General features: G+C 38.8%; 1 protein-coding gene and 1 pseudogene across 1 annotated transcript; both read left to right on the top strand.

Moving 5' to 3' along the window:
* The first annotated feature begins 57223 nt into the window (after positions 1–57223).
* On the top strand, positions 57224–270242 carry CDH2 (cadherin 2). The gene is made up of 16 exons (XM_068563811.1): positions 57224–57407; positions 87082–87193; positions 208677–208903; positions 210557–210703; positions 212450–212605; positions 216720–216864; positions 219878–220050; positions 227949–228086; positions 228765–228950; positions 231542–231795; positions 233215–233357; positions 236217–236450; positions 236755–236988; positions 238957–239096; positions 258705–258869; positions 268841–270242. Exons 1-16 carry the CDS (start codon positions 57348–57350, stop codon positions 269045–269047), a joined length of 2721 nt encoding a protein of 906 aa, XP_068419912.1. The 5' UTR covers positions 57224–57347; the 3' UTR covers positions 269048–270242.
* Positions 270243–283429: 13187 nt separating this feature from the next.
* On the top strand, positions 283430–283769 carry LOC137776710 (large ribosomal subunit protein eL37 pseudogene; annotated as a pseudogene).
* The last annotated feature ends 4589 nt before the right edge of the window (positions 283770–288358 follow it).

Raw genomic sequence — 288358 nt, 5'->3', positions numbered from 1 at the left:
CATTACCCCATATTTTCATCCTCCTCTTCCTTACTGGCTCCTTTCCATCATTTATATATGCTAAAGCGTCTTTCATGTTTATCAACAAGGAAGCAGACAAACAAAGCCCTTGTCTCCTGGTTACCATCCTATATCCTTCCATCTTAAAAGGATTCTCTAAGCTTCCTCTTTTCAGGTTCTTCTAAAGTTTGGCATTTGCTCTTCACTCTACCTCCAGTGCCATTATTCCACTATCATTACTCTGTCCACTTTCCCACCAAAATTGTACTGCTTGCTTTTTTCTGAAATTCAACAATTCTTCTCAGTCTTCATCTTCAGGGGCTCTGAGCATCAATTGATACCACTGACCACTCCTTCCTTCTGGAAGCCCTCTCTCACCTTTGTGACCGGCTCATCTCCTGGTTGTTGCTCCTTTACAGGGTTCTCTCTTTTTTTCTCAAAGGCTGATACTCTTTTCTTACTCTATACATCTCCCTGTGTGATGTCATCTACACATCTAAAATTATTATTTTCTATTGATGATTCCCATATCTCTGGCACAGAACTCTCTCTAAAGAATATATGGCAACAAGGTGAAATTCTATCTCTTTAGCTAGGCACCCTCTCGTCTTTCCAACCTTTGTCATGCTACCAGTCTAACTTTTTTCCTGACTATTCCACTATACATCTCAAGTGAGAACACCTCTGGTTTTTCGCTCCCATCTGTTTGCTAATTTAGAATGCCCTGCTCTCTTGTTCTATTAATTTATGTCTTATTAATCTTTTGAGTACAAGCTCAAAACTTATTTCTCCAGTAGGCATTTCCCTGACTGCTCTTTCCTCTGAATTTGTATCATATCCCTGTACCATTCCCATAATACAGGAATAACAAATAGGTTGCATCTTGAATGAAAATGCTAATTCACAGGTAACACCAACCTAGAGTTCAGTACCAAGGAACATTCACTCTTCCCCACATCCACACACAGAAGGAAAGTATCATGGTTGATTATCAATGTCTACCTGGAGCACAAGAGAGAAAAGGGCAGCCTCAATCCACACGGTTGCCATGCATGTTAGAGCTCTTAAGACACACTACCTTAAATTATAATTTACCTTGATTGTAAATGCCCTGTCTTTGCAACCAGATGTTAAATCGTAACAAATTAAAGATTGGATCTTATTCTTCATATTTCCATGCAAAAAATTAATTATTAATAAATATTTGATGAGGAAGAGGAAGAGAAGGAGGAGATGCCAATAGAGTAAATTTTAGAAGTGGAAACAAATGTGGTATACAGAAAAAGTTAGCTTTCTAAAAATAGAAATTGATGTCTTACTACCTATTCTCTAAAGATACATTCCAAAATTAAATCACCTTACTCTCTACAGACCCAGATGGGATAATAATATTTTTAGAGAACATATCTTTCTTTTGAATCTCATGTACTCTCCATTTTTTTAAAAAAAAACTATCAGTCTTAAAGTATATGCTGTGTTTCTAATGGCTTCTACGAAACTAAGCATATGGCCCCTATTAAATCCAAAGTAAAGTTTTGGTAAAACAATAGCTTGAAATGTAGAGTGCATTTGGATTTTTAAACATATTTTGGAAGAAATGAGATATTTAGAGAGTGTTATATTAAAACAATGTTAAAAAAATAAAAATGACGGGGCAAAAATATCTTAAAAAGAATATTCTCTCATACCTCCCATTCCCTGCCATCTCCCATGACCCTTCCTACTGCACATATTCTTGGGGGATGGGCTCAGAGTTGCAACATATAAAATATATGCTTCATATATAGATGAAGAACAGCTCTAGACATAGAGAAAAACTAAATCCATGAACCAGATATTTAAATATTCAATACTTTAATTCAGTTTCCTAGTTTCAATCCATCATAGTCTTTAACATCTTTTGTATGGTTTTATCATATTAATGGTTGATGGACTAAAATCAAGTTACAGCTTTTCAAGCAACAAATCAGAATATCCTGAGTTTCTAAATTTAGCTTTTAAAATCATTCCTCTTTCATTGCATGCTATACTACTTCTCTTGTAGCACTGGAGAAAGAAGCATTGTCTTGTAGAGACACAGTTCTGAAATAGTGCAGAGAAAACTGTATATTGAAAATACTAAGCCTATTTGATTGAATAGGGGAAAGAACATAGTCTTCAGAATCAGACCAGATTTTGAATCACTCTCCATCACTTACTCTGTTTTCTCAGATAAGTTGTTTAACTTCCATGTAACTTTGGACAAGTATCTCATTTGCAAAATAGGAATGGTAATACCAAACATGTCAAAGTAGACTGTGGTCAGATGAAATCAGGAGTACTGTGTAAAAAGCACAATGCCTAGGACGTAAAATGTGAGTTACAAATGCTGGCTCTGATGATTGTTTTCCTTTCAAATAATGCAAAGAAAAATTACAAGATGAAAATATGAATTTAAATACATCTATTATGATTTTTTCTTAAAGTATTCATGAAGGTATTTGCTTGATTGTAATGGGAAAAGGACAATATCAAATTTTAAATATAAAAATAATTCTTATAAGTAGAAGTGGTAATATCTAAGCATATGCTCTATCACGTTAGCTGGGTTGGTATACATCGTTTTCTACTAGTTTCTTGCTATTTTACCGTTAACAAACAACCTAATATAGAAGTTACCTTAAAGTTATTTACAACACACTATTGTAAGTAATATGTTTTAATACTTTTACAGCACCATAGATAGTACTTTAAAAAATACCTATGAAAGGAACTGTGCCATTTATTCTCAAAAGATGTACACAAAGAAAATAATAATGTTTAAAATTTTATTCTATTTTCATGACTCTTGACGTAATCCCAAAGTATCTCTGTTTTCTTTTTCTCAAAAATGTGTAATTAAATAGGAAGAGCATGGCTGGTATTTAGATCCACCTTGCATTTTTTTCTAAAGTAGAAATACTTTTATTATATTTCTATGAGAGATTTTAATAATCTCTTTGTTTGTGCTGCCACTGACTGATCTGAGACATCAGCAGGACAGGTTGAGTAACGCCAACATCTGTAAAATAGCCTAAGAAATGATCAAAAACTACTTGGAAGCTAAACTAAGACACACACTCATTTGGCACACAGTGGCTGCACTTCATCACTTCTAGAACAGGAGGGGGGTTTTACAGAGGTACTTTTTCAGTTATTATGTTACAAATTTTGACAATACTCATTATATAGTGATCTCTGGAGAAGATGTGAGCACTCCCATGATATCATAAAGCCTTAAAAGTAGGAAAGCAGGAGACAGAAGATGTTGCCTCAGTGAATGTCAACAAAGTGGAGGTTGAAAAGATACAGTAAATAAAATGAAATGTAAAGTAAGAATTAGTTTCAAAATACTTATAATTCAATAATCTACACATAAAAGAAATCTTGAGGATTCAGAATACATATTTGAGAAGAATTTCTGTGCCCCTTTGGGGATCCAGAACAATAACTTGATATTATTAGTAGTTTAGAGGCAAATAATTTTGTTTCTTTTAGTTATGTTCCAGAGTAGGTAGAGATAGCAATATCTTGGATATTATTATTTAATTTTACTGTTATCTAGCCCATCTGTCTAAGAAAAGCTACCACGTTCTAGTTGGTAGAATAATAAATTGGAAGAATATGATGTTTCAATAAATAATTGATCATCAGACCCCGTAGAATCTGGTCATTTACGGAGCACTAATTCTCAATGAAATCACAAACATTACGTTCTTTCTGTTAAGTGATAATAGTGATCGTGATCTCAAAATACTATTATAAAGTTAATGTGGCAGCACATTGCAAACCCCTCAAATGATAGGTTTTATGTAAGACCCAAAATAGTAATAATGTGTCAAAAATCTAAAACCTCCTCTTGAAGGTAAAAAGACAGAACTTTCTGTATAAAAATAACACTGTATTATGCTCTTTGAGGTTGCAAACAATTTGGGAGGGTGAAATCTTTATTTTTTCAGCTGTTCCAATGACACAAAATTCCATGAAAAAAATAGATGTAGCTATGAGATAGAGGACACCTGGAGACAAACTGAAAAGCTAAATTTGAAATGAATCATTGAGCTAATGCATAAAAGTTATGGGTTTAACTGTTTTACCCATGCTTCCTTTGCTAATTGCATTTGTTTCCTGCTGCTGCCCTTATTGCCATGATGTTTTTAACACTAAATCTGTGTTTGTGGAAAATGAGGCCTATTACCTTTCAGGTTTACAGTTCCCAGACAACAGGGGCCTATATGTATTTCAATGGTGAAAAGACTTATGAGAATGCTGGATAATGCAGATGTATCATTTGCTAAAACCATTTCTTGTCAATCCAAGAACATACTGATTGACGATCTTGATCTGAGAATCCATACTTTCTTTCCTCTTCCTTCCCTAAGCCCTCTTAAAGTAGAGCCGTGGTGTGACGATCATTAATATACCTGTAATTAAGGACTATGTGGTCATCATCAGCTTCAAGTTTCAATGCCACTGTATTTTCCAATTCTGAGGTTACACGAAGGAAAACAAAATTCTCACTGTTCCACTAAGAGATATTTGCAAAACTTACGACTTCACTCTATTTTATACTATCCCAAAGTAGAGCTAAATCCTGGAAACCAAATAATCAGGAAACTGATTATTTTGGGGGTTAAATTTATTTTAAATGTTTGGGTAATTTAACTCACTGCCTAGCTTGAAACTCATCACAGAGCTATTTTTCTTTCCATCAGTAGAGCTGACAATGAACTAATATAGTCAGTGCAACCAATGTCCATTGAAGCCAATAAGCCATATTGTTTACATGGAAGATTGAACAGAGATCTACTAGAAATTTTTAAAAATAAATACCTGTTTTAACCTTCTTTTTTACCTCTTTTTGCTAGAGAATGTTCAAAGTAGGAGATAGGAAAAAATGGCATTTGGAGTAATTTTTGAAAACGTTGGATTCTAGCATGCGAATTTATGCAATAAGAAATTAATAAACAAAGAATCTTTAAATACATTTGTCACTTTCAATTAGGAGCAACATTATGATGATCAAGTGTGCAAAGAGTTTAATATATATCTAAACAGTTCCTGTAATTTAACTCGGTGAAACTGTAATTAACATGCTATTCTAATACCCTGAAAGAGGCAAGTTTTTGGGTCCGCACAAAAGGACCCAAACATTTCTCCAGTGTTTGGACAAGGGGAAGCTTATACCCTGAACAGTCTAAATTTCAGTTTTTATTAATTATTTTTATCTTTGTCTCCTTTTCTATTCTACACTATACCCTATTATAGGCTATATAAATCAGTGTTTATGCAAGTTACACTGTACTACCACATAGATTGTGAATCCCACATTTTATGATGTATGATAAATATAAAGTGATCTAAAACTATCAACTAGGACTTTAGTATGCTTTTCTTTCAAACATGAGGAAAATATGAAATGACGCTTTTAGGTACTATAAGCTCCAAGCTCTGCATATAGTAGAAGTTCTACATGTGCCTATTGTTGAGGAAAACTTACAAAGTATTAATTGATATTTATCAAAAGATCCATAAAGTTGAGTGGCTTATTAAAATAAGAATATATGTCAAAATTCTTCAAAATTTCTTATCTGACTTCACTACACCTTATCCTGATTACTTGCTATTTTGTCTCAGCATGAACCCTTGGTTACAGAAACACCCTATTTTATTTATTTATTTTTTTTCTCTGCTTCCCTCCTCCTACTCCACACGCCTGTTAAGTCACCTACCTGGATTGATATCCCTGGAACTTTCTTCTTTTAAAATTCATCATTTCTGTTCTCCCTATGCCAACCTACACAGATGCCTTTCTCACATGTACACTTACAATATTCACACTTCTCACTTGTTTACATTCTCTGTTGTGTTGTTTTTCAAACTTTTTTTTTTTATATAAATTTATTTATTTATTTTTGGCTGCGTTGGGTCTTCATTGCTGTGCGTGGGCTTTCTCTAGTTGCAGCGAGCGGGGCTACTCTTCATTATGGTGCGCAGGCTTCTCATTGTGGTGTCTTCTCTTGTTGCGGAGCTCGGACTCTAGGCGCGCAGGCTTCATTAGTTGTGGCACGCGGGCTCAGTAGTTGTGGCACACGGGCTTAGTTGCTCTGTGGCATGTGGGATCTTCCCCAACCAGGGCTCGAACCCATGTCCCCTGCATTGGCAAGCGGATTCTTAACCACTGCGCCAGGAGGGAAGCCCAACTGTTTCTTTTTTTGTTACATATATTATTAAATCTTCAGTCAGACTAGATGTTTATCTAAGTGAAAAGATCCTCCCCTACATTTTTCTTATACATTCCACAACCCCTTCAGTTAGTGATAAACCCAGAGATATATCATTTTGAGCATTGCATTAATGAGGAAATCATGCCTACTTCATTTATTCTTTTATAATGATATAGTTCTTTTGCTTTAATACCATGATAAAAGTTTTTTTTTAATCATTGAAAAAACAGAACACTAAAACACATTTTGGATTTATCAGATGAATGGCTTCAATAAAGATCTCCAAAAGTACTACAGTACAATGCGGGAGACTTATATGAGCCCCCACGAGATGGGATTTTTTTTTTTTATCCTGATGTGCTGTAGAGATTTGGGGACAGATTATAGGGCCTAGGCCCCCATATCAAATACCACTGTCTCACTTTCTTTCTTTGGTCATCAAACTCTTCTCTAAATTACTTGCAGCTTGGGAGCTTTAAATATTAAGCAAGTGTTACAACTTATCTATAACAGAGCAATTTGAATTTAGACACAAATGTTAGGTTTAGAAATGGAAGAGCATGAGGTCCTTTAACAGCATGTTTTAAAAGGTCTGTGGTGTTGATTGTGCCCTGCCACTGTGAAGAGAGTCACGGCTGCACCCAGGTGACCCCATAAATAGAAAGATTCCAATGGCCAGTTCCTGCCACTGCTGTGCTACAGCCAAGACCCACTGAGAGAGAGAGCCGACCCTTCCAGGACACAGGAAGGAGGACCTCAGAAACCAGATGACTGGGAGAACAATTCCACCTCATTTCTTCTCTGCTGTTAGACTGTCCCTATCCTTTCGTTACTGGAAATTTCACAAGCCTTTCTTTAAATCAGGTTTTAAACAAATCGATTTGTTAAATTTGTGTCTTGAGAAATGTAAATATCAATAGATATAAAAAATAGAAAGAAGAAAAGGTTTAACAGCCTTATAAGTCTCCCTCTCTCTTTCTCAGAAATAAACAATGCATTTAACTTAGGAAAGACTCTGAGAAGATCTGTAGTAAAGAAATCTATTTAACTTCGATTATTCTAGTCTTTTCCCAAGCTAATTTGAAGTTGAGATTCTTTTATTTTTTTTCCACAACATCTATAAACATTTGATAATATATTAATGTTCCACAGGACACATTCAGGAAACACTGCTTAAAGCATTTTAAGATGTGACTAATGTTTTATCCTAATGGAAATATGGTCCAGGTCCAATAACATTTATCAAAGTATGTACCTACACCCCTCCTTCTAATTAAATAATTTTGTAACTTCTCTTTTTATATCTATATTACTAACAATTTTTCGTCATCAAATTAAAGGGTGATAGATAAGAATTACTTTTTACTTTTGTTAAAGGATTTTTTTTAAAAAAGTCATAATTCTCACGCAAATATAAAATGAACACATGTTCCTGATCTTATTTAATTTATTAGTTTATAGGGGAACCAGTAAGATGTTGCAGCCAGTTCAAAGAAGAATTCAAAGGATGTGCATATAAAAGCCATCACGAATGCTGAAATGAATTTACATGTAGAGTACATCTCCACGGGGCAAAATTCATTGGCATTTCCATGGACAAGAATCATTTTGTATTATTAATTTTCTACAATTTGACACCTATAAAATAACTCATAGACAAATGTGGAGCTAACCTAGAAGGGTAGAGAGTGCCCAGAAATAATGTTTTTGCCCATTTCTTAATCTTTCACAATGTTTCCTGACACTTTTTAAATGCAAAACAATCCCATTTAATTTAACCACTATAAACAAGTGCTTTTCTTTGTATTCATTACCCTTTAAAGACCTACATACTTTATGCTTTCACCTTAGATTACTGTTATTTTAATTACTGAGTGAGTACCATATACTTAACACTGTACTAAATGCTTACATGCATTATTTCATTTAAACCGCACAAATATAATAATATCTCATCGCCAGATGAGGATACTGAGATTTAGAGTGATTAAGTCTTCAAGGTCAAACAGAAATAGAAGTCACAGATATAGAAAACAAACATGGTTACCAAGGGAGAAAGTGGGGGTGGGGGGGAGAGATAAACTGGGAGATTGGGATTGACATATACACACTGCTATATATAAAATAGATAACTAATAAGAACCTACTTTATAGCACAGGGAACTCTACTTAATACTCTGTAATGACCTATATAGGAAAAGAACCTAAAAAAGAGTGGATATATGCATATGTATAGCTGATTCACTTTGCTGTATAGCAGAAATTAACACAACACTGTAAATCAACTATACTCCAATAAAACTTAATTTAAAAAAGTCTTCAGGGTCACACAGAAAATATGAAGCAAAACTTGGTCTCAATACTGTCTGACTCTGGGGCTCACCCTCCTAGCCAATCTATCAACTTGAATGTCTGCTTAACTCACAACCTTCAAATAGTGAAACAGTCACCTTAAGTTTAGCATGGACATCAGCCTTATTAAGCAAAAGTGTCTCAACAAGAACCTGATTACCTATCCATTTCCAGACCTCACCTCTCTCCTAGAGGCTCAGATTTCTATATTCAACTACCTCCTCAATTTCCTTTGGATGCCTAATGAACATCTCAAAATTAACTTTCCTCAGCCCCATAGCCCATCAGTCAGGAAATTTCAACATCTCTTCTTCTAACATTTATTTTAATCTTGCCTGCTCTTCTCTGTCTTTGTGCTACCACTCTGGATCATTCAATCATCACTTCTTAACTAAACTGCTTCTATAACTTCTCTTCATCAACAGTAAGGCTATACCTGGAGGATGGGAAAAGAATGGACCAAAACAAAACACACTTGCATTGTTTTCAGCTCTCTTAGGTTATCTGGTCACATTGCCAAGGCAACCAGTTAAAAATGAATAACGAACATTTAGTCAAATAATTATTCTGTTGAACTTATGCAAATCTAAATAATGGCTTTTCCCATTGAATAGCATGATTGCTTTTCCAAATAGGTCAAGTCAACTAGTTTTTTATCTGGCATGTGAGTCCCCTGAATTTAGGAACAGTGTCTTATTCCTAGTGTCTTTTTAGTCCCAGCTCTACGATCAATATGGAGCGTATAATAGATGGTAATTAAATGCCATTGAATAAATGAAATGTCATATTAGATGCAGGTCCAATTGCTGGTTTATATTGCCATGTGGTACACCCAATCAATTATAATAAAAAAAAGTAATAATATAATATATATAATAAATAAAATAATATAATAAATATAATATGATAAATAAAATCAGCCACTAGTGCCAATTAAAACAAAAACTCAAGGGCTGACCTAGTTGTTTCTTAGTCAATCACAAATGTTAAGACCTAAATGGCAGGTAATTTTAGATCATTAAAAACATTAACTAACTGAACCCAAGAATTTCCAGATCTAATTTCTCATCCCCATGATGGAATATTTAGGTATGGTGTTTTATTAAAAGATGAGTGAACTTCAAGGAAGTGTGGGTTGACATGCTTTTGGTGGGACTGCCTGCTTAAAAATCTTTTGGGATTTCTGCAAGAAATTAAATGACTAGTTTCACAAAATAATTGACTCTCTCATGGAAATTCAAATGACTATTTTGATCTTTGACTGTACCTTCTTTATGTTTTCATGGAGCTCTCTGAGGTTTCTTCAAGATATTTTGGCATATTTTTCAAATCTTCACCAAAAAAGACACACTATTCACAAAATAGGTTATGAACTTGCTCATACTATAATGTAATAGTAATAATAAATATACTCCAAAGAAATTAATGAAAGCAAATTAAATGAAGAAACTGAAATAGAAAATCAAGTCAAGGCTCAAAGCAAAGAGTATCATTATGATCCTGAATCCAGGAACAAGGTCATAATGTGGAGCAATGAAAAAGCCAGAAAAGTTGAGTTCTGTCAACACGTTCAAAACCAAAAAGCATAACATATCCTATAATAGGTCGGAGTGTACCTGAAGGGGTAAAGTGGGACAGCACATTGGAAACTGAGATTGTTCTGAAAGATTTAAATATATGGCTCCTGAAAGGGAACCCTCTTGCACTGTTGGTGGGAATGTAAATTGATATAGCCGTTATGGAGAACAGTATGGAGGTTCCTTAAAAAACTAACAATAGAACTACCATATGACCCAGCAATCCCACTACTGGGCATATACCCTGAGAAGACCATAATTCAAAAAGAGATGTGTACCACAATGTTCATTGCAGCACTATTTACAATAGCCAGGACATGGAAGCAACCTAAGTGTCCATCGACAGATGGATGGATAAAGAAGATGTGGCATATATATACAATGGAATATTACTCAGCCATAAAAAGAAACGAAATTGAGTTATTTGTAGTGAGGTAGATGGACCTAGAGTCTGTCATACAAAGTGAAGTAAGTCAGAAAGAGAAAAACAAATACCATATGCTAACACATATATATGGAATCTAAAAAAAAAAAAAAAAGTTCTGATGAACATAGGGGCAGGACAGGAATAAAGATGCAGACTTAGAGAATGGACTTGAGGACACGGGGAGGGGGAAGTGTAAGATGGGATGAAGTGAGAGAGTGGCGTGGACATATATACACTACCAAATGTAAAATAGCTAGTGGGAAGCAGCTGCATAGCACAGGGAGATCAACTCGGTGCTTTGTGACCACCTAGAAGGGTGGGATAGGGAGGGTGGGAGGGAGATGCAAGAGGGAGGGGATATGGGAATATATGTATATGTATAGCTGATTCACTTTGTTGTACAGCAGAAACTAACACAACATTGTAAAGCAATGATACTCCAATAAAGAGGTTAAATAAATAAATATATGGCTCCGAAATATAAAACCAACATATCAAGATAACAGAAGCTAAAGTTAAGTCAGCAAAAGCCTGCAATCTGTCTGTCTCAGGGGAGCTGATACAGCAGTCTCAGCTTCCAAATGAGGCCTTCTAGAAAGCAAGAAATCTAGAAAGATTATATCCGACCCTTATCATTCATTATTTACATCCAAAAGTTTGGCCTTCTCAGTCAATCACTGTGAGTAGCTTAATTTAATTTGTAATAATGAAGACCACTGAGTGGTAAACACACTAAACTGCTGGTCTGATGGTAATATATGACCCTAACAACTAAAATAACATTTACGTAAAATATTTCCTCATTGTAAAAAATGGTGTTCAATTGTACTAAACAATAACTACTTGACTCAGGATAATTAAAGATAGTGGAAAGAGTATTACTTTTATTAATTTGGCCATTATTATAGACTGGGCACTATGGTATATCAATTATCTCATTTATTTCTCAAAGCAGTTCTACCTCTATGAGGAAAGTAAGGCTCAGAGAGGTTAAATAATTTTTCCAAGGTCACATAACTTTTTAATGATTACTGAAAGAAGTAAGTGCAGGTCAAACTGGGACAATCCAGGGCTTCCCTGGTGGTGCAGTGGTTGAGAATCTGCCTGCCAATGCAGGGGACACGGGTTCGAGCCCTGGTCTGGGAAGATCCCACATGCCACGGAGCAACTAGGCCCGTGAGCCACAACTACTGAGCCTGCGCGTCTGGAGCCTGTGCTCCGCAACAAGAGAGGCCGCGATAGTGAGAGGCCCGCGCACCGCGATGAGGAGTGGCCCCCGCTTGCCACAACTAGAGAAAGCCCTCGCACAGAAACGAAGACCCAACACAGCCAAAAAAAATTAAAATTAATTAATTAATTAATTTTTTAAAAAAGTAACATTAAAAAAAAACCTGGGACAGTCCAACAGAAATGAGGATGGGTGGTTTCTTTAGGAAAAAGGCCTCTGTAAATCTAATTTTTGTTCTAATGGCTATTTTGAGATATCAAATTATAGGCCCTTTGACTTTTTACAAACAATAAGTTTTAGGAAGACAGGAAACTAGTAAAGTGGCTACTTTTTAAAATCAATAAAGTCATTGGATATGATCACTGTAAACATAACACTATTTGACTCGGGATGATGAAAATGAACTACATTCTTGATAAACGACCACTGTAGTGTCTGACTCCACTGCACCTTCCAGCATCTGCAGTATCCACAGCAACAGGCCATCCACCCTCCATTCCCCTCCACTAACTTCCACCTTCAGGTGTGTGTCATTGCCTTTTCTCGCTAACAGGAAGACAAATATCTAAAAGTAAGGCTAGGGCTCACAGCTTATATTCCCAGAACTCATAATCACAAGTGCTTAATAAAGAAGTTTTTAAAAAGTACCCAAAAAAAAGGAAAGAAAGAAAAAGTAAAGCAAAGAGAAAGAAGTGAGATGAGGAGGAAGGGAAGGGAGAAGAAAGAAGGAAATGAAGGAGGGAAGGAAGGAAGGAAGGAGGGAAGGAAGAAAGGAAGGGGGGAAGGAAGGGAGGGAGGGAGGACGGGCTACAATTTATATCATTAAAAATTTATCTTAAATTGTTAAACCAGTTTTTTTAAATATAATTTTTTAATGAATGTTTCTCAGGAGCAAGAGTCAGTGAAAGAAACTCAGATTTAAAGTTAATAGGTAGGGGCTTCCCTGGTGGCGCAGTGGTTGAGAGTCTGCCTGCCAATGCAGGGGACACGGGTTCGAGCCCTGGTCTGGGAGGATCCCACATGCCGCGGAGCAACTGGGCCCGTGAGCCACAATTACTGAGCCTGCGCGTCTGGAGCCTGTGCTCCGCAACAAGAGAGGCCGCGATAGTGAGAGGCCCGCGCATCGCGATGAAGAGTGACCCCCGCTTGCCGCAACTAGAGAAAGCCCTCTCACAGAAACGAAGACCCAACACAGCCAAAAAATAAATAAATACAATTAAAAAAAAAAAAAGACAGTATTTAAAAATAAATAAAAATCAAATAAAGTTAATAGGTAATATCAAAATAATTCATTCTGTGCCATATAGACTTGTTAAGTATTTAAAGATTTAATCTAAAATGTAAAGAAACATAAAAATTTAAGGTAGAATGTATAATGGCACCAAATCTAATGGGAGAGGTGATAATATCTGTAAAAGCAAAAAGAAATTTTTGTTGTTTTTTTAAACTTATTTGTGTGACCGTGGCAGCTTTGAATAAATATACTTTCACTTGAGTTAACAGTTATCTTAAATGATACATGGATCGTTTTGTAGACATAAAATACTTTTTGAAAATGAGTTCTTGTGTGCCTATTTTTAGCTTGATAACATGTAAAACATGTTAAAAGAAATGCAGTGGTCAACCTTTATAACAAGGAGTTACAAACAGAAAACTATTCTTAATAGTTTCATTAAACTCTAATATTTAGATTATCATACATAGGACTTCTGCTTAGATTATGAACCATAAGAACTTAATAAAGACACTATTTAAGTGTTTATTTTAATTTTACCAGTTATATTGAGAAATAAAAGCATACGATAAACTACAAATTCTTAAAATGTACATTTTGACAAGTTTTGCCTTCTGTGTACACCTACGAAACCATCACCACACTCAAAATAGTTAATCTATCTCTTACACCCAGAAGTTTCCTCAGACCCCTTGAAATCCCTCGCTCCCACCCTTCCAATCTCTCGTGATCATTCTCTTATCATCAATTACCTTCTTTCTTTGATTGTTTTTTTAAGATTTTTTTGATGTGGACCATTTTTAAAAGTCTTTTATTGAATTTGTTACAATACTGCTTCTGTTTTATGTCTTGGTTCCTTGGCCACGAGGCATGTGGGATCTTAGCTCTCCGACAAGGGATCGAACCTGCACCCCCTCCACTGGAAGGCGAAGTCTTAACCACTGGACAGCCAGGGAAGTCCCATCAATTACCTTCTTTCTGTCACCATAGGTTCACTTGCATCTTCTAGAATTATATATAAATGAAACAATATAAATGAATATAATGAATATAAATGAAATAATGCACTCTTTGTTCTAGCTTCTTTTACTCATCATAATCAACTTGAGTGTTATCCATGCTGTGGCATATCAATAGTTCATTTTTTAATTGCTGATAGTGTTCTGTTATATTAATATACTACAGTTTATTTATCCATTCATCTATTGATGGGCATTTGCATTTTTTTTCCAATTTGGGGCTATAAAAAATAAAGCTGCTATGACCATTCGTGGACAAATCATTGTGTAGACATATATTTTTATTTATCTTGGGCAAATACATAGGAGTAGAATGGCTTAGTTATATGATGGGTATATTATTAGCACCTTAAGAAACTGCCAAACTGTTTTTCAAAATGATTGTATCATTTTATGTTCCCGCCAGCAGTGCATGACCGTATCAATTGTTCCAACATCCTCACTAACATTTGGTATGGTCAGTCTTAACCTTAGCAATTTTATCTAATAGGTGTGTAATGGTATCTCATTGTAGTTTTTATTTATAATTCCCTAATGATGGCTAATGATGGCTGACCATCACTTTATGTGCTTATCTGACATCTGTGTATCTTCTTTGGTGAAATGAGGTGTCTGTATAAATCTTTTACCCATTTTTTATTGGGTTGTTGTTTTCTTATTATTGAGTTTAAAGAGTTATTTATATATTCTAGATAGAAATTCTTTATCAGATGTGTTTTGCAAATATTTTCTTCCAATCTGTAGCTTGTCTTTTTCTTCTCTTAACAGTGTCTTTCAAAGATCACATCTTAATGAAGTCTAATTTATCTTTTTTTTTCTTTTATAACTTGTGCTTTTGGTTTTATATCTAAGAAATTTATACCTAACTCAAGATCATGAAGATTTTTCCTAAGTTTACTTTTTTATATTTTTACTTTTTATATTTAGTTAATCCTTAGTTAACTGTGTGTACAATGCAAAATGGGATCAAAGTTCATTTAGGCATATATATATATATATATATATATATATATATACACATATATGATCTCCAATTGTTCCAGCATCATTTGTTGATATTCTTAATGTTTTTAATATTTTAAATCATTATGAGGGGTATAGGTTAATAATGAAAACTTTTAGTAGATTTTTACATATATGCTTAAAGAATAACATTTTAACATTTTACCTTATGGTTCTTTCCTTATCATTCCATCTATCCTTCCCTGGAAATATAGATTTGAAAATAGGCAGTAATGGAGTTAGGTTAATAATTTTTTTCTGTAAATACATCCCCAAAACACTCAAGTAAGTATAGAGCTTATTATCTTAGGGTCTAACTTAATTATTAACAAAAGTGTATTAAATGCAGAATGTAGAAATTAGAAAAATTAAGAATCAAGAGTCAACTTTTTAAATACCCTCTATAAAATGATTAGTTATGTGTTCATTCTTCCCCCATATCTATTCTCCCCTTCATCCTTTCCATAATGGACTCCCTCCCCCATAGAAGTGCACAGTCATAGCCAATCAGCTAAAGGCTACAATTCCCTTGTACCAGTGCATGGCATTTTGATGGGGCTTGGACAACAAAGCAAGTGCAAAACAACGTGGGCAACTCCCAGATCACATTTCTAACACAAAGCTGTTCTTTCCTTTCCCCTCTCTGCTGGATGACAGAGAAATGGAAACCATGTAACCACACGCAGGGGTGGGTTGCGGGTGATCTTCCGGAACAAAACTCCCTCCTTGCCTTTACATCTTCCTGCCTCTGAACTGTTCAGATGAGAAAGAGGACATTCCATCTCATCTGAGAACTTTGGTTTCTGTTAGAATGTCATAGTCTATGCTCTAATACAAAACTTGATACCGGACAATTGGTGGTGCCCTAACTGAAACTTCAAATATGTGGAAATGGTGTAATGGTCAGATCAGAAAGCTGGTGACCCTTGTCATGCCATAGTAAAAATGTAGTAAAACTGTTTCCCATGAGAACTTGAGAGCAGACCCTTTGTCGACTAAGACCGCGGCTCTATGGGAACATACTTAGAAACCATCAGGGTGCTGGTGCGCTTACCGCCAATGGCAGGCGGTAACTTACTGAAAAAGAGAGCATTCCAGCAGGGATTAACCACTTCCCACGACACAAGCAGAGAACCAAAGAAAGTTCTGCTAAAGGAAGTTCTCTGTCAATTTGCTCAACATCCAGGAATTTGGGGGCAGGGCTGGGTTGGAAAAGCCAATGTCTCTGTTCCCCAAATATCAGGAGATAAGGTTGATGCACAGAGCCTTTCTCCAGAGGCTTGGGTTAAGTGTACTCAAAGGTGAGCCAGGCGGTGGCAAAAGCAGATGAAGGTTGCCAGTTGTTTCAAATGGCCTCCAGGTGGCAAGTGGTAGCTTGAGAGAAACCACTGGGTGGTCATGAACAGAAATCAGTCAATCAATGAGCATACATCAAGAAACAAGAGAAGGAGACATCTTTGACCTAGTGATTCTGACTAGAAACATTTGACTAAAAGTCTGCATGTTGGAGAGAAGTTGGCATTAAAAATTATGCCTTTCTGGGACTTCCCTGGTGGTCCAGTGGTTAAGAATCCACGTTTGCACTGCAGGGGGCACAGGTTTGATCCCTGGTCGGGGAACTAAGATCCCGCATGCCATGCGGTACGGCCAAAAACAAAATTATGCCTTTCTGGGGCCACACAGCTTTCACAGCCTGCTTTCTTACACGGCAGGTTAAGAGGCCTGGGCGGGGTGAGGGGGTCCATAAGTTACCCTCTAAAGCTTTTGCCACTCTGGCCTATAGTTTCTCTCCTTTGTCAATGCGATTCCTTCAAAATCTAAGTCAGAAAAAACATCCTAAAAAAAGCAAATCTGGGAGCCATAGAAGACAATGAGCAAAGCAGTTCCTGACGGAGCCTGGATCCAGGGTTTCAACAAGGAACTTTCTCCGTGGCCTTCTGACCTACAGAATTTCACTATTGCTATGGACCAGTGAGTTCTGTGTTTTTCCCCATCTTCCATTTTCCGAATGAAAAATTTTATTGGGGCTATTCTGATCGTATTCCATTATTTTTTACTGGGTGTGACATGGGAGGTAGAAAAATGATTTTTTTATAGGTCATTGGGCATCTGGGAGCCACTCCAAGCCTGTTGGCACATCACTCAGAGATCCTGGACTTTGAGTTGGATGCAGTTTACTGGATGGGACTTAGGTCATTCTTACTTGGGACAAGGATGATGTGGTGTCTGTGGGAAGAAGGGTGCCCAAGGCAGATGGGGGTAGGGGCACAGCCATGGATCATGGCACACAGCCTTTGTCTCGAAGTACTAGTCTCCCTTTCTTCTTTTTACCAGTAGAAACTTCCCTTATGTTTTAGCTAGACACATGGCTGCTAAGCTACAGACTACATTTTCCAGCTCAACTTATATCCATTTCCTTTATTCCTATAAATGTCAAGTTTATTTACTGTACTTAAATACACAGTAAGATACCATTCTCAAAGGACCATCAAAGCAGACTGATTAATATACGAGGCTGTCTACAAGGAATGGTAGAATAAAGAGTTTAAACATTATTTTGAGAACTCAGACTGAAGTAGCTTCAACAGGCAAAAAAGACAATTGTTTACCTGAAAATATTCAACAAACTCTTTAGATACATCTCCATTAAATTTCTCTGTGAAGCAGTCACTTTAGTGGCTAGCTCAATGTGAGAACTGGCCTAGATCAATGTGAGAACTGGTCATATTTGTGCAAATTATAGTCACTTAGAGATCTAAAGCCACTTGGCTTTCTCAACATATCTAAACTTTTGATAGCTCTGGCTTAATGTGTATATATGCATATATGTATTTACATATATTAGAATTCAATGTGTGTGTATTAGATATGCATTTGTGCCTATGAAGGTTGTGATTATTGTTTTGAAAGCTAGAAAAAAATTAGCTAGAAAAGATAAGTTACTATTTGATAAGATAGTTGATACCCCCATTAAAAGAAACAGTTATTAGAAAAGAGGGGAAAGACTCTTGCAAATTGATTCATAAGAACTGGCCTAGAGACTAATACCATATGCTTTCCTCAGAGCTTTCCCTTTTGGAAAATACTGAATGAATATAATGTCATGTCACAACTAAGTAGAGGAAGTCATGAAACTAACAGTTAATTGTGCCATTAAAATGACATTAAGTAGTTTTGGAGGGAGAGCAAGGCAGCTGAGGAGATGGCATCTGCCCAGCTAAGATGTTGTTTTGGTACATCTAAAGTGCAAAGTTTGAGCCGCCTGAGGTTCATGCCCACACATGCTGAAAGAACTAACCAGTGTTATGTATTCAGTCTGAGATAAAATTCAGCATTTATTTGAAGGAGAAAAAAAAGGCTGGTATGGACTGTTTTAAAGATGTATAAAGTAACAGATAAGAATTAAAAAATCATAAGATTGCAGCTAAATAGAAAGAATAAAATTTTTGCAAAGCCATAATTTCATGAGACAAATACATTTTTATCATATTTTATGTATAATGTGTTCTGATGCTCTTTAAAGCCAGATGGAATGTCAAAGTGTTTTGTGATTTCGATTTTACCTAAGCGCTTGTTTTATGAACAAAGAAAATAATTCAGGATTACAAAGATAGTAACCTATTAAGGAGATCTGTGGTTTAAGATGTTCACTTTATTAAATATCACATTATATTTATTCCTCTGCAGAAATTCTGGATAGAGTATGAAGGACAACATTTCTAAAACTGGGTATTAAATAATTCAAAACCCAAGAGTTGTGATCAAACAGATCTGTAGGCATATGTAAGTGCCGCTGGAGGTGAAAGTGCCAACCAAAGCAATTAGATGGAAAATTAATGTCTGGAGGTAATCAATGGAAGGACTGGCTGTGAGCTTTCACATCTGCATCATCTTTGTTTATTGCCATTGCTGGGCATCACAGAAAACCAACTCATTTCTCAAAGGCAGAGAAAGGATGTTTCCCTCCAATTAGACATTCCCAAATTAAACTGGAATCTATAGGAAGTGATTCTATGCTCAGATCTTAAGATGATTTTTATTAATGTTTCTGGGCAGTAATGAAGATAAATGGTAAGTACATCCCACTTAAGTCAGGAACTACAAATGCAAGGTTGGGACAGTTGGGAGTGATTAATTATATTCTCTCTGCAAGGGTTCATAGGGCACCGGGGTTACCTTTCTCTCTAATGATGGCCCCTCTCCTGACGACAGCAGCACTGATGCTGGAGTTGGACATTTGACATTCTCCTCAGTATCCAAATGTGACTTAGGGGCATCATAATGAATGCTTCAAGATGAGCCCATCTTGGACATGTTTTTTTACATTTCATAATGTATATTATACCTGCTGGTAAAATTAAAAATCCCAGCAAGACCCATTTTAGCAATCATGTGTATGATTAGGGAACCATTAACTTCTCATAGATAGAGTTCTCTTAACTTCTCATGAACAGAATTTTCCTGGGTAACCAAGGGGTTAAAAAGAAAAACCTGTTTTGCTTCGACCTAAGTAGCTGAAAAAATCTTTGCAAAATGCATTAGTTCACTTTACAGCCTTGCTAAGTACAGTATACTTAGGCTAATTTAATATTTCTTTTACGATTGATGACTTTGCAGTGCCTGGGGGTCAGTATGAATTGTTATTGAGGTAATATGCTGTAGTATATTGAGCACTGAATCTGAACTGACCAGATATTGGTTTATTTCATTGTGTTTTGCTTCTTTCTTCCTAAAGCAGAATACAGAAAAGAAATTCACTGGCGTTATGGTTCTAGTTAGAGCTTTTTACTGTATAGGTATATCACACACTGTGCTTCTTAGGACAGGGGTGGCACGTATAATATTAAAAGTTTACAATGATCCTGCCATGTGGTCTGAAATGGACACACAGACAATCGTGTTCCTGAATGTGGAAGACTCTTACCAGCCCCACTCAGTTTACAGGTACCTTAGTGCTTTCACATCCTCTGAAATGGCCGTGTTCCAATCAGTGAAGAAATAAACACAACTGTAATTGGACTGTAGTATCGCTAACGACTTCATGGCCAAGTTGACAGCCATGACAATTGTGCTCTGAATTCTGATCTTTTAATAAGGAGATAATAATAATGATTTACTGGCAAATTATGCCATCAGTATAAAATTCTGTCCTCTGTAACAGTGGTGCCCCAGTGCAGGTCTGCAGACTGCAGACTGATACAAGCTTTCTCATCTTATTTGGGGAACTTTATAGAAACACAGCATCTAGGATTTTTCCTAGAGCTTCTCCTTCAGAAAGTTAGGAAAGTGGTCCATCACTCTGTTTCTGTTTTTGTTTTAAGATCTTTTCATTTTGTTCAGACAAAGGAACCACAACTCTAAAAAACAATAAAACCCTTGAGGAACAAATATAGAAAATACATAATGGACTCCTTAGGAATCCTATATATAAGAGCTGAAGGGTCAACTCTCTCTACACCATTGTAAATCTAAGACTGCAGACACCCGTGGGAAATTACAGAGTGTTCCATGGTAATGGTGATGGGAGATCGGTCAAGGTTATTCCACATATTTCCATAACTTTTCTAACCTAAAGAATCCAAAATCCTTAGGCTTTCATTTTGCTAGTTTCCACAACAGCACAACAGACTCAAGAGTAGGGAACTTTTGGAAATATCTCTTTTAAAAGAACAAGGAAATCGCTCCTCCCTTGTATCAAGGAATAAGATGTGAGAAAGCGAGTGGGAGAATGCGGGATAAAAATCATTCATGGAGCACCTACTCTGTGAAGACATTTTAAAAAGAACTTTATGTATATAACTTAATTCTCTTTTTAGTTCTATAAATAATGCAATGTTAGCTCCATTTATAAATGAAGAAATTGAGATTTAATGGTATTAAGTAATCTGCTAAAGGTAATAATTTTTTAATAGCAACAATAATAATTAGCAATAGTTACTATTTATGGAACTCCTACTATATTTCAGGCATTGGGCTAGGTACTTTACATACATTATATAATTTAAATTCCACCGCATAGGGTAAATATTACTCATTTTTTACAAAAGCAGACTGGGGCTCAGAGTTCTAAGTGACTGCCAGCGTCAAAGTAAAAGGCAACTGGGATTTAATTCAAGTTAGTCTGAGTCCAAAGCCTACTTTATTTCCACTCTAACAACTTTAAATGGGGAGATCTACACAACCTGGTTCCCACAAGCATCGGGTAAGCCTTACAGATCCAATCAGGGAGGGTGCCGAATGGGGAGTTTTGTCCAATAATTTTAAAAAATGGGTTTTTCAGAATACACAAGGCACAATTTTAGGCATTAAAAGGGATGCCAAGAGACATACAACATAGACTTTGCCTTCTAGGAATTTATGATCTGTCAAATACCCAGAAAAAAAGACTAGAGTGGCAGTTTATGATATAGATCAAATGACTTCTAATAATAGCAAATAGTTATTAAGCTTCTTTGGTGCCAGACATTTGTTTTAAGCTTTGTATGTATTAACTAACTTATCCTATAAGGAAGACAGGTAGGTAATGTCATTATCCCCCATTTTACATAAGAGAGACTTCTCTAAAACATAAGCTATGAAGATGTTCTGAGGATGAAAAGATCAATTTCTCCTAGGGGCATTAGTGAAAGATTTTTGGAAGTGGTAAAGGAAGGGGACAGGGGCTTGGAGAGGCTTCAAAATGGATCACGCTTCACACAACGACAAAAATTGTTTCCGTTTCAACAGCTTGCTAAGCCCTTTAGTAAGAGTGAAAATTTACATAATGGAAAAATTCTGATTTCTTTATATACAAATGGACAGTAACAAGGAAGCAACAAGAATAAACAGTTTATATAATAATCACTTAAAATCCTACATATACATATAAAATCATACAAATATAGTGCATAGCCAAAAACTTCTATTTTTATTTATATTTTAAAGAAATTATGGAAAGAACTCTTAATAAAAAAGATTCTTAGTTAACATGACTAAAAAAAGAAGAAGGAAAAGAATATAGATAACTTGAAATAATTATAGAATTAACATCATTTTTCCAATTATCCAGGGAAATTTTGAAGAAGGAGCAGAAATTCCATTGTCATTGGAATATTACCCAGCCATTAAAAGGAATGAAATAATTCCATTTGCAGCAACATGGATGGACCTAGAGATTACCATACTAAGTGAAGTAACTCAGAAAGAGAAAGACAAATGCCATATGATATCACTTATGTGTGGAATCTAAAATATGACACAAATGAACATATCTACGAAACAGAAACAGGCTCACAGAGAACAGATTGTGGTTGCCAAGGGGGAGAGGGGGTGGGGGAGAGAAGGATTGGGAGTTTGGGATCAGAAGATGCAAACTGTTTTATATAGGATGGATAAACAACAAGGTCCTACTGTATAGCACAGGGCACTATATTCAATATCCTGTGATAAACCATAATGGAAAAGAATATATATATGTATAACTTAGTCACTTTGTTGTACTGCAGAAATTAACACAACATTGTAAATCAACTATACTTCAATAAAATAAAAGAATAAAAAAAAGAAATTCCATTGGTAGAACCGGCCCATGTGGGAAGTAAATGGATAACAATGGCAGTGAGAGGTAAGACTACCAAATTCACCCCACCTCTAAACACGTTTTTTCCCCAGCCCTGTTGAGGGAACGGCATGGAGTGGACCTGGGCATGAACCAGGATTACCCTGTTTTGCCTTATTTCTCTTCATTGAAGAGCTAAGTACCATATTTCATCTAATCTAAGGAACTGTCAATTGAAAGCACACCATTAATTTAAATGCCACTAAGAAAGAAAAATTAAACTATCATAATCAAACCATGACAAATACTCCCTTATCATCAAGTATAAGGCCATCCCGATTTCAAAGATGCTAAAATGTGAACAAATGAGCATATTCCAATCAATGAAATATTACACAATCCAATTCTCAGCTAGGTCTTAACCTTAGCTAGTTGGCAAATCTATTCTGGGTTATGGAAAATCTGATTGTATGACCAGGCATAAACTAAGGATGGAAAAGTCTAACTGATAATCTACTTTAAAAGAATAATATAACTAGAAAGAAATAGCAAAGTGTCAGAGAAAAAGTATAGATTTTGTAATTAAAGGTACTTGGCTTTTAACTCCAGTCCCACCCTGCATATATAAGATGAAAAAAATTGTTTAATCTTTTAATCTTCCGTTGTCTAATCTATAAAATAGGAGTAACACCTACTGAGCCATCAGGGTTCTTGTGAGGGTTGAATAAAGCCATTTATGTGTAGGACCTACCACAATTTCTGGCCCAAGGAACTGTTCACTAAATAGAACCTCAGTAGAATATATGAGGATTGACAGACTATTCAGTTATGACATCAGGTGAGTTTTCAATATTAATATTAAAGGCACAAGATTCTCTCCAATCCCAGATGAATTAATTGTCCCTTCCTTCCTCACAGATATGACCATATATTTCTCTAGTGACAATGTGCCACAGTATGGAACCAATGGAAATAAATATTGAACAAAATAATGAATAAATTTAACTTCTAGATGAACTGGTAAAAATGCATTGATGACACCACAAATGAATGCAAAAGTGGAGTGTACAAGATTTGACTTGAGTTCAAGATTCATGAGTAATACGTGGTGTCACATTCAAGGGGAAAAGGACTATTGATGGCCACAAATTTTAATCTATTGGGTTTTTCTGAGGAATAATCTGTTGTAAAATGGGTTTTGTTTGCTTGCTTGTTTTAATTTGTTCTTCATGTCACAAGTTATAATGATCTTTAGACTTAGATTTTGTTTCTCACTAAGGATATAATAAATTAAGCTTTCTTATACTGTGGCTGATTACATGTGCCTACCTTAAATTCACTCTGTCTCTGTTGTACTCCTTTGTAGCTTAGAAATGCTCTGGTGGACTTAATCTTTGTTTTCTTTTTCCTTCAGTAATATGTGCTGTCATATTGACTTGTAGCCAATATGAAAAATAAGAAAAGTTTAGAAAAATCAGATCAACAAAATTCTGGGATGTCAATAAATTAAACAAGCAAATTTCCCTGATTTTCTCAAGAAAATGTCTTTATGAAAATAAGGAGGGTCATTTTTTGGAGAACCCAGCCTTAAAAAACAAGAACCCTGGCAATTTTAAAGAAATGCTTTATTTTCAATTATATCATTGGAACAAGTTTCAATTATTATATTTTATATCATTAAAATTAATAACTAGCTGGAAACTTGAATACATATTTCAGTTTCTAGTATTCTTAGAATAAAGCACACATTGCTGTGGTTAGAAATCATAATAATAATTTCATTTATATAAAGCCAAGTCAACACCAGGCCTCATAGCTACCTCAGGTACCTGTTTAAAGCAAACAATTAATTAAAACCAAATTAATCTTCTAAGCCAAACAAAATAGGTTACTTGTACTTATAGGCAATATGGTCTAAGAAACAATTCCATGTAGCCACATCCACAGGCTTTGTAAGAAGTGTGCTGAATTAAAATTAAAGTAACTACAATCAGGCAAAAAAAAAAACAGCTAAAGATTCTATTGCTTAGGATTTTTGTCATAATCATTAAATAATTGACATGTACACATAAAACTGATATAAAATCTCTATTAACTCTGAATCTTGGATCAAATCAATGTTTTTGAAAGGAATAAAGAATTATCATAAAACCACAGGGAAAATTATTCCAGTCCAAGCCTTGCCGGGCCAAATTGCAGTGTATCTGAGCTCCATGCCCCCAGGTACATGAGGAAATAAAGATCAGTTATTGGGACATCTTAAACAGGAGATAACCTGAGTGTCTGAGAGAAAAGTCTCAGAGACTTTGAGGAAATCTAGGGTATAGTTCCTCACTTTATTAAAAAATAATCTCCCCATTGATTGGGAATTATCAAGCAAGGCAGTTGTCTCTCTCCTCCACTGGGAGGTAGCCATGAATTTTGGCTGAGAGTACAACTTGCAACAGACCCGAAACCAGTCTTCACTAATTAAGATAATACATATCTCTTGCAACAGTCATACAGGATGGGTGGACATGTGGTCTAAGGTGATCCAGTCGGTTATTTTCTTCTGTGGACATGAATAAGGAAACGTGAAGCCCTAGTTGGTGCTAGTAGTCTTTTCAATCATGCCAACTCATGGCAGAGGGGAGATCCGAAAGGGTCAGAGAGAAGCAAGACCTTGCCTGAATTCTCCTCCACACCTGAACATTTTAGTTACATGGCACAATAAATCCCCTTTAGTATTTAAGCCAATTAGTTGCAACCGAAATCATCCTAACTGAAGCAGGGGGGTGGGCTGACCCATTCATCCAGAACCTGGCTGAAATCAGCAGGTGTGTTTTCTATTTCCCAAGACAAGAGAGAAGAATTACTGACCCAGCACATGGTGTGTCCTGAGAGCAGTTCATCCTCTGCTTTATCATTCCACTGGGAAATGGGGACCTATTGAGCTAACTATTTGTGTGTCCTCCCAGCTTCTGTCACCTAAGCCGACAGCCTGCTTTAGGTCATCCCACAAAATGGTTACAGTGAAGCAAAGGTCCTTCATATCTGAGCAGATCTAGATAGAGTCCCTTAAAACGGCCACGACTGTCAATTTGGAGGTGGCCTCCTCACCTCCTACTTACACTGCTCTCCCCCACCAATGAACACCTTTGTGCCAAAAGGTGAGCATTCCAGAAGATAACTAAGAATAAATAGCTTCATTCCTTTTTGATCCCACTACAGAGAATAAATAAAGCACCTGAGATTTTGTGCATTCAGCCACTCACCAGGTTTCAAAGAAAGTCTAGGCTTAACCAGATTTTCAAACAGTAAAGGATGAAGCCAGAAAGAGCAAAGGGAAGAAGCACATGGAATTCTCCCTCCTTCAGGACCTTGACAGTGGCTGATGCCATCCCCAGCCCTGGAATTCCAAACCAGTGGACAGAGGCTTTCTTCCATCCCTTCAATCTTGGCAGACAGGGAAGCTGTAAGAATCTTCTAATGGTCCTAGATAGAGTCACTAATTCCAAAAAGACAGTCAACAACCAAAAATGTGTGACTATCTTCAGGGATGAAGATACACATGGATGCATAAACAGCCTCTCCTTTAAGCATCCAAAACTTTCCTTAGTCCTCCATGTATCTGTAAAACATTAAGAGAAAGGGATCCCTCTGTGCTAGTGCACAGAAATACAACAGAACGTTAAACCAGAATTTTATTGTGACACCAAAATTAGCAGATATGAATGACGCCTGTACAACGAGGCGTCAGATGAAGATACATATTTTCAGTAAACATTTAAATAAATACTTGAAACTTGTAGTATAACTCAAACTCAATAACAGAGAGGGCATAAAAGGAGAGAGTTGTTGAAGTGTCATGAGTCCCATTTCTCCCCAGAGAGAGGTTGGCAGGGGTTGGGGTGGGGGAATTGGCTGTTCATCTCAATCTTAGTAAAAGGGGCTTCAAACAAATCACTGGGAAATCTTGATATGTGTACCCTGCAATTGAGGGGCACGGTAAGCTGTGTCTGACTCTTGTGCCCACACAAAAGTTTCTTCCCCAGTGGGAGAGAAGGATAGTTTCCTGCTGCGTTGAGCAAATGAGATATATTTTCCTTGGGCAAAAAGCAGACCGTATACACAGACGAGAGCAGGGGGTAGGTCCTACTCAGCCCAGCAAAGAAGGGTCCCCTAAAGGATGAACAGTCCTTAGGACAGAGAAGCTGAGCCAGATTCCTACCAACTGCGGAAAGAGCCAGAGAAGAGAGAATAAAGGAAGAATTTCCCAGCCACTCTTTGATCAACGCGCTGACTGATCAGAAACCAAGTCAGCAAAGTGGAAGAGGAGGACGTTGGAAAGAGAAAATGCTGACCACATCTTCCTTCATCAACAGGGTACCAGCTGTAAGAGGTCCTCGCTGGGAGAAAGGGGACATTTTGAGTTTGAGAGTTTTGAATTTTATGTGTGGTATGAATTCGAATTTCAAACTTTAGTAATTAAGAGGAACTTGTGGATCTTTTTTTTTTTTTTTTTTTTGAGCCTAAGATTGATTGTAAAAGTCATGGAAGTGACCAAGTTTTCAACTGGACTATTAAGGAGGTAAGAATTTTTCTCACTGGACACAAGTTTAAAGGGGATGATGATGGAAGTCAATATAAAAAGTTATTTAATAATTTTTAAACATTATTGAGTATTTTTAAATAATATTTATATGATAAGATCCTTGGGGAGGAGGAAAGATCTCTGTTAGAACATCTCAGCACTACCAAGAGGTTGAGAGGTTGCAGAAGTAAAGGCCCTTTCGAGCAAAAGTTGTTCTTTATCTGATGGGTTAAAAGGCTGCCTATTTTGGAACAGCGACATCATTCTTACAGCCCACAGCAGAATTTGGGTCTGGGCAAGACACACAGAACTGTGAAAGCAAAAGCCAAAATAAACAGACTTCGTGTCTACTAAGGGAGACTTTATTGAATACATGAACAATCTCCTAAATCTAGATTTAATAGCTTTGAAATTTTGTTATAATCTAAATGTTTTCTTATATTAAGTTAATCAGATTTAGTTAACAATGCAACCTCATTAATATATAAAGAAATGCATGTTTGTTTACTACTACAAAAGTCTAGCATTGTCATCAATATACATTGTAACTCTATAGTTTGCATTTTCTCCAAAGAGGTCAAAGCAAAGTAATTATCTCAGGTGTTTCTGTAGAGCAGGCAGGAGAGCACCTTATAATGAAAATAAATAAGGCACACAGTTTTGAAAAGATTTTCCCAAGTTCACACAATGAATTGACTCGTGGCAGCTAAAATTAACTGCCTCTTTCTTGATTTCTACCTCAGTGTTTAAGAGCATTAGGATGCCTGTTTACCATTGTTTGTATAATCTTTAAAATGTACAGTCTGCTTTCTTTTTCATTAATTCAACAAATATTTATTTGGTACCTACTCTGTCCAGGCACTGTGTTAGATGATATCATACAGATTTAAAGATTATAAACTATAAAAACAGCCATACATATTAAGTATACTAGGGATTGTGACAATATCATTAAATGATTTAATTTTGTTACTAATATAAATATTTCAGTCTTACGTTTCCTAGGGATGGAAGAATGGAATAGGGAGCCATGACTCATCTTGACTAATTCACTTTCAGGTTATATTCAGCCAACATATACCCTATCTCACTGATATAAACAACAACAACAAAAAGATTTTATTTGGGGATGCTGAGGACTTATTCTGTTTTTATTCAAATATTTATTTCTTTTTTCTGTTATGTGGTTTTCATTTTTAAAGGATATAATTAAACTTTGAAAAAAATTGCAGTTGTATTACATTGTTCTTGCTTTTTGTTATTGTTTGCCATACATGAAACTGTTATTTTTTTTACATCACTGTAATCAGACAAGATGTGATTCTTTCTGTGTTTTTCTTCCCCCAACCACAAAATAATGTTTGCAAAAATCAACCTTAGAATTAATGCGTGTAGGCGCCGATGGTTCTTGCTCTGTGTTAGTTGAACCATGAACATTTTAATCAACATCCATAGTGTAGCATGTAAGTAAAGACATAAATACATAAATACCTTTGTCTCTTTGTGTACAAAGTCATAAAAAAATCCAATTCATAGACTGTGTCAGAAAGGTTCATTATGTTGTCTGTGCTGTGTGTGCAATCCAGCACTGCCCCCTCCCCCCATCTAGACCTCCCCCTATTTTCAGTGGCTAGAAGCCTGGCCATTAAGGAATTTCTCAGAATCCCTTGCCAGTTGGATTCCAGGTTGCATTTTACCAATAAGCAGCATTTGTGAGAGATCTGAAAGGTGCAAAAGAGAAAGCAGTATTCATATAATTACGCTATGTCAGTTATGAGCAGAAACTTGGTCTTCAGCAGATTTGGAGGTTTTGCAGTGACCTCCAGGTATTTCCTAGCGAATCGCCTACTTTGGTATTGTAGGAAACTGTGTTCATTACTAATAGTTTTCCACGGCTTTTGAAATCCCCTGCCCCTCTGTAAGGCAGTAGTAAACTGAGAGTTAAGAGAGATCTTCCACGACCTTGGGTTCCCCAGGCATTCTAGCAATTAGGAAAGCTTCTAATGCCCTCCACTAAATTCTCTCCTGTTTGAAATAATTCAAGGAGCTGCCCTTATCCAGGTTGGACTTTCTGAGAAAATATTTGGTTCTGAAGGTGGTCTCAAAAAATAGACTTTGAAAATGAAAAGTGCCTGGTTAAGTTAGGAGATAAAATAACCTCATTGCCATGATCCGTTATATTCAAAGATTTTAAAATAATCATTAACATATCACTGTAGTTGCCTGAAATGAAGTGCCTACTGAAGACAAGGATTTGGGACGCAAAGTGGTCACTATAATAAAGCATTCTGTTGCAGGTGATGACCAGAAGGACCATGGGGCAACCTATCTACTTCTGACTGCAATACTTCTTTATTTTTAAAAATTTATTTTACTGAAGTATAGTTGATTTACAATGTGTTAATTTCTGCTGTACAGCAAAGTGATTCAGTTTTATATATATATATACTTTTTTCATATTCCTTTCCATTATGGTTTATCACAGGATATTGACTATAGTTCCCAGTAGTAGGACCTTATTGTTTATCCATTCTATATACAATAGTTTGCCTCTGCTAATCCCAAACTCTCAATCCTTCCCTCCACTACCCACTCCCTTCATATAAACAATATCATATGATATTTGCCTTTCTCTTTCTGACTTACTTCATTTAGTATGATAATCTCTAGGTCCATCCATGTTGCTGCAAATGACATTATTTCATTCTTTATATGGCTGAGTAATATTCCATTGTGTGTATATATATATATACACTACATCTTCTTTATCCATTCATCTGTCAATGGACATTGCAATACTTCTTTCTACAAAGAGAAATTGACAAGCTCAGGGTTTTACATTTTTAGCTCAAAGCATGATCAGAAAACAAAAGAGCTTCCTAAAGTTTGTCTTGTCCTTGTAGCCAAATGCATGACTAATGTATTTGGAAAACTAGGCTCATAGTCCTACGATGCATATGGCAGAATTACAAAGCACATTGAACTCACAGTCTTGCTTGGTATCTTATGTGAAAGTTAGGGTACATTTTGGGGAAAAGTGGAGGTTTTGGGTGGATTCTGATGCATTTGAGCCTCCAAATTCCACTGAACCACCTTGAAAGTAGAAGGAGCCCTCATCCCTATCTGAAGAACCTACAGGGCTGCATTTGAGGCAGTTACTGGGTTGGTTAAAAAGTTTGTTTTTTTGCATAAGCTGGCTCTAGTAGCGCTTAGTTGTCTTTAACTTCATTCCAAATGATTTTGTTAGACTGTATTGTGACAGCTGTCATATCAGTGTGCATTTTTAAAAAAACTTATCAAAATTGGTGAATTTTTGTGTAGCCATTTTAATATTGAAGATGGAAGAAAAAAAGCAACATTTTCAGCATATTATGCTTTATTATTTCAAGAAAGGTAAAAATGCAACTGAAATGTAGAAAAAGATTTGTGCAGTGTATGGAGAAGGTTCTGTGACTGATTGAACATACCAAAAGTGGTTTGTGAAGTTTCATGCCGGAGGTTTCTTGCTGGACGAATGCTCCATGGTCAGGTAGACTAGTTGAAGTTGACAGCGATCAAATTGAGACATTAATTGAGAACAATCAATGTTATACCACGCCGGAGATAGCCGACATACTCAAAATATCCAAATCAAGTGTTGAAAATCATCTGCACCAGCTTGGTCATGTTCATCGCTTTGATGTTTGGATTCCACAAAAGCTAAGCGAATAAAACCTTGACCATATTTCCACATGCGATTCTCTACTGAAACGTAACAAGAAAGTTCCGTTTTTAAAACAAATTGTGATAGGTGATGAAAAGTGGACACTGTACAAATAATGTGGAACAGAAGAGATCGTGAGGCAAGTGAAATGAACCACCACCAACAACACCAAAGGCTGGTCTTCATCCAAAGAAGGTGATGTTGTGTATATGGTAGGATTGGAAGGGAGTCCTCTATTACGAGCTCCTTCCGGAAAACCAAACGATTAATTCCAACAAGTATTGCTCCCAATTAAACCAACTGAAAGCAGCACTCGAAGAAAAGCATCCGGAATTAGTCAACAGAAAACACATAATCTTCCATCAGGATAATGCAAGATCGCATGTTTCTTTGACGACCAGGCAAAAACTGTTACAGCTTGACTGGGAAGTTCTGATTCATCTGCCGTATTCGCCAGACATTTCACCTTCAGATTTCCATTTATTTCGGTCTTTGCAAAATTCTCTTAATGGAACAAATTTCAACTCCCTGGAAGACTGTAAAATGCACCTGGAACAGTTCTTTACTCAAAAAGATAAAAAGTTTTGGGAAGATGGAATTATGAAGTTGCCTGAAAAATGGCAGAAGGTAGTGGAACAAAACGGTGAATACATTGTTCAATAAAGTTCTTGGTGAAAATGAAAAACGTGTCTTTTATTTTTACTTAAAAACCAAAGGAACTTTTTGGCCCACCCAATATTTTGCTTGGAGTTGCTGCTTCTCCACAAGATGTGTCTCATTACCTTGCATTGCTTCCAGACCCATCACTACAATGAGATCACAGGAGAATGGGAACAAAGTCTGACTTGGGAGGGGGTAGCTTATCCATAAAAAGAACTGGAAGATTTTGCTAATTTATATTGGTGGAAAGCTGGGGAGAAATGCTACAAATGGATTCTGAGGGTCCTAGTACAGGGAGACAGAAACAATTGGATTAAACCACATTTATTAACATAATTACATTTTCGTAGATATAATAGATTAAAGATGTTTGATGTTTGGATGCACAATTGTGGCTCATCAGATTACTTGGTCAGTAGACTGAAACCTGGCTCCGTGGTAGCCAAGGCTAAATGAAATTGAGGTGCAAGGATTCCCAGGGTATAACGTAGATGAACTTATACAAAGAAAGATAGAAATGCTAGTGCTGATTCATCAAGTATGACCTGCTACTCACCCCATCATTGTGCTACTTAGATGAATTCTAAGGACATTCCTCCATCAGAGCACGAAGAAACATCAAATGAGGCCGTGCATGAGTATAGGAAGGAACTCCATTCAAATGGGCTTCCTAAATTCAGTGCAGGATAATGGGATTCCAGAGAGAGGCAGAGTCCAAGAGGCTGTTCTGAGGCTTGAAAGCCAGAGACAAGTGGGCATGATTCCCAAGTGGGCAGGAGGCTAAACAGTGATCAGAATGCCTTAAGCCACAGGAATCATAGGTGGAGGCAAATATTGGGTTGGCCAAAAAGTACGTACGTTTTCTGTAACATCTTACGGAAAGACCCGAATGAACTTTTTGGCCAGCTCAATAGATCTTAGCGTCCCCTGGACTGAAATAGAACTACTTGGTTTTTATGATTTAAAACATTCTAGATCTCATTTTCAGGTTTTTGGCACAACAGAGAGTCATGGCCTCTCACTCAATTTCTAAACTCAGAGTTCCTGAAATGAAAAGTACGCCAGGTTCGTTTGAAGAAGTACCCTGTGTTTTTGCCAAAATAATAAACTGTAAACTTTCCTAGAGATTCCTCAGAGGGACCAATAGTCATCAACCAGAGTGACTGTGCATTTTATAAAATGAGGTAATTGCCTCACTTTTTGAATGCATGACAAAGATACACTCTGCCAATGCCAGAACATCCACATTGGTTCTTTGAGGCATGGGATATTAGGAAGGAATGATTATTAGCCCCTGGAACTGCTTATCCCTTCCAAATTGTAAACTAAATTGAAGGATGGCACAGATCCATGCCATCAAAACAAGACTAGAACAATGCGGATGTAGGATTCCTATCATACTTATATTTAATTGATCTATTTGACCAGGGCTGGAAATAGATGGCCTTCGGGAAAGCCAGTGGATTATCGCAAACATAATCAGGAAGTAACTCCAATTGCAGCTGCTTTTCCATATATAGTGTCTTTTTTGGAGTAAATCAACACATCACTGAGCTCTGGTATGCAGCTATTGATCAGGCAAATGCTTTTTCAACATGTTATCAAGGAAAAAAAAAACACAGCAAAGAGATTTGATTTCCCCTAATAGGACAGCAGTATATCTTCAGTCTACTTGGACTCAGGACTAGACCAACCATCTGCCCTCTGTCATAATCTAACCCACAGAGCTTAATCAGTCTGCTGCTGTATAGGACATTTCATTGATCCACTACATTGATGTGATGGGTTGCATTTTCCAAGATGGAAAGATGGTCTCTGTAGGCTTCTCTTAACCTCTGATGAATCCAATCCAAGATACTTCGCTCTTTTGTTTGAGCAAACACTGTCCTGGGACTTTTGGTTATGAAAAGTTATTAAAATGACCAGAGGAAGCTAAATGACTTTGTTCTATCTTTTAACATTGGTTTTCCATTTTCTTTTGGTAGCGCAAGAGAGAAAAGTTTTAGAGGAGCCCTTGGACATGAGGGAAAGAGATGATAAAGAAAGACTTCTACAGAAAGTAAGGGCATGAGTCAACCACATGGCATAAGGCACAGGCGAGGGTCTTCATAAAGGGAATCCCTGTGGCTTAGAAATCATGATACCTGATACTGACATGCAGGGGTTAGTTGTTACTGTTCCCTGCTGCAACTGTCATCCATTAACCTCCTACATTCAGGAAAATCTAAATAGATTGTAGAAATCACCATGGGACACTCCTCTGTTTTTTTTCAGTGCTGTATCCAAGGACAAGAACATCACCTGGCACGTAGTAGTTGCTCAGTTAAAAAGAAAAAAAAGTATAAATGACTGGATTAGTGGTGCTTTTGGAAATGTCTACATGATGTTTTGTCTGTGTTTGGGATAAAACATGAGAAGTGAAGACTGCTCAATATACAGATAAAACAAAACAACTATAGGTGAAAACAAAACAGCGATACAGAGATCAGAGTAGGTGGTGTAGACAACACCATGTATTCAGGCACATATACCCTGCACCTATTGAAGAATCCTTAGAGATACTGGGGAAGGCACTGGTTTTCCATCGATGACTTGAAATGGAGGCTCATGTGATTGTATGAAAGTATCAAAGAGAAGGTTGACTTCCAGAGGCTGAGGGACTTGGGGATATTAGGTAACACAGAATAGATTCATTTCAGCTAAATCTCATAAATGTGCACTCAGCTTGGTGAGTTCTAAATCACTGACCCAGCCCTTGTCTGCAAAGGGAAAATGCAAAAGAGCAAAGGTGTACAGTCAGACTGTAAACTAAACCAGTGTGCAATTGAAGAGACAAGTCCTACCAGCTGGCTGAACTCCACGTAACTGCCATCTGACTGGCTCTTACACGTTCCCCTGGACCCTTGAAAGGAGAGGATCCCCCTCCACTGGAGGCTGAACGGAACAAGTCACTAATGGGGCACTAAGTCTGTGTGTGCAGGGGCCCAGATGGAGGGTGGTGACGGTGGGATCAGTGTTCCCGAGCACACAGATGTTCTGCCTTCTTGTAGCTCTCAGAGGGGCTGTCCTCTCAGACATAGCTGCTATTTTCTCTGTTCTCTGACGAGGCCCAGACGATGAGTAGCAGAACGGTGGTAGGTGGTACCGGGGCTACGGAAACATCTGACTTCTAGGTGGGTTAAAAAGCAAAATGTCGTCTAAAAAAGCTTCACTCTAACCAAGGACCCAAACATCCTTTCTGAATGTTTCCTCTCCAGGAGTCTTGAATTTGTATTTAAATCTCAGTCCAAAGTTTGTACTAAATGCTAGGAGACTGGGCACTAATTTTCACGGTAGCAAAATTTAGGTGTGCAAATGGTAAATTTCTTTACTTCTCTATACATCTGCAATGAGTTTAGCACCCAAGACCCGATTTCTGCTAATGACTGTGAATTTTATGTGGAAATCAAGGCACACTCAAATTTGTGATTACTTTGTCTTTTGGGTGTAAACTCATGCTCTTTTGGGTAATTTCTCGGGCTATCAGAAGGTGTCCCCTTCTCTTTCTCTTACGCATCTCTCCAGGGGCCATCGAAATTCTGAGTGTGCATGTGTGTGTTCAGGGGTGTATATACCGTCTTAAGTTTGGGGGAAAGACATTTGATCTAGAATAGTGCTTTTCAAAGTGCGGTTCTCAACCAGCAACATCAGTGCCACCCAGGGACTTGTTAGGAATGCCAATCGTTGGGGTCCATCCCACATGGACCTACTGAATCAGAAACTCTAGATGAGGGACCCAGGAATCTGCATTCTAACAGGCCTCCAGGTGATTCTGATGTGCACTCACCTTTGAGAAGCACTGGTCCAAATTCATCAGCAGCCATCCACCTTGGCCTCTGATGAGATGTATGATCATTACTGGTCTTTGGTTTTGTGGCACCCAGCTCACTGCATGCATAACTGAAATGCCTTTCTCTGCTCTGTGTTCATTCTGCTTCCTCCTTAGGCTCGCCTGGTCCTCCTCTCTACTTCTGTGCCTACTCAGACCTCACAATATTCTTACATGCTCTTCTCCAGCCATTTCTACTTTATAGCTAGGGTTCCATGCTCAACACAGAGCTTCTCTAAAACTTGAGACCTTCCTACTCTATCTGAAAACTGGGCCATGCATCTCTTCCCTGGAATCCCCCAAACATCAGTGGGGTTTCCATCATCCTTACTCATTAGGGATTGATCTTAGGAGATGGGATGGGGGGAAGACCCAATTCTCAGGCCCCTGAGTCATCATTTATTCTGCTTTTTCTTTATCTCGTTGCTCTTTCTCTTCCACAGTCAGGAAGTTTTTTGTTTTTTATCTGTGCTTCTTATGGAAAGAAAAAAAAAAAATCCTGGTTAGACACAGAGACTTCCACACTGACCATTTTCGATAGGATCCATCCTCTTTATATAAATCACTGTTTTCTCTAATAATGTCCACTCTTATCATTGAAAACCTTACCTTGCAATTTTACTGGCCCTTAAAAAGTTTCAAAATCTGTTTTCTGTCTCAAAGCCTTAGCACTGATTGGTTCTTTGCATCTTTGCCTTAATACTCCTCATTTTCCTTTAGACAATCAATGATACCTCTGACTGAAGAGAGGAAGTATCAGGATGTGTAGAAAAGCAAACTCACTAATTAAAATTTTAAGATATTAGCACAGCACACCTTAATTTGAAACACTGTAATAACTTCCTAAGTGTACTACCTGATTCTACTCATTTCACACTAAAATCCTTCTGCTACTAAACTACATAAAATACTCCTTTTAACACATCATTTCCTTCCTTGGGTTCTTTCAACAGATCCCTTTTTAACATAAGTTTAGACAAGCCTTTACTCAAAAATTCATATTTCCATGTACATGTACAATGCTTGATAATGAATGAGTGAATTCCAAGCCATCCCTGACCTGGTTTTGACTCTTGTATTAGACTTTATTTCTAGCCTATCACTTACACTCAGCCTAATTTACATCATAACGAGATTCATATTAAAAATGCAGTCCCCATTTGTGGGCTCAGCCTGGTCTGAGATCTGGCATCATTCCTTATCTTTGGCAAGAAGTATTTAAGCAGCATAAAGCTCTAGACTTCGAAACAAGTCACTCTTATGGCCTAAAATCCCTTTTGTAATAGAGTTTTTGCTTTATTCTCAACAATCAATTCTTACCCTATTCCCCATCATTATTTGCTTGGCTTTCTTTCTACTCCACTCTCTTTCTTTCTGCATTCAACAACAATAGCACCATTAAGTATTCAATGGTGTTGTTTTAATTCATTGGAATAGTTCATCAGTACTATTAAAATGTTTCCACTGACATTTGCAAAATCAAGTTTTCCTCCATTTACTAAGGTACTAGAGCTATGATATGACCCAAAATGTATTCCATTTGTCAGGACATCACAGGGCTGGAGGACTAAATCCTCTTTAATGATTTATTCCCACACTTTGGATTCCATAAAGTAGTCGTATCTAAATTTAGAGTAACTAATCATAATTTATGCACTTGTATAATGTAATCTTTGGCTAAAAGGTTTTTTTTTTTCCCATTAAACGTGATATATAAAGGTTACAGTTGCAGTTTCTACTTTACATTTCTAGTCTTCTGTATTTCATATTTCACTGCTCTGTGAAATTCTGTAAAATAATGGGGGGGGTGGTACTCTAATAGTTTTTTAAAAATTCCTCACGGGAAACATAGGCAAAGCTTCTACAATTTCGGGCACTTTGATGACAAAATCATTTCCAGCTGTTGTCCCAGGTATTATAGAGTATTTTATTATAACGATGCGTCCTCTCCTTTTCTATATCACCACCTCTCAATGCACTTCTGTAAGGAGATTGTGGCAATACAGTGGTGCTTCGTGATTACTTTGTGGTTCTCTGTGACTCCTTTGAAACCCTCTTTTTCTCACTCACTCTCCCTCCTGGCAGCCTTTCAGGTTGGAGAAAGATCCACTTGTTCAAAATTACCCATATAGCCATGCGTTGAATTAGTTATAGAGAAAGGATCTCTGTTAAAATCGAAGGACTCCACGATAGCCACGTTCTGGTCTCCCGGAGAGCTGCGTGGAAAACTAAAGACATAGATCCGCTAACACGCTCATAAACGTAACTTACAAAATGCACATTCAAATGTGTATAACTCATGTATTTCTACTATGGTCATGCTCATTCTTACAAAAGTTGCTTTAAAAATCTGAAATAAATATATTACGGTATCTAAAATAATTCTGTGATTTTCTGCCACAGAATACTATTTTGAGTGTACATATTTTTACAGTGTTTGTATTTAGTTTTGAAAAGAATCAAGCCTTTTTGTAAAAAACTATATAAAATACTACACCTATAGAGAAGCTAATGTGAGCCCATTTTTAACCTACAATGATTTTTTTTTTACAGCCAAATAATAGGACTTTGAATAACAGAACTACTATAATTAACGCAGTTGTCAATGAAGGCAATTTTTCCAGGGCATCCATTCATAGTCTGAAATATTTCTAAATACCCTAGCCTTTTGTCATTACTATAGCACTTCAGAAAAGAATGCCTAGCTGCACCTGAATCTTTTTTTCTTAATCCTCTATTTAGGAAATGATTAAAATCATCTCTCAGATGCATTACAAGAATGTAGCGTCAATGTAACTAATATTATGACAAGAACTTTTGGAGAAGTTGGTGCTTTTCATTTGCAAAATGAAAACCACAATTGCAACTCTTCTTATGTCAACAAAATCCAATTCACTATCTGGCTTAAATTGTTGCCTGAGCTGAGAGCAGTCTTCTGACCCAACGGCCTTTACATTTATTTAGTATGTCAATTTCAAGAAAAAAGAACTGAAGCAAAAGAATTTAAATTCAAAAGTAGCAATCAACACACTCAGAAGACTCACCAGCTGTAGAAAAACTCTTAATGATGTTAATTATAAACTATATACAGGTTTATTTAACAAAGCATAGACTAATAGTTGATTTTTAAAAATTTCTCTATAATGTAAACAAATGTATCTGCCCCTTTCTTTTTTTTGTTTTTTAAAAAATTTTTTTAAAGTAACAGCTTTACTGAGATATAATTCACACACTATAGAATTCACCTTTTAAAGTGTGTAATTCAGTAGTTTTTAGTCTCTTCGGAGAGTTGTGCAATCATCACCACTATTTTGTTATTTATTTATTTTTAATTTTTATTTTATATTGGAGTATAGTTGATTAACAATGTTGTGTTAGTTTCAGGTGTACAGCAAAGTGATTCAGTTATACATATACATATATCTATTCTTTTTCAAATTCTTTTCCCATTTAGGTTAGTACAGAATATTGAGCAGAGTTCCCTGTGCTATACAGTAGGTCCTTGTTGGTTATCTCTTTTCAATATAGCAGGGTGTACATGTCAATCCCAAACTCCCTATCTATCCCTCCTCCGCAGCCCTGCCCTCCTAGTAGCCATAAGTTCGTTCTCTAAGTCTGTGAGTCTGTTTCTCCCGCCCTTTCTTAAAGACAGTTATTTTCTTTAGGTAATCGGTTTTAAAAAATGAATCAAGATGAGATATTTATGGCAGTAAACTGAAATACAAAAGCACTAAAGTACACTTTAAAGAAATTACAGCATTTTATATTAAAACGATTTAAGTCCTCAGTGAAATCAAAAAGATACTCGGCCTTGCCGATATCAAGGCTGGTGAAAAAGAGCTTCACAGTTGTTAGCTCCCATTGCTCAGGAATGGAGCTGGGATCTATTAGGAAGGGGAGACAGAGGAGGACAGTGTCGGGGGGTTCGCAAGGGTTCCTGTTGCCGGTACTACCCTTTCTGGTGAAGGTGGCTTGGGTCACAGCCCAGGAGCATGGCGCCGGGTTCTCAGGGAGGGTGCCCCAGAAGCCAGGTAACAGGAGAGCATCCAGAGAAGGAAGAGAAGACAGTGCTAATATGGCAATTACACAACTTCTAATTGGGAACTTAGCAAGCAGTTCAAGCTTCAAAAATAAATCTATGCCAGCAACTAAGAGAGCAGTTCTGTTAAGTGAATGTCAGAACATTTCCTTTCACCCCAAATGTTTAGCATCTTGTGAAAAATCTGTTGATCAAAGGTCTCATATTATTCTCAAATCGGAAAAGAGAATGTAGTTTGGGTACAGTATGTTTCTGAGAGAGAGAAAATACTCTGGCTAAAAGATCTGAGCCCCAAACTTTCCCTTTTCCTGTGATGCATATGTATAGCATGCAAAACGATGCTGGAAATAATTTGGCTGGTGATCATTTTTCCATCTTTATATTCTTAAAAGGCACATTAAATCTTTTTGATCAGACTAGAGTTAAAAATATATTATTATTTTCTAGCTAAATTTTAGGGTCACTGATCCCCATTTAACCTATAAAGGACATGCTTATCACCACAAGGCCTTCTTTACTGCAAAGCGATTTTATGAAAAAAAGACTGCATGGGGAGATTAATATTATTCCCTAAAGATCTCTGAAGGTTTTGCTATACTGATTTCTACCACTTTATGAAGTATATGTCCTCCGGGCAACTTAGCTATGCAGCTGATTTTCCCAGGTGCTAGACTGCAGACTAGTACCCTTTGTGGCAAATTTTTACTAATTCACAAAATGTTCATTTCTGAAAGGGTCTTGGAATGTCTTCATCAGGTGGAAAACTTGTGGGTCCCTTATCAGCACCCAAGACGTCCTGGTGGTCAAGCAGTAAGATGCTGCGCTCAGTCACCCAGGGCTCGGGTCCTGCCCCCACAGGGTACCACGCCCTCCCTCCTCACCAACCATTCCTCCTCTTTGTCTCTCCTAAGATTTCCACATGCCTCATTCAACAGAGATGGTCTAGTATCTGTGCTTTAAGTTTATACAACATTGATTACAGGCTTACACTGAGCTAGACACTGCCCAATGCACCAAGGCAAATAAGAAATCATTCCTGTCCTTGAAGAGCTTATGGTAAACGGGGCTAGTCCAACACTAACAAACAAGGCAGAGCTATTCACAGGGAAGGAACATATAGCATCAGAGCTTGTAGCTCCACCTAGGGATTCTATCAGGGCTTCCCGGAGGGGATGATCCTGAACTAGTCTTGAAAGAAGAAGGCAACTTGGTCCTTTAAGAAAAAATGGGGAGGACTTTTAAGCCCAGATTATAGCATAAATGAAGGTCTTGAGGGTTCATAATGCTGTTACGTGTCTCCCCTTAAATTCATATGTTGAAACTCTAACGCCTAAAATGATAGGACTTTTAAATAATTATGGTTAAATAAAGTCATAAGGGGGGGGGGTCCTTACCCAATAAGATTGGTGGCCTTACAAGAAGAGAGAGCTGTCGCTCTTTCTCCAAGTGCACACACCAAGGAAAGGCCATGAGAGCACACAGCAAGAAGACCACCTGCAAACCAGGAAAAGAGCTCTCCCCAGAACCCAGCCAGGCTTGCACCTTGCTCTCTTCCAGCTACTAGAACTGTGAGGAAATAAATTTCTGTTGTTTAAGCCACCCAGTCTATAGTATTTTGTTATGGCAGCTAGAGCAGAATAAGACAAGTACTCCCATACATTTGGGTTACTTTAAAATGTACACTTATTAGACAATGAAGTTTGAGGTGGGTAGTGAGTGAAATGATACTGGAAATATAAAGAAGATGCAGAGAGGTGAAAAGAAAGGAATGGGGAACAGATAAGGACATAACTCCCCAGAGAAACTTTGGATAAGGGAAAAAGAGAAGATCATTCCTAGGGCTCTGGGAAGCATGTCATGAATTCTGGCATCCGCAGAGGGGAACTCTTAGCTTCCCTTTCTTCCTCATCATTCTGCCCCTGTTTGCAAAGGGGTCAACTTCATTCCCTTGAGCTGGCTGCCTAGACCCACTGGAATTCTGGTTCACTTCCACCTTGGCTCCACAGCACAGAGAAACTGGAGAGTTTAGGGACATTTCTTTTGGCCTTTGACCTGTGACGGTAGTGTTCCAGCAGCTGTTGCAAAATATGACTAGAGAGAATAAAGCTAATGCTGAAAACACAAAATCATTCGCATTATTAGGGTAATAAAATGCAACAGCTTAGAAATTCCAATTTCTCCAAAAGAGGACTACGTAGCTATATTGATGACAAAGTTTACATAACTGGATTAATTATTGAAGACTGGGAAGGGGGAAGATATGGATAAAGGAAACACAATTAATAAACAAGAGCCTCTTTGTTGCTATTTTGATTAATATACAAATAGTTATGAATATATGTTAATTATTATGAGATAGCCACTAACAGAATTAAGCACAGGAAGTCTGCTTTCTAGAACACCAAGAATATAAAAATAAACAAAATAGCCTGTAGAACAGACGCCAAATGGTAAGCAAACAAAATCCAGACAACAAAATTATCTAAGTCAGACCAACAAAATTAATGAGTATAGTATAAACTTCCCTCTTAAAAGGCAAAATGTTTCTGATTGAATAATCCAGTGATTTATTACTTTTAAGAGAGATCTATGTAATAATTCAAATTATAGCCGAGGTGGCAACTTACACAAATGGGACTTAAAAGGGTTGTTACATATTGACAAAACCACAAACAGTAAAAAATAAAAATACTGAGTACCTAAAGCTTAATAGCTTAAAACACATAAAAGTATTAAAAATATAGGAAATGATATTTTAAACACACAAGCTTATCTATCTGTCTATCCTGTTAAACATCAAAGGACTATAGATAGATAGACATATGAAATATCTCTATTTTTGTATCAGTGTCTATATTATGAAAATTTAAGACATCTGAACAAGGTAGAATTGATTTATAGAATAACATTTATCCTCTGCTTTTCTGTTGGGAGATAATTCTCCATGGTAGTCTTGCATTTCTGCACATCTTGTGAACAGAGGCACTGGATGCCTTTGTTCCAGACTATCTTTCCAAGGCTGCTTTCATAGGAAATAACCTTGGAAGAGAGAGAGAATAGCTCCCACTGAATCAAAGTGTTGGCTTTCTTAAAGTCTTGTAAGATACAGTGTCCTTCCAGAACAAAGGAGAGGCATGCTTACTGCCTTTTATTAAAAAATCAGGTTCTCTAAGCTCAGGGTCCCTCTCTTGTAAATATCCACTGTGTGTGGAGGTGTCACCTGACTCTCCTCACCTGCTCCTATGGAAATCACAGTGTGGGGAACTGACACAAAAATGATAACATTCTAGCTACTGCTATTGCTGCGAGTAATAAAATCCTTTCTCTCTGACACAGGAACGGCATGTCTTCTCCAAACATTCATACAGCCCTGGAAGCTAACTTGTTGGCTATCAAGTAGGGCAACATCCCAACCTTTCACAGTTCTTGACATTACCGGTAACTTTCTTCAGGTATAAGATGCAAAAAGCATCTATGGCAATTGATACCAGACCAAAAGCAAAGTCAGTAATCCAAAGAAACCAAAACCATGCACCACATTAACTGACAACAATGGAATGAAAATATAAACTTTTTTGTTACTGAAAACAAGGTTCAACCACTTAGAAATGAAAACACACCTTTCTAAAAACTACTGAACCAAGGAAGAGATAAAGAGTAATATACAAAACTGTTGAAGCAAAAGTGGTGTGCAAAAGTGAATTCATAAATATAAATATTTTTCTGTGTGTTGTGAAGAACCCAAACAAACAAAATTTTAGAAAAAGAAAATAAGATCAATTTTTAAAAAGGAAGAATTGGGTGACAAAATTAATTAATAGGAAATAAAAAATAAATAGATCCAAAATTTTTTGAAAAAATAGAATAAAAGCAAATGTCTAATAACATTTCTAACCAAGTAGAATTTATCTCAGGAATGCAAAAAGAATCACTATTACTTACTTTATCATTATAAATCGTTAAAGTATTAGGTCAATTAAGAAAAACATAAACATCATAATTTTTGAGCAAGGCATTGAAAAAATTCAATGATCACAATTATTGAGAACACCCATAGCATACAGTATGCCATCAACATGATTAAAAATAGTTGCTTTCATATATTTCTAATAGTTAAACCCAAGGAAGATTTGCATTAAATGTGGAAAAAAACAATAATGATGTCTAACATCCTTATCAGAAGGTTTTGGTCAATGCTAGAAGACATGACCCAGAGCTAAGAGATAAATAAAAGACATAAAGAACAATGATTCATTTAAAGAAAATCCAAAATGACATCCTATGGAAAATCTATACAATTATTTCATTTATTACAAGGGAAAAATACAAAAAAACAATAGCATGTCAATATGCAGGTAATAGCAAATGTAGAAATAAAAGTATATAAAGAAATTTCATTCATCGTTGCAACAAAAATATAAAATCCCAAGAATCTACTTCAATAAAAACACATTTAACATATGAAGAACATTACAAATATTTGTGAGTGATATAAATAACTCTTATGGGAAGACTATTTCACAGATAAAATTATTGTCAAATTAATTGGTAGCTAATGCTGTTCAAATAAAAATCAAATATGACTTGGAGTAATTTAAAATAATACTAAACCTTATGGAAAACAATCAGGTGAGAATACCAGTAATTTTTTAAAAAAAGAACAATAAGAGGGAAAGATAAGTCTTCTCAAATAGTTAATTTATTATAAAGCTACATCAATTAAAGTGGGTGGAACTGATGCAAATCAGAAAGACCCTGATCAATGAATATAAAAAATATATATATCTCAAGTCTTTAGTGACTATCCTTGGGACAGCAGGCTAGTAATTAACTGTGGGGTTGGAGGTGGCATTTACTTTCAATCTTCACTTCGCACTTTGCATCATTAATAATCTGCAACAGACATAGTGTGTGCAAGAATTAAATCTTTGTTAATTTAAGCCATTGAGTTTTAGGAAGTTTGTTAGCACAGCATAATTTAGCCTATCCAAACTGATGGTCATGCTCCAAGATATAATTTTTCCCAGTAAAGTTTAATGTTGACTCATAACATAAGCACACATTTAAAATATCTTTATCCTAAGTAACAAGGGCTTGAGTGTCTTATGGAACTAGGGTGCAAAACCCCATGCTGCCAGTAGGTGTCATGATCTACATTATGCGATGCTGGCTAAAAAAAAAAAAAAAAAAAAGCCTGCGCTTCAGACTCATTAGACTCATTTATGAGTTGAGTGCCAAAGATATGAAAGTAAGTTACATATTCCTATTTGCCAGGAGTTAACTCCTAGTAATAATAATTTTTAAAAATTCGCTCTCTATGGGAATTTCCTGGCAGTCCAGTGGTTAGGACACTGTGCTTTCATTGCTGAGGGCACAGGTTCAAGCCCTGATCGGGGAACTAAGATCCCACAAGCCGCTCGGCATGGGCAAGAAAAAAAAAAAATCAGCTCTCTATCTTATCAGTTGTACAATTTTAAAATTTTGTGCATTGGTTTTCTTCAATGTGGAAATTTAAAAAAAAATAATGTTTAGTGTCAATGTTTGATTGTCACATGGAACTTGATAACTGATACAAAATTATTGAAGCCATTGTTCAACCAGTTAAGTAATTCACAGCACTGTAAAATTTTAGTACTTGTACCGACACCTATAACCCCTTAACAAGAATCTCTATTACAAATACCCAGCCTAAAATCCTTTATTCTCCTCCAAACACTACCTCAGAGGCAATGGAAACCTGCCATGTTTTCTGGTGGCTTTACTTGTTCTTTAGTCTTCTTTGTTCCATGCATGTTCATGTTTGCACCTAACGCTTGTCAAGTAGCCAGTTTGGGTCTGTAACAGCAAATAAAAAGCAGCAATGATGGAAACAAAATGGGTAGTTAACAGTCTGAATGGTGTCCATAATAAACAGCTGTGAAACTGCATTAGGAAAGCAGAATCTACTCTGGAGGCATATTCAGGATACAAATATACCCTTCTATTTTACAAAAGTAGATACAGCCCCAGGGAAGACTTCCTGAAAACCCCTGCTCTACACCAATCAACATCAACTACATCCCTCTGGAGGTAAAGTAGCTGAGAAGTTGTTCTTTCTCAAATACATGTTTTTCTTTGAACCTGATGGATTTATCTGGTATTCTGTGGTGAGAGATGCCACAGAAACATTTGTTTTTTGGACTAGTTGGATGACTTCAGTTTCCAGAGCTGTCCACTTGATAATCTTTACAAGTGGTAAGTTCAAGGGAAAGAAAATTTCTAAAATTAAAGATCAGTTCTACAAAACATAAAAACTATACTAGCCTTAAAGGTTTGGAAGAGTCTCTTCTAAAGTATGAGCACCTCCTAATGGCTGGTTCAAAGAGCAAGGCCACTCCACTTCCATTTTTAGAGTTAGACATTTAAACAAAGCATTAAAAAAGTCAACAGTGTGATAGCTGAGCATCCTTTTGTTCTTTCCTCCCCACTTACCCCCTCCTTATTTGTTTTTTCTTGCTTGCTTGTTTTTAAGATATTGTAAGCTGACTCAGAAGAAATAAAGATTTTTAAACATAGCATCGATCACAGAGAGCTAAGAAATTATATTAGCTATAGGTTTTGATTCAAAGGAGAACAAAGGTGGAGAAATGTTTAGTGAAGACAAATGTGGTCAAAAGCAAATATTTTTTTAAACGAAAACAGAAGTTGGGAAAATGGTAACTAAGGGTACAAGATATTTATTTATTTATTTATTAACATCTTTATTGGAGTATAATTGCTTTACAATGTTGTGTTAGTTTCTGCTGTATAACAAAGTGAATCAGCTATATGTATACATATATCTCCATATCCCCTCCCCCTTGCGTCTCCTTCCCACCCTCCCTATCCCACCCCTCTAGGTGGTCTCAAAGCACCGAGCTGATCTCCCTGTGCTATGCGGCTGCTTCCCACTAGCTATCTATTTTACATTTGGTAGTGTGTATATGTCAATGCTACTCTCTCATTTCGTCCCAGCTTACCCGTCCCCCTCCCTGTGTCCTCAAGTCCATTCTCTAGGTCTTTATTTCTGTCCTGCCCCTAGGTTCATCAGAACCTTTTCTTTTTTTTTTAGATTCCATATATATGTTAGCATATGGTATTTTTCTCCTTCTGACTTACTTCACTCTGTATGACAGACTCTAACTCCATCCACCTCACTACAAATAGCTCAGTTTCGTTTCTTCTTATGGCTGAATAATATTCCATTGTATATATGTGCCACATCTTCTTTATCCATTCATCTGTCGATGGACACTTAGGTTGCTTCCATGTCCTGGCTATTGTAAATAGTGCTGCAATGAACATTGTGGTGGTACAAGTCTCTTTGAATTATGGTTTTCTCAGGGTATATGCCCAGTAGTGGGATTGCTGGGTCATATGGTAGTTCTATTTTTAGGTTTTTTAGGAACCTCCATACCGTTCTCCATAGTGGCTGTATCAATTTACATTCCCACCAACAATGCAAGAGGGTTCCCTTTTCTCCACACACTCTCCAGCATTTATTGTTTGTAGATTTTTTGATGATGGCCATTCTGACTGGTGTGAGATGATATCTCATTGTAGTTTTGATTTGCATTTCTCTAATGATTAGTGATGTTGAGCATCCTTTCATGTGTTTGTTGGCAATCTGTATATCTTCTTTGGAGAAATGTCTATTTAGGTCTTCTGCCCATTTTTGGATTGGATTGTTTGTTTTTTTGATATTGAGCTGCATGAGCTGCTTGTATATTTTGGAGATTAATCCTTTGTCAGTTGCTTCACTTGCAAATATTTTCTCCCATTCTGAGGGCTGTCTTTTCGTCTTGTTTATTTATTTTTATGTTCAAAATTTTGCACGAAGAGTTAAGAATTTTCGTTCTGGAAGAATATTAATTATGATATCGGTGTTTACAATAAATGCAATGTTGTGGATGATCACGTCTTTTTTACTGTTAGTGAAGATTTTTAACATTAACTTTGGGAAACTTAAAATAGCAAATATATTTTTACTTTAATTTTCATAATAATCTGATTTTGCTATATTGATTATAGGAGATGCTGTCAGTAGTCTGAACTGCAGGACACAGAGGAATGCAAAAGGATTCCTTAAAGGTGTACGTCATGTGCAAGCAACTGGATTGATTTTGTGAGTTTTAAAAATAGACAAACAAAAAAGCCAGGAAAAAAATATGTACCACAGGGGAACGCCTTTAAGGTTTTAGTCAGGGTCTTGGGTTAGTTTTTCTAGGCTCCACTGACCAAACTAAAGGATTTGCTCCGTATTCTGATCCTGATTTCCTCAGGCAGGAGCTATATGAACTCATCATCTACCCATCACTAGCTTTTGCCAGGCACATGGAGTAGAAAAATCTCTCTAGAGTCTTCATCGTCTGTGTTCCTGCTCACCATGGCTCTCCCTCCCCGCCAGCGTGTTCCTTGCCCCACTGTTTCTTTCCCCATAAACTCTATAGTCTGTACAGAGCTGCTCTAAGTTGACCTGTCCTCCTTAGAGCTAAGGGTAAAAGAAATTGATTGGCAGTTTTGGTCTTGTAGTTTGTTCTCACTCAGAGAAGTTCTCCAATCTGCACACAGTCTTTTAAAAAGTCATCTTTTTTTAAGAGTAATTATTTCCTTTATTATTAAAAACCAGCTTTTTCCTCCCATATGTTAATAAATTTATTATTAACATATTATTAACATGTTATTACTAATAAGTGGTTTCCTACCCAATTCTAATGAAAGGTAAACCGGATACTCTCAGCAGGAGAGATACATTTCTTAGAACTGATTATCTGGAAATAAAAATCTTCTGGTGAAATGGTGAATGATTTCTATGCATCTGTTAAATGCATGCTAATACCCCTCTGAATTCCAAGCTTGCAATCATCATGTGGCTAAAATCTTTATAAATCCCTGTAAGGTGAAGTGATGGTACCCTGTTGAATAGCACGATGATGAAATTCAACCTCATAAGACTTCGAACAAATATTGGGTTGACCAACAGTTTCATTCAGGTTTTCCGAAAGATGTTACAGAAGAACCCAAATGAACTTTTTGGCCAACCCAATAGAAGGTTTATACTAAGTGAGAGTGAAGAGCAATTAAATATTCAGTCAGTGATTCTCAGCACCAGGCATGTTAGTGGGGAAAGTAGTAATGACCATCCCCACCAGGAACATGTCACAATATTTTGGGGGGCAAGTTAAGGTAAAAGCACCTATTGATTCACATACATTTATAGGGTTCACCTCCCCCAATGAAAGATTTTTTTCTAGGACATTTTAGCACCCACATATAGTATGACAACACCAGAAAAAAAAATAGTTGAAGACAATTGTACTAATATATATATATATATGTGTGTGTGTGTGTGTGTGTGTGTGTGTGTGTGTGTGTGTGTGTGTGTATATATATGTATTAGTTAATGAGATACTTCTTTCTCATCTACTCTAAATTTCAGGTTTGGATTACCAATGCTGTAAATTTATATCTTATTATTGTCTATTGGAATCATGAATCTAGCCATATTATATAGATAAGTACTTCATTCTGCATTGTTTTAGCTAGTGAGAAAGCAAGTGAACACATTAGGTGAATACACACCCATGAATTGCTTCAACAGCATGTGGTAAAACCTTAAAAATAGTTTTCATAACTATTATGTACGTTGAGGATAGAGCACTTACATTTTTTTAAGTTGAAAACTATAGGGGCTAAAACAGTGATTTGGGACTAGGTAATTTGTGGAGGTGACAATATTTCTCTTAAAACATGGAGAATGGGGGCATCCTTAATTAATTGGAGGAGGGGCTGGGTCCCAGTGGGAGTTCTAAGCTGCTGCCATGGACATGGGCCTCCCTTGAGACTGATGTGTATCTCATCCTTGGGATGGGATAGATGACCAACTTAGACAGGGAAAAATATGAGCAATCATCCAACCTCCAGAAAATCACCGAGGGCTTCTTCTTTCCTCTGTCAAGCAATAAGTCACAGATTAAATCTGGACAGAGATAAGTCAGGTCAAGCCAGCAGCAGAGTGCAGTGTGGCATGAGCCTGTCCCAGCTGGGGAGACTCTTTATACACTTGCGCGGGGCAGACATTAGAAAACTCTGAACTCATGACCCAGGGAATACTGAGGCAGGGTAAGGTGGCTTATCAAAATCTGGGAGGATTAAGTGAAATTCTGCCTACTGAACATTATCGCCAAGAAAGTCTCTCTAACATCAAAGACAGAGACAACAATAAACTCTGCAAGAAAAGCAACAGAGAGGAAACCAAGGTAATCCAGTGAGCAGAAGACAACTTTTAAACAATATGTGAAGAGATAAGAAAAACTCTCACATCCATGAAACAAGAGCAAGTTTCTAGGAAAGAAACTATCAGAGAACCAAAAGCTCTTGGAAATTAAAAAACATGATCAACTTTTCAACAGAAAGGCTGGAAGAGAGAGCTAAAGAAATCTTCCAGGAAATTTATTTAAAAGAGAGAAAGAAATTGCGGGGTGGGGGAGGTGAGAGAGATAAGAAAATTAAGGATTAATCTGTGAAGTTCTAAAAAACAGGAGTTCCAGAAAATGAGGGAAAAAAAAATAAAAGAAGCCAACATATGTCTTCTTTAGTTAAAGCTTATACTACCTAACAAATGAATAGTGCTTATTTTTGACTTAAAAACAAACAAAAAACCCAAAAAGTCATTTTACATCATTTCCACCTTTACAAAAATAACTCAAGAGGAGAATTTTTGAAGTATAAACAGGGTTTTAATATTTGTTGAAGTAAACAATTTAAGAGTTGAGAGTTAGCAGCTCACAACCCCACTAGCAAGCATCTGAGTGAAACTTTCTAACTGGCAGCGGTGACGACTTGCCCTTATCAAGAGATGTGCAAATTCTGGGAGAGGACAGACTGTACTGCCATGGATGGGCTGTTACTTATCAGTTGCCCTGTTGTGTGGCCCTTCCTATCTATTCTAGATGCCAAAAGGCTGTCCGCACGCTCTTGTCCAAATTCCACGTCCTGTGTTTTGTTTTGTTGCAAAAACTGAGCAAATGTTTACTGAACAATTACTAGGATTATGACCTTGTCCCTATCCTGTAGTTTGGCCATAGTCCACATTCTATCCACATACGGGCCCCTTCCCTCATTAGAGAGCACAAACCTCAGGTGCTTTCTTTAGTCCCTGCCTTCTTCTGATGTTCACTTGTGTCCATCTGTCCCTGCCTCTTCTCACCCCTTCCCTCAGAGCCCTGATGATCAGACTCCTTAAAGAACTCTTCCCTCAACTGGAGACATCAGGTGTCCTAGGGATCCTCAGAGTCTGAAATTTCATATGGCTTGGATAAATTCATTTTGCAATGCAACTACGTGTTTTTTATTGGCCATCCTAACAACTTCAGAAGTGAGAACACTCCCATCTCCTGCAAACTCGTTTTTGAAAAACCTTTCTCAGGAATGACTCAAAATAATAGACCTCCCACAAGGATAATGCTTATTTGTGATATCACTTATTTGAGCTATGTAAAGAATGAATCACAGTGACATACATTCTAAATTCTGTGATAAATGGGACTATGGTTGATTTTTTGCGTTCAGTGTTTAGAAGGAAAACTCAGATTGTATCTTTCCAGAGAGCGCCGTAATATAAAGAATCGACTCTGAATCATCTGTGAATGATCATGGTGCACATAACAATATAATTTTCTCAAGTATCTATGCATGAACATGTGTTGCTTTTGTAATAGAAAGCTAAATATGTTATTTTAAAATTTTGTGCATAAATGAAAATTAAAAAGGAGAAAGATTTAATAAGCAATTGGTGGCTTGTTGGTTATGCCATATCATTAAAATGTGACTTAACTTTTGGAACCAATTAATCATTCCCCTTGTGATAGCTGAATCCACAGCCTTAAAGAATTCCATGTATTTCTCTAGAACTTCTCTCTAAAGAACTAAATAGGCTTTATTGACATCCTTTTCTTAGTCCTCTCAGCATTTTTTGAGGAAAGTGGAATTATTTCTCTTCTACAGATGAAAAAACGTGTAAAGAAATGAAGTGGCATGTTTAAGATTATTCAGCCAGCCATTGACCTGGGAAGAGAACACAGGTATCCATAGCTTAATAAATACTTTATCAACTGCCTCTATTTTCACTGGAGGAAAGGGTACAGTCAATATAAGTTTAGAGACTAAAGATGTCTTACTATCGTCTAAACACTGACAGTTGTATTTCAGAACTTTCCAGAAAGCAGAACTTTGCTTTTAAAAGGACAGGAGGGCAAAAGCTTGGCACCACTAAACGTTACCAAAGTCTTCAGCATGATTTGTTTTATTTTCTGAAGAGACGTTTAGCTTGAGAAACAGGCCGTCTGACTTTTAAATAATCCAAAGTGGTGCCCAATAATACTCACACTTCTGCTGTAGAAGGTAGATTTCTTGAATAGCATGCAAATCATATTTTCTCAAATACAGGTGATCTTCAAGCAGGACTCATGAAATCAACTAGGAAACCTGGACTCTGGGAATAAGTAGGCAGAAAGTGGTTCGAGAACTTTCAAGAGCCAGGTTCACAGGAGAAAGGCTCTGAGCAAAATGCGTTGTATTCCTGGTCTTGCTATTATCAACTTCTGAGATAATTCAAAAATGAATTAGTTTTCCTGTATGAAATCAATATATTAACATTGACTATACTGTTCCTATGAATACTTTCATATTCTCAGATTTGTTTTTATGCATCTTATAAAGCCACCAAATTTTTTATTACTTTTATCAGCCTGTGTGTTACTTACCGAGCCATTACGATCTACATTAGAGATTTCGGGTTGCTCTGTAAAATTTGAGCCTCCCGAATAAAACTCTGATTAAAAGTCTCGGCTGTTTTGTTTTGTTTTTTTTTTTCAATTGCAGACAGAACTGGAGGAGGTGAGAGGAACATGCACTGAGATTCCTGAGTAACTCCGCTCCAGATCCTCAATGGAAATAATCATACTTCATACACGTACAGATAAAACGCTAAGCTCCTACTGTGTTGCTCTGTGTTCATATCAGGCTTTCTTAAGAAATTCTGGTATATTATCCACATTTGGGAGAGAGGGAAAAAGAACCTCATAAATGTTCAGAAACCCACCCAAGTTCATAGAGCTGAGTCTATCTGAATTCAAATCCATAATCTGTTTATTACACCCTTCTACCTTCCAGAAAGGGATTTGGTCGTGCTCCTCCTAATACAGGGGCCGCTTGTGAATAACTTCCCTCGTCATGCAAATGTATAACTAACTCATTTTCTCACTTCCTTGACTGTATATACTTCAAGTGATAAATTTGGTGATATTTTCCATAAAAACTTTGAGTTTCGTTTTCAAATACCAAAAACAAAGAAAGGTAAATAATATTTCCAAACTAGAGTGGATTTTTTTTTTTAAAAGTCAGGTTTTTCTTCTAGTATTGGAACAGATCATGACTTTCCTCGGTGAAGATCAGATGAACGGCTGGCTTGCACTTGGCTATAGGTTATATCAGAGATATGACTCTTGAAATGCCAGAATCACACTAAAGCCCGTGAGATGATCGCACTGAGAAAGGCACCTGAGAACGGAGGCCAGTGAAAGGAAACGCAGACTTGTATCTCCGATCACACATACTTTGAAGAACAAAATACCTGAGAGAAATACTAGACAAATCCCCAGCATCATTACATTTTCCTTTTCTTGTTTTTAAACCATCCTCATTCCACATAGGTGAATTTTTCTAAAGTTAAAAGGGACTCCGTAAGGGAGACTGGGAGTAAGACTGAGTCCCAGCCAGGGGTCTCTACTTGCCAGCTGGTAGCCTTGTGTACGTCTTTAAGCCTCGGTGTTCCTGTAAAATGAGGGAGTTGCACAGACCACCTTTGCATTTCATTTACAACAGTCCATGACTCTAAAAGGCCTATGAACCCAGGGAAGGTCAGTTTTAACAGACTAAAGCTGGCTGGGGAGAAACCTGCAAATGTGAGGGCTACTTCCTAAGAGACAAGGGATAATCCCAGCTTGCCCTGGAGACGGGGACAGAAAGGGGAAGCGTGGAGGAGGGTCTTGAGTTAACATTTGGGAAGGACACTCAGCTGGGTGTCAGAGGCCAAGACTAGTGTGTGTCCTGCCCTAGAGGTGTGTGTGTCTGGGAGGGGTCTGTGTGCAGACTTGACAACTACTGTTTGCATTTCTTTCCAAAGTCAGGATCCTTTCAGAAAAACATTCACGTAATGTATGTTTAGCATCTCCTGTTTGAGAATACACACCAGAACAAAAAGTTATTATGACTTTTCTTTGAAATGAACGTTTAAAAAGGAATCATCATGGCATTTACATGCATATGAAAACTTGCCATGCGTGCAAGAGGCGTCATTTATTCAGTCTGTCTGTAATGTTTGATTTGTAAGGTCTGCAGGTATTCATTTGCAGACCTCTTGTAGTAAATCGGCAGCAGCGCCTAGGTCAGAAATCAAGGGATTAGGCTGATTTTCAGTGTTATGAGTCCAGCCTTAGTTTTAATTATTATTTTTCTTGTTTTCCCCCTCTTTCCCTCCTTCTCTCACCATCAAGCTGTTTCTCTGGGTCACTGCCTAAGCCCCTGCAGCCCTGGAGCTGCGCAAGCTGATAGGAAGTCTTCAGACTGGCAATGCCTTGAGGAGAAGCTGAAATCCTGACAGTTGGATCACAACTTGCCCAGAGAAATGAAAGGCCCCATTAGATTACCTTTAGAATGGTGCCATGGAAGTACCATTTGTGTTGGGTGTCAAAGTCAACACTACATCTACTTTCATTAGCATCAAATGGATGCACAAGTCTCCAATAAGTTGATTTGAGAGACTAGGCTATCCCTGCTTGAGATCAAAGGCTGATTAGCAAGGTTCGGCTGACCACGTGATCAGGTTAAACTCAGGCAAGATTCCAAAGCAGTCCATAACTACTGAAGAGTGAGAGGCATGGAAGTTGGACATAAAATAAAAAAGTAAAAAAATAAAATGCTGCCAATGCTTACCTATCTGATTAAAAACTACTGGAATCAGAATTAGTTGACTGACAGGCATTCCAAAGCAGATTTTGAAGTCATAATAAGAGTTTAATTTATAAGGGGCATGGTGTTTAAAGCTTCAAGCAAATAACACTAACAAGCAATAGTTATTCATGCTGAAATCTCTTCTACCTTTACATTAATCAGAATGGCAATAAACATCAGTGGCTATTGCTGGGAGTGGTGAGGATGTAACTAAAGCCTCAAGTCCAGGATCACAGCTTAATTCTTAGGCATAGAGATGGGATCTATAAATTCCACTTTGGAATACAACAAAGGATATCCCCATATTGCTACTAAGTGTTTTACTATTATGCATGATTCCTTGAAAGTGGAATTTATAAATACCCTATTGCGAGGAGTAATTTTAGGCCAATCAGCCATACTATGACAATAATATCTAGCAAAGAAGGAAGAGAAAGAACAAGTGGGGCCTTTTGTCTTTAAATTTAATTAACATGACCTTCCTTATTCATTTGAAAAGAAAATCCAGGAAAAAATTTTGAGTTTCACTTTAAAAAGGCCTACAATATTATGTTTTAATTAAAATTGCATAAACTTCCCTATGAATATTGAATTTTTAAAAGCCTAGCCAGCGACAGTACATTATTAAAAGCTGCATCACTTATGTCAAAGAAATTAGTACTTGATTTTTAGAGATTCATTATCAAGTTCTTAAATGATCAGTATCCTGAAACTCAAATTCAAATAATCTTAATACTTCAGTTACCCAAAGCAGAAGAGTAATGTACATTAACTGCAACGAAGTTCGATGACCTCCGAAGTGCTGAAACGCTTAGAAAAAAACCTGTATTTTTATTTACCTGAAAAACCTTAAAAAAAAAAAAAAAGTTCTGACAAAAACTTAATACCTCGCCAAAATCAAAATCAATTGCTCCTCACCCTTCCCTCCATTCCACAAATGCTTGTGACCCAAACTTGTAAAGTCTCTCACTTTTTGTGAACCACTCCAAGTTCATGCCTTAAAAGGAGGAAGCAAATATCCTCTACTTGGTGCGAACTCTGAATCAGTCATTCATGTCTCAGGTAATCCTATTTTCACGGCACGTTCTGGTTTTAGGTCGTTTCCCCCTTTCTCTTTCTTTCTTTACTTTCTTTTGTTGTTATTGGGGGTGGTGTACGGAGGGAGTCAAAGTCCCTTACACCGTTTACTAAAAATTGTGAACAGTTATCACTAACGAGTAGAAACAGACAACGGGAGATTTCAAATAAAATAACACGCACTCTCAACCCCCCAGAGGGAAAAACAACAAAACAAGCACACACAAACTTGGGCTGTTCCAGCACATCCGCAAAGGAGGGAGAGGTGCGTGCGCCCGAGAGAAGCCGCGGGGCCTCCCCCCTCCAGGCCCGCAGGTGGCTCGCGGCGAGCGCCGCAGACAACAATGGCTAGGATCGGCTTTGCCTGCGTCGCCAGTTTGCTGTGTCGGCCCCTGCCCAGAAAAACAGAACAGAAAGAGAAGCGTGCGTGAGGCGACGGAGAAGGCATTCCCTCTCCAAAGCCTAATCTCTATCTGATTCCCCTTCGCGGTCCACAAATGAACCTGCCACCAATCAAGTTCCTGCGCAAGTTCTTTTCTTTCCCGCAGTCCCTCCACCTGCCGGGGTGGTGCTCTGCGCACCCCAGGCCTCCCTCCGGCGACCCCCCGCTGGCTGCAGCAAAAATGGGGCGCTTCGGCTGGGCGGGGGCGGGCGGCTGCCGCGGATCCGGCCGGCTACCGCTGCAGCTTGGTGGCCTCCGATTGGCCACGACGCGGGCGGGGAAGCTCGGCGGAGGAGGGAGGCGGGGGCGAGGGCGGCGGCGGCGGGAGGAGATCCGAGCGGGGAGCGGGCTGCGCAGCCAGGCAGCTCGCGGGGCGGGCGAGCGCGGGGAGACCGGCGGCGGCATCTCGCCCTGGTCGCGCTCGCGGAGGACGAGCGGGGCGCGCAGGCGGCGGCGGCGGGGGTTGGGGCGGCGCGCGCGAGTGAGCGGCGCGGGGCGAGAACCGGCGGGCGGGTTCCCGGCGGGCGGGAACCAGCAGGGGCAGCCGCGGCGGCAGCTACGCGGGACGGAGCCGCGGCGGGAGCGGCCGCGCCGGCCCCTGGCCTCACCCGCGCGGGTCGAGGCCAGAGAACAGTCTCCAACTCTCCCAAGGACCGGAAAGGGGAGCCCAGAAGGGGTCCTCAGCCCACACGCAGCGGGGGCGGCGGGACAGCTGCCCTTTGGGGGCGCAGCGCTCACGGCCCGAAGCGCCCTCCCCGCGGCGCTCTCGCCGCCGTCTTCGTCGTGCCGAGCGGCCCTGGAGAGGGGACCCGGAGGAAGCAAAACCCCGAGACCGAAACCTCGCGTTGCGGAGCTCCTGGGGAGTGCCAGCCGCTCTTCTTCCACCTCCGCATCCTCCACCGGCCAAGGTCCCCGCCGCCTGCATCCCTCCTGGCTTCCGCTGCGCTTTGGGCAGAGCAGAGCAGCCGCCGCTGCCACCGCGGCCACACACGCACACACACACACACACACACAGTCACACTGACACCCTCACGCGCACGCCCGCCTTCTCCCCCGCCCCCTCCCCAGCTCCTTGATCTCTCGGTCTGTTTTATTACTCGTGTTGCGAGTCCCGCGGACTCCGCGGCCCGCTATTTGTCATCAGCTCTCTCTCCATTGGCGGGGAGCGGGGAGCAGCGGCGAAGGGGGTGGGGTGGGGTGGGGAGGGGAAGGGAAGGGGGTGGAAACTGCCTGGAGCCGTCTCTCCGCGCCGCTGTTGGTGCTGCCGCCGCTGCTGCCGCCGCCGCCGCCGCCGCCGCCGCCTCCGGCTCCTCGCTCGGCCCCTCTCCGCCTCCATGTGCCGGATAGTGGGAGCGCCGCGGACCCTGCTGCCGCTGCTGGCGGCCCTGCTTCAGGTACGCGGCGGTCCCCGCGGGCCGGGCCGCGGGCGGGGTGGGGCGGGCGGCGCCGGGTCCCTTTGTTCCCCGCGCCGCTGCGGGGCCCGGCTGCGCACCCGGGAAGGGAGTTGCCGCACCGCGCGGCCGGGAGCTGCGCAGACACGAGGCTTGGGCAGGGCGCAAGGGCAGGGCTGCCGGAGCCAGCCGGTCTCCCGCGCCTCTCTTGGCGGGTCCCGAAGGGGCCGATCGCGGGCCCCCTCTGCTCCTGCGGGGTCAGGCGAGCTCGCGGGGGGGGGGGGTGTCCCTAGGCAGCAGAAAGGTGAGGTAGGATAGCACTCCGGTTTTGCAGTTTTCTGCGCTTCTCGCCCTTAGCATTGAACTTTGCTCCATTTTTTGTTTGTTTGTTTTATTTCTGCAGGGATGGGTTGCGAGTTTGCAGCAGGAATTCTCACTCTGGTATCTTAGTTACGGGACTTGTCTCCACCCCACCTCACCCTGGCACCCGCGCGCCTCCCGGTGCCCGAGGGCTCCACCGTCCTATTGTCTTTACCCCAGCTTAGAGTTGCTTCTTATTTTTGTTTTCCTGCCCTCACAATTTCTTTTTGAGTCGGTCCTACCTGAAAAGAAAACCTCGCCCCCTAGCCCCGAAGAGTCTACTCGGGTCGGCGCCTCCGCACCCAGCCCCTGGCCCCGCACGCCCCTTATCCCGCCGGGCGGGGAGAAGTTCCGTTACTCGGCTATTCTTCTTCTCCTGTCCGGCTGCCTCTGCCCTGCGTGCGTCCCGGGGGCGCCTTTACCGGGAGCTTCCGCACTTTTCAAGCCTTCGGGAGAGCGCCAGACAGCCTTTCCCTGCAGTCGGTACCGGGAGGCTCCTCCGCGGCAGGAAGCACCTGCTCCAGGCTGGTCGCAGCCTCCCTCCCCACTCCGCGCCGCCCATCCCCAGCCCGGCCGAGCGCCCAACTTTCCCGCGGCGTCCGCCCGGAGGATGTCCCGAGGCCCCTCCCGGCTGGCCAGTCGGGTCTTGTGAAGCGACGCCACGCGCCGCGGCTGCGACACCCGCGCTGGGCGGGGTCCGGGCGGGGGTCGCGAGTCTGCTCCCGCGGGCGGCGGGGGCCCCAAGCAGCTGCGGGAGAGGGGCGTGTCCGCCTTCACTGTAGGGCAAGATCTTCAGGGGAATCCGCCCGATGGGCCCCCAGCGCACCGCCGACGGCTAGGGGTGGCCGGCCGGTGGCCGCTCCAAAAAGTGCGGGCGCGGCTTGCAAGTGCCGCTGCGACCGGGGCGACCGGGGCAGGGACAGATGGTGCGGATCGCTCCTCTCTGTGGTCTGCGTGAGTCAGGGCCTGGCGCGCTCCGGCCGCGGGCGCCGGGGGCTGGATCGGGCTGGCGCCCGCGGTCTCTCACACTCCCTCCCGCCGCCCCCTAGAGGGGTGTGGGCCGCGGCTGCGCCGAGCCCTGTCCATGGTGCGCCGGCTCCGCGCTCTCCTCCCCCGGGTCCAGCTCTACCTACTTTCCGGCCTTCTCCCTCCCACTGGCTCCCGGGCCGCCCGGGTCCCGCCGTTCCTTTCTCCTTTCTTGGGTTTCTCCTTTTGTTCTTATCATCTCCAGCTGGTCTTTTTCTCTCCCTGTCTCCCATTCGCCAGTCCGCCCCCCCTCCCCCGCCCCCATTCTCTCTCCTGACTCGGGGGTTTCAAAAGTGTTAGACTAGACATTTTGGCCTCTGCACTTTTGGGGAGTGGATGGAATTTCTTCTAACTTGGGGGAGGAGACCTGCCAGTCACTTGCTAACAAAAGTACCTCCTGTTATAAAACCGCCCTTTATTCTTGGAGCGCACATTCATTCTTTCACCTCCTGTCACTTCATTTATTGTTTCTTCTTTTAAAATGGGGTTTCTTGAGGAGGTTCGGCTGAATGGGGAAGAAGGAGAAAAGTGCTACTTCAAGTGTTTGAAGTTAAGGGGAAAGCAAGATAAACTTAACCCTGTGGACATCAGATTTTTTTTAAAAAAACAAATATGTCATAGATTAAACAAATCTCACTTTAAAAAACATTATGTTTTGGATATCATGGCATGGTCTGACTTATTTACAGGCAACTTATAATAAGTCCTAAGAGTGAGTCCAGCAGTGGATGGTATGCTTACCAACTTTTTGATCTGAAAGTAGGTTTTAGTTGAATACTGTGCAGTGAAGTTAGGACAGGAGGAGACGTTTGGTTGGTCGCTAATAACTTGGGACTAAAGTGTGTACCACTGGAGCAATCTCATTTCCTCTTTGAGTCATCTGCCTTGAAACCAGGTGTGGATTTTGTAGGTCATTGTCTTTTATTTCCTTAAGCATTTTAAAAATATATCGTTTATAAACGTCAAATCACGCCCTTCCCTTTTCCATTGTATGTTCTTTCTCAGTTTCTTCCAAGCCAATGTCATGTTGACTTTTAAAAACCTCGAGGAAAGGGGAGATTAAAACTTTGTCATCAAGTTGTTTGGCTTATTCACGGGTTCGAGTCAAGCAATAACATTGAGTGATTTGCAAGGTCATTAGAAGTGGAAGCAGAGCAGTTTATGCAACATGAGTTTTAGGATTAAGTGCACCTTGTGGATTGTACACACTGAGATTGGAAATGACTTTGTGCTAATGGTCTGCTTTACACACCAGAATAACACAGATCTATCTGCAAGGTGAAAATGGCCCCTCTGGAGTCATCTGCTATTAAAAGTCTAGGTTTTTGTTTGTTTGTTTGTTCATTTGTTTTCAGGCCAGACTAAGGAGTCACAAGTTTTAGAAAAGAGAATGAGTAGGTTATTGGTCTAGATACAGAGCCGCCTTATTTTTTCAGACCAGTTAAAGAAGAATAATTGAATATTCAAAAGGACTTTATGCCTTTAATTAACTGAAGTGTTCTTTTACTTGGAACACTTCTTTTTTTTCACTTTGAGAGAGTTTTTACTAGTTGAGTTATTCTGTTACCTAGATTTACATAATTCTAGTCAATTTTGCATATTATGATATTCAGCTTTAAGATTTTCTCTATTCTTCCTCATTTTAGCTTGAGGCATTAGCATCGTCCTATTTTTAAAAAAAGCAGAATTTGAGCATTAAACTTCACTGATCAAGGGATATCACAAAGTTATGACAAGCTTTCCTTTTAAATTATACAAGTGACTTTCAAATCCTTAAATCGGTTTATCATCAGGAATAAAAACCAATTTTACTTTTACTACCCATCCAGTAATGAATAGATTAGAAGCCTGCTTTGTTTTTCTAGTTCACATTTTAATTGCATAGCTGCATTGTTCTAATTTTAATATGTTTGTATGGGTTATGAAGCATCAAGGACACCTCCTTAAGGTTCACAGATATTCTAGATTCTTAGTCTTACTGCATTGGTTCTGCTTTCAACCCTGGATGAGGATGTATGAAAAAAGATGCACAAACCATATGTGATTTTCACCTATTAAGTATAGACTTTCAAGGCATTAATATTCAACACATGAAATGTAAAAAAAAGCTTTGTTTTAGAATGTGGAAGATCTAGGATACAATAATCATTTTAAGTATAGACCATATATGTATTCAGCATGTTTATTTGATTTTAAACACCTTTGTAACAAATTCCTATGGAAGTATGGAGAATTAACATAGCTGATGTTCACAGTTTATTCCACTTATGCGTCTCTGCCCTTTTTTAAACTTGTGTCATGTGGCCATTACTAACAGTGGTACATTGCACATGTTCTAGGTGTGATTTGAAAAATAATTTGTGTATCCTAAAATATTATTATAAGCATATTTTAAAATTATATATATATTCATATACATAAATTAAAATTATATATAAGTTTTTAGGCCTTAATTGCAAGTTCAAAATTTACTTACAAAGTAGACTTTCATACCTTCATCAGAGTCTACCCTGACCTTCTTCTAAAAGTTTGAACTGAGATTTTAAGGGGAAATTCTTTTAGATAGTTTGTATTTTTTTACATGTAGAGACTCAATTCTTCTTGGAACAGATTATTTTGGTGACAGTGTATTGCACCAAACTGTCCTTAATTTCTGTTTTTGTTAAAAGTCTTCAATTCTTAAATCTGTTGTGCCTCATTAAGCTTTAGGGTTATTAATTGGGAAATGTCAAGACTTAAAGCAACAGTTAATCTTGCTTTAAAACGCCTTCAAAAAAATTCTGATCCCCATCGTGTTTTCAGAGGGATAGTCTCAAGTTAGAAGAGTGATTTTTTTTAAAAAATCAGCTGTTATTTAAGAATTGTAGTGTTTGTATGTACTTTCTATGGTTTTGCCCAAGTTAACATTATTCAAATTTGCTCTTTTGGCTCAAATACAAAAATTAATCAAGTTTAAGCACTGCACAGACTTGTGGTGAATTTCATCAGCCATTTAAAAAATATGATAGATTTGGAATTTGGGTTTTGTTATTTGAGTAATTATTTCACATCTGCCATGAGTACACCTTCTAGAATCTATTTTCAAGTTGAGTTAAGAACTTTAAGCTGAAACATAATTTGTACCAACAAATCATTACGCCTCACATTTCTGTTTTTTCCTTCTACAAACTTATTTTTGTTTGAATTTCTCAGTAAATTATGCCAGTTAATTTGAGCGGATGCTAGTCTTTGTGTATTTAACTAAATGTAGATAAGTTTTAAATTAAACAAACCTATTCATGCCAGGGAGGAAGTATATACAGATAAATATTGTAGTAAGAGCTACATCTTCTGCATATACCAAGTGATGAGTTTAAAGTAGGCAGAAGGTGAATTCAGGATCTCAATGGGACCTTTTGAAAAATTTGAACTTAAAGATGATGATTTGTGTTACAACCGAGCTTTTAAGCTCTATTTTAGATTATGCATAAATACTGCTCAGTTTTTCTGTCTTACTCTTTTTAGGACCCAGTGTACTTCCTTGTCTGAGCTTCCAACTGTACTTACAGCACCCAGGCTCTTGGGGTGCATATATGTACGCAGTAGTATGTTCAGGACTGGTATCTACACGTGTCCCCTGCAACATTTACCACAATTTGGCATGAACTGTCAATTGATAGTTAATTGATAACTTTTTGTGTGTCATCCAAGGTGGTTTGGCCACAAAGAGTATAATAACTTTTTTCTGTGCAAGTGAGCTGCCCTGACATAGTGTCAAGGTCAAGAGCTAGTGTCAAGGGCAGAAAGCCTGGGGTTCTAATCCTGTCCAGATGTAGTTTAGTCTCTTAAACTCTGCTGACCTCATTTTCCTCAATAATAAAACCTCGGGCCTGGTTGGATTAGTTGATCTCTAAGGGACTTTCTAGTTCTGTGACTCTTGGGGCTGCTTAAAATATCCCAAAATGATTCCTTTTCAAAGACTTTGGAATGACTTTAATAACTAACCTGAAATGCAGGGATTTTCAGGTACTCAGAGTGATAGAGTATGATTTTTGAGGGCTACTGACAATAGTTTATCATATATGATAGCATATCATTCAGCATTAAGAATATAGCTCTTTTGGATGGACCTAGAGATTATCATGTTAAGTGAAATAAGTCAGAGAAAGACAAATATATGATATCACTTATATGTGGAATCTAAAAAAAATGCAAATGAACTTACTTGCAAAACAGAAATAGACTCACAGACATAGAAAACAAACTTATGGTTACCAAAGGCAAAAGCGGGAAGAGATAAATTAGGAGTTTGGGATTAACATATACACACTACTATGTATAAAATAGATAAACAACAAGGACCTACTATATAACACAGGGAACTATATTCAGTAGCTTGTAATAACCTATTAAGGAAAAGAATCTGAAGAAGAACTTATATACATATATATATGTATGTATGTTTAACTGAATCACCTTGCTGTACACCTGAAACTAACACAACATTGTAAATTAACAGTAAAAAATAGTTCTTTTTAAAAAAAGAATATGGCCACTTGACCTAGCAAGTTCTTTAGTCATTTTTACAGATATGTCTGTATTCATGATGTATGCATGATGTATATATTTACACATACAGGGATATGCATTGAAGCATTGTTTATAATTACAAAAGATCAGATTAGATGGTCTCTGAAAGTCCAGTCGGGACTGATTTAATAAATTATGGAGTAATGTGCCATCAGATTTGAGAACCCCTGCTGTGTGGAACAAAACATTTTAGTTCTACTTCCAGTTCAAGAAAATTATTGTTAAACCACCTAATGTTTTGGCATAATCACTAGGTACCTACCTAGAAAAGCTTCAGGGAAGGACAGCCAAAATCATCAGTGGGATTTCAAGGCCTCTGAATGAAGAGGAATTGGACATAGACCACAGAGAGAAGCTATAACTGAAGAACAGAAAATCAAGCAGAGTAGAAATAAGATGAAGATGACCTACACTAACACTAGAACATCCTAAAGTTGGGTTGAGAACAACCTGTAGCGGGCTGAGCTTATAAGTAAGTCCAAGGAAGATTGGCTAAATTTAATGGGTAGTTATGTAATAGATAGTCTCCATGTTGTATCATGGAATGACCACACTGTGCTGAGTTATCTGTGCCCGAGAGATTATACTAGTTGGTTAAACCATTAAGATATTTCTTACATTCTCTTGACTGATTGAACATTTAATTTTTCACCTGTTCTGATAGTGAGAAGGTAGTCTAAAGTGAACCTTACTAGTACCTAGAACTTGAGATGCAGAAGAATGTTTAGTATTAGAATCGGATGTTTTGGTCTACAGCCTCAATTAAGTAAGATATTTAACTTTCTCAAGTAGCATTGGGAGAATTAGTGGTGTAATGCTTTTAAAACAGCTTGAGTCACTTAAAAGGAGGTGTTATTATAAGTATAATATGGCATTCATAATTGAGTAACTTGGAGAAGTATTTGATCCATGATCTGTTCTTAGATTTTCTTTTGCAAATTATACCTACCTGTACTAAAAATAAATAAATAAATAAATCCTGGAGTAATAGTGTACTTCTGTACTACTATATATTGTAATTTTAATATTGTTTTTTATGTTAATTTTAAAAATTAACTTGACCATAGCATACTTATGTATGACCATATAGTTTTATATTTTTATGGTCTTAGCTTTAATGTTGGTGTTTGTGTTTTTTAAAAAATTGTACTTGACCATCATAATTTAAAACATTCATGTGGAGTTTCCCCACCCCCATTCTGTATATAATTTAGTGTTTTGGTGGATTAAGGAATTAGTAAAAAAAAAAAAAAAAAAAATTAAAGGATCATAATTTGGAATCTTTATTATTCCAGAAATATTGGAACTAGAAATGTGAAATGACTCTCTTTATCCTCATTATTAAAATAAATTTTGAGTTTATTCTACTTTCTTCTGTTGCATTAAATTTCAAAATTGGTAAAATACTGGCAAAGGGAAATCTAAATTGTAGGGACAGGAAATAGTTCAGTGGTTTCTGGGGCTGGATATGGATGGAGACAAGAGAATGGTTACAAAGGGGCATGAGGGAATTTTGGGGGTGACAGGAATGCTCTAGATCTTGATGGTGGTGGTTAGGTGAATGTATAATTTTCGAAACTCATTGAACTATACTCTTAAAATGGATGCATTTTATTTTATGTAAATTATACCACAATGAAATTGGTTAAAATATAAATGACAATTCACACATTAAAAAAAAAAGTATCGAAATTCGTATTACTGCTTCCAGTAAGGATTCTAAGGAATGCCCTTTCTGTGTTTTTTTTTTCCCATATGCAGTTCTAAGACATTTCACAATTTATTTTATTTTTAGTAATAATCAGTAGGTCATTCATATAAGTCAGAAGAGCACACACGCCAGATAAAAAACTATTTGAAACTTTAGATATTTGCTGTCATCGCTTCAAATATTTTTTTTAAAACCAACGTCTGGTAGTACTAAACCTTAAAAATGAAATAAGTTTATTGCAGGGAAGGAAACTAACATGTTACCTCAGTTAATTATTTCTATAACCTTGTAACATAGGTGGTTTTATTTCCATTTTAGAGACTATCAAAGAGGGAGTCAGACAGCCTGAGTGTTTATTGTGAGAATCCATAGTAGAACCATATCTGGTTATAGCAGAGTTAAGCCTGACCAAGGCCCAAGGTGTTTTCCCTCCACCAGGCTGGGACCCTTTTAATATGATATTCAGGGAATGAATATCGAATTAGAGGGAAATTTCAATTCCTCACTACTGAGTTTATAAGGTTTTTTGTAAAGTAGTTAACTTTTGAGTTACGTTCTCTATTTAATTTTGACCTTAAATAGTTTGATTTATTTTGGCATCTGAAACCAAAATTGAATGCTTGGTTAAGATTTTCATTCTTTTTTTTTTTTTTTAAATATGTTCTCTTAGAGAAAGAAGAAAGAAATCTTAGGTAAATGATTCATAATCAGTTTTATGATGTTCTTCAAATTGTCTTGATCAACAAATAATGTGTTGGTAAGTACTCAAAAAACAATTTTTTGTGTGTGGATCCTGGAACTTAAAATACTTTCTAAGAGCCAAGAAAGCCTCAGGCTACGCATGGTTGTTTTTGTTTTTTGGGGTTTTTTTTGAAACTGTGTTTTTTCAGTGTTCTTTTCTGTAAAAGTAAATTCAAGAGATTCTATCACTGTGTTAAAATATTTTAATGTTTAATGGCACATTTTCCATTTTGAATAATTTAAATTACTTCTCCCACAAATAAAATCAGTTGACATCTTTTAAAAATATATACGTCCACATCTACAACATGTTTTTTGTGTGACTGTTTTGTGGCGTGACTGAGTACACACTGATTTGTTTGCTGCCCAGAAAGCCTGAACTATTTTGTTTGTAACTTGACCTATTGTTGGTGGGTGGATACACTTGGCTTGACTATAATAGCAAACAAAATGTCTCTTAGTTGGTTGGGGAGCTGTTAAGCGAACTCTGAAATAAATCACTTAAAAAACATTAAACTTATTAAGTTAAAGGCTATGATTTAATCCCTGTGCTTAACACAAATCTTTAATAAATCAGAGGCTGTGACTACTTTAATTTTTCTTCTTTTGTTGTCTTAATTGGCTAACACAACAGTTCAAAGTCTGCAGTTCATTCTTTATGGCTTTCTGGTCCAGTTAGTAAAGAAAAGTGTGTTTTGTGCAACCAAAATATTAGTCTTTCACAGCTCCTTTGGTACCCACCCCCACAAGAGCAACTCCAAGATTGGGTTCTCATGTCTTGCTTCTCATATTATATTTCAGGAAATTCAAAATTTAAATTTCACACACACTCACTCACTCTTTATGAAAGTATCCAATGTATACGGGACAGTGCACGTATAAGTGAATAACCTGCTGAGTGTTCATTAATTGATCATAGTATTTAATCAGCATCCAGTCAAGACACAGCATTACCAGCATCCCAGGGGTACCCTCTCCAAAGTCAGCCATCTCTTCAATGGTAATTATTTACTTGACTTCTAATAGCATAGATCAGTTTAGCTTATTCCCGTACTTTATGAAGTCATACACTGTATACCGTTTTGTAGCTGGCATCTTTCACTCAATTTGTAGAATCATCTGTATATTTGTATCTTATATTTTTTTTAATAGTCACAAAATTAGGAAAGGCTCGTGGACTCTATAGAAGGATCTGGGGGATTAAGGAAGGTGAAAACTGAGTTAAAAACAAAAATAAAAACAGGCTGTTTTCATTGCAGCTAAAGGTCACTTCAGTGTTTATGGTGTCAAACTACGAAACACCTTTTGTGGATTTTCCTACCTAGATATCTTCTTCTTTAGTTCTGGTAAATTGGCAATATTGTTTCACCAGAAACCAAAGACATTTGGAATTTAGTAAGGTACAGCTTTTCTTGCCCTTCCGTATATCAGAAGGAGGGTGGAGACAAAGCACTAAATATCTTTTTGACTTGAAGTCTTCAAGCAGAAGGTTTGGGTGTTAAGACTAATCTTTTCAGTGATGCTTCTTAATACCTCCTCTGAGCTTCCTAGTGACCCACTTCTCAATGAGGCCCTACCCAGATTTGTTTTTAATTAATTTTTATTGGAGGATAGTTGCTTTGCAACGTTGTGTTAGTTTCTACTGTACAGCAAAATGAATCAGCCATACGTATATATTTATCCCCTTTTTGGATTTCTCTCCCATCTAGGTCACCACAGTGCATTAAGTAGAGTTCCCTGTGCTATACAGTATGTTCTCATTAATTATCTGTTTTATACATAGTATCAAGATTTGTTTTTAATTTAAAAAAAGGTTAAGTTGGGGGTCACAATACCACAAACTGCTAGTTTTCCGGCTGGTCATTGCATCTTTGGGTATAGTTGATCCTCTTTTGTGTTTGTGTAGCTTTTTAAAATATCTGAGCGGTTGCCGTGAAAGATGCAGAGCGCCATGCTTGTCCCAAGCTTGCTTTCTGAGGGCCTTTTCTCTCCATTTATAATACGTGTTGAGTAGAGCTAGAATCTAGGTGGAGGATTCCATGCAAAAGGATGACGACTAAGGAATCCATATCCAGAGGTAATGGCCCACCAAGGGTCTGTTTTTTTTCAAGGCGGCTCTAATTTATTTATGTTTGTACGTGAGTGGACTTCACAATATTTAGAAAGATTGTACTCTTGTGTGGCTTTAGCTTATTGATATCTAATTGGTATTTCACTTGTGTTTCACCCTTACACATAGTTTTCTACCATAGAAGCAATTGTTTACATACAGCGTTTGTGTTTTCAGCATTAAATTTTATTTACAGTTCTGTGTTTTTTGTTTGACAGATAGCTAAGAACATTTGGGGAGAATCGCATAACCATTGATTTAATTTAACTGATTTATAGCTAAGTGCCTTGTAAATGAAACTGAATTAAGTCCATGATTTGGTTTATGGTCTTTCCCTTTATTTGAGGCTGTCTCAATGGAGCTTCGTTTAAAAGGGGGATAGTGGTATATTTGAATGTAGATAACAACGGATTATGTGTAGATAGCTTATAACATTTTATGACCTAGAATAAAAGCATTTTGGAAAACAGTGAGGCTACTTTTTCTAGTGTTTGTGTATGTGATGGATTTGTTAAGAATCGTCAAGACTCTGATATCTTATTTTCTGGAGTCTTGGTTCTTCATAATTAAATAATATATAATAATATACATAATAACATGTAATATGTATTATATATTATATATAAGTTGTATATATTGGAGTAAATTATATATAATAAATTAAATATATATACATATGGTGTGTTTCTGGAATACTACTTTGGTGGGTATGCCAGGATATAAATTGAGACTGTCCACCTCCAAACACAGTCTTCTCAGACATCATGCTGTATCAGATTGTATTTACCTCTTTATATTTTCACATTGAGATATTTTGCTTATCTGAAATTTACTTTTGTATTTGGTATGAAGAGGGAGGTCTTAACATGTGGGTAGCTGTCATTTGCCCAAGAAAACTTCTGGTTTTTCTAAACAAGTGCTTCCTCTATTAAGTACAGATTGCCATAGGCTTTTGGATGTCCTTTTTTCTCTCTCCAGTTGTGCTGATTGCCTAGCGAGGCAATGTGCACAATGGTTAAGAATGTTGGCTCTGGAGCTGGACAACCCGTTTTGGGGCCCTGGTTTTGACACTTGGCTGTTGTGTGAACTTGGACAGCATGTGTGGCGTTTCTATCCCGCAGGATGTCCGTTTGTAAAATGGGGGTAATAAGTAGTATCTGTCGTGAGGTTGTTAGGAAGAGTAGGTGGGTTAATGTATATACATCATTTAGAAAAGTGCTTTCATATGGTAAACAAGATGTAAGATCTTTAACTGAAGATTTGGGGGTATAATCATTACCCTCGTTTTACACAAACATAATCGGGGTAATTTAACTATTTGAATAAGTTTGAGTGCTTGATACGTTCGAAGCTCTGTTCTGTGTTCAGTGTTCCAGGGGGATAACTTGTCCCTCTGCCAGTGCCCCTTAGACCGCATGCGGAAGCCACAATTGAAGGGCGCATATTTTAACATTCCTCCTTCAATTCTAACAGATGTCTAGGCTGATACAGTTAGGGAAAGGGATGAATATATATGGAGTGTCATTCTGTCAGCTTTTGATTTGGGAATTACAGGTAATCAAACAGGAGCTATTCTGGTGTCTTCCTAGGTCTGTCTCTTTGCTTCTGTGATTTAATTCTTTAATGTTCTTTTATGGACAGAAGCATGCGTGTGTGTGTGTGTGTGTGTGTGTGTGTGTGTGTGTTGTTTTGAGACTAGCCTGGAACCAGAGTAGGTTACTTAGTCTCTGAATGCTTTTAACATGATGATGAGGACCCAGCAGAGAGGAGAGGGTTGAGGGTAGTCTTATCATACTGGTTGATGCCAGTACAGAATCTGCAAAAACAGAGTGAAGGTAGATTCATTGTTCTTGTAGATGTTGATGATTTATTGATGATTAGATGCAGGAAATGTTACATTTAACTTAGTTTCATTGTATCTTAATAATATTGCATTATTTTTGAGTAATTACTATGTGCCAGGCACTGTTCAAAGTACTTTACATGTATTAACTCATTTAATTTGCACAAAAATTGTACTCAGTTACATATGAGGATACCAAAGTACAGATAGGTTAAACTGAGGTGCCCAAAGTTATTTTGTTAAGTGATGGAGCTAAGATTCAAATGCCAGCAGCCTGATGTTGGAGCCTGTGTTCCTAGGTTTGATATTTATTTGAATGCAGGTAAAAAAATTAAGGCAGGATAGACTTTTTAAAACAGCTTTTTCCATTGTAAAATGTGGTACATGTAGAGGAGTATATAAAGCATATATGCAGTTTAAACAATAATTAAAGTTTACAAAATATGTCCATACAACTACCAGACAGGTTGAGAAATAGAATATTACCAGTGCCTTGAAAGTCTCCAGAGTACTGTTCCCATTTCCCTCCTTCCTCCCAGACGTAACCGTTATCTTCATTTTTGTGATAATTACTCACCGATTTTCTTTATAGTCTTATCATCTATGTATATATCCCTTTTATATATGTGTAAAAGTATATATAGAGATGTTTATATAAACGTGTATATATCATGCATATATGTGTAAATGTACCATGTATACGTGTGTATGTATATGTGTGTATATATACACAGATGTGTATATATATGTATTTTTTGTGATTCCTTCTTCTCAGTATTATGTCCATAAGATTCATTCAACTGAGTCGTGTAGCTATAATGTATGCATTTTCACTGCTCTAGAGCACTGCATGCTATAAATATGGTACAATTTACTTATTCAGTTCATTGCTGATGGACTGTGTGTCTGGTTTCAGAATTTTGCTGCTGTAGACATTCCTGTACATGCCACCTGGTCATAAGTGCCAGGGCTACTCTAGGGCTGCATTTCCCAAATTTTAGCTTATATAAAAATCACCTAAAGCTTGTTAAACATAGATTCCTGGCCCGATCCCCTGAGCTCCTGATTCAGTAAATCTCCAGCAAGCTCCCAGTGATGGAATGCTATTCTGCTCTGGGGTATGTCCCAAGGAGTAGGATTGCTGGGTTACAAGTTATGTGCCTGTTCTTCTTTACCAACTACTGCAAGAGTTGTTCTCAAACTGGTCCACCAGCACCATGTACCTACTTTTTTTTTTTCCATAATCTTAGTATACATATTCTAGTTAAGCGTTAACATTTTTAACGACCTGGTGGACTGCATAATGGTATCTCTTTTTGGTTTCAATTTGTATTCTTTTGGTTACTAACGCGATGGAGATTGTTTTTATATATGTTCTGGCCTTTCGTCTTCCTTGCGGTGTCTGCAGAGCCCTAATCCATGGAATGAAGTTTGTAACTCGTCCGTAGCTTGGCCTTGCTATTTGTTGCCCATTCTCTTTGCCTAACGTTTTCAGTCATGGTTCGTATAGTATCTTTCCAAGGAGTGTGAGCCTTCTGGAAAGCTGACTCGTGATTAAATCTATTATTTGTGGAGTGCTTACTATGTGCCAGGCCAAGCAGGCTGCCTGCATTGTCTTATGTAATCCTCACTTCAGGCTCCTGAGATAAGTCGGCATCATTATCATCATCCATTTTACAAAAGTCTGAATGCAGCCTGGCTTAACCCATTCACCCAAAGGCACACCTCTAGGAACCTCCCAGGGTTTGAGTATTTCTTCCTCCCTGATAACAATCAGGTGCTTGGAAGTCTCCAAGAGCTGACCCAGTGGGAGCAAGATAAGTCTTTCTATTCAAGATTTTGTAGGATTGCAGCCTGGAGGAGAATTTGGACTCTAGAATGAAGACTTCAAGGATCTCAATTCCAGGGAGCAACCTTTGGCCTTATGAATGGGAAAATCTAACACTGAGCCAGTATTAGGCTAGGCTGCTGTGGAAGTAGGTGATTTCTGTCTCTGGCCAAACAACCCCTAGTGGTGATTTTAAGAGATGCAGGTAACTGATGATTGGTTGACGGTGCTGTGAATTGCCCTGTTTTTCCTGACCTCAAGCCGGCTTGGCCCTGAACTGTAGACACCCAGCAATGCAGAGGCACATGTGATTCTCTGTTCCCAGGACTTGGGCTTCCCCGAGCACTTGAAGAGACTTGGTTGTCTGCTCTCAGACCCTCAGCGTCCAGCCATCCTAGTGGACTTGTGGCCCTGCTGGCGGTCTAAGGATGTTATTTGGCCTGGCTTCTTTTTGATCTTCAGCCTTGGCCTTTGAGTGTTCAGTAATGTTGAGGCCTCGTTGGTAATTTTGGTGACTTTGAAGAGACCTAATAAGCAGTGCTTCTTATCCGTCTAAGTTCTGGATGAATAAGACAGAAGAGTCAGCAGATAGAGAACCACAATACAACCTTTATTACTGAGAAAGATGAGGGTAGGACGTACATAAGGTCGCTGAATTAATTCCCCTCCCCCTACACCCGCCTCCCATCTTTAGTGGTGCTGGATGAGAGCCAGCTTCCCACCTAGGGATCCTGCTGTCTTAAGGTCATCTACAGCCTGGCAACATTGGCGCTGTGGAAGGAGGCTGGGCTCCCAACAGAAAAGAGGTGAGGAAGGGACCAGGCTCTGTGTGCCCAGTCGTTTCATCCAGACTGGCCAGAAAGGTTGACAGAGGTTGGGGGGTGGGTGGAGGTGGGACGTTGCTCGTGTAGCTCTGTATGGAAGGAGGGAGTAAGGGTTCCACTAAACCTTCCGCAGAGTTTGAATTAACCATTGAGTTTATTATGTTCTTACCCATCAAGTGTGTGCTCATCCCAAAGAGTGGCGATCACCCTCAGAGGGAGAGATGGGCTCTCTCAGGACAGTCTTGCTCCCAACTTCATGCCATCTTGGACGATCAATAGCTTTACTTTATAAAGAGTCCTCAAACCTAATGCCACCCACAAGATGGTCACAGCAGTGCGTGCACATCTCGGAGGTAACTGTGTGTTAGATTCCAGAGCAGTGTGATAAAGCAAATACCGTAGTAAATGGAGTCACACATTTTTTGGTTTCCTAGTGCATATAAAAGTTACGTGTACACTATACTGTGGTCTTCTAAGTGTGCAATAGCATTATGTCTACAAACGCAATGTACATGCCTTCATCAAAAAAGACTTTATTGCTAAAAAATGCTAACCGTCATCTGACAGTGCACGGTTGCCACAAACCTTCCATTTGTAAAAAAGAAAATCAGTATCTGCAGAGTGCACTAAAGCTGCGTATGCCCGTAGTTGTGCAGCCTACAAAGTTGGAAAGCAAACTGATCCTGATCCTAGGAAAGTTTTTCTGGGCGACATTATGACCCCAGAGCCTGTTCTTAAATGTCCCAAAGACCATGATAGGAAGCGGGTGACATCTGAGGGAAGGACTCACCATGGGTGGCAAGAACCTTCCCTGGTTGAGTCTTTCCCCAATGCTAATGGGACTAAGCCTCTTGTCTGTAAGTCGTGACCTTTGAACTAAACACAGAGGTCAAAGGGGAAATGGAGACTTACAGAGACTGAATATGCTGGACGAGAAGGAAGGGCACCTCCGAAAAGATGGGGATCGCCACCGGGGGTATTTCTGAACCTTGCACATAGGTGGCAGTATCTCAAATGCCAGCTTCCTGAAAGAAAACCCAGAAGGCACAGGGTGGGTCCCCTCCCCCCAGATAAATACAGAATGCTAAATTTAACCTCCCACAGGGAGCCTCTCCCAGATGAATTTTGATTTGCAACCAGCACATTCAAACCTTCTACCTGGCCTTCCCCTGTGAGCCCCTTGAGGCTGTCAGCCCGCCACTGTCCCCAGTGTGGGCTCTGTTGCGTAGATGACTGGGGGACGCACTGTCTTGGGAGCAGGTGTTTTCTGTCTCTCACCACTTGCTGTGGGGTTGCTTTGGCCAAAAAAGGCCATCTGCAGGGGAAGATTTCGCCTTAGTTTATAAAGATCCGTCCAGACTGCTTGGTGGAGGCTGGCCCTTGAGCCTGTGGTCAGGTTACAAGAAACCAAGATGTGCCTTCCTTGGCCTCCGAATGCAGAGCAGAATTCGAGGCAGACAATCCAGTGCTGCCCTCCTAGACCTGTCATTCATAATTTGAAGTGAGAACCTCCACAGGGCTCTTGAATTCACTGCCATTTAAAAATAGCAAATATTGTTCTGCTCACTAGTCTTTAGGCAGGAGATGTTGAAATAATCCCCTTTTTCTGTGCCTCAGCTGTCTCTGCTCATTCACGGGCACCCCCAGGAGCCCTGAGCTGCCTCAGACCTTTACCAAGGCCACGCTGCTACAGCCCTCACCCAAAGGCCTTTGCCATTCGGCTAAGGTCACCGCGTGGCCTGTCTCCTTGGTCCATGGCCTTCCCTGAAGTCCACCGTCTTTGCTCTGGGCCCTACCTCTGTAAACAAGCACTTTCCTAGAGAATAACCACCGTAAGTTGTGGTCACACATCAAGATCAAAATACCCTGTGGTTTAGGAACTAAAGCCTCTTGATGTTAAAAGCTACCTGCCCAACTATAAAAACCCACCACACTGCACAATCAAGACTACAAACCACCAAGTTGAAAAACAGGCAGGGCCCTAGGAAAGCACCCTTTCTCCCCTGCCCAGAGCCCCAGTACCTCCGGGACTGTTTTCTTCCCCAACACTGGATTCCTTTATTTTATTATTTCTCAAAGTCTCCAGAGAGTACACCAAATGCCTAAGTCTTTGAAGGGGCCCAATAAATGGGACCTCTCCTCCCTGAACCAGGTTCTGAACAGAGTGAAATAGAAGCCATAAGAGTCAACAGTTAGGAAAGGAAAATTTCACCATGGTTCTGGTGAGATCTGGGCTGGAAGGCATGGCCTTTATCCGTGGGCTTGTCTATTGCCAATATGGAACCGCAGAATTCCATAGACAAGCTCACTCAGTTGCAGGTGGTGCTGCCCCCCGCCTACAAGTGCTGCAGGGGATCCGTGAGCTCCCAGCGTGGAAAATGAGATCACCACGCTTGTTCTCTGTGGGCCTGCGACTCCCAGGTGGGAGGAGTAGGGGGCAGAGCCGGGCACCAGGTGCCCAAATTGTTTTTTCGAATTCGGCCTTCAGATAAGTTCAGTTCATTCCTCTTCTCTCTAGGGTAGCAGTTCACACATTTCTTGGTCTCAGGGCCCTTTTACACTCTTAAAAATCATTAAGTGCCCTAATGAGCTTCTATAATGTGGGTAATATCTACCGTTGTTTAGCATATTAGAAATTAAACTGAGGAAATTGTATGGTATTGATTTAATTCATTTAAAAGTATTAAACCCGTTATGTAACACAAATACCAATTTTTATGAAAAATAACTATATTTTCCAAAGCAGAACAACGAAATTAGTAGGAAGATTAGCATTGTGCTTTTGTTTTTTTGCACATCTCCATGTCTGACTTAATAGAAGACAGTGGGTTTCCTGTATCTGCTTCTGCGTTTACTCTGTGAAGGTATGACACATCACTCACCCTTTGGAAAACTCCACTTGACACTCGTGAGAGAATGTGAGTGGAAAGGGTAAGAATATTGTTATATTATGGAAGTAGTTTTGCCTTTTCAGTTCCCCTGGAAGGATCTTGGGGACCCATAGGGGTCCCGAGACCACACTTTGAGAACTGCTGTTCAGAGTCTGACTGACAGGTGGAGTGGAAACAGATGAGAGTATTAGAAAAGCAGAGTTCCTTCCACATGGAAAGAAGCTTCGAGAAGGGAAGATGCACTCCCCCTCTACAGGTTATACAGTGCAATTGTCCAAATGCCAGACTTAAACTACTCAGTATAACCATAGGTGGAAAAAATGCTAGTCTTCAGCCCCGCCGAGTTGAACCTGGAACTGGTGATATTAGCCCTGTAACCTGTGGATTAGCATGCAGGGCTGGTGGGCTGGCTTCTTCATGGCTTGACCTAGAGCACCGCCCGGCAGGGTGCTGCTTTGGGAGCAGGTTCAGGAATGGCTTTGAACTCTGACGTTATTGACAGAGCCCTCTTCATGGCAGCACATTTCTGGAGGCTGTGCTGTGAATGTGATTTTCTCACCAGAATAATGGTATAATTGTCTTGATAATTATCTTATCAAGGACTCAGAATTAGATAAATCATCACCATGGCCAGCTATTCAAATTAAATCAGAGTTACAGCGACTAGAAGCATTGGTAACCATTTTTAAAAAGTGAAATCATGTTCCAGGTTTTATGAAACGGACCTAATTGTACATGAAGACCAAGGAGTGTGGGGTACAGAAAGTGTACAGAGAGTCTATCACAGGCTGTAATTATGCCCTCATCGATATATCACCTACTGAAAATGAATATACTCACCATGGTAGGTATTTACTGATAATTTTCCATGTGTGCTTTTAGAAGAGTCTGGGGTTGATTATGGTGGAGGCGGGGTAGGGCGGGGAGTCGGGTGACTTAAAAAGCAAGATGTTTATAAAAGTTTGACCTGATGTCTTCTCTCCGTTTTTTTTCACATGGTGAACAGAAACATTGTAATTATTCTGTTAACATATATCACAATCATATTTGAGAATCATATTTTAGGAAAAAATTCACAATGGCAGCAGGTAGATTTGTCACTTGGTCTTAATTCTTATAGGACAATTTCCAGCCCTTAGCCAATGTCTGAGGATGCTTCCTGATGGTTTGTGTGTGTGTGTGTGTGTGTGTGAGATGGGGCAGTGGCTAACAGTGGTCCCCAAAGCCTTTTGGTGTAGGTTTGAATATCATCCCTAAATTGACTAGCTATAAATGACCCATGGCGATTTCCCTTCAGCTTGCTTCCTTGCCTGTGAAATAGCACTAGTAATAGTACCTACCTTGTAGGGTTGTTGTGAAGATTGTTGAGATATATGCATGGAAAGCATTGTAGCACCATTCCTAGGCACTCGATAAATATTAGCAATCACCAATATTCAGTGTACTTAGTTAAATTAATTTCCAAGTTGATTATAACCACAGTCTGATGCTACGTACTTTACTACTTGATGACGTTTTGAACCTTGTGTAAAAGCATGTTGCAATCTCTGCTGAGTGTAATGAGTTGATGGGGCAAAATCAATCAAAGGCAGGATTGGCCACATCTACTGGAATTGCTGTAGGCACTTCTGGAACTTTCAGTGGCAGTTTAATTGCATAACTGCCTGAGCCACTGTCTCATGATTGTGTTATACTTTTATAAGCCAAGTCAACCTGTAGGTGTAGTGTTGCTACCCCTGACGTTAAACATCCAGACGCTTATTGTAAACTCCTGTCTATCTTTTTAGCCACTCCATTCCACAAAGTCTTGATACCTAGGAAGCCTCCCCTCACAGGGGCTGAAGAGATCAGCGACTGCACAGACCTCTGTGGACTTGACTTGCTGCATGTTTGTATATGGTCCTAAGGTCTGATAGGTTCAACTCCTGAGAAGTCCACACTCTAAACTGCAACTCTGATGAGGCACTCCGATTTTTGTCTATCAAGCGCTTGTACTGCAGTGCTGTCTTCTAGCTCAGAGTTCAAGGTCAGCACGGTTGTCAGGTTCCTGGACCAGCATCAACACCGCTGTTTGACTATTCTCTTTGTCCTTACTTGATTAAAAGAAATGAAAATCAGAAAAAAATAAAAGTACTGATACCAGAGATATTCAAGGACCCATACTAGTAACAGAATTGAAATAAAGATGGACACGAGGTGGGTCACAGGGGGCAGTGTGACCCCTGCACCTAAGGTGGTCTAGGTTGTATTATGAAGGCAAGAAAGAGTTAACCCGTTCAAAACGCCGTGCTCTCCCTCCAGGACAGTATGTGACAAAACAAAAATATCAAAGTCCAGGGTTAAACTTCTGCACATTTCAAGCATATTTCCAGGGATATGAAATTCAAAGTGTCGTCAGTGGCATGACTTATGCAGAGAAAGATCTTTAAAGAGTGGCACTAGCTCTTGAATAATCTTCTTAACATAGCCTCCCACGTCATGGATGGAATCCTGTGAAATGTAGAGAATCTGGCAAATGTATGGTGATAAATTGGATTTAAACATTTAAAAAAATTAGTCATGCAGAATTGGTCTTGAAGAGTGCCATTATTCTATTACCATGTACCCCACTAACTGCTTTAAAAGTGTCTTCACTAATTGCTTGTATTTGCTTATATTGTTTGGAAGACATACAGGCATAATAAAAGCATCATGAGAGCTGCCCCCACCCACCACCGTTACCCACCCACACCCACACATCACCTATTATGAAAGGAATTTCACTTGTTATCTTTTGTACATGTTTGTGAATGAAGTTTTATTCTTTGTCACCTTGGTTTCTTTTTATTTATTTATTTATTTATTTATACAGCAGGTTCTTATTAGTTATCTATTTTATACATATTAGTGTATACATGTCAATCCCAATCTCCCAATTCATCACACCACCACCACCCCCCCCCCCCCGCTGCTTTCCCCCCTTGGTGTCCATACGTCTGTTCTCTACATCTGTGTCTCTATTTCTGCCCTGCAAACCAGTTCATCTGTACCATTTTTCTAGATTCCACATATATGTGTTAATATATGATATTTGTTTTTCTCTTTCTGACTTATCTCACTCTGTATGACAGTCTCTAGATCCATCCACGTCTCTACAACTGACCCAATTTCGTTCCTTTTTATGGCTGAGTAATATTCCATTGTATATATGTACCACATCTTTATCCATTCGTCTGTCAATGGGCATTTAGGTTGCTTCCATGACCAGGCTATTGTAAATAGTGCTGCAGTGAACATTAGGGGTGCATGTCTTTTTGAATTATGGTGTTCTCTGGGTATATGCCCAGTAGTGGGCTTGCTGGGTCATATGGTAGTTCTGTTTTTAGTTTTTTAAGGAACCTCCATACTGTTTTCCATAGTGGCTGTATCTATTTACATACCCACCAACAGTGCATCACCTTGGTTTCTTTTCAGTATTCCTACTTCACAAAATTCTTTAAAAATATTTCTCGGGTATTTATGTAGCAAAGAGATAAAAGTCTTCACAAAAAAAACCCCAACAGTATCATGACAATAGCTAACCCTTGTCTTACGGTGAATTGGGTGTTGTTGCTATGCTTCATAGCAATCCTAGGAGACCAGTATTACTCTTCTTCTCCTCCCCCTCCCCTTCCCCCCCCCTTCTTCTTCTCCATATTATTATTATTATGGAAGAGGTGGAGGCACAGATGAATTTATAAAGCTTGTCAAGGTCACATAGATAGCCAGAGGGGAGCCAGGATTTAAACCTAAGCAGGTTTGCTTGGAGGCCCCAGTCTTAACTACTACACACATTCCTGCCTTTGTTTCCGTAAAGAATAAGGGGAACAGACATATAAAGCAAAAAGAGTTTTCCAGCTTTGTGAACTGCATTTGATCATCTACCTTCTCAGTACTTTAATTGTTAGTAGATTCTGACCATCTGAAAGGGAAAAAAGGAAGAGATCGATGTTTGGGAGGGGGGAAACCCCAGACATTCAATTGATTAAACTTAAAGAGTTTATGATAATCAGCAGAGCCTAGGTTTTAGGTAGGCTGTCTTCAGAGCCAGAAAGAAAAGAGGAAGGTTCCATTAGGTTTGGGCTGCTTTCAGATGTGAAACGTTGAGCCAGTCACCATGAATGATCTTGATCAGGAAGAAGAGGGGGAGGTGAGGGGGATGGAAAGGTCCACTCTGGCTTCGGTGGAATATTTAATAAGAGCTTGGATTCAGGAGTGACTTGGAGGAAATTGGAAAGCAGAGCCAGTGACCAAGGAAGACTATAAAAAAGAATCACGGTAATAGGAACCTCAAAGTGTAGTGGACTCAGCTTGAAAGCTCGTGGTACTGAGACTACGGGAAAATTATAACGAGAATGAAAAGCGATGTCACTGTGGGTTCAGAACCGGAACAGATAGACCAATCCTAACAAGCCCGCAGAACTCCTCAGCTCCCATTATGCTTCTGTCCTTTTCAGACAAGGAGGTCGATCTTCAACCTGGGAAGAGTAGAGCAAATACTTGTAAGAGGAAATTGAAACTCAAGATAGGTGAGCTGATTGTATGAGCACGCAGAGCCACACTAAATGAGCTGGGATCCTCTGGCCAGCGTGAATTTCATCCTGGTGGGCCAGGAGGACTTGCCCACTGCTTTCATCTTGGAAGAATTGTGGAGAACAGAGGAATTACTAATGGACTGGGGATGGGTCAATGTCCCAATTAAAAGAAAAGCCAAATCCAGAAAATGTGGTGTTCAAACAAAAGGATAGAGGGCCCCATGCTGACCTGGGGCAGAATTCTCCAGCCAGTAATGAGGAAAGGTTGGCTTGCAATTTTCATCTTCAGATGTACACAGTAACTAGGAGACAGCATGGAATTGTTCAGAACAGAAAAAAATAATTGTTTCTTTATTCCCTTTTGTTGCAAAGTTATTCAACTTGGAGACTAGGGCGGGAAGGCAGGCATGCCCATATCTGGAGTTGAGAAAGGTTTGGGGAGATGGAGGTATTGGGTTGGATGTGTGGCTACCGAGTGCTGCACGGGCACTTGTTAAACACACCGATTTATCCACCACAGCTCTTAAGATTCTGTGTTAGTGAGTCTTGGGTTGGGACCCAGGAATCAGAATTTTTGGTGACTGTCCCAGATTACTTGCTATGCTGAGTAAGTTGGGAATGACTGGGCTTTAGGACAGATGTACGAGGTAGAATCATGTCGTCATCATAGTATCAATACTGATATTACTCAGGGCTAATACACTGAATAACCATGTGCCAGACGCTATTCTGAGTGCTTTACACATGTGATCTCGTTTTATCCTCACACCCGCCTCGTGCGTGGGTGCTGTCTCAATATACGTATTGTACAGATGGGGGAACTGGGGCTTCTGAGGTCTCACAGATAGTAAGGGGTGGGCAAGATAGTAAGTGATGGGCAGGATTCAAACTCAGGCAGTCTGGCGTGTTGAAAGTCTGGGCTGTCCCTCTTAAGAGCCTGGTTTATGGCTCTGGGTCAGTGGGAAGGGCCATGTCTGGGCATGTGTCATGCCCTGTCTTTAGCATCTAAGTAGCATCATTATGAAGACATGGGGGTGATCCAGACAGCCGGGAGGAATGACTAAATCTGGATGGAATTATTAATTTATCGAGATCAAGTCTTGGAGGGTTCAATGTAATTGCTACCCCTCAGGGCCCCACGTCAGAGCAAAGCTACTGGAAGCCACGACTTAACAGTTGCCTGGTAAAAAAGACCTAGGTTGTTTGGGTTGACTGCACGCTCAATGTAAATCAACAGGGCCTTTGTCTCTGCTGTACCTTTTGCCTGGGATGCCCTCTTCCACTTCCTCCTCTTTCTCCTGGCAAAATTTTAATCATCTTTAAAGGCAGAGCCTAAACGTCACTGCAGCTGTGGAGTCTTCCTTGATTTCTACAGGCAGATTTATCATCCCATTCTGCTGCTTTAGCACTTTGTTCCTGACGTTATAATTTTGCGATTATCTTTCTTAGTTTGTGCCACTCATGTCCACGGTCACTCAGCTGGAAACACGGAGGGGAGGGCAAAACTCCCTCCCTCCCCTCCCTCCCTTCCACTCGAGTCCCTGCCGAGGAATCAATTTTAACTGTCTGCATATTGATACAATCGCCCCTTTCTCATTCTTGCAGCCCCTGCCTGATTCAAGTCTGTGCCCTGACTTGTCGCCAACCTGTCACTTGTTGCCCCCCAACAAAACACACACATTTCCCACGAAGCATCAGAGAATTCTCTATCAAACACAATCTGCCTGTGCTGAAAATGTGTGCCTGGCTCCCCACAGCCAACAGGATAACCCCAAGCCCCCAGCCATCTATGATCTAACCCTGTCTAACTCTCCAGCCTCAACTTTTGACTCCCTGCCTTGCTTCTTGGACTCCCGTGACACTGAACTCATTGTAATTCCCCAGGCAGCGCGCTGTTTCTTGCTGCCTTGTTCTGGCTCAAGCAGTGACCGCCTGGGATGGCTTCCCTGCCCCCCACTGCCTGGCTCCTCCTGGGCTCGGCTTGGGAGGCCCCCAGATCCCTGCCCTGGGCTCTCCCCATGCCCTCTGCATCCCTCTACCTCTCATTGCCACTTTCTACTGCAGTTATCTCTATTTTGCTCTCACTTGAAGGCTTGAACTTCCTAAGTGCAGGGCTGTGTTTGCTTCAGTTTCCCCGTGGCAAGTGGGCACTTAGTACATGTTTCTGCAAAGAATTGTAATTATTTTGTCCTACTTGGCAAGATTAGAGGATTAGAATCTTGCCTCTTCCTCTTCCTGGAGGTGAGGTCTTGGGTATTCACCTCTGAGGGAGAATCTGTTTGCTTATTTGTAAAATTCAGATAATTACAGTGCCCTCGGGGGCTATTGTGAGACTTAAGCGAGATGGCGGTGTTTTATAAAACGTAGCATCCTGTTCCAGGGATCCACAAACTTCAGTCCTGCTGCCTGAGTTTGTATGGCCAAGAATCTTTTTCACATTTTTAAATGCTTTTTTTTAAAAATCGTAAGAATAATAAATAATCTTTTTTTTTTTTTTTTTTTAAATCTTATTTATTTATTTATTTTATTTTTGGCTGTGTTGGGTCTTCGTTTCTGTGCGAGGGCTTTCTCTTGCTGCGGCAAGCGGGGGCCACTCTTCATCGCGGTGCGCGGGCCTCTCACTATCGCGGCCTCTCTCGTTGCGGAGCACAGGCTCCAGACGCGCAGGCTCAGTAGCTGTGGCTCACGGGCTTAGTTGCTCCGCGGCATGTGGGATCCTCCCAGACCAGGGCTCGAAGCCGTGTCCCCTGCATTGGCAGGCGGATTCTCAACCACTGCGCCACCAGGGAAGCCCAATAATAACGTTTGACCTTTGAGAATTATATGAAATTTCAATTTTGATGTCCATGAATGAAGTTTTATTTGAATGACCAGAGCCATGTTTACTCATCTACTGATTGCCCACTTTTGCACTTCGGCAGCAGAGCCAGGTAGGTTCAGTGGAGACCCTGTGACCTGAAAAGCCTCAAATATTCACTCTCTGGCCCTTTACAGAACCCGGGTGCTGAGCCCTATGTTATTCCAGTTAGGAAAATGCATGCGATTCCCTGCCCCCCCCCCCTTGTACGCGGAACTTTTTGAGGGGAGGTTTCCTCTCTTTGAACTTCTGGAGCCTCCTCCTGGTCCCCGCAGTGATGAGTTAGTGTCGGGGGGAAGCCACAGGGGCTGGCTTTGGGCTTTCGGAAAAGGAGAACGTTCCAGTAAGAGTTTCGTGGGCTGTTGGGATAGATAGTGAGCTCCGCGCTGCTGGGGGTGTTAAGGGTAGTGGTCACTAGTTTTCTGGGTCGCTGGGGAGCAGGGTGTCACGCCATTGGCCCTATTGACATCTGGGGCTGGATAATTCTCTGTGGTAGGGGCTGTCCTGGGCATTGTGTAATGGTTCGCTGCATCCCTGGCCTCTGGCCACTAAAAGCCAGTGGCATCTCCTCTTCCAGTTTCAATGACAAATGTGTCCAGATGTTGCCAGATGTCCCCTGAGGGAGCAGTACCACCCCGGGTTGAGAATGAATGTTGGAGAGCGTTGAAGCATTATGGGTGAGACTACAAAACTTCCAATGTCCAAAAAAGCTGTCGGCACTAGAGGCTTCATGAGTTGGAGTTGGCTTCCCTGGATGGGTTGTGTCAGCAGCTCCGGGGTCTCGCATGATCCCGGACTTAGTCCCAGCCCCTGTTTTGTAAGGTTGCTGTGAGCATTAGATGAGATATCCACGCATCTACAAAAGACCTGTTCGGAGATTGTATTCACTTCTGTGCTTTCCTGTCTGCTTTAGGAACATGTTAATTTTGTTATTCCTGGACTGCCTATTAAGAGGGGAAATTAATAATAAATTAATAGGGAGAAATACGTATTTGAATAATTTTATGGAGCCTGTTTTTTAAGAAAACACATTATAGAATAATAATAGCATGTTACTTTGTGGATCCATTTTGTCTTGGGGAAGAAGACTTCAGAAAAGTTTCAGTTGTTTAAAAATATGAAAATCTCATAAAGTAATACAGGACGCCCATGGCTGTTTAATATTGGTAGTCAGCATGTGTTAGAGATGTGCTTTACAAACACGGTTTCAGGAATTCTCATAGCCACCCTATGCGGGTAGTAGATACTCTTTTCCTTGATAAGGAGAAGGGGGACAGAAGTTCCCTTTCCTGAGATAAGGCGGAGACGGAAGCTCAGAGATGAACATTCACGGTGTTACGGATGGACTTGATGTGGCCTTGAAATCCCATTCCTGTGGGTTCGGATGGGGAGGACATTGCTGCTTATTCCTCTCCCTTAGGGCAGGTCCACGAGAAAACAAGACACTAGGAGTCGAGTTAAAGAAGAGATGACAGTCTTCCTCTAGTCTGTAGATTTCATTGCCCTCTGAGAGTTCACCTAGAAAACCACACACTGCCCTAACCCTACCACCCACAGGATGGAATGTGACCCTTGTTTGTCTCTGGCCTGCTGCCCCCTCCGAGCTCTGTTCCCATCCACCTCTTGGGGTTGGATGCCCACCATGGCTCCCCTCTGTAGCAGGAAGGCTGGAGGTAAAAAGGCCCCTTGACCCCTAACCTGTCACTGGGACACAGATTTAGAACACATTGGTCCAACTTATATGGCGAACTTGGGACTTCCCTTTGTTTGGTTTAGTTAGCTAAAAGCTAACTAGCAGCGCTTGCTCTGTGCCAGGGCCAGTATAAACGTCTGGATGTTTGCAGCTGGCAAGTGGCAAAATATCACCCTGTGTCCCAAACTCGATGGCTGTTGGAGGCCCAAGTTCTTACTTCTCAGAGAGTCCTAGCGATTTTCTCTTTCTCATTTTGAAATATGTAGAGCAGGCAGGGTATACAGGGAATGGTATACTTTGCACCCACATGTCTGTGCCCACCTTCACATTTTACCCTGTTTGCTTTAGATTCTTTTAGAAAGAAATGAATTATGACAAATAAAATCAAAGCTACCTGTAGGATTCTTCCTGATGCTTTTCCTGACTCACCTTCCGCTGGGGTAGCGACTCTCCTAAATTTGGTGCTTATCGCTACTTTGTATATTTTTATATTCTTACTACATATGTATGTCGTACATTAGCCTTTGAATTCATACCTTATATATAGGAACAGTCATCAATCATGCTTTGGATTTTTGGTTTTTGTTTGCACGATTTAGACTGCAGTGCACCTTGTTGCCAATCTGAATGTGGAATGTCGTATGAATAGATTTCTGAACTTACTAAAGATAATAGTCATTCCTAGGTTGATTTATAATTAAATTTCTCTTTCAGCCTTACATGAAAGTTAAAGAAACTGAGTATTTGTTTGTTTTGAGATGGAACCCTGTGGATAGATGTAGCTCCAATTCTTCCACTTTAATGCTTTTTTTTTTGACTAAGTGAACATTTATTGGTCCATTTCTCCTACTGATGGGCGTTCAGGTAGTTTCTAGGTCCTGCAGTTACAACCGTGCTGCAGTGAACATTGCTGCACCTGTTGACTGGGGCGCCCATGGGAGAGTTTCCCAGGGAATATACCTGCCATGTAGGATATATCTACTTTTACCTTTACTAGGATTTTCCGAATTGCACTCCAAGGTGACTGTACCAGCGTCCACTGATACCTATGTAAGGGGGTTGATGCTCTGTATCCTTGACTTGAGACAGTCTTTTCTTGCCCATAACAGACTTAGTATTGTTTGCTAATTTGATGGGTCTGACCTAATATCTCACTGTTGCTCCAAATACGTTTTTGAGATTAGATACTGTGTGAGATTTAACAAAGTCCAAATGTCCTTTTCTCTTGATTTTCTCGGATCTGAAAAGAATCCTTTAAACACGAGATTAGTCTGGATTCTTGCAACCTCAGTATCTGCAATACTTCCCATGCATCCAGGAAGTCCTTCAATTGTGAAGCTGTGCTGTATGGCGTCATTCAGACAACTGTTTTGAGGTCTCCCTATTTCTGGGGCCTCCCTTTCGCCTTCGTCCCAATTTCTGGTTCTCCTCCCCAGGGCAGGCTGCTCCTAAGGCTGGCCCTGGAGCTTCTGAAATCCCTACTTCAGGCAGCTTCTGTCCACTCTCTTCCTCCTGTACTTGGATCCCCATCAGGGCCGGGTAAAGATTTTTATAACTAACGTCAATGCTGCATGAGTTCTACTGAGGCTTACTCATCCTGTGATGATGTCAGTAGGAAGTAGGGAAATTAACTCGGGGTGGGGACGGTGGCGACAGGTGGATAGCACTTGGTATGACGGAGATTTCAGCCCACTGGGTAGTTAGCTGTGTATGTGATGAGCCAGAAGAACACGGCGAGAGATAGTGACTTTCTCATTTTTAAGTATAAAAAGGAAACATAGTTATATTAATTTTAATTTACATTTGTAGTGTGTTCTTGCCCTTGATCAAATTAGAGAAAGATACACTTTTTTTTTTAAATTGAAGTATGGTTGACTTACAATGTTGTGTTAGTTTCAGGTGTACAGCAAAGCGATCCGTTTTTTATATATATATATATTCTTTTTCAGATTCTTTTCTATTATAGGTTATTAGAAGATATTGAATATAGTTCCCTGTGCCATACAGTAGGTCCTTGTTTTTTATCTATTTTATATATAGTAGTGTGTATCTGTTAATCCCAAACTCCTAATTTATCCTTCCCCTGCCTTTCCCCTTTGGTAACCATAAGTTTGTTTTCTATCTGTGTCTGTGAGTCTAGAGAAGTATATACTTTTGATGGGCTGGTTTTACTTGGTATAAGACAGTCTATATCCTGCAGTAAGTATATTGCAATTTTGTTTTTTAATTCAAGGGTATATTGAAACAAACTTCATAGAGAATTAGACGAGAATATAAAAATCAATATACTCAAACGTGTGCACGTTTCTTGCGAAGTTAAGTTAGTGACGGTGATTTGTGGAGCCTCAAAACTCTCGGGCTGTCCCCCCACCCCCTGCTTCACTTGAGAGTTTTTCATTCACAATGACCATTTTAATGGAAATGTTCAGTCCTTAGAAGAACCTGGAATGTGCATTATTTAGATTTTACTGGACAAGTGGGATTTGTTTCTTCTACCCCAGTTATCAAAAAGATTAACCCTTTGACCTCTACACTCTAATCGCAACCACTCTGAAAACAAAGGGGTTATTTGTACAAAATAGTGGGAAAAGCAAGGCTTTATGCCAAGTGGGACGTTTCTCGGTTGAAGGAGGTGGCAGTCACGGCACACATTTTTTTCCTTGTGTTGCAGGCGTCTGTGGAGGCTTCTGGTGAGATCGCGTTATGCAAGACTGGATTTCCTGAAGATGTTTACAGCGCAGTCTTGTCCCAGGACGTGCTCGAAGGACAGCCTCTTCTCAATGGTAGGATCTCAAAAGATACATTTGTACCCACGGCGTCTGTGCTCTTGAAACGCTGTTCCACGCTGCAGTTAAAAGAAGTCTCTAAATGATCTCTACTGTACAATAAGTATGAATTTTTCAACTGTCCCTGTAATGAAACTGTAGGGACTTTCTTTTAGGATTACAGAAGAGCTCACGAATCTCTTATGTACATACCTGGAAGGCTCCCAATCTCTTGAAAACATCAGAGACCTTTCATTTTTCATTTACAGTGGAAACCATCGCACAATTAATTTTTACAATTTTCTGCCTACATTTTACTTATGTTGCAAAATCATATTTACCAAATATCTGATTCTACTGCTTTTAAAAATTATTTACAGCTGTCATCTACCTAGTATTTTGAATCAAAGAAATGGCTATAATATTATCTCTGCTGAGACATGTCAAACTTTAATATTTAGCAAAATTATAATGAACAGATTTAGCAGGTAAAGCCTCAAGACAGGAGCATGAAATCCATATTTTTATTATGCCATTGTTTATAGAAATTACTAAGATAGCTGCTTTAGTCGTAACATATGTGAATTTCCAGTATAGACTCATCTCTTATCTAAATATGAATCAAGGTCATCATAGTTATCATATGAAAACTCTTGCCAATAAGTCTAGATTAAATCTGAAATAAAACTTGAAATCAAAAGCAAAATTCAAAGTCCCTTCTGTTACCTCTAATTGAAAGCAAATAAAATTTTGGGTAGTAATATTTTCATGGACTTATTTATCATTACACAAAATGTCATTGAAATAGGAAAGCAAGAAGAATTGATTAAGAAGTTGTATTTAGGTTCTAATTTCCCACAAATCGTGCATCTCTCTGAGCCTGTTTTAGACAGTCGCTTTTAGAAAATCTGAGCGACCTCAACTAATTAATTTACACAGGGCTCTACCACACAGCCTTAATTGAAGTGTCTCTGTAGCTCTGACAAACCTTAGTGGTACCATACTTAAGAATACCATAGACAGAGGACTTTGAAATGTAAATGGACCCTACTAAGCATCTGTGGTGCAGGTTATCTTTTATTTTCACTTCTGTTCTGATTGTGATTTGCTTACACCTATGTGATCTTTCTGAAGTTGATTTATTATTTAAAGACATCCTCCCGTCCCTGCCTCATCACATGGTATTTTAATGAGTAGATGTTAAATCAGTCTGTCTCAATGCTGAATTGCTATCTCATCAAGTGGTTAATGGTTGATGTGATAGAGGTTTAATTCAAATCAAAGTGTGTAGATTTTTTTTTTTTACTTAAGGCAAGTCTCAGAGTTCTGCACATTTGTCATTTTCTTTAAATCTGTAAATTATTATGTGGCATCCTAGGACCTATGTGACCTTAAATATTATTTGAATGCTGAAAAAATATATTGATATGATTCTAAAGAATAATTCAGGCAGAGCAAAAATGTCAGTGGAATTTGTTGCATTTTTGCATTTTATTTTTGACATACATTTTTAAATGGATAATTCCTTCTCCTACTTTCTCCTTCTAAAAGCTTGTTGAAATTTGCTGCTTACAAATGAACACATGGTCTGTCTCTAGAAGCCATTGATTTAAGATGAAATACATTGGCATGCCGAATAGTTTTGAAAATGAAAACCTGTTTTTTAGTTATTAGATAATGATGGTGACAGTAGAAACCGGACGCAGCTGATTGCCAGTGTCATTTTAGTATAACCTAGAAACTTGGGACTTCGCTAGACTTGTAAATATAAAAGATTGAAAATACTTCTGACTTTGTGCTCTAGCCATCTCTGAGGGGAGTGTATATGACAGTCTCTGGTAGAATTTCTACGCTTTCCGTGTGCCAAGTTACTACCATTTTTATCTTTTAGCCTTGTTGATAAAACTGTTCCTCTTGTGACACACCATTATTTTGTTTCTTTATCATTCACAGAATATGTTAAAGAGCACCAGCATCTCAATGTGTGAAACAGAAAGTTCATAGTATTGATTCGTAGAAAAAACTTTTCTTTTTGGAAGGAGGAGGGCTTTTGTGAAACATCAACATTCCTTTTTACATGAGTGTTGTCACCGGTTATGTTTATTTGGGAGAATCGTTACTTAGAAGAATTCTAGTTATTTATTTATTTATTTTTCCCTTTTCTGTCTTTTTGGAGTTTTTAGTGAGATGATAATCCAAAGTTGGGTGTGTCCACTGAACCCAAATAAATGCCATGCCATAATTATATTCACGAATTCTACGTTCTGCGCTAAGTCCATTCACCATGTATATTCTAAAGCTGAGAGGAATCTGTTGCAAGGCCAACCAGAGTGATCACTTTTGCCATGGTTTTATGATTTACAGTCTTCAAGGAAAGAAGTAATTGTGCATAAGAAATATATGCAACAGTTTTCCAAGGCATTTGCCTCATGGCAGGCTCTACCATATTAAGGTTGACATTCGAGTCTAAAAACCTGTTGAAGTCATGACTCCTAACTCTTGATGCTTCCTTTAATTTCCCACTGATGACATTTGGGGAAAGGAAGACAGTAGTCCAACCGTATGTATAGGATGGTTTCATAGTGCACGTTCCTGGTGCACTAGACTTTGTACAAAAGTTTAACATTTGGGTGTATAAGTGCCATGAAAGCTGATCCTTTTTCAAACAGTGAAGTCACAATCTTTGTGAAGGTGCTTGAAAAACATCAGGCACTGGATAGAGAGAGACGGTGTTATAGTCATGTTAGAAAAGCGGGCTCTAGTCTAAAGAACGTCCTCTTCTCCCCATCTTCCCCTTCTGTTTTCTGCTGTTGTAATGAATTTCATAGAAAGACTGGACCCAATGAGCTAGTGCTATCCCTCCAATTTCTCTTACGGTTTTCATCAGTGAGTTTTTGGTAAAATCATAAAGAGGGCAAATGTATTTTGTGATAAACCTTCACATTTCACATTATATCATGTGGAATATTTCCACTCTTTTGAAAAGAGGTCAGTACTTCAAAAAAAATGGTTATCTAGGCCTCTGTTCCATTTTGTTAGCAAAACCAGATTTTACTTAACTGTGCCTCTATTTTTGCACTTACAGGTGGTTTCCAGTTTTTCTCTTACTTAGTGTGCTGCTGTGGAGATTCTTTTTTAGCAAACTCTGATTTTTCTTTAGGGATATTTTCTTTGGGGACTTGTGTTCAAAAGTAAAATTACTAGGCCAAAGGGAATGGAGAGTGTATTTTTTTTTTTTTTTTTTGCATTTTTGTAGAACTCTCCTTTTCAGGGCTGAAAGTATGTTAGTTCTTTTCTCCATCCTCATTACCATTGAATTTTACAATGTTTTTCATTTTCTTACTTCCCCTCAGGTGAAAAACATTCCTTTTTTTATCGTGTGGTATTCTCTGTTTGCCTTTTGTAAATCAGGATCAATTTTAATATGTTTAGGTCGTCATTTTTGCCTTGCATTTTTCTGTTCTGTTTTAAAAGCCTTTCTTGCCAACCCCCTCATTTTACAGGTAAGCAGATTGGAGCTCTCAGAGGCATAATAGGCTTTTCCCATGACTGTACAGTTCTTTAGATTGTTAACTATAGGTCCGGAATTAGAACCCAGGTTTCTGATACCTAGTTTAGTGATGATGGTGATGATGATAAAAAGCTATTATGCAGTAACACAGGGAAGAGTGAGAGCTAGCCTACCTGTCCTTGTGTCTCGTGACAAGTTTATCTTAGAGTTGGTCTTCTTTATTTCCCACTTAACACCATGGTTTGTGTGTTACTAGACGCATTTGGGAATTGGTGACTCTAAGGCAAACAAACCCCCCTATGATTAAAAAATATCTCTCAATGATTGTCGCTATGAGTATTTTGTGCATACCTGTTTACAAGCAGAAACATTTAGGGCTTTAGAAAATAATATTTAGTCTTGAATACTTAACTTACACTCCACTGAACTAGAAAAAATCTCTTGTGGGAGCACATTACTTGAAATGAAATAACTGCAATCATAAATTTTCATTCTGTCACCAGCAGTGTATCTGACACTAGGAAATAACAACCATGCTGCGATATCAGCAGAGAGCATCTAAGCTGTTTTTAGGGTGGATGTGAAGAGTGATTTTCCTGTGTGTTTTGCATTGGTGGTCCGCATGCTTAGACATCTCGCTAAGTAAACTCCTCCAACTCTGGTCAACATAAATAGCAACCTGCAATTACCAAGAAGCTCTTCAGTAATGCATTCAGACTCACCAACTCTGGGCAGCCCTTGATGATTATTTTCAACTAGATGGAATTTGATTTAGATTAGTTTACTTACTGATTGAGGCTCGTCTGCATTAACATGGTGAGAGGAAGCCGTCATATGGTATCTTTAGATACCAGTACTGAAATTTTTTTGTTATCTAGTAGGACTATACAACTGCACTACTTTTTTAGTAATATAAGTGCTTGTGTATGTTACGCATTACTGAATTGGGAAGCCATCTATATTTTAAGCAGTTCTGCTGTGTTCCAGGCTTGTATGAGTATGTTAGGAAACCTTGGCTTTTGTTTAAATTAGTGTGTTTTTTTTTATATTTTGATAAATCTTTTTCTTGTTGTTATTGAATGTGTAAATGTTTTAAGATATTTAAAAGGTAGGTTTCTAAACATCTTGTTTATACCGTTGGGCAGCCCTTTACACTTTACTGATTCCCAATTGATTGTGGGGAAAAGGTGTTAAGGACTGAGATTGTTCTCTTGGATATTGATGATAGGCTCTTAGGAGTTACAAATGAAATAAAGATTCTCAGGGATGGAGAACTTTTTTTTAATACCTTGTGGCATTTATCTTTTAAAGAACTTTAAGGATGTAATAAGATCAACATAAGAACTAAGAAATTTCATCCTTGTTTTCATCGTAATCATTTAGACTTTATTTAAGACTTGGAATTTTTTATATCCCTTTCAATGTGATGTATTTTAGGTCCAGGTTTCTTAATGCAATGCTGCAAACCAAGATAAGCCAGTTTGGTTGGTCTCTCTCTTTTTTTTTTTTTTTTTTTTTTTTTGAAGTCCTTTTGCAGTTATTCATAGCCTTCAGTAATTTGGAGTAGCTGAGGTCTGCCGTCTCACAAACTAGCAGCCAGATCTGTGATAAAGAAAGTAAGTCACACCTCACCTGTGCAAACGTATCAGCAAGCAGGCACTGAACGGTTTAAAAATCTGTCCTCCTAAGATCAGGGAGCCCCTCTCGGTCTGTCCTTTTAGCCTGTCTAGTAAGCATCTGGTGGAGAGTAGAAAATGAACACAATAAATAAGTAAAATTTACTTTATGCTAGATGCTATGGTGAAAAATAATGCAGAGAAGGGAAATAGGGAGAGTGTGTGGTTTTGTTGTTTAAATAGGATGGTTGGGGAGGTGTCATTGCATAGGAGACATTTGAATAAGAATTGATGTTGCACATGGTCCAAGAGCTGTAGATACCTGGGAGAGGAACATTTGAAATAATAGCAAATAGCAAGTGCAAAGGCCCTGAGGCAGGATTGTGTCTGAAATGTTGAAGGGGCAGCAAAGAGCCTCCATGTGACAAGACATGGAGAGCGGAAGGGGCAGAGTAGTAGGGGATGAAGTCAGATGAGGCTGGAGCAGTGGTGGGCCACGTTGTGTGGGGTCCTGTAGACCACCGTGAGGACGTAGGCTTTGACTACAAGGAGGTAAAAAGCTATCACAAGTCTTTCAGCAGAGGAAAGACATGATCTGACTGACAAAATAGTATTATTCTGGCTGTTGTGTTGAGAAAAACCCCAAAGGGGATATGAGGGGAAGAGGAGACAAAGTAGGAGGCTAGTGATAATCTAGGTGAGAGAAGAGAGTGGCTTGAACCAAGGTAGTAGTTGTAGAGGTAAGAAAAGGGGGTGGACGCTGAATAGTAAAAAAATAATTTATTGAAGTGAAATTTACATAACATAAAATTAACCATTTAAAAGTGAACCACTCAATGGAATTTAGTGCCATTCAGTGTTTTGTAAGCACCACCTCTATCTAGTTCCAAATAATTTTTACCACTTCTAAGTAAAACTCCTTATCCATTAAAGCATTTTCTCGCAAATCCTCTTCAGTTCCACAGATCTTTTGTGTCTGGCTTCTTTCACTTTAGCATGTTTTGGAGGTTCATCCAGATTGTAGCATGTATCAGTACTTCATTCCATCTTACGACTGAATAGTATTCCATTGTACGTATGTATATGTGTATATAGTTTACAATTTGTTTACCCATCATTAATTGATGGACATTTGGGATCTTTTCACCTTTTGGCTATTGTGAATAGCGCTGGTTTGAACATGGGTATACATACACTTTTTTGAGTACCTTTTTTCAGTTCTTTTGGGTATATACCTGGGAATGGAATTAAGAGGTCGTATGGTAATTCTGTGTTTAACTTTTTGAGGAACTGACAAACTGTCCTCCACAGCAGCTGAATCATGTTGCATTCCCACCAGCACTATGCAAGGGTTCCAGTTGTTCAGCATTCTCACCAAAACTTGTTATTTTCTGTTTATTTTGATAGTAACCATCCTAGTGAGTGTGAAGTGGTACCTCTTTGTGGTTGTGATTTGCATTTCCCGAACGACTAATAATGTTGAGAATCTTCTCATGTGTATCATTGGTATATCTTCTTTAAAGAAAGGTCCTTTGCCCATTTTTTAATTGTTTGGTTTTCATTTTTGAGTTGTAAAAGTTTTTATGTATTCTGGATACTAGACCCTTATCAGACAGATGATTTTTAAGTATTTCTCCCATTCTCTAGGCTGTCTTTTCATTTTCTTGATAATGTTCTTTTATGCAAAAAGTTTCTAACTTTGACAAGGTACAACTTACCTGTTTTTCCTCTTATTGCTCTTGCTTTTGGTGTCAGATCTAAAGAATCCCTTGTAAAATCCAAGGTCATAAAGATTTATTCCTGTGCGTTCTTCTAAGATTTTTATGATTTTAGCTCTTCTGTTTAGATCACTGACCCATTTTGAGTTATTTTTTGTATGTAGTGTGAGATAGATGTCCAACTTTGCTCTCGGAATATGTTTTGGCAGTAGAGCTGACAGGATTTGATGGATTGGTTGTGAGAAAAGAGGGGTCAAGGATGACTCCGTGGTATTTGGTCTGAACCCTGGGTAGGACGTTAGTCACTGTGATGGGAACGATCGAGAACTTGGTTTGAGTGTGTGGAGATGAATATCAAAGATAGGTAAGAAGACATTTAGCTGTGGGTTTGGCGTTTAGTGGAGTGGGCTGGGCTCTAGAGTGGGGAGTCCTAAGTGTATGAAGGAAAGCCATGACCCAGAGTGAAATCATAAGAGGATTTTCACTAAGTGTGAGGAGGAGAAAACCAAAGAGAGAAAGAAATGGTTTCGTATGGTGCCTTTGAACACTCCAGGGTTAGGAAGTCAGGATTAAGAGGTGGTGTGGAGATAAACAACAAGGTCCTACTGTATAGCACAGGGAACTATAGTCAATATCCTATGATAAACCATAATGGAAAAGAATATGAAAAAGAATGTATATAGAGAGATGTATATATGTATAACTGAATCACTTTGCTGTACAGTAGAAATTAACACAACAGCAGGTTCACACTAGCTATCTGTTACACATGGTAGTATATTTATGTCAAACCTAATCTTCCGATTCATCCCACCCTCCCCTCGTCCCCTGTGTCCACCCGTCCGTTCTCTCTGTCTGCGTTTCTATTCCTGCCCTGAAGATAGGTTCATCTTGCTCTTTGATGACCTAGATGGGTGGGATGGGGTGGGGAGGGAGGTCCAAGAGGGAGGGGGCATAAGTATACATACAGCTGATTGACTTCATTGTACAGCAGAAACTAACACAACATTGTAAAGCAATTATACTCCAATAAAAAAAATTAAAAAATAAGTTTACATTGTAAATCAACTCTACTTCAATAAAATAAAATTTTTAAAAACCCCAAAAGATTGGTCTTATGCCTTTATCAACATGATAATGGGCATTTCCTCTAAAATTTAGATAGTTTTTGACTGGGGTCTCAAATATTTGGGATATATGGCTGTTAAAATTTTATGCAGGAGCTTTTTCATCCCTTTACAGTTATGATTTCTTATTTTAAAGATATGACTCAAAAGGAAAAAAAGAGGAGGAATGGAGACCGAGAAAGAGTGACCAGAGAGTTAGGGGAAAAATCAGTAGGATATGGTGTCTTCAAAGGCAAATGAAGGAGTGTTTCACAGGGAGGGAGTGACCACCTGTGCCAAATGCTACTGACGGGTCAGCTCAGCTGAGGACTGAGAATTCACCATGGATTTCGCAGCACGGTGGTAGCTGGACGTCTTTGACTCAGGTGTATTCCACAGTCAGGTGGAGGAAGGAAGCTGGCTACAGACTGAGTTTTCCTTTAGAAGGAAGGAGAGAAATTGGGTGGAGGTTGGAGAGGGAAGCAGGGTCAACCAAGGATGTTGGTTTTTTTTTTTAATTTTTTTTTTATTGAAGTAAAGTTGAATTACAGTGTTGTGTTAATTACTGCTGTACAGCAAAGTGACTCAGTTATACATATATACATTCTTTTTCATATTCTTTTCCATTATGGTTTATCACAGGATATTGAATATAGTTCCCTGAGCTTTACAGTAGGACCTTGTTGTTTATCCTTGTCCTATATGTAATAGTGTGCATCTGCTAATACCAAACTTCCACTCCTACCCTCTCCCACCCAAGGATGTTTTTTGTTTGTTTGTTTTTTAAATTGAATTGTATACTTTATTTATTTTTAAATTTATTTATTCTTTATTTTTGGCTGTTTTTTGGGTCTTTGTTGCTGCCCGCGGGCTTTCTCTAGTTGTGGCGAGCGGGGGCTACTCTTCGTTGTGGTGCGCGGGCTTCTCATTGTGGTGGCTTCTCTTGTTGCGGAGCACGAGCTCTAGGCACTCGGGCTTCAGTAGTTGTGGCACATGGGCTCAGTAGTTGTGGCTCGCGGGTTCTAGAGTGCAGGCTCAGTAGTTGTGGCAGACGGGCTTAGTTGCCCCGCGGCATGTGGGATCTTCCCGGACCAGGGCTCGAACCCGTGTCCCCTGCATCGGCAGGCGGATTCTTAACCACTGCGCCACCAGGGAAGTCCCAAGGATAGTTTTTAAGGATGGGAGTAACGTGTTTGCATGTTGATGGCAAAGACTCCAGTAGGGAGGGAAAGTGATGGTGCAGAAGAGAGGAGACAATTACCAGGGCAATATCATGGAGTGGACTAAAAAAATAAGATCATGTGGGACTTAGAAATCTGTACTTATGGTGAGCTCCACAGATGTTCTTATGTACCTGCATTTGGGCACCACTCTAGCCCATTTTGCTGAGTTACTCCTAAAAGGGTTTTAAAATCCTTCCTTTCAGCTTGATGATTTTATGTCAGCAGCAGGTTTGCTGTACAGAAATGGCAGCTGGGATAAAAATGAAACCCTTGTGGTGTTCAATGATGTAAACAGTGTTTTCATCGTTGTAGCATCCTTGACAGATGGTTATCCAGTTTCTGCAAGAATACCACTGCTCCTACCTCCCCCCACAGGAGGAAGAGATCACTCCTTTACAGAATCTGCACCATCGTTGGAGAGCTCTTACTGTTAAAAAGTGATTTCTGAAAAAGTTTAACTGAAGCATATGTTCCTAGAGATTTTACCCACTGGTGCCTGTTTCGTCATTTAGCACCGCACGGAGCAGCAAGTGTGTTCTCTTATGCTCTGAGGTAATTCATTTCATCATTGTTTGTTCAACGAGTATTTTTTGATCATTCATCACATGTCAGGTCCTTTTCAAGGAACAGGGCAATGCTGGTCAACGAGATGGGCAAAATCCTTGCAGTGGAAACTTACACTGAGAGATCCTTCAAATACCTGAGCATAATCACCTTGGCTCCTTAAATCTCTGCTGCAGGCTGAACATCAAACAGTTTCTTCCGTGGTGTTTGAACATTCTGGTTTACTCTTTCCTTTCAAACAGAGGAAACTGAGCTTTCCTCCAGGACTGAACGCATACCTTCTGTGTCCTGCTGGTGCTGCCAAGGTGTCCTTCTCGCCTTTGATGCGGACGCCACTCTAGTGCAGCCCAAGGTGGACTTAGCATTGTGCACTGCTGCATCCTTCTGTTGGCTCCTGTTAAGACTGTGGTTCACGAACACTCATGGGTGTTTTTCAGATGAACTGCTTATTACCATCTTGCACTTTAAAAAAATGATTTTTGAACTCGATCTGCTTACTGTCTTGCACTTTAAAAAAGTGATTTTTGAACTCAAATGTTAAACCTGTACGTAGATTTTTTTTTTTTTTTTCAAAAAGGCCCTAGCTTCAACACCATCTGGAGACCCCAACTGGCAACCTAGACACATAGAAGCCCCAGGAATCAATGCCAGTATTTCTTTTAAATCCTCATTTGAATGAAGGCGCATATGATAACATCTATACGTTTTAGATGACATAAGATGCCGAATTGGTGGAGTAAAGCATACACAGACACACACAGACACACAGACACACAGACACACACACACACACACACACAGTCACACACTCTTTAAATTGTTAAATGACCAAAAAGTGGTGGATGAGTTTCAGCCCACAGCAACTTCGAGACACATGTTAAGATTTTATTTGAATTCATCGTTTATGATTTTCTTAAAATAGGATTTCTCCATGTCAGGCAGTGGAGAAAAGGCCCATTGCAGATATGCTTAGGTATAAATAAGGGGGGCTTTAGATCACCCCAGTTACTACTGTTTGACGTTCCTGCTGAAAAATGAATTTCCTTCACTTTAACGGAAAATAAAAATCATCTATTTTTAAGAATGCACATATCTTATTACAGCACATCTATAGGTGTTACAAAGTCTCCATTTCATCTTGAGGGCTTTTACCTCAGTAGATGGTTATCCCCTAAGTTGACAGAACACAGAACAGAGATGAACCTTTTATTGCATTTGGAGATGTGAGCACTGGTTTTTTTTTGGTGTTTGGGGTTTTTTTTTTTTTGGCCTTCAGTAACTTTGTGTTTGAACCCTGTCTCTGCAGGGTTCTGAAGTTTGCTCTTTTAATTGTTCCTCATTGACTCTTTCATAGAGCACCCTGGTAGGGGTTTGCTCACTTGTAAGGGGAAAGTCACTGACACCTCATTCTATTATTTTTCTTTCTTCAATGTGGACTAGTTTCCTTTTGTGGATGTTTTAGCTTGCTGTTATTTGGGGGAAAAAACAGTCTTTTAGGCTTGCTTTTTTCCCCCAAAGGGAATCATCATCATACGCTGTTGTGTCAAGCGTGAAATTGAGAATGCCAACCACCGTTGAAGACGTGTGTCTTTGCACTGACACGTGCCTCCTCTGAGCCTCGCTGTAGCAGCCAGTGAGTCTTTTTGACGGTGCATCGTTTCTCCTCTGTGTAAGGTTTCCAGTCTATGCAGAGGTATCCCTGCAACATACAAATCCATCAAATTTTAATTGCACTGCCTTATAATGACTGTTACATGGCTCTGCACTCTTCACATGCTTTTATTCTTTTGAGTGTAACTTTTGTTTGTAGTGTCTGTATTAAAAAGTACAGGAAATTACTCTTCCAGAGTTCTCTTAACTTTTTTTTTTTTTTAACCAACATGATTGGTTTTTAGACATTCCGGTTTTTACCGGTGAAATCCAAGTGATTCTAATAAAGGCGGTCTTCCGCCTGACTTACACAGTTGGCCCTTAGTGTGTATTTACATGACAGGAACACAGATCAGATGGATCTTTAGAGATGTTATACTTTGAAGGTTGTACATTACCTCTTCGCGAGTGCTTTTTTATGTAGAAGCCTACTTTCTTGTCTTTGTTTGGACAGCTTTGGATCAGCATGTAAAATAGATATTGATGAAACCTTTGTTCATGTTTACAATCCAAACATATGTGTCCACTATTATTATATTTTTGTTTTTTTTAAACATCTGAATATTTATTTTACCAGATGAGGAGACTCTTAAGTTCTAAAAAAGTGCTAATAAATCGAGACTAAGATTCTTCACTTACCTGGTAGAAAAAGAGTTACATCAAAGGAAATGGCCCATAAATTCTAATTCCTAGGGTTGAAATCTCCTCTTTCCTGGCCCCTTCATTCACTTGCTGATGTCGTGGTCTAACCCAGGGCATTTCTGTCGGAGGGGAAGCACCCGATAGACTACATTTGATTTTCTTCTGACATCAACTGGCTTTCCGGAAGTTCTCCTTTCCTATTAGCCCTTGACTTTATTGAGCAGTTTGTTGAATGGCATTTTCAAACCCTACAAACAAGGGCTAGTTCATTATTACTTTTGTCTTTTATTTCAGAATTTCACTTAATTAAGTGTCCTCAGATTAAGGTATTATGAATTTAACAAAATGTTGATTTGGAAATTCTCAGAGCCTGGGGAGTATTTGTGTTCCCAACATTTATTCAACAAATATTTGTTTTTTCTTCTGGGTAAGGAAGTCACTCTGCATTGCTTTGGAAAATGCCAGTGCCCAGCTCACACTTATTAGTTGTTGTAGCGGGGAAGATAGTCCCAATTTGTGGTAATTATTTAAATTATAAATGTTTCTTTGGAGCATTTCTGTGTGGTCTTAAAGGGCAAAAATAATGGGCCACCTTAATGAAATGATCAGCGAAAAAATTCGACAGAGCTGAATATTTGTTCTCCTAATTCCTTTGTGAAATTAAACCCTGCAGATTTTCACATTATGCATATATGTAATTATTCCTTCAGTTCAGTCACTTTGATTCACTGTAGCATCTTTTGTTGACTTGTCATCTGTTCTGTCGATGTAGAAGACATTTATTAAAGCATCTTGTTGCATTTATATTGTAGGAAAATGTTCCCTTATGAGGTAATCTCACACAAACTACTCAAACTGATAAAGCCCCAGTATGGTATTGTCACTTTACTAATGATTAGCAAATTAGTAGATAGCGTGAATTCTCAATCCCTATTAGTGCCACATTCTCAGAAGTTTAGTAGTTTTATATTTAAATGCCCTAATTGCTTAACCTATCTGAAATAATAATCATAATTTATTATTTTCCAAGCAGCCATTTAAATAAACTAAGCAATTAAGAACAGGATGCATCCTTTGTTTTGCTGATTATTGATGTGTAATGTCTGGTGGTTGCAGCATGCACATTTGGGCAATGCTACGTTGAAATTTGTAAGAATCTCCTTACCTTCCGCATTCAGATTGGTTATTTATAAGTGTATTATATTTGCATAGCATCTTATACTTCTTGAGAAATTTCATAAATGTTATTCTGGCTGCCCCAAACTCTGAGGGACAGCTAGGATGGGGCCCGGGGGTGCAGAGAGGGGAACATTTCTATGCTCACATGATGAAAGTGAGGTGATTCACTTGGAATCGTAAGAGTAATGAGTGGCTGGATGTGGTCTGGATATTGTCTTCTGATTTCTGTCCCTTGTACAGAGACCTTCCCCTCCAGCTCATGAGGGCAGTACTGCTCAGAAAGGCTGCTTTGGGTGGAACATTTTGTGCCCCTTCGACGCTGTCACCCCCCACGTGCCAGTACTCACTTGCTTGTCTGGGGTTTTAAAATCTGTGTTGCCAGACAAGGTGCAAGTTCATTTTCTCATCCGTTCTTCTATAAGACTGACCACAAAACCGTGCTCAGTTCCCTAGTGAGATCATCTGAGTTCTTCTCAGTCATTTGGTCCAATTGCCCCACCTTTCTGAACTCTAATAGGTTCTCAGCAACTTAGGTGTGTTTTAGGGTTTTTTGTTGTCGTTGTTGTTGTTTGCTTATTTGTTTGTTTTTGTGGTGTGTCATCACCGTCTACTCAGCATACTCTACGCCCTGAACGTTTTCTACTTAAGAATTAGAAATTCAGTTCTATGGAAGGTGATAGAAGACACAGGTAGCCCTCGTGAAGCAGCATCTTGGTTTTGCCAGATACAGCTCGTTGGGCACAGATAGAGAGATGAATCCTCTTGTTTGCCCAGAATACTTGTTGTTAATTGAAGATCTAGCATATGAGAGCTCTAGACAGCAACAGAAGACTGTGTAAAAACAAGAGATTTCATGGTCCAATAATGATAATAGATTTTTTATTTATCAAAAGTGACTGTATGTTCCAGGTCCTTATAGAAGTTAAGTTTCATCTTTACCTGTGTTTCCATGTAAGGAAATTCAGATGTAAACAGTTTTAAAGTGACTTCCCCGAGGTATACCATTAGCAAGTGGTGGAACCGGGGGTTGAGTCTGGGTCTGTGGGATGTCTACCCCTGTGCTCTTCCTGATGGGCTGTGCTGCCTCCATAGGGTGTGCTGAAAAGTCAGGTCAGTGAGGGACCAGATCCAGCAGGGATGAGGTATTGGAGGAGGTGATTGAGCAACACTTTGGAGAGTGGCAGTTTGGATAGATAAGGAGGTGACGTAGAATAAGGGGTGTGTGTCTGAGATCAGATGGACGTGGGAGGAAGATTTTTATTGGAGAACACGCCCCCAAAATGTGGACCGATGGGACAAAGTCTTAAAGATCCTTGAGTTCCAGAGGGAGGGATTGAGTTGGCTGTTGAGGTGGGAGTCATCCAGAGATGGGAAGGAGAATTAGGTAATTACGGATTCTGGAGAGGACCATATGGGTGAAGCTGACTTTAAAAGCTATAAACAGTACGTGAATAATGATTTGTGTGAATCAGTGGCATGGTGGACATCATGGCAGCCTTCCCTGAGATTCATTCCGCAACTACTCTGCAGTTCTTAGCTTTAGGAGAAGCTTAACCCGCCTCCAGTTTTAGGGAAGAGGTATCATAGCCTTATTCCGAGGACTGCAGTGGAAACCTTTGGACCAGTGACGTCAAGTTTAGGGAAATTTTGCTCCTTCTCCACCTGTGGGGGCAGGAGAAACTGGTTTCTGGGGTTATGGCCAGGAAGGGGAAGTATCAAGACAGAGATAAGAAAGGTGCTGCTTTGATCAGGGGTCTGTGCTTTTTTGCTGAGGGCTTTAAGCTCTATGTGGTGGGACGGGTCACTTATTTACCCATTATCCTCAGGGCCTCACACAATACCTGCCAAATCCTGGCCGTAGCTCTAGCTGATAGATTAAATGAGTGTGAACAAAAGTTTGGAGATTTACGAGAAACGGGAAGTGAGGTCAAGGAGAGTATCATCTGTTGCAGGGAATAGTATGGAAATTAAAAGAAAAATGAAGTCTTTAGTAATTTTGAAAGATGTAAGTGGGATGCTAGCTTGTGAATTGATGAAAAGTATTTGGGTAAAAGGAAATTTTGACTAAGCTGTAGGGTCTCACTGTTTTAGGACACAAAAAACTGCTTTGGGAACAATTTCTTCTCTACTGTATCCTTATTTTTTTTTCTCTCTCTCTCTCTAAATGGGCCATTTTTTCTTTTTTACTAAATCTCTTCCAAAATATTTTGATTTTCTTACAAGAATATATTGTAAGATAGAAAAGTGCAGGAAGAAAAATTAAGGGCTTTTTCTAGGTCAGATCTTAATAGAAAATCACCATGGCAGTGATTGATGTGCTATGTGAAGATTCTATCAAAGTATTCCTGTAACTTGCCTAGAAGTGAAGTAAGGGATTGTCATTAAAAATCCTCAGGGTGCTTGCATAGGAACCTTGCTATGGTCGTAGGGACCTTGCTATGGTCGTCTTCACCCTATGGCCTCTTTTCTTACAAAGTAAGGATGCAAATGTCATTCAGAGGGTTGCATGTTTAAAAATTGAAAGGAAAGTCACTATCCAAGAAATTTTTTCCTTTGGTTTCTGTCTGAGTCCTTTCGGGCTGCTGTAACAGAGTACTGTAGACTTACACACAACAGAAATTTATTTCTCACTGCTCTGGAGGCTGGGAAGTCCAAGATCTAGACTCTGGCTGATACATTGGGGGCCTGCTTCCTGGTTCACAGACAGCTGTCTTCTCATGGGGTCCTCACATGGTGGAAAGGGCAGGGGAGCTCATTGTTATTTGGTTTTTTTTCCATAAGGACACTAATCCCATCATGGGGGCTCCACCCTCATAACCTGATCACCTCCGAAAGTCCCACCTCCATATGGCATCATATCGGAGAATAGGTTTCAACATATGAATTTTGGGGGAGCCACAAATATTCAGTCTATAGCAAGTTCCTAGCATAAAATTTAGTATTTACTAAACATAAGTTTTAGTATTTTTGAAAAAGATATACAATTCTAGATTTGTGAAAAGGACAGAAGAAACTTGAAAGGAAATCATCACTTTCAAACACTGTAGAACTTAAAATATCTTATTTGAGCTTTTTTGTATAGTTATATGGTATCTGTGGGTCCAAAATGACATTTGCTTTCTCAGATTTTTGGAACTATTTTTTTGGTTATATGTCTGGTTAGCTGAGCACATGGTGTAAAGAGATGTTTTTAAAAATAAAGATTCCATTGAGTAGATGAGTATGTGTGCTCAGATATGTGCCTGATTCTAAATTTTTAATTAACTCTTAAAGGGGGTTCATCAAAATTGGGGATTACTGAAGTCTCAGCCTCCCATGGAAATTTATTCCTTTCACTCTTCTCGACTGCTTTAAAGAGGGCTTATTGCCCTCACAGTGGAACTCCACTTTGGAAAATCTTGGCAGAATTACAGCTCTCTGGGCCCCAATGGAGGTAACATAATTTTAGACTTTAGTCCCTGGAGACGGAGCCCAAATCTTCTCCTGCAGGGCTCGCTGGAAGAGGCCTGCTCAGCTGCTGTGATGCTCTCTGTTTTCTCAGGACTTTTGCCAATTAATTCTGCCATACAGACCCCAGCTAGGCTTGGTGTCATTACTTCACAGATGCCCTGTGTGGGGTGGGTGTATACCCGTGCCTTTTAGGGCACTAGTTTTCAAATTGCTATGACTGGGAGATGTCAGAAATACATTTTATGATCCTGTATATATGTATTTCACAAGACAGTACACTTACACTTGACTGTGATGTACTCCATTTTCCATTCCATTCCAAATTATACCAATAATCTGTTGTTACCTGTACTTTGAAAAGCAGTGTATTCACCCTGCTTTCTAGCGTGGAGGGAGTACTCAGCCCCAGAGTCTCCAGAGGGTTTCTGTCTGTTCTCCAGCAGAAGTGGTCCTCCGATGACCTGCCATGACTTACCCATGCCCACGGTCACTCTATTAGTGCTAATGCCATTCCAAAGTGGTCATAATGCTTCTAACTAGTATTTATTTACTGAACACAGTGTGCTAGATGTGAAAGGTTTTTTTGTGTGTTTGAATTACCACCCATTTGCTTTACAGTCATCTGTTAGGTGTGAGCGCTGTGACTGTATATCTATTTTACAAATGAAAAGAGAGGTTCCTTATTCTGCGAAGGATGTAGCAGAGAAGGGACACTATGCTTAAAGCTGAATTATTCCAAAAGTATGGCTTTTTAACCTAATAACACCTCTCTTATGTATTTCTAGGTTTCCTAAAAATAGGTAATAAGAAAGTTATATAAATTATGACTGCTGACATATAGAGTCGTCATTCTTTTTCCTTATATTTATTCTATTTAAAAAAAATTTTTTTTGGCTGCATCAGGTCTTAGTTGTGGCACGCGGGACCTTCGCTGAGGCATGTGGGATCTTTCGTTGCGGCACGGGCTCCTCCTTGTGGCGTGCAGGCTGCTCTCTAGTTGCGGCGTGTGGGGTCCAGACACGTGGGCTCTGTAGTTTGCGGCACACGGGCTCTAGTTGAGGCGGGGGAACTCAATAGTTGTGGCGCGTGGGCTTAGTTGCCCCGCGGCACGTGGGATCTTAGTTCCCCGACCAGGGATCGAACCCACGTCCCCTGCATTGGAAGGTGGACTCTTTACCACTGGACCACCAGGGAAGTCCTTCCTCATTCATTTTCTATAAGTTAATAAATTTTATTTTCCAAGTTGTGGCCAGGACTAGAGTCTCACTGGTGTTCATCTGATTTGCAAATCATAAGCTGAACTTTCATTAAGAACAAGAAAGTTTTGATAGTTTATCTTTGGTTTATGTTTACCAAAGGAATCAAGGCCATCTTCTTTCACATATTTTTTGATAATTAAAGCGTATTTACTTAAATCATGGGTAGATTTTTATACACAGTTAGTTATGTTTTGTTTGTGAGTTTAAAATGTTTACAGCTGTAATTTTAAAATGTTAAAGTGATGGAAGCAAATTCGTTTTCAGAGAAAAATAACTTAGCCTTAGGAATGTGTCAACTTTGGACTTGATGTTTTGAAAGGCAAATTACAAGTTTCAGTGGAGTAGCTAATAAACAGATCACACAAAGGCAATTCTAAGTTCTGTTTGTGTATAGAAGGGGCAAAAATCACATAATATCTGATGACTAATTGTTTTGAGTCGGCTAGGATACCAACTGAACCCTAGGGTCCTGAAACCTGTATATGAAGGTCTGATGTTATTAGAGGTTACGAGTGTGACCTGTCCATTGTTGGCTGCATCTGAAATTAGTTTACAAATTTACTTTCAAATATAAGCAAAACAGCAATTCAGATAGGCTTTGGCTTGTACCACTGGTGTATCTGCAAGAACCAAATAAATAGGGCGTGTATTGAACATGTGGTAAAGCTCCTTCTATTTATTGTGTTTTTGTGTCCTTCTTTGGGAGGTAGCCTCATTAATAACGGGGTTAATGCTAAACCCAGTGTTCAGTGAGTTCCTTAATTCATGCCATTGAAACATATTAGAATAAAACTTTGAATACTGTAGGTTAACTATCAAGGTCCTTTGGAGGGTAGCTAAATATATGAGAAATAAATATACATACATCTGATATTTTGGGTACACACTTATTATTTCATACACACAGAGTTCTTGATGCATAATTTAGGAAATTACATAAGTGATAAGATTATAAAACTTATAATTTTGAAAGTTATTCAGCACCTATTAATTAGTTTTAATTTTGCATTTGATTACAGAAAAACCAAATGAAAAACTGACAAGGAATTTCATGATAACATTATTAAAGTACATCAAAAGTGTGATAACGAGTTGCCATGAACTCCTCGTAGTTGTTCATGGCCTACTGACCACACTGTTTCACTGTTTCCTTTAGTCACATGTCCTGGGAACATCAGCAGTTGTCCCAGGATGGCAGCCAACTCGTCATCGGTCGCTTCTTTATCTTTTCATTCATTAACTGAAATGTCTGTCACTGCGCATATTTTTAAGGTTACAAGTTAACAGGTAATAGTTCGGCTTTGCAAAATATTTGACCACCATCACCCTTGGCCAGCGATACCCATGCCCTTTGATGCCTAAGCACATTGAGCTTCACAATATGTTAACGATACAGTTCGCTGAGTTCATGTGTTTATATGAAATGAAAGAGGAAATGACACACGTTTTTGTTCCTTTATGAAAGAATTTTCTAATTAAGCTCGTACTAAAATACAAGCCTTGAAGGTCTTGTATACATTAGGGCAACTCTGCTTCCAACCATAATAAACCCCACTTTTTTCAGACCTAATTATATATGTTTGTAGAGTTGTGTTTTTTTTTTTTTTTTGGCATGGCTTAAATTACCGTATTGTAGTCAGCCTTAGTGCTCTGCTTTTTTAAAAGATTATTTTCCTTATTAAAAAGTGGAATCAGCATTATTTTAATAACATTAAATAAAATCTGAGGGAGGGAGATGCAAGAGGGAAGAGAAATGGGAACATATTGTATATGTATAACTGATTCACTTTGTTATAAAGCAGAAGCTAACACACCATTGTAAGGCAATTATACTTCAATAAAGATGTTTAAAAAAAAAAAATCTTACATGTGTGTGTGAATAGGTAAATTGGTTTGACCATTGCTCACTAAAAAGTATTTTTCCTTCACCTCAGGGCCTTGTACTGATGGCTGCTTCCCAGATTTCAGATAGGGCTCGAAGAACCTGTCCCTCTGGCTACCAGAATTTGAATTGGCTATTATTAGGGGGAAACTTATAAATTTCCAAGCCACTCAAAATTTGAATCCATCAGCCAAATCCAAAGCTGCTGCCATGGGAACTGGGGGGAAAGCCCTACAGATTTTCATCTTATTTCTTCTGTATCAGCTTGGTGGAGTGGATGACTTGACAGTCATTCTTTTTCTATACGAAAGAAGATGATTTAATAAGTAACACAATGTTTATCTTTTTTTATAATAAGAATTCCTCTCCAAGTTATATTCCATACTGCTGCTGGAATTCTGTATACAGAATAGGTATTGTGTCTGTCGCCTGCCTAAGAACTCACCATGGGTCTACATGGGCCAGCAGTGCTGTGAGGACAAAGTCTAGCTGCCTGGTGTACCATGCAAGGCCTTCACCTGCAGGATCTGGCCCTGAAACTCGCCTCTGCAGTTACTTCGCCCCACGGCCCTTGTGGACATTCTGGGCCCCGTCATAGGGAATTATTATTGATGGGTCCTGGTTGCAGATTGGATCACGTTGCCATATCTTTGCAGGTACTGATCTGTCTCTCCAGAACCTACTAGCCCCCTCTGTCTACCTTGCAATTCTAGGAAGTTGGAAGTCACTTTTCCACGCTAGCTTTGCAGTTCTGCCAGGCTGGCCTGTGTCTTAGTCACATCTTTATCTCCTGTGCCAAGCACAGCACACTCAGTAATATTTGAAATCAATGATGGATTTCACTCACTCATCCTCTTTATTCAGGAGATTAGAAAATTGGAGCGATTTACTCAATATTAAATTTTTTTTCAAAGGTAATTATTTGTAGACGAGAGATTAGAAGCCCTCTGTGTCTTATATTTATGTATGTGTTAGGGGCTTAGATGTGTTGTTTAGCTTAATTATCTCAACAACCAGTGGGGTACATTTTATATATATTTGAAAGGGATTGAGTAAACAGATTCGGAAAAGCTAAAGAGTTCACACAAGCACCTAGCTAGTATTTGAAAGATTCCATATTTTACCAAGAGGCTACGTGCCATCTCTCTAAGGCTAGCGTATGTATACACTGTTCTATATTTTAAAGAAATGATTCATTTTGATTTTTAAAAGTTTATTATGTAGTCATATTATCTCCCCCTATTATTCTGTTTAAATTTTATCTCATATATCCACTTGAGGACAGTGTGTAATTAAGCAAACAGTCGTGGATATCATGGTCCATTTTTCTCTGAATGATAGCAGTCTTCAAAATTAAAACAAAAACAATTGTACAGTTTTAAAGGCATAGCATCTGGATATTTTCTCTAGAATAACAATGTATGACCTTTTAACAATCTCATTTTATTAAACGTTCCCCTGTTTTTCTTTAAATGTGAACCCTTGTGCTGTCGGTCTGAGCAGTTCTAAGTGTTTAAACAATGCAGTTAACTGTAGACATCATCTCTTTTCCTGTAAAAATACTCTACTTAAGGTAAATTTTCATGTTTTTCATTTTCCGTACTATTTTCAGTTCAAATTAAGGAGAATGATGACACCATCTTGCATATTTTCTACGCTCCCAGATATTTCTGAAATGGTAAACATATGTATTTTGTAATCAGGAGCTGTGAGTTGTAGGTCATAAACTGTATCTGAGATGTAGCCCCTTCAGCTTCCTTCAAATACTGAAGATAATAACAGTCCTTATTTTGCAAACCTGTTAGGATGAATAAACGGGTTAATATTTATAAACTGCTGAGAACAATGCCCGCCCATAGTAAATGCTACATCAATGTTCATTATGATGATTGAGGGTTCTTTATCTTCTACACCTTACTTTTCATCCTTGGTTTTCAGAAATCAAGTTCATTTGCATTTAATATGTTAGGGTAGATAAGTCCATTCTTATAAAACAAGTATTTGGGTTGAGTTCCTCTCTCCTCTCTCTCCTCAGTATTTCCACTTAATCTTGACCTCCTTTTGAAGAAGAAAATTAATTTTAATTTTGAGTCTTACTCTTTTCCACCTCTTGTCTTCTTGGAGTCACTGCTGGCTAATACTAGTTTTTGTATTCAGTGTATTAATTGAGCAGGGGCAGCTACTTTATTCATTCTAGGTACTTTGTAAATATTGGTTAAATGAATCAATGGCTGGGCAGTAATGTGCTGGGTTTCTGGCTTCTCGACCTTCAGAGGTCAGTTTTCTCATACTTCATAGTCTGAAACATAAATATTGAAGTAGAAGTCTCTCCCTCCTGCTTCCCCAAATAGAAAAGTCCTTATTATCTGCGTCACAGCTATGGTGTTCTCCTGATAAAGTGGACAAAAAGATATTAGAATCTAAACCCCAGGCAATTTTTAAAATAACTCATATTTGTATCTAATACTGTTTTCAAATAACTGTCTTAAAATTTCAGAACCAACCCAGTGAGTGGGCAGTGTATACTCCATAATACTGAAACTGAAAAGCATAGCAACTCGCTTAAGGTACTGCACTGCACAGCCCTTTAGTGGCTGAACCGGGATTTGGATTGCATTCAAGTTTGAATCCAGTTCCGGGGCTAGATTTCCCCACCGTTACCACCCTCCTCTGAACTACAACCAATTAACTTTACTTTTTAAATGAGTCATCCTTTAATCATTATTAGTCAGTGAGATTGAAAAGACCTAAGAGATAAGGAGACGAATGCAGTGATTTAATACTAAATCATTGTCTTCTTGTCTTTTAAATATGGTAATATTGGAGTAGTAAATGTAGATGATAAAAATGAGTAAATATGGTAGTGGATCAAAGTACTTAACCCGTTGAATTTGGAAGAGAAGGTGGAAGAACTTTTCAGAAATATTCCTTTGGCTGAAGTTTAGAAAAACAGGTTTTTCGTTTATTTGTCTTAAAATCGAGAATTTGAAAATGTAAAGACAGACACTAACGAAATTCGGAAACACATGCTTGGCCTGGATTCTGGAAACCAGGATAAAGGGGTGTATATTTACCCCTTGACAGCGATTTTTTATTGTAATAAGATCAGTTCGCAGCATACTCAGGCATTTTGAATGAAAATTGAGTTCGACTAAAGAAAATCATGTCCTTCCAAATGAAAATGAGCAGATGTACAAAACGAACCTTAAAATTAATCTTGGATTTACCCCTCCTTGTGATGCACGTGATCATGTGAATGCATCATTTCACAGTCATGTTGAAAATGACAAGGGCAAAGGGAAAGCTGCTGCAGATTTAAAGTTTAAAAAAATCACTACAGACATAATTGGGGTGTTTCCACTGTCTTGAGGAGACAATTGCCTTTCTGCTTCAAGTCTGCAAAGAAGATATTCCTCTTTTTAAAGTCGTTTTACCTTTAACTTATTATGACATCCTTTTTAAAACTGAGAAATCTTTGAATTGAATACAAGTTGTATCTCCCTGCCTCTTCTCTAACTGAATGCTGTCTATTATTTTAATCATGTTAATCTACTACTTAGTGGAAAACGCTGCTCTGTGGCTGCGGAGAACAAAAGTGCTTTCTGTTTCTCCTTCTTCAGTGAACCGGCCTTCACATGGTGCAGAACAGTCAGGGCTTTAATCCGAGCTGATCAATACATTCCGAACCCTTTATTTAGTGAGATCAATACAGTGTAATGAAGTCTGCGTGCCAGCTTCTTTCCAAGCATTCCGGCCGGGCCAGGGAGGTGTCTTTTTCTGTTCTAAAGCACAATCAAAATTATGGTAGAGGTTTTTTCTTATTATTCTGGACCGGGCAGCGCTTTTGAGCGCCCTCCGGACAAGCTCCACCAAGCGCGCTCCCCAGTCCATCCAAAGACATGTCTCCTATAATAATGGAGGCGTGAAGAGAAATCATGTGATTGCAGAGAGAAAAATTAGTGTCAGCAAAATACTGCTTCAATAATATCTATGACTTATCACGTAAGATGACTGCTGCTAAATGGCTTGGAATAAAATCCTTCTTTTTATGAAAGTATGCCCACAGATTAGCTGCGTGCTTGTGAAAAGTCTGTGGATTATCAAGAGAGGTCAACTGTAATTTTTGTATAGATTCATTTGCAGCAGGAATACAACAAATTGGAATCTATCGTACTTTCTTGTGAGTTTCTAAGGTTTGTTCAGGATTTGCTCTTAGTGAGACTTTTAAGCAGTTTTCATCTTAACTTTAAAAATATTTTTATATTTGGAACAGTGTTTTAGGGCATTTGGGATATCCGTTTTCTAACTTTTGCATCAAGATATGCAGGCAGAACTGAAGCCTGAAAATTGATGCCTTATGTAAAGTGCTAAAACACAATTTGTCATCTTGTTGGCTGCTTATATCTTCATATATTTTTTACAAACTTTCAGCATGACCTAAAAATGTTCTGAGATTGTTCTTGCTTGGCATAGTCTATCTCAATAAAGGTGGTCCTATTTATTAGAAATTACTTGTTTTTCATACGGCCGCTAAGTCATTAATATGAGACCCACTGGAGATTCTTTTATTTTCTAGTTTCTATTATACGAAATGTTGTAAGCTAATGTTTATATTCTTAGGCAAGAATGAAGTACATGACTTCGAGTGTGCTAAAAGAGTTGTGTGTAAGAACGTTTGGAGGAATCACCTTATAGGGTGTTGAATTAAAACTGTTTATTTCTCAGTGTTTTTTTTTATTTTTATTTTTTTTGGCCCCGCCGATCAGCTTGTTCCCTGGGCCCTCGGCGGTGAAAGCGCGGAGTCCTTACCACTGGACCGCCAGGGAAGTCCCCTCAGTGTCTTACAATTAGAAATCTTCATATTGACAATTTCTCCTTAACCATATTTTATAAGATCGAACAAAAGACTAGAATTTTAGACTCGCAAGGAATTTTGCACATGGCCTAGGCGAGCCCTGCCCCCCTTCCATGGGGTCCATGAATTAAAACAGTAAACCACAATTTAGCTAACTGAATTTATGCTGACTTTGCTCACAGAGTAAAATGAGACTGTGAACACACTCAATAATAAGAGCCAGGGTGAGGATGAATAGGAAATAAAAAACCTACTTGGAGAAAAGGCAGCACCTTTGAGCACCTGCTGTGTACGAATACTGTACCGCCGGGGTCCCCCACCCACCGGGCCGCACAGCAGGAGGTGAGCGGCGGGCAAAGCTTCACCTGCCGCTTCCCATCGCTCGCATTGCCGCCTGAACCAACCCCCCCACAACCCGTCCATGGAAAAATTGTCTTCCATGAAACCGGTCCCTGGTGCCGGAAAGGTTGGGGACCGCTGCTGTAGCGCATATGTGGACAGAAACAGTTTTGCTTTCTCTGAGCTTTTCATCAAATAGTGGAGCTGAGCACAACGGCAGACAGTTGAAATGTTAGGGGATCCATGAAGGAGTGATTCCTTGTGTCTGTGGTGGTTGGGAAAGGCTTCCTGCAGACATGGCCTTGGAGCTTGGCCTTAAAACAGAAGCATGAATTTGATGAAACCGACTGGGATTTTCTGCTTGGCATTTGTTGGGTAGTGGGTACCGGGAGGAGGAGGGAGCCTAGCCTAAGACTTTCAAGATGTGTGAATAAGTATGAGTGACTAGAAGACTGCTGGTACCTCTGACGGAAATAAGGAAGCACCAAGACCAAATTTCAAGGGTGAGCAGGGAAGACCACCCTCCTTTTCTAGCACCTGTGGTTCTTCTGAGCAAAGGATGTGTGGTTCCGTTGAACCTTTCATGGTTCATCACACCAGTGTGAGTGCGGTTTTATTTTATGGCATGACAGTGACCTTGTTTTTCTTGGTAACCCTAATCCCGGGCACACAGTCAATACTCAGTAGATTTCTGCTGGATTAATGAAAGAGGATAAAGAATTCTGATCATTGGAAAGATAACTGAGGGGAGGGCATCCAGTAGTGTGGCTTGGGTTTACTTGGAGCTGGGGGAGAGGTTCGAGAATCTAATCTATCTAGTTAGTTACAGTTGGTGCTATAAAGCCTAGAATCTAGAGAAGAGAAAAGTATGCCTTGGACTGCATCGTGGGATCCAAACGTGGAGCTGAAGGAGGTTAGGAGAGAAACCAGTACAGTGTAAACGAAGGACAAAGAAAATCTCAAGAATGAAGGAGTGACCAAGGAGTTAAAATACTGCAGGGAGGCCAGGAAAAATGAGACATCATGAAAAGGTTGCATTTGGTGAATGGGCAGCCTTTGAGGCCCTTGAGAGTAGTTTAAATTGAGCGGTTAAGATGAAAATATGTGTTTCTTTAAGAAAACATTCCCATGCTTTCACATGTTATTTGTAATGTGCTGGACAATTTAGTTTATTTAAGTGTTTTCTATTGACCCTTCACCCCTGGGTAACCAGCAGGCTGAGGATATCTTGTGGTCATTTTAGTTGATTGAAAGCTGGTTACTGAGTAAAACATATTCTAAGTACTGGATACTTTTGTGAAAGCGCACAGAAGAATAACATTAGTGTTTCGCTGTGGTTTCCATGGATTTCTCTGTTTGTCCTTGACTTGTAATGAGCCTGTTAACGGTAAGCTGCCCCAGTGGCTGCGGATAGAGTCAAATTCCATGAGTAACAGCTTACACCTGTGGCCAAAGGGACTTTCTCTTGAGAAGGGCCGAAACCCTTGCCAAACAATTTAATTTTCAAATCAGGAAATTGTTATCAAAGGAAATAAAAACAAGAAGACAACTTTTGATAGGATGGGTGATGTCTGTGTCTAGGGATGACCATTCTATGTCGTGCCTGTATTTCTTCAACACTGTTGTTTCACTCTTAGGTTTACAATTTAGGACAGGATAGATGGGGTCGATGGAGTACCATAGGTTTTCTGTCTGACTCGGGCATAAATCATGCCTTCCTTTTATATCTATCACTTTTATAGTACTGCTCATCTGTCTTCTTTCTTACGGTCATGTCTTTTCAGTACACACAGGCTGTCTAGCTATGTCCTGTTGGATGCAATATCAATTTTGGTCATAGACAAGCATGTATTTGTTTTATACCTATGACTATGTAACAGCAAAAACTTTCTGGAGAAAACTAAGTAATGAATACAACTTATGTATCAAAATCTGTATCTTTTCTGTGATGGGATATCCTGTCATTTCTTTGCTCAAGTTCTTGACTAGTCATATTTGAAAGCATCTAATCCAGACAGAAGCATTAGGGAGAGGAAGTTTAAGAAATATGTTAGGGCTGTCAGCAAAATATTCCATCCCAAAATGACTGGGGCCCATACACACATATATGTATAAGATACAGATGTATGATACATACATATATGTGTCTGTGTGTATCGTTTCAATCGTGTGTGTGTGTGTGTGTGTGTGTGTGTGTGTAATATAATTTAGACAGAATACTTAGGGATAATTAAAAAGTGTGGGTTTTGTTCACTTGGTTTATGAATTAGGTAAGATACAAACTTGGCTGTGTGAAACAGGAGCTAGAAATAACAATAACTTAAAAGGAAGGAAGTTTACTTCCCTCACATGTAGCCATTTGGAAGTTGCCACTGGACATTCAGGGGAGGTAGGGTGACTTTGCTTCATAAAGTCACCCAGAGATCCCGGCTCCTTTGTCACTGTTTTGCCTTCCAAAGTGTCGCCCTCGTTTGCACAGTCCAAGATGGCTCATAGTCAAGTTTACAGGCCAAGCAGCAGAAAGGGAGAGAATACCCCTTTTGTTTCAAGGCATGGTCTGGGAGTTGCACACATCACTGACCCTCACATCCTGTTGGCCAGAGGTTTCATAGGAAGCACAACCACCTGAAGGAAGGCAGGGAAATAACTTTATTCTGAGATGCTGTGCGCCCAGCTAAAAGTTCTGTTACTTTGGAAGAAGGTAAGAATAAATACCGGATTACTGTTTCTGTCCTAGGGCACAATAGAGTTTGTGTATCTAAACTGCAGTAATGTCATTCTCTATATTTGCATTATTATAGATCATTTATTGAATGTCTGCTCAATATTGGTCAATATTCAGGCATTATTGAATGCTTTATGAATTATGCATAAGACCTCTCCTTCAACTGGAAAACGTGATGATCTCAAATTCCAGAACTTTGATCTGCGGAATTTGGTTGTGTGGTGGGTGGCACTGAATTGCTGCTGGAGGCCCATTTGTTTCCCAGCAGGTTAGGGTTGGCCTGTGTCTGATGACTTCTTGAATGCTGTTCTGTTCATTCATTTATTTCGGTTCTTTGTTAAGCTCTCCTAAGTGGAGTTCTTGTACCAGGTACTACGTGAGATAGAAAATGAATGGGACATAGGCTTTATTTAGCATTAAGGTGTTTACAGTTGCCTCCACATCCCTGTGAAAAACTGGCCTTGACGATCATGGCTGTATCTGGTGAAAATCACAGGCATAGTTGCCCCAAAAGCCTCTTCTTCCTCATTCCATTCACCCAGAGTCTGTTCTGTACCATATTCCCTGAACACAATCTACTTTAGACCTGGTTGCTATCGTGGGAAATATTTTTTGAAGGTTCAGGTTCTTTCTGTACCTTGGATTCGTTTTTGGTTTTGAATTTTCTAATATATTACGAAGTTGCCCCCACTGTATTCAATTGGTCATGTCAGGGAGCAAGGAAAATAACTTTATTTATGTCTATTTAATTAGTGAATTTTCAGGATTCGAAAAGTTCTTTTTTTTTAGCATAACAAATATACTTTTAGCTAGTAGTTATGCATATTCTTCTCCTTTCTTAAGCAATTCAGATATTAGAATTTCCCATTTAATCACACTATAACTTCTGGATTTTTTAGAATGAACAATCTTAAGAAATTAGAGGCTAATTTTAATACAAATTGATGGAATGCATCAATAACCATTAAGGTATACTGGCTAAGCCTCTCTTAGGTGCACTTGGGTTTGATACTTAAAATCCCATACACAACAAAACCTGGAATGACCTTCATATTGCTTGCGTCCTGAAATTAGCACACACACTCTTAATCAGACCCTAAATGTATTATGAAGCAATAACATACTCAGACATAAAAAGAACTAAATAATGCCATTTGCAGCAACATGGATGGACCTAGAGGTAAGTGAAGGAAGTCAAAGAAAGACAAGTATCATATGATATTCGTTATATGTGGAATCTAAAAAATGATACAAGTGAACTTACTTACAAAACAGAAATAGACTCACAGACATAGAAAACAAACTTATGGTTACCATGGCGGGGGGGGAAGGGATGAATTATGTTTAAAAAAAATAACAAAGAACTGGTCACCTAGTTTTATCTTTGTTTTTTGTTATTCTCTTTAATGAGAACTTTGGACCTTGTTCTTTTTAGCAGTATTCTTTTGAAATTGTTTGATTATTTTCTTTGCTTATGTTAGAACACTGAGGACCAATAGTGATGTTACTAAGAGTTATATATAGTAGAAGATGGAACACTTTGCTTGACTGTAAAAATGCATCAGTACATTTGTGGCAAAATCAGCATTTGTTCCTAATTCTTTTTTTTCCTATTTGCACTTCTGTCCTTTCGTTTCTCACTCTTCTTTCAAACTCAGTCTATTCTCTGTCCTTTCATGTAGATATAAGTGGATATTAATTATCATATAGACAAGTCTTGAAAGATTCTGTTTTTCGGTATGGATAGAATCATATCATGGGGAAAAACAAATCTCAACGGGGGCAAACAGAAAAGGAAAATGTCTCTATCGCCCTACACTTGGCGGAGGGCGGAGAAGATTTAAATAAAGATGGAGATATCACATCACTAATCTTTGTTTTGATTTTTAATAAATTAAGTCAGATCAAGCACTTAGGTTGGGGTATGTGAAAACTCTTATTTTTTCCCCAGGACTGTACATAGTATTTAGATGACAGGCAGCCTAAGCTATTAGCGAGAGCAACAGTCTAGGAGTCAGGAAATTTGGGCTTCAGGGTCAGCCTGTTTTCTTATTTGTAAACTGCAGGGCTTGCACTATGTGATCACTCTCAAGATTTCTCTCAGGTCTGTGATTTTCATTTTACTGGTTACTTTCATCTTAAAATTAACATAAAATAAAACAAAAAGTCAGCAGTTTTTAAAGCCACTTTCTGCAAAGCAGGATTTGTGCATAGATCTGTGCAATTCATCTTCCCTTAAAGATACACACTTTTCTTGATAGCTTAAATTCGTCCTTAATAAAATTTGTGACCTAGTGATGTTAAGCTCTGGTCCCTGGGTGTTAGCATGCAGCCTCTTCCTACTGTGATCGAGGAGCACTTACATAAAATCTCTTTGAACTAGTTCGCAGGTGAAGCTGTGGGTGTGCGTCTGGTGTGGGCAGCCGTGCCAGTTGTGCCTCCTTTACAGACGAGAGGATGCCCAGCCTGCTGGCTGTGAACATTTGTCCCTGTTGTATATTTTTTCCTTTATCCGTATTCCCCTTGGATCACATGTCTGGCCATATGGATTTAGTTCACTTAATTTGAGGTTGGTATTTCCAGTCTCAATCTTATTCAGAACAGTTTGGTTTTCACAAGTAGGTGTGGCTTTCTGTTCATATGTCATTGGTTCCCCTTTGTGTAGTAAGAGCCCATTTTTTTAAAAAATTTATTTATTTTATTTATTTATTTTTGGCTGTGTTGGGTCTTCGTTGCTGTGCGTGGGCTTCTCTCCATTGCAGTGCACTGGCTTCTAATTGTGGTGGCTTCTCTTTGCAGAGCACGGGCTCTAGGCGCTCAGGCTTCAGTAGTTGTGGCACACAGGCTCAGTAGCTGTAGCCTGTGGGCTCTAGAGCGCAGGCTCAGTAGCTGTGGTGCACAGGCTTAGTTGCTCTGCGGCATGTGGGATTTTCCCGGACCAGGGATCGAACCCATGTCCCCTGCATTGGCAGGTGGATTCCCAACCACTGCGCCACCAGGGAAGCCCAAGAGCCCATTTTAATTTGAAGGGAATATTCAATATCAGTATGAAGAAAAATGAGTAAGATAAACAAGCCACTCTTCAAACTTCAAAAGTTAGAAGATTTGTTTCAAACACATTGTAATTTGTGAGGGAGGGAGAGTACAAAAACCAGATTGCGGACACAGTTGTGGGAGATGAAGCTGTTTAATGAACCCTACCCCACCTACAAAATTTAAGTAATCTAGCTTTTAAAAAGATGAAATACTGATTCTTCCCACTTCATTCCTAAGACAGGTACTTATTACATAAAAGAAGCAGCTATTCCTTTGGAGTGTGCCTGTATGAACTTTTTCAGTTCCCTTTAGTAAGGGCTGGTTCGGTTTCAGGAAGTCAGGAGTTCAGACTTCTAGTGGTTCAAACATCGAGTGTCTATTGTGTCACACTGATTCTGAGCTCAGGATCAAAGGCCAATAGGAAAATAGCTTGAAAACTATTAACAAATGAAAGAGTTGTTTGGAAAAGTGTGAAACACATAATCTTTGCTCTTGACTGGTCTTAGAGAGAAACCTTGAATGTCAATGACCTTTGGTATCATCTTGTTTAATCCTCTGGCCTTTGGGGAGTTCTTTCTAAAATAGGCACATGCATGGTCATTCACTCTCCATGTAAAATCTTACAGTGATAAGGAACCCATTTCCTACTGAAATAGTTATTTTTTTGGAGAAACTTTGCTTTGTATTAAGCTAAAGTCCATGTGGTGTGATCCGAAATGGTTCATAAAAGGGCGTTCGAAATGTACATAGAGTTAGATCAGAAAACAAGTTAAAGCAATTAGTAAAATTTAAAACATTATGCAGGATTTCCCTGGTGCGCAGTGGTTACAAATCCTCCTGCCAATGCAGGGGACACAGGTTCAATCCCTGGTCCGGGAAGATCCCACGTGCCGCGGAGCAACTAAGCCTGTGGCCCCACCTGCTGAGCCTGTGCTCTAGAGCCTGCGAGCCACAACTACTGAGCCCACATGCCACAACTACTGAAGCTCGCGAGCCTAGAGCCCATGCTCTGCAACAAGAGAAGCCACCGCAATGAGAAGCCCGCACACAGCAGTGAAGACCCACCACAGCCAAAAATAAATAAATAAATAAATAAAAATAAAACCACCATATTAAAAAAAAATTATGCAAATGTATCATCTGTTATCACCTTCATTCTTATAGATGCTCAGGCTTCAAAGTTATCTAGTCTGAAAATTCTTTGATTATTAAACTCTTTCAGCCAGTGGTCCCTCCCTAACAAGTTGTCCATTTTAGCTTAGCAATTCCAGGTAATTTGGATTAAAAAATAAGCAAAATTTCAAAAAAAAAAAAATTGCCTAGTGAAGGCTTTTGCCCCAGTTTCTCAACCTCGGCACTGTTCACATTTTGGACCAAATAATTCTTTGATGTGTGCAATTGTCCTGGGCATTGTACCGTGTTTTGCAGCATCCCTGACCTCTACCCATTAGATGCCTCAGTATTTTGGTGACAATCAAAAATACCTCTAAAACTGGCCAATGTTACCTGGAGGGCGGAATCACCCAGAGTTGAGAGTCATTGCATTAAACAGTTATTACCATCATTTAACACCCGAAATGTGGGAATGAAGGATAAGGCTTCTCAAGGAAGGATAGTGTGGGAAACTTAAGCTGACCTAATAAAAATGCAGTATTAAAATTTTATGAGATTTATTGAGTTTACTTGTTTTCTGGATACACGTTTGACAGATCTGGACCAGATCATAGAAGGTGAAGTGGAGTTCAGATGCACCACTTATTCCGTCACTGAAAAAAATCATTGTACAAATTCTAACTCACATAGGCATGTTTGTATAAATGGAGGTAATAATTTTAACATCTGTTACTTGATTTTGGAGTGTTCTAGTAAACTGGAAATGGCCAATACAGTTGTTGTGGTAGTTCTGGTGTGGTTCTGATGAAGGCCTTCCCTGTTGACCTTCATGATTGGGTAGCCAGGGGCCCTGACATCAGGAAATTCCCTGAGAAAGATACTGGGGACCAGTGGGAAGTTTTGTCACCAGCCAGTAGGAAACACTGGCCTGTGTTTGAGAATCCTTAGGGGTTGACTCATTTGATTTCCTCTTCCAGTCACGAACGGGTGCTGAAGTGGTCAGACCCAGAAGAGCATGGTGATTCATGCTGGGGACGTTCCTGCATCTTCCAGTTTGGAAGGTCTGAAGAATGAGGCAGGAATGAAAGTGATATGACTCATGCCCCCTTCCCACATGGCAGGTCTTGTGGAAGTCATCACTGTGGCATCTGTGGGTAGGGGACTCTTTGTCAGGAATATCTCCCATAAAATCCTTCAGCCACCGCTACAGCCAGGAGCCAGCACTCTAGGTAAACCCAGTTCTTTCCAGGGTATCACTTTGGTTCCCAGCCTTCAAGTAAAGACTGAAGACACCTGGCACTCCAGGGGTTCTTAACTCATTGAGCTTCAATAGGCAAGATACATCTTCCAGGAGTGAGAATGGACCTACTCCTTTGACATCACTGAGTCACCACTTAGGACCTCCTGGTTATTCTTAGGGATTTGTCATACCCCTCTGGTGGGTTGGGCAGGAAAATGATTGAGAACTGGGGGAGCCTAAAAAATTTTTGACAGATGGAAGCTAAACCTTAATACTGTTTCCTGTAAAATATTTTTCCAATATTTATTTCCATTATGAAGGCAGCCTACAATTTAGATAGAGGGTATTACAATGTGTTGTTTTGTTTTTTTTTTTAGAAGATGGACAGGTTGAGTCAAAGTTTGCAATGTGCCTGAGGTTATGGCATATTAATAACTGATTCAAGGCCTCACAATTTTAGATGCCCCGTAACTAAAACCTCTCATGACATAGTAACCTAAGTATTTTACTGACATCAGATTTAGATGATGATAACATTGATCTACAGCTTTAATATGAGTCATTTTTCAAAACCATCTTTGACAGCTACATGGCATAGAAAGAAAAGGAAAAGAATACAATTTAAATGAAACTAAAGCTGATTTTATTGCTCATCAGTTGTCAGTTAAATTTAGAAATAAATTCAAATAAAAACTTAAGTAATCCAGATATGAAGAACTTACTTGCTTATTTTTTTTCTTATTCATCACATGTTTCTGTACTAATTGTATGTTGGAGGATCAGTGAGAAAAATAATTAGTAGTGTGTGCATATAGGCCTGGGTTAAATTGGAAATATTTTAGGACCGGTTCTCTTGTCTCACTTAACATCTTAATTGTTGGAGCGGGGATGACACTAGCAAATACCATGGAATCTGATTTCTTTCCAAATGACTGCTCATGTTTTACATCGTCTTTTTCCTTTGTCCTTTTCAAGATACTGTCATTTTTCCTTAGTTTTTTAAAAAAGTAAATGCATATCTTCATTATGCCTCCTTAGAGTTTGTATAAATCACTCAGTCTTTTACGGAAGGTAACTTTATATACAGTAGGAATCATCATGAAAAGCTTGATGGAATGTATAGCAGTAGTATTCCACATTCCCTGTCCTTTTTTCCGAGCTAATCCTAAGTTATTTTTAAAAATCATGCTCATTTTATACAGTATTCTGAGGAAGAAGATCTGTATAAATGCCTACAGTAGGGATGTTTCAGTCCCAATTGCTATGAAGTTCTCTCTGATGTCTAAGTTTAAATCGTTCATATTTCATGTATGCCTAATCTATCTCTATCTTGAGATGAGATAGAAGTCCCTTCTCAGGGTGATAGAAGTCCCTTCTCAGGCAGCAGAGAATTTTGTGCCACATCTGTGGTGAACATATGCCTTTTTTTCATCTTGTTTTTTTTTTCTTCTCCTGGCTTACAACAGTATTTTGACGCTTCGGAATTTCAGACAATCAGCTATGTGTGTATTTAAACGTTCTGTTTAATATGGTGGCCAGCAGCCCAGATGTGGCTATGGGACATTGTAATGTGGCTACTTTTTTGAAGACTGAGTACAAAAAAAGGAATATAAAACATCTCCTTTTTTGATTACATATTAAAGTGATAGTATTTTGGATATGTTGGGTTAAATAAAATCTACTATGAAAATTAATTTCACTTGCTTCTTTTATACCTTCTTTTTTTTTTAAACTGACTATTGGAAGCTGTAAAATTACACGTGCAACTCACATAATATTCCCACTGGGCAGCGCTGCTCCAGAATCTATTTAGTTTATTTGCACCTTAGCACCCAGATTCAATATTTTACTCAGGGCCTGATAAATGTAGGTGGTGTGGAAAGAATATTTACTGTCTTCATATTCTATGAATGCGTCCCTATACTTTTACCCACTCCTCTAGTATTCTTAAATTTTAGCAAAACAAAAGTATTTAAAAAAAATTTTTTGTTGTTCTACAGATTTGGCCCCCTTGATTTCCTTCCCTGTGTTGTCTCTATGCCTTTGACTTTCTTCCTTAAGAGAATTAGTGGACACCCTTTCAATGGCTGGCCCTTGTTTGCTTGCCAGCCTGCAGAGATAAGGGGTCTTAGACTGCGCTTTGATCTGCTTGTTTGTGTTTGTAAATCTGCTACTTGAATGTGGGCTAAGATCCTCAGGAAGTTTTTTGTTTTTTTTAAAATTTTTATTTATTTACTTAATGGCTGTGTTGGGTCTTCGTTTCTGTGCGAGGGCTTCCTCTAGTTGCGGCGAGCGGGGGCCACTCTTCATCGCGGTGCGCGGGCCTCTCACTATCGCGGCCTCTCTTGTTGCGGAGCACAGGCTCCAGACGCGCAGGCTCAGTAATTGTGGCTCACAGGCCTAACTGCTCTGCGGCATGTGGGATCTTCCCAGACCAGGGCTCGAACCCGTGTCCCCTGCATTAGCAGGCAGATTCTCAATGACTGCACCACCAGGAAAGCCCTCAGGAAGTTTTTCTGTTCTTCCTTTAAAGTAAATTTTGAGGGACTTCCCTGGTGGTGCAGTGGTTAGGAATCTGCCTGCCAGTGCAGGGGACCACGGGTTCGGGCCCTGGTCTGGGAAGATCCCACATGCCGTGGAGCAACTAAGCCTGTGCGCCACAACTACTGAGACTGCGCTCTAGAGCCCGCGAACCACAACTACTGAGACTACGTGCCTCAACTACTGAAGCCCGCGTGCCTAGAGCCCATGCTCTGCAACAAGAGAAGCCATTGCAGTGAGAAGCACTCGCACCGCAACGAAGAGTAGGCCCCGCTCGCCGCAACTAGAGAAAGCCCGCACGCAGGAACGAAGACCCAGTGCAGCCAAAAATAAATAAATAAATTTATAAAATAAATTTTAAATAAATTTTGAGTGACCAATTAGAGGACCTTTATAAGAAGTCACATACATGATTTCTTATAAAAGATGACCAAGTAAGCAATACAATGTAGTCTTAAGAAACTTTCTTTTTTTTTTTTTTTTTTCAAACCAGCCTGGTAATTTCTTTTAAGAGCCTTTGAAGCGTTAGTGAAATTCTACATGAACTTCATAGCCTTTTGTTGAATCTGTCACCTCGGTTGCGTCCTTCAAAGGAATTTGGGTCTGGCCTTTTCACTGGCCATTTGGTGTCCTCTCTCCTGAGAGCAGCCCGGAATGCTCTTCTGCTCATTAAGAACCTGGTGTGGAATTCTGTGGGCAGAGACATCACTAACCCATCTGAGGACAGGAGTGCAGCAAGTCAGAAGGTTTTATTTTGGATCATTGAATTTGTCTGTGACTGTAGAGCTGAAACATGAAACAAACCAGCCGTGGAGACATAGCGTCTTGCATTTGTAGTGGAAGAGATTTAATGAGTGGTCGGGTAGTAACACAGACATGATTCATGCTCTATCTCCTGATGACGAAAGACTCCAAATACGTTCAGTGTACTGATAGTGCATTTCTTAAATGCTAAATATATCTAACTCTTATCCACTAACTGTTTGTCAGGGTCATTGTCTGCTGCCCTTAAATGCTAAGGTCAAACTGTCTTTCTAGTTTTGTAGATATACAACTCTATCTCTGTGACAGAAGCTAGGAAAGAAAATATATACAAAAATAAGTGTACACTTGTATAACCTGGTTAGCTTAAATTTTTGAAAGCCATCACTGTAATGCCCTTAAGCTATTTACTCTTGTTATTCTTGTTGTTTACTTTATTCTTGTTATCTGCTCTTGTTGAGTTTGGAACTGAATCATAGAACTTTAGATCTGGGGCGGAAAAAAAAAACTTTAGAGATTGTCTGTTTCAAGCTCTTAATCTTTCCAAGTTGCATATTAGTAAACCCGGTTTGGAGAAGGTAAACGCCTTCTTTCAAGTCTCCATGCTAATGAATGGCATAGGTTAAACCAAACTTTGAATTTCTGACACTTCAGTTTAGTGTTCTTTCTAGCATTAGCATTTGACTCTTCTCACTCAGAAAGTTTCAGGCAGATCCAGACATCTGCATTTTTAATTTCAAAGAAGCAACACCTGCCTCTCTGATCCTCAGTTACTTCATTTATAAAATGATAGGTCTTGGTTAGATGATTCCTGAGATGCTTTTGCGCTCCCACAAATTATAGCACAAGAGTTATTTCTTTTTTTTAATGTGGACAGTGTCATTACCTCAAATGCATATGTTTCTAATCTTTAAAAAAGCCACTTCTATTTCAAGGTTACGTTAATAAGTAACATTCAAATTACAGCTGAAACCGAAGAGAAAAGAAGGAACGTGAGATCCCCTCGCCTGGGTGGGGAGGAGAGACTTGCGTACACGATGTGTACGCGCCTCAAGCGCTCTGGGCGTCTTCCTCTAGGTCAGGGCGGGGAGGGGGCGCTGAAGCCGAGGCCAGGCTGCTGGGCTTTGAGATTTGGTGATAGAAGTCCCGCTCTGTTGTTTTCTTCCCTGGCCGTATCTGTCTTGCCTGTTTCCAAGGCCTGTAAGTAGGCCAGGCGAGCCACTGAAGGTCAGCCTTGGGAGCTGATAGAAGAACCGATAAGAACTCGGTTACAACGCTGAGCAAGAAGGCACCTGATTCGGTGCCGGCTGTCAGATGGGCGTGTTCTTTCTTCATCCTCTTTAATTTCTCTACCAACCCAGTTCAGCTTGATTTACCTTCAATCCTGCTGCATCTCTGAATTGGACCGTGGAGGCAGTGTGGCTGGGTGAAGAGAACCCACGATTTGGAGAATAGAGATTTGGGTTCTGCAGCCAGCTGGGTGCCCTTGGCCAAGCCTGGCCACCTCTCTCTGGCTTCAGTTTCAGCTGCAGCCTACAGAGGCCTGGGCATCTTTCTGTTTTGGACTCTTGATGCAGTAGTAACAGGTTCACTTTAGCACTTATTTCCCACACTTACTCCGTGGTCATCACTGCCTTATTTGATAGCAGAAAGTCATCCTCTGTATACCTTTTGCTTCTCAATAGCATGTAAGCTCACCATCTCCAGATAACCCCTACTATTGCTTAGGGGGTCAGCCCACTAGCTGGCAGTGCAGACTTTGAATTTAAGGACTGGGGAACAGAGGCAAAGATTTATTTTCAAGAAACAATTGATGCGGTGAAGGAATGTGGCTGATAGAGGGTCCCATGTAGGGAGACGCTGTTTTCTGTTAGTCTTTGGCTGGAACTAAAACAAAGCAGGGGGGACTTCCCTGGCGGTCCAGTGGTTAAGACTTTGCCTTCCAATGCAGGGGATGCGGGTTTGATCCCTGGTTGGGGAGCTAAGATTCCACATGCCTCAGGGCCAAAAAACCAAAACATAAAGCAGAAGCGATATGGTAACAAATTCAATAAAGACTTTAAAAATGGTCCACATCAAAAAAATTTCTTTTTCTTTAAAAATTAAAAAACAAAAAGGAAAACAAAGCTGGATTTACCAGAGGACAGTGCATCGCAGTGGTGATAACAGCAGAGGTCCCGCGTGTAACTAGTCCAGCGTGAGAGTGTTCTCATTTCATATGTTCGCATGGGCAACGCCAAGTTCATAATTCGGAAGGACAGTCAACTCCAAAAGGTTCATTGCCTTTTCACCTCTTATCTCAAGAAAGGACAGCACATGGCCCTGTTTTTGTATACTCCTGCCGTGACAATTCCTTCTGTCAAAAAGGATTTTCTCCAGAAGGATAGTATGTAAATTCTTGGCTGATCATTCAAAAAAGGAAGGGAATAGTGTGTATTAACTAGCATTTTTGAAAATAACGGCTTTGACGTATGAAAGAGGAATTAACAACCCCCTGTAAGTGTTGACACTATTTATGTACTTTTAATGGCAATAAGAATACATAATTTTATAAACAGTAAAGAAAGCTTTCTTTCTGATCTGCTTCTCTAGACATGAAAGTTTGGGGGGTTTTTTTTGTTTTTTGTTTTTAGAGTTTCATATTGCAAAGTAGTAGGGGAAAGTATCAAAGAGATTTTGACACCAGTTATTTGTGAAATCACCTTGAAGCGAGACTTGGTTCTGTCTTGCATGATATTGAAATTTGCAATAATAAATCATTCCCCAGTTTGGGGGACTAATAGTGCAAAATGTCTTATTTGTATGATCGTCCCATAGTTAGCTTCTCATATTGTTTATTATGATAATACTTAGAAGGAGACATGGAAACTAACACAGCATCATAAATCAACTCTACTTCAATTAAAAAAATAAATAAATAAAATAGAAGGAGACACGGCCAAAGAGTTCCACTTTAAGTTTTCATTATGCTCAATAAACCTTTCTCCTTAAATCTTTCGTGAACTGTAAGGAGGAAGAAAGCATGACTCTTTATTTCTAAATATGTACAGATAAAGGAATTCCCCCCAGTTAAACTTAGATGGCACTCCATTATTTATTTGTCAGTTCTTTGTAAACTGGCAAAACTTCCTTCTGTCATAAGTGTTAAAACTTACACTAAAGGCTACTTAAGGTCACAGGCCTATCTACCAAAATGTATTTATTTTGCAGCCTAGGAATCTTGTTTCTATGGGAAGTTTTCTTAATTTGTATTGGGCATTTCAAGAATGAACTTTCTCTTTTGACCCTTATTAGCTCCAATCATAGGAGTTTGCAGATACAGTATTTATGTCGTTAGCAGTCTGATTATTTTCCCACTGCATGGTGGCCATGGTTCAGATGCTGGTTGAATAAGATTAGTCAGACTGCTTTTAGTACTGGAGAAGGCGCTGCCCTGTTGTCAAAGTATTATTTAATGTTCAACATGGACAGAGCCTGTTGAGGGATGACTGGACTTGGGTTTCATTATTCTGCATTTCTTCACAGATCAGGTAAATGGAATTCTATAGACTTAGGAAGAGAGGGAAGCGTTTAAAATTTGTTTAGACATTTCTCTTGCTTCTAGTTAAGGTCAAGAAAATTTGGGAAAAGCTGTTCTGTTCTAACCGTGACCTGGTTTTTTTAAAGTACCCCTTTATGTTTTTGCAAAGCGGAGTTCACTTCAATAGAAAATGGCTAGTTAAAACCTTCTGATATGTCATCTGCCTAATGCAAAATATTACCATAGAATAAACCAGAGTTTGTAATTTTATAATTGAGGTTTGTGTATATCAGGCACGCACAAATGGATTTTGAGGACGTAGAATAAACTTGATTTTTCTGAAATTCCTCGTTGGATGGATGCTGTGTTTGACTGGTAAAGGGACACAAATGTGTCTTCGAGCAGCCGCTTGGTTTAAAGTTGAGCCCCAGTCTATTGGGATGAGTGAGAATTGGTCAGGATTCAAGGGTCTATGATTGCATTTCATCTGTTTGCTATCTCAACAGATGGATCTGTTTCTTTGAGAATTTGTAGTTCATCCTTCAGCAATGACTAGATACACCAATATGACTGTAGATGCCATGGACCAGAAAGAGTTAATGATGCTTTTCAGTAGAATGTTATGTTTCCCATAGTAGTTTTAAAATTTACGGATCAAATAAGCAACTGGGAGTTTTCAGTACTTATTCAGATCTTTGGAAGTTGTCTCAAAAGGCTGATCCAAGGAAAATGATTTCACTTTTTATCTTTCCAGGGTTTCCATGCCCTCCCAACACCTATGTACTAACGGGATAAGGAAGAATGGTTTTCACTTCTTGGAACCTGCAGGCTATCAAATGGAGGGGGAAAAAATGGAAATGCTTCCTCTGTCTACCAGGTTTTATTATGGAAACTGTTCACCAGATAATTGGGTTTAATTTGAAACAGAGGGGAAGATTTGTATCGTAAACAAGAAAGTTCTTTGAAGATAAATCTTGTTAGTAGCTGGAGGAAGCCTTGAGATATATATATATATATATATTTTTTTTTTTTTTTTTTTTAATGGCCTTGAGTGAGAGGCTGCTTTTCTTTTTTTTTTTTTTTTTTTTTCACCCCCTTTCCTTCCTTTTTGCTAGACTCCAAAGTGTTATGGGGCTGGAAGGTGATAATTAGTAGTCTTCACCTGTTTTTTGTTTGTTTGTTTTGTTTTTTGTTTTTTGTTTTTTTTTGCAAGCAGGCTAATTAAAATGCATAAAAACTTTTACTTCCTTTGTTTCCCAAAGGGAAATGTACTTCTTTTGACAACTGCCTTTCTGATCTTCTCCCCTCTTCTCTGCAACCCTCTTTGTTTTATTGACTGATTCTTATATACAGTAGAGAAGAACTCTAATATGCTTATTTGTAACTCTTAAGTGTTAGGGGAATGAGTTCCACTTGTAAATGCAAGGCTTGTAGCAATATTATACTCCTATGAAGTCATTTATTCAGTTCTTCTCCTAGTTTTCTACATGGGGCTTTTTCTTACTTAGTCTTGTGTCATCTTAAGGCCTTAGGAAATAGTGTTCCTACACTCTTAGATATTATAATATATCACGGATTCCACAGTTTGTGCGTTAATATGCATACCAGCTCTCATTCTAGACTTTACTGTCACACCAAGAACCAACTTAATTTTTCAACATTTTAAACATAACATATGTAGGTATTGGGGTGTTGTAGATATGTGTCTAGGTTCATTTTTAAGTTTTAGGTGTCTTGCTTCAGATAATATATTATTCCTGATGAGCTTTGAGTTTATAGTCTAAAATGGTGCTAGATTTTTATGAGACATTAACTCCAGCAAATGTACTGTAGTAGAATATTCTAGTTTTGTCTACTTTTAATTGTCAAATTTGTGGGGTTTTCCAATTTTACTGTCCAAGTTTTTCACCATCTCAGAAAATATTTGGCAGGGAATTGGTAGTGAATGCTTAGTTTTTTTTGTGTGTGTGTGTGTGTGTGCACGTGCACGTGCGTGCGTGTGCACATTTCTAATTAGTCCCTCTTTGTATGTAATTTTGATTTTTCTATTTACATCCAAAATAATTTTCACTAAATATTTGTGTAGCTAAATGAACTGTAAAAAAAATAATTGTCTCATGCTACCTAGAATATAATTAATACAGTTAGACATGCTAAATCTAAATTATAAATTATTTTAAGGACTTGAATTTGATTTTTTAAAAAGCTGATATATAAGATACTTATTCTGTAGGAAAATAGTTCATAAAGAATAGTTTAGTTAAGCCAGAAACAAGAGTCTGTGAAATGAGACAGATGCTCTGAATCTCAGAAACAGATGACTAGCTCATCTTGTGGACTTCCTCACTATTGAGTACTTATAAGTTACATGCTTTAAAAAAAATCATATCTATAAATTTATAACTGTAGTGGATAATTTCTATAGATAGTTTTTTCTTTCTCAGATGAAAAAATAAATTCAAGCCACCTATCTGGGAAGAAGAAAAAACCCAGTAGGTTGATGCTCATAAGATACAGATAACACTTTCCAACCCCATGTTTGCTCATGATGACTGACTGCTGGCAGGAAATAAACATTTTCAAGAATCTCACATTCATAATCTCAGAGCAGAGAACTTGTGAATAAGCCCTTTGAGGGAGGTAATAGCATGAGGATATTACTCAAGAGAATGCATTCTACTCATTTCCCATTTATTACAACATCCAGTTACTGCTTTTATGGTAGGTCCTCAATTAACTAATCCACACAGTTTTTGTTTTTGTTTTTCCTGGTTCATTATAGTCATGTAGGGGTTAACCAGGAACCTAGTTCTATTCAAGCTTTATTTTTAAACATTTTTATAAAACGCATTAGGAGACTTCGGCTATTTATTATAACACCAATAATGAATGTGATTATATTTTTAATTAAGGACTGTGCATTGACCTGGGTGAATATTTTTGTGAATTTGAATTTTCATTTTAGAGTTCTGTGACACGGCCATGCCCCAGAAGTTAGAGGAAAGAGTAAAAGGTTTATTGAATGACAGATGCGAATTTGTTCTGATGTCAAATTGAACTTTTCCTCTAAGATTAGAGTAAAAAAACTTTTTTTTTTAACTTTAAATGTATATAATTGATGGCTTCCGTTTAATTGAGGCTTACAGTATTTCTTCTTCTGAAAATCTTACTTTGAAAAGGATAGAAGGAATCTGGAAGGAGTCATACTTAAGAGTATGAATAAAATTCATACTTAATAGTTTGCTTCATTCAGATTTATTTTGATTGGCATGTGATCCCTATGTTGTGTTCTGAAATATCCGAAATCACAACATCTTGATAGAGTCTGCTCTATTTTTGAATTGTTTTAAATAGTAACTGAAAAATTTGCATTAATTGAACAGTACCTTGTCATAACATTTGCTTTGTGTCATGAAAGGTTACCTATATTTGGAAGTAACATTTTGGTAAAAGGAAGATTATGGAATATTTATGAACTTTCTCTCTCACAGATTCATAGGTTATTAGAACAGGATGGAACTTTAGAGCTTTTCAACCACAACCTTCTCAATTTACAGTGGAAGGAAATGAGATCCAGAGAGATTAAATGACTTGCCCAAGGACACACAGCTGAAGAGCTGTATAAAAAGGACTGTAACGCTGAACTCTTGGTTCCAGGTCAGGTATTGTTACCATGAAAAAATTCTCTCCAATAATTGTACTATAACTTCAAAAAATTATGGTGTGAAGCTGGAGGGTGGTGAATTTTATTTTCAGTATACTTCATTATGGTGAATTTGTTTTTGCATCCACATATATGGTTAGGTAGTTAAATGCTTTTATTTTTATTGAAGTATGTTTAATTCAATTTGTGAATTAATTGCAAGAATAAGAATAAGTTTATTTGGGTGAGGATAATTTTATTTATTTTCATGACCCAGTTTTAGGACTTTTGCTCCTTAATAAAACCTCCATAAGATAGTGGGGAGGAATAGGGATACTGTGTAAAACAATTAGTTTAAATTCTTGGATTACTTCCTGGTTTTTACAAAAATGTTTGAAGAAAGATGAGAATTAATTATCATCTGTTTATGACCCTTAGTTTCAATATACCAAGAGTCATAATTTCAACCTCGAGGTAACTGAATTTTATTGTATAGAACAGCTACCTGTGCCCTTTTAATTACTTTTGTTTTAGTTAATTTCTTCAGACGCAAATGCTTGAGGAATCTTTTAGTGCATAGATGTGTGGTAAATATTGGGTTGGCTGAAAAGGTTGTTCGGGTTTTTCCGTAAGCTCGTACAGAAAAATCCGAATGAACTTTTTGGCCAATCCAATATTTTCACTGTCATAATATTTGGTACAGAACCAACAGAAACTGTTGATAACATTATTTATAGTATTCTTTCATTATAAATCTGTTTAAATAACCAAAATCAATAATATAACCAACTGGAGTTAACAGTGATTGTTTCCTTAGAGGGGCAGACAGAAAAAAGGCACAGCCAGTTGGCATCAAAGTATAGCAAGAGTTTAGTGCCACTGGCCACAGTGGGTGGAGTTGGCCAAAAAAGTGCTACTCCAACTTCTATTGGGCCATTGATATTCACATGTGCAGCCTTTTTTCATACTATAGAGCCCCAAACTTTTCTTTTAATTGCATTTTAAAATCCTGTTAATTTTTTTTTTTTATGGCATTTATAAATATGTAAGAGTTTAGGGCTTCCCTGGTGGCGCAGTGGTTGAGAGTCTGCCTGCCAGTGCAGGGGACACGGGTTCGAGCCCTGGTCTGGGAAGATCCCACATGCCGCGGAGCAACTAGGCCCGTGAGCCACAACTACTGAGCCTGTGCTTCTGGAGCCCGTGCTCCGCAACAAGAGAGGCCGCGATGGTGAGAGGCCCGCGCACCACGATGAAGAGTGGCCCCCGCTTGCCGCAACTAGAGAAAGCCCTCGCACAGAAACGAGGACCCAACATAGCCAAAGATAAATATAAATAAATAAATAAATTTGAAAAAAAAAAAAGTTTATCAGTTGGACTTAAGACGCTTACTTACATTACTTCATTTATTTCTTGACGGGCTGTTCATTGATTACCTACCTACTACAAGTACCTATTAAGTAACTAGTGAAAACACGGTGCTCTTTCTAGGCAAGTCATGTTTTGATGATTGTAATCAGCTCCGTTGTACGTATTTATGTATTTTTCCTGACTTCACATTTACACTCTAAATTTTTTTATAATCTGAAAGCCAGTTTAAAATCGCAGTGTTAGGCATTCTTAGGTAATTAGCATTGCTCAGCAGTTATTAATAGCCTCTTTTTATACTTTACAGTTCCTTCTAATTTCCATTTCTCAGATATGTAGTTCTGGGCCACAGCCCTCACCCCCTGCCACCTCTCCCACAAATAAGCCAAATAAATGAGGCCTCTAATGACAATAATTGGCTTCAAACCACAAGATAAGTTTTAGGATTTTCTATGTTTACTTTACATTAAGTGTCTAAACTCTTGACTTAAACAGGCAAGAGAGTAATTTGCATATTCATTAAAAAATAAATAATAATCTGCTCTGCCACTGCCCTTCCCCAAGGTACCAGCTACTGTCACTCACTAATGGATACTCAGTGTGGGAATGGGCCTCTTGGCCTGCATAAAGTTCCATAGCCTTGACTGCCAGGCTGGATATATAGAACCAGAAAGCAGAGATTTGGGTCTATGGTAGTGTACCCAGTATTTCTAGTTCAAACAGAACAAAACCAAAGAAAACGTTTCAAGAAATGATTCTACAGAGATGTGTCAGAATACCTAGGCGATGCTTGAAATTTTTCATTTCTTAATTCTTTAGGCATTTTGCAGTCCATCAATTCCAAACGCTTGGGGTTTCATTTCTCCATTTAATAAAGTTAAAAAAAAATAAGGTTTTTTTTCTACGAAAATTAACTCATGATTTCTTGGTTTATGGAAAACATCACAGTTTCACCCAAAGAGAGGGAGGAACCACTCACTTTTACTTTCTCTTCTAACTGGGAAACGAGGACACAGGCCAATTTCATAGTAGAAGTGGTTTCAGCCCCTCCCATGGAGTTGCTAAGACTGGGGGGCCTTTCTGTACAGATGGCCGAGGGAAAGGGGAACATGCATCAGCTTCTCACACTTCATGTCCATCGCTGGCTCCCTCTTGAGCAGTTTGAGAAACAGGAAGAGAAGTAGGTGGAAATAGAGAGGGCAGAGAAAACCTGAAACAGGTGCACGAGTGGCTAATGTTGGCTTTGACAGGATATTCATTAAGACCAAAGTAGGGAGTCTTGGTCGGGTGAAATAATTTTATTTTTTACTTTTGTGTATTTGGAAGCCTTCTTAAGCAATCAAGGAAATTAGAAACCCTTTGATACTTAGGGCAGATTTTGTGATCTATTGTGTTTGGTTTCCTGGATTCCAGAGAAGTTTATTCCTGTCCTTTAATCAATTCTTTCTCCTTTTAAAACTGAGTCCCCAAGAACTGCTATTTCTGGCGAACATAATGTTTTACTCAAAGTTGCACGTAGGTATTAAATAAGCTGGGTGAGATTAAATTCTGAAATGTGTTGTGGTGTATTTGTTTATACATCACAGGTGTGGGTACAGTCAAGTCTCCAGGTGGCTTTTGGAGAAATTTAAGTTAAGAGGGTGCTGTTAAAGAAATGCATACAGCTGCAGATGGCTTTGAGAGGCGGGAAAATTCACCACTAACTTCATTATGGGAGATGAAAATAAGTTGTGTGTAGTCGGGAGGGTCGTATAAATAGCTCCAGGGCTCAGATGACACTGCCAGGGAGGTAGCAGCTATGTGTGTAGCTGAAAATGGGAACATGGAAAGCTCTCGAATATTCTCGAACAGAAGTTTGGACATAAAAAATATTAAGTGGAAAGCGACCTACTGAGGTTTTCTAGGTATAGTGTAACTGGAGAGTTATTTAAATCATTCACATGAATTCTAGTCATTAGCAACAGCTGTGTTAGAGGTGAAATATGTTTTATAATCCAAATCACCATGGTGAGTCCTCCACTTGGAGGTCCTAGAATCAGATATGAAGTGCCATAAGTAATATGATAGTAATACTTGTTAACACATTTTACAAAATTTCCCTTTTATAAAACATGTGTCTGCGTGACTTCCAGTTTACCCCTCTTAGTGGAGTTTGTCTACTCACTTGCATTCAGACCCTCTTGCTCAGTGGGACAGACGGGGGTAAAGTGTCAGCTAGGTGAAGCACATGTCATTGCCATGCGGTGGCCTGTCCTGAGCTAGTGTCTCAAATTTACCATAATAACTGTAGAGAGTCTAATAATTGTAGTCCTTTAAGTTCCAACAAAAAGTTTTTAGGTTTTTTAAGAAATTTTTAAAATATGCTTACATGATGCATAGTCTTAAATATGCATAACATTGGATTGTCTCATGGTTGAAGAGTCTGCCAAGCTAGACTGAAGACCAGAGACATTGTGTCATATACCAGATTTGGAGAAATTCAGGCCCTCTGTCTTGCTCATATATACCATGGTAGTCTAGCACGGTATGTTACTGTATTCCTAAGGGTCTTCCAGAGAAACCCTTATATATGTTTTATTGTATAAACCCTTATATATGATTTATTATAAGGAATTGGCTCAAGTGCTTATGGAGGCTAAGTCCCGAGGGCTACAAGCTGGAGACCCAGGAGAGCCAGTGGTGTAGTTCTGGCCTGAAGGCCATAGGCTCAAGGCCCAGGAAAAGTCGATGTTTCAGTTCCAAGTCCCAAAGCAGGAAAAAACTGATGTCCCAAGTTTGAAGGCAGTCAGGCAGGAGGGATTCTCTTTAACTTGGAGGGGAGGATTAACGTTTTTTTGTTCTATTCAGGCTTCAACTGATTAGATGAGGTCCCCCCACATTAGGGAGGGCAATCTGCTTTACTCAGTCTACCTGTTTAATTCAATTTCATCCAAAAACACCCTCACAGAAGCACCCAGAGTAATGTTTTACCAAATACCTGGGCAACCTGTGGCCCAGTCAAGTTGACACAAGATTTCCACATCACACATGGTGTCTGTACAGTGCCCAGAACAATACAAACACCAGTGCTCAATAAATATGGATGGATGGATGATGGATGGATAAATGAATGACTGTTCATTATAAAAGTTAAAGAATCATAAGTTTCCATTTTGTAAATCTGGAAATAATTCTGGTTTTGCTGGTTGAAAAGCCATAATTTCACAGATGTTTGATAATATTCTTTGAACCTTGTGTTTAACATATGGGCCAAGCCGAAGGTTATTCCTACCTCTGAATATACTCAAAGATACTCAAAAGAATCTAAACTTGTCTCTTCTCTGAAATTGCACACCATTCATTTTACTTGCTATTTGCTTCCCTTAATATCTCATTGCCTCTCAGTTTTTCTTAAATTTCCATGGCCTCTTTTTTCCCCTATCCTCATGGTATTTAATACTTATATTTAATTTTGTTTTTATTTATCTTTATTTATACTTAATATTTATCTTCTCATCACTCTAAGTCATTTTGGTTTTGGTGAGTTCTGCCCTTAATGAGCTTCTTTCTAATGGATTTTTGCCAATTGCCTTTATTTTCACTGTGTTGATAATAACTTTTCAGATTTTAATTGATGAAAAATTGTTCAATGAAATCTTCCAACTGATAATAAACTTATTAGTATGACTACAAACACAAAAAATGAGATACAACATCAATATTTTAAAAATTATTTATTATATATAAATAACTTGAGTTCATTTTCTCTTAATCTGGTATTTTCACCATAGGATCATAACATTTTCTTGACCTGCATTCCTTTTAATTCCTACAGAACAGACACTGTCAATGTTTAGGGGACATCATTAATGTTAAGTAACTCTCAATATCACAAAATGTTTAATGGTGTAAAGGGAGTTCTGAAAATATGATGGAAACACCATAATTTAGAGGATTTTGTTAGTAATCGTTTTCTTCCCCTAATCAAAAAGTTAACATTTGCTCTAGAAAATTTGAATTGATAATCATGTACTTTCTAAAAACAATTGAAGTATGGTAAGTTTACTTTGAAACAGCAGATGAGCAAAGAGAAGAAAATAAATATCCCTCGTGACAGACCTCGTTGGCTGTGACATGGAGAGACTTCTGTTCCTAGTTTATCCATCTAGCTCTCCCCTATGTGACACTGTATATGGACAGTAAATCCTTGTTATTCATGGATTCTGTACTTGTGAACTCACCTCCTCCCTAAAATTTATTTGTAACCCCCTAATCAGTACTCACAGCCCTCTCAAGGTCATTCACAGCCAAGTGCAGCATGGCAAAAATTTGTCACCTAACACACACTTTCCCTGCTGATACTGAGCAAAGCAACACTCTGTTTCAGTCCTCATCCTGTAAACAGGTGTCCTTCTTACAGTCTGTTTAGTTGCACTTTTTGTTGGTGATTTTCTTGTACTCACAGGCGTAGTACTGAAGTGCTCTCTAGTGTTCCTAAGTGCAAGAAGGCTGTGATGTGCCTTTTGGAGAAAATAGGTGTGTCAGATAAGCTTCATTCAGGCATGCGCTGTAGTCACAGGGAATTATAGTCAATATCCTGTAATAAACCATAATGGAAAAGAATATGTATGTATAACCGAGTCACTTTGCTGTACACCAGAAACGAACACAACATTGGAAATCTACTATACATCAATATAAATAAATAAATAAATAATAAATAAGTTCCTTTCCAAAAAAGAACCAAACTACATAGCTTTATTTTCTTCTGAATGTTATAACCCATAGGTATGGAGGAGAACTCAGACAGTTTACCTCCATGTACAACCCCTCTTTGATTTCTTTTTTCTAGCTCTGTTAGAGAGCTCTAAATTCAGGAAGCAAGAATCACACATCTGTTCTTTGTAGATGCGGGTGTGTAAGCGCAGAAGGGGTATCTCTCCCTCCCCGGCCCCGCGAGTCAGAACAAGTACACATAGACCCTCTGCTGCAAGGGATATCCTGATTAACGCCTTAGGAAGAATCTGAGCAGAATGCACTGGAAATACAGAGGTTGGAGTAAATGTTACTTTCTGCTGTGAGAATTGGCGGCTGAAAGAGGTGACATGTGCGCTAGACATTGAAAGATGACTTATGTTAATGGGAAAAATTATCTAATGCTATAAATTTGCATGCCTCTACTACATTGGCAGATGTTTAATTTTGCGTATGATTTTTCTTGAGTAGTGAGCGTGTCTAGCCTATCATTTATTTTAAGCATTGCTGCTACAAGAGAACAAATGTTGATTTATGCCATTTACTTCTTATTTACAAAGTACATGTGGCATTTCATAGTTTGCACATTTCCTCATATCAGATTTTTCGGTTTGTTTCTGCAGTGCCTTTGAGATCGTAAATTATTGAATAAGTAATATTAGATTGTGTCGCTATATTTTAATTTGTTAACATTTTCCCCTAATTTGATCATTTTGGATTTTGTTCCACTTTTTGATTGTTACAGATAATGCCATATGAACAGCTTAATGCTCACATCTTTTTTATTTCTTGTGGGATATTTTTAGAGCATATATTCCTAGGAGTGGAATTGCTTGAAGCTGTTTCATTGCTTTTGTCGTGTATTTTCATACTGCTTTCCAAAAACGTGTTGTTAATTAATAGTATTCTTTACAGTAGTTACCCCATCATCGTGTGTTATGTGTGTTATTTAAAAAAAAAAGAATCTTGCTTCTTTAGCGGCCATAAAATGGCATCTCAAGTTTGCTTTAATTTATGTATCTTTGATTTCTAGCAAGGATAGACCTTTTTCTAATAGTATTTACTGTTGGAATTTTGTCTTGTGTAAAATCATTATTCATAATTTTTACCCAAATACTTGCCCATTGGAGCCTTTTCTTTGCCACAATTAAGGTCATTCCATTTTTTTTTTTTTTTTTTTTTTAAATTTTTTGGCCGCTTTGGGTCTTTGTTGCTGCACACAGGCTCTCTCTAGTTGCAGTGAGCGGGGGCTACTCTTCGTTGCGGTGTGTGGGCTTCTCATTGTGGTGGCTTCTCTTGTTGCGGGGCACGGGCTCTAGGTGCACAGGCTTCAGTAGTTGTGGCTCGTGGGCTCTAGAGCGCAGGCTCAGTAGCTGTGGCGCACGGGCTTAGTTGCTCTGCAGCATGTGGGATCTTCCAGGACCAGGGCTCGAACCGGTGTCCCCTGCATTGGCAGGCGGCTTCCTAACCACTGCGCCACCAGGGAAGCCCCATTCCATTTTTTATGGAGTTATTCCATATACTTTTTATGTACGTAAAATTTAAAGTCTGTAATGTGTACCTTTACAGACCTAGTGGTACAGAGGGAACTGCACCTCATGTTATTGGGTTTTCATTTGGATCCAGATAAGGAATAAATACATGTCTGAACCACCCTCATAATAACCCCTAAAAGAAGCAGAGCTAGTACAAAGGGCATAATTCCCATATAGTTTATTTTCTGACATTGGAATGCACCCGGTTATTCACAGTAATCACCTCTTAGGCCTCATACCAGTTCGTTCATCCCTTTTCTGTTGTTATTATACCTCATGTACACTTTCCATTTGTGGGACTTAATCTAAGTACATCGTAATTCTTTTTTATGTGTCTGTGTTCCCTCTTCCGGATGCTTCCTGGGAGGTGGAAACCCATAGTCAGATTCTTCTTTTTTTTTTTTTTAATTCCTCACGCCTAACAAATAACAGTGCAGTTCCTCCTAAGTTTGTTCATTAATTCAGCAAGTATTTATTGGATGTCTGAGTGCTGTCCTAAGATTTATTGGTCACGGAGTATATAAAGATGAGAAAGCCCTGGTGCCTGAAGTCTGGCCAGACTATTTACGGAGGGAAAACCTGGGTCCCTAGGTAATTTACAAGTCTGATTTTAGAGCTTAAAAGGGTCTTAAGCACTAGAAAATACGAGTTGAGACACTTTTTTAAAGCAGCAATGATCAGGAATTATTGGAAAAATTATGTAATAACATGCTATAAATTCGTCAAAGGTTATTTTCCCAAACTTGATCAACTTTTAATTAAAATTGGCCTGGCCAGCTATAAATCCCCACACTCATTCATTAAAAACTTCAAGTCCTAGAAATGTAGCATTTAGAGCTGGGAGAGATCTTAGAAATCATCTATTTAAAACTCCTTTTTACAGTTGGGGAAGCCGAACTGCAAAGCGGTTGTGACTTTCCTCAGGCTAGCTGAGGTTTTTATTTCAAAAAGAAAATATTTCCAAAATGTAGAATGATATATTTCTTAAGAAATATAATGAAGAACTTTAGGCACCTCTTTGCGTATTTGAGCCTAAGAGTTTTTAATCAGATGCAAGAATAACTTAGGTTTGCTCATTCATGGGCTGTGACAGTGTGTCCAATTGGCCTTTAGGGCAGTCTGTGCTCATATGCTACGCCATCTCTCATCATCCTATGTGTTCCTCCAAAAATGCTTCCTGTGTATGCTGTCTGCTTTTTAAAAAGTGGGATTGAAGTTTTGGGACTTTAGTTATAGTTCTCTTTGTGACAAAGACATGAACAAATTACTACTGGGTTTTGAGTTTTAGTTTTTCAGTATTCTCTGTAATATGTAAAAGAATGAAATAGACTATGTCAAGGAAATTGTATTAGTCATGCAACCGGCTGGCAGTATTAGTGTTTTTCACAGTGTTTTGTCTGAACTTTGTCAAGTGCTTTTTTGTTTTCGAGAACAATCGAATGTTTTGTTTTGTCTTTTTTGTTTTTTTTTAAACTTTGCTTAGACTTTAAAGAAAGACATATTTTTCTTAATCACACCAGACACAGCTAACAGTGGCCTCCATATGGGATTAGAATGGAGTAAAGGGCAGAAAGAAACCTTTGAAACTCTATAGTATCTCTTTACTGAATTCCAAAAACTTAGTTAGAACCCCCACCTTATTACTTTATTACATGGAAACTCAGTTAAGATAAGGGCTCAGGGGCAAAAAACTCCAGTTAAAATCTTCTAACTTGGGCTTTGTTTCTGATCCATGTCGGAGGTTTTACTTCTTGAGTACTTTTTAGGGGAGTATTTGATTTTTCTGAAATGCCAAATTTTATATGTTTATGTATTTTTTTTCTGGAGAATGGGATTTATAACTTCATCAACAGTATTTTCAAAGGTGAAAGTGGTGACTTATGAAAAGGCAAACAACTCTGTTGTCACTGTCTTTTTGAACAAGTCCTTCAGAATGACAGAGGTGACAGTTCAGTGTTACCTACATTTGTGATTTGTTCAACAATATGAAAAGTATTCAGATTCATTGGTTGTCTTTGGAAAGAGATGTAACTTAGATGTAGGGTGGTGGCCTCGACTTCAATACTGAATGATTCCACTTGGTTGTCAAGAAGATTTCTTTTTGATGGACCTCATCCTTTACTGTTAAAATGAGGGGAAAGATGTGAAGATTTCTGTGATTCTGTCTTTCTCCTATAATTTCATGCATTCTATGGAATATAAATAAAATTAGAAATAAATACTAGAAGTGTGATTTGGTGCCACCCTGGGTTATAGATTTTGCCTTGCTGTGGTTTCCTTAAAGATATGGTCTCTGACAAAAATAATATTTCTGTATTAGGATTTTCAACTGCTTAGTTTTTGTAAGGCTTTTACAATTTTCATGCTTTTGGTTTTTTGTTTTGTTTTGTTTTTTTCTCTTCTGATCAATATTTTATTCCTATTTCTTGAGGTAGGGCTGTTGAAAGAATTTTGACAATTGGATTGAATGCCTCACCTTGGGCTTCTGAGTGCTAACAAATAAAATTTGTGTGTCCAACCCTTCCTCTAACTTATTTATGTTGGTTTGATCATAACCATTCCAAATTTATACACAAAAAATAATCATTTCTTCTGTTATAAAAAGGCTAAAGTTAGACCACGACTAGCACTTGCCGTTGTTGGTTTGGCGTCATGGTCAGTGATTTTCCTGACTTTCCCACAGTCTTCTTTCCTTGGCCTTGGAGATAAACAATGCTGGGCTGAGAAAATTAGACAGAAATGAAGAGGGTTAAGTTTTCGTTAGTGGGGATGTTACAGGCGGAATTTGTCCCCCTCCAAATTCATATATTGAACCTACAGTACCTCAAAAAATGACTGTATTTGGAGAGAAGGTCTTTCCAGAGGTAATTAAGGCAAAATAAGGTCATCAAGTCAAAATGAGGTCATCAGGGTGAGCCCTAATCCGATGTGACCTGAGTCCTTACAAGAGGAGATCAGGACACAGACGTACCCAGAGGGAAGACCACGTAAAGACACAGGGAGAAGATGGGCATCCATAAGCCAAGCAGAGAGGCCGCAGCAGAAATCAACCCTGCCTGCACCTTGATCTCTGACTTCCAGCCTCCAGAATTGTGAGAAAATAAATGTCTGTTGTTAGCCGCCAAGTCTGTGGTACTTTGCTAGGCAGCCCTAGCAAACTAATACAGGGGGCCTTGTTTCAAGCTCAGTTAATCAACTGACAAAAATAAATCTATCATTTTCCTTTGGAAACGAAGTTTTTATTTAATGTGGCTTCCTCACAGTTCCTTTGAGAGTGTCCTAAAACCATCAGTATTTTGTTAATTTTCCAATGGCAGCTCCTTCAGAGAGCTGATCAGTAGGTTGCCTTTAAAGTATCTTTTTCTGTGAAGCTTCAGGAAACATATACTTTGAAAAATAATTTGCGTTAATCATTAGGATTCATTGCTCCATTCCCATCACAATATTATTTTATCTTCTTTGAGGGTTTACATTAATAAGTTGTTTTTTTCTTCCCCAATTTACAAAAACACATTGAAAGAATTGTGAAATATCTGCCAGACAGACTGAAAGACAAAGTCTCTGGCTAACTGAACTAGAGGGAATTAAACCCACTTAGTTACAGAGTAGGTGAAAGGCAGCTAAGTGTCAGGGGGCATTTTTCATTTGCCATTTTCTCAAAGTAATTTAAGAATAATGGGAGAAAAAAGAGGGAAAGGGAAGAAAGTACAATTTTATCATCACCTCTGCTCTCAATTTGGTTTATGATCCCTAATTGTTGATTTCTAGTAGGAAAAACGAAAACAACCTTTTTGTAATCATGTAGGTATTACAGAAATCAGTACTCTTAAGTTTACTTTCTTCTTGTGGCTTCATATCAGAGTATATCTAGATTCTATCATTTTTACAGCTTTGTCCTGGAAAATATGGGAAAGTCGACCTATGCAATTAAATGCAAAATCAATGTAAACTGCCCGAAGGACTAACATATTGGGTATTAGCTTGTAGAGACAAATGCTTTTTCAGTCCTCTTGTGGTTCTACCACTATTGGATGTAGAAATTTAAGGCTTAATCTCTATTATCTCAATGTTCTAGTTGTAGGCAGAGTGAAAAGGAATAAAAGGACTTTTTTTTTCTTCCCCAATCCAGAAAGTTGCATTAGAAATATTATACTGGCTTCTGGGTGATTTTAGGCCATGATAGATGCAACATTCTACAGTACAGTAAAAGAAAATTTGTCTTTTGCCCTGAAGTTATACTTTAGGTTTCGTTAAGTTCTTATCTACCATAAGATTGGAAGGAGAAAATCTTGTAGAACATTTCCAAGAGTGTACTGGAATGCAGTAGAATATACACAGTGTTGACTTCTGAATTCTGTAAAGGTAAAGGAGAAATGTCCTCTTTGGAAGGAAGATTGTGGGTAGCACCAGAGCAGGGTTTATAGATCTTTACCTGGGTGGAAGCTAGTAGACCTCAGTGTTGTCAAGTTAACTATCCTGCTCACGGGAGTGTGACCTTGGCAAGATGGTTCTGTCATTTCTGGCCCTCAGTTGTCCTTCAGTGGTGACATGAGAGAGGTGGATGAGATTTCGGCTTTTTCCTTTTAGGGACCTCAGAATCATTGCCCAATACACAAATCCATATTAACACCACACGTTTGCCACTATTCTTCAAATGAATTTAGATGCAATTGAGATAATTGCAATATGCATCTGTTTAAAAGCATATTGAATTCAAAATAGTTCTTTCATTATCATTATCTTAGCCCACAGATGCTAAAAAGAACATTACTAATATGTGGGAGGAAGTCAGTTCTGTTTTTTGTGTACTTTTGTTTATAAATTAAACATTAGAACTTATATTCCAAAAGGAAAGGAACAGCCTCATTGATCTCTAAGACCCTTATAGCTATGGCAGCCAATAATTTTTTGAAAGTTGCTATCTACACTTTAGTTTCTCATCACTGAAACCTCAAAGATTTACTAAAAGGATAAAATCAAAAAGTTTATGAAAACACAATTTATAGTGGGTTTGAAGAGTCTCTGTCTGCCAAACGCGGATCCGAAGTGTGGACAGCTCCAGTGGGACAGGCATGGGGCTCTGTCTTGTTTCCTGCCTGTGTTCCTGGCACCTGTCATACGCTGTTAGGTGGTATGTGACAAAAAAATATTTGTTGCTGACTGTATCTCTCGGAAAAAGACCTGGTTTCGGCTAACCTTACTTCCCCCAATTTTTCTTTTAAAAAACAGTTACAGATATAACCAAATAGGAAATTGATAAATTAGATATAACCATTTGCTTTAGAAAGATTATTGGGCCTGAACGAAATTGCAATGGAAATTGTTTTACATTATTTAAAATTTTTAAATAATTAACTTTATTAAATAATAATAATTAAATGATTGAAGCATGATTCTCTTTACAGACTATCAATTTATAGTCTTTTTAGGAAGGAGATTGTGAAAAAACAGATATTCTTGTATACAGAGAGGTACAACCATTTAAACTTTTTCTCACATTTTAGGAAATGCTGTTGACAGAATAATTGTGATGTGAAGATTATATAATTATAATGTGAAGAAATGTGTGCAATTGGTTATTCTTTCTAAGTGTTGACTGAATATTATTGTTTGATTTTTCTGTGGTAATTATTATGTGGTTTCTGACTCCTTTATTTGAAGTCCTAAAATCTTTCTTCCAGAAAGTTATCAGCTCATGGTGTCCTTATCCGGCTTAGAGTCAGAGAAATTTGTTTGGCATTTAGGTTTTTATGAGGTTTGTTTCTACTGCAAGTAAAGGGAACATCCTTCTAATCTGTTGTCAAACTCTGCTTCTTTCTCTTTTCTATTCAATGTATATTCAGTTATGAGAAAGAAGAAATGAATAAAACTAAGCCACATAAATAATAATGAATAAAATGAATAAAACTAAGTAGGTTTTTGTTTATAAAGCTCTTTTAGAATCGCTATTATAAATTATACTTAAGTATAATAGTCTGTATAATAATTTTCTTTAAGTCGGCTTTGGTTTCCCTTTGAATTTGCACTGTTGTCTTTACCTGACACCCAGCATAAACCTCTTGCTTTCTCTCACGCTACGCAGGCTCTGCTTCCACTCGGTTCGCACTTACACTGTTTTGTATCCTTGTTATCTTTTGGTATGTACAGAGAGCCCCCAGTTTAGAAACACTTGACTTGCTGGGAAGGTGGCTGCCATGGAAACCTCCCTCAACCCCCTAGGAACCCTTCCCTACCACTGGGGACGCTGTTGGAGCTGGGAACTTTACTCTCTCTATCTGCTACTTTAGGAGGTACCCAGCTCACTAGACCCCTCTAGGACAGACCTACACCCAGAAAGGACATTTCCTGCCCCATCACTGTCAGGGTCTGCGTGCATTCAAGTACATGAGGTTCCTTGTGCTGGTAATTAACTATTTTAGAAAGGATTCTAGGTTAGAAAGGATTCTCTGAGCTATCTTGGAGACATCCCTATGATTCCCAGTTTAGTTTGAAATAAAAACTGTGGTTCAAGAGTCAGATTTGTAAATTAACTTTCAAACCCATTTGTATGTTCAGGGCTCACATGTCTTATTTCTGATACTAGATTTTCAGTCTCACTGGGTAAGGGCAGTTGCTTAAAAGTGCCCAGAGCGATTTTTGCTTATATACTCAAAAATGCAATTCACTTTTTGAGTACCAGTCTACGCCCACCCCGCCACCTCATAAAAAAGAAAAAAATTATACTTTAATTTGATGTGAAACAGTCTCTTTTTTCTTTAACCTATTTTTGTCAATTTAGCCATATAACTTAGTTGCTTCTCATCCATTAAGCTTAATTGATCAAGGTAGTATTTCATTTTCTCTGACTTATTGTCTGGTTTAACATTTTCACTGAGGAGCCTAGTTACCAAAGAGTCATCTTTTCATTTTGACAAACTAAGCATGTCTATTGAGGAGCTTGTGTTTGTAAATTTTACATTCTACCCCCTCTGAGGGGGAAAACAAGATGAGGAGACAAACAATAAAAATCACTAGCCTGGATTTCCCTGTCCTTGTATTGTAACACAGCTATAATTTCCCTGTCCCAGGGCTCCCATGGTAAAAGTCTGGTCAGCATTATTTTTTGTTCTGTTTTCTTGCTGTTTTTAAGATAGGAGCAGTGGAAAAATATGTATTTCAGCAGGAGATGATCACAGCTAAGTGGCCTTGCCACACTTTTCAAAATATAACAATATTATATCCAAGGAGTGTATATTTGGGTATTGAGGTATTTGAGGTGTAGAAAGAAAGAAAGATTGTCATTTTATTTTATTTTATTTTTTTACTTTTTAACCCAATGTAGTAAAAAGATTGGATGAAGACAGTCCCAGGAGTAAAAACTCACTGTGTCCAAATGGTGTCATTGCAGGAGGGCCTGAGTTTGTGGTTTGTTTGTGTTGGCATGCAGGCATGTATAGAGGGTGGTTTAAAATACCCTGGCATGTGAGAGAGCAAGAAGATGCTTTTAGTCCTTTAACCCGATTACTGTTTCTGTTAGAGCATGTGCTCTGCTTTCTTCAGGCAGGCTTGTTGTGTTTACACCATTCCATCTTTGTCTCTCCTCATGGCATGGGGAGAAACAACACTTCATGCTTCCCTGCGCTTCTCTTCACACAGATGCACAGCCCTTTGTGTGCTTTGCATCAAACTTCTCTTTCATCCTGTCTTTTGTATCTTTCGCAAGGAAATTGATCTCATAAAGAATGCTATCAAATTCATCAACAGGCAAAAGCTAGCATTTCAGAGTATAAGGAAGAGGCATAAAAAGAATGCAATCGTAAGCTTGACTGTTTCAACAGAGCTGCTCAGCAGAAAATATGAAGTCGGCCTGCATGCCATGAAATCACTCAGGGCATCACTAGCCAAAGAATTTCACAATGTGGATAACCTCCAGCCCTCTGACTGTATGCAAAGTAGAAGGCCTGAATAAGAGTATTGTGTTAGAAAACCTTAAGCTGGAGGGAGTCTAAAAAGCCCAATCTCGCTGTTTATTTTGGACATTCAAATGCTGTCTAAGAGAAGAGAACTCATTATGACTCAGTTCCGTTAATTAGACGTAAATTACCATCTTTTGTCTGATACAAAAGAAGGTAAAGGGAACTCTGCAAGACCAGAGGATACAGAAATTCTAATGAGATGAGGGCATGGTCTGGGAAACCCAGACTGAACACAGGAGCCATTCAACGTGAGGCGAGCCCCTAGTAGGGCTTGTGTATGAGCAAAAAGCAAAAACATACATTTGTAATTGTCCAGATTCATATACTATTTAGAGCCGTGGTCAATGCTCCCACAGAGCTCACAGGGTCCTGATTTTGACAGGATGTGAGGCTGACCCAGGAAATTTGCTCTTCTTATCCATTCCTGATTCCACTCTGAAGATTTTTGTTGTGTACACAGTCTGTTCGCAGTGGGAAATGAAAGTCTTCAACCGTGATTGAATGATAAGTAAATGGACCTTTTAACTTAAAAACAATGAAGGCTTAATAAATCAAGGAAATTAGCAAAGTTTGACCAGGAGACTTAAGGAGTTAAACAGAAGGAGAGAAATTGTTTAAGCTTAACAATAACTGGAGAAGTACAAAATTCTGCTGTTGGAAAGGACTGTAGGGTAATTCTGGAACTGAAAAGCTACTTCATTAGGCTAAGAAAATAGTAACCCCATTAATCCTTTCTTTAGAAATGTATAAACACGTTCTTAATTGCATCAACTTCTCAATGGCGAACCAGGTTGTTCCAGAGCAAATTTAGCCTCACTGTTTCTGCCTGCTAGAAAGTTGAACTTCTCCCTTGTGTTGGGCAGAAATTAACAGGGTCTCAAAGGTCCTATGGTCTGGACACTAAATGTCATTAGTTTCTAAAACAAGTTTATAATACAGTGGTAAACATGCTTCCTGGTGGATAATATTTTCATTCCCCTTTGAGAAGATGGGCGCAGTAGGAGTTTATATCCTGTGTCCTACGCTGTTGACTATCATGCTATGAGTTCACATGACTCTAATGCTAATTTTATAGGAAGTTATAATGTTAGAAGTAATTAGTTCATTCATTCAGCACATTAAGTACATATTAAGTCCCAAACACAGTGTTATGCAGGAGGGGTTCAAGGATTACTATGACCCAAGTATAGCGAGTACAGGACCAGACTTGGAAGAAAGTTCTCTCAGATCAAGATGCCCATGAACATGGTAATGTCAGTCAGTGCCGAGTACCTCACTGAACATGGTTTTCTGAAGACGGCAGTTAAGTCCGGGCAAATAGGTGCAGATCTAGGAGTCCCCAGGAGGGAGCTGGTTGTTGATACCATACTGTAGTGGATGTAATCATTCAGGATGAGTGAGAAGAGCCGTGACTTGGGAATGATGCCCCCAGGGTATTAAGATTCAAGGGGCGGGTGGGAAATTGAGGCGCCTGAAATGGAAAATCAAGCCTGTTCAGAGAAGCAGGGTGGAACAAGTAGAGGCCATGCTGTGATTGCCGGGCAGCACAGTTCCTTTTCTCAGTATGCCTGAGTTGTGGGGTGCGTGTGTCTGTCCGTTTGCATGAGTTGTGGTGGGAGGTGGGCGGCACGGAAGAAAGGGACTGCCAAGTAGAGCCTGAAAAGTGTAGTGATTAGCCTGGAGAGAAAAATGGTCATTTTGGAACAAGCTTATGGCCTGCATACAGGAAAGTGTAAAAAGAGTAGTTGAAAAAAGGAAGGGGGGGTGACCTATGTCTCTAGGTGAAATCAGGGTCAAGGACAAAGTTGGAAGGCTAGTCACCAACAGGAGGAGAACTTCCAACTGTAATCCTGGAGTTGGGAATGGGTGTGAATGCTGATAGCTTTATAGGTGGAAGAGTGGGGAATTGAACTTTGACCATGGCTGGTGGCCTCCATCTTCCCAGGAGAGTAGGAGGTAAAGTCACCCGTTGGTTGGGCGGGAGTCTAGTGAAGGTTCAGTATGGTCCCTGAGGGAGGGGGAGAAAAAAGTGTTATCAAAAAATTCATGCCTACTGGTTACCCAATTAGGACTCAAGGCGTGCATTGGAGGAGATGCAGAGCTGCAAGATTTTTTTCCAGAAACTCTCAGCTTCCTGCATCTGGGTGAGATGGTGCTTTGCTATATCGATCCCAGTTTTCAAGTTTTGCTGGGTGGATGAGGTTGAAAGATCAGGCCAAAATGGAACAAACAATCATTTAGCTGATCAGTAACCTAGTAAGGGTGGCCTGGGGCTTAGATATGTGGACCGTGATGTCTCTGTGTGTGTGTGTGTGTGTGTGTGCACGTGTTTGTGTGCACATGCACACACACGCCATGGCTTCTCAGTACCCTTCCTTCTCTGTGAAATGGGTTGATAGTGGCTTGGAGAAACCAGATAAACAGGGAGATTCTCTGGCCGTTTCTCAGATGCTTGACCACAGATGAAGACACAAAAAGCGAGCCCTGAAGTGTTGGTGATTCTTCCTGTCATCATTTGGTACTCTTGAGTCGTCCGGGAAAGCAAAATAATGAAGAAACAACAAAGGAGGAAACATAAAAGTCCTTTCCCTGGTGTGTTTGAGCTCAGTGACTCTTTTGCTGAATCCACCCCATTGATGTCCTTAGAATTCTGAGTAAGGGGTTGAATTCTGTCTTCAATATTGCTTGCTAGTTTTCAGGCAACAAAGAAACTGTAGGTACTGCCTTTGAGTGATATTTGTAAAAGCTCAGAGACTAAGAGGTATACACAGAATTAAATAAATAGGATTCATTTATGCTAGCTGCCAGCCCTGAGTCATGTACGGTTGGTATTTGGTAATTTGAATTTGTCAGACAAAAGTCTTCATGGCTGATTTGTTTACTGGCTACCCAGGACAGGCTGCAGATTGTATGTGAACCCAGCTGGAGACAGCTCTCTAAATTCTGCAAAATTGCTCTCTGCTGTACTCTGCAAGGCAGCTGGGGAGCTAACTAAACCAAAATATGCACCTTCTCACCCCCATGTAAAAATGTGAATGTGAGGAGTTGGTCATAGAACCAACCTAATGTGTTCTCCAAACACTGAATTTAGGAAAGTGATTATTGCCCACCCTGACGTTGTAATATCTGTGCCTGTTTCCATTTGCCTTAAGGAAAATCATGGTTTTAATTCATTTGACTATAGTGTGTGTATGTATATTTTCAGTTGGCCTTAAATTTGTCATACCTTTGAGGAATGAGAGAACATACTGGAATCAAGCTTCAGGGGGCTGGGGACTCGGTGAGTAAACCTAGGCCTGAAAATAAGGAAATCTGGGTTCTGGTTCTTGTTCAGCAACTAACCAGCTTCGTAACCTTGAGCGAGTCACTTGTCTCTGGGGTCTTAATTTCCTCTGCCATAAAATGATCTTTAAGGTCTTTTCCAGCTCTTAATAATTCACGATTCTTTCAGTTGTGTTTGAAAGAGTTTTACAACAGTTGTTTTTTTTTTTGCTGTTTTCTACTTGGGTAAATGTGATCTACATTTTTTTTTCCTGGTACAACAGTGCTTGTGCTTAAACTATAGATTACCCAGGTTTCTGTTGGATCAAAGCCCTTTCTTTTCAAATTCTTAGTCTTCTGTATGTCTCGTGACTTTTGACTCTTTGTCTATTCATTACCACCTCAGGCAGAGGTAGACAGGGATGATAAAATATAAGATTTAGGCAAGATAGTGCTGTAGGCTTTGTCCTGATGTTGAAAATGAGTTTCTTGGGGGATGTTATCTTTAGTTACTTAATTATACTCTCCATGTCTCCAGGAGCTAATTGAAGGAATGGCTTTACAAACAGATCAACAAGAGCACAGGTCTTTTCTAGGACTTCTCCCCTAGGAAGTCCATGGGCAGGAAATTTCATATCAGCATTCTTTTCTGCTTGGGTTGGCATAAATTGTTACTTGCTTTTAGGCTGCTCCGAAGTATTTTTTAGAGTCTTTTAGTTTAGTCCAGTGTGAAGAAGAACAAACCCTACTCCTGTGGTCATAGACCAGGTTGGGAAAGAACCTATGGGAAAGAACCTTCGAGGTGATTCAGACAAGTGCTCACATATATTTCATTACCTTAATGTTAAATTATATGTGAGGTTCCACAGCCACTAAGCTAACCGTTTAACCATGATGACATGGCCTGATGCTTGTAGCATAGAAAATAATTAATTTTACAGATGTGATGTAATCATTATTCAGCAAAGTCTTATGAACCATCCTGAAGCCTTATGAACCATCCAGGAAGCATTGTTACACATGATAGGCGAAATAATACAATTAATGTTGTGCTTTACTCATATAATAGAGAGTAAATTACTTCTGTAGGATGGTCTAAGAAGTAAGATTTATAATACTGCAACTTGCAAAAAACACCTTAGCAGATAAAATATTACAGCTGGTTTATAAAAAACTTTAAAAATAGCCCGTTTGTGAGGGATTCCTTGTAATTTTAAAACGTTCCCTAAAAGTTAATTTTAATATCTAGGTATAAGCTGTTTGCCTAAAAAATATTTTAAATGGCTCCACTCTGGGCTTCAGTGAATATTTATCTTGACTAGTACTTTATGAAGTACTTCAGGATATAAAAGGGACCTGTCCTAATGGAATAAAATATACCTGGGGAGAATTACTAATTTGAGTAAATAATTTAAAAGCAATTAAATGTAAATTGTTAGAGTTAAAGGAATCCAGGAAAGGAAAGATTATCCTGACCTAGATGGACGAATAGCATCTAGGGCTGGATCTAGAATGATGAGGGGAAGTGTAAGTGACTCCAGTGGTCTACAAGAGGTCCTGCTAGGCCCTTTGTGGATGGTAAGCTTCATAACAGCCTTTTCTCAACCAGGAGCCCAGGTCTCAGTGCTTAGCCACTTACCCTTGATCACAAAGCTACTTTGGGATAAGAAGACATTCAAAGTGGAAGGAATGCTTAAAAAAGGCACTGAGGGGCTTCCCTGGTGGTGCAGTGGTTGAGAATCTGCCTGCCAATGCAGGGGACACGGGTTCGAGCCCTGGTCTGGGAGGATCCCGCATGCCGCGGAGCAACTGGGCCCGTGAGCCACAACTACTGAGTGGTCCCCACTTGCCGCAACTAGAGAAAGCCCTCGCACAGAAACGAAGACTCAACACAGTCATAAATAAATAAATAAATAAATAAACAAACAAACAAACAAACGTGAATTTCTTAAAAAAAAAAAAAAAGGCACTGAGGTAGGCTCAGCTGTGCTTTCCAGGAGTTAGTGGCTGCTGAGCTTATAGGAAATCTGCATTACTGGAAAAATGATTTACATACGAGCCACGACCCTTTTGGTGATCGTTAAATATCTTTCTTGGTATTTATTACAAGGTGTGGAATATCTTAGGTGCTCAGGTATCTTAGCTGACAGTGTGCAGGAGAAATGCATCTTCCTCAATTTACTGTATAATACTTACATTAGGTTGGTCATTGGGTTAAAAGTTAGCATGAGCATGATTTCACAAATGAGCCATAAGTATTGTACGAACAAAATAACTTTTTAAACTGTATTAAAACTTGTGGTAATTTGTTACCCCATTCTTTGATAATCAAAGGTGTCAGATTTTTTTTGAAGTATTTGCTTTTCCTTTGTTGTCTTGTGCTGTTAATTTTTGAAAGACCTGATTATTAAATTTATGCGGTATTGTCTGACAACTTCAAAATTTAGAAAGTGAGGCATCTTTACAGCAAAAATCAACCAGTTTGCATTGTAAACTTGTGTCTTAGTGTAACTTCTGTGGAATTTTAATTTCTTTTTGAATAGGAAGGGGCTATTTCAAGTTGCCTTATTAAATAGGAAATGAAAACAGAGATTTCTGTATTCTGGTGTTATTCATGGCTTTTAGAATATCCCTGAGAGGCCTCTGGGCTTGTGTTAGATTTCAGGTAGTGACCTTCAATATTCATGGCTAATTTCTCTTTGGCCTTACAGCAACTGTCTTTTTGGGTTTTTTTTCTTTGCCTTCAGGGCCTTGTCTTTTCTCCACCTGCTGGTAAATTAATTACCAGAATATTCTTTCTCTTTTGAATATCAGCCCTGAGGAATCTGTCATTAGTCACTGAAAACTCCTCAGGGTCCCTGAATCAGACTCTGGGTAAATTCATTCTAGAGAATTTCAGTTTACATGTTAGATGTAGGAAGATGTTTTTCTGACCTCATGTTTCCCTTTGCTAAAATTTTATTTTTTTTTAATGTAGAAAATAACGGGCCAGTTTTTAAAAATCAGTTAAGTCTGTATGATCATATGACACGTTTTCTCTGGAACAAATAATTCACGTTTTATAAAGGTTACCCACTGTATCTGCTAGAATTAAAGTCTCGGTCATAGGGCCTCGCTCTGACAACGCAGGGCTGTGGTTTTAAGGACAGTGTCCTGTTGACAGAGCTCTCCCCTTCTCAAGTATGTTTCATCTTGCCTCTGACCTGATAACAGAGCTGGAATTGGGAATCTTTACCACTTTAAACCATTGACCAGAGCATCCTTTTTTTTTTAAGTAAATTGATCCTACAAAGGAAAAATATTCATTGGGATTATGGAATTTAAAGCCATGATCTCTTAAAAAGCAGGATAATTTGCATCAAGGGAAAGCACAGAGCTATAGAACAGCAGATAATTGGAGAGACCCAAATACAGCTGAATATGTATTTGATTGTATACAGACAGGACCCACACAAGATTGGAAATAATGTAAACCTTTCACTATGCCTCTCTTGTAAATAATATTTATTTTCTTGCCAGGTTGCCGTATTTTAAGAATTAATGGAGAAATTAAAGAAAGGAATAGAAAGAATGATTAGAGAACAAGGGTTTTTATAATATATTCAGTGGGTGAGAAATATGGCCCATCCCCACCTATGGAGGAGGAGGAGGAGGTGAATTACTTTTTAACTACAGAGCTTTACTTTGAGAAATTAAGCCAAGTGTCTACTGAAAAAAACACACAACCTAAAAGTTGAAAATTATGTGTAAGAAGGAATCTTAATTTAAATAGCTAAAATGTTAGATTATTTTCATTATTTATTTAACAAATATTTGTTGAGCACTTACCATGTTGCTAGATGCAAAGATAAATAAGAAACATTCTTATAGGCTTGAGGAACTGAAAGTCCACTAGTAAAACCAGGTAAACAATTACAGTTCAAGGTGGGCTCTACTCTCTGATTCGTATGTGGCAGACTGATGTTATGAGTATCCAGAGGAAATTCCCATTCTAAGTTATCCCAGATTTGGTTGCTCAGCCCTGTGTGAAATAAGCACGCTCACAATGGAAGAGTGAGCAGGGGGCTTTGGAGGCATGAAAGACAGGGATGAAACTGCTGGGGAAAGGGCACAGAAAGCTGTGGATGTGTGGAAATGTTTTCCTAGAGTCTGGAAGGATAAGTAGGAGTTTTTCTGCTGGAGAAAGGTGTTTCACGCAGAAAGACTCCATGTGCAAACACATGAGTGCTTGAAAGAACACAGTACAGTAAGTCCCCTACATGCAAACCTTCAAGTTGCGAACTTTCAAAGATGTGAACGTGCATTCGCAAGTCCAATCACGTGAGTTAGTTCACGTGTCTGGCGTACATTGTCACGTGTGTGCATCCTCTACAAGTGGCTGTGCTTTTGTGTACTTTACTGTACAGTACTGTATAGAGTACAACAGTACAGTGTCTTTATTTCAAGCCCAGGATGTCTGGAAGCAAGTGTAAAAGCAGCGGTGATGTAGCCGGTACTGCTAAGAAGCGCTAGCTGTTGTATTGTACTACTGTACTTTTCAAGGTACTGTACTGTAAGATTAAAAATATTTTCTTTACTTTTTGTGTTTGTTTTTTATGTATTATTTGTGTAAAGAGTATTATAAACCTATTACAGTACAGTACTATATAGCCGATTGTGTTAGTTGGGAACCTAGGCTAACTTTGTTGGGCATACGAACAAATTGGACTTAACGAACACGCTCTCGGAATGGAACTCATTCATATGTAGGGGACTTACTGTACTGGAAGGGAGAATTTAGTGTAGCTTGGGTATTAGATGTGAGGAAGGGGAGGCTCAGGAGGTGAGGCAGGCTGGTAAGATCAGGAAGCACTTTGTTCTGATGTTGGAGATAACATCATTCCACTCCCTTACCCCAGTTTCCCAGTTAGTCACCAGCGATTGCCCCTACCACCTCAACCTACCTTTCCTTAAGTTCTTCCTCAACACTCTACTTTTCCTGTTGCTGAAATGTAGATACTCCTCTTTTTTTTTTTTTTTAATTTATGTATTTATTTTATTTATTTAGTTTTGGCTGCGTTGGGTCTTCCTTGCTGCGTGCGTGCTTTCTCTAGTTGCGGCGAGCAGGGGCTACTCTTCGTTGTGGTGTGCGGGCTTCTCATTGCGGTGGCTTTTCTTGTTGCGGAGCATGGGCTCTAGGCACGTGGGCTTCAGTAGTTGTGGCTCGCGGGCTCTAGAGCGCCGGCTCAGTAGTTGTGGCGCACGGGCTTCGTTGCTCCGCGGCATGTGGGAACTTCCCGGACCAGGGCTTGAACCCGTGTCCCCTGCACTGGCAGGTGGATTCTTAACCACTGCGCCACCAGGGAAGCCCACTCCTTTTTTTTCAAGACATTAGTGAATCAAGAAATTCATTAGTAATTCTCCATCTCATTTATATGTGAACATCACTACTTCCCTTGTACGAATTGAATAAGTGTAGTGTTTGCCCAAGACAGGGAGCTTAAGATGACCTGGAAAGTTCTTTCAGCTCTGGAGAATCCTTTGAGTTAATCTGGAGGGTTCTGGGGCATAGAGTAGGTCTTGGAAAGCACATTCCAAGATCTTTTGAAAACTATGTTTTCATGTCAAGTGGAAATGGAAGAGAAATGTAATGTATCCTGTATGCAGGGACATTTTGCAAGTAGTTAAGTATATATGCCATGGCGTGGATGTCTCCTGGTACAAAGCTTACATCCAACTTTGTGTTCTCTGAACAGAGCCTAATCAGTTTTGAACTTGATAACCAAGTAGTGCCTCCCTTGCAATGGCCACAAATTTGCTTTAGTGTCTAGAATTTTACAAAGCTTCCACTTTATAGGAGAATAAATGTTAGTGATAACCACTGTTCCTTTTCTTTTAAAACACGATAGATGTTTGCAGTTTCTTTTAATTTTTTTCTGTTGATTTTTTACAGGAAGTTAAAAGATGATGATCTTTCCGGGTTTTCAGACAACACTCTGTTAGAAGGCTTTAGTGTAACCGAAGCAGGAATTTTTGGATGTCCTTGTACTGGTGATTTCCTTTACTAGAGGACATATCAATCTTTTTTTAATTTCTAGTTTGATAACATCTTCCTTTATAAATTTCCATTTTAGTCAATTTGAAGATTCTGAAATCTCTGATGTAATTTATTCATTTAATACTTATTCCAAGATTATGACTTCTCCTTTTCACAAGCAGAATAAAATGTTGTTACTCAGTTGTTGGTTTTCCCAGTTAGAACATACTTAGAACAACAGTGTGGTCAATGTACCAGAAAACAGTAACTATCTAAAATAGGAAAGAGAAAATGAACATTTATTGCCACTTTGGCTATTTAATACAAATAGCACCCAGGTTTCCTTCTTAAAGTGAAAGATGAATAGATGCGTCTACAGATAATGATGACTGATGATTACGATAATGATGGTAATGATAATGACAAAACTTTATTAAGAACAGGAGATAGGTACCGTATAGAGTACTTCTCATGCATCATCTCGTTTAATTTTCGCAGCTCTTTGCTTTTTCACCTATCAGAGATTGGCAAAGATGTTTGGGTATAATTTGGTGAGAGATCTGATGAACTAATCAACGCATTCCCTAAAAACAGCATTTCTCAAGCTTGGAATTTAAAAAAGGGCCTCTTTCACAGATGATTTAAATTCTATCATGTTAGTTATAACATGCAAAATATGAAACTAGTTAAGCCTTTCTTATAATACATCTCTCATAAAGGCAAAGTAATTTTAAACCACACCAGCAAACTAAAAAGTCATTAAAATTGGAGTTAGAGTGTTAATTCAGTGTCATGGATGATGATGTTTTGTTGAAACAAGCATTACACAGAATGTGTCTGGGGCTTCCCTGGTGGCGCAGTGGTTGAGAATCCGCCTGCCAATGCAGGGGACACAGGTTCGAGCCCTGGTCCGGGAAGATCCCACATGCTGCGGAGCAACTAAGCCCGTGCGCCACAACTACTGAGCCTGCGCGTCTGGAGCCTGTGCTCCGCTACAAGAGAGGCCGCTATAGTGAAGAGGCCCGCGCATCGCGATGAAGAGTGACCCCCTCTTGCCGCAACTAGAGAAAGCCCTCGCACAGAAACGAAGACCCAACACAGCCATAAATAAATAAATAAATAAATAAACCCAAAGTTTAAAAAAAAAAAATAGATGTAACACTCAAGATTTCAGCTTTAAAAAAAAAAAAGAATGTCTGTGTTACGCTAATGGGTTCAGTGTTCTCATATATGCATGCGTCATATGGCAACCAACTTCCCTCACTGCTTTCCTCGTTTAGATGATTTCAAAACTTCGTACAGCGTGGCATGGCATCATTTGACCTTTGCTTGACAAGACAGTATCATATCCATATCAAGTCCACCTTCCCATGACTGCTTTGTACCTCTCTGTACATGTGGACACAAGTGGGCATCAAATACTCTTGCTAACTTGGTGAATAAAAACCAAAATCTAATTTAAAAAATCCTTGTAGAGTGAGAATTTTTAGTTTCCCAGAATTCTTTGGGCACATCTGCTGCCCCTGCTAAGTGAAATTAATACGGTGGAAATAATAAGAGGATGAATGGCTAGGTGCTGTGCTAAGCTCTTTATAAGCACCATCTTATTGAATCCTGCAGCAACCCTGGGAGCCAGGTCATCCTGTTAACCCTCTTCTGTAGATAAGGACACTGAATCTTGGGCATACTGTGTAAAGGCCTCCCAAGGTCACATGACTAGTAGCAAATGATTTTGTACCCAGGGACTTTCATTCTAGAGCCTGTAATACTCCCACAGTAGCTTCATTTCTTTACTAATTCTATAAATATATATGGTGTACTTTCCAGTGTACCAGATACCAAGTCAAATGCTTCCCATGGATTATAATCTTTACAAGGATCTCAGCAGAGTGGCACTGTCATCTGCCTTTGGTAAGCTAAGAGGGCTCAAGGTCACCCATTTAGTAACAGTCACCCCCCCACCTTAAAAAAATGTAAAGATTTAAAGACTCATTGTCAGGGTCAGCTTTAAAAGCAGAGTTTAAAGTAATGTCTTCATTTTCTAGTGCTTCAGGAGCTTGATTTATATTTTTCAAAGAAAAACAATCAACTAAGAGATCTTATATTTATACTGATTTTTTTAAAAATAAAAACTTAAAAAACGTCATTAGAAAACAGGCCTAGTAAGCTTTTTAAAGGCCTCTGTTGTATGTAAACCTTGACAAAGGATATGAAATAAATGCCTTGTGAAATGAAGTTCTCAACATTAAAAACATTTTTGGTCAGCAAATTTTGTGACAAATTTATCACTGTGGTAAATATTTCATTTACTAATAGGGCTATTTGGAAGAAGACTTGTTTACACTGGAGAACTGAAGGAAATGTAATCCAAATTACAGGGCATCATGATTCTCATTGATATTCTTGCAGTACCCTCTGGCTTATATGCATCTGTAAAGTGATTATTTAAAAAAAAAACAACTCTGTGTCACCATATATATAATTTATGTGAGATTATTGACAATTAGTATACTGGTAGCTCAGACAGTAATAGGAACTCTAGGTGTGTGTATGTGTGAGTATGCATGTAGGTGTGTATAGGCACACACACGCACATAACTGTGTAACCCATGAATCTAACTAGAGTTCATATGCTTTTGAACACTGATGGATTTTTTATTTTGAATTTATGATACCACTCATGTTCAAATATTACTTTGCATAGAGCAGAAATTATTGCCTTGGGTGCAAACAATTAAGGACTTTTTTAAAAATTGAAGTATAGTTAATTTACAGTGTTGTGTTAGTTTCTGGTGTACAGCAAAGTGATTCAGTTACACATATATATATGTATTCTTTTTCATATTTTTTCCATTATAGATGATTACAAGATATTGAATATAGTTTGTGCTATATGGTAGGACTTTGTTGTTTATCTGTTTTGTATATAGTAGTTTGTATCTGCTAATCCCAAACTCCTAATTTATCCCTCCCTCCACCCCCTTTCCCCTTTGGTAACCTTGTCTGTGAGTCTGTCTGTAAATAAGTTCATTTGTATCATATTTTAGATTCCACATATAAGTTATATAATATTTGTCTTTCTCTGTCTGACTTACTTCACTTAGTATGATACTCTCTAGGTCCATCCATGTGGCTACAAATGGCATTATTTCATTCTTTTTTAATGGCTGAGTAGTATTCCATTGTAAACTCTAATTCAAAAACATACATGCACCCCAGTGTTCATTGCAGCACTATTTACAATAGCCAAGCCATGGAAGCAACCTAAATGTCCATCGACAGAGGAATGGATAGAGAAGATGTGGTATTTAAGGTCTTTTAATAGATTACTTCTGTTTGAAGGATAATACATTGTGATGATGAATATATCCTAAAGTTCAGAAAGTCTCCCCATGTTACATGTAAAAGTTTCATGGAAAATCATTGTTTTGTTTTGGTTTGGTTTGGTTTGGTTTTTTTTTGTTTGGTTTTGTTTTGGTATTGTTTTGTTTTTGTTTTGTTTCATGGAAAATTATTGTTTTGTTTTGGTTTTGGTTTAGAGACCAAAACCAAATAAACCAAGGTCATTTAGATATGACCTTCTCATCTGTTCTGTTACTCAGAACTCTTGATTGGTAACTTGCTAAGTTCTGGAGCAGTAGTATGGTTAACTAGAGGGGTGGAGTCCCTGACCTGGTGGAACTGGTGAGTCAGACAGCTAACAAGTCATGATCCCAAATTGTGGTGAGGATGGAGAAGATTCACGCCAGGTTGAGTCTCCAAGTTGAGCAAAGGAAAGAGAGAGCCCCGTGGATGTGGGCACTGCTCAGAAGCTGGAAAGCATGCGGTATGGCGGTCATGTAAGACTAGCCTGGGGATAGGTGGGTCGTTAGCTTGGACAGGCCAAAGTGCTCTTTATACCATTTAAAGAAGATTCAACCAGGGGGCCCTGGCGCACTGTCACACTCAAGAGAGAGGACGAAGAAAGAGATAAGACAAAGGCACAAAAGTGGGAGAGGAACTGGAGAAAATGATAACCTAGAGCTAGGTTAGAGGTGGGAGGGTGAAGGTTCAGGGCAGAGGGTATAAGGGATTGACGGTGTCAGATGTGACTGCATCTTTCAAGACAAGCTCTCAACAGAGTCGTTGACTTGGGCAATTAAGCAGTCATTGGTGGCCTTATCGAAAGCAATATCATTATCCCTATTGTCTATTGAATTTCTAGGATCTTAGAAGAGGAATTGTATAAGAAAGTCCCATACATGTACACACTGCTGTATTTAAAAAGGATAACCAACAAGGACCTACTGTATAGCACAGGGAACTCTGCTCAATGTTATGTGGCAACCTGGATGGGAGGGGAGTCTTGTGGAGAATAGAAACATGTATATGTATGGCTGAGTCACTTTGCTGTGCACCTGCAACTATCACAACATTGTAAATCGGCTATACTCCAATACAAAATAAAAAGTTAAAAAAAAAAAAGAAAGTCTCATAAAACTAGTCCCTTTTTCTTTTCTTTCTTTTTTTTCTTTTTAATTACTTTTTTTGGCTGCGTTGGGTCTTCATTGCTGCGTGCGGGCTTTCTCTAGTTGCGGCCAGAGGGGGCTACTCTTCATTGCGGTGGCTTCTCTTTCTGTGGAGCACGGGCTCTAGGCGCGCGGGCTTCGGTAGTTGCAGCACTCGGGCTCAGTAGTTGTGGCTCGTGGGCTCTAGAGTGCAGGCCCAGTAGTTGTGGCGCATGGGCTTAGTTGCTCCTCGGCATGTGGGATCTTCCCGGACCAGGGCTCGAACCCATGCCCCTGCATTGGCAGGCGGATTCCTAACCACTTCACCACCAAGGAAGTCCCGTCCCTTTTTCTAATGATGGTGGAACTACCATAGGCAGCATTCTTGCCACCCTTAGGGTTATTAGTGAAGTCCCCAAGGTGAGAAGGAGGAGTGAGGGGAGAAAGGCTTCCTCAAGCTACTTCCAGGAAATGGGCAGTGTACACGGGCTCATCTCGAATTTTTAAGTGGCAGGATTTATCTTAAGTAGCTAATAAACAAAATTACTTGGGTTGGTTGCTGATTAAGAAAATGCATGCCGGCTTTTCAGAATGCCGGCGGTTTCTTATTTAGCAATAAAAGAGGTTTAATTATTTGCCTGCTTTTGAACTAATGGGAAGATAAGGGGTGAGAAGGGTAGAGTGGGTCAGGGTCCTGCAGTCCCAGGAAGGCTGAGGTGGCCTCCTGTCCCCAGTGTTCTGTTGTGAAGGCATTGATGATGGAGTTACAGTTATGGACAGATGTCCCTCTGTCCCCCCCCCCATCTCTGTTTCTTTCACTCACTCACTTGCCCTTGTGAACTTCCTGCTTCATTCTCCAGGGAGCAGAGATGACCTTCCAACTTGTACACCCCTGAATTTTTGCTCAGAGCAGAGATGACCTTCCAGCTTGTACACACCTGCTTTTTTGCTCACTAGCACTTTTTTTTCTGTCCCTTTAGGAACTGGGAAATACATATTTTCCCAGCTTCTTCCTCCTACTTAAAGGAAGGGAAGAAAGGGGGGGCGAGGAGGGAGGGAGCAAAAATTGGCAGAAAACCCTGCAAGAAAATGAGTTTGACAGATTTGTTCAGTTCTGGATTTGTCTTCCTGTTCCTTAAATCTGTCAGAAAAGCTAAGGCCCTGCCCCCACAATGAATAAAATCCCTAAGGCCACTGTCTGAAAAGAGGGAAGATACACATCATTTTCTCTCCAGATTATCAGAGGCAGATCCATGCAGACAGAACCAAGACACGAGTCATTATCTTCGAATTATTGGTGGGAAATCAAATTAATGCTGGAGGCTTAAAAACGGGTGGGCTAATGTGGAGGAGGAAAAAAATATAATTGAAAAACAGAATGTCTCATGAATAAGAAATACGTAAAATCTAGTTGTAATTTAATCCGAATCCTACCACTAATGGATTGCTCGTGATTAGCGGTGTGGCACGCTTTTTTACCATTTCCTGAAATTTCGCCCCTCTACCTGTGCTGTCTGATAAATGCTGAAACATTTATCTTAGGATGTTTAATTGCTTGTTTACACTTGGTTGTCTCCAGTTAGGCCAGGGAGCTCCGTGAGAGCTGGGACCAGGCATACTGCCTTCTCAGTGATCCACCCGCAGTAGATGTTCCAGAAGGCTCCTGCGTGGATCAGAGAAAGTCAAGCAGTTTTTATTTTGTAGAGATTGATCTAGTGAGGCGTCCAGCTTCAGAAGAGAGTCTGGACTAGTGGTGTTCTCTTCCCAGATGCACCGGCTCTGCGCTTTGCCCTCTGCATTTCGGCCCTGGCTGCTCCTTGGGCTTGTGGAGTTCATCTCCTGCTGCAGGATGGAATGATCCCCCACTGCAGTCCACCTCTACTCCACCCCGCAAGAACCTTAGCAACTTTTACGCACTTTTCCCAGCCTTAGCAATACGGAGGGTAATTATACCTACCTCCTTGGCTGGTAATAGGACTCAAAAAAGATAATTACAAGCACTTTGTAAATTATGAAGGCAGTAGTTGTAGTTAGGGTTGTTAAGAGGGCAGAACAATAGCTGCAGATACTATACTTCCTAAGCAACGTTTATTCTTGGCAAGGTGCCATATACAGAGAAGGTGATAGATAGATAGATAATAGAGAGAGAGAGAGAGAGAGAGTGTGTGTGTAAATTTTCTTGACCTACAGAGTTCTTGCCTAATTCAAAGCTGTATCCCCCAACCACACCCCAATTTTCCCATCTCTGATCCTGTGCAGATCGGGTTAGCTGTCTGGCTAGTCACCGTGTTTCTTATTCTCCTGAGCCCATCTTGCCTCCTGGGCTTCTCGTGGCTGTGGAGGCACTGGAGGCCTGAAAGTAGACCTTCATTTTTTGCATTATTCTCGGTTGGGAGGCTGCTTGTGTATCACATTTTTTTTATAGACTCTCCAGGGAAGTGGAACCTTCAGGGTTTTTCAAAGTGAGGTGGAGGGTGAGGTAAGTCATTCCCCCAGATGCATCCAGATAAGTTGGATGGTCAGCACTGAACACAGCTCAGGCTCGTTATGGGGGCGACTCCACCATCACATGAAACGTGGTCCATGCCTTCATGTATCTCACATTCTGGTGGGGCATCTTATTCCTTGTGTGTGTGTGCTATACTAACAGGTATCAGATAAGCTTGTGGAAGCCCAGGGACTGGGTACTGCTCATCTTCAGGTGAGATATCAAATGTTGTCTTTTATTCTCAAGATTTCAGACAGGAATGCTCAAGGCAGTCCACCTGGAAGGTGTCCTGGAAAGTAGCGTTGAGATGAGTTGGTTGTCACTGGGTCTCTTGGTTCTGGACACTTGAAACTTGGAATGAAAAAACATGGCATTAACTATTATAGACAGAGGACAAAATGAGGAGGGTAGTTCCTTCGGGAAGAATGAAATTCAGTTTCCATTGCCTGGGAGTAATATTGGAGGTTCAGAAAAAATGGACTCTTTTTACCACTTAAAGACTAATCATGTAGATATTTTCAGATTGTTACCTCGAAAAATTTTGAAGAAGCATGTCAAATTTTAGATTAACAAGACAAGCAAAGGGGGTAGCATTACAGTGTCAGTGTTATCGAATTTCCAAAATTGAAAATACTTACTGTAATATAAAGATATGTAGAAAATTCTTTGCATAAATTCTGAAATAATGTGCATCTCCCCAAGTAAAAAATGTGTCAAGATTACTACAGTTTCAAAATGGTTGAGCTGAATGAGCTTTTCATGGTGGTTCTATTTCATATGGTAAACAGAAATGGCTCAGTCATTTACCAAACATAGTCTTGGTTAAGGGAGAATCCAGGGATATGCTCCTTGAGTAATATATGACTGTTCTCCAAAAATAGCAAGAGAGAGAGAGAGAAAGAGAAAGAATAAAGATGGTTTATTATATGGTAGGGAATGACTTGTCCTTTTCTTATTTAACCTCAGTTTCTCATGTTATTAAACAGATTTCGGATTGAATAGCTTTTCACTATTGATAGCATGGTGCCTATCAGGTTGTGTCAAATTAGTCACTAGTTAATGGAACAGCCCAGGATCTAGTTCACCATGATGAGTTGGCTCTACAGCTCTTCTTTAGCTGGAGGGCATTTCTTGTCAGCCTTTTTAAGACCAAGTTTAGTCTTAAAGCTGCTGCTACTGAGTGATAGTGGCTAATGTCATTATCTTCATGTATGAACATTAGGTGTCATAACCTTGCCACAAGGCTTACTGAAGCTATTTTGGTCATGCTGTTGACACTTCTTCTGCTTTTAATACCAAGTGTCTGCATTATCGGCTGTGTGAGTAAATTCGGTTTATTTTTAATTTGTTGATAAGTTTTGTGCTGATTAAGAACATTTATCTGAGTGTTCCTTCTCAGATTGTTCAAAGTGGTCTTGATAGTGACATTATGAGTGTTTGTGTGTGTGCGTTTGTTAATTTCGCTTACTTGGCACTTCAGAAATGCACACTGACTACTTATCATTTGGACTCTCTGGAACATTCTTTGTGTTTATAAATAACCACCATACTTGCTCATAATGTTGACAATTCAGAGCAAGCAACTCTGATTTTTTTTTTTTTTTCCTCTTTTGCTCTTAGCTTTCAAAATTTGAAACACTGTGTGAAGTGCTTGGGGACCAGGGATCTTTTCTTTGTTCCTCCAGGTCGGCTCTCTGCCCCAGGAGGCTGGCCTGTATGGGCTACACCCTTGGGCTCCTTTGCCCTCTGTTTCTGGATGGATTTAGCCAATGAAATCCTTGGCAGAGAATCAATTTCTAGATTCCTTAGAAACTTGAAACTCAGAAATAATTTTTGTTTCACCATAACTAGACAATCCATCATTTCATAAATGAGAAAATTGAGGCCCATATAAGGTGGTGAGCCTTGCTTTTAACTATTACAACTGGACTGTCAGGGACATTTAGTACTTTTGACCATAATCTTGAACGGAAAGTAAATTATTTTACTTTGCGGAGAGGATGCTTTGTAGAGCTTGATAGGATGAGTATATTTAGTCAAGAAAGTAAAACTAGATAAGAGTTACTATTTTAAAAAGTAGTCAATTGGAAGTAACCCACATGTCCATCGGCTGATGAATGGGTACATAAAATATGGCATAGCCGTCTAAAATAATTTTTCAGCCATAAAAAAAAATGAGGTTCTGTTACCTTCTACAACCTGGATGAATCTTGAGAACATTATACTAAGTGAAAGAAGCCAGTCAGGAAGGGCCATATGTTCCATGTATATCTAAAATAGGTAGATCTGTAGAGGCAGAGAGTAGATCAGTGGGTGCCTAGGGTTCGGTAGTAGGGAGTTGAGATGGGGGGTGGTAAGGGAGGTGATGGCTAAGAGGGGCAGAGTTTCTCTTTGGATTAAAAAAAACTGTGGTAATGGAAGTACAACTCTGTGAATATACTAAAGGCCATTGAATTGTATACTGTAAATGGGTAAATTATATAATATGTGAATTATATCTCAATAAAGGTATGAAAAAATTAGTCAGTGTCGCTGGAAATAAACAAAGAACAAACAAAACTAGAAACACAAACACAGGAATATATATACTGCATATTCAATATGAGTTTACCAATATTTACTTTCAGATTCTGTGAATTTTTAAAATAAATTTCTAGTTATTACCGTTACCAGGAAGTATATAAATCCACGCCATCTATTTGCTAGTACATTTATGGAGTTTGTTTTCCCTTCCAGTTTATGAGGTTTTGTTTTTGTAGGTTTGTTTGTTTATGAGAAGAAAGATTCAAGTAGAAAACTAAATTTCTATAACGCTTTTATTTTAGGGCTTTTATTTCAAGTGTTACTTGAAATTTACTTTGGGCTTTTACATTTTTGGGCTTTGTCAGGTCTTTCATATTGGAGGAGCATGTATACAAATTCTGCAGGAGTTGAGTCTTCAGAAAGCTCAATGTGCTCATATTGTGGATTTCAGATTCTGACAATATACATTTTTTTGTAACTTACAGGTTAAATTTTTTTTTTCCATCTGATCCAGTGGTAAAACTTATCCTTTGCACCATTCAGATTCAACTTGACTATAATAGAAATCATTATTCAAACAGTAGAGTAGTACCAGCCTTTCAGTGGCACCTAAACTGAAAAGAGAATTAGTAAAATGGTTTTAATTACATGCTTGTCTGTTTGATAGGCAGTAAGAAAAGGAGAGTTTAGCCTTTGAAAAGTGAAAGGGGTCTATTTGGAAAAGGGGGTTGTCAATACAATCCCATGCATTGCTATCAAGAATTATTCTGAAAACTGTTGATGCATTAAACATAAGAACCTTTGTTCGAACTCTCGCTCTAAAGGTGGCAACCTTCAAATCTAAAAATACTCTGATTAGGAATCCAAGTTTTACTTTCAATCATGTAAAAGCAGTGTTTCTCTTCATGAAATACCTGTAATTTTGAAGTTCATCTGTAACTAGTTTTAAAAATAAAATTATTTCATATTTCGTAATTATCTGCTTTGGCTAAGTCTTTTCTTTTTCCTGTGTGCGGTTGAAATAGGCCGTCCAGTTCAATCCAGTTGAGTTCTAGCTTTTCAGATAAACATTTTGAATTTAAGAATAATTCTTTTAAAGACAGTGATTAAGTACTCTTCAAACGGTTATCATAGAGAGTTGTGGCAGAAATTGACATGCAAATCTTGAAACTAGCAGGCTCTCAGATATCTGATGAACAAATAGGGAAAGTGGGGGGATGTAGCCCCAAACCCTATCACCTCCCACCCCCACTTTAAGCAGAAATCCCCAAGATGCCTTCTTCCTCAGATTTACTATGTATCTTAAGGAATAATCATCAGAGCCTAGGGAGAGTGAAATTTAATTTTGCGATCTTTTTCAAACCCCCAGCGTTCAAGTCTGGCGTTGCCTACAAGAAATGAGTGCTGGTGGTTGTCCTGCTTTTCTGAGTCATTAATCACCTCATTACCCAGGGGACTGACTAGGTCTTCCTCTAAGATACCCTTGCTTATGGTCTCCTGCAGAATCTAATATTGTAGAATTGGACAGGATGATGATGATGATGACGATGGCAATGACTACCATGGAGAAGATGTTGATGTAATAGCTCTTATCATGTCAGCACTCTGGGAAAACAAGGAACCAATTCCATAGCAAGTGACCGTGGATTTCCTTGGAGGTTGACAATAACGGGATTATCAGTGTAGCCAGCAAATTCTTAGCACTTGAGCCAGTGTCTGAGAATGTAAAACAGTAATCCCTCTTCCATATTAGGAGATGGAAGCATTTATAGTTGAAAATAGCAGTCCTTTCAGAAGATTTCTCCATTACATTTGCTCTGGGAGGGATTCTTCTTAACATATAATTTGAGTGCCTTTTTGAGTAATACATCTTCTGTAATTAAAGCATTGTTTCGGATACTCCTTAATCAGCCTATTACCTGCATCCTGATATCTGGGTGTTACGTTGCATAGATTATCAATTGTGATGCCTAATAGAATTGGGGCCCTGGTTTGGATCTTGGCTTATGTCTTATTACCTCTCTGAACAGTGAAGTGTCAACAGGAGATAAACCCCTTGGTGACTGAGTTTCTGACTCTCCTCCCAAGAGCTCCCTTTACAAGAGGGCCTGAGGCATGTTGAAATGAGCTACAAACAGGGGTGGTCACAGTAATTTACAGTTTTTTAGTGGCCACTGAGCATAGCACTTGAGTTGTAGTACAACACCATTTGTGACGTTCTTGGGTCTGAGAAATCTGATGATGGTAGGCAGCTGCTGGGAAGGAAGGGACCTGAAAATTCATGGTTGTTGAACAGGACAAGCCGAGGGAGTAGGCAAGAGCAGAGTCAGGTTTATCAGGAAGCTAAGGAAGCTGGAAGTTCAAGGCCCCTCACTTTCAGGCCCTGAGTGATGGGATTTGTTGGGATTTATTCCAGAGTATCCTCCGAGGGGACGAGAAGCCAGGTTGTAATCTGAAAACATTTCTAGTAAATGGTTTGAAGAAAAGAAAAAGAATAAATGAATGTGGAAACCAAGCCAGATGTATACAGAAACCTGAAGCCCTGTTTTAACAAAAGTACAAAATATAAAATAGAGTGAACATTTACTTAAAATGAGAGAAATGAATCACCAAAGTTACTGGAGCCTTGAGAGATTTGGGTCTCTTTCTTCTGAGATCTCTTCAGGAAGTTCAGAACTAGGAGAGGTGGCTAATTACATTCATCCCTGTTTTTCTATTTTAGTCTCTATTTCAGTCCTTCTTTCTTTCTTTCTCTTTTTTTCTTCCCCCCTCTCTCACCCCATCCCTCTGTGTGTCTCTCTCTCTCTCTCTCCCCCTTCCTTCCTCTCCTCCTGTTCTCTACTTCAGTACACTCTGGTATGTCCCCATAAGCTCTGGCTGGTACTTCATGGAAAAATTTCTACTTTAGGAAGCCAGTAAAAGAAAAAGGATGGGGAAAACTGTTCTAATTCCCAGGGATCACTTCCATACAAATACTAGATTCAGAGGTGAGGCTCCTTTTGAGACAGGAGAAAGAAACTCTCCCTCTCCCCACCCTCCCTTCCCGCTTTGAGGAATTCATAGTTTTAAGAGATTTCCAGATGTTTCTCATCCAGACACGCCTGGAGAAATAAATGAAGGACAGCATATATTTTAACTTGTTTTGGCTGTTAACACCTCTCAGGCAGGCAATAAATATTGTATTACTTTTTCCTTTGCTTAAGTCGGCCTTAATGATAGAATAAATTGGGGCTGGTTGTATGCAGTATAATGTGCTGCTAGCGATTTTTGAAGATTGGAGAATATAGATGGTTACCAGTAATAATAGGAAGCTCCTTTAGGAAAAAAAAAATATATAGAAAAGCCTATTAATGCTTTTTGAAGCATAAAAGAGGATACTTTGTCTACAAATCCCAGGGACGTGTAGCTTAAATGATGTGAAGTTTTATATATACACAGTTTGGCTGTCAGATCTGTCCCAGCCGGGGGAATTTGTCTCCATAGACACCCCGCTGCAGATCATTACTGGGTTCAAGCTTCCCTTTATGGCTTCCTGAAGCTATAGGCCTCCTGCTGACATTTAGTTTTGCATGCAGATGAGAAAGGAACCCTTGTGCAAAGTTTTTATTAGGGTGTGTTAATGATGCTTTCCTGCTCCATACGGTGGGTGAGAGGGATCTGCTGTCGTGCTGGGGGTGTGCCCCCATAAATAACTTGCCAGGGCTCCCCATTTCTCTTTCCTCCAGATGAGAAAGACTGCTTCTCCTCCCATCCCCCCCCAGACAATGGGGTGTTCTTCTGCCTTTGGTCCGTGTACTCTTCCTCTGTTGCCGGTTCTTGACTCCCTGCCCACTTTTCTTTTCTTTTTTTCTTTGACACCAGATAGTGACTGTGTTATAGTCGTAATGAGATGTTCAGTAAAATGGTTGAGATTCGAAATGCATGAAAACGATATCAACGTTGCTGTCGCCCTATAGTAATTTGGGGGTGTGATTTTTGTCCAAGTCCTTTTTCATGAAATAAATAGAATTTTATAAAGCTATCTGCTTTTATTTTTTTAGAAAATCACCCTTAAAATGAGTGGCTTAAGAGGGAGTAGCTGCTTTTTAAAGCCCTGCTTGTTTTTCTATGATATTATAATATAGTCTGAACAATTTGGGAGCCTGTTAGGCTTTTGTAAAACATGCATTTCACAATTTGTGATGTTTCATTCCATTTTCTTCCTTAATGTTGTACCATTAAAATGTGGAAAGTTTTCATATGCACAGCCGCCTGATTTCATGTTAATGTGGTACCTATTTGCATTTCTCAACTGCAGAGTGTGGATTACCTGATTGGCAGTATCACGAGCTGTTTTTAAAAAAGCCTAGGAATTGTAAAAGCTTTCATCTATAGTATGCTGTAAAAATAATGAAGACACCCAAAACTGAGACTCTATTATTGACTCAAGTTGAATATATTCGATTATAAATCGCCATCAGTTAGTTGAATGTTCTATAGTTTTTGTTGGAAACATCTCTAGATCCTTTCATTTAGTGGACAGGTGCATGAAAAGTTGCCAGGCATCTATCCTATTCCATTATATTCCCTTCCTTTTGAAACAATGTTAGCCACTTTTTAAAGTTAAAAGAGAAATAGGTGGCTAGAAAAAAAGATTAAATATCTCACAAGTTTATTGCAAAAAATAAGGCTGTTTATTGCAGCTGTTTGTAAAATTTAAAGACAGGAACAAACCAAGTGACTCTGAGTTGGGTACTGGTTGAATAGATTATAGTACATCCATCTGAGCAAGTAGTATGCGGCTATAAAAGGAATGCAGGCTATCTATAAACTGCTGTGGAGAGATCTCTTAAGATAAAATGTTAAGTGAAAACAGCACTGCCCAGGAAAGTGTACTTAAATAAACAGTGCTACTGCTTATTTAAGGGGGGTGTTTTGTGGATTTGACTCTGGAAATGTGTCCATATTTTACATAAGTATAAAACAAAAATCAATAAAATGAAGACAACCATTAAAGATGAAATAAATAAACCTCACTGTATATCTAGTTTCTGGTCTAACCAGTCAGAGACAAATCATTTCAAATGCTACTAAGACACAGAAGTTTGACTGTATATCCTCAGTGGATTATACTCTAAGATCTAAAAAAAGAGGCAAAGAAATTTTAAACGTGCTCACAATCATATTTGGTAGCAGTGTTAGTTTTGGAAACTGTTGTGTGTGTGATTGGGGGGTAAAGCAAGTAAGTGACCATGTTTTTGATTGGGAGAAGGAAGGTGTAAGATCAGTGTGATTGAGTAAAAATCCGGATACCCTGAATCGAGTCAGAGGTATCAAAATGAAGTCATCTTTAAAATGTTTATTTCTTAAATGTGTCCTTTAAAATACCTGAAAACAATGATCATCCTTCTAGTAGCCGTGAGTTCCCCTGGGGTCCACACTGAGATTCACCAGAAGGAACCTCTTTGAAGAAATGGCTGATTCCAGGTGAATGGCAAGAAGTGTGTCGACTGAAAAAAATGCACAACCTTAGTTGAGAATTATGTGTTATTCACTGGACATCCTGAGGACTTAAGCCCGGGAGTCAGCCTCTCAGATAGCTCTGAGGGACTTTTCCGAAGAGGTAAGGGAGAAGCCAGGATATAGGATGTTTTGCAACAAAAACCAGTAGTCGGAACATCAAAAGATTACTGTTAATTAAAGAAAACCAGACATCTCAAGTTAATCAATTTAGTGCTTTTCTATGTATGGGAAGATGCAAGAATCTAGGCTCAATGAAATCATTTCTTTGATTTGCACCTTGATTATCTAAGGCCAGTATCCTGTTTCTCTCCATCCTGAATCCCCTCAGGTTGCACAGCTGAGGCTGCAGGGGCTGATGGCTTGATGGCCACAACATCCTTTGTTTACTGATATGGCAGGTGACATTCTTTGTCCACAAGTATATGGGATGACCTGGAATATCTTGTTGCCCTACCACACAGCAACACAACTATCAACGATTACTAGTCTTATCAAAAAGTTTCCCCAAGTTGGGTCAGCTTTGGCATGAACAAATTTAATGACTGCAGTGGAAAAAAAAAACTAACCCATTTTGGTCAGTGATTTGAAAATTGTTAAATAACGGGAAATAATAAAGTATTTATCTTGTTTTTTTCTATAATGCTTGATTTCATGGTAGCCTTATGTATGAATAGATGGTGAGAGTAAGTTCCTTTTTATAGAAGTATTGCAGCCAATACATGAAGAAGGAATTACAGAAATCGATCATCACCATTTTGCATCTCTTATTGAAATAGTGTTTCTAGGCAGTGATCGCCAGTGACTAAAAAAAAGAAAATCTGTTGTTTCCTTCTTATAAGAATACACAACATCATCTGTGAGCTAGCCTCTCTCCTGACAAAAAAAATAATTAATAAGCCTGGATTTGATCGAGCTTCTAGATCTGTCAGCTTGTAAGAAACACAGAGGGCAGAGGATCATGTTATACATGACATTATAGAATTACTGTCAGCAAGATCTAGATTGTGGGGAAATGCTGTAGCCCAAATGATCTGGTTTCTTCAGCAACAGCAAAAAACTTAAAAGGAAAAAGGGGATGGAGAACTTATAAATTAAAGGAGCCAGTCTCACTGGAATCTGATTCAAACAAATGTGTATGTGTGTGTGCAGGTTTATAATAGACATACAAATAGACATAAAATCTATATGTGAAACAAGCACATCTATGTGCAAATGTGTATGTATATATGCATACGTATGTATATACATGACCGTCAGGGGAATTCGATTCCTGACTGAATATTTGGTCATTGTAATGAATTATAGTTCACTTTGAGATATGATACGTATTAATATCTTTACAAAATGTTTAATACTTATTAAAAAATTAAAGTAATACTGACTTGCCTGATTATGAATGAAGTCGGTGACTTAAGTTTTAGAGTTTTCGGCATTACATAGTATATTCGTTTGCTTGGGTTGTCATAACAAAATACCACAGGCTGGGGGGCTTAAACAACAGAAACTTACTTTCTCACAGTTCTGGAGGCAAAAAAGTCCAAGGTCAAGTTGTTGGCAGGTTAAGTTTCTGCTGAGGCCTCTCTCCTTGGCTTACAGGTGGCCACCTTCCTGCCGTGTCCTCACATGATCTTTCCTCAGTGTATGTGCCTATCTGTGTACAAATTTCCTCTACTTATAGGGACTCCAGTCATACTGGATTAGGACCCGCCCATGTGACTTCATTTTACCTTCATTACTTCTTTGAAGTCCTTATATTCTAAGTTACTGAGCGTTAGAGCTTCAACTTATGAATTTGGGGGGTGGGGACAAAATTCAGCCCATAACACACAGAATATAATGTTTTAGTGATCTGAGGAGAGAGATTGATTTCTTTTCTTGTTCAAAAAACAATTTAGCTAGTTTCAATGATCTAGCCTGTATATATATTCTTTTTCATTGTCTTTTCCATTATGGTTTATTACAGGATATTGACTATAGTTCCCTGTGCTATACAGTAGGACCTTGTTGTTTATCTATGTTATATATATTAGAAGTTTGTATCTGCTAATCCCAAACTCCTAATTTATCCCTCCCCCACCCCCTTTCCCCTTTGGTGACCGTAAATTTGTTTTCTATGTCTATGAGTCTATTTCTGTTTTGTAAATAAGTTCATTTGTATCATATTTTAGATTCCACGTATAAGTGATATCATATGATGTTTGTCTTTCTCTGTCTGGCTTACTTCACTTAGTATGATACTCTCTATCTAGGTCCATCCATGTTGCTGCAAATGGCATTATTTCATTCTTTTTTATGACTGAGTAGTATTCCATTGTGTATATGTACCACATCTTCTTTATCCAGTTATCTGTCGATGGACACTTCAGTGGCTTCCATGTCTTGGCTGTTGTAAATAATACTGCTGTGAACATTGGGGTGCATGTATCTTTTCGAATTAGAGTTTTCTCCAGATATATGCCCAGGAGTGGGATTGCTGGGTCATGTGGCAACTCTATTTTTTAGTGTTTTAAGGAACCTCCATACTGTTCTCCATAGTGGCTGCACCAGTTTACATTCCCACCAACAGTGTAGGAGGGTTCCTTTTTCTCCACACTGTCTTCAGCATTTATTATTTCAATGATCTGTTTCTTGGTGTCCAACAAGCAGCAGCCCTTGGAGAACACCTGGCCACCTGGTCATGGCAGATATTTTCACTTTCTGTCCTTTGTCAGTTTCTGCTTTGTTCCCATGCTGGTTTCCTTTTCTTTTCTTTTGATGCATTTGCAGCACTGAAGTTAGAGTGCTATCTAATCACTTGAAAGCACCTTCTACAGTTTTTGGAATTTCCCTCCCTTTCCAAACAAATATGAGTAAGACCCTATAGAGAAGCAAACCCTTAAATATGACGTTAGCTTTTTATTTAAATTAACTTAAGAAAGGATGTTCTTCAGAGTTCACTTCCGTAGGCTTTTTAATGACAATGAACTCCGAGAAGTTTAAATACAATTTTTCATTCGCTGTTGTTACAGCCTAAATATAAACTAACATTCAAGTAATGATTTCTCTCCCTTTGTCTGTTTAATTACAAGTTTGATATACATATTGATACCATGTCTTCTCTTAGTCATACATCCCTTACACAAATTACTTTCCATGTGTTATAATTGAAAATGGAAATTATGACTTGTCTAATTACTTTTTCATTTCTTCATTGTTCCTTTTGGAAAAGTATTGTAGTGCTGGGAAATACAAGTAATTTTCCTTGTGAAATAGATTATGATGGGAAAACAAACTTGCTTGAAACTTCGTAGACTGGTTATTCCATGATGCCAAACAGTTATCATTGATTGTATTAGGGCTGTCATGGCGTTGTGATTCTGTAAGAAAGTGTTCACATTTTTTGAGACACATACCAATGGGATCAAGGATTTGCTTTAAAATACTTAAGCAGTGACAACAAAAGAGACAGAAGAGACACATATGGCAAATTTCTGATAATTGTCCACTCTGGATGATTGGTATGAGTTCATTGTGCATTCTCTCTTTTTGTGTATTTTACAGTTATTCCCAATTAAAATTAATGTCATGACATAATTATCATTATTACATAGTGAGTCCATAGAAAAATATATACCAGTAAGTATTTACCACATTGATTCATACAGTTTGTTTTCCTAGAGACACAGGCATTCCTAGCAGGCCTGATACAGACTGTGTGCTAGGAAACGTAGTCATAAAGAATCTTGTACCAGGGGAAGAGCAATTCTACAGTTAGTAGGAAGCATTTTTGAGTATGGTTCATTTGCAGCAAAGGATTAAATTATTTTGTTTTTATTAAAAATCTTGAGCACTAAAATCTTAATTTTTAAAAGTCAAGCATTCCTGATAGGTATTAGAATGATTCTGACATAGAATCTGTCATCTTACATGCAATTACCTCCGTTTACTTTATAGACTTCATTTCTTAGGATGAGCAGACATTTTTAGTTGCAAGCCTGATATTACTGACTGTAGAGATAATGTCATCCTATCAATTATGCAAGTGTTATTTTTAGTGCATTTGGTGTCTTTGCAAGGTCATTTTTACTCCTAACATAATATCTAGTTTTCCGACATCTTAAAGTTTTGAAAGATCTTTACCCAGTGTCATGTTAGCTATCCTTTAGTTTCCACTCCTATGAAATAGCCTGACTACCCTGAAATATTAGGAAATATATCTGATAAAACAGGAATTTTATGAGCAACAGGAATTTAATGATAATTTAGTATAATGCTTAGAAGGACTGAGTCTCTGCATCAGAATCTTTTAAAAGCTACCATTCATAGGATAATATTCATAGTTATCTGTTTTTTAATAATATGCATAAGATTTAGAAATGGGGAAGGAAAATTGTTTGAAAGAATTGTTTTCTTTTCAGTTCTTAGTATATACGTATAAGTAGCCCTTATCAAGACTGAGCTAACTTAATGATCATAGATGAAAAGAAGTAAACTTAAGTATCCTCTTGAGCTAAAACTTATGGCTATCTTAGGAATTTTCTAGGTTGTACTTCTCCTTTACAAGAAGAGAGCTTTCAGGCATCTCCAGAGGCCTCTCCTTGTCAAGTGGACCATCTGGGGGTGGGAATGGGAGAGCTATTTCAGTGCCAGATGAGTCCCTACAGAGCAACAAAAATGAAAAAGACATTATATCTCCTCTGTGGAGTCAGCTTGTTCCTCCTTTAAACATTCTTAAATAGAAAAAAACTTTACCAAAATATGGTAAGTATTAAGGATGCACCTACTTGAAATCGAGAGCTGCAGCCTATTAGCTCTGTGGTCTAAGTTACTTAACCTCTGTGAGTTTTGATTCCCTTATCAGAAGGGGGATAAAGTTACATTACATTACGGGAATTGTTTTAAGAGTCAAATGAATAGAAAGTGACTGCTTTAGTGCCTGAGACTCTGAGGCTGAAACATCGTATTTAATTTATTTATTTATTTTTGACTGTGTTGGCTCTTTGTTTCTGTGCGAGGGCTTTCTCTAGTTGCGGCAAGCGGGGGCCACTCTTCATCGCGGTGCGCGGGCCTCTCACTGTCGCGGCCTCTCTTGTTGCGGAGCACAGGCTCCAGACGCGCAGGCTCAGTAATTGTGGCTCACGGGCCTAGTTGCTCCGCGGCATGTGGGATCTTCCCAGACCAGGGCTCGAACCCGTGTCCCCTGCATTAGCAGGCAGATTCTCAACCACTGCGCCACCAGGGAAGCCCCCTGAAACGTGGTATTTAAGAAATGGCAGCAGCTACTTACATGAACGTGGAGGGTTGGAAGGGGTTAAAACTAAGAAGGTCCAATTTGATTGAGGCTTTTAACTATATTCTATCAGCAATAACGAAACCTCTGTATTTTTATTTCACCCTATACCATTATTTAACATACAGACACTATTTATGATGATATGTTAATCATATCATTATTAGTACTGTTATCTTAGTGAGCTCTTGCCAAAATAATGCTGCATAACAGACCACTGCAAAACTCAGTGGCCGGCACAGCAATCATTATTCCTGCTCATGCATTTGTGGACTGGGTAAGGCTCAGCTGCTCCAGGCTGGGCTTGGATACAAGCTGCAGACTGAGTTTCTGTCTGCTCCACATTCCCTTCATCCCCCTGAACTCAGTGGGTAGCCAGATCATGTTCCTTTGCACGGTGATGGCATCCACCAAGAAGGCAGGCCCCGCAGTGGAAGCGCGTTTCAAGCATTGGCTGGTGTCACCTCTACTAACATCCCCATGGCCAAAGCAAGACACAGATTCAAGCCCAACCTCAATGGAATGGGAAAGTAATATTCTGCCCGTAGCGGGGGAAGAAGCGAGTGAATATTTCCTGTCTAGTAATTCAAATGATTAAAATGATTATCATCATCCGTCATTATTATTAATTGCATCTGGTTAAATTATATTGAAAGTTTCTAAAAGCAGTGAACAGGTCTGCAGGATACGGCTGAAAAGGTTTTTTGTTGTTGGTTGTTTACTTTTTGACACCGAATGTGCATGTGGCCTTGTCATCAGTGATGAGTTAATCTAGTCCCTCAGCACCCTTCTGGTCAGTACACTATGCCCAACGAACAAATGCATATAAAAATTGTAAAGCACATTGGTGCTTCTGTGGTATCATCAATGATCGCATCTAGCTGGGGATGTTTTCTGCTTTATCAATCTGCATTATTCCATCTAACTTACCCTTCAGTCCTACCGCAGTGTGTATTTGTACTGTTCATTTCATCTCTGTGTGAAGAGTTTCATCTCTCACTGAAGGCAGAGTTTCAGGAGCTTGTTTAGCATTGTAACAGGTGAACTGGAAATAGCTGTAAAGCAACTAGTGACTGTTGTTTTGGCACAAGTACCACATGCCCACGGCACGTTTTTGTGTAGACATCACAGAGGGGACTTTTAAAATGCATGCTGCTTCTTTCAGACTTTTCCTTGTACCTCCACATGACCCCAACCAAATCAGTCATAAGCCCTCCGGTTGAAAACTTTTCCCATATATGATGTGACACCAGCAGAATCTTTTTAAAAAGGACTGTGTTTCCCTCTAAATGTACAATAACTAGGAGCATCAGATGGGTTCAGGGAAAAAAATAGTGCCTAAAGGGGCGTCCGAGGCTGCTGGGGATTTCATGCTGGAGTGAGCAAGTGGGCTGGCAAGGTTTGTCTTTCTGCTTGCATGCAGATAGTATTGTCTGTCTTCTCTTTTTCCCCACACAGAAGTGGGAGGAGAGGGCTGTTTCACCTGCCACTGATGAAAATCAAACTCCCAATGTCCGACGGCAGGCTGCTATTTCACGCTCTGCCGTTTTTGTTTCAACAGAAATTGAGTTTGGTTTTTTTGCTGGCAGTGTTTGCCTCTTCTGAAGTAGAGAGACTGCTGCATTTAGTTAGGGGTTCAGCGCTCTTTCCTTCCATTCAAATTCGTGTCCCTGAGTACCATGCTTCGGATATATTAAATAGAAACACCTCCACGTAGGCTGGGAAATAGCGTCATGAATAACACTGTAGTTTTGAAGAAATGCAAAAAAACCTTTAATGTCAGCCTCTTGTTTCCCACTTTGTATGCTTTGGGGACACTGGACCCACATTACGTATCAAATTCAGTTACTCTTTATAACAACTAGAATTATTTATCACCACATTATGCATATTTTGGCAGGGTTGTTTCTGTGTATACGTTTAACATGATAAAATCTTTGACCATCATGTCAAGTGAGAAGCAGAGAGGTGGAGCAAAAGTGTAACAGGAAATTTTATTTCAGCTCCCCTCCCCTTTTATTTTTTGGCATTCGACACTAAACAAAGGTAAAAAAAAAAAATACCACATTTCAAACTCACCAAAGCATTATTCTGCGTATGGAAATGAGCTGTTTAGTCAATCTGAAATCTTTTGTGGGACTTCCCTCGTGGCGCAGTGCTTAAGAATCTGCCTGCCAGTGCAGGGGACACGGGTTCAATCCCTGGTCCAGGAAGATCCCACATGCCGCAGAGCAACTAAGCCCATGCGCCACAACTACTGAGCCCGTGTGCCACAACTACTGAAGCCCGTGTGCCACAACTACTGAAGCTCGTGCACCTAGAGCCCGTGCTCTGCAACAAGAGAAGCCACCACAATGAGAAGCCCGTGCATCACAATGAAGAGTAGCCCCCATTTGCTGCAACTAGAGAAAGCCCACATGCAACAACGAAGACCCAATGCAGCCAAAAATAATTAAAAATAAATAGATAAATAAATAAATAAAATCTTTTGTAATGAGAACTTAAATAATCAGATGAAAACTCGATTTTACCTTAACTGATAATTATGGAACTGAAGTCTAGCCTGGCTTTAGAAGGCAGGTTTTGATATTTTATTTTTTTATTTTAAAAGGATAGTCGTAAGTATTACAGTTTATTGGCTGAGTGCTTGGGAGGCCAATCTTACCCTCTGGTCTTAAAACATCTTGGGATGTAAAATGAAGAGTATTTTGACATGTTTTCTTGCTCAGCAATGAATATAGAGGGTCAAGGCTTTCTATGACAGATATTTAACCTTTATCAGTATCTCATTTCTTCTTGGCTTCTAGCAAGCTTCTAGGTATTTAAATCTCTTAGTGCTTTTTTACTCAGCTGCCTTTCCTACAGCTGAGAATCCACTTCTTCTGGAAGTGATGGTAATTTGTGAACTACCTGGAGCATGGCAGATCACAAGCCATAGAAGATCTGAAGGGTAAAGGAATCCCTCTAGGAATCCCATCAAATACAATCATTTGGTTTCTCACACATCCCAGTAATGCCTGCTTCTTGAAATTCATCGTCTTCCTTTCCCAACCCTCCACTAGATTTCACAAAGGTAATATCGTGTACCTGCCTTTAAGGCAGCTTTAAAAGGAGAAATTTACTTCTACTTAATCAGTCATGGCTCCTGTCACTTTCATCCATTATTCCAGTTCAACGGAAGTGAAATCTTAAATGCAAAATTATGATGTTTTGCTTCCAGGGAAGTTCATTGGAAAAGTCTAAGCAATTTTTTTTTCAGCTGTTTATTAAACTTAGAATGGGTAGTGCTCTTAAAGTCTATTAAAATGTCCATTCATTTCCTTTAGATTTTTTGATTGAGTAGGTTGAAACTGATGGATAAACTATATCAATTTTATTCTGGTCTGTGACAATATGTAGAAGATCTGTTATCTAGGATGCATTCTGTAAATTTGCAGAGTGTTTTTCTCAGCACCGAGTCTTATATTGCAACATAATTTGATTCAGGAATGTAAGATTTTCTTCTAAATTGTTAGTTCTCTTTACTTCCCTTCCCTGAATCACCTTATGTCAAAAAATACTGATTTTTTTGTTTGTTTCTGACCACACCTTTGCATATTTTCTTAATGTTTGATTATAGCATATTTATCAACATTTTTTAAAGAAATAATTCTCTATTTTAATCAGCTATCAAACAGTTTCCCCCAGTGCATTTTTATCTTCTTGTTTTCTTCTAAAACTTTCAGTACCCATTAAGGAAGTTATGCAACTTTACACTAAAGTTGACCAAATTTCCTAATAATATAGGAGATGGTCTCAGATTACTAGACACTAGTAAGCTGTTTTCTGGTGTTGCTCAGTAATGCACCACATTGAAATTATTTAGACCAGAAGACATTTACAAGTCTCTCAAATTGTCATTTAAGGGGCAATAGCCATCTTACAAAAATGCACACTTGACTCAGCCCCTTTTGGAATAACATGTCAGCTTCATCACACACGTGGTTACCTTAAATAGGGTATTCTGAATAGCTATGATGGAATGTCTTAATTAGTAGAAATCATAATTATGAACAGTTATGATATTCTGTATTATCGTGGGTCCTGTGACATGCTGAATGTCTTCAGACTCCAAAACATACTCTGAACTTTGCTTTTCATTCTTGAAATTCAAATTTTAAATTCCCTTAGCTGTCTCTTTGTGTTTGTTACCTTCATTCAGGGAGCATATATTAAGGGCCTGTTATGGGCCAGACCTGAGCTGATCATCAGTGACCCTAAAGGAAAAAGGCACAGCTCTGCCCTTTCAGCTTGGAAAAATAGGTGCACAAACACATTAAATACAAGTGTGAGTGCTATGATGGAGGTATTTAAGGTTACATTTGCAACTGGTTACAGTTGGAGCACAAATGTGTGGGAGGGCTAGATCTGCCGAGGCTTCATAAAGGAAATGACCCTCGAAAGATGCATAGCCACTTGCCAGGGTGCTGAAGGAAGGACGTTCCACTCAGATGGACCAGCAGGAACAGGCTGCCGTGGTCCAGAAACTGTAAGCAAGTAGATGTGATTGGAGCAGAGTTCACTAACAAGGCATGATGAGAGAATGAGAGAATTAACTCTAGGCCATGGCCGCACTGTCAAGGACATGTGTAACAGTCCAAAGAGTACATCTTTATTCTCTAATCAATGGAGAGCTATTAATAGATTTCAACTTGATCTGCTTTGAGTTTTAGAAAGACATCTTCATTAGCTGTTGGGAGGGTAAATTTGGTGAGCGCTGCAAAGGCCAAGCATATCAGATAGGAAGCTATTGTTGGAAGCCTGGTGAGAGGCATAGAAGATCTTTGTGCCCGGAGAAGGGGAGAGGACGGATTTGAGAGATGTTAAGGGGGTAAATTTTACAGGGTGGGGTTCGAGTGGGATGAGGAAGGAGTTTTGAGATGATCAGACTTGTGGCTAGGTGACTGATGGATGATGGTATCCTTCATTCTTCAAAGTAAGGGATGTACGAGAACCCAGATTGAAAGGAATGCAGATGTTAATTTTTCTTTTGGATAGATTGAATTTGAAATTTGAGGTCTGTCTACAAGGAAAGGTCAAAGAGACCCTTAAATCTGTGGCTCTGAATCTCAAGAAAGGGCTTGGGGTTAAACATATAGATTTAAGTCATAATGAAATAAAATGGCTGTCATTTATGGAAAACATTCTATATGCTAGACCCTGTGCTAGTTGTTTTTATATGTGTGTATATATATATATATATATATATATATTCTTTTTCATCTTTAGTATAACTCTAGGAACAAGATATGATTATCCTCACTTTATTAAAGGGTAACTATGTTTTAGAGAGGTGAGAAAACTTGTGCGAACTTCCACATCTAATAATTAGCAGGTCCAGCATTGAAGCCAAACATATATCATTAAAATTATGTTCACTGCCCAAGTGCCACAACTACTGAAGCCCACGTGCTGCAACTACTGAAGCCTGTACACCTAGAGCCCGTGCTCTGCAACAAGAGAAGCCACCCAATGAGCAGCCCGCGCACCGCAACAAAGAGTAGCCCCCGCTCGCAGCAACTAGAGAAAAGCCCGCGCGCGGCAACAAAGACCCAAGGCAGCCAAAAATAAAAATAAATAAATAAATTTATTTTTAAAAAAATTATGTTCACGAGTCTTTTCCATTATTTTGTTTTAGGAAGAATGGGAAGCAAGGGATGGAAATGGTGACAGGCTATGTGTGCACTTGGACCTGGATTTGAAAGCTTATTGGAGAGCCATACAGAGAACATCAGAACGTTGGCAGATTTGATTTTATCTTATTGGCAGTAGGGAACAGTGAAAGTCTTTAGCAGGGTAATTGGAAAAAAGGAAATGAATTCAAATAAGGATACAAAATGAACCAGTGAAAAGGGATATATTGGGTTGGCCAAAAAGTTCGTCTGGGTTTTTTCTGCAAGATGTTATGGGAAAACCCGAACGAACTTTGTGTCCAACCTGATAATATTAATGTTCTTTTGGTTACAAGTAACAGAAACCAACTTAAGCAAAAAGGATTGTTTATTGGAAGAATCCCAAGAAAGCCTCCCAGAAACAAAGTAAGAGGTTAACAGCCAAGAAGTGGAGCAGTTTGTGGAATTTCCCCTCCAGGGTTCAGCCGAAAATTAACATGCTATCTGCAGGGCCCTGGGTTTCTGTATCTCTGTTCAAAATTTCAAGAAGCTGAAAAAAAGATGCACAGTCTAGCTGGGGGTAGTTCCTCAGTGCTGGTCCTGTCACTTGAGATCATTCACTTGGAAACCTGGCCTCTCCAGCTCCTTCCCGTCTCTTGTCCAACTTTTGATCTTAGGGAAGTCACTTCTTCTATCTTTACTTTATTTGTTAACTTGAAATGAAAATGACATTTTTCGAAGGTGCGGGCCATAAGAAGAGTGCTAGTGGGATATTTATTTCATAAGGAAAAGTCATAAAGTTAGAAGTGAAATGAAGTGTAATGAAAACTCACTGCCACTAAAGAACTTAATTAAGTGCCCTTAAAAATCACAAATCTCCAGCAACTTCTCCAAATCAAACCTGTTTTTCAGATATCCACATTTTATCTCCATTGTAGGAAGGAGGTCCCTCCTTTCACTCCTGTGCCAGGTCATGATTCCTGCTAGAAGTCACTGGTTCTAGTTACTCTGTGTTTTCTTCTTCTTCTTTAGTGGAAAATGATGAAATTCCTTCATTTTGTAGACTTCAAGCAGAAAGAAGGCTAAAAGTGTATTTTTAAAACCTTATTTTCCTTTAATAACTTATCCGTGTAAACATGGCCTTCATTCATTTAAAAACTTGTGTGGTGGGAGCGGGGGATGTTTTGTTCACTGCTGTATTCCTAAGGCTCATAACAGTGCCTTGCACATAGTAGGTGTTCAATAAGTAATTGTTACTCAGCGGTAAAAAAGGATGAAATAATGCCATTTGCAGCAACATGGATGGACCTAGCGATTATCATACTAGGTAAAGTAAGCCGGACAGAGAAAGACACATATCATATGATACCACTTATATGTGGAATCTAAAAAAAAATGATCCAAATGAACTTATATACAAAACAGAAGTAGACCCACAGACACAGAAAACAAACTTAGGGTTACCAAAGGGGAGAGGGATAAACTAGGAGTTTGGGATTAACATATACACACTACTCTATATAATATAGATAACCAACAAGGACCTACTGTATAGCACAGGGAACTCTACTCAATATTTTGTAATAACCCATAAGGGAAAAGAATCTGAAAAGGCATATATATATATACACACACACACACACACAGACACAGACACACACACACATATATATATATATATATATATATAACTGAATCACTTTGCTGTGCACCTGAAACTAACATAACATTGTAAGTCAACTATACCTCAATGAAAAATAAGTAATTGTTAAATGAATGAATGATTTTATGACGTTAAAGTGAGATGATTTGTCTACTTATTTTCAGCATGAAGAATACAACAGAATTTATCAAAGTTTAAGATGTGTGGGCTTCCCTGGTGGCGCAGTGGTTGAGAATCTGCCTGCCAATGCAGGGGACACGGGTTCGAGCCCTGGTCTGGGAAGATCCCACATGCCACGGAGCAACTGGGCCCGTGAGCCACAATTACTGAGCCTGCGCGTCTGGAGCCTGTGCTCTGCAACAAGAGAGGCCGCGATAATGAGAGGCCCGCGCACCGCGATGAAGAGTGGCCCCCGCTTGCCGCAGCTAGAGAAAGCCCTCGCACAGAAACAAAGACCCATGCAGCCATAAATAAATAAAATTAAAAAAAAAAAAAAAAAAACAGCAAAGTTTCACTTCAATGTGATTCTTTGCTTTAAAAAAAAAAAAAAAAAGATGTGTATATGCTTTGGGTGTGTAATGTCAGGCCATCAGTGGAGATACACCAACTATAATACCATTTTATAAAGAATGGATTTTAGTATCAAACAGATCACTTTAGATGTCATCTGAGGCAGGTTAATCATGGAATTACCAAAGAACTTCTAACTTAGAGTACACAAAGTAAAATAATAAAGCACTATTTCAGTAATTCCAATGCTATATTATTGGCTATTATAAAAACAGAAAATCTTATCTGTGAATCAACAGAAAAAAAAATCAATTGGTCTCAATACAATGTTCACAATTTTGTTTCCTTTATACATACAGTCAAAAAAATTTAACAACAGAATGTATTAGTAAAATATAAAAGTACATATATTGTTAATAAAAAAGTGCTTATTAACAATTTGGTGTTTCAAATATACCAGCTATGGCTTTCATATTTCCTGTTTTTATGATGATGATTGCCCTCCTAGTATACAGCTGTTTCTCAGTTGTAACTACAGAGGGTGTAACAAAACCTAAGAACAACTATTTAAAGAGAAAATCGTTTCTTGGTATTAATTCGTTTCATCAATAAATTATATTTTTAAAAGCTTTCAGCTATAAGATGAATAAAGTCTGAGGATTTAATGTGCAACATGGTGACTATAGTTGATAACACTATATTGTATATTTGAGTTTTACTAAAACAGTAGAACTTAAATGTCCTCACCAAAATATAAATATATATACACACATATAAAATATGTGAGGTGATAGATGTGTTAATTAACTAGATGAGAGGAATCTTCACAATGTACACGTATATCAAATCATCACAATGTATGCTTTAACTATCTTACAGTTTTATTCATCAGTTATACCTCAATAAGGCTAATGAATGAAAAAATTGTATTTAAATGAAATCAGGGTTACATACTTAAGGTAATTGGAAACATTTTGATAAAATGGTATACCTCTGTGTATTCATTTTTAGAAAATAAACACACATTTTCATTTCATCCATCCTTACGGTTATTGGGAACTTTATAATTTGCTTACGAATTACAAGGAAATATGTAAAGTGTAAGATTGTTAAAAAGTGCCAGATGGACAGCACGTAGCACACAAGCTCTCTGTCAGTTCAGGAACAGGTATAAAAGGGATGCGGAGGCAGGTCCTTGTTTCTGCAGTGCTTCTTAATTCCGCTGAGAATGATTCATCTCTAAGACGGAAAGGAAAGAGGTGGATTGATCTCTAGGCTAATTCTATTCCTAATCTCTTTGCGCCTGCTAACAGCGTTGCTTGCACTGCTGTGGCATTTTTTTCCTGTTGTCATGGACACTTATCCATTGAAAACACACAGATGCCTGCTGACTGTCCATTTTCTTCACTTTGCCTGGTGAGTCTTGGGTCTGATTCAGGCTTTGATTAAAGCAAGAAGTACTCAGTAGAAATCCATTCTTCTTATTTCATATAAAACTCGATGTGTGATTCCAGTGAGAAATTAAATGAATTGTGATTTTTTTTTTTTTTAAGAAAAGTCAAAAAGATTTATGAAGCCCAGGTGCCTGTGGATACCTTATTTTCACAGATTTTCACAGCAGGAAACCACTTTTACGAACATGCCAATTAAGAGAGATTGTTTCACGAATGTATCAAACGATAGGATTTCATTATTTTATAAATGTGTAATCTAGTGTGGTTTCTAAGGGAAAGATAGTTTTATTCATAAATATATTGATTCGTGACAAGGCTTATGTTTTTACTCTCCACTTGTGCTTACTATGGACTCCTCTCCCAAAACTGAAAGGCAGTGAGGTATTTTTGAAAAAGCATACCAGGCTTTGGAATCACACAGCCATGTTCAAATACTAGTTCCACCACCGTGTGACCTTGGACCTGGTACTTTATCTCCCTGTAACTTGTTTTCTTTCTTCTTTTTCTTTTCATCTCTAAAATAGCATCTACCTTTTAGAGTTGTTCTTAGGATTAAATGAGATAGTGTATGTAGTGTGTCTGGCATAATCACTGAATCAGTGGACCAAAGATCTTTCAATATGAGAACGATGAGCTAGAATCCTTGGTCTTTGTTTTTCTTCCACTATCCTGTGAGTCTCTGGAGGCCAGGAGTGGAGTTCCCCATCTTGGTGTTCTGTGTTTAATACTGTTGCACTTAGTAGGGTATTATTCACTGTAGTGAGGGTTTGCAGAATTCCACTTCAAAGCTCAGCTGGACTGTGTCAGTTCAACTTCTCCTTTATACTGTTTCCTCTGCTTTCTGCATCTGATGTTTTTCAAGCACTTATCAATTTTGCAACCTATGGATGACCTTGTTTCTGACACTTCTGTTAACAGGAGGTAAAACTAAGAATTTTTGTGTTGAGTGCAGATCTTAGGAACGCAGTGTTTATCAGGGCACTGACCTAAGAAAATATTCATGCTCTGTTCCTCCCGGAATTTTAGCTACTGGGAATTGAGTTAATTATTTTGCCATTGGCGTCAAATTTTTGGAGGACTGCCCTAGCAGGAATCATAATTTACCCTCTGCTTATGTGAAGGCAGTTTTGTAGCTGTTCAAGCGCTATATAGCTGTAGGATAGTGGTCCTGTTATTATCTTAATCAGACAGTACAGCTGATATAATTCCCTTTGCTAAAGAGCAGTGTCTTAGCTGTAAAGCAGAGCAAGTGGAAAGGACCGCAGCGTGACACACACTTGCTTGGACACTTAACTCCAAGGCCCTGGGCACAAATGCTTAGTCAACGTTCAATAAGCATCACCGGCTCCAACTAAGAAAATAGATATTTGTTCTTTGGTGACACCATCGTAAGGTATTATCATAATAAAAACTATTTGCAACTTTTATTTGTGCTCAATTAGTCAAAAAAGGCTTTGCTTCTATTTTTGGCATTGCTGGTCAGTCATGACAATAGTAAAGCGTGTGTCATCATCAGAATATAGTTTAAAAGACAGTGACTCATTGTTGGTTGCCTAATACTCTCCTTTTCTTGCACCATGAATGTTGACTTACTTTAACTTTGCTTCCTTTGTGTTTGCGGTGTCACTGTAAAATACCAAGATCTGTTTTATAGTCACACAAGACTAAATTTGGGGGAATTGCTTATCCCTACAACTAGTAGAATTGGAGGGAAATTATCCTTACAAATTAGTCGTGAGAAGAACCTCGATTTGACCAAAAAAACACGTGATACAGACTGTGAAATCCTGACTTGGCACCGATAGAGCAGAAAATAGGTCATTTAACAAGCCATCAGCTAAATGTGAGCTAGAAACCTACCATTATTTGTAGTTCATTTGGTCCCGAATAATGGCAGTTTGTTCTCTTTGACAGTCGTGGGACCTCCAGCAGGTTGCTTCATCTTCCTGAGCTTTAATGAATTCATTTGTAAAATGGAAATGTGAGTTGCTGCCTACTCAGGCTGGAGTGAGTCGTCAGGTACCATTAGGGTCACGTCTGGGAATCACTGAAATGTCAGCGCCAGTCTCCCCCATCCAAGAGCAGATTGGAAGGAACGCTAGAAGAATGCAGCCAAGCGAAGGGGACCACTGTGCCCATGTGCCCTGACCTCAGACACCTGCCATCCCATGCATCATATGTTCCTGCCCTCCCCTGAGCCTCAGAATCCTCAGATGTCAGAACTGGATTCACGCAGTATAGGTTGTGGCCTCACCAGAGATAACTTTCAGTGACTGTGGAAAGGAGACAAATGAAGGGGTTCTTTGTGACATGAGACCCAAGCCATAAATCTGGTAGAGCATTAAGCAAGGGACCAAGAACTTAAAGAATGACTCTTAGAGGCCGCTGCCACCCTGTGTACAACACCAGAGATGGGGCATGCATGGCTTAATGATCATTAATCCTTCCAAAAATTTTTAGGCTCGGAAGAAGTTGCCAAGCCTGCCTAAGAGTTACAAAAGCTGAAAACTATTTTACGTTCAGTAGGTACTCAAGCGTTGTTGGCAATAATTCGCACCAGCATTGGAGCTCTTAAGAATTTAATTTTGTGAGTTTTATGTTTGAAAAAGGTAGTAGCAAGTTAGAATATGGTGCAGAGGAGAAAAACACAAATTACTAAAGGTCCAGGAGTAAAGAAGGGAATAGATTTTATAAGGAGGAAAAAAAGACAAAAGCTTGGCTCAATAAGTTTTTATCTTTTTGAAGAGATGTCTGTGGATGAGATGGCTATCAGGTGTTTTCTGTCAATAAGACAACTAAACAAGATCACCTCAGCAGGAAAATTTTAGATTAGACATGACTCTCCCTGAAAGATTTCACCCCATCCCTGTGACTTCGGCTGAGCACACGATTTGTGTGTCTGTCTCTCTAATCAAACTAAGAGCTCCTTCAGATAAGGTCTGTATGGTAATTTATGAATTCCTTCTACCTACCCCCATGTCAGGCATTCAGAAGATGCACAATTCGTATATTTTTTTTAATGCTAAATTAAATCAGCAGTTCTGGAAAGCAGTCTTTCCTAAAACTATTTCCTCCCTCAAATTTAGCCCATTTCCACTCCTCTTTTTAAACAGTCAGCTAGACTCAAAACATTGGAATCCTTGTTGACTCCTTACGTTTCCTTCCTAGCCGTTTCTCCTCCTCACATCTAATTAGTCTTCTGTTCCTATGGATTCTTTTTTCACCACTTCTTTGAATCTGTATTTCTTCTTTGGGATTCCTGTTGCCATCACTGGCTTGGGTCCCTAGTTCACGCTCAAACACTGATCTCTTCAGTAAAATGTCTTTGGCTTTTCACTCTAATCCCAGCCTGTGTGTTTAAGTTAGGTCAGTTGTCCCAAAACACTACTTGTGCTTTCCCTGCCCAAAAATCTTCAGCATCTGTCTCCCAAATTTTTACAAGAGCTCTACAGTTTGTCTATACTAAATCTGTAGGTGTATCTTCCACTCTATCCCTATATTAACTTGATATTTCAAGCAATGGTTAGCTTTTGCCTTTCCTTGGGTATGTTGTAAGTCTTCTTTCCTCTGCTCTGGGTTATTATTCCTACCAGAATTCCCTTTCTTCCTAGTCTCACCTTCCCAAATCCTCCAAGGTTCACAATTGTCCCAAAATACTTCTGTAGACTTCCTCACTGGTTCCCACAGTACTCTCATGCTGTACTCAACTATTTAGCATATGGTATGAACTGGAAAGTTAATTGTTGAAAGGGGGATGTTTCAGAACAAGAACAACATCTGACTAGCCATTGTTAAAAGTAGTTCTGCCTTCACGGGAGAACCCTATCTGAAAACCTTATAAAGTTTTTTGGAACGTTTAACGTCTGTAGCAATCTGAGAGAAAAAGCACTCGAGAATCTTGTGTCTACCCATTAGCGAAATTATTTGTAGGCATGTTTTACACTTTGAGCATCTTTCCTTTTAGGTGCATTTAGAGCATAGAGTGCATTTCTCTAATTACAAAATTTTGTATTTTAACAAATATTCTCCTGCACACTCATTTTGACATTTAATCTTGGATTCATACCCAATTCTGGGTACAAAACCAACGAGTCCTTACCAGCCTTAAAGATCTTAGAAGCATTTTGAGCGCTGCTGGGTACACAAAGCACGTTCATTATTGACCTCTCATCCAAGTTGCTTCTTTGGAGAAAGCTACGAGAGCTACTGATATTTTTTACTTAACGAATTGCTAAGTAACAGGTGACGGAGAGTGACTAGCTGACAAAACTAGGTAGAACACTCATCTTAAGAGAACCCAAAGGGGGAGATTTGTCCAAAGAGAAAAGCTGTTTCCCCCAACCCCTACCCCCACCCCCAAGAATTTATTCTGTTGTATTTTGTTTTGCAAACAGACAAAGGGACCGGCAGAGCTCAGGAGGGTTTTGTGTTGCACCGAGGTTGGGGGCAAGAATTTGAAAGGGATCAGTGAATCAGATGTAATGTGGACCCTGTTGAGCCACCCAATCTCTCTTTTTTGCTGACGGTCAGTATTCCAGTTATAAAAAGCTGCAGAGGCATTTCCGCCCGCTCGAAAGAACTTTATCCCTGTTTTTATTCTGACATACCTATTATGACTTTGTTCACTAAGCAGAAGGAATTATGGGAAATGGAAATTCAATGGCATGTTTTTATTAAAGAGCTATGTGTGTATCTTCATGGAGAAATTAAAGAACCGGGCAGAATCCTATGTTTTCCTTTCAGGTAACAGAAATTGCCTTGTTCATTCTCACTAACAGTGATTTGGTTGAACCAGAAAACAAAGTAGCATAAAATGAGAAGGCTTATATACAAAGCATATTTTATATTTTAAAAAAAAGAAGTCAGTGATGCTATGAATTTCTGTGATTCTAAAAATCAAATTAAAACATAATCACAGGGACTTCCCTGGTGGTGCAGTGGGTAAGAATCCACTTGCCAATGGACAGGACACGGGTTCGAGCCCTGGTCCAGGAAGATCCCACATGCCGGGGAGCAGCTAAGCCCATGAGCCACAACTACTGAAGCCCGTGCACCTAGAGCCCGTGCTCTGAATCAAGAGAAGCCACTGCAATGAGAAGCCCGTGCACCGCAACGAAGAGTAGCCCCCGCTCGCCGCAACAAGAGAAAGCCTGAGAGCAGCAACGAAGACCCAACGCAGCCAAAAAAAAAAAAAAAAAACATAATCACAAAAAATCTGTGCACATGTATTCTGTGGGGCAGGGGTGGTGGTTTAAGGAGGGAATGCTTAAAAGCCGTATTTCTCCTTTGCCTTCCTCAGTGCTGTAAGTATAGAGAATTGCACATCTTCAAATCCAGCTGCTGATACTTGGCAACAGACTCTGTTGGTCCCTTTCTGTATGTAGTAGACATTTTCCTGCAAACTGCAAGTAAATGAAAAGTTTACAAGCCACATGTTTTTGTGGCAAACTTTATCCCTTTTGTGATACTCTATTTAAACATGTTTTTAAATGTCACCTTCAGCTTTTTGATTTCGTGGCCTAATTTCCCTAATCCCCACTATGTAGATCTTCATCTTAAGTCACATAATTTGCTAGAGAAATATTTAGATGAGACTGTGACTTCCTTGATGGCAGAACACTTACCATGTTTACGTTTAGATTTCAGCTCCTTCCTTACAGGAGGACAGACGCGATCAGACATGGGAAAAGGAGTAAGAAAATAGAATATCAGGCAGCTATGAAAAGGAATCTTATAAATAGAAAAACATTATTGATGTCCCTTTACATTTTAGTTCAGATGTCTATATTTTTACAAATCTAATTTATTTGAAGCGGGATTAACCTGTATTTAGTTGCCTAAATGTGTCTCAAGATTAAGAATGTGTCGCATACTTCTCTTACTTAATATGTACTTTGAGTTTAGTAGGTCTTCCTGAAAATAAAGTCAAATTTAAAAGTCCTTGACTATGAGTCATCTTTAAATAAGAGATCCCTGTTAACCTCAAGTAACTCTGCAAGTCTGAGAAATGAAGGTTAACCTCATTAATTTTGTAAAAATTTGCCAGACATCAAGGGATTTGAAACCACCTAGAAAAATAATAAGATATTCAACAAAGTTGCTTGTTTTAAAGGCTAAACTGTAATCCATGAAAGAATTACCAAAAGGTGGTGTGTGCATATAAAACAGGCGGTTTAAAGAAATTGACTTTGAACCTGAGAAAAAAAGAATGCTACTCATTAGAAACCAAAACTTGCAGCGGAATGTTTATGTATGGCCATTAGGATAAGAACTGAATAAAGAATGTCTCCTTTATAACAAATACTGAGTTTATTTTATTGGAAACTTTTAAAAGAAAATACGTCATGTAAAAGTTAAAGGAGCACCTATTTTACTTCATCTTGAAATAGTCATATTGGTTTTCTTGCCATATAATCTCCCAAGGAACTTTGTAGGTCCTCAATTTCTCTTTCCTGAGGAGCATTTATGCTATCAAAATTGCAAACGTAGGAGAAATCATGGATCGCATCTTTAGTTGTCTCGAATGCATATTTTTATCTTCCAGAGTTTTTATTTCCAGAGAAATATTTCTAAAGAACTGTTCTAAAGAAATGTCTTCTAAGGAATTTCAGGCTTTACGTCTTCTCATTGACATTCATTATTTTTAAAGGGAGTGAGGAAAATAATTTGGAACTTATAATACTGGTTGTATCTTTTGCCTTCAAAGATTTATACTCATTGTGACACCCTAGTACAGAAATGACTGAAATCTGTTCATGCAAAGAAGGTGATTGGTCTATCAGAGGAAGAGTTGTGTTTCAAACAGAATAACTTAAGCTTCTTTTACTTTTCTTGATGACATACAAATTCTAGCAAAAGGAAAGCAACCAGGTTATATAGTACAATTCATTAATGCCCATGTAATTTGTTAACCTCTTGAAAGGAAGAGTGACCATTGAATCATTGTCATGATTTCGATCACTCTAGCTGTTGCTGCCCTTTCATCCATCGTTACATGGAATGTGATACTTAGATTTTAACTTTGCTCTGGGATTTGATAACTTAGAGAACAATACATTTAAAATGATTTTATTCCTGTAGGAGTAGTCCTTTGCTTTTTGTCTCGGAGAAGCCGTTGTCTTTTACTTAAAACTTACTCCACAACAATTAAAACAAAACAACCAAAAAAAAAAAAAAAAGAGAGTATCACGTTCAGTGGTAATATTCACTCAGGGATTTGTTATGATATTGAATTTTAGGATATGTGTATGCATATTTTTAGTGCTGTAAAAGATATTAGCAGTCTTCCAGTGAGACTTTCCCATAAGAAATGAAGATGCAAAGCTGTTTAGAGGATTATTGGGCGTCAGTGGGATCGCAACCAGAACTGAATTTACTGACTTGTGGTCCTCTGTTCTCTTTATTTTTTGCAAACAAGAACAAAATGATAAGAAAAAAAAAATATCATCATCAATGCAGTTCCTTCTTATTCAGAGAAAAGTACACTACGTCAGACTAGTTGAGGGTATGGTTCAATTGAGTATAAAACGATAGTGTTTTAGTGGAGATTACTTATAAAATACATGAGATTAGAGTTGGCCTTTATACAAGCAGTGGGTTTTTTTTTTCTTTTTTAGTATCTTTTAGCTTTATGAATAATTCATCTGATCAGAAACTGAAGTTACTTCTGTACTGTACTCCAAATTAAAGTGCATATTTAGTGCCCCTGTTGTTTGGACTGTAATTTATTCAAGGCGTGCTTGTTATATAATGAGTCTGATTTTTCTGCGTGACTTGCGGAATCAATCCTATTTCTTTATAATCACATCTTGCATATTATATTGTGTATTTTTGAATCATTCCCACGTTTAAAAAATGCCACTCATGGTCTTCCTCATGCTAAGAGGTCACCCATGGGCTCCGGAAAAGGGGAAATGCTAAGCCTTTTTTAAAAACTAGAATGGCATTTCAATTTTAACACTGAATCCTACTGTCACATAGGCATGGTATACACACGCACTGCCCCCGAATTCTATGAACCAGTTTCATGTGCATCAGTGATTAGATTGTTCGTTTGTACCTCTGTTGACATTTCTTCTTTTAGCTGAACGGATTTCAGTCTACCTGGAGACTGCTTCTCTCAGTAAGAGCCTTTAGCCCATAAAACTCCCTCCCCCACAAAGATAATATGTCCCCAAAACTCCTTGCCAAACAAATTTGCCCTAGAAAAAGATCCTTTACAGATACTCATCCTCAACAAAGGCATTGAGCGAGGAGCAGTTGAGTTGATCCAGACACCACTCTTTCCATAACCACTGATGCCTCTGTGAAGGCACCATCACTGCCAGACTGCCATGCCTCGATCATGCTGAAGCCACCACCTCTCGCCTGTCCCCACGCAGCCTGCCGGAGTCCTGTTCATCCTTCTCTGCTCAGATCAAAAGTCGGCTGCCATTTCACTACATCTTCAGTGATCCCCTCTCTCCCTTCGGTTGTAATTGTCAAAAGCTTTGGTTTAGCCCATCTTGTTATATATTGTTCTACTTTGCTGTGAGTTATTGAAGCCCTTTCCTCCTAATTTTAAACTCCTAGAGATTAGGGATCTTGTTATCTTCATTTCAGTATTCATCTTAAATGGCAGACAAGGAATCATTGGGTTAATTTTCATTGAGAGTGGGCCGTTCGGGGAGAAATGGAAATCAACCTTCGTCCTGAGATGTAATGGGTGCTTCTTAGGATGCCCCCAAAGAATTTCGGGCAGCAGTGGTCACACTCTCAATGTGATGAGGGAAATTACACTCTGTGGCCTTCTGTTTCCCTATGTATAAAGGTGGGCAACTAAAGAAAGAATAGGAAAAAATAAGTACATGAAAGTATTTATATCATTGTAGGTGATATTTAAATGAGACATATCACAAACATTCTAAACTCTGAACTCTGGACCTGGAAACAGTAGTAGTGAGAGTATTAGTTGACTGCTTACTCTGTACATGCTGAGTTACTCTGTAAGTTGACCACCTACTCTGTAGTTACTACTCATTCAGAGTACAGCACTAAGTAGACAGATAGATGGATTCACACATACATACAAAATAAATTCATGTGATGTTATTAACTAGTACTGTTGGATCTGAGGAAGAGGGTGAAATCCCCACCTTTGTCTTTTGTTTCTTTATATCGAGTCATCCAAGGAATATAAAAAAGAATGTGTATATATATGTATAACTGAGTCATTTTGCTGTACAGCAGAAATGAACACAACATTGTAAATCAGCTATACTTCAATTTAAAAAAAGAGTTAAAAAAAAAAAAGAGTCATCCTATCCACCTTCTCATTGAAGCAGGTTATAGTTGGTGGTTAAGATGCTGAAACCCACAAGTTGCTTTATGCTCATTCTTAGTGGTCCCCAATTTTGAGGAGACTTCATGCATACATGAATGAACACTAGCTCAGCACTAGACTGTTGTTGTTTGCCTTATTCTTCACTGTTGAGGAGCTGGTTGGAATTTGTTCATTCCTCCTGCACGTTTTCAAACCACCGTTGTTTGAGAGGTCGTGTAGTACAGTAGAGCACAGACTCCGGGTGGTCTGTGGCATCCCAGCCATGGCTACACGTTTTGCTCATTAGACCAATGAGTAGGCTGCAAACATCAAAACACTTTTGTTTGCTGCCTCTCTATTTGCTTAGCTCTTATTAAGATGCATGATATGCTGTGCGCCTCCCCTATGTGTTCTGTGATTCCTATTACTCATCCCTAGTCAACCCGGGTAATAATTAAAAAGAGGGTCTTGCATTCCTTTTATTCATCATCTGGTTTGATTGGAAAAAGTCAACTCTAATCGTGTATTGCTATCAGTGACATGGAAAAAAAAAAGGAAGCAAGTTGGAAAAATTTAGGAAAGGTAACTGTATCTATAAAGGCTAAAAAGACTAAAATTAACCTAGTGGTCTTTTACCTGGGCAATTGATTAATCAGTTAATTGATTAATTATCAATTAGTTAATCAATCTCCTGCCTGCCTGTTGTCCAAGTTTTCTTGCTTCCTCTCTTATTCTTTCCTCTCTCCTGCGTTGTGTAATATTTCAAATATACGGAAAAGGGCCTGGGGCAGGAATCAGTGTGGCTTGTTGGAGGAATCACCAGACCGCCTACGTGACTGTGACTGCCCAGTGAGCTCCAAGAGGAAAGGAGGAAGAGGTTGCAGGGCCAAGGGCTTTTGTTAAGGATTTTGTTCTACGTGGTGTGATAGGAAGCCTTTGAGCATGATTTAACTTATGTTTTTAAAAGGCCACTCTAGGTGTCACAGAGAGTGGGAGTGATAGGCGAGTTGGAGGATCCAGCTGTAATTCAACCCAGATAATGGCTGGTGCCGTGGGGGTGATGAGAAATGGCCATATTGGGGATATATTTTGAAAGTAGAGCTGACAGAGCTTTCAAATAGATTCCTTTTGGAATAAGACAGGAGTCAAGCTCAATTCCTAGTCTTGTAGTCAGAGCATTTGGGTGAAGGGTGAAACTGTTCACCATGGCGTTTGTTGAGGGACTGGGGGCAGAAGTGAATCAAGAGTTGGCTTTGGAACCTGTTCAGTTTGAGTTGTCTATTCGATGTCCAAATGGAGGTGGCAAGTAGGCAATTGGATATAGGAGTCTAGAGCTCGAGGGAACAGTCAAGGTTTATACATACTTTCTCAACAATCATCTTTGTGTAGGTGGTTTTTAAAACCTTGGGGCTGGTTGAAATCACCTAGGGTGAGAATGGAAAGAAGTGAAGATCCCGGGCTGAAGCTTGAGGCATCTTACAGAATTGGAGAGGGAGTGGCCAGTGGGATAGAGCGAACCAGAGGAATGTTCCATGAAATTAAATTCATTTGGAGTGTGTTAGGTTCTGATTGTTGATTTCGTTGACTGTCCTTAGTATTAGACTGTTTGATGATTTGGGATTGTGGAATTTTTGTTTTCATCTCTCATTCTGCCCTTGCACAAAACCACCCTGATCCCAGCCCCAGCCCCATTCCCTGGCGTCAAATGGCACCCTAGATGCTGTGCCCTACGTCTTCTGACCTTCAAGCCCCTTAACCCAACAGAAGCTGAACTTCCAGTTGTCCCTACCTGATTCCTATCCAGGTGGCAATTTACATTAAGTTCATTTCTGGCCCACAGAGATGTTTATTTTGTTTTTGAGTGTGGCTAGGTTTTGTCTCTCTCTTTTAAAAAACTCTTTATACTTCATCATTGCTGCCTGTTTGGAGCAAGGTGGTCCATCGAAAACATGACCCGACTGTGCCATGCCATGCTATCCAGAAGTCTCCTTCATACCTTGCATTTCTATTTGTTCTTGGTTTTTATATCCCTCTTTTTTAAAAAATGGGATTTTTTAAGATGAAAAGTTCACATTTAATAGATCTTTCATCATTCCTGTTTAGGTGTGTGTTTTTCTGTCTTTGTCTCAATTATTTACGCCTGTTGTTTTAATTCATTTTAATGACTCTGGAAGTCAAATGTCTAAGTTACTTTTTTTAAAATAGGGCTTTTAGTATATTATCCTAAAATATTGCTGGGGCTTTTAGGCAAAAAGATGCAATTCCAACTGGTCTGCTTAATGCATCTACTTATCAGGACGGGATAAGGATATTGTTTTAGCCTAACTCAATTTATTGTAGCTAACACATGCAGACTGAGAATTGGTTAAGTTGGGAGTAAATAGTGTGTACACAGGATACTTGCCTTGACATCCTCTTGGTTAATGTAGTGAAAATCCTTTATACGTGCCTGTGTGTTCATGGGGTAAATCAAACATGCAAAATCTTTATCTCTGTAAAACTTAGAGATACCCTGACCCTTCATAAGTATACCTAAGAGCTGGACTAAGTGCCATAGTGTCATTTGGAAAAGCAGGGGTAAGAATAATGTCCCTGGGCAGAGCACTCATACACCTAAGATGTTTTCAGATAAATCACAGTGTGGAGCATACATGAGATGGCCATAATATTACAGTGTGTGACCATTCGTCCCATGCACTTTGATATAATTAAGGAGAATGGTGAAATAGAAGTGTAATCATTTCTCCAAGAGGGAATGTCAATCCATTAATGAGTAGAAGGCTTATTATTGTCAGTTGAAGCAGCAGATTTTTGCCCAGCAATTTGGATTGCTGAGTTGGTGTGTTCACAGAAGTAGATGTTCATTTCAGGCTGTGATAGAAGCGAGGGGAACACTTTTGAAGAGGATTTTTTGTGTTTTTTTTTTTTGTTTGGTTGGTTCTTTTAAACCAATGACTGCATTTTGAAATGACTGCAATTCTGGGCATTATAATAAAAATTTAATAAGCATGAAATATAATTTCTAAATATAAAGAAGTAATTGACATATAAAAGAGTATTACTCAAGTATTTATGCGTTTGCGTAAAACCAAATAATCTTGAAATAGCCCTTTACTACTATTATATTGATGCATTAAAATCATAGCCCATTTTTTTTATTAAATGTCATAGATTACTTACCCTTGTTTTTCTTGTGACTATCCGCAGATCAGAGTAAGTACTAAGAAATACTGTCTGGTTAGGTTGTTGGAAGAATACTTTCACGCTACTAGAGCAGCTTTCTAGGGTTTATACAATAATTCTTCAAAAAGTTGGAAACTGGTCTACTGAGACAATAAAAAGATGGAGGCCATGTTTTTCCCCAGGTTATACGGTGATGTTTACCAACTAACAACCCATTAATTGAATTTATATGAGAATTTGTTCATTGCTTTTACTACTTAAATTTCATTGGCAACTTAGGGACTTCGTATAATTACTTTGAGCAACTTCATTGGCTCTGTGAAAGACATAGTAACATTGATGACATTTTTATGGAATCCGACATATATTAAATACTTAATACACATCATGTTGCTCATGTTCAGAAAAATGTAGACAGCCTTTAGAAATAACGCATGTAATATTGTGGGTTTTGGTGTTGCTTTTGTTAAATTTTTAGTTTGTTTTCTGTAGAAAGTCCAACTTTGCTCTTTGCAAAGTTCTTTCCAGTAACTAGTGAGCCAGTATTTCTTTTGGGGGAATTTGGCAGTAATAATTGGGAATTCAGCTTTTAAATTATGAGTTATGTATTATGGCAGATTTTCAAGAGCTGTTTTATATATCAGTACATTGTCATTTCTTCATATATGACAAGGATATTTTTCTCTAAAATCGAGTAAAGGAATAAACATTTCTTAAATTGTTTTAAGTGTTTAGGATGAAAATCTTATCCTTTCTGTTTTGTAACTTTACTATCAGCAGATAATTTGGGATTTAATAGTTTAATAGTTCAATGGACTTTAATTTCCATTCATGTGATATCATGTCATACTGTAGGACTGAGTTGCTTAATGAACATTATGTTCTATGTACCTCTTTCTTTTATTCAAATTTTATAAAATGTACAACATCCTTTTGTTCCTTGGTATACCCATGTCTTAGTAAGTTGAGCATTCTGGGGAGACATTCCCTCTTTCTGGTCTCTGTGGCACATTTTTAAGCCACATTGTTGAAATTGATTTAAACACAAGATTAGTTTAGTTTTGTTTTTTCCTTTCTAGTGGTGTACTTGAAAACTCCAATCAGCAAGAATTTCTCTTTTCAGCAAAGTTTATTAGGAGAACTCTATTTTCTTTAAAAATTAACAAAAACCTGCCACAAAACTTAGGAATTAGGATCCTTCTTTGTTGACATAAGTAGCCTGAAACACGAAGCTAACTAAATTGCATCAGATTTCAGAAACTAATAATCATACATTTGGGAAAAAGAGCTTCCACACAACCTGTGTTCTGTCAGAGTAATTTAATTAGAGGTAGTGATATTTCAATGTAATTTGTTAATGGGCACATTCTGCAGAAAAAAAAAAAAAGTAATTCTGCCTGAACACTGATCATTTTATATATTTTTAGCTGGATTCTGTCAAAAGAAAGGGTTTTCATTGAATTTCATGAAACAGAGATGCCTGGAGGAAGAATATCAATGAAGTGAAGAACAGAAGAACAGCTTAAATTTTTTGAGTTACTAGAATTGCATATAAGGGAGAATGTAATAATCTTACTGCTTTTCCAAAGGTTTTAATATATGAAATTGTATGCATAGCATTATTGGACAATTGAAAATCTAAATTTCATATTTTGAATGTCATAATCATTATCATCCCTACTGCTTGTTTTGATTTTCTTCAATTTCACGAAGAATATCATAGCTCTTTATTCCTTTCTTTTATTTGTGGCAACTTGTATATAGATGTTAATTAAATACTACATGACTTGCCCTGGAAAGAAAATGAAATAACAGCTTCTCTAGATTTTATAACATTTTAGAGAACATTATAATAAAACCTCTTGCTTTTGGTGGGGAAATACCAAGGCTTTTAGTAATAAGAAATATTTTAGTTGTATTAATTTGATCTACAATAAGTTTGATTCTGACTTATTTCATTTCATAGACACTTCATCCTAATTCTGCTGCAGTGAGAGGGATTTAGGTCACTCAAGTTGAGACCTTATCATGATAGGCTAGGATGTGCTGCAGTAACAATTACCCCCATTCTTCTGTACTTAACATTAAAAAAGTCAATTTCCCCTTCCTGCAAAGAAATCCTCCCTGGAAGCAGGAGACTCTCCAGGGCAGTTCTCCATTGCTGGGCTCACTCACCCCTGGGGGTTTGATCCTGTTATTATCTGCGTTTAACATGTCCTTTCTTTTTTTTTTTTTTTACGACCATCTTTTTTTTTTTTTTTAACATTTTTTTAAATTTATTTATTTATTTATTTTTGGCTGTGTTGGGTCTTCGTTTCTGTGCGAGGGCTTTCTCTAGTTGTGGCAAGTGGGGGCCACTCTTCATCGCGGTGCGCGGGCCTCTCACTGTCGCGGCCTCTCTTGTTGCGGAGCACAGGGTCCAGACGCGCAGGCTCAGTATTTGTGGCTCACAGGCCTAGCTGCTCCGTGGTATGTGGGATCTTCCCAGACCAGGGCTCGAACCCGTGTCCCCTGCATTGGCAGGCAGATTCTCAACCACTGCGCCACCAGGGAAGCCCTGACATGTCCTTTCTTAATTGCCACTGCAGGGAAAGAGGGCATCAACTTTTTCTTTTTTTTAAATTTCTGCTGTTCAGCAAAGTGACTCAGGTGTCTATATATATATATATATATATATATATATATATATATATATATATATATGTATATATATTCTTTTTTATATTCTTTTCCATTATGGTTTATCCCAGAACATTCAATATAGTTCCCTGTGCTATACAGTAGGACCTTGTTGTCCATCCATTCTCTATGCATCTACTAACCCCAGACTCCCATTCCATCCCTTCCCAACACGCCCTGCCCTGCTGCCCCTGGCAATCACAAGTCTGTTCTCTATGTCTGCGAGTTTCGTAAAGAACTTCATTTGTGTCATATTTTAGATTCCACATGTAAGTGATATCATAAGGTATTTGTCTTTCTCTTTTTGACTTACTTCACTTAGTATGATAATCTCTAGTTGCATCCATGCTGCTGCAAATGGCATTATTTCATTCTTTTTTTATGGCTGAGTAGTATTCCATTGCATATATGTACCACATCTTCTTTATCCATTACTCTCTCAATGGACATTTAGGTTGTTTCCGTGTCTTGGTTATTGTGAATAGTGCTGCTATGAACATAGGGGTACATGTATCTTTCTGAATTATAGTTTTGTCTGGCTGTAGAGGGTATCAACTTTTAAATGCTGCTGCTGGGAAGCGATATGTGTGACTTCAATCCCCAGATTTTATTGGCCAAAGTAAGCCACATGGTCATGCTGAAGGCCAAGGAGATGAGAAGTGTCATCTTTCTGAATGTTTAGAAAGAGGAGAAAAACTGAAATTATTGGTCATCATTCGCAATGCCAACTGAAGCGTTAATATTTCAGCAGTATGGCAAAACAGATCAGTGTTTCCCAACCAGATTGCCAAGAATGGGATATAAGTGTGCTGTGAATACTCATGGTTGAACTTATTTATAGTGTTAAAAATGTGAAGGCATTTTTATTATAAAACAGGTCAGTAAATTAACTCACAATAGTGAAAATTACATTTGAATGCTCTTTCATGGCTTTCTGTAAAAACTTCCTGAAAGTTTTTATTATTTTTATTATTTTTCTCTCTTGCTAAGACTTGCATAGACCCAAGTCTCCACTTAGCATCTCCCCAGATCTTTTCATTGACCAAGTACTCGCCGCACATGGAGTGAGCACCAAAGTGTCCCCTTTCCCAATGAAGTCCCCCAGTCACCTGATCATTGTTTTTATAGCAGTGTGTTTATCCTAAGTGAAAATTTTGTGCAAATGTTACTTTTATTATTCTTTCAATTTAATTTGCTTGCATCTTTTGCTCATACTTTTCTCCATTTAATTCTAAAAGAGAAGGTATATATAAATTTTATCTTTTTATGTTTTTGTCAGGTACCAGAGAATTATTAACGTTGTTAGATTTCTCAGTTGTTTATTTCTTCTTCCCTCCTTCTTTTTCTTTTTTCCACTTTCTTCTTTTGCTTTTTTCCCTTTATTCCCGTTGGATTTTAAAGTTAACGGTCAAAATCTTTTCTCGATGGAAACCAATAGTCAATTTTTGTGTGTTTTTTAAAATTAAAATGTCTCTATTATGTTAAATTTATATAGGTTTTTGGAAACAAATTCCTTAGAATTAAATTGATTGGTTTTTCTGGACATAAAATTTACTAAATTACTAAACAGGACTGTAAGTTGCAGAAATGGATTGTTTTCAAAATATTTTTTGATTATCCAGAACTGTAAATAATGATTATATTTTGTACATTTTTAAGACTTTCAATTCTTAAATTAAATGAAAATTAATATTCAGTATTACAATTTAGATTACAGTATGTTTAATTTTCCAAGCTTTTCATATACCTTATTTTTAAATGTTTTAACAATGCAGAAGACCTGAAATATATTTATTTTATAGTTGTAATATTTATAATATTCATTAGTATATTATAGGACAATATTACTTATAGTTTACTATTATATATTATATGTATATTATATATTATTTACAGATAGATTTTCTGAAGCTATACATGCCTGCAGTCTCTTTTGTCTTTAGATTTCATTTTAAAGTATGTTTACTTTCCCAACCCAGTGGAAAATGGAAAGACTTCAGTTACAAAAACCCCTTCAAATGTTTTCCCTCAAATTGGAATTCATGCGTCCTTATAATTATTCTCACACTTGGTCTAAAGGTTTTATTTGATGCAAAAGTGAGCCAGTGAAGCTACATGCAGGACTAATTTTGTGGTCACTGTACCCCAAAACAACCAATTTAGGCAGAAGAAATTTTGGATTCTCTTAAGCAGAAAGTAAGGAAATTCCTTTATGAGATTGAGTATAGCACTACATGATCAAGCTCTAAAAGCCATTTATGGGATTTTACACTTAATGCCTTAGGCCAAAATGCCTCACACAAAGGTAGAATTTCTTATTTTACCAGCCTATATATATATCGTCAATGCTATACTGGAAACCAAGGAAGTAGAAGAAATAGAAAAGGAGCCGCTTTTGAATAATACACTCAGGAGAGGTACTGTTGGCATGTCACGCATCATAGTGACAGCACGAATCAAAAAGATTATTAGATCAAAAGAGTGATCACTGCATGTTGGTGACTTTAAGGAATTAATAAATATGTTGGTTAATAGCAGTCGTTAGAATCCTTGAAGAGCATTATTCATTTTGAAAAAAAAAAGGAAGACAAACTTTTGTATATCATATATTCAAAGACCCAAATGAACACTTTCAAGCAAGATTTTAAGCAAATATTACATGAGGCTGTTGCTCTGGCCCTAATGGCATGAAGGTAGAATGGCTATAAACGGTATGAAGATATAAACATCAGGAGTTTAATCTGAGAGCCCCGTGATTCTATGTTAGTTTTTACTCACCTAGAAACTCTTGTATATAAAGGTTTGCTCATAAATCTTAAAACCACATAAATTGATATTATGAAAATAAGTGGCAACAGCTTTATGCAAAGATCAGGGATTAGAAAACCATATTTGCTGATATATACCAAAGTGCACAAGCTGTCCAAAGGACACTTTTTTTGCAAGAGTTTATTAGCTAATAGAAAAATGGATTGTGAGTGTGTTTGAATGTTGTTCACTGCAGATTTGTTGAAGGAGAGTTATTCGCTTGAAAAAAATAGCCTACTTAACTGACATTTTGGAGCATCTGAATGAACTTAATTGAAAATCGCAAAGGTCGTGTAAATATTACACATACTCACCGCGCTTATGGATTTGAAGCAAAGTTCAACTTTGGAAAAAGGATAAAAATGATTCATTTGTGATATTTAGTTGGTGTTATATTTTAAATCCTAAGGAGGGCTTCCCTGGTGGCGCAGTGGTTGAGAGTCTGCCTGCCAATGCGGGGAGCGCGGGTTCGAGCCCTGGTCTGGGAAAATCCCACGTGCCACGGAGCAACTCGGCCCGTGAGCCACAACTACTGAGCCTGCGCGTCTGGAGCCTGTGCTCCGCAACGGGAGAGGCCGCGACAGTGAGAGGCCCGCGCACCGCGATGAAGAGTGGCCCCCGCTCGCCACAACTAGAGAAAGCCCTCGAACAGAAACGAAGACCCAACACAGCCATACATACATACATACATAAAAAGAATGTAAGCAGACAAGAATAGCATTAAAAAAAATAAAATAAAATAAAAATTTAAATCCTAAGGAAAAATTATTGACTGTTAGAGCAATACCTATATATGCTTGAAGTCAAGTGTTATCATTATTTTAAAATACTTAAGATGAAAAAATATGAAAACTTTTACATTTCCACAAGGAATTTCAACATTGTATTTGTCAATTAAGGAAAAGAAGGACCAGGAAATTTAATCAGTGTATCCCTCATGGTTCATGACAAGAAAGAACTTTCTGTCAATTGGAGAAAAAGTGATGAACTCTGTGATACCCATTTGCTACCACCGACTTTTGTGAATAAAGTTTGCCTTGGTGGTAATTATCAAGCATGTGATGTCTCTGTCATAGAACTTGTTATTAAAAAGGCATTTCATGCAAATAAGCTCAAATTTCTTATTAAAGATTTAAAAAAAATTTTTTGTATGGAAGTTTTATGTGTATTTAATAGTCAGTATGTTTCCCAAAACTCTATATTTCATTTTTCTTATCATAATTATATGCTATAAAGAAAATGTAATGACTTTTTCCACCAAGGTCCATATGGAAATTTCCAAACTGTCTCTAGTGTATCCTACTGTGCATGTGTGAAAAGGATTGGTGGACCCTAAATGGTTCTAGGAAAAATTGTTCCTCAAATTGAAACTCAGAAAGGGCCTAGAGTAAGCAAAGAATATCTAAGCAGATTTATGAGCAAACCTGCACTTGGTAACCTTTCTCCATTGGAATCTGTAACACCATGAAATCCTTAACGTTGAGACAGTTCTTCTCTACCTTCCTCCCTATCACTTCTTCACTAATAGATAGCTAGCTCCTTAATAAACATTGCCCTGTCCCCATAGAAGGAGAACATCTGTTAACACTGTGAAACTATTTCTGTTTTCCCAATATGCCTTCAGAAATAGCAATTAATGTGGGAAAAAAATACAATAAAAAAGTCAAAGGGATATTTAGGCACAAAACTCTTTTACAGTGTTCTCTCATAATTGTTTCTAAATATGGGTGATGTTTTACTTAGGCAAAAATTATAAACTGTATGTGTGTATTTGCACATTTTCATTTCTGTGGTTTATGTAGTGCTATTAACTGCTAATACATTTAATATATAAGATCCGTGGTTTGCCGTTAATATTTTATAAGGATATTATGGTTTTATGGTCAACATTAATTTGAGGTATTGCTTTAAGAGTCAAAAGTACTTTAAAATAATTATTTCACTGGTGTTTAATTTCATATTAATCATGTTAACAAAGTTTTATGTAGGCTAGAACACAGTAACTACATATTATATGTAAACTATGCAATGGCTCTAATAGTAAATTTCTTGTTTAATATAATGATGTTTTTAGGCACAAACATTTAATTGTGTGTAGAGTTGTTTTAAATTTGAATGATCAGTGGATCAAGTTTGTTTTCTCAGTTGTCTAAGGCAACTTATTTCCTTTTCTCCTATGTTTTGAAATTCTGCAGTTTCTACTCTAAGTTATTTGAGCACTTAAGCAAAATTAATGCTTTAATGTAAAGAAGATTGTCAGAAAATAATATTTCAAGTTGAGTTCGATTGTTTTTAAAATAACAGAATTTCAACTTTATTACATGTCTGATAAAATATTATGACTTTCATGAAACTACACTCAATATCTCCATACATAGGGTGTTTATGTAAAGTTATTGAGTCAGTTATATTGTCCAGCTCCAGCTAATACCACGTTGGGGCAATTCACTGGAACTCATGTTTGGGAGAGACAGGATATTGACAACTATGTACTCCTTTTAAATATCTAATAATATAGCTAGTTCCCCTAAAGGAAGTATTTTTTAAATTATTAATAGACTTTATTTTTTAGAACAATTCTAAGTTTACAGAACAATTGAGCACCAAGTGAAGAGTTCCATATCCACCCCACCCCATAGTTTTCCCTATTATTAAAGTCTTGCATTAATGTGGCACATTTGTTACAACCACTAATGATACATTACTGTAAAGTCCTTAATTTTACTTTAGGATTCACCCTTTGTGTTGCTCAGTCCATGAGTTTTGACAAACGCATACTGTCATGTATCTGCCATCACAGTATCATACAGAATAGTTTCACTGCTAAGGATGCATTTTAATTTAAAATAAATATATCATCACCTTTTCTTAGAAACCTATATATTAAAAAATGATCAAACTGCTTCATATTTTGGAAAATAAAGGTTGAAAATCTTATTATATTACTCAGAATTCTTTACCTACTATCCACTAGGAAAATGTGTTAATAACAGAAACAGCTTGGTTCCAGTGAACTATATATTTCTCCTCACAAGTCATATAACTATGATGTTTGCCTTCCTCATCTTCAAAGTTAAAATTTAAATCTAATCTTAATTTTACCATGTCCCTTGAATATCTCTTTCTCCCTTTCAAGTGGCTTCTGTCCACTCTCCTTTTTATTTTTAACCAGGTTTTTTGGTAAACATATTTTGCCATAGTCCTCCTGAAAACCGTTTTGAAAGTCCATAAATGGTAAATAAATATATTATATAAATTATAAATATGTATTAGTGCTGTAACTAAGATTCTATAACATAGCGGTTTTCCACTTTTTCCTATTAATTTCTATGTTTCTGTAAAAACTTTCTCCTAAGTAAGTTTCAGCGCTTGGTGCTAGGGCAGAAGTGAATCTGGTCAATTTTGAGAAAATATTCATGGTGCATCTAAGTCATAAGTGAACAAAACAACACACAATAAACACTGACCAATGGTAAACAAATAGAATTCATGTATTATCCATTCATTAGACTACAGAGTGAGTGGTTTAAATGACAGAAATTTATTTTCACACAGTTCTGGAGGCTGGAAGTCTGAGATCAAGGGGCCAGCAGGTTTGGGTTTTCTTGAGACCTTTCTCTTTGGCTTGCAGATGGCCTTTTCCTCTGTCCGTACAATGGTCTTTCCTCTATGTACACGTGCATCTATGTCCAAATTTCCTCTTCTTATAAGACACCAGTCATTGGATGAGGGCCCAGCCATATGAGCTCATTTACCTTAATTACCTCTTTAAAAACCGTGTCTCCAAATATACTTATATTCTAAGGTACTGGGAATTAGGGCTTCAGCCTGTGAATTTTGGGGAACAGAATTCAGTCCATAACACTCATTGAAATTAATAAGCATTTTAATTTGCATGACTTGAAAACAGTAAAACCTGGTAATTATTGATTAAGCATGTGAACTAGGCATATTTTGTGCATTAAATCACAACCACAGGATGACGTCAGGATTGATACTTCACTAAGGAGAACTTTTTCAGTTGGCAATGGACCTTGAGTTGAGGTATTGATTCCACTGGTTGAATGTACAAAGGGAATTATGTAATATAAGACCTTTCTTTAAAACTGAGTAATGCCCCAAATGCTGCTTATTTTAATATTAAAACAATGAAAATTACCAGTTGTTTAAAAAACCCAGAACAATTTAATAACAGAAATATTAAACCAATGGGGGCAAGGGTACTAGAAAAGCGAAACAATTTTAAGTAACTGACCATTATGCAGTTTCCTCCCACGTGTTTTCTCCTATGTCAGACTTTCTGGAATCACCCACTTTTCATTCATAGGATGTGCAGTGACCCTTTGTAGGAAAAGGCACATTTTTTCCTTCTTTGCTAATACATTTTTTCAAAGGCCTCTATCTTTCCTAGCCTGCATCTTTCTGACACCTGAATCCAAATAGGTAAGCTGAGTACCAAGTTAGCCGAAGTCAGTGGCAGTAACAGTGAGTGTGAATTTTTCTCATTTGCCACACACTCTCATTAGCCCGTGAGGGGCTCAGCTCCTCCCCTCTGTGGGACATTCAAGCTATGCTCCAAATGAAGAACTCCTTTTTAATATGCTAGTTACTTTGGTACTTTCAGAGATCTAAATGTGGCATTACTCTCTTCCCAAGCATCTATCAAGCCTCTTTTACTTTACTTTCATTGTCTATTAAAGGTTTAAGACTTGAGTCATAAGTTGAGTGAGATCCCTTTGTGCTCTTGTAGGGCAGACAACCACTAAGAGTCAAACAGCATGGAGCATTGGTGGCTTTCTGAATTTTCTTCCCCGTATGTAGAACAGATAAAATGATTCCTACTTTGGGTGGTTATTCTTAAGGTTAAAGTAAATAACCTTAAGTGTCTTGTTCAGTGCCTAGCATTCAACAAATGTTAATTCATTTTCTTTCACAACCCAACAACCTAAGTGTTCATCATCAGATGAATGGCTAAAGATGTGGTGTACACACACACACACACACACACACACACACACACACAATGGAATACTACTCAGCCATAAAAAAGAATGAAGTTTTACCACTTGCAGCAACATGGATGGACTTGGAGGGGACTATGCTAAGTGAAATAAGTCAGACAGAGAAAGACAAATACTGTATGATATCACTTATATGTGGAATCTAAAAAATACCACAAACTAGTGAATGAAACAAAAAAGAAGCAGACTCACAGATATAGAGAACGAACTAGTGGTTACCAGTGGGGGTGGGGAGGGGCAATACAGGGGTGAGGGTGGGAGTTACAAATTATTGGGTGTAACATAGACTATAGGGATGTCCTGTACAACACGGGGAACATAGCTAATATTTGGAATAACTGTAAATGGAGTGGTGTAACTTTAAAAAAATTTTTTAATGAAAATTTAATAATGTAAAAATAAAATTTTTGTGTTTCATGTTGCTACGTTTTATTTTTAACCTAATCAGGATATAGCTTTAGATGAATAGTTGTTTTTGCCTTTGTGGTATAATTAGTCTTATGTATTTATTATCTTTTGCAGTGAAGTTTAGCAACTGCAACGGGAAGAGAAAAGTACAGTATGAAAGCAGCAAACCAGCAGATTTTAAGGTGGATGAAGATGGCATGGTGTATGCCGTGAGAAGCTTTCCCCTCTCCTCTGAGCGCTCAAAGTTCCTGATATATGCTCAAGACAAAGAGACTCAGGAAAAGTGGCAAGTGGCAGTAAAATTGAGCCTCAAACCAACCTTACCTGAGGATTCAGTGAAGGTAGAGTATCCAAGTATGGCTTTGGATGGAGTTACGTTTGCAGATCAGAAATGTACAGTTTGAACTAAATACATACTTTGCATCACATTAATGGGTGGCCAATATTTGACTTTGTATCAACTTCATTTGCTACAATGGTATTTTGCTGTTTTTAACCTTATAAGATGCTTAGACAAAATGTATTATCAGCAGTCCTAAACTGTATTTGAAAGGTTTGTTTATACTTTGAGATTTATAACTTAATTTAAATTAGAAGTAGTTGTTTGTTTTAAATTTCTTAGAAGCTTTACAAGGTGTTAAATTTAACCACAAAATAAACAATTGTTTGTAAGATGTCACCAGCCAAATTTATTAGATGGGAAATACAGATTTACAGTAGTAGAAGGAAAGTCAAGGAGTATTGGGTTTTTGCCTTGTCCCTTAATAATTAAATTGGGAAGTATGAATTATTTATACTACCGACATGACTTTTAGGAATAATATACTCCCTCTGGTGGAAGCTGCTATGAGCCAAGATAAAATAAATAAGATACATTTCTAACAGAGTAAAGTTCAATTCAGTTCAATATTTATTGAGCACTTATTTTGTGTAAGGCACTATTTTAAGAATTTTAAATAGAAACGTTAACTTCTTCAGTAAAGTTATGATAACATTATTAGTTTCTGAATATTCTAGTTCTTTGAGTTAATATAATCTCAAGTCCATGATTTTATGAACTATGACTATTACATTTTGTATATTTATTGTACTGTGAGAGATAAGAATACACACATTCTTTTCTGGTATTTAATTGTAAATGTGATATACACAGCCATAATCAAATATGAATAAATATTAGAGAAAAAGATATTTTTTCTCTTATACCAGTGTTGGACTTTCATTATGTGAAATGTAATTTGTTAATCTATTAACTGTTAGGGGGAATCATGTCATTTGGGTACTATAAAGTAAGGAACTGGTAACTGAGTGAAAAGTTGCTTTGGTTGTTGTTGATGATTCGCTGTGTTCCAGCAAACTAGCTTGGATCTTTGCATTGAAGCAGCAAGGGCTAATGGCTAAAATGTCTACAGACATAGGGAGAAACAGAAGAAAATGTTGACACCCAGCAGAGATTAATACCCCATGTGCAAAGTGGGTCATCTACAGCATCCATCACGGCTGACATAGGTTTAGAATAAGTACAGCATTAATTCTGTGGAATTTAATAGGGTCATAAATATTTGAGACGTTCCTTAGCAGTATGTATTAAACTTCTTTTGAAATCCAAATTATATTTTAGCACATCAAGATCTAAATTTAACATACACAGTAGCACATTACCTGAACTGTGGTTTAAACTAATGAGAAATGTATAAAAGGGTACTATTAAATTTTGCTCAATATTAACTACTATCTGAGATGGCTTATAGTTTACACAGCTGTGCCACATAATAAATTGTTTGGAATTCAATTTTTCAGTGAACACTGTCACCCACAATTTTACGGTGTTTTCTATTATTTTAATAGGGGGACGAGGAGAGGGCCTCCAGACCTATTTTCTTGTTCATAATAAACTGTGATTCCTACGCTTACAGGTATCCATTGATACTGATGTACTTTCAGAAAATGTTTTCCTAGTACTCAGGAATGTCTTCTTGTATTTTAATGCAAAGGAATCACGAGAAATTGAAGAAATAGTATTCCCAAGACAATTGACTAAGCACAATGGCTACCTACAAAGGCAGAAGAGAGACTGGGTTATCCCTCCAATCAACTTGCCAGAAAACTCCAGAGGGCCTTTTCCTCAAGAACTTGTCAGGGTAGGGTGGCACAATTTCATTGATCTCCATGGCATGTGTCAAGTGTATGTTAGAAGCGCTTTTGTCTCTTTTTTCACAAGGTAGAGTTTACGACATGTATGTACTAAAACAGATTTTGTTTTGTATTGATGAAATGTCTGTAGTGTTGTAAACAGTCTCTTCTCCATTTTTTCATTACCTCTTATTATTTGTAGATAGAACACTCTGTGGGTCGGTCCTATATTTCATGGATGATAAAGTTTGTTCAGTGTCTGAACACATACGCCTTAGCTCCAACATGCTTCACACCCACACCGTACCCTTTCCCACACACCTTAGTTTCCCTGTCTGAAATCTGCACTCCCCGTGATGATCTTTGCCCTCTACAAATAGCTTTTGGGCCAAAGAAAAAATAAAGGGGCAATCATTGCTAAAAATGCCAGTACCAAGTGCGTTTGAGAGTTTTTTTAAAGAAATAAAAAATGACCTCTGATACCATTAACAGACCCCCTGGGGCTGTGCAAAAACATAGGCTTTCAGAGCTGAAGAGTGAGATTTTTCTCCAGTTACTCTAAATGCATACCATCAGACCCAGAGAACAAAATGACAGATATCGCTACATGTTTAGTAAAATGAGCAACCTTTCATTTATTACAAAAAGAAAATAAGACAAAGTCATTGTATTCCCATCTAGTAGAAAGTAAATGTTTCTGTATAGGATTAATTTAACATTCCAATAGATACATACAGAAAGCTGTATTTTTTAATAAGTCATTTATTTGTGTTGTATAGTCTATGGTAATGTGCATTATAATTCAGTTTAACAAAGAAAGACATAGCCCCCAAATCGAGGTGTTTTCTGTGTTTCTACTTCAATGGAGAATGAGGAAAGAAAAGAATTTTGCCTTAGCTAAAAAAACAAAACAAAACAAAAACTGGATTCTGTTACTGGATTAAAGGTATTTACCTAATACACAAATATCTCGTATCATCACCTCCAAACAGTATTGCTCAACTGGCCCTTTCTCTGTACTGTTCTCCTTCCTCCCTTTTTATAGCCTGTTCCTATGACCACTCATCTGTAAACTTATTTTTCCGGGAATTGTTGTATTTGGAGGAGAAGGCAGTGAGCCTATAATGGGTATAATTTTTGAGAGTAATAGAAATATATTATAAAATCATTTCTTGCATGCTTTGTTATTAATAAAGAATTTGGGGTATTAGGTGCCACCTTAAAATAACATGGGAAGCTTTGGTTGCAGTGAAAAACATCAGCACGATGCAAGTGCAGGAATCTCACTTCCAGGCTCAACCATAATCTTAGAGTTCCCATGGGAGGCTGTTTCACACTATGGTTAGACAGTTATTTCTTATCCTAACTGATGCAAAAAGTAAACAATTTTTATCTTCATTAAATTGGACACCTGTTACTGGGTTAAATATTCTAACCTCCGGATTCCCAGGAGAGACTTTGATTCTGTTTAAAAACTGACGCTCCTTAATTCTGACTTTTGCACTGCTCCTAGTGCGTGTTCTTTTAGATGTTAACATTGCCCCCAGTCTTTCTGGTGATAGGTGACATCTCTTTTTGAAGCCCATCACCCAGAAGCAAGGAAAAGGAACAGGACAGGCAGAGCTTCAAGGGTTTTCTGGGAAGAGATGGTATACGTTTGTAACTGGAAGAGACCATGAGGTGTGGCATGCCCTGTCTCTGGTAATGAGCTTATTTAGTCCCTTGTTTAATGTGATTGTCTTCTTGACCCTCAGATCAGGTCCGATAGAGATAAAAACCTCTCTCTACGGTACAGCGTAACTGGGCCGGGAGCCGACCAGCCTCCAACTGGTATCTTCATTATCAACCCCATCTCAGGTCAGCTGTCGGTGACCAAGCCTCTGGATCGCGAGCTGATAGCCCGGTTTCATGTAAGATTTCAGCCAGCTGATAATCCTCTGTATTAATTCGCTTCCAAATATGTGCAGGGTTTAACATTTGCCTCTCACATCAGTCTTAAAGCTTTGATCCTGAGCATTCTAACACCAGAAATGTACTTGTAGCCTTTTCAATTTATTTTTAATAAGTTTACTGTTTTCATAAAATTGATGAATGCTCATGGTAAAAAACAAATAATGCCAAAGAAAAAACTAAAATTGCTTAAAATCATATTACTGTTTACATGCTGATACTTGCCTTCAGATACGTGGCTAAGAATTTATAAGAACAAATTTACATGAAAGAGGTCAAAACTGTTTCATATAAATTATATAATGATCACAACATTTTTAATGGCTGTATAGTATTCATTGAATATATAAACTATCATTTTAATAGCAGTTTCTTATTAATATACATTTATGTTTGTCATTGTATCTGCTCCTGCTGGTATTATTATTACCATTAGAGTCGTAGAAAATGGATAGCACATTTTTATTTTGTTATTTGTTGGTCATATTAACTCCAGAAAGATGTGCCATTTTGATCTGCCTACTGGGAATTAAGATTTCCCTTTTCCACATAACCCTGCCAATACTTGGTTTCGTCAATCTGCCAGTCTGAGCAATCTTTTCTTAGATATATTATCTAGTTATATTTCTTATGCTAATTTTTGTGTTATTTTTCTATTTTATTCATTTTCCTATTAAGTTATAACAGCTTTTGTATATAGTTATATGTTCATATTTTTTAATACACGTATTTGAAACTGATTTAAAAATAATATTGTAATGAGTATTTTAAAACTCAAGAATTACCTAATATTAAAGTCTAAATTCCAGAAAGCATTTTTCTTTCATTTTTTTCTAACCATGGTTGCACATTTTTCTGGAACAGGATTTCAACAATTTTTTCATGCATTTAATATAGAAACCTAAACTGATCTTTATTACTTCTCCAATTTCTATATGAATTACTAAAACTTTTAATGAAAGTATCATTTTCTCTTAGAAAAGAATATTGGCACATTGTAAAAACTTTTCAAATAATACAGAAATGAAATTTTTCAAATAATACAGTATTAATAAGAAAGTGAAAAGAATTTGAAATCCCAGTACATAAAACTAACCATTTTCTTTTTTTTTTTTTTCCTTAACGTTGGTGATATTCTGTAAGATATTTCTCTGTGCATAGATTCATAAATGTATTGTTTTGAAATTGGGATCATTCTCTGAAACCAGCTTTTGTCACTTAGCAATCATAAGATTTAGCATCTTTCCATGTCAGTAAATCACTGTTTATTTATATCATCATTTTTGATTGCTCTAACATAATTTTAAGTAATTACCTACTGGTAGATATTTGGGTAATTTAGTTCTTTCTATTTTATTTTACAACTACTGTATAAATAATGTGACAATGAACATCTCTCTGTACATTTTCCCATTCTATCCTTGGAAAAATTTCCTAAAATTGGAATTATTTTGATAAATACAGGGAAATTGTTCTCTAGAATAGTTGTGTTGCACTTCCTTCCCACTATATAGTAGATACTTTCCACTCCATTATCAATTCCAGGCATTATTTATTTATTGCCAGTACTATTGGTAAAAGAATTATCTTGACGTTTTAAGTTGCATATGTTGAATATCGTGATATCCTTACTCCTGTCTTATGTTGAATTTGGGCAGGGGGTTGTTTATCTTTTTCTGTACTTTTAAGAACCTTTTATCTACTAGCGTTGTTAATACATGATTTGTCATATTTCCCCTTTTGTTGTTTGTTTTTAAACTTTGTTTATAGTTTTTACTTTACTATAGCTTATAGTTTTTACATGGTGATGTTTGTTGTTGTTGTTGTTGTTTTAATTTTATCAGGCATTCTGGCTTTCCAGAAATGTTTCTAAAGGGTTTTCCTGCTCCAAGATGCTAATCTCCTCCATTTTATCTGTTTTATTTATTTATTTATTTTTGCCTCTAAATGTTCAACCTCTGTGGAGTTTAGTTGAGTAAAAGAAGAAAGGGATATAGATCCACTTTGTTTTTCCTTTACGGCCAGTGCAGTTATCCCAACACCATATATTGAATTAGTATTCCCATTGATTTAGCATGTCATTCCATACTTCTTACTCCACCTATGCATGTGTTTGTTTTTAGACTCTTATTTTTCTCATTAATATACTTGTTGAATTTTTGCACTTGTACAAACTTTTAAGATTATTGAAGTTTTGAAAATTAGTAAAATATTGATATGTGGTAGAGCAAGACTCCCCTAGATATAAACAGGCAAATAAGCATATAAAAAAACTAAAAATGTTTTAAATCCGGAGTATCACTCAACTCCCTCCTCCCAAAGGCCTTGATTGTTCTATCAACCAATTCTTCTAAAATCCTTAAGGAACATGTAATTCTAATGCTTTTTATATTGTTCTAAAACATAAAGAAAGAAGTAAAACTTGCAAGCCTTTCACAAAAACAACATCACATTAATAGGAAAGCTTAATAAAGGCAGCACACAATAGACCAGTCCTTAATTAGACTAGTTTCTAATTTATGAATACAAATAATATCAATATCAAAAATTCTAAATTATCTCTTCTGTACGAATTCTCACTATCTGAACTTCTGTGGTTAAAACTCAGGAAATAAATATTTTCAGGTCAATTTCGGGGTAAATTCTTGATCTCCAGATTCTCAGTACTCGCACATAAATGAGCAATATCCATAACAAAATAGAATTAATTATAGAATGGCCAGGATAGTTCATTATTAAGAATCTCTTAATGTAATATAATGTATTAAATAAGTCAAGGGAAAACGGGATTCTTTCTGTAGGTGTTGAAAAGGCCAGTGTAATAAAATTTACATTGTTTCATGTGTTAACCTCTAAATAAAAAAAGGATATGTTGATGATTCTTTAGGTTGATAAAGCATATCCGACAGAAACCAGCAGCCAGCATCATACTTAACAGGAAAATCATAGAAGCATTCTCTTTAAAAGAAACAATTCAGTGGAACAGTACATAGCTTTTGAAAAGATTGAAATGGTTTTCTATGTTCCGGATAAAAAGATTTTGAAGATATTTTGCCAAGAGTAGCTGAGTGATTATATTTGTTTAAAAAGGAAGAAAAAGAGGGCTTCCTTGGTGGCGCAGTGGTTGAGAATCTGCCTGCCAGTGCAGAGGACACGGGTTCAAGCCCTGGTCTGGGAAGATCCCACATGCCGCGGAGCAACTAGGCCCATGAGCCGCAATTACTGAGCCTGCGCGTCTGGACCCTGTGCTCCGCAACAAGAGAGGCCGCGATAGTGAGAGGCCCGCGCACCGCGATGAAGAGTGGTCCCCACTTGCCGCAACTAGAGAAAGCCCTCTCACAGAAACGAAGACCCAACACAGCCATAAATAAATAAATAAATAAATAAATAAAATTTTTTTAAAAAGGAAGAAAAAGATAAAATTTCTAGAAAAATACCTATAATATTGAGAACTCAACCTTGGGAGAGGAACAACTGTCTTATGTACTTCTAATATTTATGAGTGAGTGACTTTTACAATAAAAAAAGGGTCAAAATTCCTTGTACACACTTAATTCTTTCTAGATTCTTGCCTTTTCTCTTGTTCTCTATGACTATTCTTACCTTCAATATACCTACTTACCTACTATATACCTTACCTTCAAATGTGGATTTGTTTCTACCTCACTCTTTTGTATATATATTAAACGAAGTAAAATCCATAGAGCTCTGAGCAGGGTGCCTAGCAGATAGCAACTGGTGACCTTTTGCTGCTCCATCACCCCTAATTATATAGAGTTTGGCTAACTTAAATTTTGATGGGACAAATAGCTTTTTTTTTTCCCTTTGGCCATACCACGCTGCTTGTGGGACCTTAGTTCCCCAACCAGGGATCGAACCCGTGCCCTCGGCAGTGAAAGCTCGGAGCCTTAACCACTGGACCACCAGGGAATTCCTTTTTTTTTTTGATGGGACGAATAGCTTTTGGTTTTTGGTCCATCTGTGCTGTTTTGGTAGCATGGGTATTTTGTCTTGTATCTTCTCACTTGATACCTAAATGTGTTAAATTGTTTTGTTTTCTAATTACTCTTGCAGTTGAGGGCACATGCAGTGGATATTAATGGAAACCAAGTGGAGAACCCAATTGACATTGTCATCAATGTTATTGACATGAATGATAACAGACCCGAGTTCTTACACCAGGTTTGGAATGGGACGGTTCCTGAGGGATCAAAGCCTGGTAAGTTCAAAGATCATAATTTGGAGATTGCTTGAGGAAATGCAATGTAATCCAACACGTATATAAGCAAGATAAGGAGAAATCACGTGAGCCTTTTGTGTCATTTTCTTTCATTCATGCTGCTTTTAGGCAAAAAGGAAGGTAACTTAGGGAAAAACAGATTGAAGAGAGAAAACAGAAAAATACCCCTCTACTGCCCACAATAACTTTTTCCACCTTTGAAAAAATATATGCTACAGTATCTGACTCTAGACTGTGAAATCTATACAATCCTTTGATTCTGCTATGGGTGATAAAGGCCATGCAGCTAGAAAGTGAGCATTGGAAGACCAGGGGCTTTCAGTTCGTAAAGTGTAGACTTTATCTTATTAGTCGTAGCAGCACCTAAAACAACTGGAGTGTCTTAAAACACGTGGCGTTCCTAGGACCAGGCAGTGGGGCAAAACCAAAAGCAGAGAGGGGGCTTGGTGACAGCTGAGACTGCTGTTCTCTAGCTACACAAGATACTTACTTTCAGGGTGACCCTAATGTCTTCTGCAGCCCTTGCACTTAAACCAGTGTCATGGAAAGTGACCTAGCCTAGAAAGAGCAGTTGCCAGAAAGCCTCTCGCCATGGTGAAGTGATATTTGACCAAGATTTTAGATTCTTGTACTGAAAACCCTGTAAACTTCAGTCACAGTGGAATACCAAGGCCAGAAAGGTCTCTTGAGTTTGGAAAACTTGTGGACAAGAAAATCAGTTGGGATAGAGATGGTAAAAGGAAACATTTTGCCAGCTTTCCTGAGATGTTTGGGTATTTAGAGAGACTTAATTAATTAGAGTTTAATATTTTGTATGTAAGAAAGCCTCGACATTTAAACTTACGCTATGCGTTTCCTTCGTCATCTATACCGGATTTGCATAAGCCAATTTATAGATAAAGCCAACTATGCCTTAAACTGGCACTTTTCCTGGTCCAAATACACTTGTCTGTATCCTCAGAAGAGTGGGGTGTGCAGGCAGCTGGGTGGGAAGACAGGGGCTGTGCCGGAAGTTCAACCATCTGTGGCTCTGAGTCACATTTCAGAATCGCGTTCGTCAGTATTTTAAAATACAGGAAAAAAAAAAATCAAAGCATGTTAAACATATCCTTACTAAAACACAAGGCTTTTACATACATTCTAAGGATAAATAAACGTTGCGCTTTTTTGCCTGGGGAAGGTTTTTGGTCTTTTAAAAAATCATTCATTCTCTTTTTTCCTCTATTATTTCTAATTTTATCAAAAGTATTGTTTCATAAAAATTGTCAAAAATAAGCCATTACAGATATACTTATTACGCATCTGACCATGAATTTCCATAAATCCCTCCCATAAATAAATGACTCTCAATGATCAGGAGACATAAAGACATTTCATGAGTCGATTTCCTGCAATGTTCTGTAAGTTTGAAAACATCCTTCTAGGCAAGGTTTGATAATGTCATGAATCTTGAGTTAAACTAAGATGCAATATTGTAAGCAGTATTTGGTTCAAGATTCCAAAACATATTTTTTTTTGTTTTAACAATTCATCCATTCAACAAATGTTTATAGAGCACATGCTGTGTGCCAGGCAGTGTTCTGGTACTGTGGATACAGCAGTGACAAGTTAGTTGTGCCCTGTCGGAGCTTAAAATCTAGTAGAGGAGAAATGTAAAAGGCAAACAAGCAAGTAAATGTGCAGTAAAGTTTCGGGAAAAAAATAATCAAAGTTGGCATATAATCAAATAGGGTGTCTTGTTTAGAGGGACAAGCTCTGAAAAGAGATTTGAATTATGTGAACAAGCCTTAGTTAATTCTGGGGCAAAAAAATGAACCCTGTAGAGGGAACAGCAACTGTAAAGGCTCTAAACTAGAACTGACCATAGGGTACTTACAAAGATGGTAGGCTGGAGATGGAACATTTTATAATCCAGTTCTTACAAAGATCACAAAGAACAAACCATCTTTAATAGTAACTATTTTTCTCTCTACCTCTCAATTGCACAGTTTGTCTAGCTAGTTGGAATTTATTTGATCCTGGTGCTTTGTAGACTTCCTTTCCACAATATCTAATAAATTGAAGTCCCTGAGTTTGTTACAATGTTCTTTTAATCTCCTAGGAAATAATGAACCACAATGCAAAACTCCCTATTCAATGTACCAAAACAGTCATGCATGGAATGATTCCTCACGACCTCAGTAAATGGAGTGTGTGTCCTTATGCAGCCGGCTTACTTTCAGAAAGTGACTTAGGCATTGGGGAGAATCATGCCCAGCATGTCATTTTAGATGTTACTGCATAATGGAAAAAATAGGGCAGAGGGAAGGCATTGGTGGCCATAAAAGAAGTTTCAGATGGCATCTATGTTACTTATTATTTGCATTTTATATCAGTGAAGGTCTAAAGGGATTCTTTCATTGAATCATACAGTGAATTTGTCTTCTAAGTATATGGAAACATTGAGTCTTTATACATGTAAATTAAAAAAAAATAAATTTCCCTTCAAGCATCTCAACCGTGTTCAGTATTTTTTGAATTGAGTACTGTTCTTATCAGTAGTGTTTTTTTTTTTTTTTTAAATTATTTATTTATTTATTTTAGGCTGTGTTGGGTCTTTGTTTCTGTGCGTGGGCTTTCTCTAGTTGCGGCGAGCGGGGGCCACTCTTCATCGCGGTGCGCGGGCCTCTCACTGTCGCGGCCTCTCTTGTTGCGGAGCACAGGCTCCAGACGCACAGGCTCAGTAGCTGTGGCTCACGGGCCTAGTTGCTCCGCGGCATGTGGGATCTTCCCTGACCAGGGCCCGAACCCACGTCCCCTGCATTGGCAGGCGGATTCTCAACCACTGCGCCACCAGGGAAGCCCATCAGTAGTGTTCTTAATCAAGTCTAAATGATTACATGTTGCTTTGAAAAAGTGGAATGAAGATTGATGGAGAAGGTAAATACACCTTCCGTTTGGGGGACGCTGACATGACGTGTGACCATTCATTTTCCATGTCTGCTATGTCTAGGAACATACGTGATGACGGTCACTGCGATTGACGCTGATGACCCAAATGCCCTCAATGGGATGTTGAGGTACAGAATCCTGTCCCAGGCACCAAGCAGCCCTTCGCCCAACATGTTTACAATCAACAACGAGACTGGGGACATTATCACAGTGGCAGCTGGACTAGACAGAGAGGTAAGCCAACCGACGTCTGTATTTGAATTTGTTTGTAATCTTAAAAGTGCACAGGGTCACATACAGTTTGTCTCCAGGTAATAACATCTCCACAAAATTATTCACAACGCTCACGGTCACGAAGAAATCTGTTGTACTCCTTTCTACAGAACTTCAAGTTTGTCAAATGATCTATGTATACTGGATAAATCACTGCTGGTCCATGTAATATTTAATGTGATCATTGACTAAGTTATGCCAATAACCCTCTGGCATCTAATTTTTACAGTTCTTGGCATTTTCTGTTTTCCCTCATATTCAAAGGTTTTGGTGAGGAATTAAGTGAAAAATCATGCCCAAATACATACATAAATTTAGGATAATTTTTAACATTCATATTTCTAAGAGGCTACAAATAACATGTATGATGAGTTTCTTTGTGGCCTCCTGATTTAGTGCAGAAGAGATGGTCTCCTTCCCTTTAACTCTAAGATTAACTTATTTAACAGGTTTGAACACCAAGAATGGCATTCATTCTGCTGACAAGCCTTGAAAGTTATAAATGCAGAGAAACACATTTCTGGCCTAATATTTTGTTGCAAAGGCATAAAATCTTGACAGTATTGAACTATTATGTAGTATCACAGGCTGAGAGGGAATAGGTATTTCAGTCATTCCAGATGGGTCATCTCGCTGTGACAGACCTGAGCCCACCGTACTCCGGCACCCTGCTGTGTTTTGTTCACATGATTCCTTCTGCCAGGAATGTCTTGCCCATTTTTCTTGATCTTGAGCCTTCCAATTCTTCATGCTGCCATTCAAGCCCTGCTTATATCCTTTCCTGAAAACTCTAGCCCTCACAAAGTTTTTACACCCTTTCTCCATTAGGTTCTGACCATTTTCTTAGAGATTCTCAAGGTCATTATTGACCATCGGTAATTACTGTGTGAGTGAATAATCCAGGTGCCAACTCATAGAGATCCGTGCTTGTAGATTTCTGGCTGAGCCAGCTTTTATAGTGATAAGACCTCATATTATGTGTGGCAAAAGGAACCATTAGACCTACCATAATAAATACTATTGACAAGGATTTTAGGAGCTGGTTTTTACAACACTTTACTTGCCTTAGTAAGTAGCACCCACTTGAATTGGATTGAAGAAAACATTACTATTGCAATTCATTATATACGCAAGATAGTGCTAGCAACACTTTAATAAAGTAATATGAGCCAATCAAGATTACTTAATTCACAACTGAGCTGAGACCTTACTTAGGAGTTAGATGTATGGCTATTACATTATGCTTATTAATTCCCACGTGTCAACAATTCTTCCTCTAGGAATGTTTTGCACCAGAGATTGTTGAAATTTAGTTTTTGCAGTAGTACCTTTAGTTCAATGATATTTGGAACACGTATGTCTTTACACCTCTTCCATTACTGTATGAAATACTATTCTTAAATGTCAGTAAATTCAGCATGAATGCTATATTTTATATGAGAATATGGTATATTTTTTAATATTGTCTCTTGAGTGCCAGGCTGCTCACATACTAAGTAGGTATAGCTCATCTCCCAAAGCTAATATTTCTCTTTCATTTCACACTCTCATTGTGAGATACAGAAATGGGACTTCATCTTGTTTTCATACGGTAATATTCCTATCACATTTAGCCTGTTTTATGAAAAGCAAGAGGCATAGAGAATGAAAGATAGTTTTGCCAAAGCAAACCAACTGTATTTAAAAATCAAAGAGACTGTATTTAGTTTAGAGGGTGAAAGTCGGAAGTCAGGCCTGTACTTTGGGTAAGTATGTCTTGCGGTGAATGGAAGCAGCTATCCACGACCCGATGAAATGAATGTGGATGTGAACTCGAAACTGGTAAATCACGGGTTAGATACAGTATGAGAAATTGCTCCTTAACAGTGAAATTATTAAACACAACAATGAGTCACTAGGGAAAATTACAGAAAACCTTCCTTTCCTGAAAGTCATTTAACATGGGGAAAATGTATCTATCTTGGATGGTTTATGGTAATTCTGCCTGAGGCCAAGGGTACATTATTCTGACTTCTCCGGGCCTCCGTGCAGGCTGGAGATGCTTTTATTTCTACTAGAATTCACAATTTTCTTTATGTCGAGTCATCTCCGTTGTCATCCTCCCAGGATGGATGACACCTTTAAGTGATTCCTAATCACTGAAATGCTTACTGAGATTCAGCTTTTTATTTACCTTTCATCTCCAGGTTTAAAAAAATTCCAATTCTTGGGGTTTTTCCAGGCCTAAAGCTGTACCCACCATACTTGCCATTCTTCAATTTTTTAATCTCCACCTGATTTCTTTTTTTTTTTTTTGGTTTTCTAAATACATTTTAAAAAATTTATTTTATTGAAGTATAGTTGATTTACAATGTTATGTTAATTTCTGCTGTACAGCAAAGTAATTCAGTTTTACATATATCCTTTTTATCAGTTTTATAAAATATTCTTTTTCATGTTCTTTTCCATTATGGTTGATTACAGGATATTGAATATAGTTCCCTGTGCTATACAGTAGGACCTTGTTGTTTACCCACCTGACTTCTTGTTGCCTGACTTGGTGGTACCCATTCCTGGCATTTTCTTCTTTTCTCCAGCTTTTATATGTCCATCTCCTGCCCTTTTCGGTCAGGACTACTGATGAGTTACCCTCTGCTTCACTAGGTTTGAATAATTCTGGCTTTGCCTCTGATGGGCTATTTGACCTTCAGTGTATTAACCTGAAACCTCAGCTCCCCCATCTGTAAATGGGGGTGATAATATTACATCTACTCCATGGGACGGTTGTAAGGATGACGTAACGCAAGGCGGAAAGCGTTCAGGACAGTGTCCAATACGTATTAACTCTCATTTTCCCTGCTGCCATCATAAATCCATTCTCAGCATCCAGTGGATGATCACCATCACCTTGACTCCTCATCATAATTTTTCTCATGATGAAGAAAGAATTATGCTTCCTGTTTTTCACGCCAAATAATACGTTTGCTCGTGCCCTCAATTCTGTGTTCTCTCCTGAAGGAATGTTCTCCTGTTTTCTGTGGTCTTGGTCTTCCCTCCTCTGCAGGTTCCCTCCTGCAAACCCCACTGGTTCCTTCATATCCACAACCCACAGCATGAAGTCAGAGCTCTTTAACGTGGTGCTCCAGACCCTCTAGGACACTGGTCCCAAAGCCTTCTTTAGTCCAAGCTCCTAGAATTCCTTACGTCCTGCTAAGGAGCCAGTGGTGCCCTCTGCCCATACAGCCACATGTCAGTCCTTGTACAGATCTGAACTTTTCTGTTCTTCTCTGTCTTTTGTTTCCCCTGCCTGAAGATTTCTGTCCCATCTCTCTATAGAGCAGGCTAATTTGCACTCTCCAAGAGCCGGTCCTCAGCTCCTCCCCAGGGCACACACAGTGGTGTGTGTTCCTCCAGATACACAGAGACCGTGTTACATGGACATCATATCTGCCTTCCAGCTCCCGATATTCATTGAGGTCCATGTGCTCCTCTTCTTTTCACCTTGAACAGGAACCTGGAAGAAAAGTTCAAGTTTTTCGATTTTCTTCTTGTCAACACCAGACTCCTAAGAAGGGCAGCCCATACTCACCTCTCACTCCTACCTTTTCCTGGTCTCCTTGGAATCTGGCTTTCCGCCTCCTTCCCCCTCTCAGGATTCACTCAGGCCGTGCATATATTCCCACTTGCTTGGTGGGCACTCATATAGCGCAACCATTAATGGTACAGACTCTGGACTCAGAGAGACCTGGATTCAAATCTTTTCTCAGCTGCTTATGACTCAGTGTCAGTGGGCAAGCTTCCCTGGCTCCCTAAGCCTTGGTTTCCTCCTCTGTAAAATGGGGATGAAAACAGTCCACCTGCCTTATAGGTTTATTCTGAGGACTAAATGAGACACAACGTATAGTGTGGCGCATAGTTAGTGCTCCTTCGCAATAAATGTTATTTTTTTATTATCAAGGCCCTTAGAACAATGCCCCGATATACAGTAACCATTCCAAAAAAATTTTTTAGCCCACAAACTTACAAGGTAGATAGCACTGTCAGCCCCATTTCACAGATGAGGGAACTGGGGCTTTGCATTTAAGAATTTGAACAGGGTCACAAACCTGCACTTCCCTCCCAAGTTCTCAGACATTCTTACTTACTTGTCCATCCTTGAACTCAATGCATCTTTTCAAAAGCAAACCTATCATCTCCCTAAATCTGTGCTTCCTGAGGAATTTTCTATTTCATGTGATCAGTGTGCCACCTCTCCAGTTTCCCAAGATCATGGTCTATATACCTCCCTTTCCTGTGCCCTGCCATCCATCCACTGATTGATTTAGCCGTCAAGTTCCTCTCAGTTTACCCCCAGAATGCGTCTTGCATTCATTCCTCCCTCCAGGCTTGGAGGACTGGTTGAAGGCACCCTATGAAAGGTTCCTCCCATCACTTCTTCCTACTCTCACTATGGTCGCATTGCACATGTGGCCCTGTGACCCATTCTTATTTGTCTCTTTCACTTAATGGCAGCAAAGCCATCTCTGGTTTTGTTCATTATTTTGTCCAGGTAGACATTCATTAGATGTGTGCCAAATGGATGACTGAATGTTCTCACCTCTTCGTTCACTTAGAGCACTCTAGTTCAGTGCTCTAGTTTCAAAAGTGTGGCACACAAGTATAATGGTTTTAACTGATACACGTAGGGAAAACCAGAGACCACAAGTCTTTTAGTTGCTACTCCATCAAGTAGAGACTGCCAGAGCACAAGCATTGTATTGTGTTTAGTTTTAGAGTTATATTTATGGCAAGTGATGCTAGTTTTCCATTTACAGTACTTTTACAATAAATTGTTTTTTAAAAGGGAGTTCACGTCAAGATAAATAGTAAGTGACTCATGGTGTGGAAATACGAGGATATAGCAGAATTGGGAAGATGGTATATGAATCAGCTTAGCGGTTTGGGAAACAGTGAGCTAGTTTCTGCTCCCAGTATATATGGTTTAATGAATAAATGATAGCTAGCCATGTAAATAAGGAGATGGTTTTTCCCAAACCTGAAATGATTTTTATAATATAATGCAAGGCCCGAGGTTTCCCATACATTCATCCACCAGCTACAGATTCAAAAGCATTTGTCCCTTGCTTATGCTGTGTCAGGTATTACGCTATATGCCAGGGACATAAACATCTGCAAAGCAATGACCCTGGGGAGGGGTGTGGGTATGTGTGTGTGTAGCCGGGGAGGACAGACAGATGGACTGATAACAGCCTCAGAAACTAGAAACAGTGACAGAGGTGTGTCCTGAGTAGGCAAACAGCTCTTTCTCAAGGACTTTCAGAAGTCATCTCTGAGGTGACTTTAAGCTTCGTGTTTGCTAGGCTCAGATAAAGGGGGAAGGGTATTCTGGGCCAGGGTTTCTCAACCTCGGCTCTGTTGACATTTTGGACGGGATAAGTCTCTGCTGTGGGAGCCTGTCCTGTGCATCATAGGTGTTTAGTAGCGTCTGTGGTCTCTACCCATTAGACGTCAGTAGCACTACCCAGTTGTGACAACCAGAAACGTCTGAGGTTATTGACAGATATCCCCTGGGGGAGATGTAGGGCAAAATCGCTCCAGTTAAGAACCACTGATTCAGGCAGAGGAAAATGCCAAATGCAGTGGCGCAGGGATGCGATAGGCATTTGAAGATAAATACAAACAGCTCAAGGTATGGGGTCAGTGAATGGAAGGTGAGAGCTTTGGTGGGAAAGGTGAGTCACAGAGATGGAAGGATTGACAGCAAGCAGAGGGGTTGAGACTTTGTCCTTTCTAGAACAGAAAGCAAGGAAATGTTTTTAAGCGAAGTCCCCTTGATCAGATGCGAAACTATGAGGGTGGGAAGTCAAATTCTTACGAAATCTAAATGTCAGTCATTCAGAACCAGATGCCAAGTGACTAAATTAGGCAAGAAGCTCTAAATAGTTTGGTTGTCTAAAACATAGACTGTGATGACTTCCTTACTAAATGTAAAAGCATTTTACCAATCAGGCACTTAAAATTGGAGATTATATTATTTACCAAGTGGTGTTTTTCTTTACTCGAAGAAACACTGCATTTTAGAAATAACAATGTTCTTTTGTAACTTAGATATCTCAAGACTAGCTTGAAGCAATAGGAAATTTCAAGTATTAGCTACTGAGCCCAATATTTCAGCTCAGTGGAAAATTGTACATATTATGCTTATATAAGTCTAAAGATCACTGTAAAGTAGACATTAACAAAGAACCATATCTGCAGATAATACCTATGTACATTTTTTATCTTCTGTAAAAAATACCATTTTTTTTCTTTTTTGAGAATGTTCATCTGTTTCTGCAAATAGCAGCCAACAAAAATGGCATTTCAAAGTCATAACAAATTTTTATTTTTCATGATTTTTCAGCTGGGAGGCTGAATTGAATGCCCTACAAAATTCTCTTGTTAACTGTGAGAGCATTAAGCTGAAATGACACTCTTGATTGGGAATGGAAATCATTGAGAAATATTTTAGCCTATGTAAGCATTGTGGTGAGGGGTTATGGGTTAAGAAAAATTTAAATGGCTCAACCAACACTGTTCCTTTGTTTTTTTGTTTTCCAATCAAAAAAGTGGGTGTTTTTTTTGAAGACAAAGGAAAAGGAACTGAAGTAACTGCTAGAGATTGGCATCTTGGTGGACAGACACTAAAAATTGAATGTGTGAGGTTTGACTTTCCCTCCTACCCCTTTCTTTGCCTTACCTTGCTCACTAACAACTAAAGCAAAAGCTACAATTTGTGTCTGTTCTCCCTAAGCTCCAGAAATCCCTCAAGAGTGGCCATTCATAATGTTGGCTATATTCAGAATTAGCGAAAACTACTCTTTGCAGTGACTGTTTATTTTTGTATGAAGAAGTGAGTTTTGTTGTTCAGGATGTTTTAACATTTTTCAATGATCTATATTTTTTATCTGTGCCAATTTCCACAGAGATTTCTAATGATTTTAGGTATTTGTTTTGTTTAGGTTTTCCTAATACAGAACTTCATCAACTAGTGCTGTAGACATCTCAGACGATCTCAAGATTTTTCTCTTAGATACATTACAGCTGAATATGGCTCCCCTTTAAAAACTTCAGTCTGGAATCTGAAAGCAGTGATGCCTATTTGATATTAACCATCTATATGAAAATGTATCCGTATTCATTATAGGTCTGTGGACCCAGTGAGTGTTATGCCCAAATAGCAGTCCACTGAGTATGCAACTATTAAATACCTACTGTGTTACAAAATGAAGGATATAGACATAAACCCTTTATTCTGGTTTTGACTTCATTTAACAATGTCTCTCTCCTCTATAGTTGTAAATAATATACACTAATGGAAATTAGGAGAAAATTACTGTATCAACCTTGTTATAATAGAAACAACATCTGTAAGGATATATAAAAAGAAAGCATATATACTTCATGAATTATATATGCTTTCTTCTCTCTCTCAAGTTTCTTTATTGCTTTCCGTATCCTAAACCGAGTAGAAATTAACGTATGAGAAAGTAAATACAAACCACATGACTTGAATGCTTGATGACAATGTTATGAAGTTCAGAAGAAAAGGAAAGGTTGAGACCAGATGGAAGTTTCAGCTTCGCAGTGAATTTCACACATCTGCCGCGCTTTCCTTTCCGCCAGTAGAGGTGAAAACATATAGTTAAATCTCTCTAGACAAGGACCAGACCTGTGCTTCACAAGTTAAAGTAAACTCCACTTGGGAAATTCTGAGTCCTGTTAATCAGAGTGAATAATGCTATGCTTTCCGTGTGTAATCAAGAGCCATTTACAGAACAACTGTTACGTCTTCTTGAGGAATTAGTTTCATTTAAGTTGTTATCTTTATGTCTTTTTAGAAAGTGCAACAGTATACGTTAATAATTCAAGCTACAGACATGGAAGGCAATCCCACATATGGCCTTTCAAACACAGCCACGGCTGTCATCACGGTGACAGATGTCAATGACAATCCTCCAGAGTTTACTGCCATGACAGTAAGTACAGACTGTCACTCACAGAAGTCTAGGCCTGTGGTCCATTACTGAGAAGTTTTGTCATGAATAATAAATGCGTTAAACAGAGCTGGAACTTGCTTCATTCTTCTCACTGTAGAATGGCTACTGACTCCTAAGTTTCCTGTCACTTACACCAGGGTTTTAAATAAGGCACCGAAGTAATTTGTTTTTTCGTTCTCTCCAAGTCCACTGATAAAGTTGTTAAAACATGCTGCCTGGAAGAAATGCCCTAAAAGGACTTTATGCTGTTATAACAAAATATTTATAAATATCTTCAGGTGCACGAACCACGTGACTGATAGATGCTACTTTGTCAGCATACAATTATGATCTCTTGAGTAAAATGAATTCCTTCAGACAAGTCCTTTCCTCCTACCCACGCCCCCCCACCATTAATCACTCACAGAAGGATGCTAATTTTAATAGTAATGAAACTGTAACATAATTTCAAAAAAAAAATTTGAGGGCCGAAAAAAGTTATAGTATTTTTAAAGTCAAACATAAATGCTGTGATTACCTGCATTACTAATCTCCTCGTTTAGTGTGGATAATAAAGATTTAATGGGGTGGTAAAATCAGGGCAGTGTGGTCGTCAAGACACACTGTCCTTCAGCCGTGCCTGTCGCTCCTCTGACTGAGCTTTGTCTTTTCTTACAGTTCTATGGCGAAGTCCCTGAAAACAGGGTAGATATCATAGTTGCTAATCTAACTGTGACGGATAAGGATCAGCCCCACACGCCAGCCTGGAACGCCGTCTACAGAATCAGCGGCGGGGACCCCGCCGGGCGCTTTGCCATTCAAACCGACCCCAACAGTAACGATGGCTTAGTCACCGTAGTCAAAGTAAGTGCGATGGTCTCTCTCATGGCCACTCTGCAGCAACCCATATATGCCACCTACCCCTTAGGTTGTTATTGAATCTCAGGACTTTTTTCTTTCGAACGTCTCTGAATCTGAGTTAATGTATTTGGAGGCGTCACGTCTGTTATTTTTCAGTTACGCCGAGGCCAACATAGATAGTCTCACTTTATCCCTGGAATATGATTGTTTTTCAGTCATCGGGGAGTTTTAACAGTGAAGACAGGACAGCCCTCAACAGTGCTGTCAGTGCCATGGATGTGTTAGTGATATGTCACATCATGGATTTTTGATGGCCAATTGATAGCTATTAAGAAGGATGCCCCACACGTACTATTCTTATGTCTACAGGTTGCTATTAGAGTATTGGCTCAGGGAACAAACCAGAAAATATCACAGACGTAAAACAGGGTGAGTGTAGGCAAGGAGAGGGCCTACGCTCTTAAAAGGTTTTGAATTTACATTGCTTTTTTTTTTTTTTTAAGTATTAGCTTGCATTTCCTTTCGTTTTTTTTTTAAATTTTTTATTTAATTCTGGCTGCGTTGGGTCTTTGTTGCTGCACGCGGGCTTTCTCCAGTTGCGGCGAGCGGGGGCCACTCCCTGCCATGGCGCGCGGGCTTCTCATTACGATGGCCTCCCCCATCGTGGAGCACGGGCTCCAGATGCACTGGCCCCAGCAGTTGTGGCTCGCGGGCTCTAGAGCGCAGGCTCAGTAGTTGTGGCGCACGGGCTCAGTTGCTCTGCGGCATGTGGGATCTTCCCGGACCAGGGCTCGAACCCGTGTCCCCTGCATTGGCAGGCGGAGGTCAACCACTGTGCCAGCAGGGAAGCCCCTACATTGCTGCTTTTAAGTGCTGTTTTCAAGACTTTAAGAAATTGGTTCTTCTGATCCTTAATTGTCAAAAAAAAAATAGAACAAAGCTGAGCGCCGGAAGTAAAAGGGATGTTAACTTCAAGGGTAACAATAGATGGTGCTAACGGATGGAAGAGCTCTTTGAAGCGATCATCTCTTTTTAGCCACCCAGGGAAGAGAGCTGCTTCTTTGCCTCGCATCCCAACATTCTTGATTCGTAAGGGAACCTGAATGTTGGTCTTACAGAGAAAGGTGTACCAAGGGCTCCGTTGCCAAGAATGTTATATGTGCGTGAGTAGAATGGTAATCTCCCCCTTGAGGTGGGAGTGGGAAATTCTCTGAACACAGCATAGTGAGTGACAGCACCACCCTCTGTGTTCGAATCCCAGCTCTGCCCTTTGTAGTGGTGACAACATGGCAGGTTTTTTAAGCCTCAGGTTCTTACACAGACAGTGAGGAGATAACTGGTACCTAAGTCTCAATGTTGTTCTGTGGGATAAATAAGCTTAATACCCATTAAAGCTCTTAGCATAAGTAAGTGTTGTCAGGGATGTTTCATGGAGCTAAGGCGCTTACTCAAAAGAACTGTCTCTTTCCTGGCTTCTTTGCCGTCTTGTTGAAAATAATTCAGAAAGGGAAGTTGAACTGGGGATTGTAGAGTGAGAGGGAAGAAACTCTGAAGAGTTGAGGAGGTGGTCTAGGTGAAGAAACTGGTGTGGTCTGTGCTAATATTGTGGCTTTCTCGTAGCTGCTGCCCTTGGTCCTTCTTAGACTCTCCAGGATGGCATGAGAGTTCTCAAGCTCCTTTTTTCATACTGTTAATGCACAGTAATGCTTATCTGCACCTCAGCTAGAAGATGATCAGGGAAGTTAAGAGGGAAAGTCCAGTCTGGTCCCTTGACTCCTGGTAACTTTTCTATTGACAATGAGATTCAGTGGAACTCTGGAAGTTAATATTTACATTAAGGTTATTTGTGCATTGCCTTTATCTAGAGTGGCATTCTTAGATTTGGGATTTGTACAGACCAGTAAAATCCCCAAAATTATTTTGGAAAACAGCCAGAAAAAATAAAGTTTTTAGTTTGCTAGCTAAGGAAAAAATAAAAGTCCTTCTACCTACAAACACTACTGTTTATTGAAGGTATATATGTGTGTGTACTCTAAAATGTATACTTCAAATTATGAATGATACTTTTAAATAGAGTAAGTTTAGCTTTATGAGGAAAAAAAATCACATTTTCTAGTTTTTGTTTTGTCCACTTCATCACAGACTGGTAAAAGCTTTCTTGGATGAGGAGTGGTCTTTGTACCAATGTTTGAGAGTACAATCTACACCATCATGTTCTCACTTGATCCCAGATTATTTAGTATTTTTTATTTTTGGTCAACAGTGCTGTTCTTAAGAATAACTAAGTTGTTAGATGTAGCTAAATAAATGCAGTGTGCAATAGTAATAAGCATTATTTTGTGAACATAAATCTTTGAAATGCCCAAGATATATAAATATCTTCTATAAGTAGGTTAAATTGCGATAAATGTTTCAGTCAATGGCCATGCTAATGCATATTTTCCAGAAATTTGAGAGGAACCTATGGTGTAGTGAATGAAAAATTAATGTTTTAGAAATGGAGTTGCTAGAAGGATAAACTGAAGAATGCAAATATTCTCATTTCCTGCAAAAATATGGTTTCTCCTTTAAAAAATTGTTTTTTATTTTTCCAGCCAATCGACTTTGAAACAAATAGGATGTATGTCCTTACTGTCGCTGCAGAAAATCAAGTGCCATTAGCCAAGGGTATTCAGCACCCACCTCAGTCAACTGCAACTGTGTCTGTCACAGTTATTGATGTGAATGAAAACCCTTATTTTGCCCCAAATCCTAAGATCATTCGCCAAGAAGAAGGTCTTCATGCCGGTACCATGTTAACAACGTTCACTGCTCAGGACCCAGATCGATATATGCAGCAAAATATTAGGTATCAAATGCTATTTTGTAATTTACGTTCTGTTCTATGCTGTGCACAAAATCTATTCACCATCGGAGTGAGAAATTTTCATTAGCACCCAAACTCCTTATTACAAGATTATTTTTAATTCTTTGATGAAGTTTCTTCAGCGGCTCCATGAGTATATTATATCGGAAATATAAGAATGGATCTACCCATGTATTATTTAAAGAAATAAGTTTTCAGCCTCTTTTCTTCTGTCCTCTTTCCTTTTTTAAAGTCTTTAGTAATAATTGAGCCTGTGCTTTTATGCCAACCATCACGTAAAGCTTCTCCTGTGAGTAAATAGGGGAGTCTCAGAAGCTTATAACATTTATCTCTTCCCCGCACATCAGGAAGAAAAGAAAACTCATGCCAACACCAAGATATAAGAGCTAACTATTTTCATCCCTCACCTGTACAGTGGTTATAGGACTTACAAAACATATCTGTAAAGATTTCCAGCGTCAGCAAAGTGTAATTTATCTTTCCTAATGCGGGAGTAGATGGTTGGCAGAGCATATTCCATGTGACTATTATCCGTCGCTGGTGATGGTAGCTTTTAAAATTAGCTCATATTTTATTTAACTTCTTTCAGAACTGTTGCTAACAGATAAATAACTGCGTATCTTCTTCATTTCTCTATACATTGGAATCAAGATAGAGAAATAGCTAGTGCATAGGTATTCTGGACTCCTGCAAATTTTTACCTCTCAAAACATAGGATATGTTTTCCAATTTGTCTATTGGTTTCCCAAGCTTGAAAAGCTTATCCCCACCCCAAATAAAAAAGGAGGTTAAGCTGATACAGATAAATCTGCTCAGACCATGGGACTTCCCTTGGAGGGTGTAGTTCTGAGACGTGGCCCAGGTGGGGAGATCCTAGGAGGAATGGGAATTTGGGAGGAGTGGGGGGTTTCCCCACTGTAACCACATCTCCACCATGATAAGGTGGTAAACGTTTTAGGAGTGTTCTGTGATAGAAAATTCAACTTCTATTAAAATTTCTCTTAAGCCCTATACCTTAGGACTCCTGCTCACTTAGAAGATATATTTGAGCTATTTTTTTGCAGCGTTGCTATCCTATGAACTAGATAACAGCTTAAAATCAGATCCGTCAAATCCCCCTTAACCCCAACCTGCAGTAGGGAGACTGGGCTCCTCGTCTTTCCCCTGGAACACCTATGCAATGTTTCCTGTGCGCCTGGCCACGCAGCACACAACCTTCATGAACCTCCCCAAACCACTGCCACAGAAATTCTTTCCCGCGTTACAGCTGCATGTCCAACCATCATCTACAAAAATGCAAGTTAACGCACTGGTGTCATCTGGGACGAAACCTGAAAAATAGGCTTTATTTTTTAAGTGTCATGTCAAAAATATTAAATGTATTGTGCTTTCATTTTGTAGATACACAAAATTATCTGATCCTGCCAACTGGCTAAAAATAGATCCTGTGAATGGGCAGATAACTACAATTGCTGTTTTGGACAGAGAATCTCCAAATGTGAAAAATAATATATATAACGCTACTTTCCTTGCTTCTGACAATGGTACGTAATTAAATATAGTCACTGTATTATCCTGGATGTTGTTAAGAGTGTAGAGCCATATCACAAATGCATCATCAGGAAATGAAGTTTTCTACAAAACCCAGTTGTCTAGAAAAGTGACCTTCATTCTTCTAAGGCCCCAATTCCTATTTTCCATTTCCACTGGGCTTTCTTTGATACATTCCCTGTCTTCTGTAATGAATGTTCCCAATGTCCTTAGACCCTCCGTGGTCACCTAGTATTGTGATCACAAGCCTTTGTGGTTTTTCTGCCCTGCTGCACCTTGATGCCTCAGTGGCCCAGACACTGTGGTTTTTGAGGTGGTCTTTTTATATTTCTTCTAGTCAATGTGTTTGCTGCCATCAGTTTGTCTGTATCTAGCATTCTTTCTCTTTCTAATTCTCTACCTCTAGTCTGCCATAGGCTAGGAAATTCTAAATTTCATGCATAAATTGAAATAATTGAGTACTTGAGCTTTAGTATGTTGGTTTTGAAAAACATAAACATATAGTTTAGCATCTTTTTTATTTCTGGGTCTCTGCTGGATTCTAAATGGCTGATATTAATAGAGAGCACTTTTTTTTAGATATGTAAGATGAAAATGACTCACGTTAAACTGGAGTTGGACTTGTTTCAGCTCTCAATATGACATGGTTTAAGAGTGAAGCTTTGAAGTTCCACCTGACCCCAGGGTCCAGACTCCAGTTCTATCATTTTCTAACTGCAGGACTGGCAACAAGGTTTTAAATCTGTCCATTTCCTTTTTCTGTTAAATAGGGATAATGGTAGCAGTATATAACTCATAGTGTACAGGGGAAGATAACAAGGCTTGTACATGTAAAGCTTTTAAAACAGTGCCTGGCACAAACTAAACACTCAAACATTTCTATATGTGTTAATAGTTTTAAAACTGAATCATGACCATCTTTTAAAATCATTTTAATGTTGGACTATGAATTTTAGCTTCTAATAAAAATAGTAGGCTTTTCTATTTGGTGGCCGAGATATGCAGTTTGAAAAATGTTGCATATCAACATTTTTGATAAGAACAGTTTCAAAGAACCTTTCCAAATCCTGTATAATGAGATTCAGTGAGATCATTATCTGTCAGAAATCTACAAGGTGACAGGGCCAAAGCAATATTTCTTATCCTTTCTAATATGAGACCTACTGTTCAAATATTTAGAATTGAAACTTGACAGGACCCTCTTCTGCCATTTCACATCAAAGCACAGCATTCGTGTCTGTTGTATATTGTCTCGCCGTATGTAAGTGGTAGCTTTCTCCACAGTGAAACTTAAAGTAATATATCTTGCACCATTATGTTGAGATTTAAAGAGCTATAAAATTATATGTATATATGTTGGTTGTGAGTTACAACCAGATTTTTCATTCACCAAGGTGGATTGTTTTCTACGTGAAAAGGTGTTTGATACAAGAGAGAAGTGAGCAGTTAAACCTGTGTAGCTGTGATGCTTTGCAAATGCACTTGACTTTAAATCACAAGACTGGATTTAGAGCCCCAGTTCTGCTCCTTAATAATTGGACAAGCTATTAGAATCTCTGTGCCTTTGTTTCATTATTGATTGTTGTTTTTGCTGCTTGCTATTCTATGAAGTTGTTATGACAGTCAAATAGTATTAAATGTGATAATAAATGTGAAACTAACTCAGACTACAAAGAATCATAGTGGTTCTGGTGGTATCAGAATATCGTGAACAGCCATCCTACCACTCCACCTTAACCTCCCTGCTCTCAGAGCCATCCGTACTCCTTAGAGAGGTCCGTGGAGTTTTCTCCGTGTCCCCTCCTGAGGAGTGTATGTGTGCACCTTCCTAGTTTCATGACCTTGGGCAGGTCACTTAAACCTCTGGGTTTCCATATTCAGCCTTATTTCAAAAATTCCTATATTTCTATTATATTAGATTTATACAATATATATAAATTATATAATTAAACGTAATTGTCTTATATATTTAATTAACATTGTTTATATTAATAATGTTTTCATTACATTTTATGTATTTGTTATATATTTATTTATAAATATTTATAACACAGCAGAGTCCAAATCACCAGTCTAAATTTTCACAAGTGATAAGTACAGAGACCGCATTTTATAGTGGAATGAGAACGGATTTGGGGTCAGGCAGACCAGTCTTCACTAGCCAACCCTACCACTTCCAAGAGGGTGCGACCGTGACCAGTTTACAGAAACTTCGGTGCCTATCTGTTTAAACCTACTTCATAGGATGACAATGAAATAACGTATAGGGAGCAATCTAATGCTTTCTCAGGGAGGTAGTTGGTTGATCAGTAAATACCATGTCTCTTCTCCATGGGTTCCTCCCCAAGATGAGGTCTGTGGGTCCGTATCACTTGTCTGTAGACTGTTTCGATATTTCAGAGCAGTGTCTGAGCTTGAAAAGCATTCGCGGGTTCTTTTGTTCACACGGCTTGGTTCTCCCTCAAAGAGTAGGGTCCATGAGATCACGAGCCCGGGGTTCTGCTTCTCTTACATCCCCCGGTGCCTAGAGGAGCGCGATGTGCACGGGGCCCAGAGCAAGGACGGCGAGGGCGCCGGATCACCCTTGGCCGGGCCAGGGGCATGCGCATGCGCCCTGTTACCGCCCTCAGCGCCCGCAGCCCCGGCGGGGGCAGCACAGGGTCATCCTGCAAAAGAGGCATGAAGTGGCCTTGTACCAAAAACAGTCTGCCGAGATGCTGTGGCAACTACATTCTTCCAAGGTTACGCAGTGATAGGGGCAAGCAGGCTGGAAACTTAGAGTTTCACCGTAAGTGAGTCTCAAGGGAAAGAATTGTTCAGCATCGGTTTGTGGTTTTTGTCTCCCTTTTAAGGAATCCCTCCTATGAGTGGAACGGGAACACTGCAGATCTATTTACTTGATATTAACGACAATGCCCCTCAAGTGCTACCTCAGGAGGCAGAGACTTGCGAAACTCCGGACCCCAATTCAATTAACATCACAGCACTTGACTATGACATTGATCCAAACGCTGGACCATTTGCTTTTGATCTTCCTTTGTCTCCAGTGACTATTAAGAGAAATTGGACCATCACTCGGCTTAATGGTGAGAACAGGTTCATTATTTGAATATATGTGCAGTTGAGAGGCTTTGACCTGGCATGAAAAGTTAATTTTAAGTGCTTTATTATCTTCCCCTTAAATGTGTTTTAAAAGCTATTTAAAGTTTAAATAAGATATTAGAAGCCCTTAAAGACAAAAAACAAAAACAAAAAAACTTGACAGTGCAGGATAGTTGAAATCTGCTTTATACGTACCATTTGGGAGTAATACGTTCTGGAAGATGCCATGTGTTTTTGAATCGTATAATGTATGAACTATCAGACTGTATTTTTCCCTTTTTTGTATAGGTGATTTTGCTCAGCTCAATTTAAAGATAAAATTTCTTGAAGCCGGGATATATGAAGTTCCAATCATAATCACAGATTCGGGTAATCCTCCCAAGTCAAATATTTCCATCCTTCGCGTGAAGGTTTGCCAGTGTGACTCCAACGGGGACTGCACAGATGTGGATAGAATCGTGGGAGCAGGGCTGGGCACGGGCGCCATCATTGCCATCTTGCTCTGCATCATCATCCTGCTCAGTGAGTACTTTCCTCGTCTCTTAGGTGTAATTCTTGTTGCTTCTAGGATGTTTAGCAAAGTAACTTTTTATTGTCGCCTTTCATCGTAACCTAACAACTCTCTTCCACCTCTGAGCATTTTCTTGCAGCCAAGCCCACTTCAGAATGAGAAAAGCCCTGAGCATCCTTGCAAGCACTTACATGTTTGCAGCAAACCCAGCCAGCCTACCTCTTTTGTGCCCTGTTGCAGTTTTCTGATGGGGATCGCTTGGGGAGCTGTAGCAAACTCTTTTCATAGAAAAATATTAGACAGTGCTCAGTTGGAGCCCCTCTCTTAGGATTCGAGTCTGAATTCATGGCACGCAGTTGGTGATTTAGGAAAATAAGTATATTGCTTTCCTTTGCTTTCCTTCATATAAAGTGCAGTCAGCAACCTGCTCCAGTCATGCAAGGATCAAGGTATTTGTTTTTGACGGGCTGCATAAAATAGTGAGAGATTGTACTTCATACAGCACACTGGATAATAGAAATGATTGCACAGCTCAATAAACTGTCTGTCTTTAGAGCAAGTCTAGATTAAGGAATTGCTCCTTTGTAAAATACTTTGCAGTCTTTGGTTCAGTGGAATGCAAGGAATTAACCACTGGAAAGTACTTTAGGAACCACTTGTAAGCATGCAGGTTAAAAGAATAAATTGCCTGGACCCTGTGTTGTATTGTTGAATAGCAGCAGGACTTAGTTTATTGTGCGATCATGCTATGCACCAATCACTTTCTTGAAAATGTTCGCCATTTCTTTTATGTTTTCTCCATTTGCAAGTGTTCTAGTAATTTAGAATCCTGACCCTTTTTTTTCTAAGCAATTACTGTAGAAGGCTAAGCATTTTTTACTTCCTATGTGGAGACTACTTTGACTATAATTTGAAACCTACATGCTATACTAATAATCCACTTGCTAGATTTAGCCCTGGAACAATGGCAAATGAGATCATGTATCTGGCTTTACAAGGAGGATATTTACTTTTATGGCCAATAATAAAAATGTGCTCAAATAAGAGTCATTAAATCTTTTGCTTCAGGATGTAAACTGATAGCCCCAGATCTTAGAAGGAATGTGCACTAGATGTACACTTAAGGATATGTTTCAGTTTCAACTAACATGGGGCATATACGCCAACCTTATCAAGAAAGACTTAGAGCTGATGGATTGTGGCATGAAGGAGTGACTCAAGCCATTTTGAAGGAAAATGAATCAATGCTGATTTTAACATCAACGCACTGGAAAATTTATGATTCTAATCCTGCCACAGAAATGTAAAGCATGAACGCCTAATGTTATTTCAGTGCTCAAACTAATCCCCTGGCCTTCTTACCTGAAACATGCAGTTGAATAGGAAAGGGAAAAAGCACAATAGTGCAGTAGAAAGACCCAGGCCCTTGGGAGTCAAAAATCCACAAGATCAAGTCGCTGATCCAGGTCTAGTGTACTACCAAAGGCATCTTGGCAAGCACGTCCTGTTCTTGACAAGTGCCCTTCTCTCTGATTTGGGGAGTAGAATGATGACGGATCAACTGGAATGAAACAGCAATTAAATAATGAGCGACTATTTCACTTAACTGTTGTTTGCTGTTCTAAAATTTACAAGCCATTATATTAAGCGTATCCTATCCTCTAGCAAGACAAAGTAAAAGACAGAAATAGTTTTTGTCCCCATTTGTAGATGGTAAAACTGAGGACAGACGTACACTCAGTGAGTTCCCAGGGCACCAGTTTGCAGAACCCGGGTCCTCACACTGTAAACCTAGCGCTCAGGGCCTCTGCTTTGTCTTGTCTCTGGTCATGCGAGGCCAGAAATAGGTAACAGAGTGGAAGATGCATTACAAGTTTTACAGCCATATAAGTATAAATTTTTAATGTTGAACACTGTGATTAGATAGGTCAAGTTTTTAAAATTTCAACACTGTATGTCTTTACTCTCTTTCTGCCTAGTTCTTGTTCTGATGTTCGTAGTATGGATGAAACGTCGGGATAAGGAACGCCAGGCCAAGCAGCTTTTAATTGATCCAGAAGACGATGTAAGAGATAATATTTTAAAATATGACGAAGAAGGTGGAGGAGAAGAAGACCAGGTGAGCAATGTTTTAAATCTTTAAATCTCTAAGTGAAATTTTATCATCTTAAAATTAAAGTGGTGGGGAAAATATTAATACATAGAGTAAAAGAATGGGATCAAGTTTCTTTTCCTTTATCACATTATCAAACACTTGGTGAATTCTTTCCAACCTGTGCTGCCTATTGATTTTTTTTTTTTCCAAAGTGCCAAATGTCATTGTATTTATTTTGTGAGAAGATCATTAACATTGATTCAAGGAGCCCAGGATTTACACCTAATACTAATTATATCTGTACTGATAAAAATGTTTTTCTTTACAGTTTTTCTTCATTGCATATCCAAAATAAAAGTAAAAGTAGTTTCTGTGTTGGAATTTGGATATTTATCAGTATGGCAGAAAAAGCACAGACTATTCATTTCATAAACATTTACCAAGCACATTCAATAATCCAGGCACTATTTTAATCATTGGGGAAACAGAGGTGGGCAGAGCCAACAAAGATTTGCCCTCAAGAGTCTTACTTTTTTTTCTTTTTGGCCACTCCGCACATGGCTTGCGGGATCTTAGTTCCCCGACCAAGGATTGAACCCGGGCCCTGGCAGGGAAAGTGCAGAGTCCTAACCACTGGACCGCTAGGGAATTCCCAAGGGTCTTACATTCTTCAGAAGTATTTGCGGATAGAGACAATATCTAGTTCACCTCTGTACCCGTGATGTCTGTCATGGTGCCTGGCTTATAGTAGTTGCTTAACAAATGTTGAGCTCCTGACTGGTTATAGAATAACATGAGCTTCTGTGTGTACATAAGGAACTGCATCCCTGTTCAAGGATGGGAATGACCAATAGGTGGAAAATGAAGAATTTTATCTGCTGGGAAGCAACATTTTAGATATCATTATAACTAACACTTTCAAGGTCTGTACTACATACCAGGCATTCTGCTAAGCACATTAAATGCCGTTACCTCTTAAATCTTTGAAAGCTGTGTACTGTATTGTGACGATCTCCACTTTTGTGTTAGAAAACAGATCCTAGGGATTGTTGGAGTCTATAAATTCATACAACTGGGAAGTGATAGAGGTAGGATTTGAATCCAGGTCTGTCTGATGCTACAGCCTAAAACTAACTATATAGTTATCAATATATAGTTCCTTTTGAAATTATCTGGAAGGTATGAGTATAATCCATGAGCAATCACTGTGAGAGGTATTTCTTAGATACATTGGATAGCTCTCACTTCCATATACTAATGCAAGTGTTGGGGGTAGTAGTCAGGTAAAGAACCCAGAATCCTTGGGTCTTGGATCATTATCAGTAAATTCAAAATACTCTGTCTGCAGGGTATATACGTAGACATTAGTGATAGGACTGTTAACTTGAAAAATTAATTCAAGCAAATTTCTGAACATATGTTCTCTGTCTTCTTTACTCCTTTGAGGAAATAATATATCGCTTTTTGTTTTACAAAGCACATTCACACCCATTGTTGTGTTTCATCTTTGTGGCAGCCCATCAGAGTTTTCCATTTTCCATCTGAACAGGTTTTGTGATTTGCTCTCCAAGTCTGTAACTGGCAGAGTCAGAACTCAAGCCCGAATCTTCCGATTCCCGATTCCATGCTTGGTTTACAATACCTCAACTCTCTCATTTAGAAGAGATGCGTATTTCAAATCTGTTGAAAACTTGACTCATGTGTAAAGCTGTTTTGAATACTGACTAATTAAAGTGGCTCTATAAATATACCCCAGGGTTTCTTGCTTATAAATGTCTTTGGATATTAAAATTCATGTTTGGCTTAATCCCTCATTAATCTGTGCTTTCACTTTCCTGAGCTATGTTCAAGAACAGCAAACGTTATACTGATCACATTATCTCATAAATCTTCTTCTTTCAGCATTTTATTTTTCATGTCATTGTGCATAATTTTCTAGGCATAAACCTAAACCCAACTCAGTGAAGCTTTGGTAAAAATAGTAACAACTAGAAGGACACCAGTCATGACTGGATGCTGCATAGAATCAAGAACCAAGATATTTCTCAGCATCCGAGGGTCTGGACCAGGGTACTTGATGTCAGCTGATCTGGCTTTTTCTCCTCCCTTCCAATTCCTTTAAGAAATTGGTTAATGAAATTTTATTCTTGTAGTTATTTTAGGAAAGACTTACTTCCATTACTGACTGTGTCCACTTAGATTGATGCTTGAGATCAAATGATATTGCAAGATTTATTAAAATTGTTATCACCAATCTTCAGCCTCTTCTTTACCTGACCCAGGAAATTTTCTCTGCTCCCAGATCAACTCTTGGGCACGAATGTGTCGCTTCCTACCCGCTTTCTTGATAGTCCAAAGACTCTTCTGGAACTTGCTCTGGATTGACCTCAGTGGCTCATTTCTTTATTGAAATAGTGCTGGTCTTCCTGTGGCGCCTTTCTGTTGCCTCTTGGTTCTCTGATGGCACTTTAGTCTAGATCAAGAGCCTCCACCCATTCTCTGATCCTGTTACGATTCCCATTTGCAGTTCTCATTATAGAAAATTGTGACAAAATTAGATAATGGGTTTTTTATTCACTCTAACTTTTACCTCATAATAGCGGAATAAAATATGCAGCATAGGAAGGCTACACCGAAAAGTTCTGTCTCCTCTGCCTCTAAAGTGGTTCATGAAATCCATTCACTTTCACCATCATCCAGGCCGCTGCCTTCACTTAGGTCAGAAGCATCACTGACCTGCGGCAGCCTCCTCATGAGTGTCCGGTCTCTGGATGCACACCCCATCTGCTCTTTGGAAATTATCAAATCCAAACTCCTTCCTTAGAATGACAGATCTGTGGCCCTACACCCACCCTTTGGTGGACCCCCACTTTGTGCGCTAGGTAAAGGCCTATGGGAAGGAGCTTGTGGTAGGTACAGGCTCCCCAAGAATGTGACTCCATCAAGCCTATATCCACTCATGGCCACTAAAGTTTCCTTCAGAGTCAGGGTGATCTGTCCTTTTACCATTGAATGACTCTTCTCACTCTTCCTCCAGGGATAATAAGAGCAGTTATGGGTCTTCTTTCTCCTAGAAAGGGCTTGCTAGTTTCTTTATTTTCATTCAGTTAGATCTCATTATGTTTTTAGCTATCTTATGTTCTCAGAAATCTGTGATTTACTAACATACCTGGCTTGTTCTTAGCATTAGAGTGTAAATGATAACCTCATGCTTTTCTCTATCCCAACCAGAAGCAGGAGGCTTCCTCCCTGTTTAAGAGTATAATCATCACTCATGTCAACAAAGCATGTTTCCATTACCCCAGAAACTTACTGTGTACCCCCGTCAGGCAGTATGCCCTGTGTCAAAAGTAACTAGTATCTTTTATTTCTATCACCACAGATGGGCATTACCTGGTTTTGGATTTTATTGTAAAAATGGATGTCATACAGTAGGTACTTTTCCTGCCTGGCTTCCTTTACTCAATATTTTATCTGTAAGATTCATCCATGCTACATTTAGAAGTAGTTCATTTCTTGTCATTGCCAAATACTGTTGTGTTGTGAGAATTGACCACATTTTATTTATCCATCCTACTACACTTGGCATTTGAGTTGATCCAGCTGAGTTATTATGAATAATACTGCTATGAATGTTCTTATGCCTGTGTTTTGGCGCATTTCTGCTGGTATGTGCTCAGGGATTGAATTTCTAGGTCCTAGAATGTGCATATATGCGCAGCCCTCAGTACAATCCTGCCAGTTTTCCGAAGTGATTGTACGAGTTCACACTCCCCCGGCCACAGCGGCATATGAGACTTCCAGTTGCCCTACATCCTCACTAGCCCTTGGGTTTTTTCAGTCTTTCAAAATTTTAGCCACTCTGGTGGTATATGCCTCATTATGATTTAATTGGGATGTTCCTACCGACTTACTTGCCATTTTGATATCTTCTCTGTGAAGTGTCTGTTCAGCTTATTTGTTTACTCTTCTATTGGGTTGTCTTTTTCTTATTGATTTGTAGGAGGGCCTTATATACTATGGATATCAGTTCTTTGTCGGATAAATGTATTATAAATATCTTCTATTCTGTAGCTTGCTTTTTTATTCTCTTAGTGGTACCTTATGATGAAAAGAAGTTTTTAATTTTAATGAAGTCTAATTGATCAGTTTTTTCCATTATGGTTAGTACATTTATACCTATTTAAGAAAACTTTGTCTCCCTGAGTTAATGAATCCCCCCCCCCAAAAAAAAATCTTGCCTTCTTGAAGCTTTATGGTTTTACCTATTATGTTAAGTCTGTGATCCATCTGTAATGGATTATTCATGTAGTATAAGTAAGCCAGAAAGAGAAAAACAAATATCGTATATTAACGCATATTTGTGGAATCTAGAAAAATGGTACAGATGAACCTATTTGCAGGGCAGGAATAGAGAAGCAGACGTAGAGAATGGACATATGGACACAGAGGGGGAAGGGGAGGGTGGGACAAATTGGGAGATTAGGTTTGACATAAATACACTACCATGTGTGAAATAGCTAGCTAGTGGGAACCTGCTGTATAGCACAGGGAGCTCAGCTCGGTGCTCTGTGACGACCTAGTTGGGTGGGATGCGGGTGGAGGGAGGTCCAAGAGGGAGGGGATATAGGTATACATATAGCTGATTCACTTCATTGTACAGCAGAAACTAACACAGCATTATAAAGCAATTATACTCCAATAAAAAAAAAAAAAGATATGGCTCAGGGCTCTCTTTTGTTTTCCTCCTAGCTGGCTATCCAGCACTGTTTACTAAAAAGATAACCCATCTCCACTGCATTGAAGGGGTTCGTTTGTCATAAAGCAGGTGGTTATATATGTGTGGACCTGTGGGGTGGCTTCCAGATACTCTGTGCTGTACTAGTTGTCCTATTTGTCTATTCTTAGGCCAATACCATGCTGTTTTCATTACTAGAGCTTTCTAATATATCTCCCTATCTGTTAGGATATTTCCTCCAATAGAATTCATCAAGATTTCTATTTTAAAGTTTTGGATGGATTTTATCATTTACTTTTTTTCCTTAAGAAAAAGAAACACTTTAATACTCCTACTTTCTAAGTGAATTTATGCCAAATGCTTCTCCATGTTCTAAACAAGATGCCATTGCTTTTTAATCTTAAAATCATAGCCGGTTCCTGAGAAGTTCAGTTTTGTGAAGTGTACTGTATACTATTGTCCATAATTCACATGTGGCTCCCTGTTAGAAATTCTATTTCTTTGAAGCATGCATTAAGCCTTTTTGGCAACAGACTTTGGCTCATATTTTTTATTGTTTTTTTTTTTTTAAGACATTATGTTTTTACAAGAGTGAGCCTCGGAAATGGAACTGGTGCCATGTTACATTCTAGACAAGTTTTGGTCGATTTTTATTACACGTAGCTGGTATTTTACAGAGCACGGGTGTTACCTCCAGATGTGGTTGGAGACTGTGCCATAGGAAGCAGACAGCTTGTCATGATCAGGCTGTGGTCTGCTGGACGTCTCCGCCAGACAGTCTTTCAGAATCATCAGCTTTCAAAGATGGGTAGATCTCAGAGGTCAGTTTAGCTAGTTGGTGGAGGCTTGTGGCTACAGGCAAAGGCAGGTCTGCAGCAGCTGTCGCCAGGAGGCTATGATGCCAGCCTAAAGCTGGCTTAGCCAAAATTCTTATTCTTCCTGCCCTGAGGAAGTATTCTTAAGGAGCTAACTGATTAGAAAGAAAACAAAGCAAAACAGTCCTTTACAAGGGAGCCTTTATCTTCCCTGCTGTTGATTAGCATCTCTGTTTAAGTTCTGTGCCAAAACACAGGTTGCTAGTTTCTTTAACAAAATAGCTAAAAATATAGAGCCTAAGAAAAGAAAAACAAAACAAATAAACCGAAAAAACACCTCCATATCTTCTCTCTTGTCTTGTGTACAGTAGACTTTTCTCGGTGCGTGTGGATATTCTGCTCTGGTTTCCATTGTCACGTGACTAGGTTGGGCCTGTCTTTGAAACTGGCATTAGATGTGTTCTGAACACAACCATTATTTCCTCACAGTGCTGTTGGCAGTTGGACAGACTCAGTATAATGCCCAGTCTCTTTTCAGAGGGTGAGGTCCCTTCTTTATCTGCTTTGCTGCGGTGATCAGGGGGGCTTTGGGTGGTTATCAAGTCATGTTTAATTATCCTCATTAGTAAATGTCCTTCAGTGCCCTTTTGGTCAGTGGAGCTGGTTGCAAACACTGTATCCCTTTTCATGATCTTTGTATCTGGCTCCTTCGGTATCAGCATCACTAATAAAATACGGGTGAATGTACAGTGTAACCGCCTGATAGTTCACTTCTCCTGGAACCATCCTCTTTTAGCCCCAGGATGGGAAACAGAAACTTAGCTTCCTGCTCTTCAAAGCTTAGACTTAATTACGATTACTCTTACATTAAACAAACATATACCGAATGTGTATTATGTTTATAATATTCACCAGCGCTGTCTTCAAACAACCTCTGCCTAAATCTCTCGACATTATACAGCTTCATTCTCCATAATAACAGCAGAAGCTATTGTTGGGGGGCGGGGGGTGTGTGGTAGCCTATGTATTAGGCACTGTACTGAATACCTGTACTAAGTGCTTTATATACATAATTTCATTTGACCCTCCCCCAGTCCAGCAAAGAAGGTCCCCACTGTTAGAAAGTAGTGAAGGTGGGGATTAAATCCCAGTAGGCCTGAGCCCAAAGAAGATGGTACCTTCCTTGGCAAAGCTCAAGCTCAGCCTGGCAATGGAAACAGTGCCTTTCAGAATGTCATCTGAATTTATCAGAAGAAGTCCGTCCCCTCCTTGAAGTAGGCTCCGGGATCTACAGTAGTTTTCTCTGCTCTTAAAATTTAACTTGGAAAATTTTCCGTTCCCAAGGCCTTGGGCTGTTTGGGGGCTCTGGGTCTATGAAAGAAGGTGTTGCTATGCAGGTTCGGAGGTTTCTCCAGCGACAGTCCGTGGACAGTGGGAGCCTTAGGACCACAGCTGGTGGTTCAGGGGAACAAGGGTAGCAGTAAGGGAGCAGGCTTGTCATCTGCGCAAGCAGAGTCAACTCATTTGAGATTAATGGTGACGCTGGTCTGAGCTGATCCTGACGGAAAGTGTGAATAGCTGCGTGAAGACGCCACATTGGTTTTCTCTGGGTCACTCTTAGATTCTCAGCCCTTGTTATCCACTGGGTACCACTCTGAATTCCCATACCTACTGCTGCTGTTGAGCATAACCTCACAATTGGCTAATAAGCTGTTTGCTCTCAGTCTCTTGCCCCAAGGCCCAGCACCTCTTGGGCTCAGTAAGTTTCACATTCCAGGCCGATGGGGGCGCTCAGAATGCCCAAATTTGGTTCCTGAAGTCTTAGAGACATGCTCTGGGCTAGTTTCTTTTGCACTAGAGATGGTTCTGAGCTCTCTGAGAAGGTACCTGCTACCAGCCCTGATGGTTTGGGGCCATGTCAGAAAGCTGGATTCTGGATCACTTGAAAGTCACAGTTCAGACACAGGGGGTCTGTTCATGAAAAGCCCACGGCTGTGTGTTATTCAGCTGGCAGAGTTTAAAAACTGACAAAAATTCACATAAAAAAATTCTGGCTCTTCCTGTCCTCTCAAAAAAATGAAAAGTTGGCCTGCATTCTGACATGGTGATGATTGTTGGAAACTAAACAGAGACGTCTTTTTTAAGCAGCAAGCGCGTTCCAGTAATTGTTGGTTTCCTTTTTTCCATACCAGGCCAGCTTTATGGATTTACGTTATCAGCCTATCCTTTGTAGATACCCCTTTTTGCAGACTCTGATTCAATTATATAATAATTATTATGCTTTGGATGAACAAAAAACAAATTCCTATGGGAAGGAGGTACTACAGTGCTCTGAAACCATGGGATACTTTCCTGTAGTACTGGGTTTTGAAAAAGAGAAAGAAAGAAAGGGAATTAGCCACAAATATATTTAGGCAGATCTCTTAGTTAAAATAGGCTAGCTGCTGTAACAAGCTCTAAGATTTCAGTGACCTAAGCCTCATTGAAGTTTATTTCTTGCTTCCTTTGCCGTAATTGGGTTTCGAGTCATGGGAGTTTGGAATGGGGAGAGAAAGTTTGTGCCATTCCACGCGGTCACTCAGGGACTCAGAGCGCCAGTGACTCCCCCATCTTCCACATGTGGCTTCCAAGGTCACCCTAGCCATACATACATGTGTCACTGGGTGACAGAAGGGCAGGAAGGATGATTTGTGGGAGATTTTCAGGGGCCAGGCCTGGAAATGAGACACATCACTTCCACTCCTGCCTTGAGAGAAGAATAAATGGGTTTGGTGACCAGCTGGGAGGCTCTAGCCACCCTGGTTAGGTACCTGAGTTTAGAGAATCTTTCTGAGGTTCTGTGAGAACATGCTTTCTCACAGTAACTACCCACAGCTAGATCAGGAGCATCGATCTGACCCATCCAGATGTGTCAGAAAGAAGTGGGTCCCTGGACACAGAGGAGACACAGGAGGTCCAGCAGGAAAATGGGACACTGTGGGTCAGGCTCACCCAAATCCAGGGAGAGCAGCTGTCCCCCACCTGGGGAGCACTTCCCCTACATCCCGGGGATACTAAGTCTTCTTGATCGAGGCCCAGCACTTGCACGTGAAAGGAATCACATATTTAAGGATAAAGGGAGTCATGCCAGGAGCTCTTTTTAGTGGGCAGGGATTCCAAAACCCAAAAGATCCAGATGTGATTGCTGTATGAGTGTCAACTGGCTTTTTTTTTTTTTTTCAGTGAAATTAATGTCTCATGTGATTTCTATAAATTAGTCTCAGTATTTCAGTAGATCAGATCCCCAGCATTTCCATGACACAGAAAGCACATTCAACAGAGTTTAAGTGCCTGAGATGGGGAAAGAACCCACAGTTCCTGTGACTCAGGGTTTGGCTTTGAGGAAGGGGGACTCTGCGGGTTGATGACTCAGTTTCTCCTCTCATTGATCCTCCACCTTGCATTTTAAACTGCAGTAGAATTGAACTTCCTATACATCTAACCTGTCTCACGCTATTTCACACTTTTATGGCTTAGTCCACAGTCTTTCCCTACCTAACTCTATTCAGTCCCCAAGATTCCATCTCAAGACATCTCTCAGGGTCGCAGGCTGAATCAAGTGTCTCTGCTGCGTGCTCCCACAGCATATCCTGTGTCTGCCTCTATTTTGAGATCTTGTGTGCAGCCCTGGTCCCGACCTTAAAGCCCGTGAGAGCAGGGACTTGTCACATTCATTTTTTTATTCCAGTATCTAGGACAATTGGCACCTGGCAGGCACTCATAGAATGTTTGTGCATTGGGCCCTCTTCCAGAATCTCTTAGTTTGCAAGTCTTTCTACAGGGTTAATTGAACCATTACAGTCTGATAACTTCCCTTAATTTTTTGAAATCTATTATAGCTTCAGGAAATCATCAGATTCATAAATGCCAATGTTTCATTATATACTTGTCCTGTGTCAGGCAATGGGCTCTGCTCTCAGTTCACGTGTCTTTTGTAATCTTTTATAATCCCAACAACCCTATGCAGTAGATAATGCCATTAGTCCAGTTCTCAAAGCCAGGTCCATGTGACTTGAGAGGCCCAGCTCTTATGCGCTGCGATGGAGGTCACATGAGAGACGTTTTATTTACTCTTGCTTGTCTATGGCAGGCAGGTGTTACTCGGTAGAAACAGTGAGGCTGGGCGCTTAGCCTCAGTTTATTAGATGACCACTGGTAATCTGGCTTTAGAACAGGCAAAGGGTAAGACCCAATTAATTCGTTAAGCATGGCTTGCAAAATTGAGCACATTTTGACACTGACAAATGTAGAATCTGGAAAAGCAATTTGAGCAGCCAAGTTATTAAAAGACCTGAGATGATACAATCTGGGCAACAGGTACTAAAATCTAAAATCCACGCTGGATACCTAGACAGAAGGATGAGGCACAGGTACAAGAAAGCACCTGGAGACCAAACCAGCCACTTCCCTGAGACCAGGGATCTCTGCTTGAGCCAAGACGGTCTCTAAAGATTACACACCAATCTCAGGAACCAGCCCCAGTGTGGGCAGCCAAGCCTGACCCTCTGACTCAAGCAGAGAATGAAACTGGTATGTTTGATTCTTCGAAATAACTGCTTTACAAAATCATTCTGCTTTATAAACAAGGTAACAGATGGCTGACTCTGGACATAGCTGTGGAGACCACTTTCAACGTTTTCATTGTTGGCCAAAGCACACTCTCTTAAATATGTTCCCAAGTTATTCATCCATTTATACCCACCTGCAAACACCAGTATATATTAGCTATTGAAAGAGTGACACAGATTTCACAAGAGGAGAGTTTCACCAGGAATTTGGGTTAGCACACTGCCATCCCTTTTTTCATGCTGTGTTCAAAAACCCTCATGGCCAGGTCACTCACTGCCAGGCTACAGACAACATATGCTCTGAACTGGTTGGTACCCATTCCCTACTGGGCATTCAGTATTTTTAGTGTGCACTTGATTTGCACGTGACTTTTTTATTTACTATCCTGATCACTTCACGTAAATTAACACAATATTTTATGTAATTCATCTTAATGTTTATTCTTCCTGACTGATTTTAAGTTTATTACGTTTAGTTTTAGAGGAATGGAAAGTTACCCAGCAATACAGAGATAAAGATTTGTATGCCAAGTATGTGTTACCAGGATGTACAAAAAAGCTTAAGATACTAAGTGGTATATGCCAGACTTCTACCAGTTGGCCAAATCTACCAGTTGCCTATTTTTATAAAGTTGTATTGGAACTTTATAAAAATTCCATTTTGTGTGGCCTTGCACCATGTCCACAGCAGCAGCAGAGTTGAGGTATTTTGACAGAGACTCTGTGGCCCAAAAGGCCTGAAATATTTACTATCAGGTCTTACAGGAAAAGTTGATCCCTGCTATAGACTTCTTTCCATTAATGAAGTCTTCATTCACTCTTTTGTCCAAAGGTTGAATACTCTGAAGGTTAGCACAGGAGATTTATGTAATCTGCCCAAGGTCACCCAGATAGATAGGGTAGAGCCAGGATTTGAATCCAGATGCTCTGATTTCAGAATCCATTTTTTAAAATCACAATACTATACTCCCTTTTCTGTATTGATTTCATCTGTAAATTTATCTTAAAACAAAGACTGTATCTCTTTAGGAAATTCCAAAACAACGTGACATAAACGAGTGAAGGATGTTGATGCCGTCACCATATTCCCAACCAAATACTGCCATTACTTTATTACCTATCTTGAGATTTCCTCCAAGATAGAATAATAGGCCACACTAAGATAGAATGACTTTGACCTTTTCAGAGTGGTGACATTTTTGTTTTACGTAAGGAGAAGTTGGAGCTTGGGGTGAGAACGTATTACTGAAGATGCATTCGGAAAGCTATGCTTTTTGTCTCCCAAGACACACAGTGCTTGCAAGGGTTAAGAAAACATGTCCGCGTTTACAGGGCTGTAACTGAATTACATGGAAAGAATGGGAAATTACAAACATTAGGATAGAAAATAAATCTCACATTTTCAGAGGAGCGTCATCTTTCTGAAGCCCCTGTTACTCTGCTAGAAATGCTTTGTGTATCCATAGCCTTATTGCTTTCAGCAGCACCTCTTTCACAGCTCCTTACACCTTCATTTTCCATATTTTTGTAAGAGTTTTATCTATTATGTTAAATTTTCATTAGCTTTAAACGTGTCCTTTTAAAAGACACCAGAGGGCTTCCCTGGTGGCGCAGTGGTTGAGAATCTGCCTGCCAATGCAGGGGACACGGGTTCGAGCCCTGGTCCGGGAGGATCCCACATGCCGCGGAGCAACTGGGCCCGTGAGCCACAATTACTGAGCCTGCGCGTCTGGAGCCTGTGCTCCGCAACAAGAGAAGCCGCGATAGTCAGAGGCCCGCGCACCGCGATGAAGAGTGGCCCCCGCTTGCCGCAACTAGAGAAAGCCCTCGCACAGAAACGAAGACCCAACACAGCCAAAAATAAATAAACAAACAAATAAATAAATAAAGACACTAGACTGAAACCTCTATGAGGTCAGTAACCAAGTCTGTGGCCCAAGAGACTCTTCAGAAAGTCTTTGTTGAATCAAATTGAATTGCATTGTATTTGCTGCATTTGTTTCCAAAAGACCGTGCCATAATTTTACAATGGGAAATAAGTTGTGATAAAATTTCAACAGTGCCAGTTTCTGAAGCAGAACCACGATTTTGCACCAAAGAATGTGCTCATTCTCGAAAACAGAATTTTAAAAGAAACTGTGACAGGGCAGCATGAACGGTAAACCACCATGGAAGCAGAAGCCATGAATGTGTTTAGTGGAGACTCACCTCCCTCCCACTGTGGGGAGTGGTAAAGTGGCTCTGCAGTGAGAGACGTGGATGAAAACAGAGAATGGGGGACCTTCATCTATATATTAAGTCTCCAAGTTATTTTATTTCTATTAGGCTTACAATTTAAACCAGAAAAGCTGTTAGCGAATCTTTTGTTTTGGGGGCTTTCGTAATCCATAGAATCAACCTCATTTTCCACATCAATTCCCCTGTGTAAATAGTTACCATCACAACTATACCTCACTGGGGAAGAAAATCAGGTTGTAACGTAATTTACATAAAGCTTGCAAGTGTATTCAACTTACCTGTCAGCAGCTGTATAGTAATGTGTTGACACCTTATCGCTATTTTATTCAATTATTTTAACGCCAGGAGCTATATAGGGTGAGGTAATAATGTTCTCCTTTTCCATCTTCCATTCCTTTTTGTGTCTGACTGAAGGGTTTCTTACCTGTGCCACAGGCAAGAAAAAGAAAAAGGTATCGGGTACCTTTTTTTTTCCCTTGAGAATTTTGTCCCATTTACTTTCACGTTTTAGTATTTTTATTTCTCTCACTCAGTCTTGAAACATTAAAAAATATTTACCTTATCTATATGGGAATTTGAAAGTTACTTGCCTTTGCTACTATAAAAGGAACATTTTCCACTTGCACCAACCAGCCAAACTGGCTCTTGTGTTCCATCCCTGGTTCTCACCTGTGGAGGCTGAGAAAGGACCAGGAACTTTGAGAGCCCTCCCCCTCCCTCACGTGACAGACTGCTGTTGGACCCAAGTGAAGACTCCTTTCTGACTAAAAGTCAGTGAGGCTTTAACCAGCTGTGCACAGACCAGAGTCCTGGATTCCAGTGCCTAATTAGCATAACCACCTTGAACTTCCCTTCTGGCTCTTAAAGCCCCTCATTTTCCCCCCCTTCAGCAAACTCTTCTGTCCCTTTCTTCACTGGCCCAGGCAACAAGGTACAGCCTTTTTTTTGAAGTATAGTTGATTTACAATGTTGCGTTTAATTTCTCCTGTACAGCAAAGTGACTCAGATGTACAAATATATATTGTTTTTCATATTCTTTTCCATTATGGTTTATCGCAGGATATTGAATATAGTTCCCTGTGCTGTATAGTGGGACCTTGTTGTTCATTCGTCTTATATGTAATAGTTTGCATCTGCTAATCCCAGACTCCCAGTCCTTGCCTCCCTCACCCCGCCCCGCCCCTGACAACCACAGGTCTGTTCTCTATATATGAAGATACAGCTTTTTTTTAGTTGTTATTTTGCTTGCTCTGATGGTCTCTGTTTGCTCCTTCCACACTGTTTAACTGAGTCCATGATATTGGGCAAATCATTAACCTCTCCGAGTTACGGGAATCAATGGGATAGAACAACACTCTCGTGTCAGGATTTTGCTTGGAGCGTCTGAGATATCACATAAGGAGTCACCTAAGGTAACTCCTGACAGATGATGGGCACCAGGTAAAGGTCGGTTTCCTTCTTTCACACTCTCAGAGCTAAAAATGGCATCAGGCACCCAGTCAGCTCTCTTTAGATACTCATGAAACGGTAAATCAATATTTTCATCGCTCTCTAAAACAGACGTAATTGCACGATTCTGTAGATTCTGCCAGCCACAGAGCTTTCTGAAGTTTTTGCCTGGGAATCTAGAATTTCACTTTATACTGAAGCAGCGTTTTATTTTATTTAAACGTAACCAAATGCCTTCAGGTAGATTCGTGGTATCATTTTCTGAACCAATTATAAATCATTGCAAGTCAGTGGAATTTAATAAGAAAAGGCAGAACCAGAGTTAAAGCTGCTGACTAACTTCTTACTAACTCTCCCAGAATTGTATCACCTTTAAGACATTTTAAATCATAGACCCAAAAAGAAGTGTTTTCAGTTACTTGCAACGTTAATATTTAAAAACCCTAATTCTATGCCTGCTTCTCATGATCATTGCCAAATAACACATATTCCAAACATTAGTTAAAATAAGATTTTCCATGGCCTTCGTTTGAAAACTGGATTTCTCTGGGAAGTTAATGTTGACAAAGTAAGGTTGACAATCATAAGAGAATTTTCAGATCCACTTTTTCTCTAGAGAGTTTTAGGAACCAAATAAAGATTTCTTCTGGGGTTCTTTCTAATCTTCAGAAGTAAGGCCATGAACCCAGTGACCCTGAGAATGTTTTCAGTCTCTGTAATTCTCTTTAGAATTCTTATCCTACATGCTGTAATTTGTGTGTTTAAGTAAAGCATCATGGGATTATAAAGATGTATAATTTAGGATGTATAATTTCACATAGAGTGACCCCTTATCAAAAGGCTTAAAATTGGATCCTCAGGTCAGGACTCTGCCATATAGCACAGATGGATGTGGACAGAAAAACCCATCTCTGTGATCTGAAGACACTTCCGCCCACTTCATACCACCATCAGATTTTCATACCCCGTATTTGCAATAGACAAGGGAAACCATCACAGAGAAAAGTTAAACCGCGTGTTTTAACCCAAATTCTAGTTTCCTGTAAATCAGTGGTTTTGTGCCTCTTTTTTAGATGTCAGTGTATCTGAGGAACATGACACGTTTGCATCATGGAAGGGGAGGTACTCACCATGGCAAAGAGTCTCAGCAATGGGACCCGGGGTCTTTTTCCCTTCCTCCCCATTGTGAATTACTGCCATGGCGTGTCATGCGATCCAAAGCACATTTCTTGCTCTTGTGCACATCTGGCATGAATATCATCCCTGAGACTTTTATTCAACACGTTTTTAGTGAGCACTTTCTATGGGCCTGATGTATTGACCACAGACATCTTTAGACTTCCTGCTCTGGTTCTTAAGATAGTAGGAAAGGGCTATCAAAAGAAAGGTAAGAATCCGTAAATGAATATGCTGATGCATGTATACACTAATAAGTGAAGCAGGCCAGGTGGACAGTCTGTCCTTGTCCAAAGGAGATAGATGCTCTCAGCTGTAACAGATTGCTGTGTCAGAAGTTAAGCCTGGTTTTACGCCACATTTTCCTATTTTCAGGTAAAATATCTCAAAGTCTGTGTGTTGACAACTTATTAGAAAATTTTTTCAACACTGTCAACCAAACATAATGCATTTCTGCTTGTAACCTTTGGATATAGTGGGAGCTGTATAAGAAATCAGGGTGGACAAGTCCTTTCCACGTAAGAAACATCCCACTGCCTCTCGTGGCTCCAGTTATGCCAAAGAAATCACTCTGTATTCTTACATGGAGTTGTCGTGATATACTGAGGACGGTCAAGGAATGTGTCACCAGGTTAAAGACAGTCCTCAAGCATAAGATTCAATTACTTAATTTCCTGTAACTGAGACCTCTAATAGAGCATTTTTCACCCTCAGTGTAAAAATATTTATTAACTGTCATCATCCCTGTACTCAGAGTCTGTTTTCCCCTTTCTACGAAAAGCTTCCATCATTGTCAGAAGACACGCTTACTCATGGTTAAGCCCCTCTATTAAGCTTGGTAGTTATGTAATTAAACATCGTCTGGAAAACGATGCTTCTTCGTGCGTAAGCATTCAGAATTCTCTAAATGAATCCCTCTTTTTATTTTGTATAACATTTTAACATTTCAAAGGCTTTCCCGTCTGTCATACCATTATGTGCCTCTGCTTTAAGATAGTCTATAAATAACTCACACGTCCTATAAAATTTTAAATGGAGCCCATGTGTGCAAGATCAAGGTGTTTTCACTCAAGTTTTGTATGGGTGCTTTGAAATACTCTACCCTCACAAGAGGAGACAGCATCCCCATGCCTTTGCTCACGCTGTTGATTCCCCCAGAATGGTCCTTTCTCCCAAACCCATGTGTCGTTCAAGGTTCGAACCTAACGCACTCTTTCCCTCTCTGAGCGTTTTATACTTGGCGATGTACCAACCGTATATCTCACTCTGGCTTGTCCTACTCTGTGTGCCTGCCTCCCCTCCCGTATCACCTTGTCCATCCCTCAGAGGAGGAGCTTTTCCTGAGTGCCTTCACTCGTTAGCTTAGTTGAAGCCCTTGGTAAAGAGTTGTTTAGGGGAGGGTTGTCAGAACAACTAGGGCATCTCAACGAACAGAGCTCAGTTTTAGATTGACATTTGGAAGTCAGACACACCTGGTTTTGATTCTCATGTCAATCGAATACCAGCTGTGTGACCTTGGACAAGTTACTCAACCTTTCCGAGTCTGTTTCTTCATTTAAAATGATGGTAATAAAGCATTCTTCAGAAAGAAGAAAGGAGAAAGTATCAGGGAGAAGACACTTACAGGAGGCTGGTATAGCTCCCGGTACATAGTGGGTTGAATGTCAGTGACTCCTTTGTTGTTTTAATCATTCTTCACATTCCTGCCCCTTCTCCCTCATCCATCCAACCTTGTAGCTGGGACTTGACTCACCCTCCCAGATGCCTGCGCCAGGAGCTAGGCTTTGGAGTCTAATCCATTTGAAGTCAGAGCCTGTCTCTGTGTCTCGGTAGATCTGGAGCCGTCGACAGATGACTTGGGTGATTTTGAGACTCAGTTTCCTCAATTCTTAAATAAGGGTAATAAAACTTAACGTCACACAGTGTTGTTCAGAGCATTAAATGAGCGAACATATGTAAAGGATCTCGAGCACTGCCAGAACATGGTAAATATTCAAGCGTCGAATGAATCAAAACCACTATAGAGATAACTGTAAACAGTTTTGAGCTGGTTTTAGACAGAGATGAAGCCTGAACTAAAAAGAGTACCAGAAAATCTGTACTTTCTGTAAATATCAACAGTGAATTAGAGAATTTCAGTTAAGCTGGGGATGTGACGTTTTATATCACCAGAATTTAGAGGTTTGAAAACTATAAAGTATTTGCCCAAACCTAAAATTTTGAAGCATTTCCGCATTATAGTTAGTGTCTTTGGACATTCCCGTCCAGCTGGCTGATGCTAAAGCTGAAAATAGTTCTGAAGGTCCAACCAATGCCCAGAGCATCCTTCTTCCCAAGTTCTTCTCTGCCCCTCAAAGTGGACAGGCTGTATTGCCAAGACATTCCCACAGGACTGCACCAGAAGAGAATCCACACTCCCTGGCTTCTTACCTCTGGGCCAGAGGTTGGAAAACTTTTTCTTTAAAGGGCTAGATAGCAAGGCTTTGGGGGCCACATAGAGTCTCCATAGAATATTCTTTGTCTTCTTTATCGTTACCGTTGTTTTAAATAATCCTTTAAAAATGTAAAAGCCATTCTTCAAGGAAAACAGGCCACAGATCAGACTGGACCCACCAACAATAGTTTGCAGACTCTAGACCAGAGGTCCCCAACCTTTTTGGCACCAGAGACTGGTTTTGTGGAAGACAATTTTTCCACGGACCGGGGTGGGGTGGGGTGATGGTTTGGGGATGATTCAAGTGCATTATATTCATTGTGCACTTTATTTCTATTATTATTACATTGTAATATATAATGAAATGATTATACAACTCACCATAATGCTGACAGGAGGCGGAGCTCAGGTGGTAATGTGAACGATGGGGAGCGGCTGTAAATACAGATGAAGCTTCACTTGCTCACCCGCCGCTCACCTCCTACTGTGCGGCCTGGTCTGTGCCCTGGGGGTTGGGGACCCCTGCTGTAGACCACTGAAGGGAGGGAGGAGTGAAGTGGTTTTGAAACCTTGATGAACTAATGCCTTCCTCTAAGTAAAGGAAAATACACTTGCAACAATTTTTTTTAATATGAAAGCAATATAACATTGTAGGGGAGGAAAAAGTTTTCTCGACCCTCCTCAGGTCCCTGGCTGGGTCTGAAAATTAAACCAACAAAGACAGATTAACAAGAGAAGAGCACACACATTTGATGGAACTTTTACCTGTACATGGGGACCTTCACAAGAGAATGAAGACCTGAAGAAGTGACCAGAGCAAGAAGAGTTTATACCCTTTAGACAAAGAAACAGTAAATTTGTAAAGAACTGACAAGACAAAGGGTTTGGGCTAAGAGTAGTAAATGGTGAAGTAACTAGGAAGTTAAGGGTTAGTTTAAGAAGGTTTGCCATTAAAAAAAAAAAAGAAAAAGGAAAAGAAATGATGCCATTTGCAGCAACATGGATGGACCTAGAGATTGCCATATTGAGCGAAGTAAGTCAGAGAAAGACAAATATCATATGATATCATTTATATGTGGAATCTAAAAAAAGGATACAAATGAACTTATCTACAAAACAGAAATAGAGTTACAGATGTAGAAAACAAACTTATGGCTCTCAGGGGTAAGGGGGGGAGGGATAAATTGGGAGATTGGGATTGACATATACACACTTCTGTCTATAATAAAATAGATAACTAATAAGGGCCCACTGTATAGAACAAGGAACTCTACTCAATACTCTGTAATGGCCTATATGGGAAAAGAATCTAGAAAAGAGTGGATATATGTATATGTATAACTGATTCACTTGGAAACTAACACAACATTGTAAATCAACTATATTCCAATAAAAAATTTTCTTAAAAAATAACATTTCATTATAGTAATAATATACACCCAAATATGACCGCTGCATTGCAGAATTACAGATGAGATTGCTTTCTTTATAATTTTTTTTATTTTCTGAGTTTTATATCATAAACACGTAGTTCTTTTATCATTAAAAAAAGGTTTGTTTGTGCAGAGTTCTAGGTTCCAAACCCTAGTCTCTGATGATGAAGAGGACTTTCCTCCTCCTGGTTCAGGAGGGGGCTTTTCACATGGGAACGTTATGACCTGTTTCAGGGAAGAAGGGTGAGGTGGGAAGAGTCAGAGTGACGTTCCTGCTTCTGCCGTTTTTAAAAAGAGTGCTTGAGCTTCAGATATTTAATATGCCACGATGCCATAGTTTGGGGTAGCCTGTCCTGAACCCCATCAGCATTAAGCTAGTACTTTTCCTTCTATGGTACAACTATATTTTCTCGTCGGTTTTTTAGTCACTTTGTAGTGGGACCTCATCTCACTGCTGTTTCCCATTGGAAACTGATGAGGAACGTAGGAAAGCAGATGGCGCACAGACTGTCGAAATGAAAAACACAGAAGAAAGAGCTGCGTGAAAGAAATATTTAATCATAACATGAAAAGCTCCTAGTGGCAACTTTTCCATTATGTTAAATTTCATTCATTTCTATGCATTCTGGGTATGAGTTTAAAAACAGAGGTTGTAACTTCCCATCTTAATGCCCGTCTCCCATGGGGTGTTGGTCCATCTTAATGCCCGTCTCCCATGGGGTGTTGGTTTTGTGTCTTGCAGGACTATGATTTGAGCCAGCTCCAGCAGCCTGACACCGTGGAGCCGGATGCCGTCAAGCCGGTCGGCATCCGACGCTTGGATGAGAGACCCATCCACGCCGAGCCCCAGTACCCGGTTCGATCTGCAGCCCCGCACCCTGGGGACATCGGTGACTTTATTAATGAGGTGCAAAGAGAGACTCACTTTTTTTTTATCACGGTGTTTATTTTATGCTAACAGTTAGTACTGTGGAGACCACAACTTGCTGGGAATACAGCTATATGTAGTTCATGAAAACACAGTTCTTTTTCCTAACTTTATCTTTATGCAAAAGGAAATGTGGCTTCAGTAACAGAGAACAGATGAGATGGCTTTGGTCAGCCCAAAAGAGACGGATCAACTAATAGTCTGCATTTGTAAATGACATCCGTATATATTATCAGTATTAGTCACACTCTCTCCAAAAAGATTTTTTTCCCTAGATTACAAGTAATAAATAGGCTAACGATATTATAGTGAATTCTAATTTCATTTACTAGCACTGATACATGTAATAAGAGTTCACTTTCATTTTCCTCACACTGTACCCTTTGAATGCCACAAATGGTGAGAATTCAGTGCCTACCCAACAACGAGAGGTCCATCAAATGAGATTAGCAGGAAGAGCAGCTAAATTAAATATTATGTAAGTGACTTAAATACTTGTCTCGTTGAGGAGTTTTAAGGGCTTCTGCAAGAGGCAGCTAATTCTCTGTTGAATATAACAGATACGATTTCCACTGTCAAAATTATTATGGCATTCTCTTATTTCATTACTGACCAAGAGTTCTGCTACACTTAATCCTTACGTTTTGAAGTCAGATGATTTATACTGCTTCTTTTGATCATGTCTACAGTTTTACTGCAATTCTTCTTTTGAATTTTTATTGTTAGTGTAAGAGAATGATACATGTTGATATTGGCAGGGCCCGTGAATATATGGCAGGGCCCGTGTTCTCTGGCCAGATCCTCCCACTCAGAATCTCCAAGATTAGAATTGGTCTCAGTGCCTTACAAAGTGGAAAGCATCTGTTGTATATATTGCCTTCAGTCCCGTGCAGATAAGACTCATTTCCTGGGCTTCCTTGAGATAGTCATATATTACGTCTACATAATCAACCTACCTTAGATTTTTAGATGCTCTTATAGTTTGTAGGAAAAGTTTTGAAACAAAATTAGCTTATCTGTCTTTACAATATTCATTACTATCTATTCCTAAAATACATGCTACTTCTTGAACTTATCTGTTCACTTCTGTTAAATAGGTAATAGGTTAATTTGTAGTAGACACGATTTAAAAGCTGGTAGAAGGCAAAAACAGGATGCTGGTAACTCCTTTATGTCCAAAAATATGCCCCGACTTTTCCAGATTACTTACATACATATAGGCCTGGTTAGGGGAATTAGCAGGAATATATATGATATAAATATAATATATATATTATATAAAATATAATATATTTTTATATATATATAAAACTAGATATTTTTGAATATGTAAGAGTGCCTGATGATTTTAGTTCTAATTTAGCTTTCGTCATTCCAAGAAATTGTTTATTTATTCCTGTGGTTGTCAGGTTTCAAGATATAGTGAACCTTTTGACTGTAGGTGTAGGCACTGGACTTTTTTCAAGCAAGAATTCTGGCTTTGGTGTAATTCAGCAACTACTTACCTGAATGTGTCTGCAGTCCCTGAAGTGTCACTGTTCTGTGGGCTTCCATCCCATCCAGGACACTCTTCTTTTCTCGTGGTAAAATTCGGGCGCTAAGGGTCGTTTCTAAGGCTGTTTGTAATCTGATTCCTGCCCTCTCTTCCCCCCACGTTCCCTTTCTGTGCTGCAGCCCCCTGAACTATTTGTAGTTCCTCAAAGGCAAAACAGGTTTAACTATAACTTTTGCGAAGTTCTTGACCTTCAGTGAGACACTCATTTAGCCTTCAGATTCAACTGAAGCGCCCCTTCTCTGTGAAGCCCCTTCGATACCCCTGGGAAGGTTACAAGACTCTCCCTGGGTAGTAGCCCTCACCATGAGGTGTCACTGTTAGTATTTATTTCTTCCTTATGAGTGCATCCATTCTCTCTGAAATGGGGGCTATTTCCCGCTCTTCTTTGTGTAACCTAAGCATCTACTATGTTGCGTAACTCTTAGATTCTGTTGTTTCAAGGAATTCAAGGGCTGTGGCAGGTGTGTAGGGCATGCAGCCGTGAGCATCACCCATCTGCATTTGGCTGGGATTCACTGGGGCCCATGTCTGGAGGCTTTCACTCTCACTGGTGCTGATTACATTCAGGAAGTGAGGAGATTGGCTGTTCCAAGTTGTGTGTTTTGTGTGTACCTTGTGTTTGTGTCTGGGTGCGTTCACTCTTTTTTTTTTTTTTTTTTTTTAACATGACTGGGTTTTCTTCAGTAGAGAGAGGAGAGTATCTAGTTAGTAAGGTTCAGTTACCCAACCCTTCTAATGCTACAGTAGGAAAAGGTACACAGTAGGAATTTCCATTTGGAATCGCCTTTTCCTAAAACAGCGCCCAGGTACACAGTCTATAAAGTGGCTGGAGGTCGTAGCAAACATGCATGAATACATATATGAAGAAGTTTGTTCTGAACAACTGACTTGCAGATTAACTTCCAGAATACAACCCATTCATAATTTGAAAATTGTCTGCATTTGTTAGAAATGGCTCATTTGGAAATCATCTTGAGCTTGGTTAGGGATTATTCATTTAGCAGATAACTACCGAATATCTATGGTGTGTACATCCTGTGCCAGTGATGTGTAGATAAGACATTAGACATAGATTCTCTCTGTGTGAGTTCCCTGCGCTGCTGCTAGCGTGATCTCTGTACCAGGCAAATGTTCCAGTATCTGAACCCTTACTTTGCCAGGCACAGGACACCCATTAGATCTGGTTCTTATTAGGTGGTCCGGCTTCATCTCAGGCCCCTCCCCTACCTGCATCCTACAGGCCAGCAACAGAGACCTCTACTTGTAATTTCTTATCTCAGCTTGTGATTCCATGCCAGCACCAGTTCCCACAGTGTTTTTCCTGCCTGGAGTGTCCTTTGCTCTTTTTCTAGATATTAGTTAAGTCTTTACCAGGCCAAGAAGGGTCAGGGACACAGAGTATGGGTGGGCGCCATCCTGCAACATCCCAATGTACCTAGAACTCACCTCCCTCCATGACTCCTATCCCAAGCATCCCTTCTACCTCCCCTCATGGTCCTCCTGTGGTCCAGGGGAAGAGGTGTATCCCTGGGGAATCATTGTGGGGCACACTGGTTTGGTGAGTACATGAATGGACAAAAGGATCACATTTGGAAATTATTTCCCAAATGGCTACTGAATCCTTGAAATTGAATGTGATTGTAAGGCAGAGGAATATGGAGTAGAAAGGGGAACCCAAAATCTATACCTAGAAATGCCCTACTTTTGAACACAGGAAAAAGAAAGTCTAAGGCGTTTAAAGTGTCACAGAAAAACAACTAAAAAGAGGGTCGAGGGATGTGATGGTCAGTTCTGTGGAAAAGTCCAAAGAGATCAAACTGTTCAAAGGCCTAAATCAGAGATTACATTCAGACTCACTGTGTAGATTCTTCCACCTAAGACACGCATTAAGACGTGTACAGTATCTTTCTATAATTAGACAGATAAAAATAAATACAGGTAAAGTTTTAAAAGTGGTTGAAGGCACCTAGAAAGAACTCAAGCACATTTTATAAATACATTTAAAATACAAACAGATCTCTTTATCTCCAGGTTTTATTTGGTTTAGCATAGTACCGAATGTTCCAAAGGAAGAAGAATATAGTGGAGATTATAATTGGAGTGTGTTTATAGGTGTAAGGAATAGGTAAACGCATGAGAAAATTTTCTAGTTTGTTTATTTAAATAATAAATCTCAAAAATGATAATGTTTCCAGACTGGTAGGTAGGGTAAAACAAATCACACATTTTTGAATTTTAAACACAGAATTTCATTCTATTTTGAGGTTTTTAAACAAGACCTTCAGATGGTGAAAAGTTGAAACAATGTCATTTAATCTCAGCCCGACAGTAGCTATTAGCATACCTCCAATAACGATACTAATTCTGTATATTTCTTTATCTCAGGAATCTAAAAACCAAGGGCATATTTCTATTAAAGGACCGACTTTTGATTAACATTATTTAAAAACTTATGGAAGGTGCTCCTGGAATACTTTGTTTAAAACTCCTGAAGTTTAAAATTTTTGCCTTTTTTCTCCTATTAATTAAATTTAACATGTTCTTTTAAAAATATCTTTGTCCCCTCCTACAAGAGTTAGGCGTTTTAGTTCAAATCCAGGTGCCTCATTTAACAGCTCTGTTACTTTGTACAAGGTCAAGGTCCTTGGATGTAACCACCTGGATTTCTAGTTTTCTTATTCATAAAATGGGGATGATAATAGACCCTTCTATTAAGCAGTGAGGAATGAATAGTAAAATCCATGTAAAGTGCTTGGTATAGTGACTGTTGCATAATAAAATCTCTTAATTATTATTAGTATGGTATTATCATTACAAGTTACTATTCAGGAGTAAAAACTTTCTACTGCCCTATAACTGTAAATAAAACAGATAGAAACCTCTCCTTTCCAAAAAAAAAATGCTTTCAGTAAAATGAATTTCCCAGAAAGAGACATAGTAATGTTGGCGTTGATAAGTCACAGAATTCCACTGTCATGTGATCATGGTATACTTTTATGTCCGCAGATATTTTAAACCTAAATCCTAGCTGCTTCTGAAAGGTATAGGTATAAACATGAACGAGGTGCTGAGGAGAGAAAATTAAGCCCAGGACAGCAGTACAAAGTTACCATCTAGAATACTTACTGGATGTCAAGCAGTGTTTTGGACAGCAGGATATGAAATGAATACAAAACCACCTCAGCAGAAAGGGATGTCACAATCTAGTGTAACCAAAACATGGCAATAAAAGTAAAGAGGACCAGAGAGACCACAGGAATTACTCTCGGTCATGGTTAGGGGAAAAATTCCGGGCAGCAGAAGTGACATTTTTTATGGGCTTTAAACAGTGGATGGATGGATGGATGGATGGAAATTAATCAAATGAAAAAATATGAGATGGGACATTTTAAACAAAAGGAATCACATTTCAGCTAGCAGGAAATGAATGCGTAAATAACATGGAGGTATACTAAGAACATGACATTTTTTAGGTTTTGGGAGATTTTGGTGAATAATTTAGTGAATAATTCAGTTATGGTTGCTGGAATTGAGAAGAGTTGCAACAGAAAAGGTGGGTGAACAGATTAGGTTCACTGAATGCTCCTCAGAGGGTTTTGACTTCATCCTGTAGCTTACCCTAACATCAGGCATCAGGCATTTGAGTAACACCTAGTTTTTTCCATGTCTGCAAACTTCATCTATGATGTACTTATTAAACTTTTCATCAATTGTAACTTTGTTTTAAATAAAAATAATTGTTTTAAAGTGCCTGTGCACCAATTAAAAATCACCTTGCATACACCCAGGGGGACTCCTCCCTTATTTTGGAAACACTGCTGTAGGGGATAGCAATCAGAAAGTTTTACTTGGGGTGGGGAGGATGTGACATCAAATAACATCTGAGAAAGGAACCAATAGTAGTTTGTAAGTAAGAAGCAGGAATAGGGAATTCCCTGGCAGTCCAGTGATTAAGGCTCTGCGCTTTCACTACCGAGGGCCTGGGTTCCATCCCTAGTCTGGGAACTAAGATCCCACAAGCTGCACACCGCCCCCCCTCCAAAAAAAAGCAGGAATAGTTCTGGGGACCGGGAGACCAGTCAGGCCTTTGCTGTGGTCCAGGCAGGATATAATGATGACCTGAACTAAGGCAGTGGATTTGAGACAAGAGAGGACTGAATGTAAGGGATCAATAGGACCTCTTTCCTCTTACATCCTTCGTGTGTTCCCTCACCCAAGAATGTGGGTTTTTTATAGTCCCTATAAAAGCATGTCTCCATCCATAAAGCATGGGATCAGAAGTCTATAAATATAAGCTCAGCAAGAATTCAGCCAGAGCCAGAGCTCTTTGATTTGACAGAGGCAGTTCACTATGGAAACTAGTTCAGATTTATCCAGAGTTCAAGCTCTGCCTCTCCAGGAAAGGTGAAATAAGCACATCCTCTTCTAGATTTAGTCAAACCCAGGTAGGGAGAGAGAAACACATGCAGTTAGCTTGTATATTTGGCAACAGTGTGTCACACATCATGTGAAGTGGTGTTCACACGTACAAATAAAGGAATCCCATAAGGGAGGACCAGAGCTCCTGTGCCCCGCCCCCAAATCCCGAATTTATCTGTATGTTCACCCTGGTTGCCGGCCTGTCACCGTCAGTTTCTCAGGACTTGACTATGATGTTTTTAGAATTACCAAAACAGTACCCGGAATTTATATAATGCCTCAGCCGGAAAAGTCATATTTTATTCTCGGATAAAAATCAGTGCTCTCCAAGTGGAGGGGACTTAAAGTACTTAACCTTCAGCCTAGAAAGATGGCTCTTGCCTAAGAATTCTTGAAAAGTTCACTGGGTTTTGCTCTTTTGTAATCATGAAAACCTGAGGCAGTGTTTGATGTTCTGGCTAGCACAGTGACCTCTCGGGTTTTATAGCCTTTATAGCCTTAACCCCTTTTTTAAAAAAGAAGTAAAACATAGATTCAACAACTATCAGAATGACCAGAAAGTCAGGGCAGGAGATAAAAAAAATTTTTAAGAAATATTTTTGAGAACCTCGGTGGTGAGTATGGAACTGGATTATCACCAGTGTTATATTTGTTTTAAGGAAATTAATTAGGTGGCGTAGACATTTGATGAAGAGCCTTGGGCGCTTTCACACACCGGTGAAGACCAGGGAGCTTCTAGCCTTTATTCTAAGTCACAGGAAACACGGACCGACCGTGGCTTTCATCTCCAGGGAATCCAGGCACACATGATGCCCTGCCATTGACCCTTTCAAGTTCATCTTAGTCGTCACCTTTCCGTATTTCCAGTTTGGTGCTGATGCCATGATTCACATATCTTCTGTATTTCAGGATCCAGGCAGAAGGAAAACTTTCCTCTGGGGCAGGCTTTTCTCCTGGCAGAGGGGGAAAGGCGAGGGGACTGGTGGAAGCATGGTAGACTCTTCGAGTCTCCTCCACGCAGCTGCTTCCATTCATTGGCCAACGCCAGTCGGGTAGCCAAGCCTGACAGTGGGTTAGGGAAGTCAGCTGGCTCCAGAGTGGCACTTGTGGTGCTGCGGGCATGTGATCCACCCACAGGGAGAGGATGGTGAATCACTGAGGACAGTAACACAATCTACCACAAAAAAGAAACAGGAATTTTGAGAAATTGGGAGTTTGCAGTTCTCCGTCTTAACAGAATTGCCCTGTAGCTTATTCTGTAAATATGATCAAGAAAATCCTATCTAAAATTATTTGTGTTTTATATGCTGAAGTAGTTCAAGGAAGACTTGTTTTATTTTACTTTACACAGGCATGTCTGGGTTGTAAATAGTCTACCTGAGAAGAGGAACAGTGGTGTTTAATTAAAGGTTAGGATTGTTGGTGAGACAGACTTTGGGATGGGGAAGCAGTAGGGTGTACTTTTCTTTCTGGTTTTTGATTGAAGTCGAGCAGCTGCCATTTTGTTTCTAAAATGCTATGTCTTCACATCTATTTTTCTTTTTTTCAAATTCCAAAGCAAGAATTTTTTTCTCTAACCTTAAAAGTTAAAAAAAAAAAAAAAAAAATTCACTAATATTCCTTGAGCTCTAACAAGTGCCAGACGCTGTGGTGAGCTCTTGGGTCCCTTTATTTTATTTGGTCTCCGTAATGATCGTATTACTGTGATTACAGTTGCAGATGAGGAAATGAAGCTGGTCGAACTTAGCCCAGGTCCCACAGCTAGTACTGTGCAGAGCCGAAGTGTCGCCCCAGAGTCTGAGCTCTTAACCACTACATGTACTGACTCCGACCTTAATTTTCATGCTCGTTTCCCTCTTCCTCCTCTTTTCTACTGATAAAAAAACATATATGTTGGGCTTCCCTAGTGGCACAGTGGTTGAGAATCTGCCTGCCAATGCAGGGGACACAGGTTCGAGCCCGGTCTGGGAAGATCCCACATGCCGCGGAGCAACTAGGCCTGTGAGCCACAATTGCTGAGCCTGTGCGTCTGGAGCCTGTGCTCCGCAACAAGAGAGGCCGCGACAGTGAGAGGCCCGCGCACCGCGATGAAGAGTGGCCCCCGCTCGCCGCAACTGGAGAAAGCCCTCGCACAGAAACGAAGACTCAATGCAACCAAAAATAAAAATAAATAAATAAAACTATTCCCTAAAAAAAAAAAAAAAGAATCTGGTGGCCTGGGTTTGAATCACAGCACCGTTGAAAAAAAAAATATATATATATATGTACTCATAAACACATGTGGATTGGAAGGATTGATCTAAAGATGGACAGTTCATCACGTCTTGGATAAGTGAAGCCACCTTAAGCCCACCGGCATTTTTTTTTTAATAGATCTTTATTGGAGTATAATTGCTTCACAATACTATGTTAGTTTCTGTTGTACACCAGAGTGAATCAGCCATATGCATACATATGTCCCCATATTCCCTCCCTCTTGAGCCTCCCTCCCATCCTTTCTATCCCAGCCCTCTAGGTCATCGCAAAGCACCGATCTGACCTCCCTGTGCTATGCTGCTGCTTCCCACTAGCTATTTTACATTCGGTAGTGTATATACGTCGATGCTACTCTCACTTCGTCCCAGCTTCCCCCTCCCACCCTGTGTCCTCAAGTCCATTTTCTATGTCTACATCTAAGAGCTGTGGGAAAAGAGAATGATTGTTTGGAGACTAACATTGGTATATCTTGGACTTACTAGAATGGAAGTGGGAAAAAATTAGAGAAAAAAATACCTAGTATTTTTAGTATAAAAAAAATACTTAGTATGTGGCAAAAAGACATAGTATTAAATCTTTAAAGTTTTGTAGAGCATAATTATGAAATACAGTAGCTTCAGATACATGAGTTATGTATAAAAAAAGCATCTTTTTGCAAAAGTTTATTGATAAGCATTTCCTTGATCTTATTTTTCCAGTTCTTTTCAAGAGCCACGTATATACATATTATTTTACATTGGCAGGATCCTCTTCCCCAGTGTTTATACTATGTATTGATATTGGATCATGATGTTTCTAAAGCCTGTGGGAGCTAGAAGTCACTCCGTTCTTAAAAAATAATACCTGATCACAATTTATCAATTAATTTCACATTTTATGTTCTGTTGAGAACATACATGATTTAGTGAATAACTTTCCTTTTATTGTAACCACATCTGGCCCGTCTTCTTTCTTCCTTTGACATCCTTCCAAATTTATGTCAAATAGAATGCCACTTCCTCCTCGGACGCGTAGCTCTCATTGCCGGTCGAAGTTTGTTTTCAGCATTCTGATGATTTTTGTCTAGACTTCATAGTTTTGTTACTTATTTATCATTTATTTCATACTACAGTAACGTCTGTTATGCTAGATTGTAAGCTTACAGAGGGCAAGGATCATATGGCACTCATTTCTATGTCCCTCTCTTTTTGCCTTGCCTATAATTCCTTTTAAGCCACTTTGTCGCCAGAATCCTCTGACTGACCCTACATAGATTAGGGTCCACATACCACATGATTTCATAGCCTTCTGTATTATTTCATGTACCTTACTCTTCCAGTAACTATTCAAAACTGGTCTTGCCCGATGTACTGTTACAGGAATGCATTGCCAGACTTCATTTAAGATCTTCCCCTCACAGCTTCAGGCAGTTGGCCACTCATTTCTGTCACCTGTCAAACACATTCTCCAATGAACCCTGTCCCATGGTATGTTTCGGCCTCACTGAGCTAGACTCCTTAGGGTTCTTTCTTTGCGGAGGAGAGACAACAGTTAGTTTTTGTCTAACTTTCGAACATGGTGATAACCCCAGTCTCTCTGGGTTGCACATGCGGCGGTCTGCGGTGGTCTGCAGGTGGAAACTTAAAAACAAGTGTTGGATGCCACGGGACCACTAGCGTCTGCTTGTGGATTTGCTAATCGTAACCCTCTCTTCACCCTTTTCTTGTCTTCCAAACTGCAGGGCCTTAAAGCTGCTGACAACGATCCCACAGCTCCGCCATACGACTCCCTCTTAGTGTTTGACTATGAAGGCAGTGGTTCCACGGCCGGGTCCTTGAGCTCCCTTAACTCCTCCAGTAGTGGAGGCGACCAAGACTATGACTACCTGAACGACTGGGGGCCCCGCTTCAAGAAACTCGCCGACATGTACGGTGGAGGTGATGACTGAACTTCAGGGTGAACTTCGCTTTTGGACAAGTACAAACAATTTCAACTGATATTCCCAAAAAAAGCATTCAGAAGCTAGGCTTGAACTTTGTAGTCTACTAGCACAGTGCTTGCTGGAGGCTTTGGCAGAGGCTGTAAACCGGTTTGGGCTCAGAGGGAATATCAGTGATCCAATACTGTTTGGAAAGACACTGAGCTCAGTTACACTTGAATTTTACAGTACAGAAGCACTGGGATTTTATGTGCCTTTTTGTACCTTTTTCAGATTGGAATTAGTTTTATGTTTAAGGCTTTAATGGTACTGATTTCTGAAACGATAAGTAAAAGACAAAATATTTTGTGGTGGGAGCAGTAAGTTAAACCATGATATGCTTCGACATGCTTTTGTTACAATGCATTTGCTTTTATTAAAAATACGGAATTAAAGAGACAAAACCACTCATGGAGCAATTTTATTATCTTGGGGGATGAGACCATGAGATTGGAAAATGTACATGACTTCTAGATTTAGACTTTAGTTTGCTTTTTTGTTTTTTTCCACTAAAATCTTAAAACTTATGCAGCTGGTTGCAAATAAAGGGAGTTTTCATATCACCAATTTGTAGCAAAATTGAATTTTTTCATAAACTAGAATGTTAGACACATTTTGGTCTTAATCCATGTACACTTTTTTATTTACTGTATTTTTTCCACTTCACTGTAAAAATGGTATGTGTACATAATGTTTTATTGGCATAGTCTATGGAGAAGTGCAGAAACTTCAAAACACGTGTATGTATTATTTGGACTGGATTCAGGTTTTTTGCATGTTTATATCTTTCGTTATGGATAAAGTATTTACAAAACAAAGTGACATTTGATTCAGTTGTTGAGCTGTAGTTAGAATACTCAATTTTTAATTTTTTTATTTTTTTTATTTTTTATTTTCATTTTTGTTTGGGGAGGGAGAAAAGTTCTTAGCACAAATGTTTTACATAATTTGTACCAAAAAAAAAAAAAAAAAGGAAAGATAAGAAATGAAAGGGGTGGCCTGACACTGGTGGCACTACTAAAGTGTGTTTTTTAAAAAAAAATGAATAAAAAAAAGCTTTTAAACTGGAGAGACTTCTGACAACAGCTTTGCCTCTGTATTGTGTACCAGAATATAAATGATACACCTCTGACCCCAGCGTTCTGAATAAAATGCTAATTTTGGATCTGGTGACTGGTTTGAACTTTTTCTTTTCTACTTGAGCTGCTTTGAATGTTGCAAAGATCCAGGTCCTGGGGTTGCGTTGAGAACCGTAGTACAAAAGCATGTATTAGTTCTTGCACTGTTCACCACTGAAACCCTTAGCGTGGCAGCCGTGTCCAGTGGGCAGCAGAGAGAACCACTGTGGATCTTCTCATCATAGAAGAAGAACATCGAGTGACACAAGAATAGACTACACTGAAGGTGGTATACAAATCACATCCTTAAGTTCAGTGAACTTTGTGTCATTCTTAACATCCTTTATGCCCTTCTGCTCGTGCTTGTGGTTACAACTGACTCCAACGGGCCTTTCCCACTAGAGCACCGATATAAAGAAAGCTCACTAAAAAGGGATAGAGCTGGCCCTGGAAACTGCAGCGGATGCCAGGAATTCCCAGGCAATCTGTTGAAGCCATTGTTTGATGTACCTAGTGAAATACACTTTGGTTTGACTTCTATTCATTGACTGGACCTTTTTTTTTTCCCCCCAGCTTTATTAAAGAGGTATAACTGACAAAATTTTGTATATTTGAGGTGTACAATGTGATGACTTGATATACGTATACATTGTGAAATGATTTCCACAATCATGTTATTTAATGAATCTATCACCTCACATAGTTACCCTTTTTGTGTATGTGTGGTGAGAATACTTAAGATCTACTCTCTTAACAAATTTCAAGCATATAGTACAGTAGTAGCCTGATGCAGTCACAGAGGACAGAAAAGCGAAACCACCTTACTCAATTTTGTAAAACTGTTCAGTGTCATGCTGTGATTCATAAATGGATTTTAAGACTTGAAAAAATTCTCACTCTATTTTCCTGTATCCCTCATGATCGTTATCTCACTACATATGCTTATGTTGTACACTTTGAAAAAAACTTACACAATATACCTCCTCTAATTAACTCCATGTGGTTTTTTGCTTAAAGATAATTTTATATTAGACAGTGAAATTTACTTTTCTATTGATTCACTCTGTAAGCAATATTTTCTTGTTACTTTTCTAATCATTAAATGCCAGACCTGGCCTCTGGGAATTTTCATAATGAAACTTACTAAATTTGCTAATTGGAATAGTCTTTTTTTTTTTTAAATGGATTTTTAGACTGCGCCTCTGTGCTGCTGTACATCCAAATGAAAACAACTATCTTCTTAAATTCAAATGTTGCAACATTTAAAATTCGCAGCACTCAGGTAAACAAACATAATTACATTCTTTTTTTTAATTTTATTTATTTTCGGCTGTGTTGGGTCTTCGTTAATGCGCTCGGGCTTTTCTCTAGTTGCAGTGAGCGGGGACTACTCTTCGTTGCGGTGAGCGGGCTTCTCATTGCAGTGGCTTCTCGTTGCGGAGCATGGGCTCTAGGCATGCGGGCTTCAGTAGTTGTGGCGCACAGGCTTAGTTGCTCCACGGCATGTGGCACCTTCCCAGACCAGGGATCGAACTCGTGTCCCCTGCATTGGCAGGTGGATTCTTAACCACTGTGCCACCAGGGAAGTCCCCCAATTACTTTCTTACGGTTGATGTTCAGTCACAGACTATCTCTAACACAGGCATACATTGTTCTATTGCCCTTTGCTTTACTGCGCTTTGCAGATACTGCATTTTTTTACAAAATGAAGGTTTGTGGCAACCCTGCGTGGAGCACATCTATCATGCCATTTTTACAACAGCATTTGCATAACTGCTTGTTTCTGTGTCACATTTTGGTAATTCTTGCAATATTATAAACCCTCCACCAGCAAAAAAGATTATTACTCACTGAAGCCTCAGATGATGGTTAGCATTTTTTTTAGCAATAAAGTATTTTTTAATTAAGGTAAGTGCATTTTTTTAGACATAATGCTGATGCCTACTTAGTAGACTACAGTATGGGGTAAACATAACTTTTATATGCACCAGGAAACCAGAAAAAATTTGTGTGACTCTATAGCGCTATTCACTTTATTGTAGCGGTCTGTAACCGAACCCTCAATATCTCTGAGGTATGCTTGTGTATATATATATATATATGTATACACACACACACACACACACATATATATATACATACACACATATATATATAAATTTTAAGCACTGATAAGCATTTTATATATACACAATCAGTAAATGTAAACATAGTATTTTTCAAAACTTCCCTTTTTTGCAGGAGTAATTCATGACTATATTTCCTTTGTGAAAATACTTTTTCAAATTAAAAAAAAACAGGAAACAGAAAGTAGAAGCCCCCTGCCCTAATACAGGAGGAACATCTGTTTAGCTATTTAATATGTAATTTCTAGTCTTTTCCAAAAAAGCATTTTTACACATACACTTCCATAAAGATTTTATTTTGTTTTGTTTTCATGAAAGTGGGATTGTACATTATGTATTTTCTGTAGTTTGTCTTTTTCACTAGGAATGAATCTTGGAAAATTTTCCATATTAGTGTACATATCTACTTCATTCTTTTTAATTGCTACATATAGTATACCTTAATATGCACATAGAGTTTAACACTTTCCCAAGTCAGCAGTCCCCAACCTTTTTGGCACCAGGGACCAGTTTCATGGGAGACAATTTTTCCACGAATGGGGTGGAGGATGGTTTCGGGATGATTCAAGTGCGTTACACTTATTGTGCACTTTATTTCTATTATTACTACACTGTAATATATAATGAAATAATTATACAACTCACCATAATGCAGAATCGGTGTGAGCCCTGAGCTTGTTTTCACTTGCCACTCACTGATAGGCTTTTGATGAGCCTGCAAGCAGTTGATTTATTATGGTCTCTGTGCAGTCAAACCTCTCTGCTAATGATAATCTATATTGGCAGCCACTCCCCAGCGCTAGCGTCACTGCCTCAGCTGCACCTCAGATTATCAGGCATTAGATTCTCATAAGGAGCGTGCAACCTAGATCCCTCGCATGTGCAGTTCACTAGGGTTCGCGCTCCTATGAGAATCTAATGCCGGTGGAACTCACATGATAATGCGAGCCATGGGGATCAGCTGTAAATACAGATGAAGATTCACTCGCTCACCCGCCGCTCACCTTCTGCTGTGTGGCCCGGTTCCTAACAGGCCATGGACCGGTACCAGTCCTCGGCCCAAGGGTTGGGGACCCCTGTCCTAAGTAATTGGTTGTTTCCAACTTTTTCACTACTACAAACAATGCTGCAATCAGTTAACATCCTTCTGCCTGTCTCTTTGCATGTTAGATGCTTGGAGGTGGAATTGCTAGATTAAAGAATGTGAAGAGTAGTTAATTAAATATGGCTAAAATTATAAGTGTTTTAATGTTACTTCAAAGTGCCTTTTAGCTAAAAGATGATGAGGCTTTCTAAAAGCCAGCAACTTCCTTCTTTGGCAAAAGGATTTTATGCTGCTCAAAATAGTAACCACAAAATGTAAGACAATCTAGCCAAGGCCTTTTTCTTTTTTCTTTGGAAGGTAGCCTTAGAGTCAGGCCACAGTGCTCGTTTCAAATACTCTGTAAAATGACTATAACCATGTAATGTAATAAAACCTTGAAGACTATATTTATGAACGTGGTTTATGGACCCCATCCAGAAACATGTTTTTCTAGGTCGTTTCTGGTGTATTGGATCACTTCTGCAACATTGCCAATAAAAAAACTTGCATACAAAGTGCTAGAATCTCTGTGAAGTGAGTTATTTTCCATGACAAAAATGTGTACATTTTAAATTTTAATGAGACGTGACCAAATTGCCCTAATAAATGCTACACCAATTGACACTCCCGACAACACTGTATATAAAAATCTATAGATCCTCATCTTCAACAATCTGGGACATTACACGTGTTTAAAAGTTTTGCCAATATGATACACAGCATAAGATAACCTCATGCTAATTATGACTTTCCTGATTACGAATGAGATGGGTTGGTGATTTTTTTTCTTACTTATTAGCCATTTGTGTTTCTTTGAATTGCCTATTTTTATTTCCCTATTGAATTACTTGGCTTTTTCCAATTGATTAGTAAGAACTTGTTACCTGCATTTTTTTTCCCGGTCTTTTGCTAGTCTTGTAAATTTGTCTATGGTGTTTTACTGACAAACATTTGATTTATGTGGTTTACTCTGTCAGTATTTTCAACCATAGATTTTTGAGAGGGTCTTCTCACTTCCAAATTATAAAATTATTATCCTATGTTTTCTGTTTTTTATGGTTTTGCACTTATTTAGCTCTTTAATTTACCTGATAATTATTTTGTATGAGGTAGAAATCTAACTTTTAAAAACCTCTCTAGGCGCTTCCCTGGTGGCGCAGTGGTTAAGAATCCGCCTGCCAATGCAGGGGACATGGGTTCGAGCCCTGGTCCGGGAAGATCCCTCATGCTGCGGAGCAACTAAGCCCCGTGCACCACAACTACTGAGCCTGCGCTCTAGAGCCCGGACTCCGCAACAAGCGAAGCCACCATAATGAGAAGCCCGCACAACACAACAAAGAGTGGCCCCTGATCACCGCAACTAGAGAAAGCCTGAGCGCATTAATGAAGACCCAACGCAGCCAAAAATAAATAAGTAAATAAATAACTTTCTAGATAACATGGTCTGTTTTCCAAACACCATTTGTTAACCCAATCATAACCCACCTTTATCATATACACAATTCCCATAGAAGTGTATGATTATTTCTAGACCGTTTATTCTGATCATTTACTTAATCTCTGCACATCACTAGATCTTTATACTAAAATATCATTTCTGACAAGCCAGTCCGCACAGTTCTTTCTTCTAATCAAAATTTTCTATATTTTTAATCTTTCTTTTGTACATTAATTTTAGAAACTTTTTGTCAAGTTCCATAATAGATTTTCTTGGAAATTTTATAGAGCTGTGAGGAGTTCATAGCTTCATCTATTCTCCCATCCAATACTATCATCTCTCTCGCTTCTCTGATCATATATCGAGTTTTACTAAACATTTCATTTTATTACACTGTTTTATAATTTTTGCTTCATTAGTGCGATCCACTTTTGCAGCATGTTTTTCAAATGATTCTTTTACTGCTGTATTGGAAATGTATCCACCTTTATTTATTTTTCTTGTTTCTAACTGTCATTTTACTCTTGTGTTATTTCGAATAGCTTTTTAGTGATTCTCTTGGATTTTTCTGATAGATAATCATTATTGCATACAATGAGGTTTTCTCCTTATTCCAAAATCAATACTAAGTTTATTTCCTGTATAGTTAGTAGTAATGTCAATCATAGCTTTTATTGTTTCTATCTATAGGACAGTTTTGTATATTTCATCGTTATGTATAACATTTACTATAGGTATAGGTATATTTCATGGTATAGCTAGCTTACTTTGAGATTTTATGAGTGTACATGTTGAATTTTATAAAATGCATTTCCTTCATCCACAGAGATACTAAAATATTAATCCATTAATATAGTGAAATATGCCATTAGGTTTTCTAATATTGAATCAAACTCTTTTGGAATAAAGCCTACTTGGTCATAATGTTATTCTTTTAACAGACTGACGTATTTGATTTGTTGCCATTTTACTTAGGACTTTTAAATTACATGTAATTTTTTGTACTTTTATGTTTTTCCACTATTCTTGCTCAATGTTAATCCTAGATTTATTCTGGCCTCAATAAAGAATTAGGAAGACTGCCATTTTTTCTGTGCTCTGACATAATTTATATAAACTGGGATTATCTATTCATAAAAATTTGTTAGAATTCTACAATTTTACCATTGTGGGGATAGGCTTTTCCCAGTAGAAATTGGTGTATTAGACATTATGCTTCTTTTTGACCAATTTTCACAATTTACATCTTCCTGAAAAAGTGTCTAACATTTTAAAAATTTATTGATAGAAAGTTCCATATAGGATTTTAAAAATCTGTTTCATATCTGAAGTTATGTATCTTTTTTCTGTCTTTTACTTTTTTTTCCTTTTTCCTTCAGCAGAGTAGTTTAAAGTGTCTATTTTTCTGTTCAAATAGCTAGGTTTTTGATTTATTGATATAGAATATTTATTTACTCGATTACAGGGTACACATTTTTCTAAACCTGTTTCTTTTATTCTTCAAATATCTAATGTTTTACTTACTTTTGACTTATCATTTTCTGTAGCATTTTGGATTTCTGTATGTCAGGCCATATTGATGTATGCTTAAAACTGTTCTATCCTCTAGTTTGGATTTTAGCTTTTATCAGTGGGAAACATCTTGCTTGACAACTTTTAGTGCTTTTGGCCCTAAATTCCATTTTGTCTGTCCTTCACGTAGCCATACCTGTCTTCCTTTTTCTATTGGTTTTGTTTTAACATTTGCCTGATATAGCTTGGTCCACCTCTTTATTGTTAAGGATTTTTGAATAATTTTGCCTTTTATATCCTTGCAACCAACATACAAATTTAAATTTGTTTTACTGCCATTTTCAAACAGGCACTATAAAAGAAGATGGGTCAAAACATCAGTCTTGATAATGATTTGGTTTTTACAATTCACCATCTCTGCAACCAGTAAACCTCCAATCATGTATTTTTAGAGGTGACCTCAGTTAACTGGGCATATGAGGTGACACTCCCACTAATAGTTCACACTGCTCTTCATGGTGTCTCCAGACCAATGGCATGTGAACTGATTGACCCCTATGGTATGAAAACAGTAAAGGCATCAAAAAAACAGGTCTCTTTCCACTCTCATTTTTACCTTGCAGCTTTACAGTTGTTCATTTAATATTTTTTCCTCATTGGGAGGGGAAAATGTATCATTTTCTCATTCAAAGGAAAAACTGGAAGACCTAAAGAAAGCCATACTACCCTGAACTGTCACTTGTTTTAACTCATAGGAGATGCTAGTGAGATGATACAAATATAAAATACCTGACAGGTGTATTACTACCATGTGTTCAACAACAAACAAAAACCCTTCTTGGAAAATATCAGTTGATTAACCCCCTTTAAGAAGGCATTTGGGGGACTTCCCTGGTGGTCCAGTGGTTAAGAATCAGCCTTCCAATACAGGGGACACGGGTTCGATCCCTGGTCAGGGAACTAAGATCCCACATGCCTGGGGTAACTAAGCCCTCATGCCACAACTACAGAGCCCATGCGCTCTGGAGCCCAGTGCCACAACTAGAGAGAAGCCTGCACGCCACAATGAAAGATCCCGCCTGTCGCAGCTAAGACCTGATGCAGCCAAAAATAAATAAATAAATAAATAAAATATTTTTTAAAAAAGAAGGCATTTGGAGGAGGAAACAACAAAACTCTCTTTTTCTTGAGGCAGCAAATTCAGTCTTACTATAGATACTACTTTTTGATTGATTGTGAGCATTTCTATAAGGTTGGTAATGAAAGTTCATATATCACCATTTTTCTCTGTTAGCCAGTCTAATTAAGAGTTCAGTGGGTGGAAATTAGCGCTAAAATAAGTTTGTGGGAGATTATCTATAGATTTAAAGTAATTCAGATTCCCTTAATTTCTCTTACAACAAATGATTGTGCTGACCATAGGTGCAACTTGAAAGTGTGAGAATATATTTATTCTTTTGTTTTAACAAAATATATGTCCATGTAAATAAGGATTGTGATACTGATTATTTTAAGTGCCTACTCATAGATGGAGAATGGGCTGGGGTGGAGTGGGTCTCTTGACTAGAAATGCTTTTATGAATCAGAAACATGATGGTGGGCTGATATTTTGAGGTATTTTATTACTCTAAATCAATATATATATTTAATATATTGGATTCATTTATTGAATTTTTAAAGTTTCAACATGTTGACCTCAAGGATAATTCTTAAAAGTATTTATTTGTTCAGGAATGCATGATGAACTTAATTACTGCATGGATACCAGTCAGCTGCTACAGTAATTTGTTTTTTGATCTTTTTCTGCAGCTAATGTACTTTGAGTAAGAAGCTTCAAGTTTTACAATGGTACCTTTATCTTGTATGTTAATACATATATATCAGCGACAGTTTATTTTTTCAGTTTCTACTTTGTGGGAAATACAGTTTGCATAGTACAATTTTAGAGTTTGCTGCTTTTTTCTAATAGGGTTTTTGATTGTGTGTGGTAAAAACATTTATTGTGGTAACATCCAAGTCAGAAGAGAAATATGACTAGTTTGTATGAAAATATTTTCTAATTTAGTTTATTTTAATTTTAAATGGCTTCTGTATTTGGAGGGCTACTTGAGACCGTATTTTAATAATGTTTTTCTTGTGTCATGAGATTATTTTTTACCTTCCTGTTTTAACTCCCTTTTGATCGTTAGTATCAATAAAGGCATCAACAACCACAGGCTGAAAGAAACGTCTTCCTTTGCCCCAGGGTTTTTTCACCTTCTGTACTTACTTAGTTCATATCACTGCACTAGGATCTCTACGACCTTCAGAGTAAGTCAAACTGAATCAATGCCCTATCTTCCCAGTCCCCCTATAAACATTATAAATTGAAGTTGACTCTTGTGTTTGGAGAAAATATGGCCTCATAGACTCTATTGAACTAAACCTGTTGCTCACATATACCCCAAAACACATATACACTCAACTACATGGAAAAATTTTCACCATACTGAGTTCTTTTTATGTGCAAAGATACTGATTTAGTCACTCGGCATATTGGCTCCTTTAATCCTTACAGTAATTACCTACTTCATCACTTCTAATAGACATCATTTTTTCCTCCCACAATGTAATAATTCTAAGATCAGAAAGCATCATACAGTTATTGAGTGAATCCCAGCCTGGTGGTGCAGCACTATAGTTGTGTTATCAAACTCAGGTTCAGCCGCTCATCGCTCAAGAATCCAATACTGAGAGACAGGTGTTGGGTAAAAGAAATGACAGCTTTATTGAGGAAGCTGGCAATCATGGGGAAAAGGTAGACTCATGTCCCAAAGAACCAACTCCCCACTCCCTAAGTTTGCTTGGATATTTTATAGGGAAAAGAGGAACGGACTACGGGCTGGGTAGGGGACAGTCTTCTATTTTCAGAGATGACTGTCTCCACCGTGCAATTCCAAGTAGCCGCCATGTCTCGCTTGTGGTTGGAACATTATCTGAGCCATAAATCTCTGGGCAGCTAGTCCTCCTGGTTCCAACCAGTCTGAGGTCTACATGCTTGTGGGCAGCATACAGTTAACTTCTTCCACCTGCCGGGGGATTCAGTACATGCAAAACAGCTCAAAGGACATGGCTCAGAATGTTATGGATAGCCCTTGAAGAGGAGCCATTGTTTAATGGCTAAACTATTATGATTTTGTCTTGCATGACTATTTTCCTTTGTTTCTGCATTTTCTCATATCTCTGATTAAATTTATTCTTTGGAGCTTGGGGAAGGCCTAAGAGGCTAGAATTTTTTTTTTTTTTTTTTGCAAACAAGGCAGGCAGAGGACATGAGAGGCTGGCAGGGCGGCGGGGAGGTGGCTGTCCAGAGAAGGCCCCATAGCATCCTATTCTGTTAAAGTTGTGTGAAAACTCCCCAGTGACGCCTTTTGATAACAACAATAAAGCACTAGCACCAGAATGGCTTGGAGTCTATGATATACGTATTAAGGTAATATAAGGTCGCTTTTATTTTTCCCAGTTTCTTTAGATGGAGAAGCCAGAGCAGAAGTTACATGGCTTGTCCACTAACACTCAGCTAGTAAGTGGCAGAGCCAAGATTTAAGCCCAACCGTCTGGCTCCTGAGCTGACACTATCTCTATCACTCAGTGGCAGCAGGCACTGAGTGAAAAAACACACGGCTGAGTGAACAAAGGAAAAAGCAGCTCTATTGCACACTATCCTTTATGTTAGGGGCACCATATAGGATTGCCATTGGGGATGTCAAGACAGTCGAATATCTTTAATTTACATACCTCAAACTTTTAAATTAGTTCAACCTAAATTTTAAAAATAAATCATATATTTTACAAGGAAACATACATATACTATGACACACTGAGAACATTAGTGAGGAGGTATGTGGGAGGGAGGGGAGTCGGAGACCCCAAGATGAGAGGGGAATTTTTAAATTTCATCGTTCCTTATACTCACTAAGTCATTTTCTCCGACTGTTTATACCAAGACTGGTACAGTCCTAGCATTCTTACTCATCAATCCCTTCCCCAATCCTAGGCAGACAGCACTGCGCCCTGTTGACCCAAGACCTGGAAAACTGCTCCAAGCATCCTTCCTCTTCCAGCCTCTATCAACAGTCTCTCTCAGTCATTCATACGAGACCCGCCTGTCATCTCTAGCCCAAACGTTTCATTTTCTGGTGTAAGCTGAACAATTTTGGAAATCAAAGTAACGTTTCCAAGGCTCTGGGGGAACATTCAGTCTGCCAGCAGAAACTCATTTTCTTCTCAGCTAAGAAAGATGAATCTTTTATTCTGTTCCTTTACCCAACATACCCGGTTTGTTTTTCCAATATACTAACTTCTGGCCTGCCAGAACACTGCAACAACCTCAAGTGCCTTGAGGAGAAACGAAACTTTCTCAGAAGGCACAGGTGGCTGTGATTCTCCCTGCGTTCGGATCCTGCTTCTGCCCATTAATTGCTCCATAACTTCTGATAATTTGCTTGGTCTCTCAGTGTCCTTGTCTGTAAAATAGGGGTACATCACAGGGCTGTTGGGAGGACAGTGCCTGTGACCTTGATCATAGTAATCACTCCATAGAAGTTAGCTATTGTTATCTACTGTCATTAAGACAGTCATCTTTATCTACCTATCCATATGTCCTTTTATAATTTACAAGAGAAGAAAATGCTTTCACTTTCAAAAAGCTTTCTCACTTTAACTTTCAATGTTATCTCTTATTTTTTCAAAGATTATTAACCAGGTTCAGTTGGAACTTTCATAAGAACTTTAAGATTCTATAATACATATTCTTTCACCCTATCAATGTGTACACTTACCTTGATAAAAGACTTTATTTTACCTCTTTAAGTTGAAGAAAATCTCAGTTTTCTGCAGTCTATTTTTAAAACTCTGTTATCTTTATTAAAAGCAGCATTAAATATATTTTATATAATGTATTTGGCCCTAATAGTCAAGTTTATTGAAGCAAAATGGTCCATGATTCCAGGCCCCAATGACCAGACTGCTTCAACACCTATCAACTCTGTTACCTTAATCACCAAGATTAAGAACATCCAAGTACATCCAGGAAAGTTGGAACTACAGAAATTCTAAAAACTGAATAAATTGACTGGAAATGATAGATCCTAAAGAGATCAAACTTTATTACTTTGGAAATTTTCTTTGTGGACTTCGGCATAAAAAATTCAGACTTAATAACTGAGCTATGTGAGCAGAATCATCTATTTTAGCTTGGCTCACCTAATTCTAAATCCACTTTCTAATATTTTCCTTCTTAATAGTACCATTCCTCTTAAGCCCTTTGACTGCATGTATAGGAATCTTTCAAAAATTAGGTCATCATGCAATATTAAACCTTAATAACTGGATGTATAGGGCATAGCAGCAAATACAATAAATTACTTTTTGTTAATCATGATTACTTTCTGTACAAGAACTTAATGCCAGTATTACCCAGTTTATTAAATTATTCGGCACAACTGGAGAATGTCAAATGAGATAATTGATGTGAAGATATGTTATAAACTGTAAAGGGCAGTATAAATGTTAGGTCTCAAATATTAAATTCATAACTTGGAAAATTGAACAGCATATGTATCTTCAGAAAGACACTACATAGATTGAAGCCTCAAATATGTGTCTCCCTTATGTATTAAAAGCTAGTACCTAGCTATCCCAGAAATTACTGATGTCACAACCCAGAGAGGACAGAGATAGAGCTATTAGTTTGTTCTTTTGTTTCAGCATTCATTTGCTTGATAATTTTTATTTTTCTTAAATAATTTATTGTAACTATGGACTTCTTAATGGTGGGATAAAATAAGTAAATAGTGTGACAAAATAATCCCTTGTCCTTTGATGCATGGTGTCTTCTACTATTTTTGCATGTTAAGTTGATTCTTCTATTGTCAAATCAGAATTCTAACATGACTACACTAGTTCTCTAGGAAAGATGCAATGCGTAAATAAATCACGGAGATCTTGAAGAATGAAGGTACCATAATCTGAGCCAAGGACACTGAAGTCGCTCATGGGTCTCAGGGTTGAAAAAGCATGGCTCCTCAGATGAACATTAAGTAAAACTATTCCCCCAATCAAACACAAGAACGCCAAAGAGATAGCAAGGGTTCCTTCAATAAGGAAGTACAGCCAGTAAGGTAGAGAGACTTGAAGTGGCAGAGTTATTGGCCAGTGGTTCCTGAACTTAGCTACACACTAGAATGCTGGTAATATTTTAAAAATACTAATGCCTGGCTCCCATCCCAAAATACCCAACGCCACACTCTGAGCAAATGAACCTACCATGTGAAATCATGCAAGCGAAGAACCAGTCCAGGTTTGCCTAAAAGTATTGTAGAGGTCCCTTCTGACTTGAGAGAGTTGGTAACTAGTTAGAGGAACACTTAATTAAGAACATGTCCCGGGATGAGTTCCGAAGGAAGCAGATTCTGAGATGACTGGCATGCAGGAAGTTTATCAGGGAGGGTTCTGGTGATCGATGTTTGTGGAAAAGAAGTGAAAGAAACCAGATTAGGAAGAAGGAGATGATGGGCAGCCATGCTGTCTCAAGGAAGACCTCAGCTGATGTGTCAGGCTGTTATAAACCTGCAATGGTCCTTCAGAGTTGTTCTAAATTGAGGCAAGGACATTGCATCTCTACAGCCCACATTGACCAACACTGGATGCATGGCGCCCTAGGAGGGTTTTTGACCTAGATAAGTGGGCACTCTCCAGTAGAGGCAATCTTGAAAGAAGACTGCCAGTAGCACTGTGTCTGTCAGCAGCTTTCTCAGCTACTGGGGAACTACATTCTCCAACTCTCAAGAAAGTTCTGGGAGGCACACCATAATGAATGCTTATTAACATTTTAAAACTTTAGTACCTAGCCATTTTATTACAGGGTCTAGTAAACACAAAATTAAACCACCTGGTATACAAATTCCTCTTACAGGAAATAAGGCCATGTGTAGGAATATAACTTCTTGGGGTTGAGACCGAGTATAAAAGAGGTGAATAAAGAATATCATATTTGGCTCTTTCGGTCTCTTTGGTCTCGGTGGCAGAAGTGAGATGACGAAGGGACCATCCTCGTTTGGAAAGCGTCGGAATAAGATGCACATGTTGTGCCACCGCTGTGGCTTCTAAGGCCTGCCACCTTCAGAAGTCGACCTGTGGTAAATGTGGCTACCCTGCCAAGCGGAAGAGGAAGTATAACTGGAGTGGTAAAGCTGAAAGACGAAATACCACCCGCACTGGTCGAATGAGGAACCTAAAAATTGTATACCGCAGATTCAGGCATGGATTCCGTGAAGGAACAACACCTAAACCCAAGAGGGCAGTTGTTGCAGCATCCAGTTCATCTTAGGGATTTCAATTATTAGTCACGCAATAAATGTTCTGGTTTAAAAAACAAAAAAAGAATGTCATATTTGAAATCCAGAGGAATGAGAGTGGTGGTGTGGGGTGGAAGTAGGAAAAGCATAAGGGTAAAGATGAGAGAATACGTATGATTAAATAGCATTAGGGAAAAGATTAATGTGAGGGATGTTTGATATTCAACTTCAGTTCTTTAGCACTGTAATGTATAAACCACCCCCTCTATTTCCACCATAAAAGACATGCAAGAGGGTTTGGGGGTTTTGCTTTGTTGTTTGTCATATTGTGTGTTTCTGGTGTTTTGTGGAAATCAATTAAAGATACAGCAGAAATGTTGTTACAGAGGCGGGTGGGGATTGACAGATTGAAATAGAAGTAATGGAACTCTTAAGGACACCGAAACCCTAGGAGACATCTAAAATTGCAGCTATTTTTATTACTTCCCGCGTTTGCCCACAGCAACTAGCTCACACATGCAAGGGCTTAACGTGCTTGCTTTGGTGCCTGCAAGGAAGAAACTGTAGGGAAACTCACTAGGCCCTAATGTACAGCCAAATCAAAGGAGAGGAAGTCCAAGAAATAAAGGTGGTGGGAAATGCAGGGTGCATTCCCAAATATACACAGAAAGAAAAGTCATCTGATCCAGAAAGCCCACAAACATTCTCCTGACAACCAGAGATAGTTCTTTGCGTAAACCTCTAGAGGTGTAGTTCTATAATTTAAAGGAGTTCCTTCTATCCAGATTGTAAATATCATGCCCCCTGAATTTCTAAATTCCTCGTTAAAAATGTTTTTGCTTTCCTTCAAATATCCTAATTTAGCTGGTAAAATTTGCATGTACCTACATGTTAGTAGACCAGTTGATTGGTGTGCATGACTAAATTCTATTAGATTATACATACAGAGGTTTAGATATGGCATTGCACTGTACTGTTCAATGCTGCTGAAAGAACTAATTTTTAAAAAATGTCCTAGAGGTTTGGTTCCTCAAGATAAAGAAAATATTCAGAAAGTAATAAAGTACAGTTTGTTAAAGAAGTATAGCAGATAATTAATTCTTAATAGACATAAGTCGCATCTTCTAGAGCAAATTTTAAACTGACATTAATCTCAGAGATTTGAAAAAAATGTTTGTGATTGGAAAAAAATAACCCAAAGTTTTCTTCATCTTATTCTTCTCTTACAACTTTTTATCACCTTAAGAATGTGGGTGTCAGATGTAAGAATTATCCATTATAAAAATTCATTAAGGTATGTGAGAACAAACATGACTGACAAATATTGACTGTATAGTTGAACAGCATATCCAATTGAACACCATGTGTGGTTTTCAAAATGTATGCCTATAGTTTTAAAGAAGGTAAAAAATAATTTACTGGTGTTTTCAAAATTAAATGCAAGCTCCAATTCTTCATTTATAGCAGATGATTTTTTGACTTGACTATCTGGATTATATATTTTTTGATTAACTGAAGTACTGAGCTATTCAATTTTGATCAAGAAAGCTTAAAATGTAGTTTTCACATCTTTAACTCCCTACTAATCCTAATGTTGTGTTGCACACACCATAGGTTTTTTAACAATTAGTGAACAGAATTTTGAGAGAAAATTAGATCATGTGGCTGAGACTGTAGATTATTTTCATGTTATCCAGTGGTACATATCAATGATTATCGGATAAAACAGTAAAAAGGCATATTAAAAATAACAAAAATATGAATTAGCCTAATATCATATAGCAATAACATAATCATTTGTTTTATACATATCTTACACTTACTGATGTGCTTTAAATAATGTATCTTCCTTTAAAAGTATCCAAACAACAATCCATCTTACAGTTGAGGAAACTAATGTTCAAAAAAAATAAGCGAGTTGTCTAAAATCACATTGTGGATTACAGAACTTGGAGGAAAACTCATGAATGTCTAATTCTAAAATCCAATATTTTTAACCAACACATATTCTTTTAAATTAGTTTTCATTTTGATTGTAATAAATATTCATAAAACTGGTTTTATCTCCAATAAACCAAAATTTCAGTCTTTGCTTGTAAATTGTTCACGTTCCGGTAAGATGTCAACCTTTTAATATATTTGAAAGTTGACCTTATAATTTTAATGCCGCTAATGTTCCCAGCAAATAGCAGAAGTAGTCCAATGGGGAGAAGAAGAGATAAGAAAGAAAAATATATAATCTATGAAAGAATGAGTGAGGAATAGATTGGTCTGCTTCTAGAAGGAGTTTGTAAGTAGCCAGATTCATGGAATCAGGGATGTTACATAGTTTAGTGGAAAGAGAAGGATTTTAGGGCTAGAAGTCCTGAGCTAGCACCCCAAAATTAATTGCCAATTACTAATGCCATGACTACATATCAACCACACAAACTTTGTCAGCATTGGCATCCTTATCTCCACCATGGGCATAATAACATTGCCTGTCGTGTACTTAATTTAAAAGGCTATTGTAGGGCTTCCCTGGTGGCGCAGTGGTTGAGAATCTGCCTGCCAATGCAGGGGACACGGGTTCGAGCCCTGGTCTGGGAAGATCCCACATGCCGCGGAGCGACTAAGCCCATGAGCCACAATTGCTGAGCCTGCGCGTCTGGAGCCTGTGCTCCGCAACGGGAGAGGCCACGATAGTGAGAGGCCTGCGCACCGCGATGAAGAGTGGCCCCCACTTGCCGCAACTAGAGAAAGCCCTCACACAGAAACGAAGACCCAACACAGCCATAAATAAATAAATAAATAAATAAAATTTAAAAAATAAATAAATAAAATAAAATAAAATAAAAGGCTATTGTGAGAGGCAAAAAGAAATGGTATATGAAAAATCTTTGTCAAATGTAAACGTATATAAATATTAATTTCGATCTTTTAACCTTGACAGGTGATTATCACAGCAGTTGTTCATTATGAATAAGCCTGCGAACGAAGTCTATAACTTCAGCTTAGTTTTCCACAGTCAAGACAAAGTAAAACTAAAAACATAAAACTAAAATTACCTGACCTTCCCAAGATGATCTATTTTCTGCCAATATTATAGCTGTGTTTATAGTACAGCAGAATAATATAGTCATTCACATAAATCAAAGAGTTCAGGTTTTAGTGAAGCATTCTCAAAAGGGTTTTGTTAAATTCAACACTTAAAAAATATTTTTTTATCCTTAAGAGACAACTCTTGTGCTGCAAAAAACTACAAAGTGTTAAAGAAACATATTCTACTTTGTACGTTAACCTGGAAAGATACTTAGTTGTTGAACAACCAATAGATTGAGCCTCTATGCTGTCCAAGCACGATGCCATGCATGAGTCTATAAATGTAATTAAGACTTGGGGTCTGCTCTGCAGGGGCTTCTGTCCCGACAGGGAGACGAGTCCCATGACTAGCCACTACAAGAGGTGGTAAGTGCACAGCAGAAATGAGGCTGATTGCATTGCAAATATGAAAAAGAATATATGACTCTGTTTCTTCATCATGGCAATACTTAAAATGAGTGTGGAAGGATAATTTCCCAAACCCCAAAGGGAGAAAAAGAACATTCTAGAAGGGAATGACATAATCAAAAGCATCAAGGTGCGATGGCAAGGCTCATTTTCAGAACGGTCAAGTCATTTGACAGGACTGTAGCATAGAATGGGGTGACAAGGAATTAGGCTTGCTTGAAGCGGGGTCAGGTTCAGATAATGCTCAGCCCTGCATAGCATGCTAAAGAATTTAGATTTTTATGCCTTAGGTTATGGAAAGTTGTGATAAGTGGTTAATATCCAAATACATAAAGAACTCATAAAACTCAATAGCAAAATACCAAGCAACGTGATTACTAAGTGGGCAAGAAAACCAAATAGACATTTTTCCAAAGAGCATATTCAAACGGCCAACAGGAACGTGAAAAGGTGTTCAGCGTCACTAATCATCAGGGAAATGAAAATCAAAAACGCTGAAATATCACCTCAGACCTTGTTAGAATGGCTATTATCAAAAAGGCAAGATAATAAGTATTGGTGAGGATGTGGTGAAAAAAGAACCCTTGTGCACTGTTAGTGGGAATGTAAATTGGTACAACCACTGCGGAAAACAGTATGGAAGTTCCTCAAATAATTAAAAATAGAACTACCATATGATCCACCAATCCCACTTCTGGGTATGTATCCGAAGGAAATGAAAACAGAATTTTGAAGAGATAATCTGCACTCCCATGTTCATCGCAGCATTATACACAATAGTCAAGATATGGAATCAACTTAAGTGCCCATCAACAGATGAACAGATAAAAAATATGTAATGGACTACACTTCAGTCATGAGAAAGAAGGAAATTCTGCCATTTGCAACAAAATTGGCTGGATTGCCCTTGAGGGCATTATGTGAAGTGAAATGTCAGATAAAGACAAATACTGTATGATTTCACTTATTTGTAGAATCTCAAAAAACCCAACCTGTTAAAACAGACAGTAGAATGAATGGTGGGTAACAGGTGCTGAGGGGTTGGGGAAATGGGAGATATTGGTCAAAATGTACAAACTTCCAGTTATAAGATGAATAAATTCTGGGCATTTATTGTACAGCATGGTGATTATAGTTAATAATCCTATGTTTTATACCAGAAAATTGCTGAAAGAGT

This window comes from Eschrichtius robustus, chromosome 14 (genome assembly GCF_028021215.1).
Source record: "Eschrichtius robustus isolate mEscRob2 chromosome 14, mEscRob2.pri, whole genome shotgun sequence".
NCBI lineage: Eukaryota > Metazoa > Chordata > Mammalia > Artiodactyla > Eschrichtiidae > Eschrichtius > Eschrichtius robustus.
Note: the sequence above shows the minus strand (reverse complement) of the source record. Positions and strands in the feature narration are given on the sequence as shown.

Excerpts from the sequence above, each read along its gene's own strand:
- CDH2 (XM_068563811.1), top strand. The coding sequence starts at position 57,348 with ATGTGCCGGATAGTGGGAGCGCCGCGGACCCTGCTGCCGCTGCTGGCG. Across the intron at positions 208,904-210,556 it reads TACCTGAGGATTCAGTGAAG|GAATCACGAGAAATTGAAGA; the intron begins GTAGAGTATCCA and ends TTTAATGCAAAG. Across the intron at positions 220,051-227,948 it reads CAGCTGGACTAGACAGAGAG|AAAGTGCAACAGTATACGTT; the intron begins GTAAGCCAACCG and ends ATGTCTTTTTAG.